The 265,242-nt window shown below is 57.6% G+C and overlaps 84 protein-coding genes and 1 pseudogene across 85 annotated transcripts; 44 read left to right on the top strand and 41 right to left on the bottom strand.

Moving 5' to 3' along the window:
* Nucleotides 1-221: 221 nt before the first annotated feature.
* Nucleotides 222-1,403, top strand: EX895_004319 (uncharacterized protein; the record flags this gene model as incomplete). The annotated part of the gene is made up of 1 exon (XM_029884914.1): nt 222-1,403. The coding sequence occupies one exon, from the start codon at nt 222-224 to the stop codon at nt 1,401-1,403; it is 1,182 nt and encodes a 393-aa protein (XP_029738664.1).
* A 2,793-nt stretch (nt 1,404-4,196) lies between these two features.
* On the top strand, nt 4,197-5,701 carry EX895_004318 (uncharacterized protein; the record flags this gene model as incomplete). The annotated part of the gene is made up of 2 exons (XM_029884913.1): nt 4,197-4,757; nt 4,868-5,701. 2 exons carry the CDS (start codon nt 4,197-4,199, stop codon nt 5,699-5,701), a joined length of 1,395 nt encoding a protein of 464 aa, XP_029738663.1.
* Nucleotides 5,702-6,441: 740 nt separating this feature from the next.
* EX895_004317 (uncharacterized protein) lies at nt 6,442-11,514 on the bottom strand (the record flags this gene model as incomplete). The annotated part of the gene is made up of 1 exon (XM_029884912.1): nt 6,442-11,514. The coding sequence occupies one exon, from the start codon at nt 11,512-11,514 to the stop codon at nt 6,442-6,444; it is 5,073 nt and encodes a 1,690-aa protein (XP_029738662.1).
* Nucleotides 11,515-13,364: 1,850 nt separating this feature from the next.
* On the bottom strand, nt 13,365-18,305 carry EX895_004316 (uncharacterized protein; the record flags this gene model as incomplete). Its single annotated transcript, XM_029884911.1, has 1 exon — nt 13,365-18,305. One exon carries the CDS (start codon nt 18,303-18,305, stop codon nt 13,365-13,367), a length of 4,941 nt encoding a protein of 1,646 aa, XP_029738661.1.
* A 1,941-nt stretch (nt 18,306-20,246) lies between these two features.
* On the bottom strand, nt 20,247-21,941 carry EX895_004315 (uncharacterized protein; the record flags this gene model as incomplete). The annotated part of the gene is made up of 3 exons (XM_029884910.1): nt 20,247-21,359; nt 21,466-21,616; nt 21,769-21,941. The coding sequence occupies 3 exons, from the start codon at nt 21,939-21,941 to the stop codon at nt 20,247-20,249; spliced, it is 1,437 nt and encodes a 478-aa protein (XP_029738660.1).
* Nucleotides 21,942-23,132: 1,191 nt separating this feature from the next.
* EX895_004314 (uncharacterized protein) lies at nt 23,133-27,422 on the bottom strand (the record flags this gene model as incomplete). The annotated part of the gene is made up of 1 exon (XM_029884909.1): nt 23,133-27,422. One exon carries the CDS (start codon nt 27,420-27,422, stop codon nt 23,133-23,135), a length of 4,290 nt encoding a protein of 1,429 aa, XP_029738659.1.
* A 2,545-nt stretch (nt 27,423-29,967) lies between these two features.
* Nucleotides 29,968-30,918, bottom strand: EX895_004313 (uncharacterized protein; the record flags this gene model as incomplete). The annotated part of the gene is made up of 1 exon (XM_029884908.1): nt 29,968-30,918. The coding sequence occupies one exon, from the start codon at nt 30,916-30,918 to the stop codon at nt 29,968-29,970; it is 951 nt and encodes a 316-aa protein (XP_029738658.1).
* A 547-nt stretch (nt 30,919-31,465) lies between these two features.
* On the bottom strand, nt 31,466-32,794 carry EX895_004312 (uncharacterized protein; the record flags this gene model as incomplete). The annotated part of the gene is made up of 1 exon (XM_029884907.1): nt 31,466-32,794. One exon carries the CDS (start codon nt 32,792-32,794, stop codon nt 31,466-31,468), a length of 1,329 nt encoding a protein of 442 aa, XP_029738657.1.
* Nucleotides 32,795-37,417: 4,623 nt separating this feature from the next.
* EX895_004311 (uncharacterized protein) lies at nt 37,418-39,457 on the top strand (the record flags this gene model as incomplete). The annotated part of the gene is made up of 1 exon (XM_029884906.1): nt 37,418-39,457. One exon carries the CDS (start codon nt 37,418-37,420, stop codon nt 39,455-39,457), a length of 2,040 nt encoding a protein of 679 aa, XP_029738656.1.
* A 735-nt stretch (nt 39,458-40,192) lies between these two features.
* EX895_004310 (uncharacterized protein) lies at nt 40,193-45,259 on the top strand (the record flags this gene model as incomplete). The annotated part of the gene is made up of 1 exon (XM_029884905.1): nt 40,193-45,259. One exon carries the CDS (start codon nt 40,193-40,195, stop codon nt 45,257-45,259), a length of 5,067 nt encoding a protein of 1,688 aa, XP_029738655.1.
* Nucleotides 45,260-45,666: 407 nt separating this feature from the next.
* Nucleotides 45,667-47,805, bottom strand: EX895_004309 (uncharacterized protein; the record flags this gene model as incomplete). The annotated part of the gene is made up of 1 exon (XM_029884904.1): nt 45,667-47,805. One exon carries the CDS (start codon nt 47,803-47,805, stop codon nt 45,667-45,669), a length of 2,139 nt encoding a protein of 712 aa, XP_029738654.1.
* An 829-nt stretch (nt 47,806-48,634) lies between these two features.
* EX895_004308 (uncharacterized protein) lies at nt 48,635-50,113 on the top strand (the record flags this gene model as incomplete). Its single annotated transcript, XM_029884903.1, has 1 exon — nt 48,635-50,113. One exon carries the CDS (start codon nt 48,635-48,637, stop codon nt 50,111-50,113), a length of 1,479 nt encoding a protein of 492 aa, XP_029738653.1.
* Nucleotides 50,114-51,034: 921 nt separating this feature from the next.
* On the top strand, nt 51,035-52,336 carry EX895_004307 (uncharacterized protein; the record flags this gene model as incomplete). The annotated part of the gene is made up of 1 exon (XM_029884902.1): nt 51,035-52,336. One exon carries the CDS (start codon nt 51,035-51,037, stop codon nt 52,334-52,336), a length of 1,302 nt encoding a protein of 433 aa, XP_029738652.1.
* Nucleotides 52,337-52,888: 552 nt separating this feature from the next.
* On the top strand, nt 52,889-55,588 carry EX895_004306 (uncharacterized protein; the record flags this gene model as incomplete). The annotated part of the gene is made up of 1 exon (XM_029884901.1): nt 52,889-55,588. One exon carries the CDS (start codon nt 52,889-52,891, stop codon nt 55,586-55,588), a length of 2,700 nt encoding a protein of 899 aa, XP_029738651.1.
* A 291-nt stretch (nt 55,589-55,879) lies between these two features.
* Nucleotides 55,880-56,652, bottom strand: EX895_004305 (uncharacterized protein; the record flags this gene model as incomplete). Its single annotated transcript, XM_029884900.1, has 2 exons — nt 55,880-56,322; nt 56,406-56,652. The coding sequence occupies 2 exons, from the start codon at nt 56,650-56,652 to the stop codon at nt 55,880-55,882; spliced, it is 690 nt and encodes a 229-aa protein (XP_029738650.1).
* A 519-nt stretch (nt 56,653-57,171) lies between these two features.
* Nucleotides 57,172-58,275, bottom strand: EX895_004304 (uncharacterized protein; the record flags this gene model as incomplete). Its single annotated transcript, XM_029884899.1, has 1 exon — nt 57,172-58,275. The coding sequence occupies one exon, from the start codon at nt 58,273-58,275 to the stop codon at nt 57,172-57,174; it is 1,104 nt and encodes a 367-aa protein (XP_029738649.1).
* Nucleotides 58,276-58,916: 641 nt separating this feature from the next.
* On the bottom strand, nt 58,917-62,312 carry EX895_004303 (uncharacterized protein; the record flags this gene model as incomplete). Its single annotated transcript, XM_029884898.1, has 1 exon — nt 58,917-62,312. One exon carries the CDS (start codon nt 62,310-62,312, stop codon nt 58,917-58,919), a length of 3,396 nt encoding a protein of 1,131 aa, XP_029738648.1.
* Nucleotides 62,313-65,208: 2,896 nt separating this feature from the next.
* EX895_004302 (uncharacterized protein) lies at nt 65,209-66,137 on the top strand (the record flags this gene model as incomplete). Its single annotated transcript, XM_029884897.1, has 4 exons — nt 65,209-65,251; nt 65,334-65,579; nt 65,664-65,785; nt 65,880-66,137. 4 exons carry the CDS (start codon nt 65,209-65,211, stop codon nt 66,135-66,137), a joined length of 669 nt encoding a protein of 222 aa, XP_029738647.1.
* A 528-nt stretch (nt 66,138-66,665) lies between these two features.
* Nucleotides 66,666-67,094, bottom strand: EX895_004301 (uncharacterized protein; the record flags this gene model as incomplete). Its single annotated transcript, XM_029884896.1, has 1 exon — nt 66,666-67,094. One exon carries the CDS (start codon nt 67,092-67,094, stop codon nt 66,666-66,668), a length of 429 nt encoding a protein of 142 aa, XP_029738646.1.
* A 1,378-nt stretch (nt 67,095-68,472) lies between these two features.
* On the top strand, nt 68,473-68,982 carry EX895_004300 (uncharacterized protein; the record flags this gene model as incomplete). Its single annotated transcript, XM_029884895.1, has 2 exons — nt 68,473-68,629; nt 68,729-68,982. The coding sequence occupies 2 exons, from the start codon at nt 68,473-68,475 to the stop codon at nt 68,980-68,982; spliced, it is 411 nt and encodes a 136-aa protein (XP_029738645.1).
* Nucleotides 68,983-69,603: 621 nt separating this feature from the next.
* EX895_004299 (uncharacterized protein) lies at nt 69,604-70,178 on the bottom strand (the record flags this gene model as incomplete). Its single annotated transcript, XM_029884894.1, has 2 exons — nt 69,604-69,646; nt 69,736-70,178. The coding sequence occupies 2 exons, from the start codon at nt 70,176-70,178 to the stop codon at nt 69,604-69,606; spliced, it is 486 nt and encodes a 161-aa protein (XP_029738644.1).
* Nucleotides 70,179-70,484: 306 nt separating this feature from the next.
* Nucleotides 70,485-73,559, top strand: EX895_004298 (uncharacterized protein; the record flags this gene model as incomplete). Its single annotated transcript, XM_029884893.1, has 1 exon — nt 70,485-73,559. One exon carries the CDS (start codon nt 70,485-70,487, stop codon nt 73,557-73,559), a length of 3,075 nt encoding a protein of 1,024 aa, XP_029738643.1.
* Nucleotides 73,560-74,915: 1,356 nt separating this feature from the next.
* On the top strand, nt 74,916-78,434 carry EX895_004297 (uncharacterized protein; the record flags this gene model as incomplete). The annotated part of the gene is made up of 1 exon (XM_029884892.1): nt 74,916-78,434. The coding sequence occupies one exon, from the start codon at nt 74,916-74,918 to the stop codon at nt 78,432-78,434; it is 3,519 nt and encodes a 1,172-aa protein (XP_029738642.1).
* Nucleotides 78,435-78,593: 159 nt separating this feature from the next.
* Nucleotides 78,594-80,432, bottom strand: EX895_004296 (uncharacterized protein; the record flags this gene model as incomplete). The annotated part of the gene is made up of 1 exon (XM_029884891.1): nt 78,594-80,432. One exon carries the CDS (start codon nt 80,430-80,432, stop codon nt 78,594-78,596), a length of 1,839 nt encoding a protein of 612 aa, XP_029738641.1.
* Nucleotides 80,433-83,166: 2,734 nt separating this feature from the next.
* EX895_004295 (uncharacterized protein) lies at nt 83,167-83,883 on the bottom strand (the record flags this gene model as incomplete). The annotated part of the gene is made up of 1 exon (XM_029884890.1): nt 83,167-83,883. The coding sequence occupies one exon, from the start codon at nt 83,881-83,883 to the stop codon at nt 83,167-83,169; it is 717 nt and encodes a 238-aa protein (XP_029738640.1).
* Nucleotides 83,884-86,424: 2,541 nt separating this feature from the next.
* EX895_004294 (uncharacterized protein) lies at nt 86,425-88,026 on the top strand (the record flags this gene model as incomplete). Its single annotated transcript, XM_029884889.1, has 1 exon — nt 86,425-88,026. One exon carries the CDS (start codon nt 86,425-86,427, stop codon nt 88,024-88,026), a length of 1,602 nt encoding a protein of 533 aa, XP_029738639.1.
* Nucleotides 88,027-88,815: 789 nt separating this feature from the next.
* On the bottom strand, nt 88,816-91,227 carry EX895_004293 (uncharacterized protein; the record flags this gene model as incomplete). The annotated part of the gene is made up of 1 exon (XM_029884888.1): nt 88,816-91,227. One exon carries the CDS (start codon nt 91,225-91,227, stop codon nt 88,816-88,818), a length of 2,412 nt encoding a protein of 803 aa, XP_029738638.1.
* A 697-nt stretch (nt 91,228-91,924) lies between these two features.
* On the top strand, nt 91,925-93,658 carry EX895_004292 (annotated as a pseudogene). The gene is made up of 4 exons: nt 91,925-92,848; nt 92,944-93,246; nt 93,415-93,516; nt 93,572-93,658. Coding segments are annotated over exons 1-4 (1,416 nt in total).
* A 4,136-nt stretch (nt 93,659-97,794) lies between these two features.
* On the top strand, nt 97,795-101,076 carry EX895_004291 (uncharacterized protein; the record flags this gene model as incomplete). The annotated part of the gene is made up of 2 exons (XM_029884887.1): nt 97,795-97,875; nt 98,092-101,076. The coding sequence occupies 2 exons, from the start codon at nt 97,795-97,797 to the stop codon at nt 101,074-101,076; spliced, it is 3,066 nt and encodes a 1,021-aa protein (XP_029738637.1).
* A 347-nt stretch (nt 101,077-101,423) lies between these two features.
* On the bottom strand, nt 101,424-102,086 carry EX895_004290 (uncharacterized protein; the record flags this gene model as incomplete). Its single annotated transcript, XM_029884886.1, has 3 exons — nt 101,424-101,485; nt 101,584-101,689; nt 101,769-102,086. 3 exons carry the CDS (start codon nt 102,084-102,086, stop codon nt 101,424-101,426), a joined length of 486 nt encoding a protein of 161 aa, XP_029738636.1.
* A 454-nt stretch (nt 102,087-102,540) lies between these two features.
* Nucleotides 102,541-105,930, top strand: EX895_004289 (uncharacterized protein; the record flags this gene model as incomplete). Its single annotated transcript, XM_029884885.1, has 1 exon — nt 102,541-105,930. One exon carries the CDS (start codon nt 102,541-102,543, stop codon nt 105,928-105,930), a length of 3,390 nt encoding a protein of 1,129 aa, XP_029738635.1.
* A 109-nt stretch (nt 105,931-106,039) lies between these two features.
* Nucleotides 106,040-109,333, bottom strand: EX895_004288 (uncharacterized protein; the record flags this gene model as incomplete). Its single annotated transcript, XM_029884884.1, has 1 exon — nt 106,040-109,333. One exon carries the CDS (start codon nt 109,331-109,333, stop codon nt 106,040-106,042), a length of 3,294 nt encoding a protein of 1,097 aa, XP_029738634.1.
* A 367-nt stretch (nt 109,334-109,700) lies between these two features.
* Nucleotides 109,701-110,613, top strand: EX895_004287 (uncharacterized protein; the record flags this gene model as incomplete). Its single annotated transcript, XM_029884883.1, has 3 exons — nt 109,701-110,030; nt 110,112-110,240; nt 110,335-110,613. 3 exons carry the CDS (start codon nt 109,701-109,703, stop codon nt 110,611-110,613), a joined length of 738 nt encoding a protein of 245 aa, XP_029738633.1.
* Nucleotides 110,614-111,024: 411 nt separating this feature from the next.
* On the top strand, nt 111,025-113,520 carry EX895_004286 (uncharacterized protein; the record flags this gene model as incomplete). The annotated part of the gene is made up of 1 exon (XM_029884882.1): nt 111,025-113,520. One exon carries the CDS (start codon nt 111,025-111,027, stop codon nt 113,518-113,520), a length of 2,496 nt encoding a protein of 831 aa, XP_029738632.1.
* Nucleotides 113,521-113,699: 179 nt separating this feature from the next.
* Nucleotides 113,700-114,205, bottom strand: EX895_004285 (uncharacterized protein; the record flags this gene model as incomplete). The annotated part of the gene is made up of 3 exons (XM_029884881.1): nt 113,700-113,749; nt 113,817-113,864; nt 113,965-114,205. 3 exons carry the CDS (start codon nt 114,203-114,205, stop codon nt 113,700-113,702), a joined length of 339 nt encoding a protein of 112 aa, XP_029738631.1.
* Nucleotides 114,206-114,577: 372 nt separating this feature from the next.
* On the top strand, nt 114,578-115,795 carry EX895_004284 (uncharacterized protein; the record flags this gene model as incomplete). Its single annotated transcript, XM_029884880.1, has 1 exon — nt 114,578-115,795. One exon carries the CDS (start codon nt 114,578-114,580, stop codon nt 115,793-115,795), a length of 1,218 nt encoding a protein of 405 aa, XP_029738630.1.
* A 103-nt stretch (nt 115,796-115,898) lies between these two features.
* EX895_004283 (uncharacterized protein) lies at nt 115,899-117,835 on the bottom strand (the record flags this gene model as incomplete). The annotated part of the gene is made up of 3 exons (XM_029884879.1): nt 115,899-116,354; nt 116,563-117,714; nt 117,800-117,835. The coding sequence occupies 3 exons, from the start codon at nt 117,833-117,835 to the stop codon at nt 115,899-115,901; spliced, it is 1,644 nt and encodes a 547-aa protein (XP_029738629.1).
* Nucleotides 117,836-118,465: 630 nt separating this feature from the next.
* On the top strand, nt 118,466-120,151 carry EX895_004282 (uncharacterized protein; the record flags this gene model as incomplete). The annotated part of the gene is made up of 1 exon (XM_029884878.1): nt 118,466-120,151. One exon carries the CDS (start codon nt 118,466-118,468, stop codon nt 120,149-120,151), a length of 1,686 nt encoding a protein of 561 aa, XP_029738628.1.
* A 231-nt stretch (nt 120,152-120,382) lies between these two features.
* Nucleotides 120,383-120,745, bottom strand: EX895_004281 (uncharacterized protein; the record flags this gene model as incomplete). Its single annotated transcript, XM_029884877.1, has 1 exon — nt 120,383-120,745. The coding sequence occupies one exon, from the start codon at nt 120,743-120,745 to the stop codon at nt 120,383-120,385; it is 363 nt and encodes a 120-aa protein (XP_029738627.1).
* A 2,285-nt stretch (nt 120,746-123,030) lies between these two features.
* On the top strand, nt 123,031-137,206 carry EX895_004280 (uncharacterized protein; the record flags this gene model as incomplete). Its single annotated transcript, XM_029884876.1, has 2 exons — nt 123,031-123,439; nt 125,046-137,206. 2 exons carry the CDS (start codon nt 123,031-123,033, stop codon nt 137,204-137,206), a joined length of 12,570 nt encoding a protein of 4,189 aa, XP_029738626.1.
* Nucleotides 137,207-139,190: 1,984 nt separating this feature from the next.
* Nucleotides 139,191-141,278, top strand: EX895_004279 (uncharacterized protein; the record flags this gene model as incomplete). Its single annotated transcript, XM_029884875.1, has 1 exon — nt 139,191-141,278. The coding sequence occupies one exon, from the start codon at nt 139,191-139,193 to the stop codon at nt 141,276-141,278; it is 2,088 nt and encodes a 695-aa protein (XP_029738625.1).
* A 462-nt stretch (nt 141,279-141,740) lies between these two features.
* Nucleotides 141,741-142,871, bottom strand: EX895_004278 (uncharacterized protein; the record flags this gene model as incomplete). Its single annotated transcript, XM_029884874.1, has 1 exon — nt 141,741-142,871. One exon carries the CDS (start codon nt 142,869-142,871, stop codon nt 141,741-141,743), a length of 1,131 nt encoding a protein of 376 aa, XP_029738624.1.
* Nucleotides 142,872-144,161: 1,290 nt separating this feature from the next.
* Nucleotides 144,162-145,934, top strand: EX895_004277 (uncharacterized protein; the record flags this gene model as incomplete). Its single annotated transcript, XM_029884873.1, has 1 exon — nt 144,162-145,934. One exon carries the CDS (start codon nt 144,162-144,164, stop codon nt 145,932-145,934), a length of 1,773 nt encoding a protein of 590 aa, XP_029738623.1.
* Nucleotides 145,935-147,373: 1,439 nt separating this feature from the next.
* EX895_004276 (uncharacterized protein) lies at nt 147,374-148,780 on the top strand (the record flags this gene model as incomplete). Its single annotated transcript, XM_029884872.1, has 1 exon — nt 147,374-148,780. One exon carries the CDS (start codon nt 147,374-147,376, stop codon nt 148,778-148,780), a length of 1,407 nt encoding a protein of 468 aa, XP_029738622.1.
* Nucleotides 148,781-149,599: 819 nt separating this feature from the next.
* On the bottom strand, nt 149,600-150,937 carry EX895_004275 (uncharacterized protein; the record flags this gene model as incomplete). Its single annotated transcript, XM_029884871.1, has 1 exon — nt 149,600-150,937. One exon carries the CDS (start codon nt 150,935-150,937, stop codon nt 149,600-149,602), a length of 1,338 nt encoding a protein of 445 aa, XP_029738621.1.
* A 1,504-nt stretch (nt 150,938-152,441) lies between these two features.
* EX895_004274 (uncharacterized protein) lies at nt 152,442-153,602 on the top strand (the record flags this gene model as incomplete). The annotated part of the gene is made up of 1 exon (XM_029884870.1): nt 152,442-153,602. The coding sequence occupies one exon, from the start codon at nt 152,442-152,444 to the stop codon at nt 153,600-153,602; it is 1,161 nt and encodes a 386-aa protein (XP_029738620.1).
* Nucleotides 153,603-154,040: 438 nt separating this feature from the next.
* Nucleotides 154,041-155,303, top strand: EX895_004273 (uncharacterized protein; the record flags this gene model as incomplete). Its single annotated transcript, XM_029884869.1, has 1 exon — nt 154,041-155,303. One exon carries the CDS (start codon nt 154,041-154,043, stop codon nt 155,301-155,303), a length of 1,263 nt encoding a protein of 420 aa, XP_029738619.1.
* Nucleotides 155,304-155,752: 449 nt separating this feature from the next.
* EX895_004272 (uncharacterized protein) lies at nt 155,753-158,089 on the top strand (the record flags this gene model as incomplete). The annotated part of the gene is made up of 1 exon (XM_029884868.1): nt 155,753-158,089. The coding sequence occupies one exon, from the start codon at nt 155,753-155,755 to the stop codon at nt 158,087-158,089; it is 2,337 nt and encodes a 778-aa protein (XP_029738618.1).
* A 2,383-nt stretch (nt 158,090-160,472) lies between these two features.
* Nucleotides 160,473-162,206, top strand: EX895_004271 (uncharacterized protein; the record flags this gene model as incomplete). The annotated part of the gene is made up of 1 exon (XM_029884867.1): nt 160,473-162,206. One exon carries the CDS (start codon nt 160,473-160,475, stop codon nt 162,204-162,206), a length of 1,734 nt encoding a protein of 577 aa, XP_029738617.1.
* A 235-nt stretch (nt 162,207-162,441) lies between these two features.
* On the bottom strand, nt 162,442-163,799 carry EX895_004270 (uncharacterized protein; the record flags this gene model as incomplete). Its single annotated transcript, XM_029884866.1, has 3 exons — nt 162,442-162,501; nt 162,612-163,638; nt 163,720-163,799. 3 exons carry the CDS (start codon nt 163,797-163,799, stop codon nt 162,442-162,444), a joined length of 1,167 nt encoding a protein of 388 aa, XP_029738616.1.
* Nucleotides 163,800-164,685: 886 nt separating this feature from the next.
* EX895_004269 (uncharacterized protein) lies at nt 164,686-167,811 on the top strand (the record flags this gene model as incomplete). Its single annotated transcript, XM_029884865.1, has 1 exon — nt 164,686-167,811. The coding sequence occupies one exon, from the start codon at nt 164,686-164,688 to the stop codon at nt 167,809-167,811; it is 3,126 nt and encodes a 1,041-aa protein (XP_029738615.1).
* Nucleotides 167,812-168,158: 347 nt separating this feature from the next.
* Nucleotides 168,159-170,009, top strand: EX895_004268 (uncharacterized protein; the record flags this gene model as incomplete). The annotated part of the gene is made up of 1 exon (XM_029884864.1): nt 168,159-170,009. The coding sequence occupies one exon, from the start codon at nt 168,159-168,161 to the stop codon at nt 170,007-170,009; it is 1,851 nt and encodes a 616-aa protein (XP_029738614.1).
* A 1,254-nt stretch (nt 170,010-171,263) lies between these two features.
* Nucleotides 171,264-172,377, top strand: EX895_004267 (uncharacterized protein; the record flags this gene model as incomplete). Its single annotated transcript, XM_029884863.1, has 2 exons — nt 171,264-171,804; nt 171,896-172,377. 2 exons carry the CDS (start codon nt 171,264-171,266, stop codon nt 172,375-172,377), a joined length of 1,023 nt encoding a protein of 340 aa, XP_029738613.1.
* Nucleotides 172,378-172,796: 419 nt separating this feature from the next.
* Nucleotides 172,797-175,748, bottom strand: EX895_004266 (uncharacterized protein; the record flags this gene model as incomplete). The annotated part of the gene is made up of 1 exon (XM_029884862.1): nt 172,797-175,748. One exon carries the CDS (start codon nt 175,746-175,748, stop codon nt 172,797-172,799), a length of 2,952 nt encoding a protein of 983 aa, XP_029738612.1.
* An 896-nt stretch (nt 175,749-176,644) lies between these two features.
* EX895_004265 (uncharacterized protein) lies at nt 176,645-178,558 on the top strand (the record flags this gene model as incomplete). The annotated part of the gene is made up of 1 exon (XM_029884861.1): nt 176,645-178,558. The coding sequence occupies one exon, from the start codon at nt 176,645-176,647 to the stop codon at nt 178,556-178,558; it is 1,914 nt and encodes a 637-aa protein (XP_029738611.1).
* A 117-nt stretch (nt 178,559-178,675) lies between these two features.
* EX895_004264 (uncharacterized protein) lies at nt 178,676-180,667 on the bottom strand (the record flags this gene model as incomplete). Its single annotated transcript, XM_029884860.1, has 1 exon — nt 178,676-180,667. The coding sequence occupies one exon, from the start codon at nt 180,665-180,667 to the stop codon at nt 178,676-178,678; it is 1,992 nt and encodes a 663-aa protein (XP_029738610.1).
* A 324-nt stretch (nt 180,668-180,991) lies between these two features.
* Nucleotides 180,992-181,381, top strand: EX895_004263 (uncharacterized protein; the record flags this gene model as incomplete). The annotated part of the gene is made up of 2 exons (XM_029884859.1): nt 180,992-181,225; nt 181,334-181,381. 2 exons carry the CDS (start codon nt 180,992-180,994, stop codon nt 181,379-181,381), a joined length of 282 nt encoding a protein of 93 aa, XP_029738609.1.
* A 230-nt stretch (nt 181,382-181,611) lies between these two features.
* EX895_004262 (uncharacterized protein) lies at nt 181,612-184,266 on the bottom strand (the record flags this gene model as incomplete). The annotated part of the gene is made up of 1 exon (XM_029884858.1): nt 181,612-184,266. The coding sequence occupies one exon, from the start codon at nt 184,264-184,266 to the stop codon at nt 181,612-181,614; it is 2,655 nt and encodes an 884-aa protein (XP_029738608.1).
* A 583-nt stretch (nt 184,267-184,849) lies between these two features.
* Nucleotides 184,850-189,322, top strand: EX895_004261 (uncharacterized protein; the record flags this gene model as incomplete). The annotated part of the gene is made up of 1 exon (XM_029884857.1): nt 184,850-189,322. The coding sequence occupies one exon, from the start codon at nt 184,850-184,852 to the stop codon at nt 189,320-189,322; it is 4,473 nt and encodes a 1,490-aa protein (XP_029738607.1).
* A 128-nt stretch (nt 189,323-189,450) lies between these two features.
* Nucleotides 189,451-190,446, bottom strand: EX895_004260 (uncharacterized protein; the record flags this gene model as incomplete). The annotated part of the gene is made up of 1 exon (XM_029884856.1): nt 189,451-190,446. The coding sequence occupies one exon, from the start codon at nt 190,444-190,446 to the stop codon at nt 189,451-189,453; it is 996 nt and encodes a 331-aa protein (XP_029738606.1).
* Nucleotides 190,447-191,239: 793 nt separating this feature from the next.
* Nucleotides 191,240-193,255, top strand: EX895_004259 (uncharacterized protein; the record flags this gene model as incomplete). The annotated part of the gene is made up of 1 exon (XM_029884855.1): nt 191,240-193,255. One exon carries the CDS (start codon nt 191,240-191,242, stop codon nt 193,253-193,255), a length of 2,016 nt encoding a protein of 671 aa, XP_029738605.1.
* Nucleotides 193,256-193,440: 185 nt separating this feature from the next.
* On the bottom strand, nt 193,441-195,021 carry EX895_004258 (uncharacterized protein; the record flags this gene model as incomplete). Its single annotated transcript, XM_029884854.1, has 1 exon — nt 193,441-195,021. One exon carries the CDS (start codon nt 195,019-195,021, stop codon nt 193,441-193,443), a length of 1,581 nt encoding a protein of 526 aa, XP_029738604.1.
* A 4,025-nt stretch (nt 195,022-199,046) lies between these two features.
* EX895_004257 (uncharacterized protein) lies at nt 199,047-201,506 on the top strand (the record flags this gene model as incomplete). The annotated part of the gene is made up of 1 exon (XM_029884853.1): nt 199,047-201,506. The coding sequence occupies one exon, from the start codon at nt 199,047-199,049 to the stop codon at nt 201,504-201,506; it is 2,460 nt and encodes an 819-aa protein (XP_029738603.1).
* A 136-nt stretch (nt 201,507-201,642) lies between these two features.
* On the bottom strand, nt 201,643-205,728 carry EX895_004256 (uncharacterized protein; the record flags this gene model as incomplete). The annotated part of the gene is made up of 1 exon (XM_029884852.1): nt 201,643-205,728. The coding sequence occupies one exon, from the start codon at nt 205,726-205,728 to the stop codon at nt 201,643-201,645; it is 4,086 nt and encodes a 1,361-aa protein (XP_029738602.1).
* Nucleotides 205,729-206,096: 368 nt separating this feature from the next.
* On the bottom strand, nt 206,097-206,993 carry EX895_004255 (uncharacterized protein; the record flags this gene model as incomplete). The annotated part of the gene is made up of 1 exon (XM_029884851.1): nt 206,097-206,993. One exon carries the CDS (start codon nt 206,991-206,993, stop codon nt 206,097-206,099), a length of 897 nt encoding a protein of 298 aa, XP_029738601.1.
* A 1,836-nt stretch (nt 206,994-208,829) lies between these two features.
* Nucleotides 208,830-210,185, bottom strand: EX895_004254 (uncharacterized protein; the record flags this gene model as incomplete). The annotated part of the gene is made up of 1 exon (XM_029884850.1): nt 208,830-210,185. One exon carries the CDS (start codon nt 210,183-210,185, stop codon nt 208,830-208,832), a length of 1,356 nt encoding a protein of 451 aa, XP_029738600.1.
* Nucleotides 210,186-210,718: 533 nt separating this feature from the next.
* EX895_004253 (uncharacterized protein) lies at nt 210,719-211,939 on the bottom strand (the record flags this gene model as incomplete). Its single annotated transcript, XM_029884849.1, has 1 exon — nt 210,719-211,939. The coding sequence occupies one exon, from the start codon at nt 211,937-211,939 to the stop codon at nt 210,719-210,721; it is 1,221 nt and encodes a 406-aa protein (XP_029738599.1).
* Nucleotides 211,940-212,132: 193 nt separating this feature from the next.
* Nucleotides 212,133-214,748, bottom strand: EX895_004252 (uncharacterized protein; the record flags this gene model as incomplete). The annotated part of the gene is made up of 1 exon (XM_029884848.1): nt 212,133-214,748. One exon carries the CDS (start codon nt 214,746-214,748, stop codon nt 212,133-212,135), a length of 2,616 nt encoding a protein of 871 aa, XP_029738598.1.
* A 2,304-nt stretch (nt 214,749-217,052) lies between these two features.
* Nucleotides 217,053-219,370, top strand: EX895_004251 (uncharacterized protein; the record flags this gene model as incomplete). Its single annotated transcript, XM_029884847.1, has 4 exons — nt 217,053-217,600; nt 217,710-217,769; nt 217,888-218,143; nt 218,219-219,370. 4 exons carry the CDS (start codon nt 217,053-217,055, stop codon nt 219,368-219,370), a joined length of 2,016 nt encoding a protein of 671 aa, XP_029738597.1.
* A 289-nt stretch (nt 219,371-219,659) lies between these two features.
* On the top strand, nt 219,660-221,234 carry EX895_004250 (uncharacterized protein; the record flags this gene model as incomplete). Its single annotated transcript, XM_029884846.1, has 1 exon — nt 219,660-221,234. The coding sequence occupies one exon, from the start codon at nt 219,660-219,662 to the stop codon at nt 221,232-221,234; it is 1,575 nt and encodes a 524-aa protein (XP_029738596.1).
* Nucleotides 221,235-221,378: 144 nt separating this feature from the next.
* EX895_004249 (uncharacterized protein) lies at nt 221,379-224,552 on the bottom strand (the record flags this gene model as incomplete). The annotated part of the gene is made up of 1 exon (XM_029884845.1): nt 221,379-224,552. One exon carries the CDS (start codon nt 224,550-224,552, stop codon nt 221,379-221,381), a length of 3,174 nt encoding a protein of 1,057 aa, XP_029738595.1.
* A 1,525-nt stretch (nt 224,553-226,077) lies between these two features.
* Nucleotides 226,078-228,391, top strand: EX895_004248 (uncharacterized protein; the record flags this gene model as incomplete). The annotated part of the gene is made up of 2 exons (XM_029884844.1): nt 226,078-228,155; nt 228,295-228,391. The coding sequence occupies 2 exons, from the start codon at nt 226,078-226,080 to the stop codon at nt 228,389-228,391; spliced, it is 2,175 nt and encodes a 724-aa protein (XP_029738594.1).
* A 430-nt stretch (nt 228,392-228,821) lies between these two features.
* On the bottom strand, nt 228,822-231,362 carry EX895_004247 (uncharacterized protein; the record flags this gene model as incomplete). The annotated part of the gene is made up of 1 exon (XM_029884843.1): nt 228,822-231,362. The coding sequence occupies one exon, from the start codon at nt 231,360-231,362 to the stop codon at nt 228,822-228,824; it is 2,541 nt and encodes an 846-aa protein (XP_029738593.1).
* Nucleotides 231,363-232,833: 1,471 nt separating this feature from the next.
* Nucleotides 232,834-234,420, bottom strand: EX895_004246 (uncharacterized protein; the record flags this gene model as incomplete). The annotated part of the gene is made up of 1 exon (XM_029884842.1): nt 232,834-234,420. One exon carries the CDS (start codon nt 234,418-234,420, stop codon nt 232,834-232,836), a length of 1,587 nt encoding a protein of 528 aa, XP_029738592.1.
* A 408-nt stretch (nt 234,421-234,828) lies between these two features.
* Nucleotides 234,829-238,689, top strand: EX895_004245 (uncharacterized protein; the record flags this gene model as incomplete). Its single annotated transcript, XM_029884841.1, has 1 exon — nt 234,829-238,689. One exon carries the CDS (start codon nt 234,829-234,831, stop codon nt 238,687-238,689), a length of 3,861 nt encoding a protein of 1,286 aa, XP_029738591.1.
* A 154-nt stretch (nt 238,690-238,843) lies between these two features.
* On the bottom strand, nt 238,844-241,171 carry EX895_004244 (uncharacterized protein; the record flags this gene model as incomplete). Its single annotated transcript, XM_029884840.1, has 1 exon — nt 238,844-241,171. The coding sequence occupies one exon, from the start codon at nt 241,169-241,171 to the stop codon at nt 238,844-238,846; it is 2,328 nt and encodes a 775-aa protein (XP_029738590.1).
* A 416-nt stretch (nt 241,172-241,587) lies between these two features.
* Nucleotides 241,588-243,026, top strand: EX895_004243 (uncharacterized protein; the record flags this gene model as incomplete). Its single annotated transcript, XM_029884839.1, has 2 exons — nt 241,588-241,648; nt 241,729-243,026. 2 exons carry the CDS (start codon nt 241,588-241,590, stop codon nt 243,024-243,026), a joined length of 1,359 nt encoding a protein of 452 aa, XP_029738589.1.
* Nucleotides 243,027-243,148: 122 nt separating this feature from the next.
* EX895_004242 (uncharacterized protein) lies at nt 243,149-243,580 on the bottom strand (the record flags this gene model as incomplete). The annotated part of the gene is made up of 3 exons (XM_029884838.1): nt 243,149-243,196; nt 243,281-243,415; nt 243,515-243,580. 3 exons carry the CDS (start codon nt 243,578-243,580, stop codon nt 243,149-243,151), a joined length of 249 nt encoding a protein of 82 aa, XP_029738588.1.
* Nucleotides 243,581-244,534: 954 nt separating this feature from the next.
* EX895_004241 (uncharacterized protein) lies at nt 244,535-247,588 on the top strand (the record flags this gene model as incomplete). The annotated part of the gene is made up of 1 exon (XM_029884837.1): nt 244,535-247,588. The coding sequence occupies one exon, from the start codon at nt 244,535-244,537 to the stop codon at nt 247,586-247,588; it is 3,054 nt and encodes a 1,017-aa protein (XP_029738587.1).
* A 213-nt stretch (nt 247,589-247,801) lies between these two features.
* On the bottom strand, nt 247,802-248,968 carry EX895_004240 (uncharacterized protein; the record flags this gene model as incomplete). Its single annotated transcript, XM_029884836.1, has 1 exon — nt 247,802-248,968. One exon carries the CDS (start codon nt 248,966-248,968, stop codon nt 247,802-247,804), a length of 1,167 nt encoding a protein of 388 aa, XP_029738586.1.
* Nucleotides 248,969-251,006: 2,038 nt separating this feature from the next.
* On the top strand, nt 251,007-255,719 carry EX895_004239 (uncharacterized protein; the record flags this gene model as incomplete). The annotated part of the gene is made up of 1 exon (XM_029884835.1): nt 251,007-255,719. One exon carries the CDS (start codon nt 251,007-251,009, stop codon nt 255,717-255,719), a length of 4,713 nt encoding a protein of 1,570 aa, XP_029738585.1.
* A 118-nt stretch (nt 255,720-255,837) lies between these two features.
* On the bottom strand, nt 255,838-256,855 carry EX895_004238 (uncharacterized protein; the record flags this gene model as incomplete). The annotated part of the gene is made up of 3 exons (XM_029884834.1): nt 255,838-256,026; nt 256,121-256,297; nt 256,430-256,855. 3 exons carry the CDS (start codon nt 256,853-256,855, stop codon nt 255,838-255,840), a joined length of 792 nt encoding a protein of 263 aa, XP_029738584.1.
* A 730-nt stretch (nt 256,856-257,585) lies between these two features.
* On the top strand, nt 257,586-260,551 carry EX895_004237 (uncharacterized protein; the record flags this gene model as incomplete). The annotated part of the gene is made up of 2 exons (XM_029884833.1): nt 257,586-257,588; nt 257,669-260,551. 2 exons carry the CDS (start codon nt 257,586-257,588, stop codon nt 260,549-260,551), a joined length of 2,886 nt encoding a protein of 961 aa, XP_029738583.1.
* A 310-nt stretch (nt 260,552-260,861) lies between these two features.
* EX895_004236 (uncharacterized protein) lies at nt 260,862-261,983 on the bottom strand (the record flags this gene model as incomplete). The annotated part of the gene is made up of 1 exon (XM_029884832.1): nt 260,862-261,983. One exon carries the CDS (start codon nt 261,981-261,983, stop codon nt 260,862-260,864), a length of 1,122 nt encoding a protein of 373 aa, XP_029738582.1.
* A 437-nt stretch (nt 261,984-262,420) lies between these two features.
* On the top strand, nt 262,421-264,835 carry EX895_004235 (uncharacterized protein; the record flags this gene model as incomplete). The annotated part of the gene is made up of 1 exon (XM_029884831.1): nt 262,421-264,835. One exon carries the CDS (start codon nt 262,421-262,423, stop codon nt 264,833-264,835), a length of 2,415 nt encoding a protein of 804 aa, XP_029738581.1.
* Between the last annotated feature and the right edge of the window lie 407 nt (nt 264,836-265,242).

The raw sequence follows: 265,242 nt of genomic DNA, 5'->3' as shown, positions 1-265,242 counted from the left end.
GACATACTGTACGGTACTGTACCTGTACAGTACTGTATATCCGCTTTGGTCATTTCTAAGGGTTGAAGTTCAAAAGCTGGAAAATGCGGCAGAAAAAAAGAAAAGAACCGAGAAAGGCCGGCGCTCCGCATTTTTCTTCTCAAAGGCCAGAGACGACATCGATCTTCCTCATCACACAGTGATATCTTGATCATCCTCATCAGCCCTGCCGATCAGCCAACATGTCGGCGCAAGAGATCACTGTTCCGGCGCCCGCCGACTTCCACGTGCACCTGCGACAGGGCAAGATGTCGGAACTCGTCACCCCGCACGTCGCGCAGGGAGGTGTCTCGCTCGCCTACGTGATGCCCAACCTCGTACCTCCCATCACGTCGGCACAGCAGGCGACCGAGTACCTCGAGTCTCTGCGAGCGCTTGCGCCTCAGACGAGGTTCGTGGGCACACTGTATCTTTCGCCCAAACTCACGCCTGCCGAGATCGCCAAGGCGGCGCAGAACGGCGTGCGAGGCGTCAAGAGCTATCCGCGCGGCGTGACCACCAACTCGGACAGCGGCATCGAGGACTACGAGACGTACTACCCGATCTTTGAGGAGATGCAGAAGCACGACATGATCCTCAACCTGCACGGCGAGGTGCCGTCGAACGCGGATGCTGGTATCTGTGTGTTGAATGCCGAGGAAAAGTTCTTGACGCACCTGTTCAAGATCCACCGCCAATTCCCCAAGCTCAAGATCGTCCTGGAGCACGCTACCACACGCAAGGCTGTAGAGGCCGTCAAGCAGTGCGGCGATACTGTGGGCTGCACCATCACACCGCATCATCTCGAGCTTATCGTGGACGACTGGGCAGGCAAGCCGCTCAACTTCTGCAAGCCCGTCGCAAAGTACCCCGATGACCGACAGGCACTGCGCGACGTTGTCCGCGAAGGCCACCCACGCTTCTTCCTCGGTTCCGACTCAGCACCGCACCCGTTGGCCAGCAAGTACCCCTCTGCCGTCACCCACGGCGCGCCGGGCACCAAGGTTTCCGCCTCGGGCGGCGACGATCTGGAGCCGACCGGTGTCGTCTCATGCGGATGCGCCGCGGGTGTCTACACGTCGTCGACCCTCGTCCCGCTGTGCGCCACGCTCCTCGAAGGGTTCGGTGCGCTCGACCAGCTGGCCAACTACGTCAGTCTCAACGGCCGCAGGTTCTACGGCTACGACAGCGAGCACGAACTCTCGCAGGGCAGCATCACGCTTCGCAGAGCGGGCAAGGCATCAGCAGCATCGGATCACGCTACGGTTCCTGCGGTATATGTGCACCCGGAGTTCGAGCAGGTGCCGGATTCGGACGGCAGCAAGGTACAGGTGGTACCCTTCTGGGCTGGTAAGCGTCTTGGGTGGGAGATTGTTCGTTCATGAGAGAGGCGAGCGGGTGAGGCGAGGTTGGGTCTTCGGTGCGGCGGAGCGCGGCCCGAGGTCGGAGATGCGGGCTCCGAGATGTGTTTCTCTCTGTACTTTACTGTGCTGTCCAGTGTCTGTATCCTTGACTGCACAAACAAGAATAGAGAGCGCAAAGCAAACCCTGCGAAACACATATGCTTCGTGCCTGCACGTTTTCGTCTTCCGCTCGGTGCGTTGTGCGTTGTGCGGTGGGCAACATTAAAGTGGGGCACCCATCAAGAATGAACTTCGGAAGTGTCAAGGCGACGGAAGGGAAACGGCGTCGAGCAAAAGAGACGGCAAAGACTGGTTCCGACGTTCGGGCGGGCTCAAGCCGAAAGGAAGTGGCAGGCTTGCGAAAACACAATTAGAGTTGCTTGATTCCGGATGCATCATCTCGGCTGGCAGTGCTCCTGGCGCTGGGTGTACTTAAGCTTGCGTTGCGTTGCGGCGTCTTGTGATGGTTGAGAAGGAGTGCACAGACTGGGCACACAGTGGGCATGCTCAGGCTTTGTCTCTCGGTCCCGTTCGGAGAACGCCAGAGGGTTGCCACGATGACGACGAGCGTGGTGGCCGCAAGCGGTGGAGAAGCCGAACGTGGCAGCAGCGAGAAGCTGCAAGGCATGGAGCGCTTCGTGTCGATCAGACCACCTCGCCGTTCCTGCGCAGCTCCAGTAGACGGAACGCTTCCGACAGAACCGCCCCAGCAAGGGCACTGGACCAGGTCTCTCTCACTCGGTGTCCTCGTTCGACCACAAACACAGAGGGCAGTGCCAAGAACTCAGAGCTTGAGTCTGTTGTATTACGAACCCACCCAAGTGCGTATTCTGCGGACTTGCGAGGCTTCCGAAAACAGCAGTTCTAACAAAGAGGTACCGCAGAAGGAGCCCGGGGATGTGTGCGTCATGTGATGCCAACCGCATGCGCTGCCCGCCTTTCGTTGACATCCGACGGAGGTCGTGCGTTGTGTTGGCGAACACGCAGGAGTGCACGTCAGAAACGTCAGAGTGGCTTGTCACTTCGTCTGTAGCGCTCGTTCTCCTCCACAGACTGTTGCGCAGGAGTGGGCGAGAATGATAAAAAGAATTGACCCGCGGGTATGGATTGATACCGTTGCACCCTGTCGACCGTGAGACCGATCCGAATCGAAATTGAACACGCTTGATGAGCAGCGTCGATCGGTGCTTGCACGGCTGCAGCACCAGGTCCAGCAGCGCGCAGTCTACCTTGGAGTCTCGCTCTTTGTCGTTCATCTTCCTAGCACAAGGGTGACCAGGATGGTATGTGGGTCATCCGACTCGAGCCTCAGTAATATGCTCGGGCTACAAAGTTCTGAGCTTGATTCTGCTTGGAGCTCAGCAAGTCGACCGGGGACGGCCAGCCAGACGAAGCTGCTCAGGATATCAAAGACACTGCCTCTGGAAGCTCGACGGTGCAACGTAATGTCACAAGCGACTGAATGAACAACTTTCTACTGAGATTGCCGTTTCTCAAAACTTCATTTGGGACGAACAGAAAAGAACCCGCCGAGAAGGAAGAGAAAGAACCCGCGCTGCAACACAGAAGGCCCCGCAAGAAGGATTGTAGAGTTTCCAACGCTTGATGGCATACAGTCGCCTTTCTCACGAGTCGAAACGACGGTCGTCGCCTTTGCGTTTGGTTGTTTTCAGGTCGTAGAGCCTGTGTTCTAATTCCGGAACGCAAGCGTGCACGCTGCTGCCCAGGCAGGCTCGGTGCCATGCGCAGAGCGAACCCTCGGTCCACAATGAAAGCACGCTAGGGAGGAAAGAGCGTGGGAACCTCTACTCGTCAAACTTAGTGTTGCAGCTGGTGATCCGTACAGAGCAAGAGTGTCAAGATTCCCGGCGGTCCCTCGGTCGAGGATCGAAGGACCTCTTTGGAGCTGCAGCAACTACCGCCACAAGCGTGCGGGTTTCTGTCAGGCACGGTTGAGTGCAGTCGAGCACACTGTCTTCGCAAGTGCATGGTGCATTAGCTGGAGACAACTGTGCTGCCGCCGCTGCACCCACAACGCAGCTTTCGCGTCCTGTCGTCATACGTCTCTTGCACGAACACTCCTCTTCCAGAGGTGTTCAGCCTTGCATCCTCTGCTTGACAATCACGATGACAATTCGGGCAGGGAGCGGGACAAACAGAAGACACACGCACTCACTAATGTCGGGTTTCTTAGTCGCTCTTGTCAAATGTCGCCAGTGCTGAGCTTGCCTAGTAACATGAAGTCGAGATTCGACTGGTTTGCTTTCTGCATTCAAATTTGCGCAGCAAGAATTCCTGCTGCTTCCGTTTATGAGACTCGAGCTGAGTCCACACTATCGAGCGTGCATGCAGGTCAGAACACAGTCCGCATACGCAGCCTTTTCCCGCGGCGTCCTTGAAGCGTAAGCGTCCCAACAGCAGGAGAGTGCGGCGTAGTCCTTGTTCACAGCGGCTGCGACGTGAGGACACAGAAAAATGCCAAGGGTTGGCGCAGTTGGCACACGGTGTTGGACGTTGGATGCTCTCTCTCACACAGACACACGTACAACATGGCCGCTTCAGCTTATAAGCGGGCTTCCCCCGTGTTGGCTGTTCTGCATCTCGATGTTGCATCGCATCGTCTCGCATCGCCACGCATCCTTCTTTACCAGGCATAGATAGACGGGAACTGTCTCAGTCAGCTCACCTACACAGGAAGGGGGTTGCTGTCGAGAACGCTTGGTCATCCTGGGCATCGTTGGGGCTCCGGACCTCCCCGACGGACCTTCTTGCAACATGTATCTGTCACAACAACGCGACTTGATCCCCTCGAGGTCAGCGGGATGTTCACGCGGTTCGGTGCTCTTGCCTCTACCAGACGCGCTTGCTTCGGCGCCATCGGATCGAGATACACCTCACACCGGGTATGCCAGCGAAGAGCTGAGCCCACTTGCTTGTCTACCTCGACATCGCGATTGTCTCGGAACGTGTGACTCGACATTGCCACAACCACTTCTGCCGTCTGAAGCTTCTCGACGTACTCACCACGCATGTGTCCCGGTATCCGTGCATACCGAGCCAGCGGATACGCACCCCGCCAGCGCTACGAGGGTGATCCACACCCCATCCGACAAATTTTGGGAGTCTCGCTCGTTTCGATCGCAACACTACGAAAGCGTGTGGGAGCAGCTCGAAGCGGGCAGTGCCGACACGCGTCCCAAACATCCCTATACGGAACTCCTCAAGCTGTGCATCCTCAAGCGTCGCGAAGGCAAGCTTACGCTTACACAACTCTATCGCGATCTCGAGCAAAAATTCCCCTACTTTGCCAATGGTCAGAACAGCAAGGGCTGGAAGGTGCGTTGCTTGCTGTGTCAGCTTTTGAACTGTGTCATTGCGTTCGAGGCGGAAGTGGCTGACCCAGATCCTTTGCTTTTGTCGCTGCACACAACCGTGGTTGCGGCTAGAATACAGTTCGGCACAACCTCTCAACGCAGCCTTACTTTATCAAACTGCACCGTGAGCATGGCCAGCCTGGCAAGGGCCATTACTGGGCCTACGATCCGAAATGCGAGAGACCGTCTTCGTTGGCACAGAGCTCGGTCGTGCAGCTGTCGTCGCTGTGGCCTTCGTCGGTCAGTGCGGCAACGGCAGCAATGGCTCTTCCGCCTCATCAAGAGCTGACGGTCGCCGCTGCTGCCGAGACCAGGAATGCCTTCGACTCGTGTGCTGCTCGTGCTACCGCTGCTACCGCTCTGCCGCGATTCGAAGACTTTGCTTGGGAAAGAGGTCTGCCAGAGCTGCCGCGGGTGCATCCCACGGCAGTGTCACGCAGTGAATCACATCCGTACATCTCGCCCATCGCCATGCTACGTCGTCGCTCGAGTCCGGCGAGACATCAGCGAGTATCGCCGAAGCACCACGACATTGATAGCCAACCGGTTGCTACGAGAAACCGATCCGCGACGATCTCGACCTTCTCGACGAGCCCGAGGCCAACTGCTACCTCTAGCTTTGGTTTGGAGCAAAGGGACAGGCGCCGGGCTGCTATCGAGCTGGCAGCGGACCTGGAGGCAGATCGTGACAGCAGCAGCAGCAGCGGCGGCGGCGGCGGCGGCGGCGGCGGCGGCGGTGGTGGTGGTGGTGGTGACGGCGGTAGGGCGGATCTCATTTCGCGCTTACCTCGGCTGCCGGATCTACCGCCTCTTGATGCTATCCATTCGTCTCTTCCTTGCACCGCTTCGTCGAAGGGCAAGAGCTTGGGAGACTGGTACTTGTCCAATCCCATCTCGAGGGGATGAATCGACGGTGCACAGGCGCAACACGCCATCGGCAACGGCGAGACTGTTCGAAGGACCTGGCATCCGCCTTATCACATGCTTCGTCGGCGTCGTCTGTGGGCACCACGAAGCATGCACGCTAGCAAGCAAGTACCCAGCCTACCCAGTCTTCTCGCAACCTAAAAGCTTCCTCACCCTCCAATCGCTGAAACATCAATCGGACACTTACTTTTCCACCTGCATCAATAGCCCGGGCCGAGTGCTAACCCCCCCCCCCCCTCCCCCCCTCCCATCTCCCTCACCCTCACCCTCACGCCCTCACCACCCCGTCTGTCAATCCTACGGTACCCTTCTCAGAAGCAGCAAAGGTTTACAACATGCATCTAATCTTGCGTCGTGCTGCCTTCAATGTCCGCACGGAGTCCTCGTGAGAACGATGCAGAAGCACGTGTGTGACGTCAAGGTAGATAGATCTGCACAGCCAAGCTGAGGGGCTCTTTGTGCGCAACGTCAGCAAGCGAACCCGCCTCCTCTTCAGCCAGCTCCACTCGCACACCCACTCACTCACTCACTCCCTGATAACTTACACAGCTACCGTCCCCCTCGCCAAACAAGAGTGCTAAAATCAAAATGCATTTGCGCAGAAACAATAACCATGAACACAAAACACAAACCAAAAAACAGAACAACCTTCACCGGAACCAACCATGAAGCGACAGAAACCCGCACCCTTCCCCCCTTCTCTTCTTCTCTGGTGCTCCTCAAAGCGAAAACACCGGGCCGACGCCTCCGACACTCCTTGAGAAATCGAGCATCCACACCGCAGTCGCCTTGGGCTGTGCTACCGCCGACTTACGCACGTACCTCCTCACCGCCTGCGCCTGCGCCGGTGCCTGCTGCTTGCTACCCATCCCGCTTTCAATGTCGAACCGCAGACTCCTCGCGTCCACCGCAGACTCCTCGTCGTCGTCATCGTCCTCCTCCTCTCTGACCCTCTGCGCATTCGCCCAGACACTCGCACTCCCACCCTCCTCCATGTCCTCGGCGGCATTGCACATCTTGGCCGCAGCGACGGCAGCCGCCGTGGCGGCCCCGCCCTGGTTGGTCAGGTAGCCACTCAGCCCGGAAAACGCGCCCGTGAGGTGCTGCAGACTCATCCTGCTGAGCGCGCGCGAGCCGATCGACGCGACCAGACTCGACGCCGACGACGCACTCGCTTCGTGGCCGTACCCCGCCGCTGCTGCTCCACCGCTGTACTGCTGCGGCTGCTGCTGAGCAAAGTGCGGCTGCGGTGAGGTCGAATCAAAGCTCTCGCGCAAATACGCCGACCTCGCCACCGGTGGTCTCCTCGCACCCCCGCCAAACACACTAGCACTGCGCATCGTCGTAGCCGCCCCACCCACCGGCTTGCCCTCTTTGTTCAGCCGTGCCGTCGGCAAGAGCGTGCCGTTGGGCTGCAGCGTGATCGGCGGCAAGTCCAGCGCCTCATCCGAGCTGCTGAGCGCGGGCAGAAGACGGTCCTCGCTGAAAATGCCGAAAAAGTCCTCGACCGTGTGTTGCTCCGGCATGCAGCCTGGCGTTTTGGCGGAGCGCGACTTCCCCCACTCGAAGCTCCACTCGCGGTGAAACTCGGGTCGTGGCGAGGGTGGGGCCATGGTCGCTGCTGTGATAGTGCCGGTAGTTTCGTCACCCAGTCGCGCTGTCGCGTGCTGGGGTGGTGTCGAGGGCGCGGCGTGGCTGTCACCGGAACTGGAGCAGCAAGAGGCGTTGGTGCTGTGTTCGCCTTCACCCGAAACGCTGCGATGGACGCCACCGAGCGCCGCCGCCGGCTGCTCCTCTGTCGAACGATAAAGGTCCGGCGTAGGCGGCGCATTCTCCGCATCCTGATACTGCGCACCAAAGCTCGCCTCGCTCTCGTCGAAGCTCGGCCGGACAACCTCAAACTCGCCCGCCTCCACGTCCACCCACGCCGGACTCGCACCCTCGGTCCCGACCGCAGCGCTCAACGTACCATGGCTGCCCTCCAGGCTCTCCGACACCTCAGACACCTCCTCGATCTCGTCTAGCGTCTGCAAACTGCCCATCCCGAGCCCGACCAGCTCGCTTTCCGAAGACGACGGCAGCTTGGTCGAGAACGAGTCCGACGCATCCGAGTCGACGTCCGTGTGCGCCGTGTCGTCGGTCATCATGGTCATGGACAGCGAGGCGCTGCTCTGCGACTGGCCGAAGCTGCCCATGCTCGAGTCGTAGGCAAACACGTGGCGTTTGTTCTTGCCGAGCATGCCGCTCGAACGGCGCACCGAGGAGCTGAAAGACTCGGAGGTCGACATGTCGCGGCTGACGTCGGGCGACGCGAAGCTCTGCTCCTCTGCAGCGGCGACATCAGTAGCAGGCGTGGCCTCCTCGTCGTTTTGCGCACCTGGCTGCGGCTGTTGCGGCTGTTGAGGCTGATCCTGCTCCTGCTGTGTAGACCCGCGCTGCAACCTCACCACTTCCTCCTTGGCCTGCAAGTGCTGCTTACGCTCATGCTCCAGACTACCGGCCAAGTTGAAGATCTGCTGTCGCATACTCGCAAGCAGCTTGGTGATCTGCGGCGGCGCCTCCTCGCTGCCAATACTCGGCGAAAGACCGGCACTCGCACCCAAACTCGGGCTGACAGCTCCCAGATTCGGGCTCTTGAGCGCAGCCGCTAGGTCCAGCTGAGGCATCTCGAGCGCAGCAAGCACACCCAGCTCGTCGGCAGGCACATCCGCTCCGCTTTGTTCCAGCGCATCCGTAAGCTGCTTCACACGCAGACGCGCGGCAGCGCGCAGCTTGCGGTTGTCGTCCGACTTGGCCTTTTCAGTGCGCAGCAGTTTCTCCAAATCTTGGCATCGCGAGCGCCAGCCCTCGATGTCGTCTTGCAGCACCTCGCGCTCAGCCTGCAGATCCTCTTCTGTCTCTTTCGCCTGTTCGAGCTCTGCGCGCATCGACACGAGTGCATCCTCGGCCTGACGCGCTGCAGTCTCCGCCCGCTGTGCCCGGTCAAAGAGATGCTCCTCCTTGTCCAAATTCCACTGCTCCAGCTCGGCTTTCTCTCTTGCACTGCGCTCGGCCTCGTTGGCCAGCTCGCGCTCGAGCATCTCGACCTGCTTCTTGGTCGACTCCAACAGCGCAGCATCAAGGTTCGCCTTGGCTTTGAGCTCGTCGTGTACGGCAAGCGGCACACCGCCGAGACTCACGATGGAATCCGACGCAGAGTGAGGTGAGGACATCTCGGGCACAGAAGCGGTAGATGGCTTGTAGATGATGGAGGATCGTCGGGCGGCTCGGCTCGAGGTGGCGGAGCTGCTGAACGGAGCGAACTCGCTGTCGCGGGACGACGAGCCGGACATGGATACTCCTGGCAGAGAACCCATGATGAGGCTGCGACGGCGCTGTGCTGGTGTCGTGGTGGTGGGGGTGGCAGTGGCAGTGGTGCCGACGGTCGCAGCTGCCGAGGTGGCCGCGTTGGAGGCGGATGCAGATTCCATGATGGAAGCGAGATTTGCTTGGCTGCCGAGGCGAAGCGTGCGCATACCTTGGCGAGACGACGATGAGGCGCTTCCCGAAGACATGGCAGTCGAGTCGGCCGTCGAAGGAGTGGCAGCAGCAGGAGGCGCAATGACCGAGTTGCGGTGAGCACGGAGGATCTGCTCCTGAAGCTCTTCGAGCTGTCGCTGTTCCTGGCTGGCCACCTCTTGAGCGGACAGATCGTGATTCACAGGGCTTGCTGCGTCCTGCGTCTCTTCAGCTTCGTTGGCATCGCTGAACGATCCGTTTTGCTCCGCCTCTTCAGACACGACGGAAAGAGAAGCCAAGTCCGGACAGGTAGTGCTGCGGCTAGGCAGGGTGCCCATCGCCTCCGACGTGTCATGCTGCTCGAGCACCTGGCTCTCGTCATCATCCGTGACTTCCGGAAGCGCAGCCATAGTCGCTCTGGGTGTGGCCTCATCCGCAATCGAGGAAGGAGCAAGCAGTGGCGAAGTGGGGAAGTTGGGCATCGACGGGCTGCTGACAAGACCGCTGCGCTGCGAAGGTGTGAGGTACAGGCTAGGCGGTCGCGACTTGAGCTTGAGCGGCTTGGGCGCCAAGCTGGCGCGTCGATTGCGTTTGACCGTCTCGTCCTCGACTTCCTTCCGCTGTTTGTGAAGCTCCTGCTCGACGCTTGTGCGGCCATCGACGGGCATGTCGAGGCTGGGACGCTCGCGGCTGGGCGAGGTGGCGTCGTCCTCCTCCTCTTCCTCCATCAAAGTGCCAAGTCCCTCGGGTTGCGGCGACTCGGGTCGTAGGACCATAGACTCTGGTCGACCCGGGCTGGAGAGGTACGCGCTGGGCAGTGCCGGAGATGCGAATCCAGCGTTCAGAAGCGAAGAAGGTGAGGGGGGCACGAGACTGCGACCCCAGCTCTCACGACGAGTCGAGGTAGACGCAGCAGGAGCCGAGGCAGGAACCGCAGCAGAGGCCATCGTGGGGCCGTCGAATGCTTGCGAGTTCCAGCTGGCTCTTCGCTCGTTGAGCTCGTTCTGATGGATTTCGTCGAGGTTGGGGATCTGAATGCTTTCGCTACGCGTGTGGCCGGAAAGACGACGAGAGGCACGCGACGCTGCGACGATAACGGAGGATGGACGATCGGACGTGCTAGCGCGTGTTGTCGACGTACGGCCTTCGAGCTTTTCGAGGGCAGTGAGACGTCCCTCGCTGCTCTCTTCGGCTTCGCTCGCAGCGTCGGCGATCGCTTTCCTCCAGTCCCACTGTTGGCCGCTTGCCCGGCTGCTGTTCCTGACATTGTTGGGGGCGCTGTTGATGTTAGTAGCAGGATCCGATGATCCAAAAAGTAGACTAGCTGACGGGAGGTTTGACATGCGCGAGCTGCGACGCTTAGACGAGCCAACAGAGTGCAACGGTGTAGACGCGCTGGCCATGTCGAGACCGAGACCGGTGCCGAGACCTCCCATGATTTCCATACTTTCGCGTTTAGTGGAGACGCTGGGAGTGCGAGCGTGTCGACTGAGACGCCTGGAATGACGCGAATTGGGAGCAGAGGGCGAGGGCGAGGCGGTGGCAGCAACGTTTTGCTGCGAGGCAGGTCGGTCGAACAGCGCCGGAGAGATAGGAGCGACGTTGCTGAAGCGCTTGGCAGAGGCGGTAGAGTCCGGTCGCAGATTCGAGCTAGAAACTGACCCGCCAAACAGGGCAGAAGAGTCGAGGAACTGCTGCGATGTGCGCTGGATGTTGTTGACAACTGGAGGGGTTTCCTGCTCGGCACGGTGCTCGATGGCGAGGACGATGGGCTCCTCCTTCTTGGCGCCGAGCATCGAGATGCTGACAGGACGCGAGTGGGAAAAGTTGCGCGAGTGAGATCGCGAGTGGGTTCGAACGTGACCAGCACTGGGAGCTACGATGGAAGCAGGGCGGCCGAGCATTGGTGCCGACGCCGGAGCGGGGCTGGAGGCGATGGCCTGTGCCTGCGACCACAAGGCATTAGGCGTAATGGAGATGGAGCCGGCACGCGAGTGACCTCGTGCATGGCCGGAACGCGATGGTGTGCGTGTGTGCGAAGCTGCTGAAGTTGCTGTGGTTGGGAAAGACGACGAGGTGGAAGCCTGCGAGACAATTTCGTTGGAGAGTGCCTCTGCAACGGCTGTTGATGAAGGCGCGTCGACAGATCGTACGCCTGAACCAGATCGCGAGTGCGACGAAGAGCTGGAAGAACGCTTTTGTGCCATGAGTGCTTGTTTTGCGCGGTAGCTCTTGAGCTTCTTCTTAGCGGAGAGTATCTGCTCTCCGCGATCGCGGGATGATTCGGAGGCCATTATAGCTGGCGGAAATGAAGATGGCGAACCGACAATAAAGTCGATGCTAGGGTTGCGAGTGCTTCGTCGTCGTGTGATCGAGTTGGGCATGGAAGAAGGGTGAAGAGAGCGACTTGGAGAGAGCAGTGAGGACGGTCTCTAGAGTCGTAAGTTGGGGAAATGGAGTGTCGAAGCTGCCAGCAGCTGAGGGAATGTAGGATTGAATGAAGGCCTCTACTTTGACCAGCAAAGAACGGAGAGGGCGAGGGAGAGGGCAAGCGCTTGAACCTCACAGAGGTGCCTGCTACGTGAATGATATGAAAGGCGGTGGGGATCTTTCGCCGGTGGATCGCCGGGGAGGAATGAAGTCCGGCGTGCGTGAATGGTTTTCGATGTTTACACTGTAGTCGAGATACGACGCAGGGTTGGTGGGTGTGCGAGGAGTGCAAAGAGAGACGTGGGAGAACTGAACCAAAACGAAAATGCAAAGAGGAGAGAGGGAAAAGAGATGCAGAACGAGGCGGGTGATGCGATGGGTTGCCGTCGTCGTCTCTATGGAGACACGTCAAAGGGGGGAAAGGAGATGGATGGAGTGGACAAAGGAAAGCGAAGCAGAACACGGCAAAAAGAAGAGTCAAAGACGATGAGGAAAAGGTGAGAGAGTCCGAGAGAAAGCGAAGGGTAGCGAGCGAGAGACTGGGATGGCGGAGAAAAGAGAGAGGAAAGCATTCCGACACGCACGCGCTCCTTCTTGACACCGTGGAACAGGCATGCAGAATTCACAATCGCAGCGCCCGCAAGCAAGCAAGCAGAAGCTGCAGCTGCAGCCGCCCTTTTGGTGTGTACCACTCACTGCCCACTTGCTCAGGCATCACATACTCAAGCCGTCCGAGCCTTCGCTCTGCAAGACATCGCCCGCTGAGAACACCTTCTTTCGTTTGAGTTCATGTGCGCTATCCGAAGCCGAAGATCGTTGCCAGAGGCGAGTAGGGGTGAGAGCAGAGCTTCAGGTGGACCAACCTAGGGTCCGGCGAGAACCAAGACCCTCCAGCGAAATTAAGCACTTTACCAGTCATGCGCACCCACACAGCTGCACCTCCAAGTCAGGTCTCCTTACTTCGAATAGAAACCAGAAATGCCAGGCAACCTCAGTACACTTCATTTTGTATTCAAGAAGTCGAAGCAATTGAAATTGCTGCGTACATTTTTACTCGAAAGTTGCCGGCGTGGGAAAAAAGGGATGGCAAAGAGGAACAGGGCGCACAGCCAGCAGAACGGGCGTCAAGATAAAGAAGCGCAGAACACTGCAACACGCGAGCCTCGATTAACGCGAGTCGCGCCCGGCACGACGAGTCGAAATTCTGAGACCAACTTCCAGGAAAGAACTCTTCTTTATTTTCTTCTCATTGATCATCATCATGCTTCGACGGATCCAAGGTTGCTCGATTCCCCTCTTGCCGCTGCGACTATTTCGGTCGGTTACGAACGCGTATCAGCTCGTGTACCTCAGGCTCTCGCCACAGTGATGCTGTGTAACAATCGAAAGAAAGCTTGGTGATATTAGTTTGGATGCAAGCGACAGGAGCAACCTACAGCCCGTTGCTGCGTGCTGCGTGCTGCCTGATGCAAGAAGCCACCGCCGCCTGCCCGCTTCGTGTCAGTTACGGCTGGCTGACTTTCAATCGGTTCCTCGCGGTACTCATTGTCGCTCTTTCCCCTCTTCTTCTTCCTGTGTACCTTGTTTGTTCCTGCTTGTTTGCTTGCTCAATTGCAATACGATCTCCTTGTCACACACAAACGGCTTCGTTGAGTATCCAGACTCATTGAAGTAATTAAATGTAAAGTACATGAAGCAAACAGCAAAGCTGAATTTAGGCAGCAATAGCGTGCCTCGCAGCAACACCAACGATCGTCGACGGCGTCGCTGAACCGCTCCCGTTCGACGACCTCCTCGCCGGGGCCTCCACCATCTCAATCCCCAACCCTCTAGCTTGACCCCCGCTGTTGAGCTCCGCCATCGGTTCGAACTCGAGCTGGACGCTCTTGGGACTCGGATGCGTGTTGGCATCGTGCATCATCTGCTCGCGCGTCAGCCTGCGCAGGTCGCGGCTGTTGTACCCGACCGACCGCGATCGCCTTAGCACTGCCCCTTGCTTGGCCGAGTCGAGCGGTGACGCCGAAGCCAGCTTCGGCATCGTCCTCGACGCAGACAGATCGGTCCCGACACCGTACTCGGCGGAGAAGAGCGAAGCGATGTGCGGGCTCGCCTTGGACGCGCTGTCGGTACGACCTCGCAGGCTCGAGTCGCGCCGAGGTGTGTCGACCCGTTGAGCATTGGCGAGTGCGAAGTGACGGCGTTCTCGCCATTGTTGGCCGCCGGGCGATTGTTGCAGACCTGCGCGGCTCAGTAGCGTGCCGTCGTCCGACAGTTGCTCCTTCATCCGCTGCGGGGGCACGGGGAATTCAAAGTCGACCGCAAGCGACGAGGCGATGCTGTACGAAGTGTCCGGTCGCACCTCGGCACTGCCCTTGGAATGGGACGATGCATCACCGGCACCTCCATCGACAGCAGCAGGCTCGTTGACGGGCGCATCTAGCGCAGTGTGAAACGACGTAGTACTGCCGGCATTCGAATCCTTGCGCATCGCATAGGCTGGCGTGACCGACAGGCGTCCGGGCGAGTGCGTTGAGGCTCGCCTCGTAGGCACAGCAGGAGCCTGCAATCCGGCACCCGTTGCGCGCTCCACTTTGACCTGGGGCATCGTTTCCCGAGCTTCCAGTCCAGCCAGGGCTAGCCTTGCCGCCAGCAGCGGATCGCTCTGCTTCTTGAGCGCATACTTTTGCTGCAGCTGCGTTTGGCGTCGCGCTTCCTTCTCTGCCAGTCGCTTCTCCCTTTCGAGCAGCTCCAGCCGTTTGGCCCGAGCCGCCTCTTCCGACGTAGCGTATGATCGCTGCTTCGAGTGCTTCTTGCTGTCACTGTCCGCGTCGGTGTCCACAGGCGCTGCTGCTGCCGGCTGCGTGGCTGTCTTGGGCGCACCGAGCACGGGAGCAGATGGTACAGCAGGCACCAGCGTCGGGTTGATATAGTCGACAGCACTCGGCTTCTTCTTGGATGAAAGCGAGACGGAGCGTCGAAGCGGACGCACTGCAGCGGGTCTGAGCGATTCTCGTTCAGTGGTTCCGACATACTCGCGCTCCACCATGACCGCTTCGCCAAAGCTGCGGGTCTCGCTCACATTGCGACGGACACGCTTCGAAGGCGCGCGACCCAGGCGGATCGCCTCTTCCGTCATCAGACGCGAAGGTGAGGCAACAGTAACAGCAGCAGCAGGGGCAACAGCAGCAGCAACATGAGTCACTCGTTGAGCACCGGCCTGCTCCAAGCCTTCAAACGCTCGACGGTCGTGGAACGCTGAGAGTCGTTGCGGCGCGGGCGGCGCCAAGACGGGTACGTCGTCACTCGCCTTCTGCGTAGCTTGCATAGCAGGAGAAAGCCCCTCGTTCACCGTGCCGATGGAAGCTGGATCTACTTGATCAGGAATGTCGCGGATCTCGACGTCAGCAGACTGACCCTGTGCTTCCGACAGCTGTTGCAGCCTACGATCAAGCTGATTGTTAAGCCTCCTTTGACGCTGTGCCTCTTGGTCCTCGCCTGCATCTGCCCCCTTCTGAGCCTTGCTGCGCAACGTGTTGCTGCGAGACAGCGTAGGCGCCTCGGCCATCGGCAGGGGTCGATCCGCACCACCGCCTCCGACCCAGTCCTTGACCCTTCCTTTGCCGAGCGCCACCACCTCGGTGCGCCTAGCTTGACCTACTTCGGCCTCGAGAGCGCTCAAAGCGTCCTCGGACAGCCGGCTCTCGCTCCAGTGGCCACTGCTTCGCGCCGTGAGACGTGAGGCGGTGCTCGATCGACGTGCCTGCTGGATTGTCGTTTGGCTGTGTACCGAGCCCACGGATCCATCACGTCGATGCTGGCGGCTTCGGAACGAGTGTTGCGACGCAGAGGGGCTCTTGGCGCGAAGCGGGCCCACGGAATCCACATTGCGGTCCGAATTTTCGACCACAGACAAGCCATAGGGGATCGGCGGGGCTGCCACATTACGAACAGCACGGACGGTGCTGGCATTCGACGACGGAATCGAGGCAATCTCGTGCTTGGTGTCCGAACGCGTGGTGGATTGCGAGCTGGATCGCTCAGCATCGCCTTGGGACGTAGCGTCTGCTTTTTCGGCATGATCTGCCATCGTCTCGGCCACATCCGCCTTGTCATCCACCACATTTGCATCCTTTGTGGCACCAGCAAGAGGGCGAAAGAAGAGATCGTTACCGTTGTGTCCGTCGCGGCTCTCATCGGAAGCTTCGGTGTCGACGACAAGCTTTCGCAGCTTGAGAAGCGGGGTATCAGCCTCGCTGGCACTGATCAGAGACCAGGGTCGGTCAAGAGACATCGACGTGTCAGTCACGCTGTGCATGCCCGAGGATAATCGCTTTGCGGCGTGTGTGGATTTGTGCTGCTGCTGAGGTGGGTGCGACGGCGTCGACACAGGCTGCTCTGTCGCAACTTGAGGCGATGCCTCGCGAGATGGTGTGCTGGGACGGATGTCGATGCTCGGGATGGACGTGTCGGCGCCTTGTGCATTGGCGTTCGAGGCGCCAGTCAGACCAAGGCTGTTGAGCTGACTTGACCCGCTGTGATCGCGCTGCATGCCAGCATCACGCGAAGCCGACGAGCTGCTACCGCGCCTTGCCCCAGCGCCCGTCAGCGTGTCGAACAGAGCCTCAGGCGAAGAGGCTGGACTGCCGCCGAGCGGTGAGCCCGTGTGGCGATCCACATCGAGTGCTCGGAATGTCCTGCCATACACGGGCGTGCTGGAGCTGCTATCGATCTCGTCCTGCTTGATCTCCGGCGGCGGCTTGCGCCTGACCATGCTCTTGGAACGGACGATCTTGACGGGCGACTCGGCGGGCTTGGGTCGGAAGGGGCTGTCGATGCTGGCTCGAGATCTCGCCCGAGTCTCGGCAGAGGCGCCATCGACGATGGGGTCCGAGATCTTTTGCTTCCAGCTCTCGATTTCAGGCGTCGTGGGGCGCTTGGACCCCTGGTCAGTGGCATTGCGTCCGATCTTGAGCCGAGCACGCAGAGACGGCTTGCGAGAATGGTTTGACGTGAGCTCTGTCTGACTTGCGCGGTTTTCGGCAGCGCCAGGGTATCGCTGAGCGAGGTCCGCAGCTGAAGACGGCAGAGGTGGTGAAGAGGCGAAGAGGTCTGTCCGAGACCCGCTGCCAAAGAAGGACCCAATCATCGAGAGGCTCTTGCTGCTCTTTCTGTGGCCCAAGGTCTGGCTAAGACTGCGACCGGGACGGCTGGGACGGCGTTGAGGTGCTGGCATAGCGGAAGTGTCAACAGATTCTTGCAAAACCGAGATGGGGATCGGGTTCGAGATGGGCAGGGAAGTCAAAGGCAGAGAGTGGCTGGTCGAGTGCTTTGTCTGCCTGGGTCGCAACGCGTTTGTTGCTGCTGACAATTGAAGAGGCGAGTCATTGGAGAGCGAAGCTCGAGCTGGGAACGTGAACGACGAAACCTTGCTGATCTCGCTGTCGACTGTGTTGGGTTGTGTTGGCGACGCCAGCTTGGTATCGGGAGCCTTTGGTGGCGAGACGGATCGAGGGGAGACCGGCCTGCTGGGACCGGAGGCGCCGCGCGAAGCCTTTGTTGCGACGGGTGGTTGTTGCCAGCCAGCAGTGATGACGGCGAGCGGGGGTGAGTCGACATTGACCGTGCGACTGGCATCTTGGAGTACAGGGACGGGATCAGCAACCAGATCTGGTTTGTTGAGAACATTGTGTGGGTTCGAGATGGACTTTCTGCGACCAAAGAAGCGAGCCAATCGGCCTGGATTGGTTGTAGAATTTGCGGCCGCAGAGGTCGAGACGCTTTCAGATCTGGAGACTGCTGCTGCGAAAGGCACTGGAGCAGGAGAGGGCTCGAGAGGTGGCGTTGGGACCGGTGCAGCCTTTTCGTTGTGTGAAGCAGACGAATTTGCCGTGCCGGTGCCACGACGCAGGCTAGATCTTCGAAAGATGGCGCTGCCCATAGTAGATCTGTCTCTAAGCGTGCTGCTTGTGCCTGTAGATGAAGCAGCAGGTGGGAAAGGAGACCTTGCCTTGATGCTACTTGTCCTGAACAGAGGCGCTTGTTCGGATGCTTTTCTCGCTGAAGCAGACCGCGAAAGCTGAGGGGCCGTTGACGTCGATGCTGGTGGCGGCGGTGGGTTGATCTGGAGTACAGAAGATGGCCTCGGCGGAACAGAAGAAGTAGGTGGTCCGAAAAGTCTATCGTATCGATTGAGTGTGGATGTGGTGGTCGAAGAAGGAGCAGCGTCCGGTGAGGACGTGGATGGCGGTATAGATGAAGGCGCAGGAGAATGAGCAGTCAGGGATGTTTTCGCTGACGACGCAGCTGCTGCCAGGTTGGGGGTATGCGTTGGTGCATGCCCGATGCTATGATCGTCTGTGGAAGAGTAGCGGGAAGTCCTGCTGCTGGTGGAGCGCGGTTGCGTGTGATGCGCGGGGTAAAGCAGATCGCCGTCTGTCTCAAGGGAAGGGCGCGATCTTGCACTGCGGCTAAACAGGGAACGTTCGCGACTTAAGCGAGATGACCGCGGCTGAGACGTCGAAGAAGGAGCGCTTGCTGCTGCTCCATGGTAAGAGGTGGAGGCAGCCGGTGATTGAGTATTGGTAGTTGTGGCGCTGGTGGCAGAAGCACCGGTAGCGTGCGGCGATGACCGCCTGAGCAGATCTGCAAAGTGCATGGTGGAGACACGGGGTAACGACGATGCGAGGTTGGGCGGACGCTTGCTGGTTTCAAGACATTGCTGGACGCCGCTGTGGCGGGGTCTGTATGTGACGCATTCGCTGCATAAATTGATCTTCGAAACAGGCGCTAATGTGCTTGGTCTGTGTGGTCAGCAGGATGACGGTCGTCGGGGTACGAATGGAAGAGAGGAAGGAGAAACGAAACGCGAGTCAAGGCTGAATGTCGGGGCTCGCTTCTTGCACGAAAATGAGTGGAAGTCGCCGGAAGAAGCTGAGCTGCTGAGGAGGAGGAGGAAGAGGCAGACGGCGGCCAGGTTCGAAAGGGAAAGAAAAAAGTATCTGTTCAAGCAGACGCCGAAAAAGGGTCCTACCAAGAAGCGCAATGGTAGAATGCAAGGTCGATGACGATCCACCGTTTCAGCCAGGACAATCCGAAAGACGAGAAAGAGAGAAAGGTAGGTCGAGAGGGTGAGACAAGCCTAGATGGCGACGAGGAGGCAGAAGTGCGGAAATAGGGCCGAAAGAGGAGAGCGCCCAGCATGCAAGCTGCTGCATGGCATGAGCCTGTCACTGCAGTCACAGCGGCGGCGAGTGTGAGAGAGCTTCTGTCTGTCTGCTTGCTGGTACACAGCGTCAATTAACGTCGCAAGGCGGAGAAGAAAGCAAAGAGAAACAAAGCAGCCCAGCTGACTCGCTTAGCAGCAGAGTACAGCGCGACCAAGCGCAATCACAGCACAGCGCAGCATCCTGAGCTCCTCGCAGCAGCACAGAAACAGATGCTGTTCCGCCGTTGTGGAACTGGCGCTTGCTGAGAGCAGCAGAGCAGCAGCGAGGAAAAAGCGAGACGAGCGAAAAGAGACGCGCTCGCTCGCTTGTTGGCGGTGCGGTGCCGTGTGCCTGAAGTGTGTAGGGAAAGAACGCCTGTGTCTCAGAGCCGCCCACGAATCTGTAAGCGGGTGAAGCAAACAAATTGTCATGCACACACACACCCACCCCTTGCCAGCGCTTCTCACCGTCTTGGTATCGGCTCCTCCTGCTTGTTCTCCTTGCCTGTCACACTCTTCCGACAGTCGGACGTCGACCCGAAAAAGTGACGACGAGCACGAACAAGGACATGCTGGTCTCAAGGACCACTCAGCTCGATCGTCGCAAGCGTATCATACGAAACGATCGTCTGAAACAGGGTTGGCCTCTTTGCTACACTCCAAATTCGAAAAAGTAAAAAGAGGGCTAAGTTATGCAAAACCACGACTCTCCCACCTGACTTCATGTTTGTGTGCTGCCTGCCAGTGTGTTTGCCAATTGCACTCCTTCTTCTGGCGCGGGGAAGCAGCGCCCTAGGCTGGGCTTGAAGTACAGTAGCAGCAGCAGGGCTGTTTCAGTCAGGAGGCGTATGATAATTTAAGCCGCATCTGTGTTCACCACCGACCAAAAAGTAAAGAAATGAGAAAAAAGCAAAGCAAAGCCAAAAAAAGAAGGGCGCCATATCGTGCTTCTCTTTCAATGAGCGGAGTGCGAAAAAGTTTCGAGGGGCTGACACCTCGACAAACAAAAGTCTCAATGCTGATTGAGCCCCGCTCATGGCTGGCTCTCCTCCTCTTTCCTCCCTCTTCGTTCCATGTGTGCAGATCATGGTCACGAGGTGAGACTCGACAAGCCGAGGCCTTTGCTCAAGAACATCCACCCGATCAGGCCAGAACATCATCGCCTCTCGTTCCCCGATCTTGTCTCGTCCAGCTGCTCGCACAGTGATCCACATAACCAAAGCGTCGCACACGAATCACAGATCTCTCTGTAAAGGCAAGCGCAAAAGAAACCTAGTATTTATATGAATCCGGACGAGGTTGCGTTACAAAGCCCCCAACAACAGGCCTGTAAGCAGCACTTCTGCCAATAGCTCCGTACAGCTGAAACCTTGCCTAGTGCAGGTTCCATCTTTAAAGAAGCATGCTGGGCATGTCCTCGATGTACTGCTTGAGCTTGACCAGGAACGTCACCGCCTCACGGCCATCCAGCAGACGGTGGTCGTACGTAAGCGCAACCACCATGATGGGGCGGATCTCGACCTTGCCGTTGACCACCCATGCCTTCTCCTTGACCGCGTGCATGCCCAGGATGGCCGAGCCGGGCAAGTTGAGGATGGGCGTGCCGAACAGCGAGCCAAAGACGCCGCCGTTGCTGATGGTGAAAGTGCCGCCGCTCATGTCCTCGAGCGTAAGCTTGTTGTCGCGCGCCTTCTTGCCCAGGTCGGCGATCGCCTGCTCAATCTCGAGCAGCGACATCGACTCGAGGTTCCTCACCACGGGCGTCACCAGTCCCTTGTCGGTCGAAACGGCCACCGAAAGGTCGACAAAGTCGCGGTAGACAATCGTGTCGCCCAGACCCGCTCCCTCGATGCTGGCGTTGGCAGCGGGCACGTCCTTGAGCGCGAGCGCCGACGCCTTGGCAAAAGCAGACATGAAGCCGAGCTTGACGCCCTTCTCCTTGAGGATGCGGTCCTTGTGTCGTGCACGGAATGCCATCAGGTTCGACATATCGATCTCGTTGAACGTGGTGAGCGAGGCCGCTGTGTTCTGCGACTGCTTCAAGCGCTCGGCGATCCTCAGACGCATGCGCGACATCTTGACGCGGTTCTCCTCTCGGCTCGCAGCACCCGATTTTGATGACGACGAAGAGGAGGAGGAGGAGGAGGAGGAGGAGGATTTGGACGAGGAATCGGAGGAAGACGAAGACGACGAGGACTTGGAAGGCGGCGGCGTCGAGCTAGCGGCTGAGGGACGCGACTGAGGGTCGGCCGAGGGCGCCGGCTTCTTGTCGTCGCTCTTCTTCTCGGGCTGCTTCTGCTCCTTGGACTCTTCCTTCTTGGGCTTGTCGTCCTCCTTCTTCTCTTCCTTGGCCTCCTCCTTCTTGTCGCCAGAGCTGGCACCGCCAGCGGGAGCCTCACCGGGTTCAAGCTTAAAGAGGTCCTTGCCGACCTCGACGGTGTCCTCCTCGTTGGCAAACACCTCAACAATGGTGCCGGATTGAGGAGCGTTGACCGAGACGTCGATCTGCACGAGAAAAGACAAGAGGGTTAGACACAATTCTGCTGCTAAACGACGCAGAACGAGAGCGCGTGCAAGGCAAGGCTCTCTCAACGCGCGACGCCAAACTCACCTTGTCGGTCTCGATGGTAGCAACCTCTTCGTCGGCCTTGACAAAGTCGCCAACCTTCTTGTTCCACTGTTTCAAAGTACCCTCGGTGATGGACTCGGCCATCTGAGGCACCTTGACGATCTCCTTGCGGCTCGGCGAGGACGAGAAGTTCCTTTACGTTGTCATCATTCAATGGACAGCAAGGTGCCAGACAGCAAGGCAATGGGAGTCAGTCTTTGTCGTTCCTGTAAACGACGCATGCAAAGCGTCTGCCAAGAAGCAGGAAGCGCATGTGCTGTTGCGATTCGTGCCCGGAGAGCTTACCTCTGAGCAGCAAAGGTGGTGTTCTGAGCACCAAGAGCAAACGTCTTCTGGGCAGCCGAGGTGAGCAGCGATCGTCGAGCAACGGCGGGTGTCACCATGCGGACCGAGCCACTTCGGAGCGCAAGGCTCCTAGCAGCACGAGCGCCAGATTGAGCAAACGAGCGGGCGAGCATTGCAGCGGAGCGCGGCCAATTTGGTCAGGGTTCGTAACGTGGGTAGAACGGGTTCCTCGGGCGTGGGCGGAGGATATCTCTGTAAAGTGATTGTTGTCGATGTCAGCTCGATGATGGTGGTGATAACGACGACAGATCAGGATGAAGAGAAGGAGGATGGAGTGGGATGGAGAGAGGGGGACGGCTTGTGGAGAGGCCAACAGCAACCAGAGCGATCAACTTCGAAGCGCTCCGCCCGCGGTGTGCGGACACGGTCCACAAATCTGCACTTCTGTCTCTGTCTCTCACTCTGGGCAAGAGGGCGAGAAGAATTCAGCCATTTTCGACGCCGAGTCCAAGTTCAAAATGACTGTTCTCATCTCACTCTTTCTCACTCTCTCTCTGTCTCGAGGACGGAATGACGACGGATCAAACCGTCCGTCCCAATTGCAATGCAATTTTCCCTATTTCCGTCTTTGCCTCTTTCTGCTGCTTCAACTGGGCGCAGCGTGACGCACAAGTGGAGATATTCGGGCTGGCACACCGAGCGCGATCGCATGCAAAATTCAAATGCGACGATTGGACACGCAGAAGGATTTCAATTCGCTCTTTCTCTCTTCCTCTCTTGACCGGGACACATTTGTATCCACGTGCTTGTGTTTTGTATTGGATAACTCTCTGTCTCTGTCTCTCCTTAAAACGGAAAATGACCGACGTCCTCTCCCTCTCTCTCTCTCGCTCTTGCCCTGGCTCTCCGCAGTAGAGCAGCAACAGGACCGGATCTTTCCGCTGTCTTTGACCGATGCTCTGTCTCTCCTTCGCCACCCAGCCAGCCACATTCATACATGGCATGGATCGACGTTCATCCTTCCCCAGCTCGAGGTCAGCCGGTCTATGTCTGCAAACCCGGCTCCACTCCTGTTCCTGATTCAGCCGAGTGTTGCAATTGACCGAGATTCTTCAGCAAAAGCCTACAGCATTAGCTCTGGCTCAACTGTTGCAACTGGTCCCCTGGACCTTGGCTTCTCGCCGCATCTCCGCCATTATGCCCCATCTTCTCCGCCGCACGTTGTGGACACTTTGACCTTTCAATCCCTGTGGCTCACACACAGGCTCAAGACCAATCATGAGAATATAAAAGAATGGCATTAGTAGAAGCGCATAAGCGTCTAAATGTTTCCGTTCCTACACAAGCTTGTGTTCGTCACCTGCTCACGCCTTGTCCGCACGCCAGTTGAAGATATCCAGACCAGCAAGCTTGCCGTTCTCGGATGGCGCCCCGTTGCTGCTCTGACGCATCGCCAGGCTTCCTGTCAGTGATGCCGTCGACGAGGAACCGGGCGCAGACGCTTTGCTGCCAGCACGCGGTTCGAGCAGCAAACTGCGTCGATACAGGTCATCGGCACCGCGACCTCCCTGCGCACCCTGCACGTCGTCAAGCGCGCTCTTGAGGAACTTCTGCATCTCGGGCACTTCCACCAGATTGTACGGCACTTGGAAGCGCTGCACCTCGCCCACGATGCGGCTGATCTTGATGTACTTGTCAAAGTTGAGTAGCTTCTTTTCCGGGTTCGACGGCGCAGGTCGCGTTGGCGCGTTGCCCTCGTGGCAGAACGTGAGATCGGTCAAGAACAGACCTAGGAAGGGAATCGCCGGCGGCGTCGTATTGCGAAGTCGCGCACGATATCCTGCATAGTTGCGCGTGTGCTCGACCGCACGCCGCTGGTGGTCCATCATGCCGCGGTACTTGGTCGACAGGCCGTCCCATGTCTTTTTCAATCGTGCGATCGTCGACGAGTTGAGCGCACATTGAATCGCCATGAGCGTGTGGAAGTTGTTGAGCTGCTCGCAACGGTCGCCCAGCTTGATGAAGAACTTGAGCAGCTGCGTGCGCTTTCTGGCATCCGCCTCGCCCAGGATGCACTCGCTGATCCAGCCCGTGATCCTCGTCGACATGGACGACATGCTCTTGACGTGCACGTCTTCAGCCACGCCCGCCGCCTTCGTCTCCTTGGTAAACTTGGATCCGAGAAGCTCCTCTGGCTGAATGGCGCAGTACAGTTTGCTGTCCAGGATGGTCAGCTGGCGCGCAAGCTCGAGCGGGTCAAAGTCCAGGATGCTGATCCTGTCAAAGTTGTCGTTTCGCAGGTTCGACAGCAGCGTCTTGGATACCACCGACGTCGGGGGCAAAGCGCCGCCTTTCGAGAAAGCCGAAGGCGCGTACATTTGCGAGGCCTCCGTCATAGCAAGGCCCAGACCACCTTTCACGCGTTCGGACGAGATAACGCGCTGCAAGCTACCCGGTCCTCTCGTGTTGCCCACCAACACGGTAGTCTTTTGCGTGGCTCCGTCCAGACGTTTGCGCGCCAGCTCGGCCAGGCGATGTGCAGGCCCCGAGATAGGGCCGGCGCCGGTCCATCGTTCGGCCAATATGATGAGCTGCTGCAAGATGACGCGATCCGTCGATGGATTCCATTGGTTCTCGAGCCAGCTTTTCAGTAGATTGAGCACGCGCAGACGCACGGGCACCAGCTTCTTGTCGTTCCAGCGCGTCATGTCCGCCTCGCTCATGGGCACGTCGGCGGGAGGTCGCATCTCGAAACGAGCGACCAACGCCTCGAGCAGCTCTTGCGGCGAGGTGAACATCCGGAAGCACAGGAAGAAGGCAGTCGAAAACGTAGCCTCGATCATGGTATCGTGCGGCGTCATCTTTTCCACGAGCGCCTTCAAGGTGGCGCCGGTGACCTGGCCTTCCGAGTTGCACACGACGTCCGAGGTCTCGTAGTCGGGAGCCATGTAGCGAGACTCGATCGAGACCGAGGGAGCCCTCTGTTCCCTGTACATCGACTGACGATCGACCACGCCCCCAGCCAATTGCTTTGCTGCCGTTTGTGCGGTGGTATGTGCGTCGGGGACGGCAGCTGCCACCTTTTGCATCTCGAGCGAAGGGCGGGCGGAGGTCTCTCCCGTGACCTCGGAACGAAGCGACTGAATCGTCGAGAGCGACGTTCTGAGCCCATCCTGCGAGAGCGCTCCGACAGACGAACCAGCACCAGAGCCGCTGCCGCTGCTGCTGATAAGCGAGGCAGCCTTTGGTTCAGGACCTCTCGCATCTATACTGCGAGACTGTGCATGCTGTGCGATGCGTTCTACAGGATCGGAACTCGACGCCTGCAGCGACGATGATCGATCCATCGCAGCATAAGGTGGGCGCGCGCCCAGCTGCGTAGATTTGGATCTGAGCTTGCTTGCTGCCAGGTCCTCTTCGCTCTGCTCGTCCTCATCGATGTCGTCAAATTCATGTTGGTGCTCATCTCGCTCGTAGTTCTGCTTAAGCAGGGACAGACTCGTCGCTTTGCGACCGAGGAATGAGAGCGTGTTCTTCCTTCGAAGGTCATTGCGGCTGCTGTCGTCGAGCGCCTGGTCCCGTTGCGGCTGGTGGTCTTGCTCGCGCACGGTCGAGGTCCGCGGATGCTCATTGGTTTGCGAATGACGAGTTCGCGAAGGTTCGGGCAAGGCAATGGTGAAGGTGGGATCGAGACGGTCGATGCAAAGTCGCACCGCTCCGACACACTCACCGCCGGTTCGCAAGACGCTCGTGGCAGCCTGGAGCAGGCGCGACTTGTCTTCGGCTTCGGCAACCGAGCCCGCCGTGATCGAGGCCGAGGGCGCCGATGTGACGACACGCGCTGCGGTGACGAGCTGCGTCGTCGCTTCGTACAGGTTCTCACGCGTCTCCCACAGGATCGACGTCTCTCGCGGGCGGATCTGCTGTAGCACGACGTTGTTGTTGACGGCTTCTACCACCAGCAAAAGATTGCGAACGCCAACCACAGCCTCGCGCGTCATGTCGATGAGGTATGCGTAGCTGGACGCATGGCTCTCGGAGGTGTGGGTGTGAACGTGGCCGATGAAAGCCGCAATGATGGACAGCAGCTGGTCGTTTGTGACGCTGAGCCGCTGCATGACCTCGTAGGCCGTGCGTTCGATGGGGCTCGGCGGCCCATCGTCGTCGCCGGCGGTAGAGCCAGTCGAGCCGTGATGTGAGCCAGTATCGTGGCCTGACGCCGATTCCGGCGAGTCGGAGCTCGAGTCGGAGCGCGAGCGGGCCATGCCGAGGTGGTGAGCGACAGCAGCAGCGACGACTTCAGCGCGGCCTCCGTCGAGCTGGCGCTGGGTCATGGAACGTGCTTGAGCAATGGCTTGGGCACCGCCATCGGAGGATCCCACGGAACCGTCCGAGGGATGACGACGCTGGGCGTAGGGGCGATGCAAGTCGGCATTGCTTTGCGCGGTATCAGGATGATCGCTATACTGCAATTGACGTGCCGAGACGTGGGAAGCGTGACTTCTGGCGCCGGAATCGCGGATCTGCGAGTACCCAGGGGTGGGCGTCTTGTCCAATTCGGGGCCACTGGCTTGCGAGGTACCGCGTTTTGCGTAGAGATCATCGTAAACCGAGGAACGACGGTCGGGGACGGGCACCCCGCATTCGAGTGCGACTTCTATAAAAGTGCGCACGTTGGCAAGAACCGTGTCTGCAAGAGCGAGCATGGCATCCATCTCATTCGGCCGTTGTGTCTCGTCGACCATAGGCGCAGAGGCTCTGCGCGCTTGTGCAACGAGCTTACTGAGCTCCGAGAGGATGGCTTTGCGCTCGCGGGCGAGGTGCGGATTTGTCTTGAGGACGGCAGATTCGCGTGTGAGGCAGTCGGTGGCGGACAAAACGGAGCGGACCGAGGAAATAACGCAGGCGGTGGACGGCTGGAAGTGGGCGACGCGGTTGGCACGAACAGCATTTCGGAGGAGCGAGATGGCGTGAAGGATGGGGTCGAGGACGCCGCCATCGCCGCGGTCTTCTGTGGGTGTGGATGAGCGCGACGAGGCGGCCGAGAAGAATCGCTCGTGTTGGAGAGCAGCTTGATCTGCGGGGCGATAGCCGGCGACACTGTCAAAGTCGGACGAGCTTTGCGAGGTGGTCGAGTTGCGAAGCTGGTGGCTATCATCGTACGAGTAGCTGTCGTTGTGACCGTCGTCCGAGACGTAGACGGCCTCCTGGTCCACGTAATTGCTGGGGAACCAGCCGCGCTGACCATCGAGTTCGCCGTCCCACCAGCCAGACGGATCACGGTTGTAGACCTTGATGACCTGACCGGCTTGGAAGGAGAGGCAGGTGGCATTGATGGAATTGAAGTCGTGCAACGCCACGACGTGTTCTTCGGCGTGAGAGTCGTACTCGTCGTCGTCGGTCCCGTCCACTTCGGAGGCCATGATGCTGGCGTCTGCATGGACGGCGGATGATGTAGAGGCCCAAGATGCCATGGCTGGTTGTTGAACCGAGGCGGCGCGTTCGAAGCGGGAAGAAAATGGAGTGTCGAGGCTGACTGCCGAGTCTGTGGATGGGAGAAAGGAATGTTGCGGCGCGTAGTGCCGGTTGGCTGATGCTCTGTCTCGAGAAGCGACGGCAGTGGGACCGGTGTAGGCCGAGGCGGATGAGGCCATGTCGATCAAGCTAGCGTGATGAGCGTGCGATTTGCACGGGCAGGGATGATCAGAGGCCGGTAGAGAGCGTAAAGGACTGCACGAATCGCATGGTACGTTGCGCAGCTGCTCGCGAGGAACGGCGTTTCGTTGAGCAGATCCGATGGAGGCGTGTGCTGCAAAAGACTGCGCCGTGATTCGGAGAGGGATGAAGCGATACGAAGCAAAAGATGGTGCGCGGGCGTGTCTGCAAGTCGAGGTCAAAAGAGGGTGTTTGGAATGGGAGCAGGCGTGCTTGCGAAGCGAGAACGACAAGCGTGCGTCGAGGCTGGAGAAAGGCGATCCGGTGTGGGAAAAGAGCGTGCAGGGCGACGTGGAATAGATGGAATCGAGATATGGTGGTGACGGCGGTCGTGGTAGTGATAGCGATGGTGATGATGGAATCAAGGAACTGGTCCCGACCGACGTGATTGTCCGAAGGAGGAATGGGCAGAGCAAGCAGCAGGAAGACCCACACGCTTCCTGCTGCTTGCTCTCACACACACAATCTCTCTCTCTTTCTTTCTTTCTTTCTTTCTTTCTTTCTTTCTTTCTTTCTTTCTTTCTCTCTCTCTCTCTGTGTCTGTTGTTCTCAAAATAAAAAATAAAAGTATCACATCAAGTGAGTTAAGGTGCGGGGGCATTTGAGAGCGTCGCGAAGGCCAATGTGACAGCGTCTCGAAGCAGCGCGAGCACAAGCACAATCCGACCCGACACACACGCACGCGAACGGCATTCTCGCTCACTCACTCGCTCGCTCGCTGTGACACAAGCGAGCTCGAGCGCCCTGTTGCCTGTCTCATTTTTTGTTTTCACTGTATTGTGTTCTTGTAATTAGTGTTATTTTTCAGGGGTGCTGCTACAGCTGTCAGAAGCCTTTTTGGTGCAAAACCCTCTTCTCTCGCATTGCAGCTAGCCGGTGCTGAGCCGTGCTGAGGCGATGCAGCACTGCACTGCACACCACCGCGAAAACCTTTCTTGTATTCCTCATCTCGTTCTAGCCAACAAAGTCCGAGCTAGAAGCGGCGACAAGATCTCTCAAATATGCCCGAGAGTGAAACGGATGCCAGGGTGCTGCTTGCAACAAGCCCCACAGCTCTCATTCGACAGTAAGGTTAATATCTAGGCTCTGCATGTGGGGGTGAATGGTCTCGAGCAGCAGCAACAGCAGGTCTGCGCTGTCCAAGCCATGGGCAGGCTAAATAGCTAGCCTGCAGAGAAAAGGTCTTCATATGAAAGAACACACACACAGCGACATCCTCGACAATGACGCCTTTTGCAAGTCGGCTCGTTTCGGCTTTCCGTTGTACGTGTACCAAGTGGTTGCGGGTCGCATGCATGCTCTCGCCGCTCGCGCGAGCCAGCAGATTGCAAGGACCTGCATGGCTCGAAATGACAAGCAAGCAAGCCTCTGGCAGCTTCTTACTGGAGCGGAGCAAGAAAGGATGCATATCGTACAAGTTGGGTTCATCCGAACCTGCATCAAGTCTGTTTAGCAGCACCTTGCAGTAACTACCGAACTACCTACCATAGGCTGGTCACGTTCCTCGATACCATCGGATGACGATGAACCGCCATCACCTTGGTCGCAGAACAACCTCTCGTAAGCAAATGCCGGCCCAGGAGCCAGGCACCTCTGCGCCACTTTATTGACAGTACAGTACAGCGAGTTGCCTCGTTTTCAGGGACACGCGCCACTCGCCTGCGGCACATGCTGGCGCCACCGTCCTTCGCTCGCTCGTAATGTACATGCGCGAGCCTCGGTCTCAGCCCGCGCTTTGTGTGCCCTTCTCCCACGGTCTTTAGCTTAGAGAGCAAAGTGACGGGATCCATTCACCGGCATGCCTGTGTGGCCCTTTTGAGGACTCTGCACCGCTTCTTCTTTCAACCAATGGCGGGAAAATGGGGGCCGCGCAGCAGCACATAAGAAGATTCAGGGTCCGTCAACAAGGTTCGCTGTCACCGTCGACTTTGCTGCGTTAATTATTGCTTTCCTGCTGTCCTGCTGTCCTGGTTGCTGTGTACTGCTGCTCCTTGCACCGTAAAGTGGGGTCAGATCGATGCAAAAGAAGGGGGGTTCCGATCTTGACTCTTTTCCTGCACCCCACAGTCAAGACCATCGCGAGGGTCAGGGTCGTGAGAACCAATCTCAGCAACAACAACGCCCCCGAACTTTTGTCGTCACCGCACGCACCCTTGCAGCAAGCAGCGCCCGCCCGAGCCAATTTCCAAGGCTCTGGGTACAGGCAGCCCGGTCCCTCCCTCTCCATTCATGCGATTTCTCGCTTCCATCACCGTTGGTTGCTCTTTCTTTCCATATTAATCCTGGCCATCTTGCCGAGCGCCACCTAGCTGTCACTTGGTAGGGATAGGTGGTGCGACATGTCGAGGACAGCACAGCAACCGCGGGGCAACCAGCGACACTGTCTCAAGTTCAACCGGTATCCGCGCGAGCACACAGACGACGATGCCATGTTTTCGCATTGTCCAACCAAACAAAGCATTCTGAGAATCATCATTCGCCACCTCAGGCATCCAGAGGAAGCATATGGGGCAGCGGACCCCTCGGCTCGAGGCCCTTGTTGGCTCCCGCACCGGCATAACCCTTCTTGATGTGGCTGAAGTTGGTGTAATCCCTAAACGCCTTTTCGTTCCAGTAGAGCCGGCGCAGGTAGCGGTGAATGTGCGGATAGTCATGGCGGATCATCTTGACGTTGCATCGGAATAGTGTGTAGTAGGCCACGTCAAATCGGGCCAGCGTCGGGTACAGACGGATGTCGGCATCGCTGAGCCCAATTTCGGGAACGAGATAGTCTCGACCGTCCGACAAGAGCTTCTCAAGACGGTCGAGCGCCGAGAAGAGGTTGTCCACCTCCTTATCGTATACGTCTTGGGTCGTAGCGAAGCCGGTCTTGTAAACACCATTGTTGATCGAGGAATAGATCCACTCGTTGAGTTCGTCGATCTTCTGGATCGCCTTGGCATTGTCGGTCGGGTAATACGTTTTGCCTTTCGCTGGGCAATTGTCGGGCAACAGGTCGTCAAAGGCCGTGTAGAGAATGCGGATGATCTCGGACGACTCGTTGTTGACAATGGTTTCCAGCTTCTTGTCCCACAGAACGGGCACCGTGTATCTTGCCGTGTAGTTGGGATCCGCCTTCAAGTAGAGCTGCTTGGTGTTCTCAAGCCCGTACAGCGGGTCGCCGGTCTCGACCTCGTCGGTCTTTTCAAATGTCCAGCCGCTCGGTGTCAGAGCATGGTGCACGATGGCCACATCGATGATATTCTCGAGCTCTTTGAGCGCGCGAGTGTGCAGCGCACGGCAAGCCCAGGGGCAGATGAGGGCGCAGTAGAGAATGTAGCGGCCCTTTTCTGGCTGGTGCGGCCCGTCCTTGGAGATGGTGTTACGGAAGGCCGACACCTGACGGCGGAAGTTACCATCTTTGTCTGCGTGAACTCTGACGCTGTGCTCGACCATGGTACTGAGGGCAGTTGACGTTGGATGAGGATCACCAAGGACGGATGAGGCCAAACAAGGCGTCTCGAATACTTAAATATGTTCAACACAGGCTCTACTGTTTCTCGTCTCAGTGTTTGGTCGGTGCGCAGAGCGGTCTTGGTGGAGGCGAGTGGTGAGATTTCTGTCGGCTGCTTAAATCCGCCCCGCGGCTGTGTCCGCGGTTGGCCATCTTGCAATCTAACGCAGCTCGTTCCGAAGCTTTGTGGCCCTGCCTTCCGTCATCGCCTTCTCTCTTTCCTGGCCACCGCTCTTGCATCTCGGAATTTACTAGACGGTCGCTTGCTGGCAAAGAGGCTTCTCACGGCAACTTTCGATCGTCGCAGCAACTGAAGGATGGTGGTCGAGCGGCTGCTGATTGTTCTCACGCCTCTTTACTCTCAACCTGTCAAGGTGGAACAGCCAATAGCCATACCACAGATCAGAACGCGATCACGAAAAGAATAACTTGCAATGACAATGCATTCGAGACCAGAAGGTGCCGGTGTGTTCTCGTTGTGGAAACCCTTTACTTCATCCCATCCGTCCATGCCTTCAAGTCGATCCTGGCCGACTCCGCCTCGATCACGTATCGATGCTTGGTCAGATCTTTGGGTGTAGGACGCTTGGCTGGATCCTTGAGCAGACATAGGTTGACAAATTCTTCCATGAGCTTGGGGAACTTGCCCTCCGGTAGCTTGGGCGGCGGCTCGTTGACAATGTGCTGCAGCAGGTCCAGGATCGACATTTGGTGGCTCGAGCCTTCCAGACTGACACCGGCCGGCTTGGATCTCCTGCGCTTCTGCTTGGCCTTGTCCTTGTTGCCGAGGGAGATTCTGGGCGCTGGTTTGGTCGGCGACAGCGTTCCTGCCAGATCTTCATTCAGGAAAGCATCGTCCACATCCGAGTCGTCATCGTCGTCATCGTCCTCACCTCCATTGTCTGCGAAAGGGAAGCGACCAAGCGCCAGCTCGATGATCGACACGCCCAAACTCCAGACATCGGACTTGACGCTGTACTGGTCGCCTTGGATACGCTCCGGTGACATGTAGGTGCTGGTGCCGACAAACGTGTCTGCGATGCTATTGATCAGCTCGCCACTCACGCCAAAGTCGCAGATCTTGATCTGGCCTGCACTGTTGACGAGGATGTTGCTCGGCTTGACGTCGCGGTGGATGATGCGGTGCACGTCGTAGAGGTAGGTGAGACCGTGTGCGACGACGACGGCAATCTTGCCGCAGATTTCGGGCGAGATGGGCCCATACTTCTTGTAGATACCGTCCAGCGAGTCCCTGTCCATGAATTCCATACACATGCAGATGTGCGGTTCGTTGAGGTAAGCGCCGTAGAACGACACAATGTACGGCGAGTTGCACTCGTGTAGGATCTGGAGCTCTCGCAGGATCTGTTTGCGCACGCTAGGCTTGGCATCAATGAAGACAACCTTTTTGGCCATGACAGTGCCGCTCTTCTCGTGCAGCACCTTGGTGACGGTGCCGCCATTGCCAGCACCGAGTTCCGAGAGCGTCTTGAGGTCCTCGTTTTTCAAGTCGAGCTTGTACTCGACGCCGAGTTCCAAGTTGGCCAGCTGCTGCGTCAACTTGTTGTGGTAGTTGGCGCCTGAGTTGGGTTCTGTATCTAGCGCATTTCTGGGTTTGAGCGAGAGCGATCCGCCAGGTGTCACGGTCGAGGACTTGCCGATCGTGGAAGCATTCGAGGCGGCCGAGCCTTCGGCTGTATCTTGTGATGGTGTTGTTGCCGATGCGTCTACAGGGCTGGCGAGGGGCGATTCGGCAAGCTGAAGCCCCTTGAAGTTCCGCTTCTTGCGTATGGACGAGCCTCCGCCGGATGACAGCATTGTGGGGCTTTTCTAGAGGGTGAGGGTTGCGCGGTCTGACAAGCCAGGGTGAATCAGGCAATAGCTGCGAGATTTCTATCTTGTATCAGGGCTCACACGCCTGGACGGATGCTCTGTCTCGACGAGTGCTTCGAGGTGGCTGGCGTGTGCTTTTGCACAAAGTCGCACGGGAAAGTTCGAAGCTTCTGTCTCGGAGTCGGCACTGTTCAGGCAAAACCGAAGGTTCTGTTTTGAAAGCGATGGTGCTCGGGGTACGTGTCGTTGTAGTGTTGAAGAGCCGAGAGATCCGGTTGACAGGGTCTATGGGATGGCTCGTAGGAGGTAGTGAAAGCCGAGGCGGGATGCTGAGTGTGGGTATGGATGGAAGTACTAGATCTACGAGACGAGGCTGGCCTGTATGCTTTCGAAATGCTGGTCGTGTGCGGATGCTGTATGGTGCAAAGGTCGCCCAGCCGATGGTGATCTGCAAGCCCAGGGTAAGCTCGCGAAAAGTAAGCAAGACAAGAGGAAGGAGGAGAGATGCGAGTCGAGTTTGAAAGGAATGGTGAGGTAGCAACGATGAGGAGTCTGGAGCGGTGTTGCAAATGACGATGGAACGAGCGAACCACGTTGGAATCCAAAGGGGCCAAAAGCAACACAAACACTCAGAGACACACGTACACCGCTGTGCGCTCACTCACTCACTCACTGAGCCAAAATCAGCAGCCAGCTGAGTTGGCCCACAAGCCCGCCGAGCTCCAAGAGGGCTTTTTCTGTGCAGTTTCGAGCGGAGCGTGCGTGCGTGTGTTATTTGGGCCCGCCACAGCCAGCCAGCCATCCAGCCGGCCTGCCAGCCACGCGCGCGGCAGGAAAATGGAGAAAATGCGTGTCTGTTTCTCTTCTGCGTCTCTCTCTCTGTCTTCCGAGCAGCGAAAAAAAAGCCGGATCGGGGGATCTTCCTCCTGCTGCTGATCTGTTCTTCAAGGGCCGTTCTTTGTCTGTCTCATCTAGTACAGTCTACTTACTGTTGGCTGTCCTCGGAAGTCGACGGTTGGAAAGGCATGTAGCATTAGCTGGAGCGTTTTGGGAGGTTGAGTAGGTAGAATGAAAACAGAAGGCCGTGTAGCATGCGTGCATCGCACTCGTGCAGAAGCAGATCTAAGCGAGGTGAGAGATGAGATGCTGGATCTCTCATCGATCTCACACCACGCCTTTTTTTTTCCTTCGCATGCATCGCACTCTACGGTCGGCGACGATCTTTTTATGGACGGCCATGTTGAGCGGTCGAGCATCGCTTTCAGACCTCGACGCAAGCATGCCTTGACCATTCAACTCACACAATGATGTCGAAATAGAGAGTAGACAGGCAGGCATCACAAACACGTTGATAGCGTGAAAATCATATCATTGCGAGAAAACACTAGATCCAAAGTCCCTTGTCCAAAACTCCAGCTGCTGTGCAAAGTGTCGACCAAATACCGAAGCTTGAAAGAAAGCGAAGGGTCTATCAGAAACGAGCGGCCAACCCTCCCTCGGAGCTCAGGAACAAGCTCCCACTAAAGGTCGCAAGCCATGTTGCTCCTCGGGCAAAGGTCCTCGGCGGGCGGCTAGAATCGTTACCCTCACAAGTGAGAGCAACGACAAGGCCCTTGATGTAGCCTCACTGTCGTAAAGGGCGGCAAACACTCGGGTTTCATCTACTAGACTGAATAAGGTGACATGCAATTGAGCATGAAGAATCGGAAATCGACTTTATTAAGTGATTCCGTAAAGCTGCGAGGGAGAGGAAGGCGAAGACGAGCGGCGCAAAAGAGTCAGTTGGACCGAACCAGGATGGACAAGGGGTGCCGACGGGCGGGAGTGAAGAGGATGAAGTTGCAGAGTGGAAGCAGTCGGAGCGGCCGTTGTAGAGCGTTGCTGAACAACGAACGAAGGCTGGAAATGGATTGGCGGATGGTTGGGGGGTGGGTGTGATACTCACTATGATCTTGGAGAGAAGACAAGAGGCATGCGCGAAAAACCCAAGGTTATATACCTTTGCGACACCCTCGCCTGTGCCGTTGAAGCTCTGCGAAGTTTTTTCGTCTCTCCAGCACTGTATCGAATTTTCAAAATTTTGCTGGAAATTTGTTGCCCACACACCGAAGCGAAGAAGAAGAAGAAAAAACTGCGGCCAGGGACTGTGACTTGAAACTTGAATCGGGTATACCTGGTTCCTAGCGACCGATTCCGATCCCGATTCAATGACGGCGTCTCGATGTTTCTGCACAGAAGGATCATGTCAACCCGGTCCGCATTTCGCAGCCACAAGCATCGGAGTCCTTGCTGCAGTAAGGTCAGCATGGCGCACCAAGCAGTGGTCACGATCGCCTCGTAGTTCAACCCTTGACAGATGAAAGGACGGTCGATCTGCTCCCCACCTCTGGAGATAAGGATAGTCAGACTAGGGATTCACGTTCATCGACACAATCGTCCTGCGAATCGGGCATCACTGTGATTCGAGATTCGAAAGACCGACCTTCGAGTTGTTTGTTTTTGCAGCCTCCCTCTGACTCTCGCAACTGTGTAAACCATCGCCGAGCCGGAAGCACAAGAACCTCTCGACATCGAGAGAAGACAGCGGCGGCAGAAGGGCGAATTGCGGTCCCTCTTTTTTTTGCGCCTCAAAAATTCACACGATTTCATGCGGACCGACCGACGTTCTTTTAGCCTTTCCGAGTCCGCTTTGCTGGCAGGCGGCTGCAGCTGCAGGCTCGAACAAGCAACAAGGTGTTGGTTTTACCACCCCTCTCTCGCTCTCGTCTCCCGACGCCAGCAGAACGGCCGTGCATCGGCGAGGCACAACCTGCATCCCTGTGTCAGTCAGTCGCTGCTCTTGGCCGTGCTGTGCCGTTGCAACCATGCACGGCCAGCACGGCGAGCATAGCGCCAGAAGGAAGGTTGGCAACCTAGTTCGGCGTTGCTGTCCCCGCTGCTGCTGCTGCTGCTCCTGCTCCTGCTCCTGCTGCTGCTCCTGCACCCCTTTTCCTTCTCCCTCTCCTTCTCCCTCTCTCTCTCGATACAATCACACTCGGCTGTGTAAGTTACAGGATGTCCCTTGCCTGGTGCCTGTCAGCTTCAGATCGGTCACTTTTTCTCATGTCCTCAAAACTTTCAGCCCCGCTTGTCATCAGCAAGCTCAGCAAACCTGCCGACCCGGGCTTGTATGCCGAGCCCTTGTCTCCCTCCTTCTCTGATGCCTCCTTGGCGTCGGTCATGTGCTCGCCGTTCGGAGATGGTTCAAGTCCTGTGTTGAACTTGCAGTATATTGCAGTCTTCATCCGTCATTATCGTGATAGGGGATTCGTCCGCCGTCGTTGCAGAAGAGCATACGGCGGTGCTCGCTGCAGTGTGTGCGCTTAGCGAGGTACAGTAAGGAGGAGCACCAACGGCGAGCTCAACTCGGCGCGAATTTTAGTGTGCAAGCGACCGGACTTCCTGCGAAGAAAAAGAGTGGTTTGAACCGCCTTCGTGTGGACTGTAGTAACCCATCGCTTCGCATCCAATTGGCCAAAGCGAAACGTTGCCGAAGACGCGCTTGCTCGCCTGTGCGCCCTGCCCTCTGCCGCCACGCTCCGTTGCCCTGCCAATTGTGCGCCGGGCTGCCTTTCTTTGCAAACGACTATTTGTCTCGGTTTCGCGCTTTTGACAGCTGGCGTTGTCTCACCTCTTCGTCGCTTGTGCTTCCGTTCTAGCTCCCTCGTTGTCCTTGGTTTGCTGCTTGGTCGACGATCGCTTTTGCACTCGTCAAGACGTGAGCTTGTGTCAGCTCATAAGCCAGTCGGGTGTCGGTCCATGTCACCGCTGCTGTCGATCCGGACGATCAAGCCCAGCATCGCACGGCAAACCAAAGAGGCGTCTAGCGGCGGCGGCGGCTGTGCCCAACGCGGTCATCCACCTCGCCTCCGCAGGCGAGGCTGTACCACACGGCATGCACGACCTTGTGCTTTCTGCAGACTCTGCCTCTCTTCTCGTCGTGATGGATGCCGATCCCCCATTTTCCGGAGGCGTCCGCTCGACATGTCACCTGTTCCTGCCCTTCCGTCCGTGGTTGCCTGGCTTTCTTCTCTTTGACCCTTCCTTTCATCCCTCCTTGCTTCCTTCGCGCATCCTCCCTTGCCTTCCTTCCTTCCTTCCTTCCTCCATCACCCTTCTGTCGAACTACTTCCCTCTCATCCATTGGTCCTCTCCATAGCACCCTCGTTGTATCAGAAGTTGCAGGTCCTCTTCCGATACTCTATCCCCCTCTCAACTCGTTCAAGACCATCTTCTGCTGTGCAGATCTCTCACCTCGCCAATACACAAAAGCAAGCTACGTCCAGTTAGCTTTGCTGCTTCCTTTCCCTTTCTACATCATCCACACTCTCCACAACTTGCCCTTCGTCCCCCTTTTCCCTCCTGGTTCGACATTCTTCATCCCACCTCCTCCCACCCATCCATCCTGTTTTGCCTGGCTCGATACTTTTGACAAGATATCGTTGTCCAGCTTGCATCTCTCATCGACCGGATCCTTTCTCCGAATAGTCTCTTGAGCATCGTCGCCATTCATTGCATCGCCTCTCTCCACCCTCAGCATCGCTTCCTGCCCATATAGCATCTCTCACCATGGCCCCCATCGCCAAGACCGTCTGTGTGGCCCTCGCGGCTATCGCCCTCGCCTCTGTCGGCGCTCAGCCCGCTGGCGCCCATCAGCTCAACTCTCGTCACGCCGCTGCTGGCAGCAACGTGTACCACAACCTCCACTCGCACTCTCGCCGTATGCAGCGCAAGGTGCGACGTGGTGACTCCTTCTCCATCTCGGGCGCCGGCAGCATCGCTGGTTCTGCTTCCACCGGAGGTGCTTCCTCGTCTGCCTCCATCAGTGGCGCCGGTTCCATCTCTGGCTCTACATCCAACGATGGCTCCAACTCGAGCTCCGAGTCTCACTCCCAGTCCAGCGCTCAGTCTAGTGCTGAGTCGAGCTCGCAGTCCAGTGCCCAGTCTAGCGCTCAGTCCAGCGCCCAGTCCAGCGCTGACTCTGGCTCGCAGTCCGACGCCGACTCGAGCTCCCACGCCAGCTCCCAGTCCAGCTCCAATGCTAGCTCTCAGTCTAGCTCCCAGGCGAGCGCCCACTCGAGTTCCAACTCTGCATCCCAGGCGAGCGCCAACGCCGGTTCCAGCTCCCAGTCGAGCGCTGACTCCAGCGCTGATTCCAGCTCTAGCGCTAACTCCAGCGCTCACTCCAGCTCGAATGCAAGCTCCCAGTCCAGCGCTGACTCCAACTCTCAGTCCAACGCTAACGCAAGCTCCGGCTCGCACAGCGACGGAAGCAACAAAGGCTCTGGCGCTGGCTCGTCGTCGTCGTCGTCGTCCAGCCCGACCTCGACTGCTTCGGGATCCTCCTCCTCGGCCGCCTCGAGCACTCCTTGCACCACCGACCACAAGACCGGTCACCCCAAGGCCACCGCAAGTGCTTCCGACTCTGGTACCCCTTCCGGAAGTGCTTCGACTGCTTCCGCTACAAGCGAAACTGCCTCCAAAGCTGCTAACACTGGATCGGCTTCGGCTACCTCGACCACATCTGGCACCAATGACCACAAAACCGGCAGCGCTACCGCCACCAGCACCAACTCGGCCGCTTCTGCCACTTCGGCTGCTTCGAGCACCGGCAGTGTAATTGGAACCTCGACTGCCTCGGCCGCTGATTCTGGCGCCAGTGCTGCCTCCGCGGCCAGCGCCGCCTCTTCCTCGGACGCGAACGGCGATGACTGTGATGGCAATGACGACAACGAGGCTTCGTCTACCGGCTCGTCGGGCTCCAACGCTAGCTCCAACTCCGGTTCGGGCTCTGGCTCCAACTCTGGCTCTAGCTCTGGTTCCAACTCTGGATCGTCGTCCGGTGCCGCTGTCTCTGGCAACAACTCTGGCAGCGCTTCTTCATCTTCTGCCAACGCTGCTTCGGCGTCCTCTGGGGGCTCGTCCAGCGGCGGCAGCGGTGGCGACGACGATGACTGCGATGACGATGAGGACGCCAACGCCAACGACGATGATGACTGCGACGACGACGACGAGGCCTCTGCTACCGATGCGGATGACGACTGTGATGAAGACGAGGGCAGCGATGCTTCCTCGACCCCTGCGTCATCGTCGGCTTCTGCCGCCCCCGCGGCTTCCACCACGAAGCAGGCCCAGCAGCAAGCTGCCTCGGTCGCATCGTCGTCGTCGGCTACTCCTTCGTCCACCCCCACGGGCAAGAAGCACGGTAAGGACAACGACTCGTCCGCTGCTTCGTCGTCTGCTTCGTCCTCCTCGTCTTCATCGTCCTCCTCCTCGTCTTCGTCCTCCTCCTCCTCGGCCAACGCCGTCACTGGCGGTTACGCGACTTACTTCTACCAAGGAGGCAACGCCGGAGCGTGCGGAAACTACAACTCGGATTCGTCCAAGGTGGTTGCGCTTCAGACGCAGACGTACGCCAACGGCGCTCACTGTGGCAAGCAGATCAAGATCTACAACGCCAACAACCCGAGCAAGAGCGTGCTGGTCACGGTGGCCGATGAGTGCCCCACGTGCGAGAACGCAGAGTCGATCGACATGTCGGTCGGCGCTTTCACTGCCATCGCCACCGAAGCTGAGGGCATGGTCCCCATCAAGTGGGAATGGGCCTAAGGTTCGCGCTTGTGCCGAGCCTCTTGAGAGTTAGCTGCTGATCACACGGACGATGATACAGGCCACCTATTTGCCATTGTGTCCGCGAGCCGGTCTCGCTAGGCCCAGTGGCACTCTTGTGACTGGCCGATCCTCGATCCCTGATGGACTGCAACTTGCCTTCTCGACCTTCCTCTTTCTGTCACCTGGGAACTCTCTTTTCTTTCTTCACGATCGCGCCGTGGTCTCTGCTGTGCGGATGACCATGACGAGACTGTCTCAGACCCACACTCTCTCCTTTCTGTCTTTTGTCGTGGAGACGGGAGCGTGGCAGGCTGTACGGTCGGATCTTCACTTCGGTAATGGAAGTCTCTCTTTACCTATCCTTTTGCTGGACTGTGATCGCGACTACTGAACTATATGTGATATCGCGCGTGTGCACCCTTTCTACACCAGGCGAGCCACATGAGACCGGAAGCCGGACTGATGAGACCAGATAAGACCAAGAAGGAGAGAGGACAGAACGAGGTCGTGCGTGTCTCATTCGGTCGTTGCTGAATTTGACGTGGAGATTTAAGCTGTTTGGCGCTTTGACCACCGAACCACGACGCCTTCCTATTTTCTTCTTGTCCGAGCACGAGAGCTTTTCTGTCTTGCCTCCATCCCACTCGCCCTTCTCGTCTCAGTGTCAAACGCAAAGACATCAAAGCATTTGCTATTGCTCCTGCACTGTGACCAGACACGACAACAGCAAGCATGCGGGCTCTGCCACTGCTCAGCGTCGGCTGGGCATGGCTCGCTCTCGCCCTCGCCCTTGCCATCCCTTCAACCACCGTCCATGCCGAATCGCCCCCCGTCAAAGTGCAATTGCGCGCTTCGTGGTCCAAAATCCGATTACCCAGCGGCGGCTCATCATTCCTGCTGGAGCTGCTCGAGGCAGCGCGATCACAACGCCCTTCTAGCTTCTTTCCGTTGCTCGAGCTGCTCACGACCAAATACACGGCTACCGAGCTGCGAGAGGCCACTGACGAATGGCTGGCCAGTACGGTGCAAGACCTGATCGAATCGCACAAGTTGTTCGGAGCATCGAGCACGATTGCAGATGAAGCGCTCGAAACATGGCATATGTCTCTGGCACTGAGCAACAGCAGTCCAAGGATTCAGGCTCTCGTCCAGCTTTACAGCACACTGCAGATGGACGAGATATGGAAGAAAGGTTCGAAAGATGAATCGTGCATCAGCTGGGTCCATTTCCAGGATCGTGTCTTGTGTTCGGGCGAGGAAGTCCGGCAGGCTACCCGAGACGCCATGCCTGCGACATTGGTACACGATCCAAGCCGGGAGGTGTCGCTCGGCCATTCTCGCAGCAGCAGCAGCAGCAGCAGCAGCAGCAGCAGCACAGATAGCAAAGCAGCCACGCAATCCTTTGTGCTGTACGCCGACCCATTCTCCGACAACTTCTATGATCTTTTCTCCGCTCTCGAAGAGCATGTCAATCAGTCAGATGCCAACTTGACTTACACCTTGCGTTGGAGGCCTTCCTTTACGAACTCCGCACCGTTGTCCGAAGTGGAACAAACCACGCTCCTTTCTGGCTACGGAGCCATCCTCGACCTCAAGAAAGTAGACTATCTCGTGATCGATGACCGGAAGCTCAAGGACGACAGCGACATCGGCGACGTCGGCATCTCGGCGAGCTCGCAGAGCGAAGACGGCGCCGCGGCAAAACAAGCCGCAGACGAGGCTCGATGGCTTCGCGACCAGATCGGTGCCGCCTCAAGCGCCGGTGGAGTCGCGCTATCGTCGCTCTCTGACGATCAGATTGCCGACCTGGGGATCAAGGCAGCGCGACTTATCATGGACTCCTCGGACCCGATGCGGGCGTTGCAAGAACTTTCGCAGAACTTTCCGCTGCACGCAGCTGGTTTGGCACAGACGACAAAGTGGGACGATGCCGACCGGTCCGCAGCATTGGTGGACGCGGTACTGAATCTGGCCAGCATGCGTATCGAGCCAGGACACTCGGATCTGTGGCTCAACGGGCAAAGTACGAGCACCCGCGATTTCATGCCGCTGACGCTGCTAGAGACGTTGCGCAAGGAACGTGGCTGGAACCACGCGCTGCAGCATCCTCTCGCGGGCGGGGGACTCAATGTGACCGAAGCGAGCGATCTCATCTCGTCCAGCTTGGTGGGTCGAGCCTTCCTCGCTCAGGCAGACACCAATGCAGCCGCAGCGATCTTTGACGCCAGCGACCGCATCGAAGTCAAGGACGCACCCGCAGGCACGCAGGCCGGCGGTGCGATCACCTGGTTGAACGATCTCGAAACGGACGCGGCGACGAGCGAATGGTCGAGCGATCTGATGGATTTGCTGCGCCCCATGTGGCCGGGCAAGTTCCCGCGCCTGTCGTTGAACCTGTTCAATGTCGTGCTCGTGCTGGATCTGAGTCAGAAGGACACCTGCCGCTTCCTGTCCGACACGGTAATCCAGAGTTTGGGCCGTGTGGGATTGCATTGGGGCCTGGTACCCGGTGGGCTGGAAGACGAGGTGGCTGGCGACTCTGTCCGTATGGCGCGGCTACTCTGGTTCTTGCTCGATCATGCGAGTGCTCAGGTCGCCTCTGATGTGCTGCGAAAGGCGGCGGCCAGCAGTGCTGGTTCTGCGGGCGCACTCGATGTCTCACTCGCTGTCAAAGAAGCCAAATTCACACTGAAGGGTATCGACGCCGACGGCTCACTCTCCTCCAAACTCGATGCGGCCCTCGCCGGCACTGACCCCACCTACACCCAGAGAGAAGCCTTGAGCAGAGCATACATCAAGCGCCTGCGCGCGACCCGAAAAGAAAGCGCGAGCGGCCATGTCTTCATCAACGGTCAGCACCAACCGTTCCACCCGCAGATCGTCCACGTCCTCCACCAGGCGATCCAGGAGCAGATCCAGGTGCTGGCGCCCCAGATCTACTACGGGCAGATCAGCAGCAGTACACCTGGGCTCGATACGTTCTTTTACGACGCGGTGGGCGCGCTGTCGTTCCGGTCGGCGCTGGTTGCCGGTGGCGGTGGTGGTGAGGATGGCGAGGGTGCGAAACATAGTGCGGTGGATCTGTTCTCGGTGTTGGTGGATGATACGGTTGAAACGGCAACGGTGGAGAAGGTGTGGAACTTTTTCTACCCTGCTGCGTCGACGGGTCTGCTCAACTCGACGGTCTGGGTCTTCGCTGACTTGGATAGTGAGGATGGGTTGGTATTGCTGAGTCGGTCTTTCGAGGCGCTCGCAAAGGAGGATGCCAGGTTCAGACTCGGGGTGTTGCACGTTCCATCGACGGGGCTAGGCGCAGACACTCGCGATAGCTCTGTATCGACGCTGCTGTACCGCCTGCTTGCCGAAGGGTATACCGAAAAGTTCTCTCCGACGGAGGTGCTGGACGTGCTCAAGAAAGCGCACGACGGTCCCCACCAGTTGGAAGGCGCATTGGGCTTGACGGCTGGTGGTGCAGATTTCACACAAAAAGCTCGTCAATTCTGGCAGAGTATCGGCTCCATCGTGGCCTCGAAACTTGACATCTCCGAAGACGGTCCAGCGATCCTGGTCGACGGCCACCTGGTTTCAAAGCTCGACGTGTTCTCCATCGAAGCTCGCGACATTACCGCGCTCGTAGAGTACGAAGCGGGTCAAAAGCTGCCGTATATCATGCAAGCGCTCGCTCTTCTTCGCTCTGACATCGACTCGATGCCCATCCACCAGCGTCAGGACCTCGTCTTTGCCGCGCTGTCCGTGATGAACGGCGTCTACGACCAAGGCGGTGCGGGTCAGGGGATGTTCACATCCAAAGCCAGCTCTCGATCCGGCCTCCCCGAGCAACTGGGCACGTCCGACCACGTGTTCGAGATCGGCGACCGCGCCACGGCCGATGTGCGCATCACGCTGCTGCTCGACCCGCTCTCCGAGGCGGCGCAGCGGTGGTCGAGTACCTTGGTGATGCTACGAGAGCTCCGGGGGGTGTATCTGCGCGTGATCCTGAACCCGCAGATCAAGCTGCGCGAGCTGCCGCTGAAACGGTTCTACCGCTTCAGTGCGCCGCATGCGCTCGCGTTCGACAGCGCAGGCAGAGCGATCGCCCCCGAGCTGCGCTTCTTCGACATGCCCGAGGACGCGGTGCTGACGCTCGGGCTGGATGCACCGGCGCCGTGGCTGACCATGCCGATGGAAGCCGTGTACGATCTGGACAACATCCGGCTGGCGGACGTGCCGTCGAGCTCGCGCGCCAAAGGCGTCAAGGCGGTCTACGAGCTCAAGCACATTCTGATCGAGGGGCATGCGAGGCAGGAGAGCCCCACCGCCTCCTCGGCAGTGACGGTCCCGCGTGGGCTGCAGCTCCTGCTGGAGACGCCCGATGGCAGCACGAAGCTGGATACGATTGTGATGGCGAATCTGGCATATTTCCAGTTCAAGGCTCAGCCGGGGCTGTGGAGGTTGAGGATCCGAGGCGGGCGCAGCGACGAGCTGTACGAGATGCAGAGTGTTGGAGGCGAGGGGTGGAACAGCCCGCCTGTGGAGGTGACGGGCGAGCATCTGGTGCTTGATACGCTGAGCGGGTTGACGCTGTATCCTCGAGTGGCGAAGCGGAGGGGGAAGGAGAGGGAGGAGTTGCTGGAGGAGCTGGATGCGCAGGGGCGACCGATCAAGAAGCAGCGGGGCAGTGCGGTGCGGGCTGAAGGGGGTCTAGCTGCCTCAGCCGGGCAGATGTTCCTATCCGCCAAAGACAAAGTTGCTTCCCTGGCGCGGTCCGTCGCGTCCGGCACGGCTTCGCCCTCCAGCGCAGCAACAACGCGTGCGCACGCAGACATCAACATCTTCACGGTCGCCAGCGGACACCTGTACGAGCGCATGACGTACATCATGATCCTGTCGGTTCTCAAACACACGACGAGCAGCGTCAAGTTTTGGTTTATCGAGAACTTCCTCTCGCCGTCATTCAAAGAGTTCATCCCGCACCTGGCGGCCGAGTACGGGTTCGAGTACGAGCTGGTCACGTATGCGTGGCCGCACTGGCTGCGCGCACAGACGGAAAAGCAGCGCACCATCTGGGGGTACAAGATTTTGTTCCTCGACACGCTGTTTCCCTTGGACCTGGGCAAAGTCATCTTTGTCGATGCGGATCAAGTTGTGCGCACGGACATGCGCGAGCTGGTGGAGCTTGATCTGCAGGGCAACGTGTACGGCTACCCACCCATGGGCGACGATAGCGAAGACATGGACGGCTTCCGCTTCTGGAAACAGGGCTACTGGAAAGACTACCTGCGCGGCCGACCGTATCACATCTCGGCGCTGTACGTCGTCGACCTGCACCGCTTCCGCCTCTTCGCCGCCGGCGACCGCCTCCGCGGCCAGTACCAGGCCCTCTCCGCAGACCCGCACAGCCTCAGCAACCTCGACCAGGACCTGCCGAACAACATGCAGGCCAGCCTGCCCATCTTCACGCTGCCCAAGGAGTGGCTCTGGTGCGAAACCTGGTGCTCCCACGCCTGGCTCCCCGACGCAAAGACCATCGACCTCTGCTCCAACCCCAAGACCAAGGAGCCCAAGCTCGACCGCGCCAAGCGCCAAATCCCCGAGTGGACCGTGTACGACCAGGAGGTCGCCAGGCTCGCCCAGCGCTTGGTCCAGGAGCAGAAGGTGGGCAAGAGCGTCGTTGCGCCCGATAGCCAGGTCGAAGCCAAAGCGGGCAGGCAGCAAGAGGAAGAGCAAGGGAAAGGCAACACTGACGCACACGCAGACACAGATACAGACACAGACGCACATGTCCACGACGAGCTCTGAGTCTGCACTTCTCTCGCAAGGACACTCTGCAATGAAAGATTCAAAGAATGGCATGCTTGAATTGCTGTGAGACTGTCGGGGTATGATGATTACGTTTGTAGCCACATGCAGGTGAGGGGTGGGGTATATCATGGTTGCGGACTGCTGTTGCAACTATCGTCAGTGATGAGAACGAGATCTGGGTCGGGATTCGACACCGAAGACTCGCGTACTGCGTGGTTGGGCGAGGCTTTTTGAGGGAGACGGGGTCGTGGGAGGCTAGAATGTGGCGCAGAATGATCGCCGTTGCGTCGACGCTCGGCAGCGTTCGATGCGCCACCGCAAGCGACGAGCCTTCTCCTGCTTCTGTAAGCACCCTCCGTTAGATCTGGCTCGTCCATATCGTCCGATAGTTGTTCAGAGAGCGTTTAAATTGGCGAGACGATAGATTCGTGCATGACGTCCAGCGGCTCCAACAGATCAAGAAACGATTGCGTATCTTCGTCATCATCTTCCGTCAGGATCTCGTCGAGGCTGTCGGCGGCGCCGACAAGTGTCATCGCATCACACTTATCGAAAACTTCGTCGTTTGAATCAGCGCTGCATTCATTCAGCGCCGTCTGTTCCAGTGGGAAAGGAGCTTGCTCTTGGTTTTCGTCAGTACCAGGCATGCCATTTGCCAACGCCAAACTTGCTTTACCGACAAGACCCTTATGAGGCTTACCCGTGCTCGTACCAGACTGAGTTGATGGCGCTCTCTGATCCACCTGGTCATCGACGTCCATGTCGTCATCGACAGAGCTGCGAGTAGCGGGTGCATGCGACTGTTCGCTTTGCACTGAGTCTAAGCCGGTCGAAAGTGGGTCGAGCTCGCCATCGTCCAACCTGACCCTTTTCGTGAGTGCAATGCTGGGAGCCAGCTCGTCGTCGTCGTCGCCGTCTGCTTTGCGCTTGGACTGGCCAGAGGCATCGCCAACATCCCCACCTTGATGGCTTCGCACGAGATCGAGCAGCGAACGTGTGGTGGTTTGAGCGCCAAATAGCCCCTCTCTAGCTTTGTCACCCGGGGTCTGGCGTCGCTGAGCCAGCTTTGAGGGCGCAAAAGGCTGCGTCTGTGGCTGGCTAGGGCTGCCAGGACTCTGCTTGGAGTTCGAAGCTTGACGCTCACGAGACTTTTGGAGGGCCTTAACAGGACTCTTGTGCGGGCTCGAGGATACCATCGAGGCAAAGACTTGCTGGGCAGAAAGAACAGGAAGATGACTTTCTTGTTCAATGATGTCGTCAGGGTCGAAAAGGTCGGTGTTGTCGGAATTGTCGACGTGCGAGAAGCGTTTTTTGCGCATCTTTTTGGGAGTGTTGGACAGCTTAGCATCTGAATGAGCGTCCGAAGACTGACCGTAGAAGTCAGCCCCGAGCGTCTCGTCAGCATCTCCGCTCTCGCTGGACTCGGCCTTGAGCGCGATGGCGCTGCCGAGCAGCTGATTGGCAATCTCGCGAGCTGCTCGCATCGCCCTACGAGCAGGTAGCAGGCGGTGGGTAGCAAAACGTGGGGCGGGACTGCCTTCGACTGAAGGTTCTTCTGCCACAAGCACCGCTGGCCTGGCCGACCGCTTAATGGCTTTTTTCAGCACGACCTTGTCCTTGCCGCGCTTCTTGGGGGAAGTCTCAATCTGGCTGGCACGGCCCTCGTGCATGAGGATGTCGGCGTCATGCATTACATCCTGTAGAACGGTGCGGTTGTCTGCCGCTTTCTTCTGGTCCTCTTCATCGCGTCGAAGGGCTCTTGATATGTCGGAAGAGATGGTGTCGACGGCGGTAACACTTTTCTCGATCCCCTGAAGTGGCGCACAAAGCGACATGTGCTGCTGCTTGACTTTGGGGGAGGTGGATTTGGCAAATAGGCCGGCGCAGAAAGAGCAGCGCAGGATGAGGCGAAAGCCGTGTGATGATACACGGTCGAGGTCAAGAGGAGCAACGCCAGCTATTTTGGCAGCCTCTAGCGTCTTCCTCAAGGGGATTGTAGCTCTCGGTATGCCCTTTGCAGCCTTCGACTTTTTAGGGGCAGGCAACGAGCTTTCGGCGGCAAGTATCAAGGCTGGTGCTGATGTATCCGTCTGCAGGGCCGACAACAGCTTGCTGGAAGATGTGGATGGTCTGAAGAGCTCTTCGGCACTGGTTTCGGGCTTGAGAGTCTGCCTCTTTGGCAGGTTCTGGGTGTCTGCCTTACGCACAGCTCGCGCCTTTGTGGGACTGCGGTAGGTGAATAGGTTGGCCAAGTTCGTTTGATGGAGAGCGGTAGACGCCTTGTCCTCGTCAACATCGTCGATCCCCTCCAACTCCAACTCCCCCTCTTCCTGTTTCTGAAGGGCCGCCCTCACAGTGAGTTTGCCATCGACGACATCGTCGCTTTGGTCGTCAGAGTCTGAGATGACGATGGGCTCGTGGGCGTTGAAGCCAGCACGGTCGGTGTCGTATTTGACGAGCTTGAAGGCGGATGGTGAGTCGGTGGCGCCAGTGCTGCTCTCGAAGGGCGCGGCAGACCCACGTCTTTTCATACCCCTGGGCATGCTTGGGTCGCTCGATTGCGACCCAGAGGCAGGCTTAGAGATAATTTTGGTAGGAGCAAGGGCGTCACTGACGAGGTTCGACGACGCAATGCCGACGCCGTTCAATTGTCGTAAAGCTGCAAAGTGATTGAGAGGACTGGCGCGGTCAGATGGATCTCGTCGTCGAGGGGACAGGCAGAGGGCGCTGGCTGCTTCAAGTATCTGCTCGTCCATGGCAGCTGCCCATAAGAGTGCTATGGCCGCGCAGCAAGCTTGTGGAAAACCATATGGAAGAGGGTTTCATGAAGGCAAAGGCGTAAGAACGAAGAATTATGGAACGGCAAAAGGGGATTGGTTCGAGAGGAGCAGAGATGGTTTCATCAGCCCCACTGAGCACGACACGGAAAGGGGAAATGAGCGAGAAGAGCGAGATCAGCGAGATGAAAGCACAAAGTGACGGCCAGAGCGCAAAACTTGAATCGTTCGAGCGGCTTGCAGCTGTCGAGCGAGACCCTGACGAAAAGCACAAAGCTTTGCGCATACAGCTAATCTTAGCAGCACTCAGAGTGACACAAGAAAGTGGCTGGACAGCGCAGAGCAGCGCAACTTGGCGCCAAAATCGAAGGTGGAAAAATGGAGGTCACGTGTGTGCTTTGCTAAATTGGTGACGCCGAAGGGTGTTGGTGTTGGTCTCGGGCGCGTCACAAAATCGCGTGTTGAATTTGCTCCTTCACTTGCTCCTTCCTCCTCGTCGTCATAAAGACTTTGACTCAAGATCGCATCCAGACCATTCACTCTGATCTCTTGGCCTTACCAACTCAAGCACACCTGGTCACACAACTTCGAAGCTATGGCAGGTCCTAGTTCAACACGAAAGTCGCGCGGCCGCAACTCTGAAGCAGCGGAAGCACCGACGCGCTCGCGCAAGGTGCAATTCGGAGGAGCCGACGAGGAAGCTGACGGCGACAAGAGCAGCATTGCCAGCACATCGATGGACCTCAACGCAGATACCATCAAGACCATGATTCATCGGAGCCGATCCATCCTAGCTGAGCTCGGTCCGCAGCTCTCGGCTCGCTCCCCGAGCAAAATGGCAACCAACGCGTTCGAGATCTCACCGGACAATCTCTCGCTGCACACACTCCGAGACCAGCTCCTCTCCAAAGCAGACCGCAGCAACCAAAGGCGGCTGTTCGGAGATAACGCATCGCCAGCAAAGCGCAGACGCAGCAGCATGTCGCAGTTCGCCGGTGAAGGCGAGCTCGATATCAACTGGACCATCTACAAGGAATGGCCCGAGGGACTCATGGAGGAGGAAAGGCTGTTGCTCGACTACTTCAAGAAGCTCAAGTTTATCTACCTCGAGCAGGAGACCAAAATGCGATTCATGGCCGACATTCAGGATGACCTCGAGTCCGGCAAGGAGGCTACCGTCTATTCGGCCGCCGAAGTAGCCGAACGCGAACGTGTCGCCAAGACGCTCAAGACGCAACTCACCGATGCCAAGGCCGAAGTGCGCGGCCTCAGGAAGGAAGTAGATGCAGCCGCCGACGAACTGTTTGAGCCTTGGCACGAGGTGGAGAGGGACAGTCGTGAGGCCGAGTTGCTCATCAAGGAGATTGGCGACATGGAGCTCGAGCTCGCCAAGATCCGCGCTCAGAGCCACGGAAAGGGAGGTAGCGTAGCTGCCATCGCAGGACGAGACGGTCCCTTGACCACCAGCGAGGCGGAAGAGTACTGCGACACCCAGGTCGAGGAGATGACGGCAGTCGAGGCCAAAACCACCAACGTCCGAAAGGCGATTGAGGCCACCAAGAAGGACATCGTCTCGTCATTGAGGGCACTCGACAGAATCAACGCAGAACGGTCGCTCGCCGAGAAGTTTGCCAACGAGGCCAAGATGGGCATGGGCGTCGACGGCGGCCGAGACCTAGAGACCGAACGGCTATGTGCCAGCCATGCAGCCACCATCAGCCTGCTGCGATCGCTTCTGGGCATCGACGAGATCGAAGCCATCTCTGCCAACGAGATCCGCATCACTTACAAGTTGCCGCTCGATTCGATTATGAACACACAGCAGCAAGCAGCAGCAGCAGCAAAAGCGTCCGGTGCACGACGAAAGCGCAAGTCGATTGCGATGCCCGACCAGTCCCTGGTGCACGTCAATCTGCGCTTCAAGGACGTCGGTGGTCGTATCGACGAAGTCACCGTCACCTCGAGCAAGGGAGACCAATACGACATGCCCGAAGCGTCCATGGCGAGGTTGCGAGCCTTGCAAAAGGCCAACGACGTGCCTTTAATTGTGCAAGAGGTGCTTGCCGCCTTCTAGACCGCAAGACAAGAGCGCTGATCCTTCACTCCTTCTTGGCTTCACAGCATTCATTTTACCTGTATCGATACCCTTCAGACGCGGCCCGCTCTCGACGTGTGACTGCAAGAAACCTCTTTTTTCTCTCTCTCTTCTGCTTTTTCTGCTTTCTGAGATCACATCTTTACATGAAAGCGTGGCTTTCATTGCCACATCCGTTAGCTTGGATTGGCTTCTGTCCAATCCAAAGCGGTCGTCGCTGGATGCCTGCGCTGCACAAAAATCCAAGCCTCGTTATCCTGGCTCTGTTCCTGTCAGACGACAGCTTTGAAACAGCCCAAATGGCCATTTTCATGCAGGGTCTTTCAGAATTCTTTTTGGCTGAGTTCTTGAGGCCCAATGCCCCACCAGACACTCGCCTCGACGCTAAACTTGCGGGTGCTTCACACATGTGTCAAAAGGCTGCTCAGCGTTGATTTCTGCAGCTCTCCCATTTGCTTCGCCACTCTTTTCCCCTCTTCCTCATCTCCCGCTATTCGTCTCTTGAATCTTTCGCTGGCCATCCGCCCTGACGACCGCTCAGCTCGAAGACTGAACAGCGCCGGCTTCAACAGACAGGCAAGAGAGCCAGAGAGTGCGTCAAAGCTAGCGAGCTGCTCTCTTCAGTTGCTGCACGGCCCTGTCTCTTACAAGATCTCTTGTTTGAAAAGCCCCCCGCACACCTCCTTCTCCTCCATCCTTCCTTCCTTTCATCCATCTCAGCAGCCAGTCTCTCTCATAACAGAGCTCACTCGATCACCACGCAAGTTGGTCAAATCGCATCCTCGCCTACACTTGCGTGGGTTGCATGAAAACATTGACTCACTTCTTGTCCTTCATCCGTGTTTCGACCAACACCACCAACCATACATTGTCTCGCTTGTCGTCGCCGAAGTCATCACAATGTCGTCACTGCGCGACGACGGCTTCGAAGTCGTCGGCGTCACCAGCTCAGGCATCCAGCGTCCCATCCGAGCCCCTCGCACACGAGCAGCAATTCGAAAATCGACGAGGACCACCAAGCTGCCCTCGATCCCCAAAGCCGACTCGCCTTCCCAGCAGCCTGAAGTCGAAGCAGTGGGTCTCAATGCTGGTCATCCAAGCAAACGCAAAGTGACCAGTTCCGCCAAGCGAAGGCGATCTATCAGTGATGCCTCCCGATCCAGTCGCGGCCGTTCTGCGTCTCACGATGAAGAACGCGACGAGCTCGAGGAAGGTCCTAGCCGAAAGTACAAGAAACCTTCTAACAAAGCCTCGAAAGCTTCACCCAGCAAGGCTCAGGACAAGAGCGACGCCAAAGCGAAAGGCAAGGGTAAGGGTGCCGACAAGGAGCCCAAGCCAAAAAAGATTACCAAGGCTGGGCTGGAGCGCGCCAAACTCGACGAGCTGCGAAGCGACGAGCACTTCGGCAAGCTCGACGACGGAATCATCAAGCGCATCGCCAAAGTGCACCTCGAGCGTATGTACCTCATCCACCGCTTCCGCAACGGCGAGCAACTGCGCGAAGAGTTTGACGTTAGTGGCTCCAAGGGCAATGTCTACAAGGTGGTCATTGATCGCAGTGTCAGCTGCAGCTGCATGGATTTCTCCCTCCGACGCCAAGTGTGCAAGCATCTTCTGTTTGTCTACATCAAGGTGCTGCGGCTTGAAGGACATCTGCCGGTCTACTCGCGCATTCGCCTTTCTGCGGACGAGGTGGACCAAGTGTTTGACGAAGCCCTCGAGAACCCTGTGGCGCAGGCGCTGGCCAAACCCGAACTTCGTAAGGCGTGGGAGACCGCAGTGGGCTACCAGTCTGAAGGCGACGACGAGGTGGCATCTGGCTCCGGCTCCGGCACCGGCTCAAACCGCGATGAAGCGCCCGCCGGTAAGCGGCTCGTCCCAGAGGAAGGCGATGTCTGCGGAGTGTGCTACGAGGATCTCGAGCCCGGCAGCATCGAGGGACTCGAGTTCTGTCTTGAATCGTGCGGACGCCCCATCCACACTGACTGCCTCGAGACGTGGTTCAACACGCGTGGCTTCAATCGTACCTGCATCTGGTGCCGAGCCATTGGTGCTGTGGTTGATGCCTCTGGCAGACAGCTCAATCTTGCTGCTGCGGCCGGCCTCAACGAGCCTGTCAACCTGGAACCTGCCGCCGAGGCTGTTGGAGGTGAAGACTATGCAGCTGGCTGGGAGGGAGTTGCCGGGGGCATCCTCGTCTAAGTAGTACAAGTCTCGAAACCAATACCCATCGTCAACAACATAATACCCCCAAGCTTTTGTAGCGCATCATCGCATCGTCGTCCCAACATTGGTCCTTCTCTTGTCTCGCACAGCAAGCAAAGCATCTTCAATTTGTTCACTCAACCATTCCCGTTGTATGCAGTGTATTCAACACCAGGAAAGCCACATCTCCATCATCAACTTGTGTTTGCCACCTTTTATACCCCTACGTCTGCTTTATTTCAGTCGACAAAGAGCGTTTGAAACGTGGGATGGGTGTGCTCGTGATGGCGACAAGGGGGTTTTGGATGGCCTCGGGGTCGGGTGGGAGCTGCAGTAAGGTGTTGAGAAATTCGGAAGTGTGCGACGCCTGCCACGCGCACAGACAGCCAAGCAACGCGAATTGCAAAGTGTTGATCTCGAATTTCGGGCGTAATTGGCTCCTCCGCACTCTTTCATCTTGATCATCATCATCCTCACCCCCCTTGTCACCAGATCTCTCTCGGCGCCAGCTTGGCCTTCGCACGCACAGGCGCGCGTTAGCCCATCACTATGGCGTCGTTCCTCAGCCAGGCTTCGTCCTACTTTGGCCGCACCAACATCGCTGTCAACTACACCATCGACGAATCGCAGTCTCCAGCACACTGCGGGCTGTGGAAGATCTACAAAGCCACACGCAATGCCTCGTCTACCTCCAACACCGCTGCATCGTCAGGGCAGTCCAGTTCGGCTTCAGCGTCCAAAAGCATCGTCTCGATATGGATGCACACCTTCTCTTCACGAGGCCAGGTCCGACAGCGTATCACCGAACAGCTGAAGAAAGAAGCTTCGTCGCTCACGCGTCTTCGCCACCCGTGCATCCTGGAAGTGGTCGAGCCGCTCGAAGAGTCACGCAACGATGTCTCGTTTGCTACCGAGCAGGTGTTTGCGAGCCTGTCGGAAGCGCTCGTATCAGATCACCGGCAAGATGTGCAGCTGGACGAAGTCGAAATCCAAAAGGGCTTGCTTCAGGTTGCGAGGGGTCTCGAGTTCTTGCATACCGCAAAGATGGTGCATCAGAACCTGTCGCCTGAATCGATATTGATCAACGCAAAGGGTGACTGGAAGCTGGCCGGCTTTTCGTTTCTCACCCCACTTGAGCTGCCCGGTGGAGGCGGCAAGACGCCATGGACGTTTCCAGACTACGACCCGAGCTTGCCACCGGCTATGAGTCGAAACTTTGACTATATGGCGCCAGAGAACGCACTCGACGAAAAGCTAGGCCCCGAAAATGACATGTACAGCTTGGGCTGTGTTGTATATGCCGTCCACAACAAGGGCAACCCTCCCTTCCGCAACCGCAACTCGCTCCCCAACCTCCGCAGCAACGTCGATCAGCTCAGCACGACGATCGGCAGTCAGAGCTGGTCACGCATGGGCAAGGATGTGCTGGATCTGCTGTCGAACCTCTTGACTCGGTATCCCGGCGCCAGGTTGTCGGCTGCGTCGTTCCAACAATCAGAATACTTCAATTCGATCCTCGTTTCGACGCTCAAGTTTATGGAGCGCGACAGCTTTGCCGGCCGCACCAAGGAGGAGAGAGTGCAGTACCTTAAAGGTCTGCTCAAGATCTTGCCGCAGTTCTCGGACCGGCTGTTGCGGCGCAAAGTGCTGCCGGCGGTGTTAGAACTGATGACGGATCGGTCGTTGTTGCCGTTCATCCTGCCGAATGTGTTTCATATCTCGAAGAACCTCTCTTCGCTCGAGTTTACCAATTCTGTGCTGCCCAAGCTCAAGCCGTTATTCTCGGTGCAAGACCCGCCGCAGAACATGCTACTGCTGCTGGATCAGATCGAACCGCTGTTTGTGCCCAAAGTGGCGCCGACGGCGTTTCGCGAGGAAGTCACGCCGCTGCTGTACGCTGCGCTCGAAGCCGAAAATGTCATGGTGCAAGAAAAGGCGTTACGCACCGTGCCGCGCTTGGCCGAGATCCTGGAATATGCACACGTCAAGGAGGTTCTCTTCCCCAAACTCGCCTCGCTCTTCGCCAAGACCAAAGTGCTGAGCGTCAAGGTCAACTGCCTCATCTGCTTCCATGCAATGGTGTTGATCCTCGACAAGCACACGATCACCGAGAAGCTCGTGCCCATCCTGGCACGCATCAAGACCAAGGAGCCGAGCGTCATGGTGGCGACGCTGGCGGTGCACGAGAGCATGGCGGCCAAGGTCGACAGGGAGACGCTGGCCACGGCGATCATCCCGCAGCTGTGGGTGATGAGCATGGGCCCGCTGCTGAATGCCGAGCAGTTTGGTAGGTTCATGAAGGCGGTCAAGGAGATGAGTGCGAGGGTGGAGAAGGAGCATACGGCGCACTTGAGGGATGTGAGGCGCATGCAGGAGCACACGGATTTGTATACTGCCGAAGGCGGTGGTGCTAGGGGTGCGGGTGGTGCGGGAGGAGGTGTGACGGGCATCGGTGCTGGCGGCGAGATTGATTTCGCGACGCTGGTGGGGCAGACCAAGACGGGGGGTGGTGGAGAAAAGAGTGTCGTCGACGATCCGTTTGGGTTGTCGGATGACTTTACCGGTTTGGGGGCCGGTGGTGCGAGTTTGGGGGTGGCGAGCGATATTTCGCCGGCAGTGTCGAATGTTCATACGCCGATTGGAGGCTTGACTCCGACGCACACCGGCAGATCATCGACACTGTCCACCTCGTCTTCAAAACCCAACGGCGCCTCATCGCGAAGCATCAGCAACTCGACACCAACCCCAACACCCAAAGCAGCACCGTCCCTCGCACCTCCGCCGTCCTTCACCCGTCCGTCACCGCTCAGCACAAGCTCGTCGAGCACCTCGATCAAGTCGGCCACAGCAGCTACACCCACCTGGTCAAGCGTACTCCAACCGTCCTCGTCTGCCTTGTCAACCCCTCCTCTCGCGCCGTCAAACAGCGCCACCCCTGCAGCAGCAGCAGCAGCAGCAACCAACACAAGCGGACCGAACTACAATATCTCCCTGCCCCCCGCTACGGGGTCCAACTGGACCACCAACACCGCGTCTACTGGCAGCAGCATTTTCGGCGCGCCTCCCGCCATCGAGCCTGCTGCTCCCACCTCGGTGATGGCGGCGGCAGTTGCGCAACCGACGGTAGCGCCAGCAGGGCCACCGGGTTGGGGCGGGAGCGTGTTGCAGCCCAACAAGTCGGCCGGGGCTGCAGCGAAGGGCAAGACGCAGAACCCGGATGCTTGGAAGGACTTCGACCCATTTGCTTGAGGGCTGCTGGTCTCAACAGACATTGCAAGCGGTCGCCACGACTCACGGGGCAGAAACATACACACACACACGAGAGAGAGAGAGAGAGAGAGAGAGAGAGAGAGAGAGAGAGAGAGAGAGAGAGAGAGAGAGAGAGAGAGAGAGAGAGAAGGAAAGAGTGGCGGAAAGAGGTTCACGCTTTCGTCATGCTGTGAAAAGGTTTGCAATGCCAAAAAAGCTGTCTTTGAAAGCGTGTCGATTGACGCCGTCTACAAGGATGTCGCAGGAGCCTGTTGAGAAACACTGAAGCATTCATCGGGTCCCCCTCTCGTACGCGTTGGGTTTGAACGCACTGCCCCTGCCATCCTCTGAATCGCTGTCCGCCTGTCCGCCTCGCGCTTCTTCTTCTTCCTCCTCCTGCTCCTCCTTGGTCGCCACCTGCGTAATGGTCTGCGTGCCACCAGAAGAGCGCGTCTTCTGCCTTGATTTGCGCTTCGACTTCCTGCCCCCGCCGCTTGTACACGAGTCATGATGCTGATGGTGCTCGTGTGCCTCGTGGTGCTCGTGATGCGCATGTTGGTGACCTCGCTGTTGCTGTTGCAGCTTGTCCTTGATGGCCTGTGAGAAGTTGGGGCCGTCCGAAGTGTCGCTGTCCGAATCCGAGTTTTGCTCGTCGGAGCTCGACTGGGCGGAGGAAGACGAGGACTCATCCGACGACTCGTCGAATGCCTTGGGCTTGTGGTAGATGCAGCAGACTAGCGTGTCAGAGAGAGAGGAAAACAGTCAGCAGACGGCCCACTTTCATCGGCGTTGATGGTGCCCGCAGGCAGTAACTTACTTTTCGACTTCTTCCTCCCCAGACCTTCGTTATCCACTGTTTCCTGCGACCACACGACTCTACGCGAGCTTCCGCTACCACTCGCAGCAGCAGCAGAGGCGCGCGAACGTGGTTCAGGTCGCAATCGTAGGATCCCCACGTCTTGTTGTTGCGGTGACGGCGAGTCGGTGTTGGTGCTGGTCAGTGTGAGCGTGCGCGAGGGACCCGCTGCCGCCGAGGTGGAGGAGGAGGAAAGACGACCGCTCATGATGGGTACAGGGGGATCTGTGGTTGGGTGGGGTCGTGGATACGGGCTGCGATGCTCCGGTCAGAGTGTGTTCGAGTTGTCAGATGGAGGCCGACACAAGCGGAGGGTGATGGTGGTGGGAGATTGAGACAAGAGGACGGAGCTATACTCATTTTTGGCGTGTGTACTGTATTGTATGTGGAGAGAGCGCGCGCCAAGACGAGAGAAATTCGGATCTCGCTTTGTCAGTTCGCAACCGCGAACCTTCTCGCTGTTCCAGAAAAGCTCGTATTACTTACACTCACACCCATCGTCATAACATCGTCACACAGCGCGCCGTGTTGAGAGTGTGCCGAAAACGTAACGTCGTCTATTTGCAAGAGGAACGAGATAGAGGTGCGAGAGAGCGAGCAAGAGAGCAAGAGAGCAAGAGAGCAAGAGAGCAAGAGAGCAATTGTATGTACGCAACGTGAAATGTTAGCCCGCCTTGTGTGAGAGAGTCTACGTCTATGCTTGTGGGTCTATGTCCTCCCTCCCCCATTAGTCTTCTTCAGCCTCGTGAGTGCCTAACAGGCCATACCCACCGCCGCTTACTGCCGCCCTCACCCGCTTGGGCCGGTTGAACGGACTGTCCCTCCCGGAATACAAGAAAGCATCGTACGTCGCCGCCCCCACCACCCCTCCCAAAATACTGCTTAGCCACGGATTCCAGAACCAATACCCGCCGTCGTGCGTCCAGACCTCGTTCCCGTAGCCGACCAGCCAGAGCGCAATTCTCGGACCCGTGTCCCTCGCGCCGTTAATCGCGTACCCCGTGTTGTAGCCCAAACTGGCGCCGATGCCAAGTAGGACGATGAACATGGCGAACGGCTGGGTGCCGTGCGGAGGTTTCAGGTTGGCCGTGTCTGCCAAGGCAAATACCACAAAGAGCAGAATGGCGGTGGCGAGGAATTCCGAGAAGAACGCAGAGGTAAAGGAGAGCTCTGGTGCGGGGAGGGTGAAGAAGAAGCCCGCTGTGCTTCCAGCTCCTTTGACTGTTCGGCTCCCCGCGATTGCACCGGCTGCGGCAGTCTGGAAGCGCTCGATGTTGGTCACGTTATTCGCATAGACCAGCAAGCTCGCCACCGCTGCACCCAGCGTTTGCGCAACCACGAACGGCACCACTTTCCTGCGCGGAAATCCTCTAAATAGCGTCAGAGCAACAGTGACGCTCGGGTTGCAGTGTCCGCCGCTCACACCTCCGCTCGCCCAGCCGGCCATCGCCACGCCCGCTGCCCATGCCAATCGCCCCTGGAAGTAGCTTCCGTACGCAGAAACGTCTCGAGTCGCGGACGAGTGGTAGTGCATATTCACCTGACACTCGACTCCCGCGCCAAAGATGAGGATCAAAAAGGTACCAAAGAACTCGGCCAGCTCTTCGCGGTACAGATAGCGCAGCTTCGCCCAGCCATTCGGTTCGAAGCCTGAAGCGTAGCCAGACGAAGCCCCTGTCCCGGATTGCGAGCTCCACCATCGCGGTGGCTTGTGCAGCGGCGTCGCTTGGTCCGGAAGCGGCGCGGACGAGGGCAGCAGGGGATCAGTGCTCGTCGGGTCCGGATGGACTTGATGCTCAGAGAGTTGGGCGCGCGAAGTCAGTCGAGACATGTCGAAAAGCCGACTTCGAAGGCTCTCCCTGCAGGAATGATTGAAGAGGGAAGGCGATGGAGACGATGATGGTGGTTAGGAAAGGGAAGGGGAAAGAGTAGGTGCTAAGATGGATTGATAAGCGCCTCGCTTGACATTCGCTGGCATACTGTATGACGCAAACGAGAGACCAACACTTTGGACCCTGACCTCTCGTCGAGCTGCCCCTGACTCGCCCAAAAAAAAATCCCACCGTTTGCCTTTCTGTATTCGCCGCTCAATCCCATGGTTGCCGACAGAACTTTCATGAAACGCTTTGCTCCTCTCCTGCGAGCCATACATCCCACTTGAGCCCGCCTTACAGGCTGCACCGAAACCTCCATGTCTACAAGAACTCATGCGAAAGCGACGCGATCGAAAGTAATCCTGCGTCCTCGTTGCATGCGAACATGCCGGCGTCTTGATGGGCTGCAGCCGACACGCGCTTTCCACCTCGTTAAAACGCCGCACTTTTGACGTTCGCAACACTTTCATCTGACGATCTCTCCCACCACAACCTTCCCATTTGCTCTTTTGCTCAACCTCGCACTCCGTGCACAGAAACAGAAAGGAGAAAGGGTAGCATTGGGTATCTAATGAGAGTACAGACGGTCTTCCCGCTATCAGCGATTGGTGTAGCCGCCAAACTTGCCCGTACTGCCCATATTCGCTGAAGGCTTGAGTGCACGTCCCCTATCCAGCACGCTGATGCCCTTGAGCACCGCCGCCTCGTTGATGCTCTGCAGCCTCCTCTGTTCAGCACACTCGCAACCGCAGGCGGGGCAATCCCCCACCGCTGCACCGTGCTCCTTGCGCCCCTCTCCATCCTCTGCTACGCTGTTCGGTCGGAAAACGGGTGCAGTGCCTTGACCGACATGCTTTACACGCAGCTCGGTGAGCTCGTTACACAGCTCCTGGATCTGCGCTTCGATCTCACGAGCGCGCTGCCGCACCTCTTCCGGGATCAGTGGGCTGGCCGGCGGCGAAAGGGCGGCCGTCTCCTCGATCAACGGCGTGGTTGCGTTGTGCGAAGACGAAGCCGGTGCATGCACAGAGTGGTGGAACGACGGCGTCAGCGGCGAGTTGGCTGGCGAGTGGAACTGCGATTGCGTATCCGACGTGCTTGCTCCCGCGTCCAGGCTAGGCATCCGACTCGCGCCACTGGCCCCGCCCATCCCGCTCCAGTTGCTTTCGGCAGAGCCGGGCACAGTGGGGCCGGGCACCGCAGCTCCATGCGGCGGAGGTCGGATCTCGGCCAGCTTGGGCTTGCTGCTGAAGCTGCTACCGGACGCAAACCGCCCAGACTCGGAAAGCACCGGCGAAGGTGTTAAAAACGACTGCCCTGCTGGGCTGTGCGGTACGAGCAGACCGGTCGAGCCCACCGAGGAGCTGCTCGACGGTTCAGGTGCGTGCCCATCTGCCAGCGCAGATGCGTCTAGGAAGTCGGCCGCGAACCCGGAAAACATGGACGACACGGGTCGAATCTGCAGCGCCGGCTTCTCTATGGGGGCTAGCGGCTTGAGCTCGTCGTTCTCCTCGTCCAAGCCCGTGACCGAGAACGATGGCATGGGCGACGCCTTGCTTGATCGCGCCAAGTCTTTGTTGCTGCCGCTCGTCGGGAAGGTCGAGACGCCGTCAAAGTCGACACTGACGCCCTTTTCCTTCTTGAGCTTGCGCAGCAGGAAGCCGCTCTTTTTATTCTTGAGCAGACGCATGCTGGACTGGCCATCGCTCGAAGCGTCACGTTGCATGCCAAGCTCATCGTAAGCGGTAGCATCGCCAGAGGTAAGGTACGGCGACGTCCTAGCTGCCCCAGTAGCACCCGAAGAAGCGAGCCACTCGGACTGCTTCTGACGTGCCTGCTCGCGTGCTTCCTCGAGTGAGATGAGCTTGTAGGGCACTCCCTCGATATTTCCGGGCAGAGGAAGGCTGCCCGACGTCTGGCTCGACGAGGCCGACACGATGCCAGCTCGATGACTCGAAGGGGAACCAGGACGAGCTCGCAAAGCGGACGACGTCTCTGCGCTCGTCTTTCCGACCGGCGTCGACTCTCCCTCGGCCGGGAACGAATCGAAGGTTCCTTCGCCCCCGACGCTGCTGTTGCGTACGGCAGTGTCTTCGGTGGAGATGGCCGAGTGTGAAGCGACGCTGACTTGGCGCATAGGCGGTGTTCGCGATCGGGCGCGTTCCATCGCGTTGAGGTTGAGCTCGCTGGCGAGGCTGGCGCTGTCCGCGGCGCTCAGTGGGTCCTTCTTGTAGGCCAGCGAACGAACACCACCGAGATGCGGTGAAGGCATCGTTGCGCCCTTGGGCGACGGAAGTGGCGGAGAACACGCCTGGTCGCGAAACTTGGTGTTGCTCGACATGATCATGTTGACCAAGTTGGCGTGACTTTTGCTTTCAGACTGCATCGTAGCGCCTGAGTTGATTTGGCGAGTCGAATGGCTGTGCGGCAAGTCGCTTCCGAAAGTCGAGGCACGAATGGGGCTCGACCCAGGTTGATTAAGTTTGGCAGATGCACTGAGCTCCGAGAGCGGAGCCGAGGTTAGTTGCCCGCCACCACCGCCACCCCCTACCAGACGCAAAGCCTTGGACAGCTTGCCTTTTTTGGATGCCGGTGCGGCTGCCCCTGCAAGACCCAGACCCTTGAGCATGCCAACGGCGGTACCTGAGACACTCTTGGAGCGGGAACGCTGGGAAACGAACAAGGACTGTATGTCGTCGTCCTTTTGGGCCTCTGATTCGAGCGATGCAGCGGCGTGCGCTAGACCCGACGGCGCATGGACGGGGTTGGGGCTCCTGGGCGCGGGTTGCGAGCCATCAACAGATGGCCTCGTCTTGAAGCGGGAGAAGGGCCTTTCGAACGTTTCCGCGCCGGGACGCAGGGTTTCACGCAGCGAAGGTCGCCCATGGGCGGTGACCGTGTCGTCACCACCCAGCTCCCAGGGAGCCGGAGCGTTCTTCTTGACCTTAGGACCGAGCGTGCTGATTCTGCGCGCATCGTCTGCGATCTTGCCTTGCAGCTCGCCCAGCAGCTTTTCCTCTTCAGCCACGCCTCCGTCGAAGGAGAGGATAGGCGATCGGTCGCGTCGAGCTTTTGGCTTGAGAGAACGGGCGATGTCAGTGCTTTGGGGCACGGGAGGCATCTTGGGGATGAGCGTGCCGTCCGGTAGTCGCTTTGGACTTGGCTTTGAGGTGGCAACGGCACGACATGGACTATCAGCGTCGGAGGAGGAGCCATCTCGACGTGGCGACTCGTTGCTGCCCCTGGAAGCGGCCTTGGCGGGAAGAGGAGGCTTGGTCTTGGACGAGTTGCGTGAAGGAACTGGCTGTGCCACCGCGTCGGCAGCTTGGTCGTAGTGTGACTGACGAGTTGATGGTTTGGACGACGAGATGTTCTGAATGTCAAAGCCATCGGCTAACTTGAAATGGTCTGCTGCGCCTGTCCTTGCATCGTAATCGCTGTACTGACTGCTGCTCTCAAAGCCATCGGCATCGCTCCATGGACTGAGCATATTCTGGGCGGACGGGCCAAGCAGTGCGGGTGCATCGCTGCCGAGCAGGTGGTGTGACGGTGGAAGCGCCGGGAGAGGCGGCGCGGCTTCCCGTCGTCTGCGCTCGGACTTGGCACCGCGGCCGGCAAAGATGGAGCTGGCGATGCTGTTGGGCCGGACATGGCCATAGACGCTGGCAGTCGCATCGAACTCGGCGCCGTTGACGGCGTGCGACGATGATGGAGCGTCGCCATCCCAGCTCTCGGCATCCGAAAACTGTTCGTCGTTTGCATCCTGGTCGTGGTCGCCATTCCAGACAACGTCGTGGTGGCTGGAACGCTGAGTCCAGGTGCTTGGCGGACGGAAGGAAGGGGCGAGATTGTCCCGTTCGCGACTGATGGCACGAACGAGACCTCGTGTCTTGTTGTTGGATTCGACGAGGTGAGCGTGCTCGGTGCTGGGACGACCGTCGGACTCGTAGAACGAGTTTGCCACCGAGAAGGGTCTGGATGCGACGGCAGACATGATGTTGTGTGGATTGATGGCAGCAACCTGGCTAGCGGAAGAGAGGCTTGATTGATTGCGCTACGGTTTGCAAAGTAGTAGTATTGTGCTCGATCTGGCGTTGTAGAGGGGATCAGAGTTCGGCCATCGTCGGTGATGGTGTCTGGACTGTGGCGATGGTGGTGGCCGTAGAGAGTCGTGAGCGCGAATGCGGCGCCTCCTAATGGTGTGGCAGCGGACAAAGACCGGTCTACGCTGCTTCGGGAATGATCGAGAGGTCGTCGGACGAAGCGCGTGTGTAATGGAGCGTGGTCTTGAATGAAGAGCGGGGGGTACGAGATAGAGTGTATGAGTCCGAGAATCGCGTGAGGAAGGTAAGCGGTGGCCAGCAGAAGCGGTGATGGAAGAGGCGAACAAGTAAGGGGGAGGAGAGAAGAGATGATGTGGAAGGTACGCTGGCGATGAGAAGGACCTCCTTGGTGCTGAGCAGCGGCGTCGGTGGAGAGGAAAGGAAAGTGTGTTGCCCGCAGGCTGAGCCCAGTCAGCGAGGTATGCGGGCGGCAGAGAGCAGTTGAAAGCGAAGAGAGAGCGAGAGCGGCATGGAGGGTCAAGTGCGGAATGCAAACAGGGAGAAAAACACACTTCGGTTTTTGGTTGGTCTCAGCTGTGTGAGCGGCAAAAAGAGTGTTGGTCTCGTCGTGCTGTGCTACTGCTGCAGGGTTCTGAGCCGTGTCAGGATGTCGCAAGCGGGCAGACACGCACGTCGGAGATGCAGCGATACACATCCAGCGCAGGCGAGAAGGAGAGCAAGCCAAGGCGGGTTTGCCGACGTTGGGAGCAGAGGCAAGGAGGCAATCTAGCATGAATCTAGACTGGCGGAGCGCAACCCAGCAGCGTGTTGCCAAACGCGAAGAGAAAAAGAAAAAGAAAAGAAAAACACTAAGGGCACGCGCTGCATCCATGCAGTGCAGGAGCAGCCAACCATCACCGACGCATCCTTTCTTCCTTCTCCTCAGCCATCTCACTGCCCCTGGAGTCGGAGCACGAGGTGCAGTGGGCGCCTTGCCTGGCCGAGCGTTAGGTGACCTGCTGTTGTAGCATTCCGCGTCGATAAATTGATCTCGGCTTCGGTCCCGCTCTATTGCAACTTTAGCATGAACAAGGAGAACCACACGCCTGTTCGCAGTCTTTTACTTCTTGACCGCCGTTCTTGTTCGGTGTTCGGAAGTCGAGAGAAAAAGTTAATCTAATTGGCGATGACGACGAGAGCTCACGTGCGTTTCCTTCCTTTCTGAGAACAAACGAGAGGCCATGGCACGCTTGTCCTTGGCCTTCTTCTAGCGTGTGGGGCGAACGGGACCTCCGTCGCCGTTCGTGCCGACGTCCTATTCGATAGATGTCCCGTGGATTTTCGTTGCGTTGCGACGCTCGCTGATGGTGATTAGAGTGCGAGGATCTCCCTCTGATCCGACCCTCGGGTCGAAGCATGCTCTCACGAAAGGGGCCAAAGGGGCTTCGCCACTGCTGCTGCATCCCGTAGCCGAAGTGCCGGTCGAGGCAGGGTCCGGCTTGCTTGCCTTGCGTGAACTTGCCTCGCCTTGCCTTGCCTTTTGGCCCCTGACAAGTCTGCTTGGCCTCCGTACTCCAACTCTCTGCAGCTTCTTCTGGCTGGCTTGACCGGAACGAAAGTCCGTCTCCATTGAAATCCCGAAGCTGAAAGGAAGGAAGAAAGAACGCATGGTGGCCCGTACCTTGCTCTTGTTCGACTCCGTTCGTCTCCTCCGCCTCGCGGATCGACGGTGCGTCTGTCTGCGTGTCTCAGGAGTTACTCGTCTGTTTTTTGGCTTTGGAGCTCTCTGCCAGTGTGTTCGCTTCGCGCGCGTGCCTAATCCTTGCATAGCAACCCGAGGCTAAGTCACTTACAGTTCTAACTTGCTTGACGCGTCGCGCCTGCTCTCCTTCCTCGTTTTTACCTTATCACCAAGCACGGCGGAAGTCAACAACGCATCGAGCGAGCCGGTATTCGGCGGGGTTCCAGTGCGAATGGCCGGGTCTGTACCAAAGCTTCGGCCATCCTTCTTGCCCACCGTCGCTGCTTGGTGGCTTTGCCGCCTCGCATTGCTCATTCTAACACGTTGACGCGTTTCTTTGGCAACCACGCCGAGCCATGGGTACAGTGGTTGACGGGTGGGTGGTGGTTGCCTTGCCGAGCTGAGAGGCTTGCGCCAACTGGGGTGTGGCTTGCAGAGTGGGCGCTTCAAGCGCCCGCTTGATCACCTTTGAACTGGCGACCGCACGACGAGGGATCTGCAGGTGCATCGGGCTCAATGGTGTCCACGTGTCACGTTGTTAGATCGGCGCTTCTGCAAGAGACTTCATAATCCCAATTTCGTGCCTCAATTTGGGCTTTCCTTTTTGGATGCGAGTAGCAACTTCAACAAAATATCCGTCATACAGCCTTGTTCTGAGAAGTGAGGGGCTCCGGTCATGAAAAGCTGCAAGCTAAGCCCGTGACGCTCAACACCACGAGCTCAGAGAGAAGCATACCAGCGCCGATGGGACAGCGCGTGGGCGAAAAAACCAGCACGAACAACGGATGGGCCCGTGGTGGTTGAAGCGCCAAAGCTATCGCCCGAAACAACGCTACGTGGGCCAGATCCGAATTCCGAATCCGGCCAACAAATCGAGTAGCCGCGCATGCACGCAATCTTACACGCTCGACCAACTCCACATGGGCACTAGCTTACCCACTCCATCCATCTCTCGAAGCCCTTCGCTAACGACCAAAGGGCCAGCATCGACACATCACTCACATATTGTCGAACATCTCTAACTCGGAAGCCCACTGGTGCGCTATCGAGCAGAACTCGCACAAACAGTCACGCACAACTCGACGTCGGCACGGGCAAGGCACACGATGCAGGCGGTGTCTAAGCTCATCTTCGGGCCGTCACAGGAAGGTAAGCACTCGCAACTACGCAGAGCGCCGAGCAGAGACACAAGCAAGGCGACTGACCCAAACCACCTCTTCTGAATCTATAGAGAGGGTAAAAAAGGTGCAGTCACAACTGCGGTCTGAGCAGCGGGCACTCGACCGCGAGATGCGCCAGATCGACCAAGGCTCCAATAAGACCAAAGCAGAGATCAAGAAGCTGGCCAAAAAGGGGGATGTCAAGAATGCAAAGATCCTCGCGAGGGAAGTCGTGCGAGCGCAAAAGCAGAAAAACCGTCTCGCAGTGTCCAAGGCGCGACTCAACAGTATACACATGCAGCTGCAGCATCAGCTAGGTAAGTTTGACCACGCAGGCGCACCGGACACCGAGAGCTGCAAAAGAAGCTGACATTATCGCCTCTGATCGGTACGGGCTGCAGCGATGTACAAAGTGACGGGGAGCATGCAGAAGTCGACTGAGATCATGAAGCTCTCGAACCAGCTCGTCAAACTACCAGAAGTGTCGGCGGTGATGCGCCAGATGAGCGCAGAGATGACAAAGGTACGTCCCCGCATTCATACCTACGCTTCGACCGCACATGTTCGCCCGGTGTACTGAACTTTATCGCTCATCCTTTCGATTCGCTACTCCCCAGGCCGGTATCATGGAAGAGATAATGGAAGACACACTAGACTCGGGCGTGCTCGGCGAGGACGAAGACGAAATGGAAGAAGAAGCGCAGGAAGAAGTTGATAAGGTCCTCTACCAGCTCACCGATGGCAAGCTCGGTCAAGCCAGCACCACCGACCACTTGCCCGACCTCGCCATCGAAGACCCAAAGCTCAACGAAGAGCAAGAGCAGCAAGACATGCAACGCATGCAGGCCGCCCTCGACGGTCTTCTCCGTGGCTGATCCACTTGACTGCGCATGGTCGAGGTGTTGTCGTGTCATCCTTCTTGTACTTGTACCCTTTTACGCAGCCTTACCAAGCAACAGCTTTAGCACTTGAAGCGAGGGGCTGCGGGGCCTGTCGATCCAACATTCCTGCGCAGGCGAATCATATCGCCAAACGCGACCTCCGTTCCCCGAGAACAAAAACAGCTCAGACACTCGACCAGACAGACAGAGTTGATATGTGCACACGCAGAAGAAAGTATGTTTGAGACCGATATGCTCAGATTGCTGCTGGATATATCTGAGGGGTAGAGATGCTAGCGCTGGCGGTAAAAGTACAGAAGAGATACAAAGCGACCAAGAAAGAAAAAAGGGGGGCCGGGAAAAAGGATTTGGGCTGAGCGGCGACTACAGAGTCACCACAAGGACACCACGACGCGCTGCACCGAACGCGTCGGGCCGAAGATGGAGGGGTGCAGAGACGGCATGCGGAAAAACGACCAACACAAGCAACGGCGAAAGCGCGAAAGAGCGTGCGCGCACCGTTTACTTGGAGGAAGAGAACTTGGTGACCGACTTGGTACCTTCGGAGATGGCGTGCTTAGAGAGCTCACCGGGAAGGATGAGGCGGACAGCGGTCTGGATCTCTCGCGACGAGATGGTCGACTTCTTGTTGTACGAAGCAAGCTTGGAGGCCTCGGTGGCGATGCGCTCGAAGATGTCCTGGACGAACGAGTTGAGGATGGCCATGGCCTTGTTCGAGATACCAGTGTCGGGGTGGACCTGCTTGAGCACACGGTAGATGTAGGTCGAGTACGTCTCCTTGCGGACCTTGGTGGCCTTCTTCTTGTCACCCGACTTGGCGGGTGCCTTGGAGGTCTTCTTGGCGGCCTCAGCGGGGGCCTTGCCAGCGGACGAGGCAGGAGCCTTGCCGGCGGTGGAGGAGGGCTTCTTCTCAGCGGGCTTGGGAGGCATGTTGAATAGAGTGAAGGGGGGTTTGGTTGATAGTAAGGGGTTTGGATAGAGTGTTGGAAGGCTTGACGGATGAGGGGAAAGAGAGAAAGAGAAGAGGGTCCAGAGTTGAGAGCGTGCTGGAAGGTGCGGGTTATAAACCAATCTCGAGGCGGAACATAGACACGGCTCGAGACACGCAAGGGCAGACGGCAGCAGCACAGCACGGCGCAGGACCTAACGAACAACGGCGCGTCGCTGAATGCGAGGCGCATCAACGCACACAAGCACACACTCGGCCACACGTCGACGCGCAGGCCTTGTCGAAAATTGCGTAGGGCGAATGGCGCAGCAGCAGCAGCAGCAGCAGCAGCGAAGCGTTGTGTGAGGGAGACGAACGCGTCTGGCTCCCTCAAGAAAATTGAGGTGCGGAATTTGTGGCCCACAAAAATCAAGGGCCCTGAGCGCACTAAAAAACAGGCAACGCCTAATTTATTCAGTTCAAGAGGCGACGAAGGCCATAAAGTTAATTTCTCGCACCTCCATTCTCGCGATACAAAAGCCCACACTGTCAATTGACCGCCGCTTCTTGAAACCAGGAAATCAAATCACGCCTTTTTTAGCTTCGTTGCCTCTAATTCTGTTTCAGTGTTTTCACTTGACTTTGGCGTGAATGTGCTCCAGTACCTCACCACCTGATGACTGCAAGCCGTATATGTGATGAAGACGACCGGCCCAGTCGGTCACTAATCCTCAGTCTGGAAAAGCGGCCTAATTGTTGCCTGTCTTGTTCTCATCCAAGAAGTCCAAGCAAGGAGAAGCGAAATGTGAGATTGTGGAAGAAGCCGGCGAACAACGTGGTAAGAACTATTGAGGCCTTCGAAGGCTCGATTAGTGAGACCGAAGATGTTCTTTGCCTCTTCGGCGGCTGTAATTTCGAAAAGTGGGCGAATGACTTGTGGTGGAGGCGATGTAGGCTCAAAAAATTCCGGTCTGTACATAGTGCGCCAGATCAACGCGCTTTTTCCTGCTGTCGGTGGACACTGCGCAGAAGCAGCAACAACAGAAGAACAGGAATTTACGAGGTAATTTCTTTGTTGCAGCGACGCCCGCATTTCCCGCACTTTCGTCACTTGCAGCAGACGAAACGCAGGAAACAAGAGTCGCGTCGCGCATGCAACACTCTGTGTGCTCGACGGCAGCGCTGAGCGGACTGCTGCTGCTCTGGCGCACGCACGCAAGCACCACCCCAAAGACGATAAAACCCTTGCTCCGAACCGGCTGCATCACCGTTGGCTTTCCCCTTTTCCTCTTTGCTTCTCTCTTCCCATCGTCTATTCGCTCTTCAAGCTCATTCCCAACCTTTTCTCAACACCCACCCCCTCAATCTATCTTAGCAACAATGTCTTCCGGTGGCAAGTCTGGTGGCAAGGCTGGTGACGCCTCTTCCAAGGCCCAGTCCCGATCGGCCAAGGCCGGTCTCCAGTTCCCCGTTGGTCGTATCCACCGTCTCTTGCGAAAGGGCAACTACGCTCAGCGTGTTGGTGCCGGTGCTCCTGGTATGTATTCCCTATTTGATTAACGCTTGCTCTGCCCTGCTCGGAACTCAGTCGACTAATACTCGCTCCGTTTCTCATTTTCGTCTTACCACCTCACAGTCTACCTCGCCGCCGTTCTCGAGTACCTGGCTGCCGAGATCCTCGAGCTTGCTGGTAACGCTGCCCGTGACAACAAGAAGTCGCGTATCATTCCCCGTCACCTCCAGCTCGCTATCCGCAACGACGAGGAACTCAACAAGCTCCTCGGCGGTGTTACCATCTCGCAGGGTGGTGTGCTCCCCTTCATCCAGTCGGAGCTCCTCCCCGCCAAGTCGGGCAAGCCCAAGAAGGCCGGTGGCTCGCAGGACATCTAAGCGTTGCGCTCTCGTTGTTCCGCATGTTCCACTGTACTACCATCTCAACTTCCCCTAGTGTTGGCTCTGGCCGGCGTCTGGGGTTGTACCGATAGACGTCGCAGCTCGTCTGCATAGCTATCTGCGCCTTCTCCCCTTCCCCACTTCCTCCGCAGTCGTGTCGCTTTTTCCGTTTTTTCTCTTCTTTGTGTTCATCCTTGTACTTCTACTACCACCATGGGCTCGGCGGTCAGAACAGGGCTCCGCCAGCTACGCAACATCAGGCATCATACCAACCTGTCTTTTCCTTGTGTGGCATTGCAATTGTGTTTGAATTCTCGGTGAGGAGCAAGCAGTGGCTTTTCCCGTAGGCAGTGAGTACTTCCTTTCGAGAGAGCGGGTTGAATCGTGCGCTGCGGTGAAACGCTGCTCCTCTCCTTTGTTTGCTCGCTGCGATGCTGGGTGCGTGGGCTGACGAAAGTAGCCGAGGCTGAGCATATAGTCAATGTGGAAGATGCTCTTCAGAAATACACAGCGAGAAATAAAGGCCGTAAAAATCAAGGCCGACTTGGAATCCCTCTTCTTTGCTCGTCGTTGGTGCACGTCGGTATCAAGTTGAGCGCATATGAGAGGTCGGTGCACTCAGACGACTGTCGCTCTTACAATCTTGATCTCTTCGCGAGGTCTGCAAGATAAGCGAGGGCGCGGAGGATGGGGCCAGTTCAGCAGTGCATTTTGGAGGGACAGCGGGCAAAGAGGGAAAGGCTTACTTACCTGTCGTCCTTGGTCTCGGCGGCTCCGATTTCGCGCACTGCCTGGATGCCATTGCTGACCCGACCAAAGATGGTGTGCTTTCCATCCAGGAACGGTGTCGGTGCTAGTGTGATGAAGAACTGGCTACGGTTCGTGTTGGGTCCAGCATTGGCCGAAGCCAGGATGCCCGCCCCGACAAAGCGGAGCTCAGGGTGCAGCTCGTCCTCGAATGTGCCACCGTAGATCGAGGTGCCGCCCGAGCCTGTACCCGTGGGATCGCCCGACTGAATCATAAAGTCGCCGATGACACGGTGAAAGATGATGCCATCGTAGAAGCCTTGCTTTGCGAGCTGGTAAAAATTGGCGCAGGTCCTCGGTGCGTGCTTCCAGTATAGCTCCAAGACGATGCGGCCCATGGAGGTATCGAGCACTACCGCACCGCTCTCCTTGCCTGGTATCGACATGGCGTCTCTGGTGACCGCTGGCCGGCACTCGGATGTTGGAGACGTGCTGGTGTGCAGAGAAGAAGGCCAGAGTGGAGGAAATGACAAGGTTCTGGCTCAAACGCGCTTCTTCCTTGAAAGGGTCCAACGAATCGGAACCGATTCCCGCACGGACGGTAAGCGTTGGCCCGATTCGAGCGGCGAAAACGGCAACACCACACTCTCCTCCTACTTGTTCTCGCCCTCCATCATTTCCATCACAGACGGCGTCACCGCGCTCGACCCCGCTCCCCTCTCTCAGCCGCATGCTGCGCTGCTGTGGACAAAATGTCAGCAACCGCAGACGCAGGCTCGACGTCCACCACACCCGCAAAACAGGGTCGCGCACGACATGCTCGAACAAATGCGTCGCTCACCTCCAGCTCGGGCAGCATCGGTGCCGACGCGCCATTCTCAGCCGCCCAACTACCGCGCAGATCGTCCGCGCCCAACGAGGCCACTCGCATCTTCCAGGCGACTGGCTTTGACCCTTTCGGCACCGAGCCTGATACTCTTTTCCGCTCACTCACCGTCAAAGAAGTCGAAGCGTATGAGCAAGCCGTCAGAAGCACCGCTTCGGGCAAGCAGGAGGAGCTGAGAAGCCTCGTCGGTCAGCGCTACGAGGATCTGCTCGGCACAGCCAACACCATCATCGACATGGCCGATAGCTCGAATCAACTCTCGAACCGACTGCACCAGCTTTCAGATGGCGTGCGTAGTGCGGCTGTCACCGACGAAAAGAGCGCTCCGTCTTCCGCTAACACCGACCGCCGCAAAAGTTATTTGCCAATGCAGAATTTGGCCCCATCGGGGGCGGAAGCCTCGTCCCTGCATCAGGAGGCCATCTATGTGCTCGGCGCCTCCCTGCGATTCATCATGGACGCACCCGAGTACGTTTGGAAGTCGATCGAAAAGGGCAAGACGCTCCAGGCTGCATGGGCCTTCATGCTGGCTCGAGCTACGTGGTGGGATCTCATCGATTCGGTCCCCTCATCCGACATTCCACCGACCCTTGCAACCGGAGGCGAACAAGGAATCAGATCCGTGCCGGAAGCCATCTCATTGCTCAAGGTCAATGTCAAGAAGGCTTTCCCCTTTATCGAAAAGCAATGGCAAACCATGCTGCCCATGCGCAAACAAATTGTCCACAGAGCCGTCTCTCTCCTTGCGGACACCGAGATTGAGTCGATGGCCGTGGTGGACCAGCTGGCCGCTCTCATGCTGCTCGACGGCACCAAGCCAGAGCAGTTAATTCACTTGTTGCTTTCGCAAAGACTTACAGCGATGCGACGCATGGTGCAACGACGACAAGCAAAGGCTGCATCCCATCAGCATCGCGCCCAACTTCGCGACACCACCACACACCGGAAGAGCGAGGCGGCTGCGCCAGACAATAACCACGCACAGGCAAGCAAGGAAGAGCGAGTAGCGCAAGCCTCTCAGACAATATCTCAGCTCGTCACTCTCTTCGCTCGAACGCTGCAACACGCCGTTCAGTTCTGCATGCTCCCCTCGAAAGACGAGGCTGGCTCTGCATCTCGACCTCTGCTGCTCGATCTGCTCAGCACCATCACGAATCCGGCCAACTTCACTTCCGCAGCCCCTGCAGCTGGGTCGCCGACGTCGGAACGCACGTTCTTACTCCCGCACCCTTCTCCCAATGGTGAGGTGCCCACCGCTAGGCAAAACGCTGCCGCTCTTCGTGCTCAGAGAAGGAGGTCAAGCTATGGCCTTCCGGGTGCCGAAGGCGAGAAGCAGGTCGAGTCGGAAGGAGCGATGCCTGATCGCACACAGACGCATCCCAGGCGACCGGCGCTGCGGGCGTCGACGCTGAGTGTGGTGGAAGCTTTGCCAAGTGGACGTATCCTTTCGCGACTGCTTCCTCCGTCATTTTGGAGCTTTGCACCTCACCTCGACTTGAACGCCAAGGAGACACCTTCACCTTCGCAAAGTTTCGCCGACTTGACTCCATGGTCGACGAAAGCACGCGAGACCATTGTTCGAGGCTCGGACAATGCGGCGGCGGTCAGCCTGCGCTCACTGCTGTCGAGGCTGTCGGACGTCAGTGACTTGGCACTTGTGCGAAGCTCGCTGCGCATCGCTTCGCATCGTGCACGCCGCATCGTCGCGCGTAAAATCGCCGGGTCGCAAACTCTCATAGACGGGCCCCGCAGAGAGGCAGTCACCATGATCCACTCTGAGCTTCAACAACTCGAGGAAGCTATCGACGCGGTGTTGCAAGAGCGCTTGCTGCATCTGTTGGAGCAGAAGCTCAGTAGTGCTGTCAAGGAACTGCTCCAAGAAACAGAGCGCATCGTGTCGTCTCTCGACAAGGGTTCTCAGTTACAGAATGATGCATCGGCCCGCGTCGATGCACCTCTCGATGCCCTTTTCCATCCCATCGACGCCGAAGCAACACAACACAGCCCGGGCGGGAACGCAAGCCCGTCGAGCTCGAGCCTCACGTTTACTGCCGCGTTACAGGACCATGTGCGCGGCCGGTCGAAGCAGGTGAATCGTCTTGCAAGCTTGTATGAAGTACCGCTGGCGACACTGTCGGAAGAGTTGCAACTGTATCAAGCCGAGTTGGAGATCGACGAAAGATTTGCCAGTGCAAGCGACTCGATCCGGTCCAAATTCGATTCGATTCTTTCTTCCTCGAAGGCAGAAGTGGAGACGGGCCTGAACGGATTGCTGGAGCAGGCGCAATCGAGCTCCAGCGTTGCGGATGATCACGCACAGGTCTCGAGATCGACGTCTCTGGTGATGCGGATCATCGCCGTGCTTGCCGGAACAACTTCTTCCGGCCATCCGATCCGTCAACCCGTCCAAGCGGCCCTGGAACGATTCTGGCGACCTCAGCTAGACCGACGTCTCTCCCACACGCTTGATGGGGGCAGCGCAATTGTACGACCTGCTTTTAACACGACTGCTGCTTCCGTGTCAGGCTCAATGCTGTGCGCCTTGGCCACGTTGTCCGAGTCGATCGTTCAGCTGGGACCTGCACTAGCCGGGCCCGAGCTCGCTGCGCAGGTGCGCAGTGTTCTGGTGGGTCTGGCCGACAGTGCTGTAACATCGGCAGGCGACTCGGAAGCGATTCGCGCGCTCTTGGCATGCGACGCAGCCAGTCTGAGCAGGCACATTACCGCGGATGTCGGCTTGCATCGCATCCGTTTGGCGCTAGCACCGCTCGTACTGGCCCTCGCCACCACGGCGTCTGGATCGCAGTCGAGCTCAGAGACTAAGAGCATAGCAAGAGTACTATCGCCGGCCGAGCCAGCATCTGCGACTGGAACGGTCAGGCCGTTCCTCACAGTGTCACGGAAGAAGGCGAATGGGTTTCCACTGCTTCCTGTGCGTTGACGGTGCGGACTCGTCTCGCAATCAGATACATCATACATGCAATCGCACGGCTTTCATCGTGACGTTGCATACTCGCCACCTGCTCATGATGCCGCATTGATGAATGAGGAGTATGCTCTGTTGCATGCGGTGGACGGACGCGCTGACTCTTTGTGTTGACGCTTGAAGACGCGTGGAACGATGCCGATGACCACCGACCTGCTGCAAGTGTACGGCAAGTGGCTGTGCTTCAAAAGTGAGAACCAGAGACAAGAACTTGCTCCCCGAATCGATTGCGAGCCATGGGAGATTCGCGTTGCATTTCCATGACCCTCTCTCGCCCTCTCTTCCCCGTGCTGACTGGATTGCAAGTGTGTCTTGTGCACTCGAAATGCAAGTCCCGCTCTCGCTCCGTCTCTCTCTATCTCGTTTTCGCGTCTCGGCACGCCTTGGAGAAATTGCGGACAGCAGCCGGAAATCGGAGTCTGCTTGTGGAAACGCGAGATAGAGGCTGAGCAGCCTGCCTTTTTCCATTTCCACGGCCAGAACGCAATTCCACGAGCTTTCTGGTCGAGCCAAGTGTGAGCGAGCGAGCAGGCTTAACTCAAACCTCCATCAACAGCTCAGAGACCGTCGTGGCTCGCGAAACCGTCTCGTCTTGTCTCGCCGTGACGTGACCTCGTCACTCTCCCCTCCGAAACGAAACAAAGGGTCGATCCTGTTCCGTACATTCGAGGTCGATCGCACCCACGCGAACGGGTTCCACAAGTCAAATCAAGCCGGAGCCGAGTCGAACCAACGAGCCGTGTCTCGAAGTCGGGACTCGCCGCGTCTCTCATCGCCGGACGAGCGGAGACGCTCACCTATCTACCACAACCTTGTCACTTTGGATTGACACGACCCTGAACATACCCGTCACTCCATCGCTTCTTACGAAGCACGGTCTCGAGACGCAGCGCGGCCGGAGGTGTCTCGACGAAGCATTGATCACAAGCACCTGCCAGACCCTGCAAAGCTACTGCTAGTGTTGTAGTATCGACAAACGTTGCGTTCTTGCTCAGCGAATCTTGCTAGCCCAAGAGCAAACAAGTTTGGCGCCGTACGACTCTTGCACCTCGGGTGATGCTTCCTCATCCGTTCGTGCCATCCCTAGACAGAGCCAATCGAGATCAAAACAGACAAATTCCTTTTGCAGCCTGTTCCGCACGCAAAAAGCTTCCGGCAAAGATCCCTACTACTTCTCCGCAAGACCGCGAAAACGAATGCCAATCGACGGATACGTCAACTTCACACGTCGTGGTTTCCTCCCACATTAAGCAGCGACAGCTACCGCCACAGCACAATCGAGACGTGCTCGTCGCGGGTAATAAGAGCCTCATGACGCCGACGAACCTCGTCTCGATGTCTGCTCCGTCGCTTCCCTCCAATTGGTACGAGCTCGCCATCAAGGCAAGGACCGCCGCTTTGCGCGAATCTCAGCAAAGGGCGTCGGCGCTCTCGTCTGCACCTTCAGAGACAGAGGCTCAAGATCCTAGAGATACGACTCCGAATCTCGAAAATGTTGCTACACATCAGAACGGTGTGATCGAGACGCCGACGGCGACAAGCCCGATTCCAGTGCCCAAAACGGAGCCAGTCGACGAATCACTAGCACGGACAGAGACCCTGTCGACCGCAACAGCGGAAGCGAGTTATCCAAGCCAATTATTAGCGGGTGGCCTCGTCGGCGTTTCCGGCACCAACGGGCACGAGGCATCAACGCACAACGCCATTACCGCGACCCCGACCACTCAGCAGCCGATCATTGCAGCCTTGGCGAGCACCGGCACAAATCGCGGTTCACCACTCGAGGGTGACGCACTGCGGACAGAAGTCATGGGTCCTCCACCATCACTGCCAGCGGACCCGGCTTATCCTCCGCTCAATCCAGTAATAGCCGACGTGCAAGCACCAGCTCCCAACACCAAACGCCGAGGAGGCTCTGCCTCTGCCATCAACGGCACCCAGCGCAAACCATCCCCACCACAAGCACCGGCCGACTTCATTCCACCCACCAATCTCAACGGCAAGATGCCCTTCGCGCTGTTCCAGACCGTCAAGAAGGACACACCCGCAGAATCGAGCAAGAGTCCTGCACCAGCCGCACCGGCCGAACAGGTCGCACAGGTCGCACAGGCGACCTCCGCTGACAGCAACGTCGTCGACCCGCTTCTTGCAGACGTTTTGACGGACGCGGACTCGGTCGCTACGGCGACAGGCACTCGCGAGACCAGCCCGGAAGCCACTCTCGCACCGGATAGCGCTGTTTCTGTCCCTGTTGCCGAAGCTGATGACACAACATCCCCGACCGTAGCTTTACGTCGCAATCCCAGCAACAGAGGCGCATCGCTGCAGGCATCGCAATCCATCACCAGTGCCTACGCCGATCCCTTGGGCTTGAAGAAGCACCGCGAATCGCTCTTGCAGGAACAGAATCGCACGCGAAGGTCTCCTTCGGCGAGCAGTACAGGTGCGGCTGCCGCCCCAACCCCCCCACCTGCTTCCGCAGGCGGCAAAAAGAGCAATGCCGCTCGCACAATCGTGCCACCTCCGCTTGTAGAGCCGCCTCCCGGTATGATGCACACGCCGGAAGGCCGACTTCGCACGATCCCAGGCATTGCAGGTGCTCTCGTTCCGCCTGGACCCAACTCGACATCGACTGACATGAATCTCACGCCGCGCCTTGAGGACAAGGGCGCCGCCAACAACGACTTTTGCGAAGCTTGTGGCGGTCATGGTCGTTTCGTCTGCTGCGACGGGTGCCCGCGCAGCTTCCATTTCCACTGTATGAGCCCACCGCTCGACATTGACGAGATGCCGCCGTCGAATGCGGTCGAGGTGTTGGGACCGGCCAAGACGAGTTCGATGCAGAAGGGCAAAGCAAAGGCGGATGCCTCAGGGCCCGAGATCAACATGGACGAGATGTGGTTCTGCAATGTTTGTGTAGCAGAACGCAAGCCCAAAGCAGCGCAAAAACCGAAAGGGCTGGGCCCGTTTGGCTACCTGCTCCCGTTGCTCTCCCAGCACAATCCCAAGAGCTTCCAGCTGCCTGCTGACGTGCGCACGTACTTCAAGGACGTGTCTACCGCTAATGATGGCGACTACATCAACGGAGGCATGGTGAGGCAGGTCAAGCCCAATCGGCACGGTCTGATCGAGACGAGAGATCCTTATCGACTCAAGGACAAGAATGGCGACGCAGTGCTCTGCTATCGCTGCGGCGGCACTGCGCTTCCAGCCGAATCTGAGAATCAGCAGCAGAGCAGCAGCACGGCAGGAGGCGCCGGCTCAAAGGTGCGGAAAGCCGGTGTCAACAAGACGCGTTCCGGTAGTGTCTATGGCGATGTAGCTCCGTCGACCCCTGCCGAACACACAGTCAGGGAAGGCACGGGCTGGCGCAAGATCGTCAGCTGCGACTTTTGCCCGCTGCATTGGCACATTGATTGCGTGGACCCACCGATGCTAGGCATGCCAAGCAATCTGCGCAAGTGGATGTGCCCGGCACACAGCGACCACGTCAATGACCGTCGCCGAATTGCGCGTGTGGGCGCCGCTGTCCCCAGAACGGTGGATCTGCCGCTGCCCTCGGCTCGCACTATCGGCCCGGGCAAGCACTTCCGAACGCGTGTGCTCAACAATGGCGACATTGACATCATTCCTGATCCGATGGAAGAGCTGATGGGTGCCAACGGCATCACGGGCAGTCTACAGAGCGGTATCAAGGAAATCCCACTCGTGCCAGGGGTGGTCGATGCGCCTGCCCTCACAGCGGAAGGATCCAAGCTGGCATCCAAGATCCGATACCGCTTTCCGGAAAAGGTGATCCGCACCGACTTTTGGACCAAGCTGCGTGCCGACGACTCGAGCAAGATTGGAGATCTGTTTTACGTTGCCGCCGAGGAGATCGCGCATCGTGCGCCGGTCAGACTGGTCGCTGCTGAGGATGGTGCCAATGCCATCGACGACGACGATTCACGGTTCAGGCCCTTTGGCAGACGCCAGAATGCGCTCAGCGGACTGGATGCACTGGCCGACATTGCTTCCTCCCGTCTGAAGGCGGATGCATTGGCTGGCGACGAAAGCGTCGCAACGAGCTTTAAGAAACCTTCGAGGACTCGACAGCTGATTGCCACTGCTCTGGGCATCGAGCTCACCAACGACGATGTGCCCGAGTCGAGCGTGCGCTCGTCCTTGGAGAATTTGTCGTCAGCCGCCAGTCCCTTGGGCGGCTCGTCGGATTCGCCGCTTTCGAGTTTGTCCGAGAGCGAGAGTGATGTGGCGCCGGTCGAGGCCAGCACGGCAGCATCGAGTGCATCTCAGCTTGCATCGGAGGCACCCAAAGCTGCTGATGCTGCACCTGTGGTCGCACTTTCGGAAGAAGAGCTCATCAAGCGCATCGCGCTGGAAGCAGCCACTGGTGTCAGTATTGGAGATCCAATCCGGTTGTCTAAACGTAAAGCTGCCGTTGCGGCCGAATCGGCTATCGCAGGCTCGCCGTCTACACCAGCCAAGAAGCTTCGATCGGATTCGCCAGCTGTGACACCTACGCCGGCTCGTTCCGCCGCCTCTGCGTCTCCAGCTGTAGCTGCATCTGCTGCCGTATCGGTGCCCGTCGAAGTGCGACCCGCTGGCACAACGTCCAAGAGGATCACGCTGAAGAGCAATGGTGCGGCGGCGAAGAACGCGTTGACAGAGAGCCAGGTGGCGTTGAGGACGGCGTATCACCTGGCAGATCAGTATGCGGACGAGAGGAAGGAGATCGAGCAGTTGCGGGCAATTCGCGAGCTGATGAAGCTCAAAGGGCCAGCGAGGATGTTGGAGTTTCTGCTATCACCGAATGAGGGCGGGGGTGCGTGACGAGCTCACTCTGCATTGACTGTTCGTCTGAAATCTCAATTGGAAGCATTTGTTGGCCACACTGGAATGAATGTCGGGGTCATGGTGCGAACGCTTCGTGATTTATTAAGACAACGTTGTGTGCTGAAGACTTGATTGACATTGCGAGCTGCATCCGCATCAGTAAGTGTGCAACAGCACCTGGGGATTGGTCTGTTCGATATGCCTCACCGCTTCGCCGAACAACCCATTCGCCCAGCCGAACCAGGGCCTGGTGAAGTCCGTGGCATTGCGCACGTTGATCGACTCGTGGATGAGGCCCGTGCCCGCCGTGGTGTTCCTCAACAAGCTCAGAGCGTCGAGCTGTTCCTGGGCGTCTGTCGAAGTGAGGATCTGCATGGTGAGGCTCATGGGCCATGCGTAGCCGGTGCCGACATGGGGGCCGCCGATGCCGCGGAACTGGGGCCCGGCGAAAGCCCACTTGTTTGTGTGCGGGGAGAGGACGAAGGCGCGCGTTCGCTGATACACTTCGTCGCTCGCATCGAGGTAACCCAAGTAAGGTAGCGAGAGGAGCGAGGGGATGTTGGCGTCGTCGGCGAAGTAGGTGGAGCCGTAGCCGTCGATTTCGTACGCGTAGATGTCTCCGCCCTGCGCGAGGTGGTTGGGGCGGATGGCGTAGGTGGCAATGGCAGTGCGGATCTCGGCGGCGAAATCGCGCGCGTTGACAGCGACGTCTTTCATCGCGTCAATGCCCTCGAGCAGCGGGGCGAGCTTTTCCAGGGCCACCGCGAGCTGCGCGTTTGCAGGGATAAGGTGTGGGAACGTCGTAGCGTCGTCTGACGGCCGGAAGCCGCTTTTTACCAACCCGTTGCGCAGTGCTGGCTCACCCCACCCCTTGTCCGCCTTCGTCTCGGTCGCCGAGCGGGCCAGCCGCTGGAACCGGTACACGCCTCCTTCGAGCTCGCCGAATCGTCGTGCCCACTCGCTATCCGCGCTCACGTTGGTCGGTAAGACAGTGGTACCGTTGGACGCATCGTATGCTGTGTGCTCCTCTCGCGAGCTGCGCTGTTGCGAGCGCAGTGCATCCAGCGCGATGCGCACGCCGCGCTGCCAGATCATGTTGCGCAGGAAATCGGTGCGGTTCGAGTACTCTGCGATGAGCGAAGGTAGACGCAAGTGTGCAGCCAGCGAGTCGACTTCCCATTTAGTTTCCCAGAGGTATGTGCCGTCTGTGCCGTTTACATTACTGTAGTTGCTCGGGGGCTGCGGCGGGTAGTGTGCCTTCTGACCGGGCACGGGAGGCTGCACCCAGTCCGCGTCCTCCCCGTCGCCCACCGCGGGATTCTTCTTGTTCGTGATCGTAGCACTCTTGGGCGGGCCGAACGAGTTGGCCAGCGGATACGTGATCACTTGCTGTGCCTGCTGGTACAGCAGCCCTAACGCGAGCCGATACAGCTTCAGCCAGTCCTCCCCTCCCACTGTATACGGCTCGGGCGGAGCCTGCAGCAGGGGCAGATACGTGAAGATCTGGTTCGACGAGTCGCGCAGCCACGCAGCGAGGATGTCGCCCGTGATAATAAACGCTCGAGGGAAGGCAGTCAAGGAGTCTGGGTTGTTGAGCTGCAGATCAGTCCATGCCACAGTCGTATCCAGACTGTTCGGATACGCGTTTGCAAAGATGCGCTTCACCGCAGGGTCGGTGATCTTAGCGCTGATGCGGCGGATCTCAGCCTCGACCAGACGGGAGCGGAACCGCCGGGACGAGACGGGTGGACGCGCATCGGGCAGCTGATCCAGAGGCAGGGCCGGGTTGGGTGCCGGGTAATCGTACGAAGGGTCGCCATAAGCGTCTTCCGTCGCTCGGCCGTCTGCGTTACGTGCCACGAAGGTGGTCGGGAGGAACGCTGCTTGCTGGTGGCTGGGGATGGATGCGGGTGAGGCAGCCACGGTGATACCGGGCGAGCTGCTTGCCAGGCCTAGGGCGAGGGCTGTGAATGGGACTAGGGTAACGAGCTTCATCTTGAAGGCGGGGTGAGAGGAGGATGAGAGAGCTGGCAATAGTGGGGGTTCATACAGAGGTATATATAAGAAACGCAGAAGTGAGTCGGACGAGGTGGCTGGTGGGAAAAGGTCGTCTGCAAGGAGAAGGGATGGGCCGAGTCGGACCGATGCTCGACCTTGACCAGGTAAAGGCAACAGCTTTGCTTGCCTGCTCCAGGGCTTTTGTGGTGGAGGAAAGGATGGTTTGAAGTAAAGCAGTGGATCCAAGGGGGTGCTATGCGTGGGGGAATGGAACAAACGTGATGGTGGTTCTAAGCGAGCGGGTTCCTCAGATGCTCTCCTCGACGCTTCAAGCCAAGTACAGACCGTCACCGTCCGTGCAGAGGGATCGCCGGCGGACCCTGGTCGGCGTACGAAAGGTGGGGGAAGATCTTCAAGAGGGGAGGGGTATGCTTGTTCTAAGAATTGCCCGAGGAATCTCGAGGACGACGTCGGTCAAGAAAGTCACCGAAGCTGCTGTTGCTCTGAGCTCTGCACCTTGTTTTCGGAGGTCGGCTAGCAGAGGGCAGTGCAGAGCAGCCCGAACAGTGGTAGCACATGTGCGCTCGCTCTGTTCAGATTCGGCCGTGCACTGTTGGTCATTTCTGAAGCTGCAATGCGGGGGATATTAGCAGAACAAGAGAGATCTGCGGTCGGTCAACTTTGCAGAAGATCTGCGTGATGATGACAGCTCCAGAATCTGACACCTTTACAAATTCCTCGAATTTAGTGATGTTTGATTCAGAACTTACAACAAAATTCCGAGTAATGCGGAACCGAAACGTGATTACAAATCATTAGGAGAGCCCAATCAACAGGTTGGAATTGCCGCAGCACCTTCGAAATCCGGACTCAGAATCGAGCGCCTGCGTCTAGCGCTGGGAACTTCCTCCCAAATCAAGGCAGCAGGCAGGCAAGTCGAGAGAGCAAATTAGGCCAACAACGAAAGCGAGAGAGCGAGAGGAGAAGCGACTTGCGCCCAAAATCAAAAGAGCAGCAGCGCGCAGAGTCAAGACTCAGTGTGTGAGCACCAGACGAAGCTGGCTGAAGAACGTCGACACGATCGCAGATCCGCCCTTCTGACCACCAAGTCTCTGTACCTCACCCACAATATAATCCGTCAAGATGTAAGTGTCGACAATAACGCCTACATTGGCCGACGACGATGTTTCACCCGCATTCGCCACGCACAAGCAGGATCCATTCATTTCACAGATGCAATGCGATCGGTTCAATATGGGAATGCAACTGGACTTGCATTTGTGGTTGGCGTATGACCTGGCATCACCACGTCGAGTCGTTATGCTAGGGCCGTCACTTGTATGAACTGCGAACAGATTGCTGACTATTGACCTCGTAACTCTTATGCTACACCTACGTGAACTCTCCACCGCATTCACATCTAAAACCCGTTATTGAATCTCGACCATTACACCACCTACCAACGCACCGATATCGCCTCGCAATTTTTCCCTCGCATCACGAACAACTCACCGACACACTCTACACCATCCGACCACATTCATAACTGTCTTTATCTCTCGCATCGCACCTCGACATTCACCACTACTACAGGGCTAAGTCAAAGAACTCTTCGCAGCACAACCAGGTGCGCAAGGCTCACCGCAACGGTATCAAGAAGCCCAAGACCAACAAGTACCCTTCGCTGCGCGGTGTGGACCCCAAGTTCGTCCGTAACCAGCGTTACGCCAAGCACGGTACCGAGAAGGCCCTCAAGGCTGCTCGTGCCGAGGCATAAATCAGCCCTCCATCATCCATGCATCTTTTCTGATGGCTGAAGCGACAGACAGCCATCTGTAACATCATCCACCGACCTACACACATATGCCTGCTGCGTTATTGCGGGGCTTTCAGCACAAAACGACTCGCTCCCACCGACGACACCGTTGCGACAATCCCAACATGATTTCGTGATTTCTCTGTGGCCCGGCAAGTCTTTCCACTACGCACCCAAAAATCCTTTCTCTTCTCAATGCATTTCATTCCGAGATCTATACAATCGACTGTCTTTGGATTGTGGGGTCGTGTTCGAACAACTGGCAACAATTATTGGTCGATTCTCGATCAAGACAAGACTGGGCTGTTTATGGAAGGCACTGGAGGAGTAGCCAGACGCTATTGCAGACAATGTGTTGGACCAGCCGGTCCTCGGGACGATGGCGCTCGCTCACTTAGGCTTCGCCAACGATGAAGCCCGACAGCCCTACATGTCTGATATTACATCTGGACGTGCAGTCGTCCTTTGGCTTAGACAGGATTCTTCAGTCGGCATGACGAGCATCTTCGATTTTGAGTTTGAGTGAGCTGCATCGGCGCCTTGTTCATCAACCCACATCCCTCGTCCCTCACCCTCATCCTTTAAAAAGCGCGTCAATGCAGACGACTTACTTTGAGTCCAAAACGAAACCAGATCCAATTGCAGAAGCGACAAACTGAACAAAGACAAAACGACAAGAAAGCGAAGAGAGGTACAAGTACAATGCGCGAGCAAAACAAAGAGCGTACTGATGTGACTATATAACGATTAGGTAAAGAGATAGAGGGAGAGAGAGAGAGAGAGAGAGGTGGTTGGCGGTGATGCGGTGCGGTGCGATGCGATGCGACGCCGTGATTTTGGAGACCATAAGGTTAAATCAGCCCTCTAAAGGGTTCCGAGAGAGGTAAGAGTTGGGGATGGAAACGAAATGGAAGGTTACGCAGGGACAGCCTGGAGACGATCGTACAGCGGGGGAGCCTCCCAAGTGGCCCTTCGCCAATCCATGCCATCGTGCTGGAAGATATCTTCGATCTCGGGCGACTCGTTGGTGCTCGGTATTGACGGCAACACGAGCGTTTGCGTACGCCTGCGAACGGTAAAAGCGCCGCTATCAAGTGCCTGGAAAGTAGACACAGCCAAGTCGCCATTTCTCGCCTCTCTCTCGGCGCGCGTCGAGCTGAGCAGCGGGGCGGAAGTGGTGCTGACCGCTCTTGGCCTGACCGGAGTCTGTGTTGATGCCGCTACGACAGCTTCAGGCGTCACCGCTGCTAGTGATGTTTGGGACACTTCGCCCACATGTCTAAACCCAGACGTCGAGCTCCTTCCTGAAGCCGGCGCGGTACTAGGCCGACGCAACGACTGGATGATGGCGTCGTTGTCCGTCTCTGCATAAGCGGGGAGACGCTCCCCCTCGGCACGCCATTCACGTTCTGCGGTGCGGATGCGTTGGATTTCCTTGTTGTGCGCCGCCAGCGCTCTAGCTTCGTTCTTGGACAGCCGTTTGCCGTCCTCGGAGATGGGTCGGCCTAACGAGTCGGTGCGCAGCGATGTGTAGCCGTGCTTTTTGGACTTGCGCTTGTAGTAGAAGCGCGACGAAGCTTTGAAGCTCTCGACCGAGAGCACGACCAACAGGCCGACGGCTGCTACGGGCATCGATGTGGCTGTGTGTGATCGAGATGCACGGTTCGAGTGCAGAAAGAGTTGGGCGGTGCTTCGAGTAGTTGCAAAGGCGTAAGCAGGGCTAGATGCTTCGTAAACTGCCGTAAGCTGATGGTGCCGGTGGAGAAGGTGCGGATGCGATGGACAATGATGGAGGATGTCTCTGCCTTATATAGGATGATCAGCTTTTGACAGCGTGCCCGTGTTCTTGTGAACAAGCCAAAAAGAGAGAGGTGGAGGCTGGAGAGCAATGGGGGTCTTGGCAACGTCGCAGTGTCCACGAGTGGTGATGAAGATGATCAGGAACGCGGGAGAGAGAGTAGAGTGCGGATGCATGCGAGTGCTGTGGTAGTGGTGGTTGTGGTGCGGAGAGCAAGTGCCTCTCTCTGTTTCCCTCTGTCCGGCGGCAGAGCCGGAAATTAACGCCAAGGCAAAGGCAAGGTGCAGGCAAGGCAAGGCCAGGGCTGACGAACGGCAAAGATCAGCAGCTAGCAGGAGCAGTCGCAGTAGGAGCAACGGCAGCAGCTGCAAGGGAGATGGTGAGAGTGGAGAGGCAGTGTAAGCCCGGCGCAGGATGAACCCTCTCGTGGCTCGTCGAACGCTGATGGGCTGCCGCTTCGTCTGTCAGCCATGATCCCGGTTGACCACACACACACACACAAACACTTTGCTGCTACCTCCCTCTTAATTCACTCGATGTTCACACAGCAAGACACAGCCTTGACCCCCAGTCACAGCCAGAGTGTGGGCTGCCGTTTGTTTCGTGGATCCACTCAATCGAAGCTTGGCTGCGATTCCAAAAGCACCAAAAAATGCGTTGCCGAGAATGCGGGCCGTCAAGGGTAACGCGGCATCGGCTCGTGGTCCGACACCATCAAAGCGCCTCGCTGCGCCTCTTTTCCCTGTGTTTTCCGTCACGGATGGTCAGCTCCGGCATGCGCGCTGGACGGACACGATGCGCAAGGCAGACGCGTGCCTGCCTGGCTTTGCTTACCCTCCAACAAGTGATTTTGTAGAGGAGGAACGAGCGACGTGATTTTCACGGCTTCCTTTCTGATCAGCAGTCAATAATTTGCTTTGCCGGACATGCCGAATACAGCAAGAAATCATTTAGCGAGCAACGAGAAGGGCTTGCCAAGAGATGGTCATGGACCTCCTGTGCTGCGAAGGATATGAGGTAGTAAGCTAAACGAGGACCTGCATTCCTGCCAAGAAGAGCTCAGGGCACACCCGCACGGCGCCAAATGCTTGGCTTCCCTTTCTCACACATGGTCGCCAGATCCTCTGGCTTTGCTGGCTTTGGAGGGCGAGGATGAGCGCTTGGTCCCACGCTAGCACCACGTTCCTGCGTCGTCGCTGCTTTTGCTGCTTCGGTGACGGGATCGCGATGATTTGTGGGCAGCCAGAATCGGATCGGCAGATCAAGGGTTTTTGCTGTTGCTTCATCTTCCCGATGGTCGACGCCCTCCGCTTTCGCACTTCATCCTTTACCCGCGAAAGTGGGCTCTTTGACGAGGCGGTGGGACAGTGCCGCAATGCAGTCTCGTCCTGGTGCCTAAGCTTTCATATGAGGTGCTGTCAGAGAGCGCAGGCTGAAAGTACAGGCACAGGCTCAGTCAGGCAGACGCTCTAGCTACAGTATTTGCGTTGTTGCGTGATGACGGGAGCAAGCATTCGTGAGCGATGCACCGACCATTCGGCTTGAGGAGAGGCGGCTTTACGTGCCATCGAACTAGCTGCCAAAGAAAGCCTGGCACACTTGGGATCGCTTCTTTGCAGAGAAAGACTACGGCAGCCTGCGTCGGATGCCATGTACCGCTCCCCTCCGCGGATCTCCCGCAGGCTAGGGCTTGCGCTCATTGTCCCACGCTCCGCGAAGCCAGCAATTCAAATCGGACGAGATCAATACGGTCTTGCAGCACAGGCAATCACACGCACGCACGCACGCACACACGCACACGCACACGCACACGCACACGCACACTCGCACCCAGCTCGGCTACCAAGGAAGGCTGTTGGACTTTTCGATTCTACCTCATGCAGTAAGATTTCTATTCATTCACATTCGCTATACTGTCAGCGAGTGAATCTGCTGTCCGTGCTCCGAAGGCCTCCGACAGCAGGTCGCGCTTTAGCTGCAGACGACGTGTGGACAAAGCTGCAGCCCTCAATACAAAGATCGACGGAGCGCCAAACGCCGCCTTTCATTTTCGGGGTTTACTTCCTCGAGACGCGGTTGCTCTGTGCGCTAAGCCAGGCTCGTGCTCCTTACTATTGAGCTGCTGGCATTGCCGCTGTTGCTGTTGCTGTTACTGTTGCTGTTGCGTTGCTGTAGTCCCTGTCTGCTTTGTTCAAGTGTCATTTTCATTTTCTTCTTGTTTTTCTTGTTTTTGCAGTCGCGTCTGAGCCAATCCAAGAATCAAGAATCGGACGATTTTGTGTCTCTCCTCGCGCCTCCTCTTCTAACCCTTCGATCCTCACCTTGCTCCCTCTGGACAACCAGCAACGACCTCGTCACCGCTGCCAACTTGCACCATGGCCGACTCAGCTGGTCTTCGCACTAGGAGCGCCGCCGCCAAGGCCTCTGCCACCCCCAACGGCAAATCCAAGGCTCCCACCGATGCTCAGAAGCGTGCTGCCGTCCAGGACGAACACGACTTTGAGGAAAGGAAAAATTACAAGCCCAAACACTCGTATCTCCATGTCGACCTCAACGATGACCAGATCATGGGAGGAGGCAAGCAACAGACCATCGTCAAGTATTCGCCCGGTATCGTCATCTCGGAACAGGGCCGCGAGACCGACAAGAAGCTCGACGAGCACTCGGATTGGGAGTTCGGCGGTCCTTGGGGTGTCACCGCCATGATGACGCTCTTCCCCGTGCTCATGTACTACCTTTGGATCTGCCTCTGGTTCTACGACGGCAAACTCGTTATCCCCAACTCGCTTGACGACGTCTGGCCTTTCCTCCAGCGAATGGGTGCCCACGTCCGCGACGACGCCTTCCCTACCAAGCGCGCCTTCGCCGGCTACGGAGGTCTCATGGTCTTCCAGTTCTTCTTGGCCGTTGTCATGCCCGGGTACTCGCAGGAAGGACTTCCCGTCCCCTCGCTCGGCTACAAGACGCTCACGTACAAGTGCAATGCGCTCTCGTCCTTCTACGCCACCCTCGTCACCTGCGCCGTCCTCCACGTCTCGGGCCTCTACCGCCTCACCACCATCATTGAGCACTTCGGCGAGTACATGACCGTTTCCATGATTGCTGGTTACGCTGTCTCCGCCGCCACCTATTTCCACGCCGTGTTCACCAACACCACCCACCGCATGTCTGGCAACTTTGCCTACGACTTTTTCATGGGTGCTGCGCTCAACCCCCGTATTGGATCGGTTGATCTCAAGATGTGGGCTGAGGTGCGCATCCCCTGGGTCCTCCTCTTCTTGATTAGCGTCAGCGGTGCCTGCAAGCAGTACGAAGTCTACGGCTACGTCACTCCCAACATGGCCTTCATGGTCCTTGCCACGGGCCTCTACATCAACGCCTGCGGTAAAGGCGAAGAGTGCATCCCGCAGACCTGGGACATGTTCCACGAAAAGTGGGGCTTCATGGTCATCTTCTGGAACTTCGCCGGTGTGCCCTTCACCTACTGCTACAGCATCGTCTACATGGCCGCCCACCCGCCTTCGTACTACAAGTTCAGCACCCCCACCTACATCTTTATGTTCTCGCTCCTCATCTTTGCCCACTACGTCTTCGACTCCTCCATGGCTCAGAAGTCGCGCTTCCGCATGCAGCTTCAGGGCACCTACAAGTACCGTTACACCTTCCCGCAGTGGCCCTGGTCGACCCTCAAGGACCCTCGCTATCTCCAGACCGAGCACGGAAACGCTCTCCTCATCGACGGCTGGTGGCAGTTCCTCCGCAAGCCCAACTACACGGCCGATTATACTCAAAGTCTGCTGTGGGCAGCGATCGGCGGCACGAAGACGTGCATCGTGTACTTTTATCCTCTCTTCTTCCTCGCCGTTCTCACTCACAGGTGTGGTAGGGACTACGAGCGCTGCAGCAGGAAGTACGGCAAGGATTGGGACACATACGTTCGAATTGTGCCCTACGCATTCATCCCCGGGCTCGTTTGATGCACATTAGACATTAAGGATGGGAGAACGAGGGGCCTTTGCCCATGGAAGAGGGGCCAGGGTCCAAGTGAATTGGGAGGAGAAGTCGGGAGATGAGGTCGATTGCGAAGAGGAGGTCGAAGGTGTAATTGTGCCCGAAATGGTATGCTGTTCCTCCTCTTCGGCCCGTGCGAACCTGTCACCGCCGAGAAGCTTAGATGCTTTTTTGACGAAATCGTCTTGAGTCTTTCTGTCGAGATGAAGCCGCCAGTGCAAGTAGCACAGACGCAGTCGCTCGACGGTGACACTATGGTCCACGCGCCGTATTTTGAGGCGCCAGAGATCCCAATGATCGACGCAGCGTACAGCGCTGCCAAGCGACACTATCCTTCCTTTCCCCGGGCCACCTCCTATTTGTTCCTTCGCTTTGTGATTCGCCCTTCTTCTCTCGGGCTTGCCGTTCACCTCGAAGTTCCAAACATAAGCGCCAACGTATTCTACAGGTCTTGGGGCCCTTCCCCGCCAAGAAGTCACTCACGAGCGTCCTTTGTTGCATCTTCGTCCAATTTGCTGAGATAGCGTGCCAGATCCTCTGGACGATTGAGTCGGCCCCCCGCTCCCGTACTTAGTGTGACGAGATTAGAAAGCTTGATCGCAACGTCCAGGCCCGGAAAAATTCGAGGGGGAGGGAAGCACCAAGCCTGAGTCTCGAGCGCAAAAATCTCTTCGAGGGTGAAGGGAAGGAGCTGTAGAGGGCCTCCTGCACTTCGCTAGCCATCAGGCCAGTTTGCAGTCATCATCCGCGATACCCTATGCACCCTTTTCGCCAAGGACAGGCCAACGCGAGCCGTGCACTCTAACCCTATGCACGCAGATGGGAGGGCTCTTGGCCCAACCGTCGACGAACTGCCACCTCACCGCATGTACGCCAAACGGATACACCTGAGCCTCCTCGGTCAAGTTGAACGTTTGCAACGTCGACCCGTTGGCTTTGAACTCGAAGTGCGCCAGGATCATGGGCGCGCTCTCCTCCGCGCGATACTCTTGAGGTACAGCATCCAACAGAGGTTGCGGGAGGATGGCACCAAGGTACTCTTGCTGCGTCTTGGCTTTGCTACGGCGGTATTGGAGATAGTATTTGCGGTCGGATTCGTCGACGTGTGCCCAAACGACGATACGTCGCGGAGCAGTGCGGGTCATTCCAGGGAGAGGATGTTCGACCACCAACTGGTCGATCACTTTAGGCTCGGCAAGTTGGACCTGTAACAGCGAGTTCCAGCCGGTCATCCAGCAATTGTCCGCACCTAAACCTGCACCGGGCGTAATGGCTTTCACCGGATCCCCAATCGGCACCTTCCTGCCCTGCGCCAGGAACTGACCGACATTCCAAACGCTGTTGAACCGAAATCCTCGATGCACCGTCCCTTCCTCCGCGACCCAAGCTCCACTCGTGACAGCAGCCCAATCCACCCTCCCCGTGCGATCACGCGAGTACTGTTCCAATTTTCCGTCGATCAGCTCGCTCAAAAACGTCCGATCAAACGCCTGGCCCAATCTCGCGTTCACTTCGTCATTGGCATACTTTGCAATGCTCGCCACTTCCTTTTCGAGCTTGTTGAAGAACTTGCCCTCGGTATCATCGGCACGCTGCTTCAGCTGCATGTTGGTCTTCTTGTCCAAATCGCGCAGCATGAGCTCGACTGAATTTGAAACCGACTCTTGAATCGATTTCAACTCGTCTTGTGCTAAGCGTGCGATGGTACGCTTGGTTGACGCGGTGATCCGATTGATCTCGGTCGATTGGCGCGATTCGGCTTCCGCCTGGATCTTGGATGCAGCCGAGGAGAGCGAGGAAGAGATCTGCGAGTCGATCGAAGCAGACAGCGAGTCGAGACGGGCGGTGAGACGATTGAGCTCGGCGCGCAGTCGCTGATTCTCTCGGTCCAGCGAGAGTGCCAACGAGTGGACATTGCTGCCGATGCCACTGTTGCTGCCGGGGACGTCATCATCGAGGAGCATAGGGAAACGATCCGAAAGGCCACCGGACCTTCCAAAGAGCTGAGAAGCTTGAAAGGCGGCCGCAGCAAAGAGGAGGCCAGCAAGAACTGCAAAAGCGCGATTTGTGGTGACATGAGGCAACTCTGATCCGATTTTGTCCCAGGCGATCTTGGGAAGCTTCAGCACCCAGGTCAAAGAGAAGACCACAAGGCGCCATAGGAAGGATCCCAATCCGCGAAGAAAACGGCCCACGCGAGTCCTTACGGGAGGCTCACGGGGCTCATCAGATTGTGCTGGCTGTCGCTGCTTATGTGGCGGAGGGGTAGGAGCAACAAAGAAGTGGTCCTGAGCAACGTCATCGTCGACGTAGAAGTGATGCTGTTCTTGCTCTTGCTCCGAATCGGCTGAGTCGGATGCATCGTCGAATCGTGTCTCTTTGCCGCTAGCCGCTCTCGCATCGTCGTCCGCATTGTTCTCCCTGCTATCGTCCTCCTCGCCATCATCGTATGAAACGCCATTGACACCCTTCTTGCGCCGACCCTTCTTCGATTTGGCGTTCATCCACCGGACATTATCGATGCGTCCCAGGTCATAAGCAGTAAGCGAGTTTGAATTCGAGTTTCTCCCTCTTCTAGCCCTTCTTGTGGGCGAGGCAACCTGATCGTCGTCATCGTCATCGTCATCGCTTTGTGGCCTGTAGGGCAAGTTGTCCTTGGACGTTCGAGCTTTGCGCTGTCCCGAGGACCGACGCGAGACGACAGCGCGAGATTCGGGTATATGCTGCTGAGCCTGCTGAGCCCGTTGGAAGTGTGCGGCTTCTTGCTCTTCCTGCTGGTAGTTATCGCTCAGATCGCCTTCGCTGGAAAAGAGCGAGAGGGAAGCGCTATGCGAATGGTTGGCATCGCGAGTGTCATTGAAGCTGCGCTGATCGCCGCGGAGAAGGGAGGGCTGGTAGGAAGGCTCGCGGACGTAGTATTTAGTGCTGGAGTCCTCCTGCTTGATGCTGATGCTGTTGCTGTTGGATCCACTTGCCGCGGCTTGAAGGTTTGAGAGAAGTTGGCGGGTGCGGAGCGAGGCAGCAGGCGGCGTCATTTGCTCGACAAGCTCAGGCGAGAGTGCTCTGCGCGAAGGAGTCGCGACGCGGAAGGCGTCGGGAGCCTCGGATCTGCCGCTGATCCTGGGAGAGCGCCTCGATGTGCCTCGTCCCACATTACGGCTTGCCATGTCGACAAAGCGACCTTGAACCAAGCCCAGTAGCAGCACCGTTCACTGCTCCAGGGAATATGTGCAACACTGAAGTTGCAAAGTGAGGATGTAAGTGCAATGAACCGTGAACCAGCCTAAAAGCGCACAACTTGCTGAAAGAGAACTTCGACCCTTCTTGGTTCGGCAGCGACGGTGATGCGGATGGAGAGCAAGTACTTACATTGTCTCAACCCTCGATGCGGAATCGCTATATTCGTAGGAGATGGACGCGATGATGTGGTAAGGAGCAGTCATACGAGTGTACGTGAGACTGCAAGAGCTGACTGTGGTGGCGGATGGGGAAGAGCGGAAGGTCGAACTGGGCTCAATCGACCGTGTGATTTCAAGAAGAGTGGACTTTTGACACATCGGGTCGTGCGTTTTGCATGCAGATGCGTGTGTCTCGGTTGCAACCTTCTTTTTTCTGGTTGTACACCTGAGCTTCGGATGAGAAGGCTCTTTCAGGGGCAAATATTATGCTAACTGTAAGAGGAGTATCGCTAACACCGCAAAAAAATTGCTCCACTCTGAAATCAATTTTTCTTCTTCCAAAAAATCAAAGCGCAGTTTTCAGATTCCGTGTTCCGTCATTTCTTCTCAGTCACAGCTCGCCTCCAGGGTCTCGCATCGCAGGGCTTTCCGCAACACCATCATCAACCACTTTCGAGACGCAAAGATGGCGTCAACATCAACATTCAAGGACGCGGCTCCTGCACCGACAAGTGCAGCCACGCACCTTGGCCTCCTTCCCGAGATTCCAAGAGCCAGCTCGATCATCGTTATTGGAATGGCCGGCTCGGGCAAGTCCACCTTCACCGCCAGCCTTCACGATCATCTCCATGAGAAGGCAAAGGAGCAACAAGACGAACAGGAACAGAAGGGAAAGCAGCAGTTAGGTACCTCCTCGAGTACGGCAGCGAGTGTTGCATCTGCCTCGTCGCAGACCACTGCCCCTTACATGGTCAATCTCGATCCCGCCGTCGGCACGCTTGGCTATGAACCCAACGTCGACATTCGAGATACGGTCGACTATGCCCGCGTCATGGAGCAGTACAATCTTGGTCCCAACGGTGGTATCTTGACTGCGTTGAATCTCTTCACCACCAAATTCGACCAGGTGCTCAACATCCTTGAGAAGCGTGCCAAGGAAGTCGACCACATCGTCTTGGACACGCCCGGTCAGATCGAGATCTTCACCTGGTCGGCCTCCGGTTCTATCGTCACGGATGCGCTAGCAAGCTCAATGCCTACCGTAGTCGCCTACATCATCGACACGCCAAGGACTACTGCGCCGGCGACATTCATGAGCAACATGCTCTACGCGTGCAGCATCCTTTACAAGACTAAGCTGCCCTTCATCCTCGTGTTCAACAAGACAGATGCACAGTCGCATCAATTCGCATTGGAGTGGATGCAAGACTTTGAAAAGTTCCAAGAGGCCTTGGCAGCGGGCAACGCCACGGATCCGTCCTCCACCGTGACCCAACACGGTCTCAACCACCGGGCGCGCGACTACGACGCCGAGGGAAGCCAGGGTTACATGAACAGTCTCATGAACAGCATGAGTCTCGTGCTCGACGAGTTCTACAAGAATCTGAGGGTGAGTTTGTCGAGCTGCATTTCAGGCCTGGATAGGGTTCAAGTGCTGACGTCGTTCTGATCTCCTCTGCCTCTATGGATGCAATTATCCGACAGGCGGTTGGCGTGTCCTCCGTCACGGGCGAAGGCATGGACGATTTCCTCGCGGCCGTCCAAGAAGCGCGGCAAGAGTATCTTGACGACTACCGCCCAGAGCTGGAGCGCCTGGCGAAAGAGCGCGATGCCAAGCGCGAGACAAGCAAGAAAGAACAGCTCGCCCGTCTCATGAAGGACATGAAAGTCGGATCCAAGAGGTCCGCGCATGACAGCAAAACGGCGAATTCAGCGTCAAGGTCCACTGAGGAACTATCTCGGCCCATCGACGAAGAATACGAAGGCGATGGACAGATCATCGAGCCTGTAAGTACCCTTGTTACTCTTTTGTATTGGCGGTGGCCGCTCGGACCCTCCAAGTGCTGCGCAGCATCAGCAGGCCATTCGTACCTGCATTCACGTATCTGCATTCATGGGGATGTCAACCTACATCAATCGTTTCCCCACTCGCGTATTGTGGCGTTCGCAACCTAGCTTGTCGCCTCTTCCCCACCTGAAGTCCTTTCATGCGCTACACATGCCGTGTTGCCCTACCGAACTGCTGGTTTTATCGAATCGCGCCTCGCTTTCCTCTGATCTCAGGACGAATACTGACCCTACGCTTCGTTTTACTGCTTTTGTTTCCGCGCAGGACTCGGACGAAGAAAAGCCTCACTACGATTACCCAGGGCCAGAGTACGACCGGGGAGATGGCACTGTGTGGCCGCGTCCAGGCTAGCTTCATCGCCACCTTGTATGATTTCGAGCTCCGCGTCGATTCTTTGTTGTCAACCTCCTTGCGGTGCTTCAATATCATAATCTACGCCTCTTGGCTCCGAGCGGAAGTCGGTGACAGCGCCTCGGTGTTTGTTGAGGCCAAGCTGTCTGAAAGCTTGACCGAAGTCGTCATGTGAAACCAAAGTCGCCGCTCCGCTGTTTGTCGGATTCGAGAAGGAGCTCTTCTGCGGTTGGTCCCCACTTATGATCTCGGTGCAATGTATCACATGCAAGGGTGACTTAATCTCGCAAGCATGTCGGGGAGATCTTGCCTGTTTCCTCTTTCTTCGCCATTTGAGACTAGGACGGTATGCGGTGTCGTGCACGACGCTCTCGGCACCGTATTGTGCTGCTGTTGCTGCTGCTGCTGCTGCCGCCGCCGCGAATCCTATCTTGTTCCGCTCCGAGCGCTCCGACTTCCAAAACGCCGTCGATACCTCATCAATTTCCAGCACTTCAGCTTGGCTCACAGAGCTTCCGTTGCCGATGACAAGCAGTTTGCTGTACATTCATCCGCGCCGAGAACTTGCTGTTGATCAAGGTGGCAGAAAGGCCTTGCCGCTGTCTCGTAAAATCGAAGTTTAGCCACGAGGCGTCCTCGCGTTCCAGCTACGAAAAAAAAAACAAATATCAAATTATGAAAAAGGTTGCGGATTGATTGATTCGCCATTCGGCGGCATGACAGGCTCGATCCAAGACGCTCAGTGCTGCAGCAGAGATCAGTATTCTCACGGCGAGCGCAGGAATAAGGTTCCAGCGAGAAGGCTACTTTGAAAGGTGGCCGACGGCGGGTGTTGGTGGACGAGACTCCGAAGGCAGAGAAGCAGAGTCAGGACGTGAACAGGCGCGATTCAGGTGCGAATTTGCCGTGCGCCTTTGATGAGGAAATGCATGAGAAACACGGGACCGCGTGTGCGACTTGTAGCGCAGCCGCGTGCATGCGCGATTCGATATGCAGGCACACCTCCCCCAAAGGCAGCGCTGTGCTTGAGTCTCGCCCTTCTCTCTGCTCTTGTCTGCGCCTCGAATCAATAGGTGACCGCCCAACACTCGTCAGCGGGCAGGGTCGTAACTTGGAATGTCGCCTTGTGTCCTGACTGCTCGGCTCCGAAGCTCCTAGTCTGATATACAGCGTCTGCGCGCGAGGTAAAGCGAACGACAAAAAGAAAGGCCTTTCGTACTTCCAAACTCAGACATGGATAACCGAGCAAAGTCGCGAGCTTCAGCCCTCTGTCCTGTGAGCATTGCAACCCATCCTTGTCGACCATGCCGTGAGACCGGGAGGAAGACGCAGCGGTGCAATGCGCCTCGAAGTCGCAGCAATGCAACGATCGGGATGGGTTGCATACAAGCGAGCTTGTTCGCACCGCAAAGTGTTCATGGTTTCGTCTGCTTCGGTAGCGAGCGAAGTTGCTGCGTTGCGGCTCAACTCGTAGCGCCACTCGACGCCTCTCAACACCATGCCGGCTTGTTCACTGGCACTCTCGACCAGGCAAGCACCTCTCAAAGTACTGTAATATGAAGGACGTAGTATGAAGGAAGTCTCATCAACACGTCGTCGCCTCATCCGTTGCCATTGCCGTTGTCCTTGCCAGAATCCTGGCCGGTCCGAACTTGCGACGTAATGACGAGATTTCCGACAAGCAGGCTGAAGTAGCAGGTAAAATCCGTCAGGCTAAGCTTTCTGCACAGTACTCGACAAGGTCGGAATCACCGCGGCAAAGCGGACTTCTTTGGCGCGACAAGCCAGAAAGCGGTGAGAATTTCAACTGGCTGCAGCCGTAGCTGAGTTTGAATCGTTTGTCATGGTGTGAGTCTGCAAGTGATATGAGTTTTTGCGAGTTGAGCGACACGAGGCTGACAGAGAACGCACAAAACGGAGGCAGCAACCGTCGTTTCTAAATAGAATTTTGAGTTTTTCTTTCTTCTCGATCCCGTCTACTGTCTTGAACGGAAGGAAGGGAACGCAAGCAAAGCGAAGTGGGGACGGACCCTGAATTCGAACCCTGCCTTCGACCCTGGGACAAAGGTCATGCAGAAGCGGCTTCTCAGGAGAGAAAATACTGCAGAAAGCTCGAGTTTACAGTAGGTATTAATAAATGAGACTGACTGCCTGCATGCACTGCATCTCCGTCTGCATGTGCTTGTTCAGTGCAGCACACGGTTCAACTCAACTCTGCGTGGTACGTGGCTCGGTTGGTTCAAAAGAATCGGAAGCTCAGCTGATGCGTGGTTCGGACTTCGCGTGCTCATGTCCGCGACGTCCATCCATATCTTGGAGATTCTTGTCCAATCCCAACCCAGAGAGCAAGCGAAGGAAAGCAAAGCAGGGCACAAACAGGGCTTTGTCCCCTGCATTGCTCTCCGGTCAATCCTCAGACGCCCACCAAATCGCTTTCCGTTGCTCTCCTTTCCTCGCTCGCTCAAATGGTTGGCCATGAGCGATTCCGAAGAGTCGGCCCATGCTCCTTTTGGCCGTCCCCCTCCGTCTACCTGTTTCGGCTTCCGATGTCGATTCGAGAACGCCAAAGCAAATCGAATCGGATCGTAATGAAAATGTCGAAGAGACTGTGATGCCCCCTCTCAACACAATGAGAAGCTTTCGGCTTCTCCATGTTTGTTCGGTCCAGGTCTGCGCTACCGCCAAGATGCTGACACGGCACTCTGCCAGCCAAGAAGAAGCGCAAAAACGTGGTGGCAGAAAACAGACCCATTTCACACTTGCGCGCTGTGCAGGTGCGTTGGTGCTTTCCCTTTCCCGCTGTGAAGGTTGAGTCAGGTGTCTTGTTTCATGCATCTAGGCGCCCCTGCGTACGTGCGTGCGTTCTTACGTGCGTTCGTGCGTGCTCGCTCGCTTGGTTGATTGCAGATGATCGTTTCACCAAAAACTTCACCTCTTGCCTCTCTCGCCTATACGCAGCAGCAGCGACAACTGAGCAGATTCAATAAAGAAAATCACGCCTCTTTGGGATGCGCCTCTGCTTCTTCTAGTTCTAGCTTTCTTTCCCGTCTCGCCTCGATCCAGCATCCCATCAGAGTTCTGGGCTCCACCGCCCCGCCACCCCGCCGCCTCCGCATGCCCATCCCAGCTTCGCGGAATTTAGCGAGCTGTCTCCGAGATCCCAAAGATCCCTTTCTTTTTCGCACGCTACTGCTGAGCCCGACTGTTCCGCACTTCGTCGTCGCGGCGCGGCCTCGCACCTTCATCCTGCAACCCTTCTCTTCATCTTCTTCCTCTGCTTTCATCCTCACCGCATTGCTTCTTGCAAAGCTGTACAGCACGGCGTTTACCGAGCCGCCGCCGTTTTTCTTTGTTCTTGTTCTTGTTCTTGTTCTTGTTCTTGTTCTTGTTCTTGTTCTTCCTCTTCCTTTTCCTTCTCATTGTTTCCTACATCAGTTGCTCCCTTCCTCAAGCTCGAAGCAGCCAGCTTCCAACTTCCCAACCACTAAGGCGTTCATCACTATCGTTCTGTCTCTCGTGCTGCTTCCCATCTGCCTACACGAGGCGAGCCGCAGTTCGACATTTATCTAGATTCTAATCGACGGCAGTCTGGTCTCCCTCGCACACGATTGTGACCAATCTGGACAGCATCGTCCGCATCTTCACATTCGTGGCCATCACCAGCTCACCAATTGCGCTCGCGTAGATCACATCGACTATCGTTCGTTCGGCCATCGTGCAACATCGCAGCCCTGTCACATTCCGATACTATCCGCATCCGCAGCACACACGAGCATCCTCATCGTGGACAAGCATTACTACCCGAGCCTACCTTGACCGCCAGCGGATTCATAGCTGGAAGCACAGCCGCCATCTCCGCTTGTCGCGTAGAGCGAGTCACTTGGGCGGACTCGCTGAACTGCACAAAGCGGTCATTGCCCTGCTATCGTCCTTTCAGCCGTTTTCGAGTACATCAAAACGGAGCACAAAACGCTCAAAACAGGCTCGCTTAACATTGGCAACGAGAACAGTTACCACGTTGACAGGTGTATCCCGACTTCGATCGGCAGCTTCAGCCACTGACAAGGTGCTGCGTCGCGAAAGGGGAGACCGCACACGAGGTATCGATGTTGCCGTGTCCAACAAATGGTCATACCATGCCAGAAGCGATGAGCAGCATCATGGAGCAAATTAGTGCCGATCCATCTTTGGATGCTTCGGGCAACAAGCGCAAGAGGGTAAGTGGTCGCCTCTTAGGTCCAAGAGCTTTTCGCTGTCCAGTCCGACTTGAAACGATCTTGCTCCGCTGGTGTCTGAATCCAACACGCTCGTCTGACACAGCGAACATTTGAGGCTTACTCGGGCGTATCGTTCGAATCGACATCACTGACATTTGTCCCTCTCCTACTATGGCTGTTCTGTCTCTCTCTATCTCTCTTTGCACCTTGCAACAGATCTGGGCTGCTTGTGAGCCTTGCCGCAAGCGCAAATCCAAATGCGATGGCCAGAACCCGTGCGGAGGATGTGTCTCCACCGTCAAAACGGCCATGCTGCCGGTCAACGCAACCACAATTCAGAACGGAACCATCGACGAGGCCCTCGTCCAAGAAAAGGCGCAGGAGCTCTGTGTCTTTGACTGGAACCGCAAGCCGCGCGGACCCAAGGGCAAGAAAGCCGCTTTCGCCGCTGCATTCGGCGTAGAGGACTCGAACAGCTTGGGCGCACCCCGCAGCCACGCTAGCGCTGGTACGGCGTACATCGAAGCGCAGAAACGCGTCCTCGACGAATCTCAGCATCACACTGGCCGTCCCATGGCCAGCGGCGACGCCGCACCCGCATACCCCCTAACGGCTCCGAATCAGCTCAGCTCGGCCTCTAGCTACAATGTCTCGCCCGCTCAAGCATCCAGCTGGCCGGATACGTCAGCAATGACGCCCTACACAAATGGATCGCCGCACTACCAGCATTACTCGGCCAGTGCTGCCCTACAGACGTCCGGTTTCGGCTCCAACACTGCTTCTTACGTGTCCTCCTCATCCAACGGCCGGCCCGAGCTTCACCACAGTGGGTCCAATCACGGCGGGTCCAGCGATAGCAGCTTCTTTTCCTCATCCGAATTCTCCTACGCCAACGGCGGACGACAGACGGAGTCCAACACCTCGATCTCGAACTTTTCGCCTCCGATCGTCTCGGGTCCTTCCTCGAGACCCATGGGCACCGACGAGCGTCCTCTGAAACGCACCGCCTACGAAGCTCGTGGCATTGAGGATCTCGCTGGCAAGGCGTCGCTCAGTGCATGGGATGCCTTGGCCGAGAGTTCAAGCCATCCGCGCTCCAACAGTGTCTCTAGCCTGCGACGCTCGCAAAACTCGGCAGGCACTTCACCGACCGAGTTCAATCGCTACGGCGCTTCGCCCGCCCAATCGCAAGGCTCTGGCGGCTTCCCGGCTGCGTCACCACAATCGGATGGCAGCGTCAATTACTTCAATGCAGCCACCAAGCTCTCGCCCATGGGCGGCGACAATGGCGACTCGCGCTATCACGACCAGTCGATGCTCATCAACCGCCTCAAGCCGTACTACTCGGAGAAAGATCGCCCCTTTGTGGCGCTGGCCATCTCCCAGTTCGAGGCGCTCGACTCTTTCGAGAAAATGATCCCTTCGCGGTACCTGTTTGGATCAGCACCCGGTGCGGGCGGGCGCGAACCACCAGCACATGTGTTGCTAGCTCTGCTCGCGTTCTTGGCACATCGCGCGTTGCTGCTGCCGGACAGCATGAACATCGAGGACCTCGATCTGCAAGCTGGCGACGTTGTGATGCGCTGCGCGAACAACTACGGCCGCCTCGAAGGCGAAGACCGCAAGCAGATGCTGTCATTCGCGCGTCGCAGTTGGTCGCTGGCTAACGACCTCATGCTCCAAAAGATTCGCAGCGGTGACGTCGATCCCAGGCTCATCATCACGGGTATGCTTCTCGAGATGGGTGCTGGCGAGGATGGTCTCAGCAGCAAAAGCCTCGTTCAGCGCAAGATGTGGCTCTTCCGCCTTGCCTACTGCTGGCGACTCCACCAACTCGACGCCAAGCCCGACTCGGAAAGCTGGACCACGCCTTGGGATGGCCCCGAGGTGCTGCAGAAGGCGCTCGACATCTCGGGCGGCTCCGCCACGGAAGATCCGCGAGCGCCGCTGCCGCGCGCCGCAGACACACGAACCATGATTAAGGATCCCATCGAGCTCGAGGCCATCCGCAGACAAGTCTCACTCATCGTCACAGCAGCATACTGGGTGCAGACGGCAGAGCTGCAGGTGCCCAAGTTCGACGTCTATACCATGGAGCTCGAACCTGCCAATGCGGACGATTACATCCACCATGGGTCCAATTGGACGCCCAAGGTGCATCCTGCTTCGAACGGATACCTTACGCAGACGCGCGACCTCATCTTCCGCACCTACGGCCGCCTCACGCGTCTGCTGCACACGCCTCTTGCCGACATTTGCACCGGCCACTCGCCAGAACCGGATCTGCAGCAGGCCATCACCGAGATGGAGACGACGCTAGACTGGCTCGTTGAGCGCATCGGCTCGGTCACCTACGACGGCCCCGAGATGCCGTTGCGTGTCGCGGCCTTCGTCCATTCGCGCATGGTGGCCCTGCTCATGTACCGCCTGTTCACCTCGATCCAGGCATTCTTCTTCCTTTTCCCCGAACGCACCACGGCCAAGACGGACAAGTCGCTTCGCATCGCATCGACGCTGATGCCTAAGAACGAGCAGCGTTCCAACTTCGAAATGATCGCCGGAGGTAGCATCGCACCCGAGTCTGAGAGCGAGGACGACGCTGCGGCTGGGCGCGACTTCCAAGGGCGAAAGCTGTTGCCGCGACCGCAATTCTCGCGACACCCGATGAAGGCGTCGATGGCGGTTCTTTGGGAAACAGGTGCGGTTGCCAAGCGCCTCTTGTCGCTACACCGAGCTCGCGACGCTGCGCTGGAGCCTATTGAGGGAGGTGATACCGAAACGTGGAAGAGCGGCGAAGGAGAAAAGACGGGCAACGAGGTCGGGAAAACTATGGATGCGTCTCTGCGTGCGGTGCGTTGGCCGCGCCACTTGCGGCTCTTTGCACAGCACGCCTACGCCATGGCCGCCGAGGCACACGTTGCAGGCGCCTCGTGGTGGGACACATACGGCGATAGCCCTGGATGGAAGAATCCAGCCTCGTTCGATCTGCTGCCCGAGTTCAGCAACGAGCACATCGAGACCGGACTGTGGGACACGGGCGACGCGTTCCTCGAGTTGCTCGAAGCCATGGCCAAGATGGGCAGCACGCATGCACGAAGCAACGAAGAATCGACGCTGCGATACCGACAAGAACGATGGAATTGGGCCAAACGATACCAGCAGCCACCGAGTGGGCTGACGAGCATGCCCAATCCAAAGTAGTTTCATGTTTTAGCTCCAAGTTATGGGAATAAAATATACCTTTTGTTGATCAATCTAGCATGTTCATGGAAAAATCCTGGCTGTGTGAGGCCAGAGCTAAAGATGGAGGGTTGTTCAAAGAACCGGTTGCAACGAGCACTACCTAATACTGACACTGCGGTTGTCATCTTATAAAAGTCGCTTCCACAGCTTTGTGCAGCTGTAAGAAGCTGCTGGCACGGTGCTCGTCCTCATAAGCAGCTCGGTAAGGGCACGTTCTCAGTAGGTCTTGAAGAGGCAGTGGATTGCACGAGGGACTAATAGTACAGGAGAAGAGACATGGCGAGAACTCTCGAAACGCACACGGCTTAGAGACCAAGACGGCGTTCCATGACGGTGTGCATGTCGGGGAGGTTTGCCGAAATCTCAGCTGCGAGGCAGGCATCGGAACCAAGATGGAAAGCAAGGAATGTCAGTAGCTGTAACGCCGAGTATACAATGCAAGCAGAGCAGATATGGAAAACTTACAAGGAAGGAAGTCTCGCGGCTCGATGCGCTCGTCGTCACCATTGAGAATGTCAAGGTGCACCTTGGAGAGTGAGTTGGAGCTTCGAGTTGGGTCGAATGCCGGGTCCTATTCGCATCAAACATGGCATTCAAGCGGTCAGTACTACTGTCTCCTCATCTTCGTCCCCGCTCGCAAACCAACTTACAAAGCTGGCGATCTTGCGCTCCATCAAAATGTGCGCTGGTGCGCCGATGCCGTGGATGTTGCGCTGCATGGTGAGCTTGAGGTTATCGCGTGTCGCCTCCCAGTTCTCGAGTCTGTTCTGGATCGGGTGATGCGAGTGCGTCGACACCTGGTGCAGCACGTTGGTGAGACCGTGACGCATGGTATCGTGGACTCCGGCATAGACGGGATGCGAAGTGGCCGAGTTCGTCGAGGTCGACGTGTGCGAAGCATAGTTAGGGGGCACGAGCGCGTAGCTCGGCTCGGCTTGACGCTGCTGCTGTGACATGGATGAGCTCATCTTGTTGTGTGATTGCTCTGAAGATGGTGTGTGAGAAGGTTAATGAGAGCGAGTCGATAAAAGTGGAGAAGAGCGGGTCCGTGTGCCGGGCTGTCGAGGTGTTGCTCAGTGTGTGAGTGCGTGGCTGCCTTGACTCGATCACGAGTTGGATTTAGGACAATGTTAGACTATGGTTCTGTTGCATCTGTCAGCATGACAAGGATGCAAAGGGTCTTGCTCTGGAGTTGTGAGCCCGTCGAAAAATTCGCGTGGGCTGCTGCACAAATTCTTGAACTTTCTCTCTACGAAAAAAGAGCCCAAGCCGGAGGGTCTCAAGACGGATCGGAAAAAAAGCATGGCAGCACACCAGTCAAAGCACGTCGTCGGATACGCTTCAACTTGGTCCTCACCATTGTCCCTTCATCCACCACTACCACCACACAGCACCTCCCCTTGACACTTGCAGGCGGTCATCATGGATCCAGACGGCCTGTTCGACTTCCTCGCTCCTGCAGAGGCTGCGCCCAGTCCAGCCACATCTTCAGGTTCTTCCCCTTCCAAGAAGCAGAAGAAACGATCCAAAGCGGCAGCTACTGCCTCTTCCTCTTCCAGCAAAGCGGCTGCCGCACCACAGACGAATGACGCTCCGAAAGCCGACTCACAAAATGGCCATGCAGCAGCACATGATATTGGGAACACTGCTTCGACCGACGAAGACGAGTCCGCACCAGGATCGTCCAAACGCCAGAAGCTCAATGCCGTCTCGGACAAGCCGGCGCCCGTGCCAACTGTGGTGACGGACGAATTCACCGATGAGGCTACGCAAGCCATCCCCGTAGACTCGGGTATTGCGCCGTCCAACTCTGCAGACGCGAACGAAGCTGCTGATGGCGACGCTGCTGCGGTGTCGAACGCAGACGGTGCTTCTGCCGCTGATGCTAAAAAGATGCACGTAACCCATTCCGTACGCCATCAAGTCGCACTTCCTCCCGACTATCCGTACGTGCCTCTTTCTCAGCATGTACCCAACAACCCACCGGCCAAAGAATACAAGTTCACCCTCGACCCATTCCAGCGCAACTCGGTCTCGTGCATCGAGCGCAACGAATCGGTCCTCGTCTCCGCCCACACCTCGGCAGGTAAAACCGTCGTCGCCGAGTACGCCATTGCTCAATGCCTCAAGAATGGCCAACGTGTCGTCTACACCTCCCCTATCAAGGCGCTCTCCAACCAGAAGTTCCGCGAGCTCACCGCCGAGTTTGGCGACGTCGGCCTCATGACCGGCGACGTCACCATCAACCCTTCGGCGTCGTGCCTCGTCATGACCACCGAGATTCTGCGTTCCATGCTCTACCGTGGCTCCGAAATCATGCGCGAAGTGGCGTGGGTCGTTTTCGATGAAATTCACTACATGCGCGACAAGGAGCGTGGTGTCGTTTGGGAGGAGACCATCATCCTCCTGCCGCGCAAGGTCCGCTACGTCTTCCTCTCGGCCACCATCCCCAACGCCATGCAATTCGCCGAGTGGATTGCTCATACCCATGCCCAGCCTTGTCACGTCGTCTACACCGATTTTCGTCCCACACCTCTCCAGCATTACCTCTTCCCGCAAGGCGGTGAGGGTATTCACCTTGTCGTTGACGAGCGCGGCACCTTCCGGGAGGACAACTTTCAAAAGGCTATGGGTGCGCTTGCCGACTCCAAAGGCGAGGATGTCGCTGACCCCAACGCTGGAGGCGGCAAGCGTCGCGGCCAGGTCAAGAAGGGCGGCAATGGAGGCAAGAAGGGCCCCTCGGATATCTACAAGATCGTCAAGATGATCATGGTCAAAAATTACAACCCTGTCATTGTGTTCGCCTTCTCCAAGCGCGAATGCGAGGCGCTTGCACTCCAGATGAGCAAGCTCGAGTTCAACACGGATGACGAAAAGGAGATGGTCTCCACCGTTTTCACCAACGCCATCAACGCGCTGTCGGAAGAAGATCGCAGTCTACCACAGATCGAGCACATTCTACCCCTCCTTCGTCGCGGCATCGGTATCCACCACGGAGGTCTCTTACCCATCCTCAAGGAGGTCATCGAGATCCTGTTTCAGGAAGGTCTCATTAAGGTACTCTTCGCCACTGAAACCTTTTCAATCGGTCTCAACATGCCTGCCAAGACCGTCGTATTCACTGCAGTCAACAAGTGGGACGGCAAGGAGTTCCGCAACCTCACCTCGGGCGAGTTCATCCAGATGTCCGGTCGAGCCGGTCGACGTGGTCTCGACGACCGAGGCATCGTCATCATGATGTTCGACGAAAAGCTCGAACCCAGTGCCGCCAAGACCATGGCCAAGGGAGAAGCCGACCGTCTCAACTCGGCGTTTCATCTGGGATACAACATGATTCTCAATCTGATGCGTGTTGAAGGTATTTCGCCAGAGTACATGCTGGAGCGTTGTTTCTTCCAATTCCAGAACGCCGCTTCGGTGCCTGCGCTCGAGGCCGAGCAGAAGGCGGCGGAACAGCAGCGCGATCTGATCAAGGTCGAGCGAGAAGAAGAGGTCGCCGAATACTACGATGTCAAGCACCAGCTTGAGACGCTCCGCAAGGATGTGCAGACCGTCATCACGCATCCGTCGTACGTCCTGCCCTTCCTGCAGCCGGGACGACTAGTGAGAGTGTGCCACGATGATCTCGACTTCGGCTGGGGTGCGGTGGTGTCGTATGAAAAGCGTCTGCCCAACACGCCAGGCAAGCGCGGACCCGCCATCGACCCCAATGCGCCGCCTCAGAACCACTATGTTGTCGACGTGCTTTTGCACTGCGCATCGGGTGCGAGCTCCATCTCGTCAGACAAGAAGTCGTCCAAGAACGACAACGCCACTCACCTACTTCCCTGTCCTGAGGGTAAAAAGGGCGAGATGGTCGTGGTGCCCGTGTTGCTCTCTACGATCCAGTCGTTGTCTGGGATTCGTATCTTCCTCGCCAAGGATCTGCGTCCCACCGAGCCGCGAGAGACGGTGCGCAAGAACCTCGTCGAAGTGCAACGCCGTTTCCCCAATGGCGTCCCCCTCCTCGACCCCATCAAGGATATGAAGATCAAGGACGAGTCTTTTGCGCACCTGGTCGAGAAGATCAAGATCCTCGACGACAAGCTCTCGTCCTCGGCCATTCGCAAGGACAAAGACCTGCCTCGCCTTTACGCTGCCTACGCCAAGAAACAGGAGGCACAAGAAGTGGTGTCGGGCATCGCGAAAAAGATCGCAGCGGCTCACTCAGTACTGCAGCTGGACGAGCTCAAGTGCCGCAAGCGTGTGCTCCGTCGACTTGGGTTCACGACTTCGGACGACGTGGTGGAGAAAAAGGGCCGTGTCGCTTGCGAAATCTCGACGGGCGACGAACTGCTGCTGACCGAGATGATCTTCAACGGCGTGTTCAACGACCTCACTCCGCCACAGTGTGCCGCGCTCCTCTCGTGTTTCGTCTTTGGCGAAAAGTCGACCACGCAAACCCGGCTGAACGAGACGCTCGCTGCACCACTGCGCATCATGCAAGAGACCGCGCGTCGCATCGCCAAAGTTTCGATCGAATCGAAATTGCCGTTGGTCGAGGAGGAGTACGTGTCGAGCTTCAAGGTGGAGCTCATGGACCTGGTCATGCACTGGTGCAACGGCGCCAAGTTTGCCGAGATCTGCAAGATGACCGATGTCTTCGAGGGAAGTATCATCAGGTGTTTCAGGAGGTTGCAGGAGCTGATCAGGCAGCTGGTGCAAGCGGCGAAAGCGATTGGCAATGAGGGATTGGCTGAGAAGTTTGAGAAGACGCTGGCCATGCTGGAGAGGGAGGGCAGCATCATTTTCTCGCCCTCGCTCTATTTGTAGGAGGCTCGAAAGGGGTGAATGCCAGAACATTGAAATGGATCACCGTGCCGGTGTGTGCGGTTGCATGAGGTCTATCAAGATTATTGTTTAATGTACAACAGAGTGAGAGCTATTGACGTGCGATGTCCACCAATCGGCCGTCAACAAGAGGTGAAACGAAGGCTAGGTTGGACGTGTCATCACCGTCCTCCGCCTTCCTCGCCTGGTTGTCGCTGCTAGCCCCATTCATACTGCGAGCATTTGTACTCTCGCCGTTTCCGAGCACTTTCGCATTGGGATTGGACCCAGCTGAAGCCCTGATATCCTGTTGGAGTTGATCCATCTGCTCCTGGTCCAGATGGAAACTGGTCGACGCAACCGCGCCATGCTTAAAGTTGTTCGAAACGAGTTTCCCCTCTGCTCCAAAGGCTCCGCCATCCTCCTTGCCTTGCTCCTCTTTCTCGGGCTGGTCCTGCAACTGAGCCAATGCGTCGTCATGTCGAGCAATGAATTCCTCCAATACGGCCAACAATCTCTGCTGCTCCTGCAACCCCATGTCCATCCCACCGGGCAAAGTCTTTGCGGCCTGTTCGAGCGCGCTGAACGTCGCCCGGAGCTGTGTGGCCCGCTGGACGATGTCACGGCTCAACTGCGTAGGCGTGCCTTTGCCCGCAGTGCTCTTGTTCGCCGCATTGCCAGCGGTGAGGAAGGCTAGTGTGGCGTCGTCATCCCCCTCGTCGACCGCCATACTCCCGAGCGCAATATTGGCTCCTCCACCGCCAATGTCTTCGTCCACCTCCTCCTGGTGCGATCCTTCGACATTGGCAATGGACGACGACGACGGGATGTACAGCTGGCCCTCGGCCTGCGCAGCCTGCACGACGAGCTTCAGCAGCGCCTTGATCTGATCCAGCAAACTCGAGGCCAACGACGGGTCGAACAGCGCACTGTCGATCTTGGCTTCGGCGGGCGGAGACGAGGTTCGGATCCGCTTGGCCGCAGGCAGACACGTCTCGGTTGAATCATCGTCAATCGCCCCCGTGGCGGCGTGCGAAGATGTATCCGCAATCGACCGCGACCCGGAACCGGACCCGGACTTCAGCGGCTCATTGAATCGCTTCGAGACAGAGTCGAATTTGGAGTGGTGTTCCGAGCCTCCCACGTGCAATGCATCCCGGAATCCGCCAGGCGATTGATCGACGACCATGCGCCACAGATCGTTGTCGCCCGAGCCTTGCGATCCTGCGGAGCTGGATTGATTGCGCGGCTGTTTGACAGGGGTGGACGGCGCATCTGCAGAGGATGCGTTGTGCTTCATAGCGTGCTTGAGCAAGTTGAGCGATCGCGCGCGTGTGATAGCGATGCGTGTGCGCTCACTCAATGTGTCCTCGTGCTCGTGCTCTTGAACTCCGCCGGACTCGCTCTTAAGCGCAGCGGATGCATCGTTTGATCCTGCAGAGGATGAGGAAGACACTTGCTCGGCCTGCAAACGTCGCATCTGCTTCATGCGCCAGAGATAGCTGGCACCGAGCAAAAACTTGCGCACGATCGCCGACATGAGCTGTCCATTTTCGTGATCGACGACAAATTCGCCTCGTTTGAGTGCTTCGAAGCCGTCGTACCCTTCGGCCAAGTATTCTCGCGTGACGACGCGGTAGGTCTTGTCCATCTCGAGCGGGCCCCTGCTGACGAGGGCGGGTCGGTGCACTTCGACATCGTACCCGCCTTGGGGCAATTTTGTGACTGAGAAACGTCGGAGCTTGCCTACGTCTGCGTCTGCTGCGTCGTCGTCATGCTTGTCCACATCCATCGCATCGTCCTCCCCTTGCGCCGCCGGAGTGTCGAGCGGATTGTCAAGCAGCTCGACGCTCACCAGCCGTTTGCCGGGAGGCTTGGTCGAATCCCACTTGACCATCATCCCCGCAACCTGCGGAAACCTCCCCTCTTGCTTCGGATACATCGACAACCCATTCTCCAGCGCATCCCAAATGTCTTGCCCCTTCAACTCCTTGCACACCACCGCATCTTCAAACGGCATGATCTCCAACACGTCCGACAGCAAGATCTTGCCCGGGCCGTATATCTGGTCACCGCGCAGACTTCCACCGCAGATGATGCAGCAGTCGACTTCGCGCACGTGCGGCGGACGTTGCTCGCTCAGCTCGCCGCGATTATCGCGTTCGCGCAGCACCTCTTCGTACGAGTTCATGAGGACGTCAGCGACAAAGTTGCCAAACGCAGACTCGTCGGTTCGCACCTTCTCGGAGCGCACATCCCACGGAGTCAGCGTGTACGCGACGCTCTGGGAAGTGGATTTTGAGATCTTTGCCAGCAGATCATCGAGCATTGATTTGAGTTGTGGAGAGGTGGGATCGTCGACGGAGGCACGGTAGCGTTTGACGCTGAGCGACTTGATAGTTCGTTTGCGCACGGCCGAGTCGTCTTTGTCGGTGAGTTCGAGTTGGAGTTCGGAGAGGTCGCGGAAATCGGTGCCTGATTTCACAACCATGGCCGCCTCGTCCTTTTCTGTGCCTGGTTCGCCGCGGGGGAAGTCTTCTCCAGAGAAACTCGAGGCGCCATTGCCGACGTAGTAGATGTGATCGTGTCCACCGAGAACTAGGTCGACGCCATGAGAGGCTGGGTCTGGGTTGGATACTGCTCCGACTGCGTTGGCGAAGTCAATATCGTTGGGTAAGCGGCTGTGTGTGATGGCGATGACGAGCTCGCATGCCTCACCCGCTGGATCGCGCAGTGTACGGCTGAGTCTGTTTGCCGTTTTGACCATGTTTCTGTAAACAAACCCTTCCGGGAAACTGGGAACGGTTGCGATCCATTCCTTTTCGACGATACCGATGCATCCTACCTTGACACCCTGCACTGTAGTCGTCCAGTATCGTAGTGTTCCAGCCACCTGCGCATCGTCATCTTGAAAGTCCTCGTCCCAGTTGCTGCAGTCCTTATTCTCCTCGGCCGTCTTCCCAGATCGATCGACGACATTCGAGAAAAGCCAGGGGAAATTGTTCTGTGCCATTAATGTCTGCAGATGTGGATAGCCGAAGTCCCAGTCGTGGTTACCTAGACAGGCACAGTCGAGATTCATAGCATTGATGACGGGGACCAAGTGGGTTCCCCTGGTTACGCTGCTCTCGACGGAAGGCGAGTACAGGTCACCGCTGAATAGAACCAGCCCTTTTCGTTCCCGCGATGTCGAATGCTGCGACCAGTCTCTCGACCCCGAGGCTGATGGTGACTGTGGGGGTGGAGCGAGGTTGGCAAGATCGGATGGTTCGCCCCAGGATTCGCGAATGGCTTGGATCTTGGCTGCGAATTGATCTGCGCCGATGGTCCCGCCCAACTTCTTATCCTTTTGACGAACGCGGTAGACATCGTTGAAATGTATGATCGGGAGGGTGATCGGCGGCATGGCTGCAGAGGGCAGAATATGGATGGTGAAGAGGAGAGAAGCAAGAGGAGCAAGAGGAGCAAGAGGCGGAAGAAGCATCGGAGAATGTCGTCAAATCGCGGTAATCGGAAATCTTCCGATTGTGATTGGGGAAAAGGGTCCGTGCTTTCCTGTGCTGTTCAACGGCAACCCCGATTCACGCGCCATTGCGCAGCAAACAAGCATCGGGACTGCTTCCGTCTGGCTCAACTACCATCTCAACATACTCACACCCGTCTCGACCTTCATACGTACAGTCACAGTAATAGCAGCAGCAGTGACAGCATTCATTGCTTTGCCATCGAGGTGCTGCATCGTTATCCTCTCCGAGCGACGATTGCCATAAACAATGTCGCGAGATCCGTACCACGACTTCGCCTCGGACCTCAAATCGTCACTCTCGTCAGCACGCTCCCTCTCGCAATCCTATCGTCAACTCGTCGCACGTTCCAATCCTCAGTCGCAAGCATCATCGTCTTCATCAACGCACAATTCGGGAGAGATCGAATCGGCGTACGACCGCCTATCCGATGCAATCGAGGGGTTAAGGCAGGATGTCGAGGACGTGAAACAGAGCGTGCTCGTTGTGGAGCGCAGCGGGCCAGAACGATTCGGTGTTACACCACAAGAGCTCAAGAACAGAAAGGCATTTGTTGCTGAATGCGAGGCGGAGGTGAAGGTAGGTTTGCGTTAAAGCATTACGGCTGGGATAGTAAGATCATGCTGACGATTCATTGCACTTCCATCTCTCGGGGGACAGGCATTGTCGAAGGTGGTCCAAGAGTCATCACCTGGTGGCAGAGACGGCGCAAGATTCGATTCGGTCAAGATCGACCTGGACGACCAAGACGAAGATGCTACGGAGGCGTTTGAGCGCGAGCAACAGCAGGTGAGCTTCGCATGACCTGCCCCTAGATACACGCGATCGCACCAGATGAATTTCTTGACTCACACTTGCTTACTCTCCTCCCTCATGGGCGCAGATCCTCATGTCGCGCCAAGATTTCACCCTGGACAAGATCGGAACCACCCTCAACTCACTCCGCAACCAAGCAGGCATGATGGGACAGGAGATCGGCGAGCAGATCGAGATCATCGACGCCTTCGACACCGAAGTGGACCAAAGCCAAGGCAGACTCGGCATAGCCATGAGGAAGATGGACGAAGTAGTGCGCATCAGTGACGAAAGGCTTGGCGGGTGGTGTGTGTGGATCTTGATCGTCATTCTGTTCTTGCTGCTTCTGGTGGTCTTTTTGATATGATGCCGCTGCTGCTGCCGTCACTTTGTATTCGGTCAATATACCCGCTCTACTTTATGATCATTGACATAGTTTGAGACGGCTGTCGATTGGCTCATCCTTGTTGAATGAAGCACGATGATCAACAAGGCAGGTTGCTGTAGTGAGAAGATGTTGGTGCGAAAATTGGACTTTCGGCCTCCACACGGCAGCAAAGGCGCGAGAGCAGTCACAGAGTATTAAGCCTCGACTCACACGACGGATGTCCAACTCGATGCCACCTCTAGCACGTACACCATCATCCACAACATCTCAACCTAGCTCATTACGACTCGGATCTACCACCTAGAAGGGTGCTATACACGATGATCCGCCACAATTGGTGATACGGGCTGCTTTTCAGATCAAGCTGCTGCAGCACGCTGTCTCGTCACCATGGCAGCGTCCAACAACACCCATGGCGAGGGCTCCGAGGCCATAAACTTTCGTGCCGCTCTCGCCGCTTTCGAGCAGAATGCCACTGCTACAACAGCCAGCTTCCACTCGCCCAAGACGCGCCCCTCTCAGCCAGCTGTCACCAGACCACCACCTCAAACTCCGGCACGGCCATCCTCCGGCCTCGAGCCTATCCCTCGCTCGGCTTCCACTCCACGCATCCGCAACAACTCGGAAAGTCTCATGCCACCATCTAGCAACAATCCCTTTGCTGCATCCGGCTCACCCACTCCTGCTGCTTCGTCTGCCCTACCAACGACCTCGGCATCCGGAATGCTCAGTGCGCCTCCGCCGGCATTCTCTACATCTGCTTCGCCCACCTATCCGCAGTCGATTTCGTTGCGGAAATCTGGCAGCGGTGTAAGCCTGAACGAGCTCATGAAACAGAGTTCGCCTCGCAACAGCACCAACAGCCGCACAGCCAGTCCTCTTCTTCGCTCCAGAAGCAGATCTGTAGTCGAAAATGATGCAGCACAGATGAGTGGCAATGCTAGCTCGGCGCCTGCCTCGGGTCGATCCAGTCCATTGCCACCACCTCGGTCTGTTAATGCCTTGTTTACCCCAGACGATCGCAGTGCTGGGACTGGAGCACGGCGTACCGAAAGTCCGGCATCTTGGTCTACAGCACAGCACATGCTCGATACAAGCGCCGACGATGACATGTTTGCACACGCCGTTATGGAGCGTTCCAGCACGCCTGCCTCTCCCAGTCGCAGAGCAGCAACAACAGCCGCGCAAGATGCTTCGCTCTTGCCTCTCCCTCCGCAGGTGCCATCGCGAAAGGGCAGCGCATCCTCGACCAATTCTGCGTCGACATCCGCCTCGACCCCCAGACTTCCGCCACGGCCAGGAGGGGCAGCAACGCCGAACTTGGCACCCAGCCCTACGATCTCCGAGTTTGGGCAATTTCCGTCCACCGCATCAACGGCTTCAACAACACCGAGAGCAAAGACAGGTCTGGGGTACGCGACATATACGCCTGGAGCCAGGCGCGGAGCACGTGAGGGTGGTGGTGGCAGGGCAGATGGAAGCATGACGCCTCCTGCTCTCCCGCCTCGTAGCGCTACGTTGGGGCAAGCGGATCGAGGACGAGTGGGGGATGCGCCGTACAGGGCGAGGCAGAACAGCCCGATGAAGCGTGCACCCGTTATTCCCAAGAAGCCAGCGACCTCTGCTGCTGCTTCTGTCAGTGTCAACAGCAAACCGCCACCGCCTCCGCGCCCGGCAAAGGCGTTCGACGGAGCAGCTGGGGGTTTCCGTTTCGGCACAGCAAGTGAAGAGCCTCAATCTCAACCCGCGCCTCGACCTCGTCAGCGCACCATGGCGGCACAGCAGCACCAGCGGAGTCTCACAGGTAGTAGCAGCAGCTTCACCACCACGAGTCTCGCAGGCAACACGACGCACAGGAAGAGCGGCAGTAACGTTTTCACCAGCATCAGTCTCTCCGATGACGCGAGTGGCGAGCTCAAGCGCAGTCTCGAGTCGGACATTCACGCGGATCATCAGCACCAGTTGCCGCCGCCGTCGAGGGGTCGCTCCGCTGCTAATGCTGCTGCCGGTTGGCAGAGTCCAGCGTCGTCGGTGGCGAGGCCGGCCTCGACTAGCGGTGGTGCGACAACAGGTGGATCGTCGGCGGCAGGTGGGGTGGTGAGCTCGCTGATCGGGACGGCTGCCTCGGCGCTTCCGCTTTTCAAATCTGGTGGTGCGAGCGGAGCGGGATCGAGGTCGTTGGCGGATGGAGCGCCATCGAAGCAACCGTACTATTCAGGCGGTGCGACGGTGAGTCGGAGCACTAGTGCGCATTCGGATGTAAAGAGTGAGGGGGAAGAGACGCTGTGGGGAGGCGGCAGGGCGGTACAGCTTGCAGACGATGCGAGTGTTTTGAGGGGCAGCAGTCGGGTCAAAGGTGGAGGAGGGTTGCTCAAGGAGCCCAAGGACGCGTCTGCGCAAGAGAGATATGAAACACTGTACGACAAGTTGCTCTCCCAACAGCACGAACGGAAAGCCAACCGAACCGCGCCCAACTCGAACGCCTCGACGATCAGAGAGGCCAACACGGACCGCAAAGCAAGCGGTGGCGTACAGGCGCTGAAGGGGTGGTTCGAATCGGATCCTGCTTCGTCCTCCTCTGCCACTGCCGTAACGACGCCGTTGAAGCGCGAAGACTTGGACGAAGCATTGTCCCCCAAAATGGTACGGAAGGTGTGGACGCGGTCCCGCCTTCCAACGGCGTTCTTGGCACAGGTTTGGGACCAAGCGGTGTCGCAAACTGGTACTGAGGGCCTGACGAGGGACATCTTTGTCCGGGCAATGGCGGGAATCGATGCGGAGCTAGAGCGCAAGAAGCAGCGTAGAGATACTAGACGCCAACGACGCTCCGCCTACGATAGCAGGACGACGGGTGCCAGGAGGGTTCCACCACCTCCCCCATCGTAGTCCCTTTCCAGTAGCGAATGACTTGGTATGGTTGTATCTCAGCTTTTCATCCAGTCCCAGATCATTCGAATGATACGTGCGCGTTTTGTGTGCGTGTATGTGTGTGTTGAGAGGCTGGCGATTGCAAGAATGGTGATACAGAGTTTTGAGACAGTGGTATATTGGGGTGCAGGCGGGGATTAAGCATCGGCAGAGCTGCCTACAGGAGCGAGTGTGCCATGGATCAGGTCTGTAGACGAAAATGCAATGTTAGCATTGCGTTCCCCTTCCTTCCTCGAGCCGTGAGGTGGACTTACCCTGTATTGAGCTCTCGAGTGCATCGATGCGGTTGCTCATCTCGTTCACTGTTCATTTCCCGCGAGTGGGACTCAATTCTTGTCAGCGTCATACTCCTCCCTCCGACTCGGTTCTCGCTTGCTTGCTGTCGGGGGAGATTCGACTCACTTCTGGCGGTGACTTGGCCATTCATATCGTCAAACCTTGTCTCGAGCTGTCCGAACACCGTGTCGACCCAGTCGATCAACTGGTGTGGTGACGAGATGTCCGGTGGCTGCTGCAGACCATCTTTCGAGGCTGGGGCTGGGTTGTCGGCGTGTGACGATGCGCTAGCAGCACTTGAGGAAGACGTGGCTGGTGGAGCTGCGAGTGCTGCGGAGTGTGCTGGTGCTGGTGCTGCTGTCGACATGGCGAAGGTGATTGTGGGTATTTATGGTCTTGGTGGTTTGTTCGACAGGTGTTGATCTCGATCCAACCGCGAACTCAACGCGAATTGATTTATAAAAAAACACAATACTACTTAATAGAATAAAGAAGCGCTGTGCGCTTTGGCTGTCGAAAGTCGTGCGAGCTTTCCCTTTGTGCAACACCATCTTCCCTTTTTGTGCTTTGACCGACGTTGTCGCCCGTTGGTCGCATTCGTTTGCTTTCCCACGGTCGAACAAAGGGAGCGCTGGGCTCCAAAAGTGTCTATAAACTCTGCCCTCGACCCGCTTTGCCGTCCTTGTCTTGCGACCACCATCCACTCAACACAAAGCAAACCACAGATTCGCCATTCAAGATGACAGCCGCAACATCATCAACCTCCTCTGCATCCATCCTGGACGACCTCTGCGCACCCTTCCTCCCCTTCAACGCCTCCTCTTCTGCATGGTCCGATCTAACCCCCACTCCGCAACTGGAGTCCTCTTCACCCATGTGCCCTATCCTCTACAACGCAGACTATTCCTCCGCCATGGACCTCTACCGCACACTCACGTCCTCCAACACATCCACGCTCGCCCAACCTCTCTCCCAACTCGAACTGAGCCCTAGAGCGCTCGCACTGACCGCGCACCTGATCAAGCTCAACCCGTCGCATTTCAGCGTTTGGCAGTACCGCGCCAACATCCTTCTGCACTGCCCCGCGCTCGAGGGCAACAGGGACGAAGTGCTCAGAGCCGAGTTGGCGTGGCTGGACGAGCTGGCGCATCGCAATATGAAGAGCTACCAGGTGTGGCAGCACCGCCGCCTGGTGGTGAGCGCGCTGGGGGAGCCGGGGCGCGAACTCGAGTTTGTTCGCGAGAACCTGGATCGCGATGCGAAGAACTATCACACCTGGGGATACCGGCAGTGGGTTCTCGCGCACTTTGGAGGCCTCGCCTTCCCTTCTTCCACCGTTGACAACGAGAGCGGCAGTAGGGGAGCATCTCAGTACCCTTCGCTCTGGGACGGCGAACTCGCATACATCGATCAGCTACTCCATCAAGACGTCCGCAACAACTCGGCGTGGAACCACCGCTGGTTCACCCTCTTCGCACGCTACGGTCTCACCGGCTCCACCGCCAGCACAGCCACCGCACACCTCGATCTGCCGGCCTTGCAAAAGCAAATCAAGTTCGAAAAAGCATACACCAAAGCCTCGTTGGCAAACGTCCCCAACAACGCTTCCGCGTGGACCTACCTGCGTGCACTGCACCTCTCGCTGCCCGCTGAATTGCAGTCCCCGCTCAGCGAGCAGCTAGGGTGGGCCAAGACGATGGTCTCGAGCAACGAGGAGGCGAAGCGCGATGCGAGCGTGGATACCGCGGGAAAGGCGGCCGTGGGCGCGTTGGAGTGGTGGTTCGACTGTGTTGCTGAGCGAGTTGGCGGAGAGGGAGCGGGTGAGCGCGAGGAGGGATTGAAGGAGGCCGAGGTGTTGGTGGGAAGGTTGAGCGTGGCCGACCCTGTCAGGAGGAGGTTCTACGCGTATCGGTTAAAGAGTCTTCGACGGACCTTGCAGTCGACATCACAGACGTGAACACTCGCTGTCAGCCTCTTCTAGAGCTCACGCTTCGTCACAAACCCCTTGCAACCATCATACTCTCATTGCAAATCTCTTTCATTTCGCGCGCGCATGACGTCTAGAACAGCTTGGGCGGGCCCTCTTTGCCCCAGACCACCTCCCTTACGCCCGTGAAACAGTTCTCGGTGCCCTGCGGTTGCCCGAAATCCGCAAAGAGCACCATGTACGTCGCGCAGACACTCGCCAGCACGCCGCCCAGCACATTGAGCAGATTCTGCCTGGGCGAAGGCTCGACCGCCTCTTCCTTGGTTACGCGTCGGAAGAACTTCTCGCGCTGATCGGGCGTCACTCTGCGCGCAGCCGCCGCGGACGGGACGTTCGGGGTGGTAGGGGGCCGCGTGTAGAACGCGGCCAGGATGTCGTCAGTCGAAGAAGTGGTGTTGGTGGTACTGGTCGAGGCGGGTGGGGTGGCGAGGGGCGACGTTGGGTAGAGGTGCGATTGAGGCGCTTGCCAGAGCGAGCCTTCTTGTTGAGCGGTGGGAGCGTCTTGAGGACAGGTCGTCGGATCATCAACCTGAAGGAAAGGAAAGGGAAGGGTTAGAAAGTTGAACGCAATGCCTCACCCGCGACCCTGACCATGCGCACGACACAAGCTTCTACCTCCATCGTTAGCGTTTGCGTCGTGACGAGCTCCGAACTAGAATTCTGAGTTGAACGTAAAGTGGGGTAGAATACATGTAGCTCGAGTCGCATGCGCATGGTCGATATCATCAGATGCTCACAGTACTATCTTGCTGTGCCTGCTGATCGGCCGCCGCGGGCTTGGCCCTGTTCTCTTCGGCCCACGTCTTGGTCCTCAAGCTGAGCGCGTGCAGGCCCCTCTCGAACTCGGCGTTCAGCAGCGCATTGACTGCACGGTGACGCTTGATCTGCGTCAGGCCGGTAAACTTGTCCGAGATGACGTGTACGTAGAAGTGCGTCTCGCCGTTTCCACCGCCCTGCGCGGCCATGGCAGCGTGGTGCGCGTGCTTGCTGGAATCGTTGCGGATGTTGATCTCGACCTCGGGGCCAAATTCGGCTTCGAGCTTGGTGCGCATCGAAGACTCCATACTGGTGGCAGGTTTTGCGGCTGCCGCAGACGTGGCGTAGCCGCGAGTTTGACCCGACATGCTCAACGACGACGGTGATGCGGCAGAAGCGGCGGGGGTGGAAGTGAAAGCTTGCGTGGAAGCGGCGCTGGGTCGAACGATGACGGGAATACGAGCGCGGATGTTGGACGGCAAGATGTGCACAACGAGCGTGTATTGACCAGTCTTCTTGATGCGTCCGAGCTTGTCGATAGCGTCACTGCTGTCTTGCTTCTCGGCAGAGGTGAGCGTAAACTCGCACGCCGTGTTAATCTGAGCCAGAGTAAGCCTGTTGAGCTGCACGGGTTTGCCGTCGTCGCTGTAATCCGTCTCGAGATCAAAGGCTCCGTTCTCCCTCAAGAAGCTGACAACGTCGGTGGTGGTGATGCTTCCCTGAATACCAAGCGCCGGCTTGGGCAGTTCTTGTTCTGCGCCTGCTGAAGTGGTCGGCTTGGACTTGATCGTGGTCTGTCGCGAAAACACAACAGGGGGAGCGACTTCGAGCTTCCTTCGCAGACTCAACAGCTGAACTGGGCCCAGTTCTTTGGAGAGAGCGTCTCTTGCTTGCTGAAGCTCGAGAGCGGCCTGTGCGGATTCTAGTTGCGATTCGACGAGCGAAGCGTTGAGTTTTTCGTTTGAGAGCTGGAAGGGGGTAGGCAACGGTTGGTAGACTGCTTTGTTCTTAGGGAGCAGCTCGTTGCGCATGCGCCCTGGTTGGACGAGAACGATGCTTCCTGCACTACCGAGACCGGGGACTTGTTCTTTGAGCTGGACACGTACGAGCCTCCTTTGCGAGAGTGTGCGGGCCTGTTTTGGCGAAGGGTAGAAAATGGAATACGCATCAGTAAGGACGGTGGCAGTTTGACGTATCGCAGCCGAGCTGGGATCTTACAGTGTGTGCAAAGTTGGAGATGGCGGTTGATCTCATCTCGTTGTTGAAGAGAGCTGTTGCCGCGCGATGTCCGCTCCTGCGCCGAGAGATAATAAGATACAGGGATGATGGTGATGGTGAGCGGGCAAAGCTTGAGAGAAAGACGTTTCTTCTATGCTTCGTCCCTATCTTTTTTTCTGTCCGCTCAATGCCATTTTCGCCCGAGAAGGGGGTTCGAGAGAAAAACCCTGGTTGTTACGCCTTTCTCCTCGACACCTTTTCGCAGAAATGTGTCGCTGACTAAAGTCGGAAAATAATCCGAATCGGTAGCCGCACCGTTCGTGCCCGAACCGAAAAAAAGGACTGCGGAATGGAGAAAAACAGGGCAGCAGACGGCGATCTTCTGAGAGAGGACGAAGCGGTTTCTTCTTAGCTGTTGTTCCTGTCGATCTCCACATCTGCACTGTGATCCTATCTCGTTGTCGATCTCGACACCATCACCACTTTCTTCCACAACCACATCTTCGACTCCCGCGCGATAGGCTCCTTTTGTCGCGACCTTTCTCGACTCTCAGTCTGCCGATCTCGCTTTCGGGCCTTCCGAAAAGACGTCGCTTGAACCATTACGGACGCGCGGACATCTTCCGACCAGCTCACGTGGTGAAATCGCTTATTGCAATCACCGCCATGCCTCCGAGACTCCCTAGGCCTGCGCTCTCGTCTGCGAGTAGAGGGTTGTCTCGCTCTCTGGCCGCTCGAGCGCTCGCTGCAACTCCAGTCACTCGTGCCCAATCTAGCTGGGCATCGGCGATAGACGAGGCAAAGAGTCTGGTGCAGGACCAACTGGCCCAGTTTCCGCCGTCATCGTCATCATCGAGCTCTGCATCATCGTCCGCAGCTGCATTCTTTGGCGCCCCCGATGCTGCCTCTTCTCCATCAGCATCCTCCTCCAACAGCGCCGCACCGACCGCTTCCATCATCCAAGACCCGCTCTCGCTCGTCTCGTCAGAACTATCATCGCTCCGTTCCAACGTCTCCTCCTTGCTCGGCTCCGGTCACCCGAGCTTGGACACAATAGCAAAGTACTACTTCCAGGCAGAAGGCAAGCATGTGCGCCCGCTCATCGTCCTGCTCATGAGCAAGGCTGTGAACGGTCTCTCGCCTCTGTACCCGGAACTACTGACCCAGGCGCAGAATTCGACGCAACGCAGCGATACGGGCAAGTCCATCGAACGCGACATGGGTATCAACGAGCCTCTTTCCCCCGGCAGCGTGCTCAACGACTTTAATCCACACATGGAGAGCATCGAAGGATCACTTTCTAGCGGAGCAATCAAGCAAGATACAAGTGCAGCGGCAGCGCTCGCCTCTGCTTCGGGTGCCATCCTGCCCACGCAGCGCCGACTCGCAGAGATCACCGAGATGATCCACGTCGCCTCGCTGCTTCACGACGACGTCATCGATGCATCACCACTGCGTCGTGGTGCTCCTTCGGCCCCTTCTGCCTTTGGCAACAAGCTGAGCATCCTCGGTGGCGATTTCTTGCTCGGTCGCGCGTCCGTCGCGCTCGCCCGTTTGCGCGATGCCGAGGTCGTCGAACTGCTTGCTACTGTCATCGCCAATCTAGTCGAGGGCGAAGTGATGCAACTCAAGTCGCAGGCTGCTACTTTGCAGGCCGGGGACGCCTCCACCACAGCCTCCCTCCCCACCCATGCCAACATCTGGGAGTCGGAGGGCCTCCTGGCGCACACGATGGGGTTGTCCGATTCCGAAGCCAAGCAAGCAGTTGATCATGCTACGTCGACAGCGAACCAGCCTACACCCGCCCATTTTTCGCTCTACCTGCAGAAGACGTATCTCAAGACAGCTGCGCTGATCGCCAAGTCCACGCGTGCTTCCGTCATCCTCGCCGGGTGTGGAGCCGACGCTGTCACGAAAGCTAAGGTGGCTCCGTCGGTCGGCGAAGAGATGCGTCGCATCCGAGACGCAGCCTATGGATACGGTCGAAACCTCGGAATTGCTTTCCAGCTCGTCGACGACCTGCTCGATTTCCAATCCACCTCGGCCGCTTTCGGCAAACCATCCGGCGGCGCGGATCTCCGTCTCGGTCTGGCTACAGCCCCCGTTCTGTACGCGTGGCAGGAGTTGCCGGGGGAGCGCATCCACGAGTTGGTCAGCAGGAGATTCGAGGGTGAAGGCGACGTAGAAAAGATGTTGAGGTTGGTCGATCGAAGTCAAGGGTTGAAGAGGACTGCTGAGCTGGCCAAGGAGCATGCTAGAAGGGCGACCGAGCACTTGGATGTGCTGCCGGACTCGGAGGCAAAACAGGCGCTTGTCAGGTTGAACGAACAGGTGATCAAGCGCGTCAAGTAGAAAGATGTGTGGGGCGGAGAAGATGATGCAGAGGTTGTGTGGCTTTGTCTCTCCCTTTGCCTGTAATAGATGCTTCGCATGTCCTTTCATGCCATAATACAATGTCATCCCATCACAACTCGGGCTTCCTCACGCTCCGCCGTGAGCTCTGTCCGTTCAACTTGCTTGCTCCCCTCCTCCGTGGATGAACACCCTTGACCGCCTCGTCCTCCACCATGCCTCGGTCTTAGCCTAAAAGTGGTCGTTGAGATCAAAACACATTTTCGCCCTCTTCCACTTGCCCGTCTGTACACCGCTCGGATCCTTCACCTCTCGCTGAAACTTGGCCATCAACGTCTCCCACTTGTCCACCTCGGCGTTGCCCGCATCGCTAGCCGCCTTCTTTTCGAATGAAAACCCGTCCTCAACGTCCATGATCATGACCAGACGGTCTGCAAAGTGGAAGATGCGCATATTCAGCACCCCTGAGCCGGGGTATCGGATTGAATCGAGGATGGCGCGGGGGACGTTGCCTGGTGCATGGTAGTCGATATACTGTTGAATGAGGGACGGGTCCGCGGCGATGTCGAGCAACAGCACTTCTTGACGAACCATGGTGATGGATCGAAGGACAGAGTGGGTAGCTGGGGTTGCTCTCTTCAGCAGCCCGGGTGCACGCAAGAGGACGGGGGAGATCGAGAGCGATGAATGTCCTGGGCTGCTGGTTGTTGTGAGAGTGGACAGGTGGTGATGCGAGCCCTTCTTGAACGTGGGGTACTTGGTGGTCGGTGCGGCCCACTTTGATGCGCATCGACCGGATTTTGTTCGTTGTTAGATTTAGTTTATGCTTGCTCCCGCGTTTCCTGCTTCGTTCAGCATGGCCTCGACGAGATGCCAGCTGCAGGGAGCACGGCGACAGCATATTCTCACCTTGTGTGTCTCGGCACCAGAGAGTCGTCTCTGCCAGCTGGCGAGCATGGCTTGTTCCTTCATCCAAGTACAAGAAACCTTAAAACCTTGTGTCCTCTGTACAGCCACGCTTTTGCGCCACGGACTGCAGTTGAGGCGAACGTGAGAAAGGGAGCGCAAGGCCATGCGATTGTGGCTTTTCATGCCAAGATGCAAGGTTGACCGGACACAGGAGATCGCGTGGCGAGGCGCTCCCTCCCTATGGTCACAATTTGATACTTGACTCTGGGTTGTCGAGTCGCTGTGCTTGCGGTGCGGCTCTGCATAGGCTAAAGCTCCTTCTTCCAAGAACAGTAGCCTCACCCTCGCCGTTCGCTTGCACCAAGACGCGAGGTATCCGCCGGCGACCAGGATCATGCTGGTGCTAGGTCAGGGGAAATGCTAGCTCGGCTCGTTACCCCGCATCGCTGAGGAGAAACAAGATCGACCTTGACCCTGACGGACGCGTATCGGTTCTGAAAGAACTTTGGGGAGCGAGCGGGAGCCGCCTGTATAATAATTCATGGTATTATAAAGTTGCAGACGAAATTTTCGGGCCTCTCGCTTAGGCCTCTCACTGTTCTCGAGCACCAATGCTGTCCAAGCCTTCGTATCGTCAGCAGCAAAGGTGGTCGAAAGCGAGGCGGACCGCAGAAGCGAGGGGTACCATCAGCAGCCGAAGAGAAAGCAATAGGCGGAAGACGAAAACGCGAAGGAGAAGGAGAAGCCTTGCATGGCCCAGTAAGCCCGAATAGATTCCGTAAGGAGCGGAGGTGAGCGCAAGAGCTTTCTTTCCCAATCTCCTTTGTGGTCCTTCCTCAGGGTCCGCCTCGCTGGGTTTGAAAAATCGGTGACATCCTCTAGTCTATCTCATGCACACGCAATTCAAAAAGGCCAAGAGCCGACCCTGCTGCATGTTCGCCGACGACCTTGAGCACAGACATCAGCGTGCTGATCATGGTCGCTGCAGGACCGTGGCGACACACAGTAGATCTCGACGTTCGAGCGTGTGTCTGGGACCAAGGACGATGATGCTTTCCCGCATAGATGGATGGTGAAAGGTGAGTGTCGGTCGGATGATGCTACAGCAAAAGCAGCACGCTAAAAAGGCAGCTTTTCTCGGCTGCGTGAGGATGAGGAACAGCAGAAGCATTTTCGAAATTTTGGAACCCATCGCGAGCGGCTACTTTGACCGCACTCGCTTGCAAAGCCAAAAAGCAAAATAACAATGTAGGCAGCAGACGCACGCCTCAATGCAATCCTGTGCGAACGAAAGGACGCATGCAAGCCGTGATTGACGACTGGCTTCTGAATGAGTGAGAGCGCGCCTTTTGGACCGGCTGAGTCCTTCTCGAAACAAAGCCTAAAAATTCAAGCCCGACCGACCTTCAATGCCCGGCAGCACGAAAGCACAAGCAGAACAGAAGCCGGCTTTCCATCCACGGTACAGGGCAGGCGACAAGATCGCCCTGACTGCAGTTCCGGCTGTTTTCCCCCTTCCAGCCTGGTCGAGGTCATCGTCGTCGCCGTTGTCACTCGTATCGTCGCATCGTCGCTGTCGCTCTCTCCACCAAGTCTTCGCCCTCACCTACATTCTCCTTCCTCACAATCGATTCTCTTTCTACTTGCTTAACCTCAACACTCCATCATTATAGCACGGGAACATATTCGTCATCTATCGCCTCGACCGAGCTTAGCTTTCGTCACTGCCCCAATACGAACGACACCACGCACCGACCGACCTTCCCGCTTCTCTGCCGGCAACAGATATCGTGCAACCACCACAGCTCGTGCCCACCTCGCTCAAAGTTCTTACGCGCTTTCCTGTGAATGCTGAAGCTATAGACCAAGCTTCGGGCGAGCTGCACGGCTCCGCAGTCTACGCCAAGAGCTCTCTCTAGCTCCTCGAGCAGAAGCAGCCGCGCTGAACATACCGCCAGTATCCGACCACCATGTCTTCGTTCAGCTCTGCACCAGGTGACAGCGCTGAAGGCCAAGACAGTCGCAATGCCTCGCTCTCGGCAAGCTCGCAGGCGTCTTCATCGGACGTTCGCAGAACTTCGCGTCTCTCGAGTACCGCCGGTATCTTTGACCTTGATGACGATGTCAGCATCGATGGAGGCTCATTCAGCAGCGGCAGCGGTGGTGGTGGTGGTGGGCGTAGAGCTAGCAACACGCGCGTCTCGTCCCTTGGCAGCGGCTCGCATCGTGAATCTTTGGGCGAACGTGGCAGTCGCAACCTGTTTGACGTGGAAGAGGAGGATGCCAACCCGACTGCTGTGTCTTCACCGTTACCGACATCCAACTCGAGCTCCTCCAGCAAGGCGGCTGCTCGAAGCCAGATCAGCGTAGATACCTTTGGTAAGTGGAGCACACCTTGGCCAGCGTCGTTGGATGCCAGAATCGTCGGACAGGACCGTATCGCTGCTGTCGAAAGCAATACGCGACCAGGAAGGAGATGGTGAAAGAGAACAGGAAGCGAGGAGGACGAAGGTTGCCGAAAGATCAAGACCCAATCAGCATGTTCAGCACATTCAGGCTTGCACTTGTGGCCCTATGGGCAGTTGCAGGACGGCCCGAAGCTCACGCTCCGTAGTCACAGTTCACTGACCCAGCTTCAACCATCTCTCCTTTATTACACTCTCACGTCGCTCTTCTTCCCGCAACCCTGCAATAACGCTCCTCCTGCCAACCTCTTGCGATTGACTCTACCTTTGCTTCGGATCTGCACCCGACGTTTCTCCATACCTTACCTTCCGATGCTATTCGACTCTCCATCGCGTTCTCCTGCATTGCATCGCCCTGCTTCGACCTGCTCGGGTTCGCGTCACATCGCCGGCTGCTCCGAACCTCGTCCGTCGATTTGGGAATGCCTGCTCTTGTCAACGATTTGTTGTTTGTCGCTTTTGCTTTCGACCTCCGACGATTCTCACGTGGCTTTGCACCCCGAACCGCAACCGCTCTTGCTGCTGAACGATGGCTATTGCTGCTCCTGCTCCTCCATTTTTCTGTCACCATTGGCTGAATGGGCTGCGCTCTCGACCTCCCTGGTTCACGACAACAATGTTACCTGGCGCTTTCCATTGCCGCTTGGTTCATGCGTTGCTCTGTCTCTGTCCATTTGGACCCTGGCAACCAATTTGCGATTCATGATTGCTTGGCTTGCTGCGACATATCCGATCTCCGCCTTCTCCAACTCTCATACCCGGTCGCCAACATCATTGACATGCAAACGCTGTTTGTTGTCCACTTTGCTTGCCTCGTGCCATTCTGGTGATGCGCCGTTGCGGCCGGCCCATCTTCCGACCTTGGATTGCAACTCCGCAAACCATTTTGGCTGGCGTCCCGCGCGATTTTTCATCGGACCTGCTGCCGACTTTGTCTTCGTTTGCGCCACTGAACCGGTCCATCTTGACGCACACGGCCCTGGCTCTGCTCGACTTTGGCTTTGTGTTTCACTTTCGGCTACTTCCGACCCTGTTGACTGTCGACGACACAATGCTTGGGCGTTCCTCTCCTGTTGCTTTGCTGACGTCGCCCTTTGCGACCCTTGGTGTTGTTGCATTGACTTCAACTCCGACTCCCCCTCGCCCGCGTTTCCCGACACCAAAATTCTCTCACAACCACGCGCCTTCCCTGGTGTTTGCTGCTGCTTCTTCACCTTCACCCTCGCTAAAAATAATCCAACGCCTCGCTGCACGACCTGTCTTCCACACGACCCTTGACTACGCTTTTTCCTCGCTCGCTTTTTGATGTTCTCGACCCAACCTCGCTTCGTCAAACGCTCCGACCTGTTTTCCCCTTCACTCATTGCCGACTCGCGCACTCTCCCCCTCTTGACGCACACCTACGCAACATTCTGACGCTCGACCGACGATCACACTACACCTTTCCACCCGTCGGCACACTGCGATCGCACGTCTCTCTGCTCACCCTACTTTGCTTTGTTGCTCATCACACGCGACAGTCTCAGCGACGCAGTTCACAGATCCCTTCAGCCCAGCAGCTCGCACCAAAACCAGCCCGAGCAACGACGACAGGTCACGAAAGAGCGGCCCCCCCTCCTCTTTTCTCGGCGACGACGACGCTTACGATCCTAAGTCTTCGCCTTCTCCTTCCAACCTCAGCCCTTCCGCTTCGTCTCCGCTCAGCACCGCAGCCAGATCCACCTCGGACAGAAGCAACAGCTTGCACAGCATCGTCGAGCTGGGTGGCCCTTCTTCGCTCTCCTCCTCCTCGGGCTCAGCTGCAGGCAAACACAGCCGCTCGGATCAATCTCCCTCTCCAACACGCACTTTCAAGCATTCGCGCGTCACATCTAGCGAACCCTATACATCAACTGCGGCAGCGCCTCATACATCCTCATCATCGCCCTCGTCATCCGCTGAGGGCTTCTCTGCTGCAGCTGGCAAGAGCTCATCTCCCACGCATCCAACCCACGACGTCTCGCAGCCTCCCATCTCTACCACTGGCAACACTACCTCCGCTCATGCAAGCACATCGCCTCCGCCAGCTGCCCCTTCGTTGAGCAGCCCTCCACCGCTCGGCTTCTCCCTCAGTCCACCTTCAGCCGCTCTCAAGGCGCTGACTCGCAGCTCTTCCAAGAGAATGTCGTTCGACACGGCGCCGTCCTTTTCGAGTCCGCTCGCCTTTGCATCCATTCTGCCCAATGACGACGATATTAACGATGACGACATGCTCAACGACAATGGCGGTCGCACTCCCTCGTCATCCAACAACGCGCCAAAGGGCAGCGACACGAATCGTTCCAATTCGGAACCAGCAGTATCACCACCAACATCAGCCACGGCAATTCGACGCACGTACGGCTCGGCGTCCTCTTCTCAGGGGAGCCATACCCAATCTCTCTCGCCCACCTCGCCTTCCTCCGTCTCATCCACTTCTTCCCAGCCTGGCCGTCGAGAGCTCAGGCAAGCAACATCCGATTCGGCTGCACCCGACACGGTAGACGAACCTATGCACCGTATGAGCCTTGAGCAGCAATCAGCTGTACGCAAAGACACCGCCAGTACAACAGGATCGGCAGCCGACCTCGCTGGTACATCGCCTCTCGCCAAAACGTCGCTACGACTAGATCGCGATCGATCTGCTTCCAACCCACTCCACAGAGCCGTCACTGGAGCATCCAAGCTGAAACGAACACCTTCGCGTCACTCGCCCTTCCAAAGCATCAATGCGGCGGCAGCAGCAGCAGCAACAGCAGATGACGACGTATCCTCAGTAGCTTCGGATGATTTCGCGACCACTGGCTCCAACTTGACGCGCAAGTCGTCCGTCTCGAGCTCGAGCGGGTCCATGGGACCTCCCCCTCTTCCACGCCGCGTTGGAGGAGGCGCCGTTGGCTCGCCTGTCCTCGAGCCTGTCGATCGTCCAGCGATGGGCAAGCGCAAGGACGACTCGTCCCTAGGACTCGGCATCCCTTCCAACCCTTCTCCACTTTCGTTTGGCGCATCATCGTCGTTCTCATCGACGACGTCCGGTCTGCCAGCCTCGAGCTCGTTCCACTCCGGCTCGCCTACGATCGGCTGGGAAACACGTGGTAGTCGAACCGGTTCAGGCGCCTTTGCACCATCCAGCTTTAGCGGATCTGCCAACAATACACCTTCCACCGTCACAGGCGGAGGCAGCGCCATCATGCATTCGGCGCGTCGCAGGCGCATGACCTCGTCGTCGCTCAACTCGAGCATGCATCGACGCGCCCGCTCCCTCGGTGGGGTCTTGCTAGGTGAAGGCGCCATCTCGCCCGTGGGAGGTCCCGATGGTGTGGATCCTAACCTGGTCGCCGCCATCGAATCAGGCAGCCCCAGCATCCCACTTCCCGTCCCCATTCCTGCCACGTCCGCTTCTCACCGTTCCAGCAGCGTCAGCTCATCGGGCACGCAAGGCGGTGCTGCCTCCTCGTTGTCGAGCTCTGGAGTTGGCCCTTCGTCGGTTCCCTACAGCTCATCCCTTGCTGCTAGAGCGTCTCAGCATCGCAGGCGAGACTCTCAGGTCATTGAAGATGAAGACAGCCTAAGGTTCGAGCCAGTCGGTGCAGCTTCACCTAGTCAGACAAGATCGCGAGTTCGCAGCCAGACGCTGGGATTACCTTCTTCTTCCGGTGCGCCTGCATCCGCGCAGACGGCAGCGCTCGACGCACATTCGAGTTCACCAGGACCGAGCCCATCGGGTAAGAATGCTGGGTCCATCGGTCTTGCCGACGCCATCCGCTTGCAACGTGTGCCGACAGCTGTGCGCTTGGCGGGAGACCTCTTTGTACCGCCGTCGCCGTCGCCACGCACCATGCCCAAGAGCGCGTCCACCTTGTCCATCGAGTCGCCTTTGAGCAAGTGGACGGCGGCATCGAGCTCAAACACTCAGCAGCCGAGCCCATTGACCATGGGCGGCCCTAACCAAGGCCATGGTCTCGGCCTTGGACTCACCTCAGACGCTGCTCCACCATCCACTCCCAGTACTCGCCTCAACGTGCCACAGACACCCAATGCCACGCGCAGCAACTCGCCCTTGGCGTATGAATACTCGTCCGGCGCGGAAGACTCTGATGCTTCGGGACACGCCTCGCCCGCCATGGAGCACCTCAGAACGGATGAGATCGCCATGCCCGGCCATGACAGCCGCGGCCAGCCTCTATCGGTCTCGATCCCCGTCAGCCGCAACTATGGACCACCTGCGAGTCTGCCAGGCTCTGCTATTTTAGGATCTAGGTCTCCCACCGTCGTACCACCCTCATCTGATCTTCTTGATGTTCCCAGCAGCGCCTCGCGGCGTGCCGGACTGCCAGCCAGTACGAGCGCCTATTCGCCTCTGCTTTCTCTAAGCACGTCGTCCGCTCGAACGAGTCCGACCGCCGAACGACGTCCGATCCTTTCACCCAGTCGATCAGCTACACAGCACATGTCGTGGGGAGCCCAAGAGCTGTTTGACAGTTTGCAAGAAGCTCCAGGTGGTGGCGATGGAGGCGATGGTGATGACAAGCATCCAGGCGAGGACAAGCCAGCACCTTGGATCGCCTCCACGCAGGATACACACGGGAAGGCGTCTCTCGCATCCGATGCTGCGCCGTCGAGTCGAAGAAGGCTGACGCAGGGCAATCTATCCACCTCGGTGGGCTCGAACGCCTTGCTCGCCGTCCCTGGACCCTCTCGACGCTTGCATCGACCAAGCGATGCGGCGCTCTTGGCTCCTGGCGCCATCTCGCCTGCAGCTGCCTACCCGTCGATGTCTGGCACCGACGAGTACGCTCGCATCATCGTCCAAAGTCGCAATGCCAAGATGCAAAAGTGGCGAGCGCAGAATCTTTCGCGCCTCGGCCCACAGCAATCGGGGTATCGCAAGGACTCGGCAGGTGTGGAGACGGCATGGCCATCGCAGAATCGATTCGAACAAAAACAGGCCGACGTTCCCCTGTCGTCAGGACAGACGAGTCTGGCTCGCAGAGGCACGACTATTGGCCTGCAGAGGGATTCAGGCATCCCTGGAGCTCCCTTGCCGACGCGTCGCGGTTCAACAGCCGACTCCAACGACAGCATCGAATCGCAACTGGACGAGGAGGAGGATAGCTCGCGAGGACTCGAGTCTTCCGCATTTGCCGAGTTCGAATGGGTCGATTGGCTCGACGAGTATCGCAAAATGAAGGAAGCCAAGCTGCGGTCCGAGCGCGAGGAGGCTGAGGCGCAGGCAGCCGGCAAGACAGGGGCAGAAACCGATGCGGCCGCTACTTCTGATACCAAACGCTCTGCATCTACGAAGGAAGCAGCAGATACGCCCATGTCCTCTCCTCCACGCAGATCTGGCAGCGAGGCGGCCGACAACGGACGTGTCTCTGCTCTGCAAAAGCAGCCAGCCGATGGACAGCGCTCCGTGTCGGATCCTCTCAGCCGGCAAAGGCTGCAGACCGCCGAACCTGCTGACACGGAGCAAGATGCCATTGATGCAGAAGAAGTGGAAGCGTCTCTTGCCGCGCTGAGTCTCAACAACGACGCCAATCATGCTCCGTCTAGCGCGCTTCGTGCATCCAAGTCGGCGCACCTGGGTCCCGCTCGCAGACCGGAAGCATTTTCGCGGCAGTCGACTCGACAAGGCTTGAGCCAGCAGCGCAGCTTTTCGCTCGCCAGTGCCGAACTGTCCCAGCGTCAAGCCGGTCAAGGCGCGCTCTCCTCCCCTTCTGGTCCTCCTAAACCCCACTACTCACCTGTCAAGCGGTTGGGCACGGACAAAACCAAGAACCTCTCGCTCTCGCCCATCACGAGCCGGGTCACGCCGTCCGCATCATACAGCAGTGCAGTTGGATCTGACTCAGCGCAGGTGCACGCACACGCTGCTGGGCGCGGGCGCCGCAAGCATCTCGGTGGCAAGATCGAGGCGTGGTGGAGCGCCGTCAAGTCGGGCTTCACCGTTCCAGCGGGTGAGGGTTGGTCCAAACCCATGACCACCGCTTCTCCGCGCGCCAACGATTCTGCTTCCCGCACCGGCTCGGTAGCTGCCCTCTCCCAGTCTCTGTATCAGAGTCCTTCGGCTGCATCCGCCCGTCAGCCTGGCTTCAACCACACTCGCCGCGATGGTCCGCGTGCGGCACCATTGTCTTCGTCGTCGATGACGAATCCCGCCATTGCGATGCCATCACCCACGCTGGTCACACAGGTGCAGAGCGGTTTTGGCCGTCATGTGCGCTCGCAGACAGCCAACACCGCGATGAGTGGGTCTGACTCGGTCCGAACGCTGCGCCCGAGCACATCGGCGCAGAATCTGGGCAAGGACAAGGAAGCTGGCAGGCGAGAGCAGCAGGACGAGATGGAAGGCTCCGGCGACCACAGCGACCGTAGATCCGTCTCACCGGGTGCCGACGCCAGCTTTGTGACGGTGCAAGAGGAACCCTCAGGCTTGGAGCAGCCCAAGTCTGCCTCCTCTCAACTGAGCCAAGAGACGCATCTGACTGCCAGCAGTGGCAGCAAAGACGGCGGCCGACGACGTCACCAGCCCAAGCTATCGCTCCAGCTCGAGAAGGGTCTCTCTACCTTTGATGCCGAGGAGTTTGACAAGATTGGCAAAGGCAAGTCACCCTCGAATTCGTCCAAGCTGAGCAGCCCAACCAAGCCGCCCGTCTCTGCACGATCTCAGGACAGCACCGGCAGCGCAAAGGAAGTCAGCAGGTCGCTCGAAGCCCAACCTGCACCGCAGCACGCCGTCACGCCACGCACATCGTCGTTGCAGCTGTCGAAAGCGTGGGATCCAAGTCCGAGTGTTTCGCACAAGCTTTCGCAGGACGAGGTAGGGGATCGCGACGCCAACCTCGGATCGGACAACGAGGGCCGTGCTGCCGCTAGAGCCCGAGCTGCATCCAAAGCTATAACCATCAACTCGATTCGTCAACACATTCGCCATCGCCTTCTCGCTTCCAAGGAGAGCTGTGATCGAGAGCTGCGTCGCATCGTGGGTGCCATCAACAATTACGTCGAGCTCGAGCTCGAGCGACAGGAAGATGAAGGCCGACACAGCGTCATGGATGACGATCGCGATGTAGAAGATCTGGAAGAAGTCTTCGTCAATGATGCAGATGATGCTGAAGCCGGCGTGTCGGCTTCGTTGGGAGTCGAGGAGGGTGAAGAGGCGGCAAGGACGACAGCGTCGGTGTCAAGATCTGTCTCCATGTCACGTGGTACGAGCGACTCCTCGTCGTTCTCTGCGGGTGCTGCTGCTGCCGCTGCTGCCATCACTGGCACTGCAGCCAGCGCCACGCATCACAAAGAAGTCGACGGCAACGCCATCGCAGTCGATCCGGACACTGAGTCGCACTCGCGCTCTCCGTCAGGCTCGCTTTTCACCTCACCGACCCTCGGTGGACTGCGAGAAGCAGCAGCAGTGCGGTCTGCGCGCGAATACAAGCTGCCCGCTCCGCCGCCCGTCAACCTTGCAGCTGCCACGGCAACCTCCCCGCGCACTGTCAGCACCGCTTCGGCGAATCCAGCCAAGCCGTCCAACCTCAATCCGCTCAGCCGCGCTCAATCGATCAGCCGCTCGGCAGGTCGTTCGTTGTCCAACTCGCGTTCCACCTCGCGCGCGCACTCGCCCATGCCCAGTGCGATGTTGGCCTCGGCCGTCTCAGCTTCGTCTGGATCGCCCCGCCTGTCTCCCTCGCGCAGAACACGTGCGCTGCCAAACGAGGAGCCCGGTCCTCAGCCGTGGGTGCAGCCGTTAGAAGAGCTGGTGGCTGTGGCGATGGAGGTGCTCGATGTCTCCATCAACTCGCTCATCGCACGCCCTGGTTCGTGCTCTCAGCTCATCGCTCGCGTCCAGAGCATCGGTCGCTTCTGGGACGAGCACCCAGAGTGGGCAGGCCGTGGCTGGTTCATTCAGATTCTGCTTGCTGTAGCTGGGCTTAGCCGTGTCGTCGAATGGTGGGAGGCTGAGAAAGGCTTCTGGAACTTCAACGACGATGACGAGCAGGATGCTGAGCCGATCCGCTTCATTCTCGGCGGCCACGGTGGCGGCGACGTGTCAGCTGAGACGGCCGAACAAGATCCTGGTAAGTCACCAGCCTTCTGGCTGCCTTCGACGGCGAGCAGTCCCACTCGAGCTCGTGCCTTCTCTGTGGCACCCATCGACGTCACGACCATCACTCGCGGCTCGACCAGCGGCACCAACTCGCCTGCTTCCGGTCTGATGAGGCGAGATATGGAACCAGCTCAAGACGTCGTGCAAAGAAGCTCTTCGCCTACCAAGGACGCTACTGGGTCCGCCCCTCCCACCGACGCAGACTTCGAAGATGCGGATGCGGACGGCGACATGACCATTGTCGATCGCGCTGGTCAGATTCCGCATCGCCAGTCTAGCACAGAGCGCGACAGGAGATCGGACACAGTCGCCGTTTCGGAGGAGCAGATGGAGGAGCAAGATCAGGACTTGGCCGACCAGTTCGATGCAGCATCTGAAAGCATCAAGCCAGCATCGCAGCAAGTCTCGCAGAACTTCCGATCAGCCGGCATCAACGTGCTCATGGAATTGAGCATGGATGACCAGCGCCTTCTCTACCTGAGTCCTGCATGGAAGACGGTGCTCGGCTCGGATCCTGCCGAGCTGTACGACACCCCGATCGAGGACTTGCTGGCCCCTGGCGACGGTGACGTGTTTGCTGAAGCCTCTCGGCAGCTTGCCGCCAACCAGTCGCATACGGTGGAAGCCGTCTTCCGTCTTCGAGTGGAAAAGTCGCTCGCCAGCTCGTCTTCCTCCTCGGCCTCGTCATCCGACAGCAGCGATGCGGTTTACTTTCAAGAAATGGAAGGCAAAGGCATGCTCATGATCGACCGACAGACCGGGAACTCGTCGCACTCGATGTGGGTCTTCAAAGCCACCGGACCGCCTGAACGCGAAGACCAGCTGCCTGACGTCGGTGTCGCCAAAGGCGCACGTGCAATCGGAGCCGTGCTGGACGAGCCCACTGCTGCGTTGGCCCAGGTCGCTTCCATCTCGGTCGAGCCAGTGCTTTGCCGCATCTGCGAGCGAGACATTCCCGCCTGGTTTTTCGAGAAGCACAGCGAGATCTGCAACGAGACGCACCGACTCGATATGGAGATCGGCGAATGCAACGAGGGTCTCCGCGAGCTGCGTAGGGCCATCCAGGATTTGCACAACCGTCTCGAGAGCTTCACGGGTAACAACGCTGAGCAGCCGTTGGAGTACCGCGGTGTGGCGATCACTACGCCTCCTGCATCGAACCAGCCACCCTCAGCGCTCGAGGGCCTCAACCGCTCCATCTCGCAGCGCCAACCCGCTCCCGCCTTCGTGCGCAAGCAGCACCTGCGCGCTCTCGATGCAGCCGTCGAGGTGCTGCAGACGGCTTGTGACATCTCGACACCGGCGATCAAGGACGAGTTTGCCAATGAGCCCATCGAGAAGCAACGCCTCCTCTCTCCCACCTCGGAGAACAAGGTGGTCACCGTCCAGCAGTGGCGACGCCCGGCACTCGAAGACACGGCCTTGGATCTGCTGATGGTGGATGTCGAAACCGCTATGCGAAGCAAGCTCAGCGCCGTCAACCGCATGCTCAACACCATCGTCTACGTCGAGACGGTGCGACAAGAATGGGAGGAGCGAGTTGAGGCTGCGCTCGCAGCACTGTCGGAAGCGGACGAAGGTTCTGGCAGCTCGCGTGGATCGTCGGCGTCGGCCTCTGATTCTGGTTCTGACGACCGTGTAGACGAGGCCGGCGACACGGGCACGGGACTAGGTCTCGAAGTTCCGCAGGCGCAGCTAGGTGCTACGGACCAAGGCGACTCGCAATTAGCAAGTATCGGGCCGTCGATGGCCACCGCCGTTGCGATGCAGCGAAGTTCCAGCTCCTCAAGAGGCTTATCTGCGGAAGGATTCGGCGCGTCTTCCTCTCTGGGTCTGTCGTCGCATCTCGCTCCTCACACGCCAGACTCGCTCGTTCGGGAAAAAAGCTCACACAGCCGCCTGGCTTCCCTTGCCGACAACGAGGCCGAGGCAGAGGAGGAAGACGACGATGACGACGTCGAGGACGGGTTGCTCTCGGGATCGATGCTCATGGAACAAGATGACCGAGACCTGCCAGCTCCTCCTTCTGCCCCCTTCTCGGCGGCAGGCGGCGCAACACCAGATGAGGACGACATTCCAGCAGTCGACGACAAGATGGGAGGCTCGTCGCATCTCGCACCCATCCCGATTCCTCGTGGCGCCGCAAGCCTGGCACCGCCTCCGTCGAGCGACTTGCTCGCGCCGCGATCTGTAAGCGGCGCGAATGCGACAGCGCTCTCGGTGCCGGCTGCTGGACCACCGCAGCGTCGTTCATCCAGCCGTCCTCGGCGATCCTCTCACCTGCCTCTCATCTCGGACGGTCTATCAGGCACACCGCCGCTCTCACCTCACCTCTACGGGGAATCGCTGGGTGTGTCGCATCGACACAATCGCAAATTCAGCGTCTCGCACAAGAGCCCGATGGCCGGCTCGATGCCACTCTCTCCAAGAATCCCTCCTGCAGCTCCTTCGTCCCGGCCGACGGCATCGTCGATCAAGGACTTTGACATTCTCAAGCCGATCAGCAAAGGTGCGTTCGGCAGCGTCTTCCTCGCCAAGAAGCGCACGACCGGCGACTACTACGCGATCAAGGTGCTCAAAAAGTCAGACATGATCGCCAAGAATCAGATCACCAACGTCAAGGCCGAACGCATGATTCTCATGACGCAGAACCAGTCTCCGTTTGTGGTCAAGCTCTTCTTTACGTTCCAGAGCGCAGAGTTCTTGTACCTGGTCATGGAGTATCTGCCTGGCGGGGATTGCGCGTCGCTCTGCAAGGTGCTGGGAGGGTTGTCGGAGGAGTGGGCGCGGCAGTACATTGCCGAAGTGGTGATCGGACTGCAGCACTTGCACTCGAAAGGTGTGGTGCATCGAGATCTCAAGCCGGACAATCTGCTTATCGATCAGAAGGGCCACCTCAAGCTCACCGACTTTGGTCTCTCCAAGATTGGTCTCCTCGGACGTCAGACGCGTCAAGTCGCGACTTCTTCCTCAACCGCCGGTGCCTTCGCTGCCCAAGCTTCTAGGCTGGACTCCAACAGCGGATCTTTGCCGAGCTCGGCCGCCTCGTTTGCATCGGAAGCGCGCCACCAGACTGTCTCGACACCTGCGGGCACCACCGCCGGCGACACGGCCGCCTCCTTTTCGCCGAGGACGCCCGGTCTGGGCGGCATGATGCGCAACCAGTCGTTCTTTGCAGGTCCACAGCGAGGCCGCATCGTCAGCTCCTCCACCGATGCGAGCGACTCGGGTGAGTCTGACACTCATCGCAGCGTTCCCAAGCCTCTGCCTTCTGCACGCATCGATAGCCCGGGCAACCTCTTTGGTCCTCAGTCTCTTCTCAGTGACAGCCTGGGTCCTTCCTCGGGCGAGGGAGCCTCGAGCATCCCCAAGCGGTTGGTCGGCACACCAGACTATCTGGCGCCAGAGAGCATTCTCGGTATCGGTATGGACGACTTTGCCGTCGATTGGTGGGCGCTCGGTGTAATCCTCTACGAGTTTCTGTACGGCGTACCGCCTTTCCACGCCGAGACGCCAGAAAAGGTGTTTGACAACATCCTGTCGCGCCGCATCGATTGGGAAGAGGACTCGGTCGAGGTAACGCCGGAGGCGCGCGATCTGATGGAGTCGCTCATGTGCACGGATCCCAAGCAGCGCCTCGGCTCGGGCGGACCGGAAGAGATCAAGAGCCATCCCTTCTTCAAAGGCGTAGACTGGGACAATGTCACAGCCGAGCCTGGTCCGTTTGTGCCGCAGGTAACGGATCCCGAGTCGACCGACTACTTCGACCTGCGCGGAGCCAGTCACCAGGACTTTGACGACGAGCCTGTTCATAGCACGAGTGAGTTCGCTCGCGCCATCGAGGGCAACAAATTTGTGCAGACGGGTCTGCCACCTTCGAGGATGCGTTCGCGTCTGGAAAGGGCGTTGGCGTCGCAGAGCTTGACGCAGAACGAGGACTTTGGCAATTTCAGCTACAAGAACTTGCCCGTTCTCAAACAGGCTAATGACGAGGTGATCCGCAAGATGAGGGAGGAGCAGATGCCAGCGTTGGCCAAGGCGCTGGAGCAGTCGGCCATCCACGCGCGTCATCGCAGCTTCTCGGCAAAAGGTAGACCGGCACAGCGTGTTCACTCGCAGACGCTGGCTGGACCACCTTCGCCCGCTCAGAGTGCATCGTCGCACGGATCGACGCCGTCGCGGTCACCCGCGCCCACGTCGCCAGCAGCGCAGGCCATCACCTCGGCACATCGTCGACGCACGTCGGAAGCGCCAGCGTCGTTGGCAGGAGCAATCTCTGCAACGACACCGGATGGTAGTGTGGCTGGTGGCAACGCCGGTCGATCGTTCCCTTCGCCTTCGGCTGCGATGCCCATTGGGATCGTCGACCGACGCCGACAGCAGCTGGTGGAGGCTTCGAGTGGAGGGGAACGACGCAATTCGATGCCGTCACGGCTGCGCACCAAGTCTGCGAGCCTTCTTGATCGCCCCGCACTTCCGTCTCATTGGCAGCAGCAGTCGCCAGTACAGGCGCAGACGCAGGTGCAGCAACAGCAGGATAGCTCCAGAAAGCCGTCTCGCTCGACGGCGAATGCTGCTACTGGCGGTACAGCGAGCGCATCGGCTACCGCCTCGTCGTCGCCAACCAACGCATTTGCGCCTCTAGCTCCTGTCTCGGCCGGAGGCACCAGCAGTTCAGACGAGATTGCCTGTCTGATCGCCGAGGACAATCCGATCGCACTGCGAATGCTCGAGACGATGCTGGTCAAGCTCGGATGTCGATGCACGGTGGTGCGCGACGGTGCTGAGGCAGTGCGACTTGCGATGGGCGATCACAAGTTTGCGGTCATGTTCATCGACGTGACGTTGCCGATCGTAGGAGGACAGGATGTGACACGGATGGTCAAGTCGACGCGAAACGTCAATTCCTCGACACCGATCGTTGCCCTGGCTTCGTTTGACCGTGGCGAACCGATCGATGCTGCTGGCTCGCTGTTTGATGCGGTCTTGGCCAAGCCGCTGGAGAAGATGGACGTGTGCGCGACGCTGTCGCAGCTGGGGTTCACACCGACACAGGTGAGCAGCGCCAACGCAGAGTCATCTGCGGCCAACGCCACACAGCAACAGCAGCCGATGATGGAAGGCACAGCCTTGTCCTTGTCGTCGGGGTCAGCGTCTGGGACGACGAGTGTGCTGCCCGAGTCGCGTCCGCTGTCGAGAAAGTCGACGTCGGCACGCAAGACACCGTCGCAGCAGCCGATGGGAGGTGCGGGGGGCAGCATTGCTCGAGCCAGCACTCCGCCGCTGGTTAGCACGGGCTCGCCTCACCACACGCCATACTCGTCTTCGCCGTTGGGCAGTTCGGTGCTCACGTCACGTCACTTTGAAGCGCCTCAGCAGCAGCAGCAGCAGCAGCAGCAGTCCAAGACTATGATGGCGCATTTGACAGGAGCGCATCCACTCACGCATTCACAGCAGATGGGGATGGATCAAGAGGAGGATCGTGATCGCAAGCAGAGGGATCAGGAGACGGCAGAGACGCTGAGCAAGGTTGCTGAGAGGCTGTCGCTGTCGTAGCTGTCTCTCACTCACTCATTCACACACTTACTTACTACATAACTCAGGACATCGAGCTAGCAAGCGCTCCCTCGGTGTTCATTGATCATTAATTCTCGTGGTTTTGTTTCTATCGTTGTTTCGCATATTGCAATGTTCGCATATCGGTTTCGTATTCATGCCTTTGTCGGAGCTGGGCTGTGTCTTGTTCCCGACGGAATTGCGACGTAGGGTTGGATTTGAGGCTAAGGATATTCCTGACCGCGTGGTTTGTGAGCGGGCTTGGACCATGTGACGAGTGACGAGCGACGAGCACACTTGCGAGGGCGAGGGGGAGAGGGCGCGGAGAATGAAAACGTGGTGCGTGACAACATGACGTCGTGCGGATGTTGTGTGTGTATGGGGGTCAGATATAAACATTTGTCGGAGCGAGGGGGCTCGGTGCGCAGGGAGAGAAGACGGCTGCTCTCGATACTGTAGGAGTAGGAGCTGGACACGGAGCCGAAGCGGTATGACGAGCGAGGATGGACTGCGTCCATGCGGGGAATGAATTTGATTTTCATGGATAGTTATCGTCGGTTTGCATGCTCATCATCGGATCTCGACACACCCCTTTGTTGCCAAAAGGGAGTATCTATCAAGCGTCGCGAGGCGCCGGGAACGACATTGCTCCGGAATCTCGAGCATGTGCAAACAACAGGACCCTGGCGAGGGCTAGATTCATTCGAAAGTGCGCAGCAAGGTTCGACGTTGATTGGGGGAGGCGGACAGCGTAGTTCAGGAGCGACATCGGATGGCAGCTTCCGACCCAGCTGGAATGGCCCCGCGGAACTCAGATTTGCGATCATGGACGGTCCGGCAGCGTCTATCTTTGCTTCATTTATGGCGCGCCCCTGCCACGCCACCGCTGTTTCTATAATTGACTTTGACAGGCCGGCAAGATCTTGTGCCAAGTCCTTGTAGCCTCGAAGCTCGAGCCGCGATCAACAGTAGACGCACGAATGAAGCTCCATCTCTCCAAGTATAGTGTTGCAATCGACTCGCACTCCGCGTTTACGATGATGGGCTGGCTGGCTGACGGGCTTAGGAGGCGCTGCGCCAAGCGACAACATCCATAATCAGAAACTTGGCAGCAGCGAGGGAAATAGGAAAAAGGAAATAGGAAACAAGAGGCAAGCGCGGCTGACCATATGGGGGACAACACCTGTCTGTCTCAGTTTGATAGACGCAAAGTTGGGTTTCTCAGTTACAAATCTCGGCCCTCGCTTAGGCTTGAAGAGAGAGCGTGCCTGAGCACCAGAGAGAGGAAAGAAAACGTTGGGCAAGTGCAGGAGGACCCAACTCAAAATTCCGCTGGCAGGCAGGCTAGAGAGAGCTCGGAGGCTGTGTGGCTGGGCTTCGGTTCTTTTTTCTCGGAATTTGTCTGCTTTTGCTGCAGTTGTGGCACGCCTGATTCTAGCAGGGCTGAATCGAGAAGGCGTGTGTGTGTGTATTCAGAGGAATGGACCTCGTGGGCCTCATGGATTGCATGTTGCGTATCTGGTCCGGTCAACCAGCTGGGACACTGCTTCTCGTTCTCATCGTCCCCTCACCACCAACTCCTCAACCAAGAACAAGCTTCTTGACAGGTGCAACTTCGTTTCGGTCCCTCATTTCATCGCATCCTTCCCACCTTGGCATTCCTCAGTTACCGCACTCGTTCATCTCAATTCGATCGATCAGTCGACTCGAATCGTCAAAAGCGCGCGCGCGCTTTTCCATCGCATCTGTTGCATACAAGGACAAGCTTGCATCTGCCATTACGACCGCCGCCGACCCGCCCTTCATAACATGTCGCTCGGCTTCTGATCGCATCGACACTTGTTCACCTATCCAGCTCAGCATCGTCTGGTCGAGAGCATCCTTGATCCTTCCTTCTCGACCACGCGCGCGCTTTCTTTTTTTCCTCGTCTTCCTCCTTGTCTCTCTCGTGTAGGCCCTGGAGGCCGCATTTACCCTCTCCACAATGGCGTCTTTACTATCCAGGCGCGCCTCGCACATCCTCCTCGTCCTGCTCGGTCTCTTCCTTGCGGGTACCATTGTCGTCCTCACCACCGCCAATGCCTACTTTTCCATCGACACCTCCGCCTACATCCTACCAGAAGAGCTCGGCACCTGGGAGCAGATCCAGTCTGGTGCTTCTCCAGATGGCCCTGATGGCTGGGCTGCGCGCATTCCTTGGCTCAATAAGCTCACCTCCCACTCGCCCTCGTCGACTGCCAATGCCAATGCCAATTCCAATGCCACCGCAACCCTACATCCCGCTTCCGTCGTCGACCCGAACAACGTGGTCGCACGGCCTCAGCCTTGGCGCGACAACACGCCCAAAGAGTGGGACCCCGCCAATCCCAACGAAAAGATTCCACGCATCATCCACCAGACCTGGAAGGACAAGAATCTGCCCCCCAGGTGGCAAGCCATTCGCGACGAGTGTGCTGCCATGCACCCGGACTACAAATACATGCTTTGGACCGACGCAGATTCACGCAAATTCATCGAACAGCGCTACAATTGGTTCCTGCCCGTCTTTGACGCCTATCCGTACCCCATTCAGCGCGCAGACGCCATCCGCTACTTTGTCCTCCATCACTATGGCGGTATCTACATGGACCTCGACATTGGCTGTCTCCGTCGCTTCGACCCACTCTTGCGCTTCGAGGTCATCTTGCCCAAGACCATCCCCGTCGGTGTTTCCAACGACGTCATCCTCTCGGCCAAAGCGCATCCATTCATGGACCAGCTCATCCACAACCTCGTCACCTTCAACCACCAGTACTTGACCAACTACCCTACCGTCATGTTTTCCACCGGGCCCATGTTTGTTTCCGCATCCTATGGCCTCTATGTCGACGTACACGGCCCGGCGTACCCGAGCACGCCCAAGCAGCCCGACGCTGGCTTCAAAGGCATCCGTGTGCTGCCTAAGAGTCTCTACGGCAAGAACGTCAAGCCCGTCGATGCGCCCGATGCGTTTTTCTCGCATTTCTACGGATCCAGCTGGCATGCCAACGATGCCGGTTTCCTCATCTTTTTGCGCAAGTACGGAAGGTTCTTGATCTTTGTGGGCGTGTGTGTCGTCCTCTATGGGATGTTCAGGACGTTACTGCCCAGCTTTTTGTTCAGGTTGACCGGGTACAGGGGTGGCTTTGGACGCGCGGCGAGGCGGTCGCGCCGCGAACCAGGTTGGATCAGTTTGCCCATTGGCTCCAGTTCTAGCCGTTCGCTCTCAAGGCGTCGATCCAAACGCCGCTCTACCGCCGACGAGGACCAGAGTGTGCCGCTCCACGATGTCGGACGACAGCACGACACGGTCGCAGCCACGTCGGCGGCCAACCCGAGCAGGCTCTCGATGCCTGCGCCGCGACCAACACGGCTGAGCCTGCCGCTGTTCCAGCTGCAAGACCCGGAGCCGATGCACAGCGATCCTGCGCCGCAGTCGGTGTTGGCGTGGATGGGGCAAACGCTCTCGCGCCCTTCCTCGCGCAGCGATGCGATCAGCGAGATGGAGGCCAATGGCAGGGTGGATAGCCCGAGCAAGAAGAAGGGTATTCTGTATCTTCCGGCGTACTTTGTTCGCGGAGACGACGGGAGTAGTGCCTCATCGCAGCAGCTGAGTCCGAGTAGCAGTTCCTCGTCGCAGCAGCTGCAAGCAAGTGGGTTGTCGCCGCTGTCGCATGCTTCGTTTGGCGCAGGGTCCGGGTCGGGGCAGCAGCACAGTCTGGGTCAGTGGGCGTCATCGTTGCTCCCTGCCAACTGGAGGGGCCCTAGCCCGGCGCCGAGTCACGGGTCGCGGAGGTCGCGATTGAGCCAGGATGTCGACTTGGAGAGTTTGGGCTCGCAGGGCGAGGACGAGAGGGAGGAGGATGGCGACGAGGCGAACTGGAACAGGAGGGAGGGCGAGGAGCGCCCGTTGATCCACGAGGTTCGGTCCAAGTCGAGGTTGAGACAGGCGCTCGAGGATGCGAGGAGAGAGCATGCTCAGCAGCATCAGCAGGCGCCGCCACCCTACGATGATGCAGCGAGGGACGAGGTGGTTGACAAGCAGCATGTTTAGAGTGTAGGTTGTGCGGGGACGGTGAGCTGTGTAATAGAACAGGACTTTATCTGATCCACTTGATCAATGGGGGTATGTGTGTGTGGGGGGGGGGGGGGGGTGTTGTGGGCGGCGTGTGGTTGATGCTGTGGAAGCCGACTCTTTCAAGGCGGAACAAGTCGATCACACGGGTGCAGAAGTTGGAGCACGACGAGGCTTCGGCCTGGGATGCTCTCATGAGATGCTACGAGAGGGTTTCAGGGCGGGAGCACACATCGCTCTGGCACACGGCTCCGCGACTCGCACGCACAACGCACAGCTTGGACATGCACGCAAACACGCCTTGCAAGAATGCCGCCATTGTGTCGTACAAATATCAACGAAAACACGGATTCTAAGTTCGATCTATCGCTGCGCGTCGTTCTCCGTGTTTGTCTCCGCTCTCCCTTTCCGCGTTTCCGCCTGGGGCCACAGAGGGACTACCTACGCGTCATCACCCGCCTCCTGCTGCTGCTGCTGCTGCTGCTGCTGCTGCTGCTGTTGCGTCAGATGCTGCATGATCAGCTCGTACGTCAGGATGGTCAGCGCCGAGCTAGGCACGGTGCGGACCAGGTTGACCGTCATCCCCTTGTAGAAGCCGCGGAGGCCTTCTTCCCGCGCAATCGTTTGGCACGCCTGGATCACTCCGGTGTACCGTCCGCCTGGTCCCGCACTCGGAGCTGCTGGCGCCCGTTCGTGGCTGGCTCTTACTGGTGCTGGTGCTGGTGCTGAAGGGATGGTACCGTGTGGTGGTGATGCGGTGGGGGCTGTAGGCGGTGCTGCTGATAGTGGGGGTGCTGAGGCTGCTATTGACTTGTTGCGCGGCTGCATCTGCAAGCGTGTCCGCAACACTTCGTGCGGATAGGTCGTGACGCTGGCGATCATCTTTGCCGTGCTGCTGCAGAGCAGGATGGTGCTCGCTTCCAACTCTGCATCCTCGCCCTGTGTGCGTCTGGCCAACGATTTAAAACTCTCGTACAGAGGAAACTGCACCGCCACGTGACTAACGCCAAACAGACTCGGGAGCAGCCCTTTGTAGAATCCGCGCAGCCCTTCGCTTTTGTAGATCTGAATAAACGCATCGCCCGTGTGGCGGTACGGCTTGACGCTTGTGTCTTTGACCGACTGCAGCATGAAGCGCGTTTTGACTACCCACAGCGGCGACGTGCACACGGTGGAGGCGGCCCCCGCCGTCATGGCCGACACGATGTGGTTGAGGAAGTCCTCGGATGCGGTGAGGTTGTGGTTGGCGAGCGTGGACTTGCAGCTGTCGTATACGGTGAAGTAGATAGCCCACGTGGGCAGGTAGCCGAAGATGGTGGGACCAAGGCCACGGTAGAAGCCTTTGAAACCGTCGTCATGCCAAATTTTGCGGAGCGTCGCTGTGAGTCCGAGGTAGCCTGGTGGCTCGACGGCGGTGGGTATTGATGCGACTGCAGCAGGTGCACCTGTTGCAATGGGCCGCCGACGTCCTTCTTGCGCTTGCAAGCGCGTTTTGACGACGTCGAGGGGGCATGTGACGACGGACGAGACGAGTCCCGCACAGGCGCCTGCTATCGCTGATGAGTGCAGCATTGTGCAAGTTGCTGGCTGGGCGAGAGAACACACGTTTCTCCGTCTCTCACTGCCAAGACGAAGTGTGTGTGTCGGGCTGGTCGTCGCACCAGTGAGTCGGATCCAAGCGTGTGATTACGACGTCATGAGTCTGTATTGTGTTCTGAAGAGAGACTGCCTCTTTCTTTGCCGCATACGGTAGCGCTTCTCCTGCTTCTTTTGTTTCTCCTCTGCAGCCTTTCTGGCAACGTCGCGCGGTCCACGCCGGAGCGTCAGGGTCTGGCTGAAATGATATCGTGAGAGTCTGCGTTGCCGTAGAGAGCCCGCGTGTCTCGACTGCAGAAGAATCCGGTGCGTAGATACAGCTGGGCTGTTCCGACGGTGGCGCTGAGTCGTGATCAAACCCCAACTTTCGCAGAGATAGTCGTAAGCCTGCGGGAACGCTGTGGTGCAAGTTCGAGGTGGTATGATGGAGCAGGAGGAGAAAGCGCAAGCTAGAAGCGATAAGTGCCGGTGGAGGTGACACTCTCACACGCTCACGAGCTCAATCTCGGCCTCGACCTCAGCCGCATCATTACGCGCGAATCAAAGCACGGACGTCTATCACACATGCAGTTTTTAGTCTTGCTACATTTGTTTGATCGTGGGCTTGCGAACATAGAATTTTTCGATATGTCCAATAGCTGAAGTGTTAGACCGTCACATTCGCTTCCCTTGGCTTAAATGACCGAGTCCACCTCGCTGGGAAGCGCTGATAAACAAGATATGCGGAGTTTAGGCGGCATATACTGTAGTACAGCCGTCGAGATACGCACGGCCCTCTCGGCACAGCGCGGTACGTAAGAGCCCGTGCCGGTGCGTGCCTTCGCCCAGAGGGTCGAGTTTCTTGTTGTCAACGCTCGACGAACGGGGAAAAGCGGACTTGCACAGCTGTGTGTCCATGTTGTGACTGGTCAACAGAGGCGAGGCGGACGAGTTGTCTAGCGAGAGCGGCCGAGTCACTCTCTAAGAGAGAGAGAGAGAGTGGAATCACTTGGACACAACAACGGTATTGTGGCTTGGCGATGAGAACAAGCTTTCCCCGCATGACAGAGTGTGCTTGTGAAGAGAGAGACAGCGGCGTCTCAGATAACGACAAGTTTGATAGCCGCGCTCCGTCAGGGCCTCTAGTTTCGATATATATAGCCGTATCCTTCCACTCCTGATAACATTGTCTGTTTTGTACTCGTCGTCCTCTTCTCCTCCTTCCATCTTGAAAAGCTGCCATCTTTTACATCCACGCCACAACCTTGACCTACGCATCTGAGCATCATGACAGACTACATCGCCAAGGCGCAAGCTCACCGTGCTAAACGGGATGCTGCCATCCCTGCCGAGTATCTTGTCGACCTCTCGGCTGCCGGCGTACCAGCACTTCCGGAAGAATCTCTACCTCTACCCTACTCCAAGGCGCAACCTCACCATCCGGAGCCCACGACGATCTACCCGCGTGACAATGTCCTGTCGGTGCCCTCCAAGCTCCTCTCGATGGAAGACGTAGCGATCACCGAGACGCCGATCGACAAGCTGCTCTCCCTCCTCGCCACGGGCAAGCTAACCTCAGTGCGATGCACCGAAGCCTTCCTGCGTCGTGCAGTTCTCGCGCATCAACTTACCAACTGCGCCACTGACTTCTTTCCCGACCTAGCCCTGGCTAGAGCCAAAGAGTGCGACGAGTATCTCGCCAAGCACGGCAAGCCCATTGGCCTGCTACATGGACTGCCCGTGTCCCTCAAAGACCAGTTCCACATTAAAGGCACAAACGCTACCATGGGCTACATCGCGGCCATCGGCGACATCGCCAGCCAGAACAGCGTCATCACGGACGTCATCCTCAGCGCAGGAGGTGTCATCTACGTGCGTACATCGATTCCTCAAAGCTTGATGCGCTGCGAAACGCATAACCACATCTACGGGCGTACGGTGAGCCCCTTCAACCGAAGTTTTACCTCCGGTGGCAGCTCGGGCGGGGAGGGTGCGCTTGTAGGCATGCATGGTAGTCCCCTCGGTCTGGGTACCGATATCGGTGGGTCTGTGCGTGTACCCTCTGCGTTCAACGGGCTTTGGGGGATGCGACCATCGATGTATAGGGTGCCGTATGAGGGGGCAGCGAACTCGTTCTTGGGACAAGAAAGTGTGTCATCGGTCATCGGGCCTCTGACGCACTCGCTGGAAGGTGTGGTCACTTTCATGCGAGCCGTGCTCGCAGCTCGGCCATGGGAGCTCGATCCGATCCTGGTGAGCATGCCGTTCAACGAGGAGGCGTATGCACTCAAGAACCTGCAGCTCAAAGCGGGCAGTGCCGAGCCTGCTGAGGCTTTCGATGCCAGCAAGACGCAGCTCTGCTTTGCCATCGAGTGGGATGACGGCATCATCCACCCTCATCCGCCCATCACGCGTGCGCTGCGTGAGGTCAAGGAGAAACTCGTCGCTGCTGGACACAAGGTCATCGATTGGGTCCCCTATGACCACCTGCGTTGCTACGACATCATCGGGCGTATTTACAGCGCGGATGGTGGCGAAGACATCAAGCGGAGCTGCGAGGCCGGCGGTGAACCGGTCATGTACAACCTCATGGCGGATGGCAAGGAGCCCAAGCACCTCTCGACATACGAATCCTGGCAGGTCAACAGAGAGAAGAGTCAGTATAGGAAGGAATACCTAGACTACTGGCAAGCGACAAAGGACAAGACGGGCACAGGTCGACCGGTGGATGGCATCATCGCACCAGTCAGCAACTGGGCGAGCTGCAAGCACGACTTGAACGATCATGTCAGCTACACGACTCAGTGGAACTTGCTCGATCGACCGTGTGTCGTCTTTCCGGTGGGATTTGTCGATCCGCACAAGGATGCAAAGGTGCCGCTCGAGAAACCGTACACGGCTCTGCCAGACAATGTGGACCAGGTGTACTGGGATAGGTACGACCCGGAAGAATGGGCGGGACAACCGATCAATCTTCAGGTGGTAGGCAAACGTCTGCAGGACGAGGAACTGCTCGGTCTGGCCAAGGTGATTCGCGATGCTGGCGCTACCCTCAACTGAAGTGGGAGCAAGTATTGTGCGCCGATTGTTGGTGGATAGCGAGACACCTACGTCGTTGTCGCTATCCCATCGTGGCATTCATTGACTCTGAGTACTTTCGAGAACCAAAACCAACATGCAACACTCGCCCGTTCAGTCATACGGTATGTTTTTTAGATCCCCCATGTGAGAGCGGAGATCGATGCACGTGTCTTGGGTGACCAAGTGTGACTTGTTGTCTGAAATCAGCTTGGGACCATCTCCTCGTTGCAATGGAACGCTCTGTGACTGTCGTCAAATTGAACACACAAGCAGATCGAGGCCATACCGCGCTCGTCGCATTTGCCGTACGGCATCTGGCGGTCGCATTTGTGCTTGCGTCTATGACACTCGGGCACCCTTCTGGTTGGGCTGATCGGTCTGATCGTTGGGTGGGAGCCACTTGGACTCCCGATAATGAAGTGCTCCTCGAGCTTACCCCACACTCATACTTGCCCCAGACCACTTCCGAGCGAGGCGAGAACTTGGCCGCCGTCCATTCTTGAAGCACCCTCTCGGGGAACGGCCAGTAACAGATTTCCGAATACAGTAAGATTCCCGTAAGAAAGGCGCTAAATTGGACAGCCCGCCTTTCTGCCCGGCCTGGCGTCATTTTCTGCGGGCAATTCTCGCTAGACCCCAGCTTGGACGTTGTTCTAGACGATGATGACGGGTTTGGTCGGACCTCGCATCGACTTCCCCCGCTCCAGGAGTGCGGCTGTCCGGGATGTAAAGCCTATGGCCCTCCTCCGCCCGCCACAAAGCGGAGTGCTTCGTTTCGGCCCGACGTACGTCGTGGACGGCAGACCACCACCGTCGAGTGGGTCAAGCGTCGCTCGAAGCAGCTCTCGACCCGCTCCTACCGACCTAGCATCGGGAGCCTGCCCGTGTCCTACTGAAGCGCAGCAAGTCGTGTAGGGAGAAGGGAAACGGCGATCTTGATCGAGCACCAGAGTTAGCCGTTCGGCTAAGAGTTCTCCGCACGGTCGCGGCTAAGCGAGTTTATGGAAGGACAGGTCGGGGTACATGCGAATGCCGACCAACTTGCATTGATCCCCTTTCGGTTCGGCCAAAGATGCTTCATTATGGTCACGTTGCCTTTTCATGGTGAGGACCATGTTGGATCTCTTGCCAGAGGTGCGATGCAGGTAAGGAAGTACTTGGTGCGGTGTGCATTCAGGAGTGAGTTTACGGGCTACGGTGCTGCTGCACTTAGCGCCCTGAGCTAGAACACCTGACCGCTATGCTGCGAAGAAGAGCAGAAGAGATGCTCCTCGAGCGAGAGCCCTTCGAAGGGATCAGCTTGCATGGTGTCTATTGCCCTATATAGAACCCTCCTGGCGCCAACGGTGCTTTCACATCCGTACGAGCCTACCCAAGCCCCACAGCTCCTCCTCCTCCAACTCCTCCTCTTTCTCGATATGGTCTCTGGACGTAGCCTCTTCAGCGCCCTCTTGGGACTCGCGCTCACCTTCACCTCGACGCTCGCCGCCGAGAACTACATCGTCTCGGGCGATCGATGGCGCGACACCTCGGGTGCCTATATCAACGCCCACGGCGCTGGACTCATCCACGACTCTGCCGACAACCTCTGGTACTGGGTCGGCGAATACAAGAACTCGGGCAACGGCTTCCAAGGGTTCGCGCTCTACTCTTCCTCGGATCTCATCAACTGGGATTCCCACGGGCTCATTGTTCCGCCTTCTTCGTCGCTGCCGTTCCAGGTGGGTGAGCGACCGAAGCTGATCAAGAACCCGTCTACTGGCGAGTATGTGCTGTGGTTCCACGCCGACTCGTCCAACTACTCGCTCGCCAAGGTGGGCGTCTGCTACGCCAACAGCGTCACGGGTCCTTATACATGTCCTGAGAACGGCGTCTTCTCACCGCTTGGCATGGAGTCGAGGGACATGAACGTCTACGTCGACACGTACAACAACAACGCGGGTTATTTGCTGTTTGCGACCAACGGCAACGCCGACACTGCCATCGCACGCATGACGTCGGACTACAAGAACGTCACCACGCTCATCTCGACCATCAACTCGCGGCTGGAAGGCTTCGGTGTGTTCCGCGACGATGCCGGTCTGTACAACATGGTCGTCTCCTACCAGAGCGGTTGGCAGCCCAATGCCAACACGCTCTACACCACCCCGGACCTCGGCTCGCAAACACCGCAGTTTTCCAACTACATCGCCCCCGAAGCGTACAACACGTACAACAGCCAGAACACGTTTGAGATCAGTCCGAACGACAAGCTCGAGGTGTACCTAGGCGATCGGTGGTGGGTGACCGATCTCGAGTCGAGCAGCTACGTGTGGTACCCGATCGTCTCACGCAATCTCGTGCATCTGCCGCTATGGAAGCCTGACGCCTCCTCGGCGAGCGGGTACGCCGTTCCAGCCAACACGACCTTCCCGCTCTCCTCGTCCACCACCACCATCGGCGGCAACAACCCACAGGCCAAATTCGGCAGCTGCTCGGCCTGCCCCTCGGGACAGATCGCGACGTATGTCGGCGACGGCGCTACCTTCACGCTCGACGTCTCGTCCCCCAACGGCCAGGGCGGAGACGTGTGGATCAGCATCTACTACTCCAACCAGGACGGTTACCCCAATTGGCGCTTCGGCAGTGTCAGCATCAACGGAGGCGCTAGTCAGAGTGTGACGTTCCCCACCGGCGGCAGTCCCAACGGCGTGCTCCAGGACACCCCCGTCAAGGTGTTCCTCCAGCCCGGTCAGAACTCGTTGACCTTCTCGGCTGATGCCAATAACCCGCAGAGCTATGCGGCCGATATCAGCCATGTGATTGTCTGGCAGTCGGACCAGTAGTCGATTCAGTAGTCGAACCATCATGATTTTCTTCCTCTCGAGACCAAAGTGTGAGCAGTAGGAGTGAAATGAAGCATGAGGGAATGTGCAATTACGAACAGGACGATGCGAGGTGAGATTCCTTGCTGGTGAAGGGTGCTGCGTTACAGGGTGGGCACGATCCAGATGCCAGGCTTGGCCACCACAATCGTGATCAACCAAAAGGTCAACCTGACAATGGCCATGCGTAAGAATAAGCTGAACGGCCAGTCCCCGCTCCCGTTCCTGCCGTCTACCTCTTCAATTCAGTCTTGATGACGTGATCGCCACTGTGCGACTCATCGCGGGGCGTCACGAGCGGAGCCCAAGCACCCCGGGGCATGCAGGCTCGACAAACGCGTTTGGACGCTGCCAGCTGGACGACTGCGAAAAAGCCGAGCAAGCTGAAAGCCCTGTTTGGCTCCCAGCAGAGCAGTGTTGGGCCGTGAGACCTGCTCTTGTTGAGACTCCCGTTAATGCGACGCCTGCGACGGCGGCCACGGCTGCTGCTGCTGCTGCTGCTGCTGCTGCTGCCATCTAGCACTGCGTCGATCGAGAGGAACGGTCGATTGCAAAACAAAGGGTTGGGCGGGTTCCAACCAAAGTCCAAAGCCAGTTTACAGCTTTCAAGCACACACACCATCGCAGTCGACACACGGTTGTCATGGTGCAAACTCCTGTGCAAATCAACGAGAAAACGAACACGCTATATTGCGATCTGAAAACGTCAAGAGTGACAATCGAAAGTGTATCTGTGAGAGATTCAGAGGGAAGATTTCCTTTTGACAGCGAGGAACACACTTAAAGAACCTCGTCGGCGTAAGGAAGCTGGTGAACGTCACCGACGGCAACAGTGGTTGGCTTGCTCTTGAGCAGCTTCTCGGCAGCGCTCGAAAGCGACGATGCCTTGACACCCTCCAGCGCCGAGAAGGTCTCCTCCAAAGTGGCGACGTTACCCACTTCGAGCAGCTGGGCGCTGACAAGCTCGTGCGAGGCGGTGCGGTTCTCTAGCACGGATGCGCGCTCGAACTTGGCCTTGGCGATGGCGGCCTTGATGGTCTCCTCCTTGAGACCGCCAGCGACGTTCTTGAGTGCCTGGGCGACCTGGCTAGCAGCCTGCTGGACGGACGCGGTTGGTGCCGAGATGTGGGCACCGAAGACGCCCGAGTCGGAGAAGGTGAGGTTGAACGCGTTGGCCTGGGCGCCCTGGACCTTGTCGGCGACCTGGGAGAGGGGCGAGACACCGTTGCTCCACTTGACCGACGACTCGCCGCCGAGGAGCGAGCGGAGCACGGCCAAGTTGGCGGCAGCGGCAGCGTCCTTGTGACCAGCACCCTCGAAAGCGATAAAGAAGTGACCGTGAGCAGCACGCGTGTTCTCGGCACCGTGCGGGGCAGCGAAAGCAATGCGCTGCTCGCCACCAAAGTACTTGGCAGCGGTGCTCGAGACGGAAGCGTTGGCGGCAAGGTCGCCAAAGTGGGCCGAGACGAGCTGCGAAAGCTTGCCGCTCTCGATACCGGAACCAAGGACGGCGATGTTGTTCTTGGCAAAAGCGGCGTGGGCAAAGTCGACGGTCTGGCGGTGGGAGACGGGCGAGGCGGGCGAGGCGAAGAGCGAGTGTCCGAGGCTGCGTTGACGGTAGGCGGTCTGGAGCAACGAGTCGTAACCGAGCACGGCGGGGTTGGATTGCGCCTGGGCGTGTTCGGCCTGAACCTGGGGGAGCACCTCCTCGTTGAACTCGTGGGCGGCGAACTTGGACTTGGTCAGGACGTCGCCGAGCACCTCGACGAAGAAGTCCTCGTCACCACGCAGGAAATCGGCGGTGAGAAGCAGGTGCTCCTTGGTGAGCGCGGTGGAGAGAACACCACCGTAGAACTCGGCCTCGCGGACGAGATGCAGAGCAGAACGCTTCTGGTTCGACTTGAAGAGGTAGTTCTTGAGCACGTGGGCGACACCGGGAGCAGTCTCGTAGCGGGAACCGGCCTTGACGGCGACGGTGACGGAGGAGGTCAATGCCCCATCGTCAGCGGCAGCGGTGGAGATGCCGGAAGCTTTGGCGGTGGTAAAGGAGCGCTGCTGCTGGTTGGCAGCGGTGCGAAGGGCGCTTCGAACGGGCGCGGCGGAACGGGCGAGCGACATGTCGAGTGTGACGAAAGAGGTAGCACGACGACGAGGTGGAGAGGAGGATAGGTGAAGAAGAGGAGAGGAGAGGAGAGAGAAAGTGAGAAGGTGGAAGATCGCGACGACGAAAGAGCTTTCCAAGCTATCGTCCGTCTGTCCGCAAGTTGAGACCTGGAAGATTATTACTAACTCACTCACTGAACTGACTGACTGAAGTGCGACTGTCAAGCCAACACACACGCTTCGACATTTAGCGTTTTCTCACATCTCGACCGATAGTTACAGGCTGGACAAGTATTCCAACGGCTCTCTCTCTCTCTCTCTCTCTCTCTCTTTCTCTCTGTGCGTCCTCAGAGCGACTCCGGATTGACTGAGAGAGAGAGAGAGAGCGAGAGAGAGAGAGAGAAAGAGCAAGCAATAAGCAAGAAGGACCTCTCGCCAGAGGAGGATGCGTGATTTCAAATCAGTCCCAAGAGAATCAAATCAATTCAGAAGCTCGAGATGGTTGTATTTCCGTGGAGCAAGCTGCAGCAATTTGTATTTCTAGCTCCCATTCAACGGAGCAAAAATCCAAGCTTCAAAATGCAAATAGGTCAGAGAGCGCTCTGCTGCCGTCCCGATCACAACCGTTTCAGCCCGAACGTAGAATTATCGTAGATCAGCGCGGCTCGCCCCGTACGAGAATGCTGTACCCTGAAGATGTATACAATTATAGTCTAACATATGCAGCAACATTTTGTCCAGAGCTTGGCGGTGCGCTGCTGGCCGCCACCAGATCTGAACCCCGTCAGTCTGGCTTTGCTCTGCCACAGACTGAGACGGAGATGCTATTGTTTTGGACTACCGATCTGACCATGGGAATGGTTGTGCATAAGTGAGCTCTCCGTTGTTCCAGGCGCGACCGAGAAAGAATGCTTGATGGGCAGCGACGGCCAGATCGATTGGCCACCAACGGCCCTTTGAGAACTGCACGAATCGACGAGCGGCATACGACGTGCATGGCGTGGTTTGCATCGGTTCTCGCCAGCCGACAACAAGCAGAGAAAAACCCAAATTTCCGTGTCAGCTTGTCCGTGTCAGGCTGCTCTTAGGTTACAGTATGACCGCATCGCAGCGCTTTTGTGTTGCCTTTTGTGTGTTGTCGGGTGACAATTGAACCCTTCCGAGATCTCGCCTAAGCCAAAAAAGGCACACTTTACACACGCGCTTGCTTCGCATCTTTACATGAAGCTCTGTCAACCTTCTCTGCCATCATCACCGCCAGTCCAGCAACCACTCACCGACGGCAGCTTGCAATTCTCACTTACAGCGTTCTCAATCACGCCGCGAGCTCACTAGCTGGACCTCTGCTCGTTGTCTCACCTAACCACCTTGATTGGAGCGAAAACGTTGGCCGCCACCGCCACCATCTTGTTTCTGAACAGCAAGTCCGCGCTCATTTCCTTCCGGCACCACCAACACACCATCTTAGCGGCAGATCCTCCTTTCATCGCACCACGCACCACGCATCATCATCATCATCATGGCTTCGTTCGCCAACGCCACAGCAGCCTCAACAGGGCTCGCCAAGCTCAACCAAACTCCCTTCTATTTTCAAGCACAACCCGCCGTCATCCCCGGCCTCTCGGACAAGTACCTTTCGCTAGCACTCCCCATTGTCATCTACTGGGTCGTCTCACTCTTCTATCATGCCCTCGACACACTACAACTTCCCTTCACCGAACAATACCGCCTGCATGAACCCGAAGAAGTGACCAAGCGTAACCGCGTCAGCGTGTCCCGTGTCGTTGTCATGGTCATGGTTCAGCAGGCCATTCAGACCATGTTGGGGCTCTTGCTACTCGACGATGATGCCGTTGGGTTCCAACAGACATTTGCAGACCACCCTGCCAGGATCCTCAGCATTGCCGCTTCCCTCCGTTCCAGCACCGCCAAGCTGTTCGGCCCCTCGTTGCAGCCCACGGCGACCAAGCTGCTCTTCGGTGGGCAGGATGCGCTGTCGGCGGCTTGGTGGCTCTACTGGTGGGGCATCCCCACCGCGCAGTTCTGGTTTGCCTTCTTTGTCATGGACGCGTGGCAGTACACGTTGCATCGCCTTTTCCACGAGAGCCGCTTCCTCTACCGCCATTTTCACTCGCATCACCACCGTCTCTATGTGCCGTACGCCTTTGGCGCGCTCTACAACCACCCTGTCGAAGGGCTTTTGCTCGATTCAGCCGGAGCAGCCATCTCGCATGCAGCTGCGCTCATGACCGTGCGTCAGAGCATTCTGCTTTTCACCTTTTCCACCGTCAAGACCGTCGCCGACCATGGTGGGTATGCCTTCCCGTGGTATCTCGACCCTCTGCATCTCGTGTTCCCCAACTGTGCCGAGTATCACGACGTGCACCACCAGATGACCGGGCTGCGGTACAACTACTCTCAGCCGTTCTTTGTGCATTTTGATGTGCTCTTCGGTACACGCATCTCGACGGAAAAGTTCCAAAAGATGAAGAAGCTCGCCGAGCAGAAGAGGGCGGCAAGCAAGCCCAGCAAAGTCAACGGCGCGTCGGCACCAGCATCGACACCTCTCGACGGCCAGGACGCGACGCCAGCAGAGATTGTCGGCAAGAGCAGCGATCCGTTTGTTACGACGAGCAAGCGCTCCTATGCTGCAAAGGCTGGCAGCTCGACTACTGAATAGATGAGCAGCCTCATCGACACGGAACCTTCTTGCTCACTCCCTCACCTCTCCCTAGGCCCTCTCTTGGTCTGATGCATCATTCTCCTGTCGTTTCCAACCTGTCCATTTGTACTGTATACCCCGAGAGAGCTTGGGATCCAGCAAGACCTCTTTGTAATTTTCATTCTGGAGCATGCATCTTGTCATCTGAAGATTGAGCTTTCGAAGATTTCTGGCCGAGAAGAGGCGCGCGGTATTCATTCTGAAACTGAGCCATTTCGAAACACGCCACCCTTCTGCTCCGCGGGTAAGAGTAAGTCTGAATATTCACTCCACTGCATTTTGGACTCGATCTTTTTCGAGAAGCAGAGGTGCAATCGATTCAAACTTGAGCTTGGACCACTTCTGCTTCTGTTCATCCACCAGCTTTGCGCATCTGTTCGAGACTGCTTTGTAGTCATGACAGACCCCAGCACCTCGAAACCGACAGCGTCAGCTGCGGGTACACAGCCGAAAGTGCAGATCGTCGGTGATCTCCCGCCTGCACCTACACTCGCAGCCAACGGCATCTCTGCCGACCAAAACGATTCGGATTCGGACGACGATCGCGCGGCTGACGAGGCAGAGGAGGACGACCCGCAAACCGAAGATGAGGCGGGTCCATCAACTGCGGCTGGCGAGCCAGAGCCTGCGAACAACGGCATCACGCGAGGCGTCGTGCAGTATGGATCGGTGCGCGTCGATCACTCCACTGCACCTCCCAACGCAGCCGAACCACCAACAGAAGAGATTCCGGACGACTCGGAGCTGCTCCTCCACTATCCTGACACCGAACAAGTGATCGATTTGGGACATCTGCGTCTCACCACCACCAAGCGACTCGGTCTACAGCGGTTTGCGGGCTCGCTCAAGCGCTTGTGTCTGCGTCAAAACCTGCTCACAAAGATCCGGGCCAAAGACATTGGCAGCCTGACGCAGCTCGAAGACCTCGATCTGTACGACAACAGCATCGAGAAGATAACCGGGCTGGACGAGCTGACGAAGCTCGAATCACTCGATCTCTCGTTCAACAACATCCACCACATTTCGGGCGTTTCGCACCTGGGGCGGTGCAAGACCATCTACTTTGTCCAGAACAAGATCTCTCGCGTTCGCGCCGACGATCTACAGGGACCTATTGCGGGATCGCTCGAGAGTCTGGAGCTCGGCGGGAACAGGCTGCGCTCGATCGAGAATATTGGGCATCTGACCAACCTCACCCAGCTCTGGCTCGGCAAGAACAAGATCACCTCGCTCGACGGCATTTCGTCGCTCACCAATCTCAAAGTGCTCTCGATCCAGTCGAACCGCATCACGAAGCTACAAGGCCTGGAAGAGCTGGTCAATCTGGAGGAGCTCTACATCTCGCATAACGGTCTCACAAAACTCGAGGGGCTGGAGAAGAACGTCAAGCTGACAACGCTCGACGTGGGCGCGAACATGATCGAAGCGGTGGAGAACGTGGGGCATCTGAGCAAGTTGGAAGAGTTCTGGGCGAACGATAACCGCATCAGCGACCTGAACGGGCTGGACCGAGAGCTGGGCGTGAGCCGGTGTCCGGCGTTGGAGACGGTGTATCTGGAGGGCAACCCGGCGCAGAAGAAGGAAGGTCCCGCGTATAGGAGGAAGGTCAAGCTGCTGCTGCCGCAGTTGAAGCAGATCGATGCTACTTTTGTCAGGTAGCTCGGCCCAACGCAGGTCTGATCTGACTTCGTTCGCAGCTGTACATTCTTGCAGCTTTATTCATCGGGTAACACTGCGGTGTTTGTGACGAGCGTATCCGGCGAAAGAATGATCAAGTGAATGGATGATTCGTATGAGCAAGCTGAGGGTGATGGTCCGTGTCGATGAAGCCTCCACTTTTCTGTAGCCGCGGAGGCGGGCTTTTTTTATGCGTTCTTGCGCGCAACCGTCTGTGCAGCTGCAACAGTTTGGTAAGACCCTGAATGGCCTCGCCACCACCAACTTATCTCCTTCACCTCTTCTCCAACTCTTCTCCTCCATGCCATCTGCTTCTGCCTCCGATTGTAGACGTTGAACTACCCCATATATCGAGCATCACCTTCAAGCCGCTTACTTTGACATCAATCAAGCGCACAGTGCACAGTGCAAGGACACATAGACACACACAAATGCAGACTCAGCAACAACAACTTTGTCTAGCCTGCTCGTCAACCATCCCGGCCAACGCCAAGCCTGCTTCGGTGTATAAGCACGGTTGCTGTTCGAGGCTCGTCTGTGGCAACTGCTTGACGCAGACTCCAAGACTAACGACATTCTGCCCGCACTGCGAAGATGCACACGCCGCGTTCAAGAAGGGTCCTAGAGGGGATGTGACGCGCGTGGGGCAGGTGGTGTTTGATGCCGAGTCCGCGCTCGGTGAGCCGCCGCAGGAGAACGAGGAAGCGGGAAGTGCACCACCTCCGTACAGTGAAGTGAATGGGTCGTCGACATTTGTTGTCGATGATCAGGACGAGGAGGAGGAGGAGCAAGGAAGGGCGGAGACGCCTAAGATTGGAAAGGCACCATCATTGCTGCTTCGACAAGCGTCAAAGAGTTCTGCGGGGGCAGAGGTCGATGTTGCACCTCAGACCGCAGATACCAGCAACACCAGCAGCAATACCGAACAAGCTTCCTCCGGACTTACCTCTTTCAGGCGCAAAGTCGACCCGCACACCACCCCCACCTCGTCTTCCTCCTCCCGCACCGCCTCACCTTCGCACAATGACGCCTCCACGCGCCAATACTGGCTTCGCAAGACTGACACACTCCAATCCATAGCGATCCGCTTCTCGGTCTCGACCAACGAGTTGTGTCTGCTCAACTCTCTCCCGCGTGCTGTGCTCTCCACTTCCCCGCACCTGCTGCACACGCGCCCATTCATCCTCCTCCCCGCATACGCTGTGGAGAAGCAGCTCGCGACCAACCCAGGTCTGTTGAAATCGCTCGAGGGCCCACCGCGCAAGTCGGCGCAAGAAAAGTCGAGTGCGGCGCGCAGATCGGCCGAGGCGCGGTTCAGGGCGACTTTGGCCAGAGGTGGAGGCGGGGGAGGGGAGACACCAGCGGACGAGAAGGCGGCCCGTGCGTACGTCGGGCTGGCCGAGGACGAGATGCGCATGGTCGACTTTGGCGAGGGCTTGGACGAGGCGGGGCTGCCGAGGGGTTATGAGAGTGATGCGTTCGCCGTGGGGGGTGCCAATGGCCAGGACGTGGAGATGCAAGAAGCGCAGTTGGATACAGCGAGGAGGTTGAGGTTCGACGCAGTGCTGAGGCACGCTCTGGCCAAGTGGGAGATGGACAGTGATTGGGAGCGAATGCAGCGCGCGAATGGGATGGATCCTTCGAGCGTTTCCAGACCTTTTGTCGCCTCAACGTCTGTATCGGCAACAGCGTCGTCGTCGAGCACGGTGCAAGAGTCCAAGGCGAGCGGATCGATGAGCCACTGGTTTACACGAGCACTCCATGGAACCCCTCAGCGAGGTGAGCCGACTTTTACCAGAACCAAACCGCGCCACGTCGTATCCCTCTCAAGCCCAGTGAAGTTGCCCACTCTGCTCAAACAGACGTTCACCACCGCACACAAAGGCCCCGTCAACGTGGTGCGGTATAACACTACGGGGCGGTACCTGCTCACGGGCTCATCCGACCGCACCATCAAGCTGTGGAATGCCGCCTCATCCGAAGAGCAACAAGCGATCAAAGTGTACACGGAGCACACGCATGAGGTGCTGGCCCTGGATGTGTCGCGGGATAACTCGCGGTTCGTGTCGGGCGGGGCGGACAAGTCGGTGTACGTGTGGGACGTGGCGACGGGCAGCGTGGTGCGGCGGTTCAACGGGCATATAGGTAAAGTGAACGATGTGCGCTTTGGCGGCAAGGACGAGCACGGGAGTGTGGTGGTCGTGGGTGGGGTGGATGGGGTGGTGCGCATGTACGACTTGCGTGCGCAGGGCGCGTGGCGGCCGATCATGGAGCTCAAGGATGCCTCGGATGGGGTTACTTCGCTCAGCGTTCAGCAGGACAGGGTGTACTCAGGCAGTGTGGATGGCAAGCTTCGATGCTACGACCTGCGTGCGGGTCAGCTACGAACCGACACATTTGCTGCACCCATTACCAGCATCTATCCTTCGTGCCTGGGCACGTCGACACTCGTCGCCACGCTCGACTCGACGCTGCGGCTGCTCGACAGTCGAGACGGCACCCTGCTCCAAAGTTACCGGGGACATCAGCACCAGCAGTACAGATGCAGGGCCGTGCTGACCAACGAAGAGGATGCAGTGATTGCGGGCGACGAAGCGGGCGACTTGGTCGGATGGGATGTTGTCTCTTCAGAGCGGGTCAGCGTGGGGAGTAAGGAGAGGGCGCACGGGAAGGCGGTGTTGTGGGTGGAGTGCAATCCTCAAGATGCGCGCGAGATGGTCAGTGCCGGTGCGGATGGAGTTGTCAAGGTGTGGTCTACCTCGATATAGGTCTAGATGCCTCTGTCGCGAATACAGTCTTTGCGTTAGCTGCGCAGTGCAAGCAGAACTCAGGGTTGCTCGAGTTGACCCGGGCACAGATCGACTTTTCTGAAGGCGGGGCTCCTCTTTATTACCTTGAGAGTGGTAAGGCTGAGCCTCTCGAGTCCCCACACTGTTGCACCGGAACGCGATTCCGCAGTTCCAGGCGAAGCGTGGGGGGGCTCAGCCACCTCTGAGAGTCGGAACGATATGAATTTCTAGCGTCCAGGGCCGTATGTGTGGTATGGAGCAACCACCTTTTGCCGAGCTAGCGGTTTCTCCGACTTTGTCCCGCCGCTCTCAGCGACGGCACAGCGACCACGCTGTCCCACGGGCATCCGCATGAACGCGCGCGCTGGTGTTTCTGGGAAGCAGCATCCCGGGCGAGCGGACTATCATCCCACTACTAGCAGCCAGGCCACCTTCAATGCTCGTCTCGAGCGTTGAAGAGCGTGGTCACTTCGCTAACCGCTCGAAGCCCGATCCACGATCGACTCGCAGCAAAGCTGGGCGCAGGCATGTTCTTGATCGAGCATCGAAATTCAGCCAAAGAGGGCAGCGCATCTGTTGTAACAACGAGCACCGTCCCCAGAGAGTGAATTCGGCGCTTCCGATTAAGCGAAGGTGGAATTTCGGAGCAATTATTCCTGCTTGAGCATGTCACACACTGCCGCTGGCCTCCCGCAGGCTTGAATTCTCCGCGACGGTACATTTTTTCACCTCCGCCTGACGTGCAGGGGTTTCAGCTTTGTTTGGCGGCATGTTGACGTCGCTCTTGCAGCAGTTCTGTGGATCTGATGGCAGGCCATGGTCAGACTTCTCTTCAACGATACCGACCAAAGCTGAAGGCGTCTTCTTGTGTCGATGCTCGGATACGAGTATGATAGATAGTGACATAATCTCGGGCAGGCTGCAAAAGATCAGGGTCTGAGGCAAAGAGGGGCGGCTTGTTGTGTTCTACCAGAAGCGAGAAGCGAGTTGCTGCGTGGGCGAGGGCAGCTCGGGCGATTTTCGGAGAGATTGTTCGGACTCGCTTTTGACGAGGAGCACATGCCGAAGTTTCGCATTCCCTCCTCTCACCGCTCAACTCGGCTCCTGACTCGTGTGGCTCACCATTCTGGAAAGTTTTATTAAGACGACGCTCGAGCAACGTCTCGAACTTTTCTCCTCGCACCTTCCACAGCAATTTCATTTGGCACGCGCCCTGAATTGCGGGGGGGAAAGTTGTGGATCGGTGGGTAGAATGCCGTCATCTTGCGACTCGAGTTCGTCGACGCCCCCGCTGATTGGCCGTAGGTATGCACCGTTGACATGGAGTGAGGACGGTTCGTTCGTCGTGCTTGGCGCCCATGGAGGAGCAAGGTTGGGTTTGCATATCATTTTGGCTTGGACTCTGTGACCTTGAACGCGACTCGCCGGTCAAGGCACCAGCCCAAGCATCTATGCCTTGTCTGCTTCGTGCAAAGTCAATGCCAAAGAGGCTTTGGTGTCGAAGGTCAATGGAAGGATCCGACTCGACTCTGCGAGAATTTTAGGAGAAGAGAACCAACCATTTGTTTTACCGATACTCGATTTTGTAACGAGAGACTTGGCTGCTGTTACTCTGTGGCTAGCTCTCCACCGAATTTGCTCCAGAGCGTCACCCCTTTTGGGAGGCAAGACCGGCGTATCGAGAGTGTACCGCGACTGCCATGCAAACCTCTAGCTTCGACCGAAAGTCCGCCTGTCCATTACAGCGTTTATTGTCGTTTGCAACGTTCGATCGTGCAATGCACCGCGTGACTCTCGATGGGCCGTCGATCCACTGAACACCCCCACGCTGCTCATGCTCGCTTGTCGCCGTTGCTTGCATGGCGCCCCGACATGGGAGCGGCGACCGAAACTTGTTGCTGAAGCAGCACATACCCACTTGTCGGAAGGAGAGGTGCTGCATAGCATCATAGAACCGGCCACTCGCTCCATACGCAGTCCGAGTGCGGAGCTGCACTGCATAGTCACTTCACACCACCTTTAGCCAACAAGGCGGCGCTCGAATCGAATTGACCGGTCCATCGCACACCCTCACACGCCTCCTCCATCGGATTTCCCGAACCGGCCCTTCGTGCTCTTGTCCCTGCCTAGCCAGCACGGTAGAGTAGAGTATAAGTACTCAAACCACGAATCCACTTGTGCTCCGCACTTTCTTCCCATCTCACCCTCTTTTGCTCTCCATCCGGTTCCGTTAGCGCATCCGCCCTCAAGACATCCCGCGCGGTCACCTAACTTCTTCGCGCTCTACTCCTGGTCGTCTTCCTCTGCCATCGTCTCCGCTTCGAGAACACGCCGCGCTAAGCTGCATTAATAGCATTCAGTCATGGTTACCGCCGTACCAGCAGCCCCGCCCTATAGCGTGCCCGTCGGCGAGACCAAGCTCTTGTCCAAAGCCAACGTCCGTCCTATCTTGTTCTGCTCCCTCGCCGTCATCGGTGCCATCCTGTACGGTTACGATGGTACCTACTTCACCGGTATCCTCGAGATGGACCGCTTCAAGCGCGATTTCGGTGTCATCAATCAAGATGGCGAGTATTACATTCCGTCCACCGACCAGTCGCTCTACGCTTCCATCGTTCAGGCAGGTGAAGTCGTTGGTTCGCTCCTTGCTGCGCCTCTCGGTGATTACGTCGGTCGAAGAGGTGGATTCTTTGGCGCATGCACCCTTGTCACCATCGGTGTTATTCTTCAGCTCGTCACCATCGGATCGAAAGCGCTGCTCACGCTCGGTCGAGGTGTGCTCGGAGCCGGTGTTGGTGTCATTTCCAACTGCACGCCCCTGTACCTCTCTGAAATCGCCCCTACCGCCATCCGTGGAGCCATCGTTTCGTCATGGCAGCTCATGCTCGCCATCGGTCAGGTCATTGGTGCTTGCATCGCCCAAGGAACCAAGGATATCGACTCGACCTGGTCGTACCGCATCCCTATCATCTTTAACCTCTTCTTTGTTGCCATCCTCGTCACTGCCCAGTTCATCATCCCCGAATCGCCACGTTGGCTCATCCAAAAGAACCGCGATGAGAAGGCCCTCGCTGCTCTCAAGCGTGTCAACAAGGGCCAGCGCGACGAAGTGCGCGACAAGGTCATCTCTCTCGAGTACAACGCATTCCGCCAAGCGCGCCAGGACGAACTCGAGCTCTCGGGCGAAGGAGGTTGGAAGTCGCTCATGCAGGGCGTTGAGCTGCGCAAGTTCGCTTGCGTTCTCGGAATCTTGATCGGCCAGCAGATTGGAGGTGTCCAATTCATCTTCTCGTACACTGTCACTTTTATGACTGCCGTCGGCCTCAAGGACGCATTTATCATCACCATCATCGTCGATGTCATCGAGGTCGTGGGCGTCCTCTGCTCCTTCCTCCTCGTCAACCGCTTCGGTCGTCGTCCTTTGATCCTCTGGACCTCGATTCCCATGTTTATCGCGCTTTTCGTCGTCGCCGGTATCGGCACCAAGGGCCTTCCTCCTCGCGGCGAGTCCCTCCCTTATCCTGGTGTCATCAGCGTCACCGAAGGTCGCACCATCGCCGCAATGATCTGCATCTACGTCTTCTTTTTTAACCTTGCTTGGGGACCTCTGGCTTGGGTAGTAGCAAGCGAACTGGCTGTAGGCAAGAACCGCAGCAAAATCATGTCGGTTGGTACTGCTTGCTTCTGGATCGTCGCGTGGGCCGTTACTTTCACCCTGCCTTACTTGTTCTACAACGCCGGTCTCGGTGCACAAATAGGATGGATCTACGGTGTCGGCACCCTCATCGCTATGACGTTCGTCTACTTTTATATTCCGGAGACCTTCGGCCGCTCGCTGGAGGAGATCAACGAGATGCTCGAGGCACGCGTTCCTACGCGCAAGTGGACCACCTACATGACGCAACAGGAGCGTCAGCTCGTCGACCAGAGTCGTCACATGGACGACGAGTCTACGTCAGCTACCAACCCTACCGACCTCTCGCCCACTGCATCCAAGGGTGACGACAAGAAGCTCGATGCCAAGACTGGGTCTGCCATTGACTCGCAAGACCGCAACCCAACGCGTCTTGGCACCAGCGATGTGGAAAGCGCATAGCGGCGGTGCTGGACAGTTGTCGTTCAGTTTCAGATTTTTATCAAATGTATTACTTAGCATGCTTTATCGTTCAGTCTCGTTCAGTCTCGTTCAGGCAGAGGTTTGTGTGGAAAGGGTTTGTGCGAACACAGTAACGGGTGCAATTGTGTGCTTGCAACTGATAGGGATAAGATTGGGATCGGCTTCGTTGATTGGGGTGATGATAAACAAGTGCAGTACAAGACTGAGGAGGAACCTAGTCCGAATCAGAGTTGAGGCCAGCGGCAAAGCTTGCTAGCGAGGATTTGAAGCTTTTCTGCAGAGGTACCGAGCGCACAAAGGAGAAGAAGAAAGGATATCCGTGAGTGATGTGAGAAGGTTAAGTTTTGGAGCGAGGCATGGCATGGCATGGCATGGCAAACTTACTCGACGTGTAGGGCCGTCGTCTTGGCTCTCGGCGTCCGAATCGCTGACCCTCGACCGAGACCTCTTCGAAGGCCCTCCCTCAAAGTCGCTCTCGTCATCGTCTTCGTCGTCATCATCATCATCATCGCTCAGGGCGATCACCTTCCTGGACACCTTCTCGCTCTTTCCCGTCGCCGAACCTCTGGTCTTCCTAGTTCTGTTCCCACTGTCCAGCACCGTGTTCTCATGTAGCGCCGCCAGTTCATCGGCGAATTCGCGCTCCTCCCGGATCTTTCGAGCTTGTTCGATCGACCCTTTGCCCGTCATACCCAGGTCCTTGAGCACGCCTTGCACGACGGTGCACTGTCCGCCGAAATCGGTTTCTGAGACACCGGCGGCTTCGTAGAGCTTTTTCCACTGCTTGCGAACTCCACATTCGCTGACTAGCTTTTTGAGCCGCGTCAGGCGCTGTTCTGCTTCGCTGCCACCGGCAGTGGTTGAAGTGCTCTTGCGGCGGCTGCCGGAAGAGGAGGAGGAGGGAGCGGACTTTTTGGTTGCGGCGGCTTTGGTGGCTTTCTTTTGGTGAACACGCGAGGTGGACAGGTCTTCTTCGAGTTCGCTGAATTGGTCCGATGGTTGCTCTGCGTCGCCGAGGTCGGAGCTGATGGTGGTCGAAAATGTAGCAGCTCCGGATGCGGCTGCCTCTTTGTAATCGTCCTCGCCAGTGCCGTCATCGTCGTCGACGACTACAACGTCGTCTTCAGAGTCGAGCTGCTTGCGTTTGGATCCGGAGCCGGAAGTCTTTTTGGTCGTCTTCTTTGCCGGTTGGTCCTTGGCAGGCGACTTTGCTAGGCTAGCCTTGGTAGCTTTGGTCGGCTTTGCAGCCTTGACCGGCGATGCAGAGCGAGAGGTCGATGCCTGTGCACGAACATCTTGCTCCTCCTCGTTCTGTTCTTGCGTCATCTTGTTAATCTCCTTCTTGATCGGTTCGAGATCGACGCCAAAGTGCTCGGTAAGCATCTCGCGGATTCGGCGCTTGGAGTGTTCTCTGCAGAGAAGACGGGGAAAGGCATGAGTACTGTATGAGACTAGGTGGGAAGGGATCACGAAGGACGGGGAGGTGACTCACGCAACGGTGCCATCGTCGTAGGCTTTGACGAGGATGGAGCGGATCTGCTTGACCAGCTCCTGGTTGCTTGGCAGCGACATGGTTGGCAAGAGCAGCTCCAGGCGAGGAGGCGGGTCAGTCGGCGAGAGCCCGAAGCTTGTTCGAGGAAGTGACAGAAGAAGGAAGATCCATAGATGAGAAGAGTGGCATACAGTCAAGCGAATCGAAGCGATCACGGAATTGCCGAAGCAGGGTCCAGAGGAAGACCAGAGTGAGCCACAGACCAACACGAGGCACACACACCACACTCAGCACGAAACTCCCATGCTCTCCGGATCGCGCGAATCGGGGACGCCGAAGTCGACGGCTCGTTGACTTTCGAAAGATCCGCTCGCTTTGCTCCTCTTCATTTCGGTTGCTCCGAAGATGATCGGATCTCTCACCGACCACTTCGAATGCCGTGATCCAAGGCAGGTCTGACTTTGTTCTCGTCAGAGTCGAGTGTGGGCGAACTTTGTGGCCGTTGAAGGTCGGAAGAGCCGAGTCGCGAACGCAGTGTCCCCGTATGCCCGATGCATTATTGCAGAATGGCAACCAATTTTGGCTGTCGCACACAGCAAGGCCGAGAAGCCACCAAAAGTCTAAAAAGTCGCGTCGCGCTCCGCTCGAGGCTCGGTGTCAACTCTAACATCGACAGGTTTTCCGCCTGCTTGTGGGCCGCGAGAGAGACCAACACTTTTGCGGTCACACCGTCTCGCGCATCGCAACAGGCTTGATCGTCATCACCTCCATCTCCGCCGATCTGTACCCTTCCGCCTTCCATCATCACAGATCACGGTCCTTTTGCTTCCTTTCCGAAATATTCCCCTTGACAACCTTGGCAGCCCCTCCTCTGGCCCCTCGGTACACCCTTTGCGCTCGAAAGAAGCGGACGGGCCTACGTCCAACAACAACCAGCCTTAGATACCCTCGGAACCTGATCAGAACATGTCAGGGGCGCGCACATCCAGCGGCTCGAGGCCGCCCGTCGTCCCAGCCACTCCAGTCGGTCGGTCGAATCGCAGAAGAAATCACCTCAACCTTAGTGCAAGGGCTTTCGACAAAATGTCCAAACGCCTGCTGTCGGTTGAAAAGTCAGCCATGGCATCGTGGGGCGCCTCGGATCCCAACGAGCCATTGGCAGCTGCATCGCATCGCATCGACGGTATCGCCGAGCTAGGAGAAGGGGGACACCGGACTACTGCTTCCTACGTCATCGCCGAAGCAGACGACAACATTGCCAGCGGACCTGAGGTCAAAACAAGCACAGAATATCACCTTCGTCGCTTTGGCAAAGCACCCGTCTCCAGAGGTCTCACCCAAGGAGCAGGCAAAGGCCCCGATGGCGCTGCTCTCGCTGCCGCTGCCGCCAAATCCCTGAAAGGTAAGGGCGTAGCGCCCGTCGATTCATTCCTCAACGAAGGTAGCTTTGTCTTCAACCCGCTCAACCGAAGAGTACCGCAACAGACGCCGCGCAAGGCAAAGACACGCACCGTCTCGTCCGCCAACAATGCTGCATCGTCCCGTACCACATCAGGACCAACGTTCCCTACAGCGACCTCGGCTGCGCCGGGAGGTGGGCGGCTGCCCTCGCAACGACACCAGCCTCAGAAGGAACAGCCTGGATCGTCTGATCGGCCACCTGTACCGCCCCCGGGTCGCCCTGAACCGGAACAGCCTGGATCGTCTGATCAGCCACCTGTACCGCCCCCGGGTCGCCCTGAACCGGAACCATCGCCAGACAATGACGACCAAGCTTTCGTCCCGCTCACCCTGGTCGACCGAGATTTGCAAGAGGCGCTCCTCCTCGAAGATCTGCTCTACGTGCTCCTTGGCATCGAAGGCCAGTACATCACCTACGCGCCGACATACGATCCGGAAGATGTGGCACATCGTCTGCGTGGAGCTCACTTTACCATCGACCCTGCCCTCGATGCACCTTTGCGCGACCTCGTCGACCGCATCCTCCCGCTCGCCACCGACTACACGGCCATCTACGCGTTCATCGAGACCGATTCTGGCCTCGAATATGGCACCGTCAACCACGCGCTCTGCGCCGCCATTCGCGACCTACTTCATGACTATGAGCTGCTCGTTGTGCAGCTCGAGCACCAGATGGCTTCGTCGACCTCGTTCAGCCTGCAGAAGCTCTTTGTATGGATCCAAGAGACGGCGCGAACGCTTGCCATGGTCCGTGCCCTTACCGACGAGATTGTCGGCATCACGCACGCGGATCTCTTCGATGACGAAGACGACGATGACTCGTCGGATGGTGATGGCGGATCCGACTTCAGCGGCACGTCGGCTTTGGAGCGAGAACGTCGCGCACTACTTGGTCTCGATGACCCAGACGATGAGGGCGTTGAGGGCGGGATCGCCAAAGGCGGTGAGGTGCTTTCGATGCTCTGGGACCGCATCACACGCATGAGCGGCGACCCAAAGGCACGAACCTTGTTCACCACTCTCTTCCAGCGCGCTTCGCAGCCCTACGCGCAGACACTCGTCAAGTGGATCACCACCGGCGACCTTTCCGACACGTACGAAGAGTTTATGGTTATGGAGGATGCCAAAGTCACCCGTGCTGCTCTCGAGTCGGATCCCACCGACGAATACTGGGAGACGCGCTACACGTTGCGCGACGAGACCACCATCGCCAAGCGTGAACGCCAACGTCAGCTAGGACTGGATCTGGATGCCGAGTTGGAAGACGAGGAGGAGAATCCAAGAGGTATTCTCACGGGCGGTGCTAAGATCCCTTCATTCCTCGAGCCGTGGAAGCACAAGATCCTGTTGGCGGGCAAGTATCTCAATGTCATTCGCGAGTGCGGGCTCGAAGTGCCCTCGGATCCCGACGAGGCGGCTGAAGGTGCCAACGGCGCCAACCACAAGGCAGGCAAAGCAGCGGTGGCGTCTGTGGTGGTGATGAACGACGAATCCTTCTTCCGTCGCATCGAGGGAGCCTATCAGCGCGCCAACTCGGCGCTGCTCAAGCTCCTGCTCGGCGATCAGCACATTCTCGAGCGTCTACGATCGCTCAGGCATTTTTTCTTCTTCTCCGAGTCGGATTTCCTCTCGTCGTTCCTCGAGCAGTCGGGACACGAGTTGATCAAGAAGGTCTCGCCGACCAAGACGAGGGAGACGGTGCAGCAGCGCTTGCAAACGCATCTTGGCGCCGTGCTGGGATCGAGCAGCACCGTTGGTTTCGAAGATCCGTATCGCGAGGATGTGCGCATCGTGCTCGCGTCCGAAGGTGCCTATGATCAGCTCAAACGTATCGCTGAGACCAAGGGCGGCATCGAGGCGACCAGGCTTGCACAGGCCAATGCAGCGGCTGCGGCGGCAGCTGGAACTTCGAGCAAGGATTTCGTGCCGGCGGTCACGTTGCTTCAGTTTGATGTGGCGGTCAAGTTCCCCGTATCGCTGGTGATCAGCCGCAAAAACATTTTGCGGTACCAGTTTGTCAGCCGAGGGCTGTTCCATCTCAAGACGCTCGAACGTTCGCTCTCGGAGCTGTGGCTGGATCATTCTTCAAACGCGCTGTGGAAGCAACGCACACATCCAGCGCTCGAAAAGTGGAAGCAGAAGCTGTTCATGCTGCGTTCGCGCATGACGTTTTTCGTACAGCAGTTGCTAGCGTTCCAGATGATGGAAGTGGTGGAGCCCAACTACCTCGACCTCGAACGCAAGCTGCGCAACGTTAAGACGGTCGATCAGCTGATGAAAGACCACTTCGCTTTCCTCAACACAACGAGGAAGGAGCTCATGTTTACGGATCTGCGCTACCTGGAGTTACACTCGCAGCTGACGATGGTGATCACCGTGTTTGTGGAGAACAGGACACGGTTCCAGGATCAGGTGCTACTCGAGACCGAGAGGTGGAAGCAGGCGGGGGGCAAGAAGAGCCTGGCTCCTGAGCCAGCGTTGCAGGAGTCAACGAACGAGTTCTTGGGCAAGGTGCAGAGACATTGGGAGAAGCATGCAAAGACGTACAAGGATGTGGTGAATTTGTTGAGCACGACAGATAATCCCGCTGCTCTGCCGTTGGCGTACCGTATCCACAGCTCCAATCTGTAAGCACCATGGAAACAATGAAGAGAGAAAAGGTGCGATTTCTTCGACCGAGTGGGATCGTATGTGGCCTGACACGTAAAACGAGACTGTGAAGTCGGCCGTGTCAGGTGACCGGTCGAGTTTTTGATCAGATAATGCACGGCGCGGTCTTACGTGCAGCGATAAAGCGAGACAGCGAGAAGTGGCGTCTTCTTTTTCCCCACGCTGAGCTGAGGCGCACGTCCCTTGGCTCACGGGTCTTGACCTTCACACCACCCGGCAATCATCTTCGTCCTCTGGATACAGTTCTTACCGCCAACGCTCCAAGTTACAGGCTCTGTCTATCGTTGTCGATTTGGGGATGAGGTGTCATGACCGAGCTGCCGCCGCCACCGTCGATGCCACGGCTACCTGCCGAGATTGTGGCCTACATCATCGAGCTGGCCATCCTCACGTGTTCGCCCTGCCCGCGAACTGCCGTCCTTCCCGCATGCTCGTCTGAAGCAGCCAAAAAGAGCGTATCGCCGTTGTTGCCCTCGCCGTTCAACACACCTCTGCGCTCGTCCTACACGTCGGCGTGGAGCTGGACGGGCGAGCTGCTGTACGTGTCGAGATTCGTCCACTCGATCGCGCGGCCCCTCCTCCTGCGCACGCTGACGCTCGACACGGAACGCGCTGTTCGGTCGTTCTTTCACTCGGTAGACGAACGAGACGCGACGTGGGGGGAGAAGGCGAAGCGGGCGTGGTTTGGCAACGTCTCGGTCCTGGCACGGGACGGAGTGCTGTTCGATCCACTCGCGTTGCGGCTGGACGAGGCTGCGTGGTACGAAGAGTGTTCGGGCGGGTTCGTTGTAGGTCATGCGTATGCATCCCGGGAGAAGGAAAAAGGGAGGGAGAGGAGAGGCAAGGAACGGCCGAGGCAGTATCGGAGTGTCAGTGTGTATTGGGCGGAAGAGGAGTTGGTGGAGGAGGTGAGTGATCCGGACCGATCCAGCGGGTCTAGTGAAGAAGAGAGCGATGGCACGGACAGCGAGGGTCAGACACAAGAGACAAACGGATATGCACAATCTTTACCGCTATCCTCGACATATTTTGGCCAGCAGCAGCATCAGGAGCATCAGGACATAGGAGAAGGAGTATCACAAAGACGCTCGTCTCATCAAGAAGGCAGTCCTGCAAGAAGCTCGAGGAGGGATGCAAGGATGGACAAACTGTACGAACCGACTTGGCAGGCGATCTACTCTCGTCGACGCAGACCGTCTCCGTTGAGAAGGGCTCAGGAAGCTGCGTCGTCGTCTGGCGGGGCGAGCAGTCCCATCGGACCTTCAGAGGGGGATCTCGATCCGTGGGATATGCAGGATGCTCAAGAACGGCTAACAGCTCTTGCCAACGCCATTGAATCCAGCACAGACACCCATGAAGCCGATCACGACACGGCCGAATCCAACGCAGCCTCTCCTGTGGAAACAGCAAGTACACCACCGATCGCCGAACCCCTCGACCCTTTCACTGCCCCAGCTCGCGCCCCCCTCCATCGCAACCGCGAAATATACGCGTACCATCTGTGCACAGCAACGCTCGAAGCGTGGATCAACCCGCACCTCGCCTCGATCCGCACGCTGCGCCTCATCACGCTCACGTTCTACCCGGGCCACCTGCTGGACGACGACAAGCTGGAACACATGCTGCGGCGCATCCTGTCGCCCTCCGAGTGTCCGCGGCTGCAGACGCTGCTGATCCGGATCGTGTTTGATGCGGCGAGTGCGGGCAGCAGGATGCGACGGTTCGAGCGGACAAAGACGATAGCAGGTGCGGCGGATCGTATCGGCGACGAGCGGGTGCGTGTGATGCTGGTGCACAACCGTGCGGGCGAGGGCGAGCTGGTGGTTTCGGGAAACGGGGACGAGGGGGCTTGGAGCGCGGGCAGCCGCAAAGCGATCGGACTGACAAAGGAAGGGTGGTGGTCGAGGGTGCTGCAGCGAAACCACCACCAGGCCCTGGGGGAGGACGGGGGGAGAGAGGCGCAAGAGCGACGGGATGCTGTGAGTGGTGATGCGAGCAAGCAAGAGGTGCAAGCGATCGATGAGAGGCAAGAGCAGGAGAGGAGGCTGTCAGACTGGAGCATGTTCTTCCCGCCCAGCCAGCATGCGAATCCGACGCAACTCGTTAATCTGCTGCACCATTGCGATCCGTGGCCCGATTGTCCCAATCCTGTAACTTAGAGTTTTCGTGGCCGTTCACGCGGCAAACACCATCATCGCTCCACACAAGCGGCTTGGGCTGAGATCGAACTTAACTTGGAGCGTGCTTCAAAGCCGACGAAAGGATTTGCGTGTGCAACGAGCACGGATAGATTGCCGCGAGGAGCACGTTGACGTCTTTGTGCGCGCGGCAGAACAAGACGTGAGTTGTCCGATGCACAAGACCTCATGACCACCACCTCCTTTCTGTACTTTTTCCATTCGGATGTGCGGGCTCGGTGATCCCTCGCCCTCGCACGGAGAAGGGCTTGATCGCTGCATGACAGGCGAGCGTCGTCTGAGGCGAGACAAGAGATTTCCGGCTGGGCGCGCCCAAGCGCGCGGCATTGTCTTGGTTGGGACCCCACACTTGGCGATGGGCGTTGTGGCAGGTTAACCGAACAGAAGCACTTCGACCCGCACACTCACGCCGGCACACACAAGGCTCCGGCGGGGAGGCGAAGGCGGCGGCGCCGTCATGCAATAGTCACCGTGCATTTATGCCGAGTCCACCGCCGACTTGTCCAAGGGTCCACCAATTGCGGGGAAAGAAAAGATTTCCGGCGCTAAAAAAGCCCCGGCTGTTGGGGGGACCTTGCATGTTGTTTCGGATTTCGCTGTCTCTGTGTGACGATCAAGTCGTTGTCCTTCGATCAGTGGGGTGGGGGCCTGCCTGACAGACGCTGTGTTCGCAGATTGGGAGACGAAGCGGGGGTGGGAGGGGCGTGTTTTTTCGTGTTCCTGTTTCCCGAGAACGTGGATAGTTCGTTGTTCCTGTTTGGTGGGGACAGTGAAGAGGGCCACTGCCGGTACTGCCGCTGATGGCCATGTCCGTGATCGCTTCCGCCAGCCGAAACGAACAGCCGACACGGGCATCTCCTGATCGGAGATCTATAGACCGCAAATCAAGGTCTTGCACTCTCAAAGCTTCCTGTGCGGATCCTTGGGCTGGCTGCAAGAAGGTTCTCCCCTTTGGTCAGTTGAAGAGGTGTGTCTCGTAGCTGGACCATGTCGATTGGTTTTGGAAGAGGATGCGAGCACCTTCCTGATCAAGCCAGTAGGCCCTTCTCGAAATGCATAAAAAGCAGCTCCTATCGTCCAGGAACCATGACGGTCAGACCGCATCTTCCCAAGCTCAGAGCCCGCCCCTCTCCCCTCCCTTCTCTGCTTGACGCTACCTAGCCTCAACCTTTTACCCCTCCTCCTTGCACCCAGTACCGCTTGTTCGAGCCCGCCATGACTTTCAACAAAGCTGCACTTCTCGCGGCCGTTACGCTTGCCAGCGGCGTCTACGCCATCCCAACCGTGAGCTTGAGCGGTGGCGCACCCTGCGACATCTACGCCTCGGGCGGCACGCCGTGCGTTGCCGCACACAGCACTACGCGTGCGCTCTACTCGGCCTACACCGGCCCGCTGTACTCGGTCATCCGTGCCTCGGACAACTCGGTGCGCGACATCACCCCGCTCTTCGCTGGCGGTGTTGCCGACGCTGCCTCGCAAGACAACTTCTGCGGCGACACCACCTGCCACATCCAGGAGATCTTCGACCAGTCCGGACGCGGCAACCACCTGACGCTCGCTCCCGACGGCGGTGCGGCCGGCGGCGACTACCTGGCGACGGCCACTGCGGCTCCGATCACCCTCAACGGCCAAAAGGCGTACGGTGTCTTCGTCTCACCCGGTGTCGGCTACCGCAACGACAACACCAATGGCATCGCTACGGGCAACGACGCTGAAGGTATCTACGCAGTCTTCGACGGCACACACTACAACTCGGGTGAGTATCTCAACTTGGCACAGTTCTCTGCGAAATGGCGCCTGATTATTGAATACTTTCTAAACTCTTTTTTGTTTTCTGTTTTGGACAGGCTGCTGCTTCGACTACGGCAACGCTGAAACCAACAACCTCGACACGGGAGCAGGCAAAATGGAAGCCATCTACTTTGGCGATAGCACCTACTGGGGCTCTGGTGCAGGAAACGGGCCGTGGGTGATGGCAGATATGGAAGACGGCCTTTTCTCCGGTTACGACCCTAAGCAGAACACCAACGATCCCAGTGTTACCTCTCGTTTCCTTACCGCCGTGGTCAAGGGAGACTCGAGCAACCTCTGGGCGATCAGGGCCGGAGATTCGCAGTCCGGTGGGTTGACCACCCACTACAGTGGGCAGAGACCGAACGGGTACTACCCCATGAAGAAGGAGGGTGCTATTATCCTGGGCATTGGCGGAGACAACTCCAACTTCGGACAGGGAACGTTCTACGAGGGAGTCCTTACCTCTGGCTATCCCGCCGACGAAACCGAGGATGCTGTTCAGGCAAACATCGTGGCTGCTGGGTACAGCGCTTGATCCTCGAACCACATCACAGCTTTCTTTATTTTACTCTTTGCTCAACTATCTACCGAAATGGACAACCTGCTTGCCTGTTTGTCGATCTCGCCTTGTTTGACGTTGTCCAAGCGTGAACCTTTGTGAATAACAGGCGTGGAATTGAGCTCGCCACGATCCCACTCTTGATTTCATTGCTCCTGCTCCACTCTGCCACTTGCATGGCGTGGCAACAAAGATTGCTGCTACGCATAGCTACACGCAAAGGTGCGCGCCAAGCGCTATCTTCGAATAAAACCCCTCCCGAGCACACTCCAAACACTCACGATCTCGTCTACGTCACATGCTCACAGAGTGTCACCGCTGCAATCAATCGAAAAAGCTAGCACCATCCATTTCCGATTCAGCGTTACTTGAACTCCAGAACCAGGTTCGCATGCTCACGCAAAAGGGTTCCTTCCGGGCAGACCGAACCCAGCCAAAAACGCCGCGCCTCCCGCAGCAGCCTTCCCGGCGCCCGCGGTCCCACCCTTGATCGGACTCAGCTCCAGCGGGATATCAAAGTTGGGCGCCAACCCGGCCGCGTCCCCCCATTGCATGGCCCCTGCGCCTCCTCCTCCGCCCAACAGCTTGCGCTTCTTCTTCTTGCCCGCCTCTGCTGCGCCGCCGACCTTGCTCGCAGCAGCGGGTTTTAGGCTGGGCTTGGTGGACAGGGCGAGGTTGGTGCGGTCGCGCCCAAACTTGGCTCCCAGCACGCTGGAGTCTGCGGGGCCGGCGTGCTCGTCCTCGCTATCCGCGGCGGCGGCAGCAGCGGTGCGTTTCGTGCGGATGATAGGCGTAGCGGACGGATCGGCCGTCTGGTCGTCGTACTCGATCGGCATGGAGGAGGGTTTCGTCTTGCGCGTTGCTGCGGTGGATTTGGCACTGCCTCGCTTAACGGCGCCGTTGCTCTTGGACTTGGTCTTGCGCTTGCCACCGTCGTCCGAATCGTCTTCCTCCGACGAATCGGTGATGGCGACCTCGTCGCGCCAATTCTTCGACTTGGTCTTGGCAGCAGCAGCAGCAGGTGCCGCCACAGCCGCCCTGGGGATTGCCTTGACCGTCTTCTTGCCATGGCCAGCAGCAGTCTGCGCAAACGGAACGAGCGGCAACATGGTCTTGGCCGCCGCAGCGCCTTTGCTGCGTGCCAGTGCAGTGGTAGCGGCCACCGCACGTCGGTCGGCTTCGTCGTCTTCGGAGGGAGGTTCGAGTTCCGAGGCGCCCTGCATGGGTCTCTTTTTCTTTGCGTATACGGGCGACGACGGGGGCAGCATCTGTGGGGCAACGAGCGATCTGGCCGCCGTTTTGAGCGCTCGGGGTGCTTCTGCTGGCCGAGCGACATGGACAGGAGCCGATGCTGCCGAGGAAAGCTCCTCAACTTGCGCCAACAGCTGCTTGCGCTCGGCCTTCCACGTCTTGCGCGTCTCGGCCATCATGGCATCGCGTTCGTTCAAAGCCTCGATTTCAGCCTGTGCCTCTTCGAGCTGCTGCCTGAGTGTCGCCTCGTCCTCTCCGGTTCGGCCGGCTGAGCGTCCAGACCGACGCGTCTCCTCCAACTGTTCCGCCAGCCTCTCGTTCTCGGTCTGCAGTTCGAGCAGCGCCGCCGACTTGATACCTAGCCTCTTCTTCAACCGCGCACTGTCGCGGATCGCCACCTTGACATGCATAGCGAGCAAATCGGCACGCTTCTTCTCCAACATCAGCCGGATGCGCAACTCGTCCTTCTGCGCCTCAAGCTCCGACTCGGTGGCATGATACCTGCCCTCGTGAAACGTAGCTTCGTTCTTGGCGTGCTGGAGCGCAACGTCAATGACACACGCCTGCCTCTTCTGCGCGAGCAACCTCCAGGCACGATCGTCCGCTTCGATCTTGTACTGGTGGAGACGCACCTGCAGCTCGGCGCGCGCACGGGATTCGCGTGCAATGGCATTGGTGTGCGTCGCTTTCAACGCGGCGAGCTGCTCTTGCAGGCCAGTGCACTCGGACGCCCAGCCTTCGGACTCTTCCTTTGCCGAAGCAAGCGCGTCGTGAGCTGCCGCGAGCTGGCGCGAGAGGGTGGTGGCCTTCTTGCGCAGTTCGCCAAGCTCCATGGTCTGGATACGGTCGGTGCGCGCAGAATAGTCGAAGCGTTGGTGAGAGAGGGAGGCGGTAGAGGCGTCAACGGTGATAGCAGCGGCCGCAGACTGGGCACCATTTCCAGCAGTTGGTGTATTGTGGCCATTGGCGAGCGAAGAGAGGTGGGCAAGTTTGCGGCTCGAGACGCTGGGGCTGGCATGCGGACTCATGCGTGGTGTGGTGGTAGCAGCTGCTGCTTTGACACGACTCAACAGCGGGGTGGATTCGATGGGCGCCGCGGCCGTGACAGCTTTGGTGGGAGGAGCAGCGAGGGCTCCACGCGCGGTGGTATCTCCCGAAGTGTCGGCAGCATCGTCGTCTTGTTCCTGGGGCGGCTGAGCTGACAAGGGACGCGACTCGCGACGTGGGTTGGCACGCGAGGCACGGTTGAAAGGATCAAGCTCTCCGTCGAGGTATTTGCTGAAATCGTAGGCGGTGCCTGCGCTGGCTGCTGCGCCAACGGGCTGGTCGCGTCCATTACGGCGATTGGCTGTGCCAAAGATGGAAGCCTGGGACGCGGACGAGGTGTCTGCAGCCGCCGCATCAGCAGGATCGTTGTGGGCGGAAGGCTGTGGAGGCGGTGCTGAGGACAGGCGGGGCATCTGCGGATTCTCGACATCGATAATGGCGAGGAGTGGATCGAGTGCAGCCTCACGACGACCCGGAATAAGCTGAGCAGTGCTGTCGCCGCTGTCATCGGCAAGCAGAGACGTGTTTGCTTTCGAGGTGGAGCCAGAAGCAGCGAGTGCCTGGCGAGCAGCCCTTGCCTGAGAAACACCGAGTGGAGTCTCATCGCCTGCCTGTTGACGGACGCGTTGGATAGCGCCATTGGTGAGCGAGCTGCGTGCTACGCGAGAACGCTGATGGTCGTCATGCTGGTTGTCTGATTGGATGCTGCGCACCTGAGCTGCAGGCCGGGGAAGGGAGCTGGGTACAAGATTGGAGCTTGTGGCAGCGGGGAAGGAGGCGGCAAACGCGGCGCGGTTGGCAGTGGGACGAGATGCCGAGCGCTGCTCCTTGGACACGGCGGCCATCTGGTCGAGGCTGGGAAAGTCGGAGGCGGCGGGATGTGCGACTGGAGTGGATGGCTCGGCTCGCGATGCAGTTGAAGGTGTTGAGGAGACGACCTTGGCCCCATGTTGCGAGCGTGCTGTTTGAGAGAGCGGGGTGTCGGAAGGCGGCGCGCTTCCCTTTCGTGGAGATCTTCGCACCGGTGGTGGCGTTCGTTGGACGACCATTGTTCAGGTATATGTGTGCGAGCAGATCCGTTTGATTGCGTACGAAGCGAAGCGGTAGTGGTGGTGAGAAAACTTCCACACGACAAAGAGAGAAGAGAGAAGAGAGTGGGTATGATCCAGGGGTATCAAGAGGGTGGATAGACGATGGCTTAGACTCGGTGACGGATGGTGGTGGTGGTGGTGGCTGAAACGCACGATGAGATGGTCCCACAGTCGAGCAAACAACTCGAATCGCGGCTGGAATTGGCTCTGTTGTTCGCGTTTCGAAATCCAAGATTGCTTCTTTTCGTGACATCTTTTCTTGCGAATAATTCTCGCTTTTATGAAATTTAATCCATTTTGGAGGGAGTCTGTTGTGTTGAACGAGCCTGTGACGCGTGCGGCAGGAGTCATGATCACGTGAGAAACACTGGCTGAAATCGGGTTGAGTCGAGTCAGAAATCGGCGGTGACGCTGTTGAGAATGCACTGTCTGACTCCCACAAAATTCAGCTTTTTGGATTTCAATCATGTGAGAAGAAAAAAGATTTGGAGATTGCCTCCTCCTCGTCCTGTCCTATCGTGCTCGACCATCATCGTCACCATCATCATCGTCATCAACGATACGCCATCGTCTGACTCGTCTCGACGCGTTTCAAATTCAAACAAGGACGCCCTTGCGCAACATAAAAGACTCCATCCTCAACTCAACCGCATCACAGACGCCCGCTGCCATTCTTGGGGCGTTTTGGACTCTCGTACACCATTTCCGCATTCACCGTTCGACGTCTGGCTTCCACCTTCCGCCTCCGCTCACCTCATTCCACCTCCACCTTCCTTGCTTCATCCTCCTTTTTTGGATCGCGAGCTGCTTTTGATATCAAACCGCCAGCGCATCTGCATTTCTCTACCTCCACTATGGCTTCTGCAAACATCGCCCTCGTGCCCTCCCCGGCCTCGTTCAACGGTGCTCCTTTCCTCTCGGAGCTGCCCCAGCTACCCATCCTCGCCGGCACAGATACCAAGCGTGCTCCTCTCGACAGCTTCCGAATCGCCATTGCCCAGCATGTCTCTTCGTCGCTCGACGTGGACATCAACGCTGCGCACGCTGCTGTCGGTACGGGCAAAGTAGGCGACTACACGGTTGCTGTGCCTCGATTCAAGCTGCCGGGCAAGCCCAACGAGATCTCGGAGAAGGCGGCTGCAGCTTTTAAGCCCAACGAGTTCCTGTCCAAAGTCGAGGCAAAGGGTCCCTTCTTGCACTACTTTTTGAACGACAAGACGCTCATCAAGCTCACGCTGCAAACCGTCCACGTCATGACCCACGGCTACGGCGCTCCCCGTGACGAGCACGGTAACACCCAGCCAAGCTATGGCACCAACCGCGACGGCGAGGGCAAGAACATCATCGTCGAGTTTTCCTCGCCCAACATCGCCAAGCCCTTCCATGCCGGCCACCTGCGTTCCACCATCATCGGCGCCTTCCTCGCCAACCTGTACAAGGCCAACGCCTGGAACGTACAGAAGTACAACTACCTCGGCGACTGGGGTAAGCAGTTTGGTCTGCTTGCCGTGGGTTGGAAGCTGTTTGGCGATGAGCAGCGGTTGCAGGACGACGCTGTCAACACCTTGTTCGACGTGTATGTCAAGGTCAACCAGCTCGCCAGCGTGGAGGAGGACGGCCAGGGTGAGAAGATCCACGAAGAGGCCCGTCGATACTTTAAGGGCATGGAGGACGGCGACGAGGAGTGCCTGGCTCTGTGGCAGAAATTCCGCGACCTTTCCATCAAGAAGTACATCGAGGTCTACGAGCGACTCAACATCACATTCGACGTCTACTCGGGCGAGTCGCAGGTCAAGAAGGAGAACCTCGCAAAGTCGCTCGAACAGCTGAAAAAGCTGCCCTTTGTCACACGCGAAGAGAACGGCGCCCTCTTGGCCGACATGACCGCTTACAAACTCGAGAAGGCCGTCATCGAGCGCAAGGACGGCACGCCGCTCTACATCACCCGAGACATTGCCGAGGCGGCTCAGCGATTCGACAAGAGCTTCGGCGGGAAAGGGTTTGACAAGATGATCTACGTCGTCGCTTCGCAGCAGGACTTGCATCTTGCGCAGTTCTTCAAAGTGCTCGAGATGATGGGCTACCCGTGGGCGCAGAAAGAGGCCTCGCGTCTGCTGCACATCAACTTTGGTATGATCCTGGGCATGTCGACGCGAAAGGGAACCGTGGTGTTCCTGGACAACATCCTCGACGAGACGCGCGACAAGATGCACGAGGTCATGAAGGCCAACGAGGCCAAGTACGCGCAGATCGCGGACCCGGAGCGAACCGCCGACATTGTGGGCATGACCGCGGTCAAGATCCAGGACATGGCGTCGAAGCGCATCAACAACTACAACTTTGACTGGTCCCGAATGCTCTCGTTCGAGGGCGACACGGGGCCGTACCTGCAGTACAACCACGTGCGCCTCTGCTCGGTGGAGCGCAAGGCCAAAGACTCGGACGGCCTCGAACTCCCCGCCGAGGATCTCGACCTGTCGAGCATCAACCTCGACCTCATCAGCGAGCCCAAGGCGCGCGACCTGATCCTACTCATTGCCCAGTGGCCCGACACGGTCAAGGCGGCCATGAAGGACCACCAGCCCTCGACAATCGTGACGTACGCATTCCGATTGACGCACCTTATCTCGAGCTGTTGGGAGTTCTTGTTGGTCAAAGGGCAGGAGAAGGAGCTGGCGCTCGCGCGTCTGTTTGTCTTCCGCTGCTGCAAGGACGTGCTGGGTTCCGCGCTGCGTTTGCTGACGATCACTCCGCTGGAGCGTATGTAAGCGCGGTCGGCGTGCGGGGTATTAGTTATGAATTTCAGTTGTTGCAAAACGATAAACAGCGACGAGAGAGAGTGTGGTTGAGCCTGTAAGTTTGTGGATATGAATGTGTGAATGCGGTCACGCTGGCGGCAGGAGCCCTTCGAGTCGCTGGTCCAACCTGACCAATTCTGACCAGCGCGATTCAACCGATGCATCCATTTGCGACAGCCTGCGCAACAGTGTAGACAGACCGTGCTCGAGCTCGTCCCACCCAAGCGCTGCCTGCGTGCTACCGCGAAGGTGCGATTCCAGAGCGCTTATCCAGCACTTGGCGACCGAACTCAAGATGAGACTGGTGAACCGACGGGGACCCCACGGTTCGTTGTCCGGTCGAACGTCAGAGTCTCTGCTACCAAAGAGCAAGCGGTTAGCGAGGCTGAGTACGACGATGCTGGAGGCGATCTGATCCGTGTGATCAAAAGCGACGGTGGACAGCCAGCTGCGGAAGATCCAGTCGAGCGATACGTCGAGAAATCTGGCTACTCCGCCTAGGATCGTTACACGTGTGTGTGGTGTTTGCGGTGGTGGCGCCAAGTCGTCCGCCAGAATCAGATACGCCGAACAGGTGACGTTGACCAGCTCGCGACCCAGCCGTGTCCCGTGAGGCGGGAGCGGCAAGTAGGACCACGTCGAGAGAATGGCTTCCGAGACCAGCCGGAACAGCGCATCCATCCTGCGCTTGCCGCAGTCGTCTTCCGAGTCGTCGAGCGATGACCAAGCCGCATCCGGCGGCGGCGTCTGCCCAACCACACGATAGCTGATCGGATGGGTAGTGAGCAGGACGAGCTGTCTCAGCGCACCGATCGACTGTTCGAGCAAGCCGGGCGCATACTGTTCGTCGTGGATATACGTCAGGTTGACGTGCAATGCGCGTTCGAGCAGGCTCCCGATTCCTGTGCGCACGAGCATGTTCCCGAGCACCTCGTGTCTTCTCCCCTCCGTTGCGTTTGCATCTTCTGCTTTTACTGGCCGACTGGGCTTGAGAAGCAGACGATGCGCAATCACACTGCCCCTCAACCTCCACCGAGGCTGCGGATGCTCCAGCAGTGTCAACAACGGAGGCACCACCAGCGGCCACACCTCGCTCCAGTCCGCTTCGCCCTCCAGTCGCAAAGCATCCACGCACCACGACAACACGTTCACGCAGCCCAGCGCTTCGTTCCTCTCCCCCACACTCTGCACCCCTGCCTCCTCAACCCCTTGCGTTGCACTCGTGCGCAGTGTCTCGGGTGACACTAGGAGCGCAAACCGCTGCGGGGCGAGATTGGAAGCATCGCTGTCTTCGCCTGCACTGCTGAAACGGTGCTGGCCGAGATTGGCGTCCAGGTGCGAGATGAAGAGGCTTCCGGACGCAGGGGGTTTCAGGCGTCCCGTGGTGGGGTCGACGGAGCTTGTGGAGGCAGAGGAGGAGGCGGCGGTTTCGCGGAAGATGGGCTTGATGTAGTCTGTGAGTAGTGCTTTAGCGATCGTCGAGGACGCGGGGAGGTGGGTGGAAGTGGACCCGGAACGCAAAGCAGCGAGAGCATTTCTGGCTTTGGTGTCGCATACACTGCTTGTCCAACCGTCTTCTAGCGTTACTTTGTGGGAACTGCTCGACTCGGAATCGACACCGACGCTGCCTGGTGAAATGTACCGCGCAACGGCACAAACTACGTGGCCGAGTACGAGTTCGACAATCTGAGAGCCTGGCTGTGGGAGACCCGAAGTGCTGCTTTCAGATAATTTGCCCAACAGCTGTTCCACGTGCGCGAGTAGAGCAGGCACTTGCTGCTCTTTCCACTGCAGCAATGCAGGGTAGTGCTGCTCCGAATGCGTCCATGCTTGTCCGTCACCTCTTCCGAACAGGGTTGGGATCGCAAGTAGCTGCGAGAGGGTGAGGAGTCGGCTCAGAATTGAGGCAACATCTGTGTCAAGGCTGGCGTCTGCTTCTTGAGGGAGCGTTGTGAGGCCGAACTGGTAGCAACATGATGGAGTGGAGAAAGGCGGTAGCGGTGAAGGTAGATGGGCGCGGGGCAGGATGTCGATGCTAGCGGAGCTGGTCAGAGCGGATGGCTTGGGGAGGCTCACCATCGCATCGTGTTCTCGCCCCTGGCACGGTAGGAGGGATGGAAGTCCAATAGATTCTTGACCGAGAATGGATCGTGAAGAAGGACCTCGTTGGAACATCCCAATGTTCTCAAAACGTTGCTTCGTTACTATTTAGTTACAGATCAATTCCCGATTTCCGAAACCCAATTTGAGCTTTTTCTTTCTTCTCAATCGTCATCCCTCTTCCTCCTCCTCCTCCTTCCCAGACGCCTCCTAACCCACACACCCTTTCCCCTCTGATCATCCCGCCCGCAAAGCCAGCCCAACATGTCGATAGCAGCTGCCTCGCTCAAACACATCACAGCAATGTCGTTTGAATTCGCACCGCTCAGCGCCTCGCAAGCCTCGCGCTCCATGCGCCTGCTCCTCGCGCGCATGCCTACCAAACCCCCCATGCCCGGAATGGATCTGCCGGACATCAAGACCAAGACGGTCCTCACAGACGCACAGCAGAAGATCGAAGTGACGTACAAGAACAAGCAGACGCTCGTGCTCGACCATATGGCTTCCGAGGCGAAGCTGTCGGATTTGGTAAAAAAGGTACGTTTGCCGTGATGGTCGTCTTGACTGGACACCGAGATGGCGATGTGTACTGACTGTGTTGGTCGTTGTATTTTGCTGCTGCGCTGCTTTGCGTGTGACGAACAGATCGAGGAGCCAGCACGAGCTCTCCGACTCAAGGAGGAGGGTCTTTGAGCGCCTCTCGCCCCCGCTTTTTTTAGCTCACACCTCGTCCGATCTGCACGCCTGCTCGATCGCACTTGTACTTGTACCTTACAGCCTCACATCGAAACCACACGCCCACTTCCTCTCGCCTGCGACGATCGTTCGCTTTGAATCCTCCGTTCAAAGAACACCCAACTTGCAACCAATGAGATTGACAAAACCAAAGTACGATACAAATACAAATTCTCGGCCAACCTCTCTCACATACGGACCATCTTTGCCGGCCTCTCGTCGCCAAACTCTGGAATGCTCGCCAGCTGGCTATGCTTGCCCTGGAACAGCGACGTTCCGATCTGCTGCGGAAGGTGGAACGCATCGGAGAGCGAGGTGAAGGAACGCAGCGCGAGCGTGCACAGATGCTGAACGCGCTTGCGGAACGATTCGGACGAGGCCAGGATGACGAGGTTCTCGACGTCGATCACCGCCTCTGCTTCGTCGAGGAACACCTGCAGTGCGGGGCGCGGAGCGCCGTCGAACAGCGAGGCGATGGAGACGGGCGGTGAGGCAACCGTAGGTTCTGCTGCCGTCGAGCCGGCAGGGACATCGTCAACGGCCTCTTTTGCTTCTGCGTCCGATATGATGGCTTCCATGTCTGTGTCTGCTTCGGTGTCCGTTGGCTGTGCATTATCCGCCTCCTCATCAACCCGAGTAGAGTTTACGTCTTTGGCTTCTGATTCAGCCTCGGCCTCCTCTGCAATCTCCTCGGTGCTAGGTGCTGCTTCGGGAATGACGAGCTCTTCCACCTGCCCAAAATGCGCTTCCAAGAACGCAGCCATGTGCTCCATCTTTGCCAGCTGATACGCATCGCGGCGCACAACCTCTTCCGTTTCCGTCGGAGCATTGGCTTTGGCTTCACTGCCAGCCAGCAACGCCGCTTCCGAAAACGGATGAGCCGGCCAACTCTCTGCAGTCTCGGCCGGTGTCAGCGCCTCTTCCTCCACATCTTCGTCTGACGAGCCTTCCGCTTTGGCGTCGTGATCGTGATGGTGATGTTTGTGACTGTGCATGGTCATCTTGACGCTCGAAGGCGCGCTGTCGATACCCAGCAAGAGCGCGACGATGCTATCCGCCACCATATCGTTGGCAATGCTGCTGACCCATTCGACGAGCAACTCGTGGCGCGCGCTCTGTCGCACATCCACCGCGCCCATGATGCGCAGCGTTCGCAACCCCTCTTCTGCATCCACACCCTCTTGAAGCCGACCGTACATGCCCTGCAGGTGCCAGCGTACCATCTCCCAGCTGACCGCGAGCGCGACACGCTGACGCTGGATGATGGTGCTGGTAGTGAGGCCGGTGAAATCCGTCAGATCTTTTGGGTCGAGAATCGTGTAGGCAAAGTCCTTGCTGATGAGCAGACCGTCGACCACATCGCCCTGCGCCGGCGGCTTGGCAGCAATGGTGCCGATCGCCTTGGCAGTGCGTTGCGCGCGGAACTGGAGCACGAGCGGCTCACAGTTGCGCGGCGTGTGAATCTTGACATCCGAACCGCGTGCGTTGAAGCGCGCTTGCAGCGCAGCTCGCAGCTTGGACATGTTGTTTTGCTCTCCATGCACAAGCACGATATGCTGCGCCTTGATCTCATCGATGAAGCGCGAGTTTTGCGCAAAGTCGACGTGCGCCGAAAAGGAAATGTAGTTGACCGACATGCGGCGTGGGATCTTTTGACCGTTCATGCCGATGATCTCGTCGGGCTCGTTGAGAATATTGCGCGCCATGGTCCCCTCGACCGAGTAACCTGAGACGATCAGGCCGTTGCGCTTGTCGGGAGCCCATCGCTCGAGCAGCTCGCGCGATACACCGGACTGCATGAAGCCGGGCGAGGCCATCATGACGCAAGGCCCACGGTCCTCGAACTTTTCGAGCGAGCGCAAGTTGGAGATGTGCTTGAAGACAAAGGGATTGTCTCGGCGGTTGAAGCGCGTGCGAATGTGGTCGTTCATGGTGTGAATATAAGTCTGGTAGACAGAGATACACTTTTTGGCGAGCGCCGAAGCATAGTAGATGGGCACGCTGTGGAGTTCCGGGTGAGCCGCCCAGTACTCGTCCAGTAACAGCAGCAATTCTTGGGCTCTGCCTAGCACAAAGACGGGTAAGAGGACTCGGCCGCCTCGTTTGATGATGTGGTGGATCTGGGAAGTGAAGCGATGCTCCTTGTCGAGACGAGGCTCGTGGGTCTGTGTGCCGTAGGTGGATTCGCAGATGAGTACGTCGGGCTTGACAGGTGGGATCTCGGCTTGCACTAGATGTCGGTCCTCTTCGCGACTGAAGTCTCCCGTGTAGAGGATGCGCAAGCCAGCGATCTCGATGAGAAACATGCATGCACCCAGCACGTGGCCGGCGTGGTAGGAAGTGAAGCGCAGACCGCCTGCGATGGACACATCCTGGTGGAAATCGACGGCTTCGATCTGGCGCCACGAGGCGAGCATTTCGTTTTCGTCGAACAAGTTGTCGTCGTTGCCGGCGTTGCTGATGCGAACAAAGTCAGACATGAGAAAGCGGTAGACGGCTTTTGTTGGGTGGGTCATGTACACTTTGCCGTGACCATCGCGGAAGTTAGTCTTTTCCATGATGTAGGTAAGCGCAGCGGCGTGGTCGAGGTGGAAGTGGGTGATGAGGATGGCATCGACGGTGGACCAATCAAGCTCGTCGATGAAGGGCAGCGCGGCGATACCGGTGAATGCAGGGTGCACACCTGTGTCGCATACGATGGTTTTGCCCTTGTATTTGAGGACGCAGCAGGAGCGACCTACCTCTTGACCAGCGCCAAGCATCTCGATGGTAAGCTGGTCATCGGCGGAAGCCTGCAGAGCGGCACCGCCCGCCGGCGATTGCGGAACGACCGAAGGCGCCATAGCGAGCGCGAGAAGGTAGAGAGGGAAGGGAGGGTGCACGGCAAAGGAAGAGGAGGAGGAGGAAAAGTCGAAGGATCCGATACTCGTCGGAGAAGAAAGTCTCTCTCAAGAGGGTCCAAATCGCAACGCTTGGCTTGGGCGAGAAAGGCTGAGCTGCAAGGAAATCGGGGTAAGAAATTCTCAGTCAGCCCCGATTGCCAACCAAAGCGACAGCTCCACATTTGGTTCGAGGAAAATCCGACCGCCGACGCGCATTGATGAAACACTGAATTCAGACCAACACTCACCCAAATTCACTCTGCCTTTCCTTACTGCCTCACGACACACACGCTCTCGCATTGCAGCTCTCCTTCACCAACGACAGAGACGGACAACCACGATTGCTGCTGCTCGGCCCTTCCGATCTCATCTCAACCGCTTTTCACTTACAGTCAACACACGTTCACATCACAGCAAAGCACCTCCATCGCACCAATGTCGACCATTCTCTTTGTTCTGCTCATCTAGTCTCAAAAGCGCAAACTAGTGGTCGATCCATCGGCCGCCCCGACCATCTGTCTCGTCAGCATCCACGGGCTGAAAGATGACCTCGCCAGCTCGAGCACCCAGCGTCGCTCAGGCGCATCCGCTGTTTGCCGGAGAGTCGCCGACAAAGTCACCTGGACCATCTTCGCTGGTGAATCGTCCGATTTGGGGTCAACGCAAAGCAGCAAAAGTCGACTACAGCGTCGAGTCGCAGAAGACTCTCCAGAGACGATCAGTCAGCCGCACTTCCTCCTACCATCACGACGGCGCTTCCTCGTCTTCCTCCTCCTCGACAACAACAGGAGGTGGCAGTCTTCGTCCCGCTACCATCGAAGACGACGTCTTTTACTCGCGTACTGCAAACGCAGCATCGTCAAACGGAGCCGATGCTATCGATGCCAAACAGTCGACGTCGTACATTCCACGCACAAGTCGCGTCAGCAGCTACGATCTTCAATTTGACGATGCCGACGAGCCTTCTCTACCCGACGATTCGCTCTTTGGCGGGCCTACACCCTCTTCGCCCCGCATCTTTGACCGAGACTATCCCGCGCCAAAGCCCATCAGATCCTCGCAGCTTCGTGCATCCACCGCCACTGAAACGGCAGCATCGGCTGCTTCTCCAGATCAAACACCCATGCCCAAACACCATCTAGATCGACCCAGCTCGCGCGCCAGTCGCAGAGACGGTACCGCTTCACCCTCAGAAGGGCGCAGACCACGCAGCTCTACCCCGAACGGCTCGCGCTCTGCCACCAGTGCCAATCATCAAAGCCATCGAGTCCATGATATGGCACGAGAGGTCGAATTCCCCCTCGACTGGCTTCAGCAGCTCCATCGCCTAGGAGATGGCGATCTTGAGTCGGCACTCTCGGGACCCCTTTCGCATCGTCCCGTCGCTGCACAGCAGCCACGCGAATCGACGCCTGTCAAGACGTCCAAGTCCTCTGCCCGCAGAGACACCAAGCAAGCGCCGTCGTATGCCCTTCAGCTCACAAAGGCGCTCTCACGAGCACTGGCAGAAGCGCACGCCGAGCTCGACAAGCTCCGCTCCGCCGCTGAACAGGAACGAGCACAGCATGCAGAGACAATGGAGCATGTGCAGCAGCGCAACGAATCGCGAGAGGCTGCCTTCACCGAGCTCTGCCTTGAGAATGGCATCAAGCAAGGCCAGATCAACCGTAGCCTCCTCCGAGCGCCTGTGCTGGATGCCGAGGTGCTCAAGCGCAAACGCATCGCCAAACAACAGCAAAGCATGGCCCAGGAGATGGCCGGCATCGAGCCTCCCCCCGATCGCACAGAGCGTGCTCTCCCTGACTCGCTGCAAGAGGCCATGCTCGACGACCTCGAAGGCGTCGCTAACACTTCGATCGTCGCCCGCTCGCCCTCATTGAAGCCTTCGAGTGTATACAGTGCCGCAGAGGCTTCCTCTCCTGGTCGCAGCCCCTCAGTTCGATCGCACAAGACCACGGCGTCCGTCGACGCAACTCGCTCCTCTCGCCAACGCGGCAAGTCACTGTCCATCTCGATTGCATCCACCAACGACAAGGAGGCAGAATCACGCAGCCTCAAGTCGTCCTCGGCTTCGGTTGCTGACAGCATCAGCACCAGTCCTTCGTCTCTTCACCGAGCCGCGGTAAAATCGTCTCCGCAGCCTCCTGCTTCTCCTAAGTTGCTCCACACGTCCAAGTCGCCAAGTGTTGCATCGCCCCGCGCCAGGTCCACTTCTTCCAGCACATCTACAGGTGGTGGACTCGGCGATTGGGCCAGCGGCTTGCTGCCATGGTCCGGAGGCGGTGCATCACGCAAAGGTGCGCCAAGCACTGCCCAAAGCATGGTCAAAGTCACCAGCCCCGGTCGACGCGAGATGGCCGCGTCAGCGGGCACTGCTGCAGGAGGCGCCGATGCAGCTGGAAAGCGCTCGGTGAGTGCATCCAAGACGTCAAAAGTGGCCTCAGCATCGACCTTCGCGAGAGCCTTTGGACGCTACACACGCTCGTCACCGGCGCCCGAGACCCCACCTCCTGCTGGGCCACAGCCGAATGTCACACGTCTGCCCGACACGTATCAATTTGATCGTCGCAGCGCGGATCCGGCCCTGTCACTCTCAGCGGGCGAGGGCATTGCCATCCTCGGTGCTCCCTCGCCACGCCCTCCAAGCGCTGCCGTCGAGTTGGAGCCGATCTTGCCCAACGAGGCAGCACCTCCTACGCTGGTACGACGCAAGAAGAAGGGGCGCAAGAGTGGGATGGGAGCCGTCGCTGGTCTCGGCATTGCCTCTAGCAGCAGTAAGGAGCTCGAAGATCAAGCCAAAAGAAATGACACTATCGCGAGCAGTAAGGAAAGCGGCGGCGGCGGCGGCAGCAGCAGCAGCAGCAACAGCAACAACAGTATCACCGCCACGCTGACAGCCAACGACACGCCCTTGTCGTCCAAACAGAAACATGCCGCACGACTCAGCACGCTCGACGAGGAAGAGAGCTCGGGCGACGAGTTTGAGGTGTATGGAGGCAAGGCGCCCGTCCCTGGCTTTACCAACATGACCGAGCACGCCTCGTCCAACACGGCAGCACCCACTACAGGTGCAACACAAGCAGCATCGATCATAGCAGATTCGTCCATCGTCGTTCGTGCCGCCGACGACTCGGACACGGATAGCGAGAGCGAAGAAGACATTCAGGTACTCACCGACCGCTACGGATTCATCTACAATCCGACCGACGCCGACATCCGGCTGCTCCGGCAGGCGAGGAAAGCGTCAGCTCCAGCACCGGCTACTCTGACAGGCATCAAGGTGGGCATCCGTGCCCGCGGTGGTTCGGACAGCGCGAGCGAAGACGATAAGAACGATCCGGATCTCGACACCGCTGATTCGTCCGAAGACGAGTTGGATCTGTCGCGGGCGGTCAAGAAGCCGAACAGCTCTTTGATCGCTCCGCAGGTGGACCACAACGATGTGCAGCTGGTGTCCGCCTCTCGCTCTGCCTCGCCTGCTCCGTCGACGGAAGCGGCTTCCGCTGCTGAAGGGGCCATCTCTGACGATGGTGCGGCAACGGCGGACAGTGCCAGCACGAATGCCAAGCGCGCTAAGCGTCGCAGCAAGCTATTGACGGTGCCAGACAGCAAGCCAGTGCAAGCCGAAGTGCTGCCCGTCAGTGCCGTTTCCAAACCGTCGCCTTCGCCCTCGCGCAGCAGTCCGTCCAAAAATCGACGTGGCACGCAGTCGAATGCATCTTCAAGGTCGAGCAGCCCGGTCAAAGCAGGTGGGACAGTGCACGTGGAGCTGCCGTCCATCTCGAACACGGTGCGTCGATTGCTGACGCAGTTGAAAGACATGCACGATTCGCAGCAGATCGAGCAGAAGCAGCGATGGGATGCGTTCCTCGAGCACCGGCGTGCGCGTCTACAGGCAGCTTCTGATGCGACTGGTGTCGCTAGCGCTGGCACCGGTAATCATGGCGTCAGCAGCACCAATGGTACCTCTGCTTCGATGACGAGCTCGACATCCAAGACCAAGGCGCTTCTGGCTGGGGCGCTGTTTGGCGGCGGCGCGCCTGCTGCCGACGGAGCCAAGGCGCTTGGGTCAGCGGAAAAGGCGCCCGAAGAAGACTGGTCGTCCGGCATGGTGGGTGTCAACCGCATGGGCGACTCCAAGAGTGGCAAGGAGGACTGGCGCGAATTTTTGACCTTGTGCCAGACGGGGATTCCGCTGTGCTACCGCGCACGCATCTGGGCCGAGTGTAGCGGGGCCAACGACATTGCCGAGCCGGGACGCTACCAGGAGCTATTGTCCGACCATCAGGGGGAGACCAACGAGTGCCTGACGCAGATCGATTTGGATGTGCATCGCACGATGCCGACCAACGTGTACTTTGGTGGCGATGGGCAGGGTGTGCCTAAACTGCGGCGGTTGCTGGTGGCGTTTAGCTGGTACAATCCGGACACAGGCTACTGTCAGGGGATGAACAATCTGGCCGCGACCTTGCTGCTGACGCATGCGACCGAGGAGGAGGCGTTTTGGGTGCTCGTGTGCCTGATCGAAAAGATCCTGCCCAGCGAATACTATACCTCACACTTGCTCGTGTCGCAGGCGGATCAGCGCGTGCTCATCGAGCTCGTGGCGGAACATATGCCACGTCTGCACGCTCACATTCTGGACCTCGGTGTTGATCTGCCGGCCATCACGTTTGCCTGGTTCCTGTCGCTGTACACCGACTGCCTACCCGTCGAGACGCTGTTCCGCGTGTGGGACGTTATGTTTGTCGAAGGCATGGTCATCCTCTTCCGCGTCGCCATGGCGATCCTCAAGCTATACGAGAAGGAGCTGCTGGCGACCGGCTCGGCATCCGCTTTCTACGGGCTGGCGCACTCATTGACGTCGCGCCTGTTTAGCGTCGACAAGCTGATCCACTTGGCGTGCAACGAGCTGAAGGCGAGCATAAGGTACGCCAGCATACTCGAGAAGAGGGAGAGGCACGTCGCGGATCTCACGGCCGAGCTAGGGCTTGGCTTGGATGTCACACAGACGTAGACACAGTCACAGACACAAGACACACAGACACAGACAGCGGAACGAAGGTCATTTTCGAGGATTGCTTCCCATTCCAACACGAAACAGAGCACGACTAAGAACTACAAATCGAACGGCGCAACCTATTTTCACTTGTCCAGAGGGAGAATGTGCGGCACAGGACCTTCAGGCACGATGCGGTGCGGGTTGATGTTGGTATGGCTCTGGAAGTAGTGAGCCTTGATGCTGTCAAAGTCGGTCGTGTCCTTGAAAGCCGGGTTGTTCCAGTAGAGGTTTTGCATCCACTTGTTGATCAGCGGGTAGCCATCACGGATGGTTCGGTAGTTGCACTTGAAGTGAGTAAAGTAGACCGGGTCGAAGCGGACAATGGTGGTATACAGGCGAATGTCGGCCTCCGTCAGCGCGTTGGCGTACAGATACGTCCTGCCGTCGGAAAGCATCTTCTCGACGCGGTCGAGGCTGTCGAACAGCGGGCCGACGTTGGACTCGTACGCCTCCTGCGAAGTAGCGAAGCCGCACTTGTACACGCCGTTGTTGATGGTCGGGTACACCCATTCATGGAAAGCGTCAATCTCCTTTGCGTGCGCTTTGGGGTAGAAGGTGAGACCGCGGAACTCTTCGGGGACGAATTCATCAAAGGCGTAGTTGAGGTTGCGAATGACTTCGCTCGATTCGTTGTTCACGATGGTCTGCAGCTTGTTATCCCAGATGATGGGGACGGTGCAACGTTGCGAGTAGTTGGGGTCCGCGGCGAGGTAGAGTTCGCGGATGCGTTTCTTATTCTCGTGGCCAGGGATGTGGATGCCCGTACCGGGAACGCCGTAGCCCTTAGGCTCCTCGTAGGGGACGAAGCTCCAGCCCTCGGAACCAAGGAGCGAGTCTACGACGTGCACAGGGAGCAGGTCGGGCACACGGTCGATGCCCTTGAGCTTGCGGACGATGAGCGCACGGTGTGCCCAGGGACAGGCGAGGGCGACAACGAGATGGTATCGACCGATCTCAGGTTGGTGCTTGCCGCCCTTTTCGATGGTGGTGCGGAAGCTCGATTCCTGACGACGGAAGTGGCCGTCCTTGTTGGACCAGTCAGCCGAGCCGTCCTTCTTGGAGCTGTCTTGCGCCGACATGTTAGAGCGGGAAAAAGTGAGGGTGGTGCCGGTTGTGAAGGTGCGACGTGCAAGAGGTGGAGATGCGGCGGGCAAACGAGGTGCTGCAGCAGAGAGAGAGGCAAATGTGCGGAGAGCAAAAGTAGCGGCCTGGTTGGGTCGAGCGGCCGTGCGGAGAAGCGAAGGAGCTAGAATGTTGGATGTGTGTTCCGGTTGCCGTGAGCTATGATGGGCTGACGGTCGAGATTAATATGGTTGATGCTGATCGCTCGAATGGACAGATAAAGGTTGAGGTTATATACGCTTCGAGTCTTCGTCAAGAAACACATCCTCAAGTGGAGTTGACTCGAGCCAAGCCAAAACCAAAACCAAGGTCCGTGCTTCGCAAACTGGACGTGGTATGACCGAACACCGGAATTTGCATCTCTGCGTAGACGCTTGTTTCCGTCGACTGTCAGCCAAAGCCAAAGGCTTGGATCCGGATCGGAGTCGATTCTGCTCACTAAAATCCGAATCCGAGTCGAAAAGCCATCGAATGCCCCGATGGGGAGAAGATCGGTTCGAACCACCAGTGAGTGTTAGGCCTACACTGTCTGCCTGTCCCACTTTTTTTTTCTTCTTCTCCAAAAATTTTGCGAAATCGGATGCAGGAAAGAAGTCCAAATTTTTCCTTTGCTTGCAGCTGAGCAGAGACCCTCTTCTTCTCAATTTCTGTTTCGTGTCGAGAAGGCAAAAAAAGTCTTCTTTGTTGCGAACTTTGCTTGCTGCTCACCATCTCCTCCACCGACATTGCTGCCGCAGGACATACCAGACAATGGGTCGCAGAGCAAAGAACAAGCAGGCACCGCCTCAACCTCTGCGCGAGGATCGCACGCCTTCCTCCGCCGCCAACAAGGGCAAGCGCAAGGCTCAAGAGTCGAGCGTCCCTGCTAAGAAGCAGAAGGTCGCATCAAGAGAAGCGCTTGGCTCAAGCCGTCCATCATCATCTTCTTCAGCAGCAGCAGCAGGATCAAGGACAGCAAAGGGCTCGGGCTCGAAGGCGAGCGTCAACGGCAAGGCCAAGGCTTCTGCTGTTCCTGTTGAAGAGGATGAGGAGGAGGAGCTGGAGGGCGATGATGACGAAGATGACGACGAGGACGGCGATGAAGAGGCAGGCGAAGAGGAGGACCCATTCGAGGCCCTCGGCCTGCCGAAGAACGGCAAGCTCACAGAGAGGCAGCGCAAGAAGGCGCTCGCAGAAGCTGAACGTCTCGAAGAGCTCCTCAAGAGTCAAGGTCTCTCGCTCGACTCTGATGACGAGCAAGACGAGGACGACGACGAGGATGCCGAGGATTTGGACGATGAAGAGGATGGCTCTGAGCAAGAGCTTGGTGACGAATTCGATCTCGGCGAGGACGACGACCTCGAAGGTGAGGAGGGCGGCGAGGTTGAGCTCGATGACGAGGACCTCGAAGCTGCTGAAGAAGACGACGAGGATGAAGACGAGGACGAGGAAGAAGGTGAAGGCGCCGAGTTCATGCTTCCTACCTTGGAAGAGCGTGAAGCCGAAAAGTCACGCGGCGCCGACTTGCAGCTTGTGCACATGCGTATTCAGGAAATCGTCACCGTCTTGTCGAACTTTAAGAAACTCGCCGTCGACGGACGTTCTCGCTCCGAATACGTCGAGCAGCTCCTTGCCGACATTTGCACCTACTACGGTTACAACGCCTTCCTCGCCGAGAAGCTCTTCGAGCTCTTTACTCCCGCCGAAGCCATCGAATTTTTCGAGGCCAACGAAACCCCGCGCCCCGTCACTATCCGAGCCAACACGCTGCGCACGCGTCGCCGAGACCTTGCACAGGCGCTCATCAACCGCGGTGTTAACTTGGAGCCCATCGGTGCCTGGAGCAAAGTCGGACTGCAGGTATTCGAGTCGAGCGTGCCCATCGGTGCTACGCCCGAATACCTCGCGGGCCACTACATGCTGCAAGCCGCCTCGAGTTTCTTGCCGTGCATCGCGTTGGCACCGCAACCCAACGAGCGCGTGCTTGACATGGCCTCGGCTCCCGGTGGCAAGTCGACTTACTTGTCCGCACTCATGCAGAACACGGGCACCGTCTTTGCCAACGACTCGAACAAGAACCGCATCAAGTCGCTCGTCGCCAACATCCACCGTCTCGGCTGCAAGAACGTCGTCGTGTGCAACTACGACGGGCGTCAGTTCCCCAAAGTCATCGGCGGATTTGATAGGGTGTTGCTCGACTCGCCCTGTTCGGGCACGGGGGTGATCCACAAGGACCAATCGGTCAAAGTCAACAAGTCGGAGCGTGATTTCGCGCTGTTGACGCATTTGCAGAAGCAGCTGCTGCTGTGCGCCATCGACTCGGTCAACCCGCGCTCGAGCACGGGTGGCTATGTCGTCTACTCGACGTGCTCTGTCATGGTCGAGGAGAACGAAGAGGTGGTCCAGTACGCGCTGCGCAAGAGGAGCAACGTCAAGATCGTCGACACGGGCATCCAGTTCGGCCGCGACGGATTCAAGTCGTTCGGGCGTGCCAAGTTCGACGAGCGCATGGTGTACGCCCGACGCATCTTCCCGCACGTGCACAACTTGGACGGCTTCTTCGTGTGCAAGCTCAAGGTCAACCCGCCCTCGAACAATGCGCACAGCAAGAACGAGGCCACCAACAAGACCTCTGCCGCTGCCGCTAGGGTCAATGACCAAGATGACGACGACAGCGAGGAGCGCGAGCCTGCTCAAGGCGCAGACGACGGCCTGGTGTCGCTCGACAATCCGGAAGACCAGAAACTCATGCAGAAGAGCCTCAAAAAGGCAAAGTCTCGTCGCTGATCTGCTCTCGACCTACCCACACTGTTCCCACTCACTCACTCGGTATAATCCCATGTCTCACTGTTTGCACATCCTACACAACTTACACACACACACACACACACACACACGATCGTCCTTCCTCTGTTTTGAGTATCTGAGCACATTACGAGACCTAAAAAACACGCTATCCAGCGCCTCGTTTCTCAAAGACGTGCGTTCTCAGGCATCATCCTGAGCGCCTGTCGGATACCCAAATCCGCCAGCACCTCCTCAGACCCACCGAGAACGGCGTCGAACTTGTAGGTGCGGTGGAACATCTCGGTAAACTTGCCCATGCCGGTCTTGGTCAAGCCACGGCCGCCAAAGATCTGGACGGAGCCGTCGGCGACCTCGTGCGAGACACGCGTGCTCCACGACTTGAGCAGGCCGACCTGTCCGGCGAGGAACTTGGACTGCTGGGCGTACGACATCTTGCACATCTGGAAGGTGATGTTTTCGAGCCAGTTCTGCGCGGCCTCGACGAGCGAGATCATCTGCGCCATCTTCTGGCGGATGACGGGCTGGCTGGTGAGCGGCTTGCCAAACACTTTGCGCTGGTGGATCCAGAGCATGCACTCCTCGCACACGGCGCGCGCCGCGCGGATCGTCGAGCAGCACATGACCCATCGCTCGTGGTTGAAGTTCGAGAGGATATAGTAGATGCCCATGCCGTCCTCGCCAATGAGGTACTTCTTGGGCACCTTGACATTGTCGAATGTGATGTAAGCGGTACCGGCGGTGGTCGAGTAGCTCGTCTTGATCTGCTTGGTCTCGATGTTGCCACACGAGCGCGGGATGCAAATCATGGCAAAGCCCTGGTCCGTCTTGACCGCGGTGGAAAAGTAGTCGGCGAACGTGCCGTTGGTGATCCACTTTTTGGTGCCGTTGACAATGTAGTGCTCGCCGTCCTCGGTGAGCGTGGCCGTGGTGCGCAGGCCCATGACGTCCGAGCCGGCGAAGGCCTCCGAGATGGCGAGGCAGATGTACTTGTCACCAGCCAGGACCGGCTCGACGACCTCCTTTTTCAGCTCGTCCGAGCCAAAGTTCATCACGGGCGGCAAGCCAATGACCATGCCTCCGTTGAGTGCGTCACCGAAGCCACGGGCACCGCATCGGACGAGCTCTTGAGTCAAGATGAGCTCGTGGAAGTAGTCAAACTCCTCGCCCTTGATGTCGGCAAAGAGCTTGCGGCCGTGGAGGTGCTTGCCCGGGCCCATGCGCATGGCGTTGATGCCATTGGCACCGAGCTTCTTGACCAGCTCAACGTCGGGACGCTTGCCGTTGTCCTCGCATCGCTGCGCCACCTCGACAATCTCCTCATCGACAAACTTGCGCCACTCGCGCTGAAGGCGGCGGTGCGAGTCGTTGAAGTAAGGCGAGTGGTAGGCAGCGGTGAGCCAGGTAGGCTCGCCGTACGGGACGCGCGAAGGGCTTCCGACGGGGTCGGGCTTGAGTTTGGACTGTTCGCCCTTGATGGTACCAATGATGAGACGCTGGTACTGGGGCTTGGCGAGCACCTCGCGGCGGTGCAGACCGAAGAAGGTCTCGGTGGCGTCCTGACCGGCCACCTCTTCGTCGTGGAAGACGTTTTCACCACCGGGGTGGAGCTCGGAGAACTTGGAGACGTTGTAGACCTCGGCGTCGATGACGATCCACAGGTCGCCTTGCTTGTTGTGCTTGGCGACCTCTTCACGCGAGTACTCCTTGCGCTGCGGGGCAGACGAGCCCTGCTTCTGTGCGGACATTGTGAGTGGTAGCGGCTGTATGCGGTTAGAAACGGCGGAGGAGGATGTGTAGAGAGAGGGCTCCCGGTAGGATGAGGAGCAGAGAAGGGTTGGTGCGATGGATGTGGTGAGAAGAAAGGAAGGGCGAAGAGGGTAAGTGAGGGGGCGGAGGATGGACGACAATCGCCGCTGTTCTGATTGGGCGGTCGAGGGGCGGAGGGGGAGATAGCGAAAGGCTTGCTCTGTGTCTCTGGAGGTTGAAAACGGGCAAAGCAACGCCAAGCAGCAGCCGAGCTCCGAACAAGCCGACTGCGGGGTAAGCTTGCATACATGCCTCTTCGCCATTCTCTTTTTTCAGCCAGCACACACACACACGCCCTCTCACTCAGCCACAAACGTGCATTCGACCGTTTCATCTTGTTGCAGTACAACTGGCACGCGAACCTTGTCCGCAGTTCGAGTATACGAGGGTGTCTACACCTTCAGACGCTCCTTGACTCGCTGGTGTTCTTAAAGATACGGTTAGCCTAGCGCCGTGGTAGGGCAGCGTCTAGTCTTTAGACTGCAGCCAGAGCATGGAAGCGATGTGAACCGGAAGCGTTTCGCTTGAGGTGAGAAAACAAAAAAGGGATTTTCAAGGGTCGCTCGACAGTCGCGCGCCGAATGATGTTCGGTCCAATTTGTAATCCGACTTTCACACGCTCGCTGAGCCTTTTTGTCTTTCGCATTCGATCTGCACCGTCAAGGGTTCCATGTGTCTATCCTTCCTTCACAGTGACCATTCTCTCGTCTCGTCGTCCATTCTTATGCCTGCCTCTGACTTGGTCTAGTCATCGATGTCAAACTGCCTTTGGCGACGTATATCTGTTCTCTTCCCACCGTAATGGAGAAGGCTAGGGATGAATCGGCGTTGGATGCGTGCGCGCAGAAATGCAAATGGCTTTGCGCGTGAAAAGCAAGGCTGGTCTAAGCGACTCGAGCTCCGCATCACAACCAGCCCCCTCTACTCGTCCGAGTGACTATTTATTCGCTTCTCCGCCGCCCCAGGCTTGCAAACATTATGATCACCACCACCATGGTGAAGGCTACTCCTTGTCTACCGTTCTTTGTCGACGCAACGGCTCTGGCTGTAAGACCCATAGGGAAAGGCAGCAGGGTAATGCCTTACAGACAGCTTTCTTCAACGTCAGGACTGGCGCCAAAGCCTCGTGTGCCGCACAGTATTCTTGCGCGTTTTGACAGCGAGGCCCTCTCCAGCGGAGTTGATACGAACCACTCGGGCAGCAACAACATCAACAACAATAACGACCATTATTGAGCACAGAAGCGAGATCCCTGTGCCGCGCTGACATTTGCGCTTGCCCCACGCCCTGAACCCTGTGCGGGGTAAAAGGTGCCAGCGTGCTTGTGCACATCATGCTGTTTCAACAGACACCCCAAGCGCGCTGCAGCCGAGGTGTGCCGCCCCTATTCCAGCACGCGTTGTGGCCATGGCAGCGGAGCTCTGTGCTGGGCCATCCCTTTACCCCGCATCCCTTGTTAACACACGGGCCGCCCACAGGCACGGGAAGCGCACCAGCAGAGCAACGATAGATCCCATCCCATCGGGTTCTGAGGACAGATCATGTCGCCGATGTGCATGTCTCGTTGATCCCGCTTCTTTTCAAAGTTTGGTCGGTTCTAACGACGGTCTAACACGCTAGAAAATCCGTGACGGTCTCTTCAGTCCTGTGCAGCAACCTGTTTCAGCTGGCAACAAAGCGAGGTGCAGACTAGTGCAAACCTAGACTGCGACGACGAGCCCATCACGTTACAGTACTGTAGCCGCAAGCGCAGACCAAGCGGCCACTTGAACGAGAACCGGGACACCACTTCCGATCCATCCGGAATGACGGCGTTCAAGCTGAGCGATTTCCGCACCAACGCGGATCCGCGGAGTTTGGTCGTGCAGCACATGCAGCGCCTCAAGTGAGCGAGCGAGCGCCTTGCTGCCAAGAGCCAGGCGGGCGTCCCGGAGAGTGACAGCGCGCGTGTGCCTGCCAAGAGAAGCAGCTGTAGTGCTGCAATTGATAAAGGGAAGGGGGAAAAAACTCAAAATTCCGAAGCGACCACGCGGTCAGCAAGCGCATGAGTGGTGGTGAATGGTTGCCAAGTGTCTCAGTACAGTATGGCCCTCTGCCTGCGCCCCATCGACCCTGCAACCGCGCGATGCACAGCGCAATGCACCGTGTGCTCATCGTCCCAAGGGAAAGATCTGCCGGGATGCAAGCCGAATCGCACGCATGCTTTTGCTCGCTTGCTTCCGTGCTGACACACAGCCTGGCGCATGCTCTAGGTCGGTTTGCCGATAAACACACGCTGCTTGCACGCATAACTTCACAGCAACCTCGTGGTCCTCGTGGTCCTCGTGGTCAGTAGCCACAACTGACGGCGGTTGTGGTCATGACACGAATCGGATTCGGATACAAGGATCAGGCGCGAACTTGAAAAGAGCGGGGAGTGAGTAATTGTGGACTGGAAAAATTGACCGGGATCGGTGTTGTTGCGGAGCGGAGCCAAGCTCGCATTTTTTCCTGCCTGGGTGACGGGATGCATGACACCAGTCACACGACCGCTGTAGGTACAGCAAACGCGCGCGCTTGCCTTCTCTGACGTGCCAAGCTTTTTTTCTTAATCGCTTCGGAAATTTTTCTCTCGGTGTGTAAACAGCATCGGAGACGCCGACCACGTCATTCGGTCCGGTCTCCACACCTCTCCCTACAGTCACTATCGTCATTCGCCATTATCCTTCCTGTGACTGCGAATTGAGGAGATGGGGAGTGAGAGTGAGAGCGAGAAGGGAAAAGGAAATGAAGCTGCTTCGAGACAATCTTCATCATCATCATGGAGCCAAAAGCTTCGTGGGGGGGGGGGGGGGTTACCAGCGTGGCTTTTTTGTTGTGCTGCAACTCCTCATGAAACCACGCGGATTTATCTCTCGGCAGTCGGTGCCAGGAGTTTCTCTCGCCTCGCCTAGTCAGTAGAGTACCTTACTGGGCCTGGTGGGAGCGCTGAAAGACCGGGCACTTCGGGAAATCGCACCTCAACTGAGAGCATTCCGGTCGATCCCAGCGGTGCGTGTCTCCTATCGCTTGTCACTCGCAACACACATGACACGCGCTTCGCCGTTAAAACTTTCTCTATCTTGCTGCCTCTGGTGCTGCAAGTTGCTGCTGCAGACGGTGGTCGGAACACGCATTCCCAGCCCGGACTCGGTTGCAGAACTAGTCCAGTCTGCTCGAAACGGTGTTCTTGGCTTTTGCCCCCGCTCACACGATCTTGTCACCGCGCCCCACCCTTCGCTCTCGCTCTCGCTTACAGTTCTGCTCATGATCCACATGTCACAGGGTTCGGTTCACTTGGCTTGGCTCGTTTGCTCTCGTCACCCTCTTGACTTCCGAAATTCCGTACGGTCAGCGACACCGCGTTCCGAGTCAGCAAACTTCACGCCAAAAGAAACTTGCAATACCATGCGGGCAGTGCACTTCGATGGCCCCTCCCTTCTCTGCGTGCGGACTGGCTTTCGCGTTTGACAGCTAGCTAGGCTGCCGGTCTTGAGGGGTTTCAGCCATGGGTTTGGTTTTGCCGTTCTGCGTGTTGGCGCGGGGGAGTGAGGACAGGCGTTATGCCTGGCGATTCGATTCCTTGGCGCCCTTCCCTGTGGTGATGACTGGCCTTGTGTTAGCTTGGCATTACCCCTTGTGAGCCTGGATCCAGCCTGTATGTGTCTCTTGTGTCAAGGGGTGCCTCGCTCAACATCGTACAACCATCCGCATCTAATCTACGACGACGCACGGCGACGACAATAACAACAACGACGACGACGGTGAGGACGACGACGACACAGAAGCCGCGACACCACCGACTTTGTAGATGTGCGGCTGTATAGAGCTCTCTCTCTCCCTTTCTCCATTATCAGCTCGAGTCTAGCGACTACGGCTGCTTCCTATCCCACGTCGTTGCTCTACATCATTCTCTCGCTTTCGCGCCCTTTCCACTTCTACATCATGCTGAGATACCTGCGCCCGCTGACCGAACCCTTCTCGAATCGCTACCGGCAATACCTCCCACTCGCCACCAGTACTCCTCGTGGCAGCGTCAGTGCCCAAGGCGGCGCCACCGGCCCATCAGCATCCAACGAAACCTCTTCGCCATCGTCACCTATCTCGTCGGCACCATTTCGGGGCTTGAGCAAGAAAGCGGTGTTTCGTCGACGGAACCTCGCTTGGCATCTCCGATGGCTCGCTGTGCTCCTGGTCCTGGCGTACACGGTCCATGCTGCCGTGCTGCCGTTCTTCTTCCCACGCTCCGCAGCGTCAGAAGCAGAAGCAAGGAGTCAGGCACTCGACCTTCTCCACCAGCAGCTCGCCACGGCATCCTACCCACAAGCGCCTTTTTCCAGCAGCGCAGATGAACCCGCACCGGCCAGTGCAGCACAGTCGGTGCATCGGCTGTTCCGCGACGTATCGCCCGGAGTCGCTTCGCGAGACGTGCTCCCCATCCGCGCCTACGATGCCCTCAGCGATGCGTGTGTCGAAGAGTGGGTGGCGCACCATCGCTGGGGTGACGCGTGTCGAGACACGGATCTGAGTGCAGGGCTCCAGATCGACGCCGTGTGGGCGTGGGTCAACGGCAGCGACCCAGCCCAGGTGCTGGCGCGCAACGCCTACCGCCCATCGTCTCGCATCAACGTGGATGCACAGCATCGGTACGCGGATCACAACGAGCTGTTGTATTCGATGCGCTCGGCGTACCAGTCTTTCGGAGGCAGCAAGGGGATCGGCAAGATGCATATTATGGCCTCGGCGTATCCATTACCAGAGAGCGCGGCCGAGGGCGTAGCGATACCCCCGGGAAAGGGCGGGAAAGTGATGGTGGGGCAGGTGCCGTACTGGCTCAATGTATCGGCTGGTGGTGCAGAGGTAGGAGTTGAGCTGCACCATGACGCCGAGTACTTTCGACCCATGCAGCGGTCCGGAGAGCAGCACCTGCTGACGAGCGACGATGTCGACACATGGCGCGCGCAGACCCTGCCCAGCTTCAACAGCCTCGCGGTCGAGTCGCAGCTCTTCAACCTGCCCAACGCTTCCTCGGACCAGCTGGTCTACCTCAACGACGACTTTTTCACCATGGTGCCCAACGCCGTCGCGGACCTCACGTCCCCGCTCTTCGGCACGGTGATCAAGAGCGACACGCGCCTGTTTTCGTTCTACCGCCCGAGCGAGCATCCGTTCCAGCGACTGTGGAACCCGGCAGGGGAAGAGGTGGGGATCAAGCGTGCTGCATGGATTCTGGGGCAGCGCTTCCCCATGCGGACGCTGCCGTACATTACACACCACCCGCGCAGCCTGTCGTTGCCTTTGCTCAAGGAGGCGGCACAGACGTTTCCGGATGCATTTGCGAACACGACCCTGGCGCGGTTCCGGGCGCAGGAGGAGGTACCTGATTCGATCCAGGCGTTCTTTTTGGCGAGCTGGTACATTGTGGAGCGACATCGAGAGGCGTTGTTGTGGACGTGGGCAGTGGCAAAGTGGGGCGGTGAGGCAGGGTGGATTTCGAGTGAGGTAAGCAGGGCTATGTGGGAAGAGCTGGCCCAGGCGAACGGTGCTGCTGATGGTGCGAACAAGATCGATGTTCGACGACCGGTGCGCAGGTCCAGAGACGCAGATGCGGACGCGTTCGAAAAGGCCGGTGTGCCAGCACCGAAGAACACGCAATACTCGTTCTCGTCGCACGACGGCCATGCACTATCGTATCTCGATTGGAGCTGGCCGTGGGAGCGAAGTCGCAACGGCTATCCTGATCTGAGTGGCGAAACCCCGGGAGAAAGACGAAGACACGCACGCTCCTGGCTGCCGTCGGACAGGTCGGAAACGCGCCACGTCTGCCAGATTTCCCTTTCGAAGTGCTTTGCCCCGCAGGCGTCAGCGGGCGAAAGCGCAGACTCGCTGTTCAGACGCATCGCCTTCGCGCAGGCGTCGTGTGGCGACTGCATCCTCGCCGCGCTCCTGCACGCATCCGGTGCGTCGGGCATCTCGGCCTTCCTCCCGCCTCCCTCTGCCACTCTTCACGTCGCCCCCTCCTTCATCGACCTCGGCTCCAGAGCACACCTCCCGCTCACCCCTGACTGGCGCACATCCAACTTCTCCCTCGCTTCCATCCTCCCTCCCCATCCGCAGGGAAAGCAGATCTCGCTCCGAACGTGGTGCACCCGCCTCATCCAGCGGTACCAGTACGTGTTGGGCTCGACACCCTCGACGTTCTACAAGGTCGAGTACGCCTCGCGCCTGCCGGGGCAGCTCAAGGCCGTCGACGATACGCTCGCGACAGCTGAGCCGACGACCTACGTCTGTCTGAATGACGACATTAAAGAAGGGGCCGAGGGGACGCGCAAGCTGAACGGCATCATGCACGAGTGGTTTGCCAGTCACTGGTCGGCTCGAATCCCCGGTGAGATTTCGCTCTGAGATCAAACGACAGCTTGGACACTTGGGCATTGAGCAGGCACGCATTGTATTTGCATAGCATCACATCACATCATCTTTCTACGTTTCTACGGTTCTATACCTCATGTGTTTGCTCTTGTGAAAAGCGGCCGAGCCTTCATCGACTCGCCATGTCCAGCGCCTTGAGCACGACCGTTAGCCCCAAATCACACGCCGTGATCGGATCCATCAACGTCGCATGCACCTCGGCCAGCGCCTTGACACACGCGACCTTGCCTCCAGGCCCTAACAAATACCCAGCCTGGGCAGGCGCGTACGAGACGACAATCTCGCGGGCCCTCTCCGCGGTGCGCTGCATCTCGTCGCGCGTCCTAGGCTTCTTTTCGTCCGGTGTTCCAATCTCGGACCCCCATCGACGTCCGCCCGGCCACATGGTGTTGGTCAGGTCCGCAATCCACTTGGCAAAGTTGTCCACGTTGAGCGAGGCCGCAGAATTGTTGAACCCGGCGATGATCGAGCTGGCGTACGTCGTGCGGACCACCTGCTCGAGCACGCGCAGCATGCCCCGACGCAGCGTCCACCCGCCTTGCAGGTTGAACGCCTCGTCGGCAACGGCAAAGATCGACGAGAGCAGCATGTCCAGGTGACGTGCACTCAGCTCGGACGCAGCTCGGCTCGCGGCAGCGGCGGCGTTGTTCGTGCCGAGCTGTGTGGGTGCACCGCCCGGTCGACGCGAGGGCGAGGGGGCCGGTGAGTTTGTGCGTGACACAAAGGCCGATGTGGTGCTGGACGCAGAATCGACCACGGGCGAAGAGGTGCGCACCAAGCGCGTGGCTGCACTGTCTGGCGACGGGCCAGCGCGCAGCGTCGAAGCATCCCCTACAGAACCCGATCGGAGCGGAGACATCGTTTCATCCGGTGCGACATCCGCACCGCTGCGCACCCCCGTCGCCGTCGACAGCGCCTGCTTACCCACCATCCCCACACCACTCACAATTCCCTTCCCAATGCCACCCAAAATCGCCCCCGCCCCGCCCTTGCGCCTCAGATCCTCCGCCGAAGCCCCCGCCCTTGTCCGATCAAAAAACCTCCTCGCCCCACCCACCCCCGCTAACTGCACACGGTTCGCCGGCACCAGCAGCTCCGCCAGATACACCTCTAGGGACCGACACACCTCAGCGCTCCTCCTCCCCTTCACCATCGGAAGACGCGGCAGCCGACTACCCGAGCGCGGCTGCCGCTGGATCTCGGCGTCCATCTGCTCAAACTCGTGCCAGCGGCGAACGAGCACGAATCCATCCGGGCTGGTGACCGACGCGGCCTCGGCTGGTTCGGCGGCGCCCTCGACGGAGATCATCACCTCCAGCGTGCGCACATCGACCGGTTTGGAGCTCTCGGCGTTGGCGCTGATGTCGGTGATGCTGATGGTGCTGCTGCCGGCGGGAGGCTGCGAGCTGTCGATGCTCGAGCGCGTAGGCTGGACTGGCTGTGCGGGAGACAAAGCAACGCCTTGTTGGCTGGATACAGGGGATCGAGGTGCGGGTGGAGTTGTAGCGGGCACTACCATCTGCTGTGGCCTCGGCGGCACAGACGGCGCTCGCGGCGGCACGGACATGGGTCTCGACGGACCTGAAGGTGGTCCCATCACGCGTGCCCCTGCTTGTCCCGGCGGGACAGACGGTGCACGGGGCGGCGTCTGCATACCAGGCTGCACTGAAGTGACGCTCGCAACAGGCGCCGTCGTCTTTCGGCGTGTCTCGTACCGGATGGCAGGCCGCTCCGAGTCCATGCTCGAGAAGCTGGGCCTATCTTCGCGGTCAAGAAAAGCTCGAAGCTGGTTGGGCTCCGGCGACTCGGTCCGTGGCAACGTCGCCGAGAACCTCGATCTGCTCGGACTCGACTGTGTGCTCTCTGGCTGCAGCTGCGGCTGCGGCTGCGTCCGTTGCCCGCTGCTGACCAAGTACGCACTGTACAGCTGCACCAGCCTGGCAATAATGTTTTCCCTCAACGGCTCGACCACGTCCATGTTCGCGCACCACTCCAGGTTGGTCAACACTTGCTGCGCGCTCCTACGCACTAGCACGGGACGCTGGCCGTCATGCGTCGCAGGTAAGGTGCTCGGCAACTGCTCGAGCGCCTTGCTGAGGATCGTGCTCGCGTCGGCACGGAACGTCTGTTCGTCGAGCGTGGCAAATTCCATAATGCTCGCTAGCGTGTTGAGCTGTGTGTGCAGACGGAGCAGCGACTCGCCCTCGTTTTGCGCGCAGAAACGGTTGTCGGGGTGTTCGAGAAAGTTTTCAAATGCCTCGTACGCAGGGGAGGTGCGATCGGACAGCAGGTCGTGCATGGCACTCAACGAGGCTTGTTCGTCTTCTTCGAGCTCGTCGATGGAGAAGCTGTCGCGCGACGAGAGGTTGAGGGCTGCGGCCACAGGAGCGGGTGCTACGATCGAGTGGTGAGCATCCATCGAGCTCCGTTCAGGTGTATCAGGAATGCTGAACGCGGGTGCATTGGCATCGCCGGCTGAGGTTGCGCTTGCGCTGGCAGACAGTGACGGGTGTGGTGGCTGCTGGTTGCTGGTCCGAACACTCTGTCGAAGCGATTCTGGCAGTGGCGGCTCGTCGACGCCAGAAGGTACATCGAGGTGATACGCAGGCGCTGCACTGTCTGCAAAATGGCCTTGGCCTCCGTCGCGACTGGAACTGCCTCGAATCGGACTCGGCTCGTTCTCATTCCTCTCGGCCAGAAGCGCATATCGGCGACGAGGAGACGCATCGGTGCTGTTGCTCTGGCTGCTGCTGGGCCGAGTGCGCATCGACGACTCAGCGGGAACCATGAGCAAGTTTCCGAACTCGTCGACGGTGCCGCCAACTACATCTACCGCACGCTCTGCTGCATCCGCCAAGGCCCCGAGCGCACCCGTAGCGAATCCGCCAAGCGCTGAGAGCGGACCCGTGCTGTTCGCTTTCCTTGGCGGTGTGATTCGCGGGCGAGGCGGTAGTGACGGGCCAGCGGAGCGGGGAGCCTGGTCGTATGCGATGCGAGGATCGACGCTGGAAGTTTGCATGGTCTGCCCGGCGCCAATTTCACCGGATGCTTGGGGAGCCTGTGCACGAGACGCTGTCGGAGATGAGCTTTGAGTCGAACGGGGCGGCAGTTGTGGAGCAGTTGCTTTTGATACGGGCCTGTCGCTGCGATCGGCCGCAGTCATTGAAACATTCCCAGCCATGCGAGGTTGCAGCACTTCTGCCGCTTGTGGGTGGAGAGCGGCAGTATCGAGGCTCTTGAGACGCTCGAGCTCTTCGAGCGAGATGGCCTGGCCTTCAAGGATGGTCTCTGAAGCGGGCTCAGCCCAATCGACAATCTTTTGGTTGATAAAGTCCGGGTCGCCGATGGTTTGAACCACTTGCCAGGCCTGCTTGGCGAGGATCTCCGTAAGAAGAAGCATGAGCACGGGACTCGAACGCTCTGCATGGGCGAGGTTGCGCGACAGAAGCTTTCGAACCGCCTTGCGTAGGGCGTCGACGCGAGCAGTGGTGCTGGGCCAGGTGGAGCGCGCAGAAGAGGCAGCACCGGCAGCATTCTGCGTGGAAGCGCGTCGACGGCGCAACGAGGAAAGCAAGACGCTCTGCACGGTGAGCAAGAGTTCGGCGGCGGTGTTGGTGCTTTTGAGCTGACGCGAGCGCAGGTAGATGCTGGCAGCGGAGTGGGAAATGTTGGCCTCGGCAGAGATGGGGAAGTTGGGATGGGCAAAGGTAAGGTTGTCGTACCAGCCCTGAACAAAGTCGCGGACGACGAAACGGATCATAGTCTGGCTGCTGTCTCGAAGCGCGTCTGGCATGACGGTGAGCGTGTAGAGTTGGTCAGTCTGCATGATGGGGTCCTTGTCCGGGTCCTTGGTGGAAAGCTCGTCATCGTTACCGCTGTGTTCTGCAGACGGGCCGGTGTAGGAAAGGAGGTAACGGGCGGGATCAAAGGTGCTGAGGCCGCGTTTGCCGTCGGTGCTGGGCAGCTCGAGCAAGGTGCGCACCCACGGGTTGCAGACCAAGAGGATGGAGACGGCCACGACGAGAAGCGCGTTCCATAGACCGACGGTGAGAAAGGTGAGACCCAAGCCGGCAGTGAGCGCGATGAGGATGAGGTTGGCGTGGTTGACCTCGTCCTGCGATGCCGGCACTGCAGGAGCGGCGGCACTGGCAGCGGCAGCAGGGCCTGGCTGCTCCGCCTGAGTTGATTCACTCATCAGACTCGCGGAAGAGAAGAGAATGAGGAAGAGATGCTGGAGGTGAGAGGGCAGATCGGTAGAGCTGCAGCCTCGAAAGCAACACTTGCGGATTTTGGCTTGAAAAGGGTTCAATTGGCTGACGCTTACTCACCATTTCACCGTCACCGAGCGCTTCTTCTCGCGTTACCAGCAACAACTCTGCTTGAAATTGCAGCCGAGCGCGGTGCCTTTCACGAACGAGGCCATCCGTTAACATCCCTCCCTCAATCGCACACCAAGACAACAACGAACGAGTCAACAGAATGAGGGTGATCATGTCGTGATGCGATGGAATACTGATACAAACAAAATGCCATGTAGAGACCAGCCAGTCACACGGTGAGCGCTTACTCGTCGCCTTCCGAGTCCTCGTCTCCCTCGACCTCGGCGTTCTCCTTTTCGACACGGGCCATGAGCTGCTCCAACTCCTGGTCTTCCACCTCGCTCACTGTCTTGGGCTTCATCTTGATGTTGACATCACCGCCGTTGGCGCGGATGCTTTCGGTGATTTTCTCAAGTGCCTGCTCCATCAACGCAATACCGCCCACCTTGTCCGTCGAGTTTGCGAGAAGCACGTAGAGCGGTGGTGCGACGAGCTTGATCTTGATGGGGATCTGCTCGGTCGAGACGGCCTCGCCCGCTCGGAGCGCCTTCTTGACCGCGTCGATGCCCTCGTAGCCGAAGCAGGTGACCTCGACGTCGGCACGGATCTTGACGGGCTGCGGTGTCATTCTGCGCGCAATGTTGGCTTGCAGCTCCTTGCGCACCTCGTCGTCCATCTGGATGCCTTCGAAGGTCTTGTCCATGTCGAGGATGGCCAGCTTGAATGCGTCGAATGCGTGGCCATACTTGGTGTGCAGCGGAAAGACGATCGACTCGTACAACTCCTCCACCTCGCGTCCCAGCTTGCCGGCGACATGCGCCATGATGCTGTGCACCGCCTTGGACTTGGTGAATTGGTCCTCGCACTTGACCACATCCTCGGGCGAGACACGACGCTTGGACAAGTCGATGTATCCCTTTTCCTTGTCGACACGCAGGACAACCACCACCTCGTTCCTGCCGACGCGGATGAGTTTCTGGATGGAGCGGATACGACGTCTGGAGAGTTCCGAGAGCAAGATCATTCCCTCGGCACCGTCGTATTCAAGCAGCTTGACGTAGGCACCCATCTCAGCGATCTGCTGCACTTGGCACATGACCACCTCGTCGACGTCTGGCAGTTCCTTTTGGTAGAAACGCATGTTGGCTTTCGTTCTTGGTGTGGCGGATACTTTGTGTGAAAGTCTGCAAAGAATCGGTTTCGTGTGCGAATGTGCGTGCAGTGGAGTGGTTCGGTGTCTGCTACAGGTGACAGAACGGCGACGGCTAGTGCTGAAAGGTCGAATCGAATCGAGTCGTAAGGTGGTGAGTGATGATTGATAGCCAGCAACAAGTCTCTGGTTTTTTGCGCACTTTGCAAGCTTCTCAGCCATCTGTGACTTGGACTCAGCTTCACGTGATGGTTGCCCAAGCCGCAAATTTTCTTCCTATCGGCCGTCAAATTTTGCGTTGCTTTAGCAATGTTAGGCCTTGCACGATGTGTGGAGGTAGATGACCGGCCAAAAAAATTGATGCACGAGACCCTGGCGAAAGTTTGTTCTTGAACAAGACCAACACCATTCCAGAACTTCGCGGCCCTTTCCGATGACCTGGATCGTATTGACTCGGTCTGCCCGCATCGTTTCGGCATGAGCGCAGACCGGGACAGCCGAAGAGACATCGGCTCCGTCGGAATCCAGCATCTGCCTGTCGAAGTCCTGCACAACATCTTGGTCTTGTCCAGCTCCTCATCCTTTCCCTTTGTCTGTCGGCACTTCCGTCAAGCCTGCGGGAATGCGAGCAGTGCAGTGAAGGCGAAGTACATCTTTGCAAGATGGCTCGAACATGTCACCAGTCTCATCAAGCAGCATCCGTGTCGACGCCATAAAGCTTGCAAGAATCTCGTAACTCGTCACTCCGTACGCTTTCAAATCACAGACTGCACCGTCGCATTGATCCGCACCAACCATCTCGACATAGTCACTTTTGCAGCAGAGCTGGCAATCTGCACCGTCAAGATCTTGGAACGCGTCGTCCATTTGGCGAATGCGTCTCTTCCACAGTGTCTGTTCCCGACTTTCCCAATGACACATCAGTTGCCAAAGAGGCTCTTTCGGCGCATCAGTCCGGCGGACGGTTCGGCATCGCCACAGTCGTCCGCAGCGGCGGAAGCATCAGAACAGTCTCGCCCCAGAAAGAGACGCAGACGTCGCAACGATGCCGTCGGCGACGAGGCTCCCCCTCCCGCCGTCAAGCAAGAGCAAGAGCAAGAGCGACCTCTTCGCAGGTCCACCAGCAGTCTGGCTCAGCTCAAGGAGCTTGTGTGGAGCGCAGCAAAAGCGCCTCCATGCACCAAAATCGCCTCGGACCCCGCCTCCATCCCGAGTGGCCCGATACCGGGCCCAGAAGACCACGATCTGATCCTCACTCTGTTGCTTTGTTACAGAGCAGATGCCTCGTCTCATCAAGGCTATCCTCTCGCAATGGCAGTGCATCACCGCGCCTATGCTCTCGCCCACCTTCTACTCCTCTTCGGCGCAGATCCCAGTTGCAAAGAGGGCTTGGCCGCGCAGATCGCAATTCGCAACGGATCCCTCGCCATTTTGCATCTTCTTGTCACCGGTCCTAGTCTGGATGTCGACGCTGTGCGGTCTCTCTCTATTTCTGCGGCCGTGCCAGCATGGTCGGACGCCAACAATGCAAAGTCATTGCCAAAGCACAGACCTTTCACTCTTGATCAAACCCACTTGCGACTCGCAATCCAGTGTCGGCAATGGGAACTGGTCGATTACATCTGGCACGAGCAGCAGGTCTCTCCCGACATTGCATGTCTGCGCCTCATTGATAAGCTTCGGCAGTGACAATGTCCAATCAAAATCATTACTTCTTTCTCCAGATCAGTCTTTGTTTCTGCCACACGAGTGTCGACCTGTGCTGTGAACACGGTTCCATTTCCAGGTAACTTTACTACAATTTGCGGAAGTCAAGCTGAACCAGCATCAGATCTTGGAAGCTCTCGCCTCTTGATCTCTGACCTCGTCCCACAGTCCACCTGCGATCTGGGGCGCAATGATCCCTTCGTCGGCACCGTTCCAGGAGCCCTGGCCACCTTTGGCGAACGCGTTGCGCAGATGGCTGACAAAGATGCTCGGTTCCTCGTGTGCGGCAAAGTGGCCTCCGACGGGTGCCTTTGCGATCCACCTCGTCTTTCCCGTGGTGGTGGTGGCGTCGACGACAAATTTGGGCGTGTTGACCAGCTCGTCTGGGAAGTCTGAGTATCCGAGCGGTACTGGGAGCTTGAAATCGTGGGCACCGTGGAGCTCTGGAAGGTAGGCGTTGACGGTGTAAGGAATGAACGAAGTGCCGATCGATCGTGTAAACCAGAACAGCGTGGCGATCTCGAGGCAGGTGTCCAGGTTGAGTCGTGGGTGGTCGGGACGACGTTCGCAGAGGGAGTCGTAGATATTTCCCAGCCAGCCGAGGATTCCCACGGGCGAATCAACAAGTCCATAAAGCAGCTGAACGGGGCGCGTACGCTGTACATCGTAGTAGGCGCGGTTCTGTTCAAAGTACATGCCTTTGGCCGCCATCATCAGGTACTCCTGACCGTAGACAAGCTTGGCCACTCCGAGCGTCACTTTGACGGGAAGCGTGGTGAGCATGAACTTGCTTAGTCCTTTGGCGGCAACGGGGCAAAAGTTGAGGTGCACCGCACGACATCCCGTACCATCCTTGTGCGAGTGGAAGGCTCCGAGAGCGCGGGCATGCGGGCTACCCCAATCTCCACCCTGTGCTGCATACTTGTCGTAGCCGAGACCACGCATGAGAGCGTCCAGGATGCGCGCGTATCCTCGCACATCGCCGACACCAGGTTGCTTGCTAGGCGGCGGCGTCGAGTCCATAAATCCGGGCAAGGAGGGCACGACCACGTGGAAGGCAGGAGCATCTTCATTGGTAGGGTTGGCCAGATCGTCAATGATATGTGCGAACTCGAACCAGCTTCCAGGCCATCCGTGGATGAGCATAAGAGGGATGGCATCGGCTCGTTGCGAGCGCTTGTGCACAAAGTGTAGCTGCGTGCACCAGTCGACCGAAGTAGTAAAGTGCGGGAAATGGTTTAGGCGCTCTTGGAAGGCGCTGAAGTCGGTGTTGGCCCACTTGTCGATGAGTTCTTTGACGAGAGGAAGGTCGGGCTTGTAGACCAGCTTCATGGGTTTGCGTGCATCTTCGGGTAGATAGGGTGCAGCAGGCAAGCGTGCGTTGCGCAGTCGGTTGCGAAGATCTTGCACCTCATCGTCGCTGTAGACAATCTTGAATGGCTTGGGCGCAGTGATAGGAAGGATTTCGGAAGACATCTTGTTCGAGGGCAGGTGCAAGCCGATTCTGGAGATGGTGGCAGTGAGGAGTAAAGCGGGCCCGAGCGCTGTTCGGAAGGAGGTATCACATGCTCGCGGCTCAAACAAGGCCCCGCTCAAAACCGGCCCGGTCCTGACAGAGCCGAGTCAGGGTCTGTTTCCTTTTAAAATATTCCTTTTTGCGCAAGCCAACATCAGATCTGCATTGCAACATACAGTAATTCCAGTATAGCGTTACTTGCGCTGTGTTCGTTACGTTTGCCAACAACGTCGCTTCTCCAATGTAACGGTGCTCGCGATTGGATCATAATGTCAATTTTGTAATAGACAACAAGTGACATTGAGCGAAGCTGACGTTGCAATTCTCAAAATCACGTTAGCAGTTCTTTCAATTTCATCGTGATGCTCGTATCGCCCCAACAGCAAGCATGCTTCCGACTCATTGGTAAGCTCAGGCAGTGATCTCACTTAATGCACGCGACTCGGAATGCCAGTGCTTGCTCTGTGTGTGTGTGTGTGTGCTTGTGCGCAACCTAAGCGTACACACTGTCTTCGTCATCATCAAACATAGGCGCACTCGGCTCTGGCGTTTCCTCCTCTTTGAGCCCGTAACCAAGCAGCAGTGGTCCCACGTCGTCGTCTCGACCAGCTTGCAGCGCGTCGTGTAGGCTCTTCAAGAGATTGAGGTCATCAACCTGCCGGTCAATAAAATCTTTCACCTCAGCCCTGGAGACTGTGTCGGCCGTCCTCTGTTGCGGGAGTCCGCCAAGAACTCTCTTCCACAGATTGTGCTCGATCTGCAATCGCTCGACTGCAGCAGCAAGGTGCCCGAGACTCTCGCCGGGAAAGCGGTTGATGACGGCATCAAAGGTGGACTTGTAAGCGCGGAGGTTGCTGTCCCACTCCGCGATGGCTGGGTTTGCCACCTTGATTCGATAGACCCCGACCGTAAAGCGCGAGAGAGTCATCCAGATGTAGCCTGCGCCGAGGTAGATCGTGCCGCCGTCGCGCAAATAGTTGAACGAGGGTTGCTCGAGCTGGCGCGCCAATTCCAGAGCTTCATCCCAGCTGCCCAACGACTTCAGGTGCCAGCGCTCCATGAGCCTCAGGTTGTTTGGGGTGGGGGGCCAGGCGACGAAGGGCTGCTCGAATTCCACCAGTGTATGCAGCGTGCCGATGCTGCTGTGCGGCATATGCGGGGGCAGGAAAACCCCCTCGCTGCACATCGACACCTCCTGCTTCTGAAAAACAGCGGCGGACGAGAGGGTGAATGCAGGAAACAGACTTGTCGAAGGCTCGACAGGTCCGCACTCGACGAGACCCTTTGCATGCTGAAACAGACGAGTCTGGCTGGCCATGAGAGGCTTGTATCGCTGGTCAAAGCGGCAGGAAAACGACTGCCAGAACGAAGAAAGATCCAGGCGTTTGTCCCGTTTAAGGCTGTTCGAATCGAAAAAGACGACGCTGTCCGGGTTGCCCAAGAGCTTGGCAAAGATGTGCCCGGGCATAGGAGGAACCGAGAACAGCGTGCGCAGCGTATCTTGCTCGTATGGCAAGCGCAGGTTGTGCCCGCCAGCCTCAATTGCTTCCTCGATAAAGTCGAGGACCTTGTGGCCGAACGGATACAGTGCTTCGAGGCAGTACATCTCTTCCCAGACCTGACGGAGATCAACGAGTTCTCTCTTGCATTCGAGAAGGTCGCGATTGGGCACAGCGCTGCGTCTGCTGCGGCGCGCGGGAGGTCGGGGCGGCATCTTGGTCGAGGACGATGTCGGAGAGAATGAGGGTGAATGTGGGTGAATGCAAGCGCGAGGGCGGGTGCAAGATCGAAGGAATGGAAGCGCAGTAAACCCGAGATCAAGTTCAGACACAGTCAAGTTGGCTGAAGAAGCCAAAATTATTCATTAGGATGCGCAGCGACGCGACAGCTAAATACAGGAATTGCAGCTAATGACGACGAACATTGAAAAACTCATCCGGATGCTGCAGCGCTGCGACGGCACGACGCTGATGAGTGGTGAGGAAAGTGAGACCAACTTGGAAACTTGAGTTCATCCAACCGAAACCCTCGCGCGGCACACATTTGAAATCGATCCCCTGGTTGCCGTACTCGGCATCGACCATGTGCGACAGGTTGACGGCATCAAACTTCTCCGGGACCGTCCCATTAAAGTCGACAAAGGCAAGCGTCATCATGTAGAGCCATCGGTACGCAAGGCGACGCGCTTCTTCCAGGTAGCCGTAGCGTTCGAGACCGACCCAGGCGAGTACGTTGTGGGGTGGCCAGGCGTAAGGGTAGTCCCACTGTCGGTTGGGACGGTCGATTGAGATCTTGCCGCGCGAATCTTCGGTACCGGACACGAGACCACCTTGCTCCTCGAAGCGCTTGAGCGACTTGTGCACGAGCTTGGCTGCCTGGTCTTCGCTCGCCATACCTGCCCACATGGCCCAGAAGGAGGTGACGCTCTCGTACACGATCGGCTCCTCGAGTCGCGTGTCGTAGTCAAAGTAGAGACCCATGCCGTCGTTCCAGAGGTACTTGTCCACCTGCGCCTTGCGGTGTGCGGCACGAGCAAACCACTCGGCACTCGTCTGTGGCGTCTCGATGGAGCGTGAGGGCTGCGCAGGGCCTTTGCCGTCTTTGAGCAGCGAAGGAGGTAGTGGTCCGTGCAAGAGAAAATCGTCTTCGAGCTCGAGACGATCGTCAAAGACCTCCCGGATGGCGGTGGCAATGTCGATCTCGTACTTGTACAGAAGAGCGTTGAGGTCGATGGTGGCGAGGTCGGCGCACTTGCGCTCGAAGCGGTACGTCGTGTCGTGACCGGACTCGCGGACGGCGCGATCGTGCATAAAGTAGGTGTCGAGCTCGGGCTCCTTGATCTCGCCGTAGTTGTACTTGCGCGTGAACTCGTTGACACTGACTCCGTGCTTCTCGGCATAGGGTCGAAGGATGTGGGTGAAGTGCGAAGCCTCAGTCTCGGGTGGCACACCCAGACCCTCGGGACGGTAGCGGCTGAGCCAGGTCTTTTCATCAAAGCGCGGCTTGCTCATCCACACGGTGTGGTACTCCTTGATAGCAGCTTGGATGGCCTTGCGCAGCCACTCCTTGTTGTCAGCCTCATGGGCGGGGTCGAGTCTCGAGTAGACCTGCAGAGCCATGTCGGTGAGGAAGGGAGGCTGGGCTCTCATGAGGTAGTAAGTGCGGTTACCGTTGAGGATCTTGCCGTAGTGCTTGATCTCAAAAATAAAGTGGTCGACGGTGCCCTTGGCGAGATCGATCAAGTTGTCCACAACGAGACCGAGCGAGATAAAGTAGCTGTCCCAATTATAGAGCTCGTTGAAGCGCGCGCCCGGCACGACGAAGGGAATACCCTTGAGGCCCTTCTTCTCGCCGGTGGTGGGATCAATGTCGTCGCGCATGGCAAGCGCGAGCAGACCAGGCTTGTCGTTGAGGTCGCGCGTGTATTCTGCAGTGATGTTTGCCGGAAGCGACTCTACGGTAAGGTTGAGTGACGGACGCTCCTGAGCCACCTTTTGATAGTAGTGAAGCATCTCGGTCTCGGAAGCGGGAACGTAGATGCGAGGGTTCTGCGACTTGCTGCGATTCTTGGGATCCGAGAGGATCGCGTCGAGGCCATCACCATCGATGCGGCGCGTGAGGTTGTGCCAGAAGGTCTGATTGATCATGCGCGAGAGACGATCCACCGGGTTCTCGGTGAGGCGCGACTCGTCGAGCACGATACGCTTGCGGCCATGCTCGCGGGCAAGGGCGAGCTCCTGGAGAAGGTTGGAGAGCATGTAGGTGCCGCGAATGTCGAAGCCCTTGTAGCCGTTGCTGGTGGCGGTGCCGAGGGACAGTACCTTGGGACCGCTGTCGGTGATGCAGATCTGGAAATTGCCGTCGGTGTCTTCTTGCTCGAGCACGAGACGCATGGTCTCTTCGACATCGACGATGAAGCGGCGCGGTGCATGCTGGACCGCGTCGTGGCTCATGCGTCTCGAGAGGATGACGGGATCGTCATTCATCCTTTGAGGGCGACGCTTCTGCTGACCCATGCTGTAGGTGCGGACAATTCCTCTGGCACGCTGCATGACGCGCTGCTTGTCGTCACCAGTACCGTCGCCGTCGCCAAGGCTGTGTCCATGGCCGTTGTTGAATGCGGAAGAGCTCTTGCCGAGGCTGCTCGACAGGAGGGTGGCTTTGTCTTGGTCCTCGCCGTAAGCTTGATCAGGGTCGGGGAGATCGCCGCGGTGGGGAGTGTACTTGGCGCCTCCGATAGGTTGAAGAGCGCCAGGGACGGTGGCGGCAGAGGCTGGGCCAGCTTCGGCTCGTGGAGTAGCCGCGCCGTTGCTGCCGCTACCAGAAGGGGTCGCGTTGGAGTTGTAGGAAGCAGGGTGGTCGGTGCTGTCGTCTGATATGGCACTGTTGCTCATGCTGAGCTTGCGCATGTGCTGAGCGAGCGAGCGCAGCTGAGTACGCTCGTCGGATGAGGCGTGATCGTCGTAGTAACCAGGCGCATCCTGGTTCTTGGTGAAAGGGTTGGAAGCGCGACGAGCCGACATCTTGCAGGTGATGATGGGTGGACGAAGAGAACGATGAGATGCGCCACAGCGGCGGATCAGACGAGTCAACCAAGCAAGCAAGCACCAAGCAGATGCGGAAATCGGGATGTGGGATGGCTGATAAGAATTTTTCGGCCGTGCGCAGCGGGAAAACGACGTGCAACTTCGTGGCGCAGCAGCAGCAGCATTGCGTCAAAAAACAGCAATCACACATCTCGAGTTAGTCACCGTACAGCAGAACTGCTGCGAACGTCAGAGCCTTGTTCCTTTTGCTCCTTCCAGGTTGTTCGATGGACCACCACCTTTTCAGCCCAACCTTCCATTACAAACGTGGCCTACCTTGGCCTACCTATTTGTGCCCCTGTCTAGCTGTTGCTCGTGGTGTGTTACACACAGTCCAGATCGACCGAACCTTCGCCGACACCGACTGACTCCGCAAAAAGAGCTCAGCTTGATGCACCACCCCGCATTTCGGCACACGCTCCGTATTGCAAGAAAGGATGATTTGCGCGAATGCTCTCATGAGGACGACCACCTTTCAAGGCAATCCTTGAACCACTCTGATACAGCTTCTCAAGCTAAAGACCGTCCCGATGCTCTGGCTACGGTTTTGACTCCCATGAAGATGGGAGAAAGGGGAAAGAGTTGTGAATCGAATTATGCCGAATGTTACATCTTGGTTACGGCGCTCAAATTAATTTGAAAAAACAATGCGCCAACAAAAAAAGAGACGCGTCGCCAGCCGCCACATACTAATTTATTTAATGCTTCGACACCATCAGGTAATTTTGTACAACATCATCTGGAACATCTCAAGGCTTCCACATCTGATGCTCCCAAAAAGTTGCAAAAACATAGTTGTTCTCCGGAGAGAACGTCTCTTCTGATCAAGTAGGGTCATCCATCTGCTGGGACACTGCTAATCTTCTCTGTATCGTTTATTTGTTAGATCATATGTCGAGCCCCTCTCGGGGCCGACGTTTGATGATGTCGATTATATGAGTGAATATATGCTTTCAAAGGCTTGTACGACTTTGAAGGGTGGTAGGCGAAAATGTCTTGGATTCTCCGACTCGCTGTCTGATTCGCGTCTCTGATTCGTTGATGGTGGTAGCACAAGATTGCTGGTCGTGAGTAAAATCCGCGCCTCTGCAGAGCTCCTTTTGTTTCTTTTCCAAGATGTTTCCAAGATGTCTTCTTGGAAAAAGATGTGAGGACCTAACAAAGCGTTTGAAAAAAGGTGCTAGTGCTGTCACGGTTGCTGGCATGGCTGTCTGCCTGGGCGCCACCACGGCACAAAGACGAGCATCACTGAAACGTGCAGCAGGACGTTCGAGAGACATCACCACAGCGAAGCATAGCCGGTTAGGGTTGGTGAGGTTACTGGCAGCATGTATGCGCAGACGTGTGAGCATGCCTCAATGGGTGCGAGTTCAAAAGCATCCGTAGACCTGCTTTGACGGCCTCCGGCATCAACGAGGCCGGATGACTACACAGAGAAACACGGGCCTCGAAGCGGTTGAGCCGTTTTCACGTTCAGCTGTACTCGCGCTGTTCCTATTTTCTCTCTCTCGCTCGCTCGCTCTCGCTCAAAGACCAACACGCGGCACGGCTGATCCGATTCCCACAGTAGAGAACCGCGCAGCTCGGTCGACCCCGCCTTTTTCACGACGACAACGCTCTGCTCATCTCTCGACACGGCATAGCCGACCGCCCTGAACTACTCACACACTAAGAAAGATCGGCTCTCCGCATTCTCCGCACTCGTGCCAACTCATCGCCACTTCACTCTCGAACCGCTCCGCACAGCACCCGACCAGATCACGCGCCTCGGCAACCTGGAATCCAGAAAGCATCTCAAGCGTCGCTCCTCAACCGGTACAGTGCCCTTTTCCGTTCCTTCCCCCCCTCCCGTTCCGTTCTTCTCCTCTCGCAGGTCCATCCCCGTCAAGCACTTTCAGGTCGTAGAGGTAGCTCTTTCCCTCCGCTCCACACGCATCATCCACCACTTTCGACCAATACCTTCCCGCCCTCCCGCGCCCGGTCTCGAGCATCGTCGAGACGACCGTATTGATGTTGCTGAGCAGACAACGAAAGGGTTTCGAGGTAAGTCTTTGTTCCGCATCAACGTTGGGCGAGGAGCGCTCACCATCATCTTAGCTGACACCCTTCTTCTACGCGCGGCTTTACCGTCGCAAATCCTTCATCCAGCTTCTTTCAACTGGCCGCCTCTCATCGTCACGATCACTGCTGGAGCGCGCTACCGTTGCAGCTCCGCGAACCTTGCACACATCCTCACCAGCCATGTTCGCTCTCACACCCTGGCGCGGTACGCCAGGCACCCAGCCAAAGACCTTCAGCCAGCAGAAGAACCTGCCGCGTCTGCCCGTGCCCACGCTCGAGCAGACGTTCGACAAGTACCTCAAGTCGCTTTCGCCCTTCCTGCGTCAGCTCGAAGAACAGGGCAAGCTCGAGGGCAGCACTGCAGAAAAGGAGCTCGCCAAGCGTTCCCAATGGGTGCAAGAATTTCTCGCAAATGGCGGTCTTGGTGCCAAGCTTCAGCAGAGGCTCATCGACGTTGACCGCACCACCGACAACAACTGGCTCGATGACCGATGGTGGCTTCAAAAGGCATACCACGAGTGGCGCGTGCCGCTTCTCATCAACAGCAACTGGTGGCTCATGTTCACCCACGACCAAAATATGCCCAGCGATCTGGCAGAGCACCGCGGTCACGACGTCTACCCCATTACCGGTCTCGGTACGCAGGCTTGGGACGATGCTGCGTGGGGTGTCCGTCGTGCCGCTTGGCTCGCTTCGCGCTTCTTGCAGTTCAAGAAGCGCCTCGATGAGTAGGTCCCTTCATTCAAAGCACGATTGCATCTCACCTATCTGCGCAGAACACGACACTGATCCCTCTCTCTTTTCTGCATCTCTCTCGCCGTCTGCTTACCGGCGTAGCGAGGATATCATGCCTGACTCTTCTCGTGCCGGTCCGTTTTGCATGCACCAGTATACGCGGTGAGTGACCGAGCAGACTGCTGACTCCGCGCCCCTTTCCCCTTGCCTCTCTCTGCTTGCTTCACCCGAACACGTTGGACTGACCATTAGGCCGCTGGTTCAATCGTCCGGCTCGCAGTCTCTACGGAATCACACGCATTCCAGCTATTCCTCACGACTGGAACACCGCAACTCCACACCCTTCCCCAGCACGACACATCACAGTCATTGCTCGCGATAACTACTACGAGCTCGAAGTGATGCGCAAGGACGGCACCCTATTGGGCGTTGACACGATCGAAAAGGCGCTCTGGGACATTATCGCCGATGCGCAAAGAGGCGACGGTGCTGGTGTCGGTGTATTGAGCTCCGACAATCGCGACACTTGGACAAAGGTAAGAGTGCGCCCAACAGGCTGTTCATATCTCAATGCGAGAGCCGTGCTGACCCGATTTCTTGCTTTTGAACAGACCCGCGAGCACTTGCTGAGCGTATCGCCTACAAACCGCAAGAGTATCAACTCGATTGAAGACAGCATTTTCTGTCTCTCGCTCGATTCGAGCGTACTTGCTCTTTCTTCCGATCACCCGGCGCCGGCGCACGAGGCCACACCATTTTGGGTGGACGCACTCGCACGCAACACCAGCGGTGCTGCACGAGGCGGACACAACCGCTGGTTCGACAAGGCGCTCACCATCGTCGTCGAGCCCAACGGACGTGCCGGCATCATGGGCGAGCACTCGCCGTGCGATGCGCTCATTCCCAGTATCCTCTGCGACTTTGCCGCTGCCGAGCCATGCCCTCCTCCAGGATCCGGACTTCCCGCCGAGTTGAGCTCGCCCAACGAGTCGGCCGGCTGGCGCAAGCTCGAATGGGCGATCGACGACTCGACCAAGCAGTCGATTGCGCAGTCGGAACAGGCCGCTCTGCAGGCTGCCACGGAGTCGGACATCCGTGTACTCTGGTACGACGAGTACGGAGCCGACTGGATCAAGAAGGTGGGCAAGCATAGTCCCGATGCCTATCTGCAAATGGCGCTCCAGCTGGCGTATGCAAAGGCGCACGGACAGCAGGTGTCGACCTACGAGACGGCGTCCACGAGGCTCTTCAAGCACGGCCGCACCGACGTCATCCGATCGTTCAGCGACGAGGCGTACGAGTTTGTGCGCGGCGTGCGCGAGGGCAAGGATGCCAAGACGCTGTACGCGCTGCTGACCGCTGCCACCAAGTCGCACAACACGCAGACGCGCGAGAGCTCGACAGGCAAAGGTATCGACCGACACATGACCGGATTGCGGCTGCTTCTGCGTGCCGAGGACGGCGAGACTCCCGCCGTGTTCTCCGACCCGCTGTTTGGCGAGTCGCAGTCATGGCGCTTGAGCACGAGTGGGTTGAGTGCCGGTGATCGATTTGCTGGCACTGGCTTCGGTACAGGCTACCCGACCGAATCGTACGGCATCAACTACCTCGCTGGTGCGCAGCTGCTCAAGTTTGGCGTTGAGTCCAAGAACAAAGCGACGACCCATTTCACAAAGTGCCTGGTGGAGGCGCTCCGCGACATGCGACGCATCTGTGAAGAGGGGGGTCCTCCCCCGCAAGCCACCGAGGCTCACAAGTTGTAAACATAGTTAGGAGATAATATTGCCTTTCAAGGTGAACATTTGGGATGACGTAGAGATGGAGCGGACAGATAAGACCATGGGGGAATTTTGAAGCGAGATTGTGAGATTGTGTTACATAGCCGACGAATGCCGTTCCAGTTCCAAAGCGGCGAATGAGGTGACTAAGATCGCATTTCCGTTCCCCGCACGCCGCATGGGGGCTTCTGATCGCTCCACCATCGCATCACTTCGCCTTCGATTCCTTCCCGCCGTCTACCTCCTCCCCAACACCCCATCTCTATCCGTCATCATGGCCAATCTCATGTCTGTCTTCGCCCCGCGCGAGGGTCTCGAGGCGACGACCACCGCCATTATCCTTCCGCCCTCATCGCCGACGCCCTTCACCTTCACCTACGCACGACTGCATGAGCTGGTGCTCGATCTGCAATCGCAGCTGGCCTCGTTCGACCTGGCTCCCGAAACGGCAGTCAGCTCTTCGCTCGTCAACGGCATTGAGTTTACGCTTGCGTTTTTGGCGACGGGTGCCGAGAGGTTGGTGGCTGCGCCGTTGAACCCCAACTACTCGCAGGGCGAAGTCGAGTTCTACCTGCAAGACACCAAGTCTAAGCTGCTCCTCTTGCCCAGGGGTGCTCTCAAAGCTGGTCATCCTGCCATCGAGGCGGCCAAGAAGGTGGGTGGTGTCGAGGTGGTTGAGATCGTCTTCGATCCTAGCGGTGTTGGAAGCATTTCGCTGCTGCGCGGTGATGGCCGAAAGGTAGACAGAAAGGGGCAGATCCGCAAGCCGCAGGATGATGACGTTGCGCTGGTGCTGCACACGAGTGGTACCACGGGCAGACCCAAGGGTGTGCCGCTCACTCATCGCAACCTCTACACGACCATGGGCAACATCATCGCCACGTACAGCCTCACTCCTGTCGACCGCACTTACCTCGTGATGCCTCTCTTCCACGTGCACGGTTTGTTGTGCGGTTTGCTGGCGACGCTCCTATCCGGTGGCAGTGCCGTCATCCCACCTAAATTCTCGGCAAGCGTGTTCTGGAACGAACTTGCAACGAACAACTGCAACTGGTACACGGCGGTGCCGACGATCCACCAGATGCTGCTCAACTCTCCGCTTCCGCAGCCCGTTCCGCAGCTGCGCTTCATCCGATCGTGCTCATCGGCGCTGTCGCCCTCGACATTCCATGAGATCGAAAAGACGTTCAAGGCGCCCGTGCTCGAGGCGTACGCCATGACTGAAGCTGCGCACCAGATGACATCGAACCCGCTGCCCCCCGCTAAGCGCAAGCCTGGAACCGTGGGCATCGGCCACGGCGTTGAAATCCGTATTCTGGACGAACAGGGACGCGAAGTGCCCCAAGGCACGATCGGCGAGGTCTGCGTGCGTGGAGCCAACGTGACCAAAGGCTACCTCAACAATCCAAAAGCCAACGCCGAGTCGTTTGTCACGCTCCCCGAAACCAAGGGCTTCTTCCGAACTGGCGACCAGGGCCGCAAAGATTCCGACGGCTACATCCAGCTCGTCGGCCGCATCAAGGAACTCATCAACCGCTCCGGCGAGAAAATCTCCCCGCTCGAAGTCGACGCCGCCCTCCTCGCCGTCCAAGGCGTCAAGGAAGCCGTCTCGTTCGCCATGCCCGATAAGCTCTACGGCGAAAAAGTCGGCGCCGTCGTCATCCTCCATAAAGACAACCAGAGCCTCACCGAAAAGGACATCCAGGCTGCCATGCAAGGCAAGCTCACCAAGTTCAAAATCCCAGAGCGCATCTGGATCACGGATGCTATCCCCAAGACGGCCACGGGCAAGATCCAGAGGAAAAACGTCGCGGCTACGTTCCTCAGGAAGGATGGCGCCAAGCTGTAAGAGACACTGTCACAAAGGGGGTTTTTTGGTGTGGTTCTGCGGAATGCAAAAGGTACGAATGCGATTGCTTGTGTGCAAGTGTATTAAGTTAATGAAGTGTGAATGATTTGACTGAAAAGACAAAGTCCCGCGGTGGCTGCTCGGTCACCAGGCCGTATCGAATCGCTGCACGACATGCACCGCATCCTCGACATCCTTCTGCGCCCTCTTGCGCTTGAAGAAGATGGGACAGTCCTTGTTCGTACACAGCACATCCTGCGCCAAACTGCCTTGACATCGCTGGCAGCACGTCCAGAGCCGCGCGAATTCGACCTCGAGCGCCGAAGCGCGTGCCAGCTTCTCGTGGTACAGCTGGGCAACCCTGGGCCGGCAGTTTTTGCACACGGGCGCATTCTGGTCCTTCAACGGCGTGCGGCAGCCGAGACACTGCACCGTCTTGACGGCAAACTTCATGAGCGCGCCAACGTTCGAGGTGGCCACCTGAACAACACGCGTGTGCTCGCCGTTGAGCATGGTGTTGGCCTTGGGGCCCATGATGGGCTCAAAGATGCGCAGGAGCGGTTTGGCCAACTGGTTCTCGAGGTAGTAGCGCGTGTCGATGGGGATGTTGTGGTCGAGCACATAGATGGGGTCTTCGGATCGCTCGTAGGCTGCAGCGCCCTTGGCGGCTTTGACGATAACGTAGGCGACACGGTCTCCGAGCGCGGGTGCGGAACCGGCATCGCGCTTGCGCATGCGCTCGGCGAGCTCGACGTGCGCCTGCTTGGCCGCATAGTCCGATTTAGCCAACGCTTTGGTGATGACGAGCTGCGACATGTCGACCTTGTTCTGCAGCAAGTCGGAAATAATGTTCTTGGCATATTCTTCGGCTCCCTTGACGTCACGGTCGATCAGCATCTTTCGCAGACACGTGTCGATGACGGTCTGCACCAATCGACAGTTGTCACGTCGCACCGTCTCGATACCCTTGGTGTCCATCTTGTCGTACTTTTCCGGGCGCGTCCAATAGAGACCGGCGTATCGCTTCTTGCTGATGAGGAGGTAGGGGAAGTAGACCTTTTCGAATTCGAGCTTGATCGGATCGACGAAAGTTTTCGAGACCAGGCCTGCGGCTTCGGCGCCAAGCTCCATGGCTTTGGCCAAGTCCGGCACGCCAAACTTGATCATGACGGAATCGGTGTCACCGTAGACGACCTCGGCGTCGTGCTCGTAGCCGTTGGCAATCGTGTAGTGCTTCTCCACGTATGCCTTGGTCTGGTCGATCATCTGTCGTCCGTAAGCAGTGGTACTCATCGAGATTTCCAGACAGGGCAGCTTGCCGACGGTGGCACCGGTGAAACCGTAGACCGAATTGGCACTGATCTTGAGGGCCAGCTGACGACCGTCGAGCACGGCACGCTTGAAAGGGTCCGTCTCCTTTTTAAGGTCAGCTTTAGCGCGCTTTCGTGCTGCTAGCAGGTTTTCGAGTACAGTGGGCAAGAGACCCTTGCGCACCTTTTTGGTGGCAAAGTAGTTGTTGTTGGGGGTGATCACGTAGTCCTCGTCCTGTTTGAGCTCGAGTCGGTCGATGGTCTTCTTGTCGAGCAGCGTCGTGTAGCAGAGGTTGTGCGCCATCATGACCGAGGGATACAGCGAGGCGAAATCGAGCGTTGCGATGGGGCGGTCGTAGTAGCCGGCCTTGGGCTCGAGCACGGTGGCGCCTTCGTACTGGTCTTCGGTGCCTTCGCCTTTGTAAGCGGGGACGAGGTAGTTGTCCTCGTTGGCCTTGCGGAAGAGTTGCGAGACGACCTTGATCTGCTGACCTCGAGATAGCAAGTAGTTGAAGGGAACACCAGTGACTCTGGCCATCTCAATGTAGTTGATAAAACACATGAGCTTGTCCATGAGTCGCTGCGGCAGGTAGGCGTCCTTGAGACAGTAGACGGCGAGACGACGACGCGACTCGGGACCGGCGTTCTGGAGCTCGGTGATGAGCGAGTGGTGCACATCCTCCTTCTGCTCGCCGAGGAATTCGAATGAGACCGAGTTGAGCGAGTAGGATCGGAGCTTGTAGTCGCGCTGCATGACTTGGAGCATGTCGAGCTGAAGACGCCCTTGCAACTCGGTGTTTTTGGAGTCGCGCGTACCGTAGGCTTTGGACGAGAAGTGGGTATCTTTAGCTTCAGTACGAACGCCGCGCTCTCGACCGAGGTAGGCAAATTTGGTCGACTTGAGTGCCTTGGCTCGATCGAGGAGGTAGGGGAAATCGAAATTGGCAATGTTGTAGCCGATGACGACGTCTGGGTCGACTTCTTGGACAAACTTGGTCCAGGCCTCAAGCATGTCGATCTCCTTGTTGAACGAGAGGACCTGACTGCCGACAATGTGCGAGCATGTGTTGAGCGTGAAGACGTTCTTGACAAAGGGTGTGGATTCGCCCTGCCGTGTGACCATGTTGGCAATCTGGATGACGGGATCGACGGATGGCTCTGGAAAGACACCTTTGCGGCCAGCACACTCGATATCGAAGCTGAGGATGCGAAGCGGTGCGACCTTGGACCACTCTTCGTCGGGGGCGTGCGAGAGGATGGCGTCGCAGCTGCAGTCCAGCTCAATCTGGCAAAGCGAGACCTTTTGGCTTTCGGGGCGCAGCTTGTAGTTGGCGGCCTGGACGCGGATCCAGTTCATTCCGACGATCTTGAGATCGATCATGAAGCGGAGCGTGTAGGCGATGTTCTCGTAAGTGAGGCAGGCATCGCCCGGGGTGAAGAGGTCACGGAAGCCGATCTCGCCGCGTTCAAAAGAGCCACGGATCCTGGGAACGCTTCGCAGGTCCGAGATGGTGAGTTTGACAAAGGCGACATTCTCGTTACCAGCGTAGCCCATGAGACTCTTCTTGCTGACGATCTCAGACTTGTGGACGGTGCGGCCGCCAAAGAGGACATTGAGATGGTTGGTAAAGTCGTTGCAGGTGTTGGCGGTGAAGCCGCGTGGTGCGTGGATGTAAAAGTAGGGGAGAAAGCCATGGATGTGGGCGCATACCGAGTGACCTTCGATGGTGACGCCGTACATGCGAATGGCGGGAGGCTGGCCGATGGCTTGGTGCTCCTCGATGTCGATCTGCTGGAAGGTGACGGCATCGTGGTCGACGTCGAGGGGTCCGAGGTGGGGACGCGGCCAGAGAGCCTGATCGTCGACCTCTTGATTCGAGTCGGCTTCCTCCTTGAGCTTTTTGAGCGTATCGGTGAAGGCCGAGGTGTGATGCTCGTCGATCTTGCGTTTGTTGGAGGACGGCCCTGCCGATGGCCGTGTCAGCGTTGCTGTGGATACGGGAGCCATTGTGAAGAGACGAGTCGGCCAGATGCCGATAACGAGGCGATGCGGTGGATGCTGCTCGTGTGTCGTGATGGTTGCATCTTGAGTTGCAGTTGCAGCTGGAGCAGACTCTGTCCTTCTGAGCTTCTCTCGTCAGGGTCCTCCTCGGTCTTGACGTCTAGAGGGTGGAGTTATGGCCTGTTGCTCAGTTGAAATGCTGAGCCTTGAAATTTCACTATGCGCGACGCGTGCAAAGAGCCAGAGCTCTCCCACCTTTTCGCGCGAGGGAGACCAACACCTGCTTAAAAATCGAAACAAATGTGAGATCGTGCATGCAAGACAATCGACAGCTTTTTTTGCCTTCGAAACTCGGCCTTGCCGAAGCGGCTTTGACGTCCGTTTGACACTTCCGCTTTGCTGTAGAGAACATGTCGACATGGCGATCATTCGCAGCGCATGCAATGAACACCGGACTGGCAAGCCATAAAAGGATTGCTGTTCTGTTCAGACAACGACATGCGATCTCTCCCGGCTTTTGGCCAACAAGACTTTACCGTAGAAAGGTCGTCAGTGGCAAATTGACTTTCTTCCCTTTGTTTTGTCTGCGCCAGGACGCGAGACCGGTGTCTTCGAACGTCCGTCCCGCACGCTTTGCATTACAATTGCGGCCCATGCATGAGCTGGGGCCCACCTATTGAGCTTGGGCCCTTCTTCCTTTGTTCGTCACACTTTCCACTTGTCATTCCACGTTCAATCTTCTGCTACACTCGCTGTTCTTCATCCAAGAGGATGGGGAGGGGGAGGGGGAGGGGGAGGGGGGTTCAAGATGCGTATCTTCCGCCTTTTCTCTTCCCCCTTGATCTCCTTTGCGGGGAGACCGTTGGCAGCCACCTTCGCAGGAGTAATTCGACCAAGAAGACGAGCCGTAGCAGCAACGGACCTTCCATCGCTCCTTCCGAGTGTCGACCGAACCCTGGACAGTCACAACCCTCTTTTGCTTTCGTCACAACCAACGGTGGGGTCAGTCTAGATCTGCATATGGCCGCCGCTTCATCTGTCAGTCACTCGATCGGCTGGAATAAGCTCGGCGCGCTTGCAGCTCAGGATTGATCATCACCCCATCCCGTCTCCTTCAGCGCCTTATCTGCACTTGGCTTCCGCACAACCTCATTTATAGGGAAATCGCTCTCGTCGAGCCGCAGCACGCTTTCCTCGATTCGGTCAAACAGGTGCGCTACGATGCAGCCAAGGTGACAGACGGCGCAAAACTGTGTGCGGTGCAGCAGTTGCTTCTCTTGCTCGATCCAACTTCGCCCTTAAGAGGCTGACTTGCTTTCGCGGCAAAAACAACAGCCCGTAGTTTACCGTCTCTTCATTCCTTCCCTTTCCCTGGTGTGTGGGTCACACACGGGCTGCGACACTAGAAATCACTCTTTCTTTCAATCACTCGCTTTTCTCATCCGTCATATCTGGGACTTTCGATCACATCGCACACGACTGTACTCGTAACATCAAAGACACCATTCCTGCGATACTATTCACTCTCAACATGGATTCGGCCATATCACAACATGTCGGTAAGAAGGGTGCAGGCCCTCTTACGTCGATCCGCCTTTCCTCGACAGAATCCCGTTCGCATATATCTACAGTTACTCCAACTGTACTGCGCAAGATACCACGTCCGCCCAACGCCTTCATTCTCTATCGCTCTAACAAGATGCGCGAACTCAAGAACCAGAAGAATCCTCAGGGTTTGTCAGATACTGGTCTTGATAAGCTTGACTACCAGCGTCAACTGAGCAAAGTCATTGGTCAACTCTGGCGCGACGAGACCGCAGAAGTCAAGGCTGCCTTCTACGAAAAGGCACAGCAAGCTGCTCTGGAGCATAGACAAAGATACCCGGAATACCGTTACCAGCCTTCCGTCAAGAAAGCCGCCTCTCGAGAACACGAGACACATGCCATTACAGCTTCATCCGCTGCAAGCGGTGCCCCTGAAAGGCTGGACGACACTGACGTTTCTCCAGGCGATCTCAGTGGTCCCTTGTCCGGCTCTGGCTCTGGTAGCGGCCGCAAGAGGGCTTCCCTCGAAGGCGCCAGGTCCAAGGGCTCTCCCTATTCCACCAGTCGGCATCGCCGCACCTCATCTGCCGGTACTTCCTCCCCGACTGCCCAACAGACGAGCTCTAACTTGAGCCGGCAGCGTGCACATGTCTTGCTGCATGCAGCCGGTGCTACTGCTGGGCAATCTAGCGCCAGCGTGCCGCTTACTCGTTCGAAGTCGTTCGGGGCTTCAAGCCAGAGATCCAATCAGAGACGCTCCGCTAAGCCCTCTACCAGGAGATCTTTGGACGGCCGGGTTTCACAGATTGCTACAACGAGCACATCCTTCGACACGCTGGTTCCTCAGCGTCTCCGCGATACCCGCGTATTTCTCGCTCCTCACACACCTCCGGCCCTTCCCATCGGTCAGGCGATCACCACGAACGAGTCTGGCACAGGCCACGAGGATCAGGGGCATCAGGAACACCTGCACAAGCCAAAGAGCACTCTCTTTGACGCTGTCAGGAGTGCGCTGCCACCTGAGCGGCGTGCTTTCCTCCAAGAAGCGCTCGCCATGAAGGGCTACGCTCGAGCACTCCCCAATCCAATTACGAACCGTTCCGTCGCAACAAACCCACAAAGCGACCGTTGGACCTCCGCGAACAGCACCTTTCCTTCGCATACCTGGCAAAGTCAAGGAATGGCAAGCAATCCCCCGAGTCAGAGCTCGTACTCGACAGCTCAGCACGAGCTTTCCTCCAACTTAGATCCTGCCAATCAGGCTCCCCTTGGACCGAACTTGAATCTCCTCATTCGTGCCTCTAGTGGTGCAAACTATGCTGATCTCGCCGATTGGAGCCAACCAGACCCCTGCTGGCTGAGCAACTCTCAAACCCAGACACCATCCTCTGGCGACGCTGCGCCTCTGAAAACCATCGTTCACGAGGCCTATACTGGTCAAACCGGTGGTGAACGGCTGTCACCGCAATGGACAAGTGTCTATGTCGGTCCGCAGCTCCATTGCGCCCAGCCGTTGGCTTCATTTGAGCCCATTGATATTTCGCAATGCGTGCCAGCAGACTACGAGATCAATCACTCGAATTCTGCCTTCGTGGAGCTGTCAGAGCCCGACAGCTCAGGACAGGTACAAGGCCATTTCTATGGTCTCAATGGCCAGCTAGTCGGTCAAGGAAGGGTAGACGGGACGGAGCTCGGCTCCAATGTTGTCCAGGAGTACCTTGACGAGGAAGCACGTCAGAGAAGAGTAGTGGATCAGCTTTTAATGCAGATGATGACGTCCGGTACCTCCTCGAACTCCTTATTGGGCTGCACCTTGCATCCTTACCTGGTTGACGAGGGAGCAACGCACTTGCAAGGTGGAAGTCAAGATCCGGCATCCTCAACCTACGGCCGAGCGCAGTGGCAGAGCTGGTCTCAAGATGCCGCCGTGGAGCCGGAGGGCATGGTGGACCAGAGCGGCAGCCAGTCATCCATGGTCGCTACGGGCTCGCATGTGGTGGACGCCCACGTGTTTCATGACGGCTTCCAACCAGCTGCTTTCGAACCACAGGTGCCTTCAATGATGTGCGTCCCCGAGAGTCAAGGGTTGACGGAGACATCAACACAAAATGAAGAACAGATGCACTTTACTTCTCCGAGGACAAGCCGAAACCTCAGCCGACCAATGACTTACGAAACGCCCCGTCACGGAACTCGCAAACAGGCCACATCGGGAAGCACGTCGGCGCCTGCTCCTACGAACAAGACTGTGCAAAAACAACATCAAGCAGATCCAGCAACCATTAATCCACTTCAGCTGACGCGAAGACCGGTACAAGACCAAGGCCAACCAAGCTGTTCGCCGCCGCAGCAGCAAGACAAAGAAGATCATTCACAAAGCGTGCAGCAGTCACTTCGAAACTGGAAGGCCAATCATCTCAATCTGATGAAGCAAAAGCTCGCTCGTGTCAGGCACAAGACGACTCCATCTTCACCTTCCCTTTCCGTAGATCAAGTCAATGATAGCGCTTGAACCATAATCTCGAAATGCTATACTGTCATTTGCCTTGAACAACATCTCACTCCAGTCTCCGGTCAACAAGCTATAATGAAGTCGCCAATCTAGCTCGCAGTCTCTTCTGCTTTGCTCCGAACTAATCTCAACGCCGTGTTCTTCCAAGCTGATTGACAAGGTTGCATCGAATCTAGTTCGTGTGAAGTTAGAACAAATCAAATTTTGGGAGAAGATGGTCAACCAGCTTGTCGTCCAGGGTGCTGATCTTGAAGCATGTAGTCACCCATCAGGCCTGCCATGAGCTGCTGTTGCTGTTGAAGATCGAACGGCAGTACCTGGGATTGTGACGGGATCACTGGGCTGTGATGCCGCTGTTGGTGTTGCTGCTGCTGATGTTGTGAGGATGCAAAGCCAACGTTGGACGAGGGAGAGTTCCAGAAGGCGTTGAAGGTTCCTATCTCGGTCGCACTGGCTTGTCTGTCGTCGTGTGAGGTCCACGGCACCGAGGACGAGCCAGCAGGTGCAGGAGCAGGCGGGTAGAACATCGACATGGCTGTGGACGAAGCTTGATCGGAGGATGCAGAAAGCGAAGTTGCAGCTGGCGGCTGTTCGAGAGGCACGGGAGGTGCGGTTTCGGCGCGAGGAATAGGAGAAACAGCGAGCTGCGAGCCGACCTGCGGCAACGTAGCTGCTCGGATCCTCTTGTCGACCACATCCGAGCTGCGCACGCTGGCGCCTTCGCCGACACCACCATCTGCCGCTTCTCTCTTCTTGCTCGCCCTCGAGTCGAGTGAATCCTCGCTTTGCGCCTTGATCGTGCTGATGAGCCGGGCGAGCTTGGTGCGAACATCCGCAACCCCTTGCACGCCGTATTCAAGCTGCTCCAACCCAGCCATTGCCACCTCGACATCCATCAGCAGCCCGCGCACATTGCAATGGGGCTCTCGGACAGCAGTCAGCGCCAGAAACGCAGCCGAGGCACCCAGACACTGCGCATACAGCACAAGCCACGGATTCGGCTGCAAGCACTTGGCGATAATCGGAAACTTTCGAATCGTCTCACCGGAAAGATGCAGGCAGCGCGCCAGATCGCAGCGATCTACATCGTCTGCTGCCCTGCTGACCCCACCAGTCGCGCGCCGCGCGAAGTGCTGCAGCGCCAGATGCAAGCGCACCCGCTCGTATTGCAGAGAGACAAACGCGATGCACGCTGCGCTCGACGATGTAGGGTCGGAAGTGTGGGACGGCATAGAACGGTAGGGGTGAGGTAAAGCACTGTACCAGTCAAGAAGGAGGCAGTCACGGTCTCGCACAACAGTCTTGAGGTCTTCTGCAGGGCTGTCGGGGGATCCGGGCTCTAGCAGGTCGCAAATCGTGCGTCCGACCGAGCCGCTCTCGCTGCACAGAGTGGAGAGGACGTGCAGTGCCGAGACCATGCCCGGGCAGTTCTCCGAGATGGGTGCCCAGGTCTGGAGTTGCACAAAGCTTTGCTGCTGAGTTGCCATCCTGCCCAAGGAGGACCTGATGATGCGATCGAGAAGCTGGATCGAAGCCATAATCCGTTCATCGCCGGTGTGACGATCGCTTGGCGATGATGCAGAGAGGGCTGGTACGCTTCGAGCCTTGATGATATAGTCGAAGGCCAGCATGGAATCGCCTCGACCAGCAGCATGAAACGACAAGAGAGCGTGGACTTGAGCGTGTCTCGATCCTTCTGAGGGATGTCGCGGACCGATCTCGTTCATGCTGTTCGACCAGGCTTGAGCGTGTGCGTCGAGATCGTTCGACGAATAGCGTGACAGAGGCGCTGTTGAGCTGTTGAGGTGCCCCGAGGGTGTGGACATGTGGCTAATGGGGAGTGCCTGCGCGCCACAAGCCAAGACAGCGAAGACCAGCGCAAGCTCGGACGCGGAGTGAACGTGGAGCGAGTGATCGGCCGACGAGATCCTGATCCAGGCTGAGTGCACCTCGGAGGGCACAGCGATGGAGAAGAAAGGGTAGATGCGTTGAGAGTAAGACTCAAGGAGAGCGAGAAAGTCGGCTTCCATGGGGAGCGTGGTGGGCATCGGTCCAGCACCAACTTCATGCGAGAGTTCGGTATCTTTCTGAAAGGCTTGAGCCTGCTGTGACGCTTGCATGCGGATCGGGCCAGAGCTCGTAGTAAAGGGAGTATATTGACAGTCTTGATGTTGTAATGTAGCACTTGCTTGTTCGATCAGATACGTTGCTGAGAGAGAAGTGAGGTCGCTAGAGTGTTCAAGGCCAAGATTCGCTTCCGGCCTGCAGACCGAGGTAATGTCTCGAGGTACGGCTGCTTGATCCACCTGCTCGACCTGTCGTTGCCATTCGAGCAATGTCCTTGCTCCTGTTTCGCCTTGTCCTGTCATTGTCTGAGTAAGCTGCAAGTTCTGGCGCGTCCTCTCGTGTACCTGTCGTTGCAAGAGGGTGGCAACGCTATTCTCGACGCACGCCAGCCTGGCCTCGAGCGATTCGACATATCTCCTGCTGTAGGCCGAGCGATCCTTGACTTCGACGTAGTCGCACTCTTCTGCGAAAGCAATGCACTGGCTGCACGGTTTCTGGCCGTTGCATTTGACCTTCTTGCGACGACAAACCTCGCAGGCCCGACCGACACGCTTGCGGGTGGATCCTTCGGAAGTGATCGCTTCAGGAACCGAAGCAAAAAGCTGTGATGACAAAACTGCGAGCGGTTGTGCGGGAGAGTTGGATTCACTCTCGGTAAATGGTGTGTGAAGTGCGAGTGTGCTGAAACACATGGTGGCGAGGATGTGATCAGCGAAGACGGAAGGGGAATGCAGCTGTCGAGTTGAGGAGTTTGAAGAGCATCTTGAACGTGTCTACCAAGTCCTTTTATGGACAAGAGATTCAGCGACTGCCAAATGCTGGCCATGCAAAGGGAAGCAAGAATTGCTGAACAGCGAAGCCAAACTCGTGCGGTCGTCACATCAGCAGCTGGAGCATGTGCCGCAACAGCCCCCCGAGAATGCATGCAGATCTTCCTGAGTGGTTGGCTGGCGACACGGTGGCTGAGCTGACGGTGTGGCTGAGTTGTGCTCTTGAGTTGACCGACCGTGAGCCTAATTGATCTACGTAGTAGCATGAATGACAACAGCCTGAGGGGAAGTGTCCGCAATGTTCCTCTGCCCTGGAACCTCTTGCTTCATTTTACGACGAAGCAGAATGCGGTGAGGACGACGAGGTTGATGCAGTCGGGCAAGAAAAGGTTTGGCGGTCTTAAAGATTGTGATATCACAGTCTCCGCCCGAGCAACTGGAGATAGGGCGGTGGGAACATTCCCATGCTTTTGCCGTGCTTTCTTCGCTTTGCGCTTGGATGAAAAGAGATGAAAGAGGTTCAGCGTCTGGACGGGTGTCGTCGATGAGAAAAAGGTTCACATACAGACCGAGACGAGACCGAAGACGCCCTGTCACCATTCCGCAGTGTGCAAGAGAGAGATGGAGAAGACGCTTTCAACCTCTGTCCCCACTCGGGTGAATTTGAAGCGCTCGTGGCTTCCGTCGGCTTGTGCACCCTGACTGGCGGAAGAGTTGTCGTATGAAGGTGCAGCAAGCAGCAGAAGACACAATAGGCCCGAGATGCCGAAACAGAGGTGGGTGATGCTGAGCTCTGACAGGAGGCTGGCGTCGAGAACGAGTGTCGTTTGCGGCCATCTCCGCAAACGAGACTGTGGCGGCGCGTGATAATATCGTTTGAAGCATGCGTGACGATTTGCGGGCAATAAGTGTAACTCTGGCGAGGTTGTGACAACCCACTGCTCACTTTATCCTGCCCGCCGACTGCGCTTCGTAACTGGGAGAGATGCTGGAAGTTTTTCCGGGCTGAAACAAGTGCTCGCCCCGACGGAGCCCACAGTGATCGACGTGTCTGACTCACTCGTGGAGCAGCGCAGACCGTCTCATGGGCGGTGCTGTTGATGTGGACATATGAAGTGGAGCATACTTGACTTTGAGCTTCAGTGGTCTCGACTGGTTCATTTGACGTCAGACGCGGGCTTGCGGTCCGTTGCCCGACGTCGAGTAACTGCAAACTGATTGGTGATCTGTGACGGACCGTGATATAGATGCTAGTGGTTGTGCGAATGATTCGAAGAATAAAAGTACAGAATGCATGCTGACGGTCGGCAAGACCATGTTGGAAATCGCGAACAATATTGAAGCGAGCGAAAAGAAAGGATTACAGCGAGTCTAAGTGATCAAAGCACTCGAATCAGAGCTCTTCGATCTGCAAGTCTTCATCATCGCTGTCGTCGTCCTGCTGTACCTCGGCTCCGATGTCCTCTTCATTGGCCTCGGCGTCATCTTCGAGGTCCTTGGCCGTTGAAGCGGACTCGTCCCTCTTGAGAATGTTGACGAGCCTGAGCACGGCCTCTGCGATCTTTTCATCTGCTTCGACCAGATGCGCTGACCTGACCACGACGTAGGCGCCACGTGCGCGCAGACACTGGCGGCCGTAAAGGTTGGTGCAAAGGAGAAGCAGGCTCTCGACGAGCATGAGACGGAGTGCTGGATCTCTTTCGCGTTTCTTGTCTTCCGGAAGCATCTGGCATTCTTCGGGCAGTTCCTCTTGGTCTTCGAGGTCGACTTCAGCGAGCTCCTTACCATCGCAGAGCGGGAGCAAGAGGTAAGGTAGGATATCGACGGAAGAAGGAGGCCGTGTGGTAGCACGAAGCGCACCAGCGAGCATCTCGTCTTCGCCGTCGCGAACGGGTGGTGGCGCGACGAGCAGCTTGTGTGCCGATTTGACAAACAAGACGTTCTTGAGTGTGCTGATAACGCCCCCTCGACGGATGAGGTTGGGATGTTCGGTGAAGGCCATGATGCGAGCAACGGGGTATTCTGTGGCTGCAGGCACCGCGCCCTGCTCGTCGACGCCTCGAGCGAGAGCTGCCTGCGCTGTAGCCGAAGCTGCTGCGGAAGAGGCGGACAATGGGCTCACAAACCAATCTCTTCCCCTTGGCAGCACCGTGACGTTGGCAAAGACGCTCGCGAGGAAGTTGCAGTTGGTTTTGCGCTTGATACGCGGACGGCCATCAGGTCCCCGTTCCACTTTTTCTGGCTCATGGTCGGTCTGGGCCTTGGTGGCAGCCTCCTTTGCGCGCTGCTTCATGACCTCGAGATCGCTGCCCTGGGAAGCGACGGTAGCACCTTCCTCGAAAGCGTCGAGCAGCCTGGCCATGGCAGGCACCTTTTCGTCCATCTTTTGGGCCTGATCAGCTACCTTTTTGGCATACTCCTCCGCTTTTGCCTTTTTGGCTGCATACTCTGGATCGTTTGGCTCGACGTCCATGCCGTTGAGCGCACCCTCCATCTCTTCGGATGCCATGAAGCTATAGAAGGGGCGGGCCTGCACTTGAAGGTCAAGCAAGATGGCGCAGATGGACTCGAGCTTGGTGAGGTTGGAGAGGAGCATGCATGCGAGGTCGGCAAGCAAAGAGACGGGGTCGGCGATGTACCGCACCAGGAACTCGAGGAAGGCCTTGTCGCCAATCTTGCGTGCCAGCACCAAGCTATCCGAGATGTTGATCAATGCGCTGAAAGCATCGTGGGCGGTGATAGGCTGGTCTTGACAGAGCCGCTTGAGATCTTCGACCGTGTCCACTTCATTGCCGTCGCGGCCGAGCAAAGGAGAACCATCTCTGTTCTTGTGCTTCGAGATGAGCAACGACCGTTGCGGGCTGCCTTTTGCACTGAAGCCAACGATATTGCTGAGGGCGACCTGTCGGACCTGTGCGTTGGGATCCGAGAGAAAGGTAAGCACCTCGAGCTCTGGTGGTGGTGTTGTACTTGATGGCATATCGAATAGGTAGCCTTGGACGTAATGATGATGGAGCGAATCAAAGCTTCCACTCGCCCCCAAAAGCTTCTGAATCCGCGAAAAATTTCAGCATTTCCACTGCGAACATTGCCGGCGGCGGCTGTGCAGCAGCGTAGGCCAAGTTCCTCAGGTTTCCATAAAATGCCTCGAAAAAGAGATAAAAAAAAGGAACAAAACTGAGCCATTAAATTTCGATGAAAAATCGTGGAAATCGGGGGACATCGGGCGAGTGTGTCGGTCAGCGAGCTCCAACGAAACACGCTTGGACCACAGAGCATCTCGAGCCGCCCTCATCATCTCCATATCAGCCTTTACTCACTACAAGCCAGCCTTGAAAGGGCTCTCCGTCCTCGCACCCATCTTCTGGTGCGGAGATCAGCAGCGGCAATGTTTTCCAACCTCATCAACAGCCGCAAAGGCTCGGGCGGCGATCGAAGCAATCACAGACTCTCTGGTTCCAGCCAGCAGCCCGTCACTGCAGACCGCATCCGTCATCCTCAGCATGTATACGCACAACAAGAAGGCCCTGCATCTCCATCGTACGAGTCTAGCCGTGATGGCTCGGCGTCGTTCATGTCACGCAAGGACAGTGCAGGATCCACCTCAGCTGCTCCGGCGTGGAACAGTCCAGGTGCGTCGAGCCAATACTCGCGCTCGCCTGCCCAGCTTCCCGAAGAGATGCGTGCACGAGAAAAGCAGAGACAGGCCGAGCGCGATCGAGAGCGACGCCAACGCCAGTCGAGCCAGTCTTCGGTGCAAGCAGCAGCAGCAGCTCCCAGCCCAGCACCTGCCATTCCATCCAGCATCGCCGCCGCTGCCACAGCTGCTGCCGAGGACTCTCCTGCCAAGTACTCTTCCAACCACATGGAGTCATCAGTGACGCGTCTGCTTGTGGCCACAAAGATGCTGCTGGAAGCCCTCACCAAATGGTCAGTCAGTCAACGCAGCGAGGAAGACGTATCCGACATCTATGTGCGTCTCGGCAACGATTTCAACTCGGCCAAGCTCGCTTTCGGCTCGTATGGCATCGACATGAGCGATCTCAGCTCGGTACCCGATGACCTTCGCGACTGCCTCGAACGCTGTCTCTCCGAAGAGGCCTCTCCTTCGGTCCTTGAAGTTCACCTGCCTCGTATCCGAGAGATCATCATCAGCCTTCTGCAAGGCCTCAAGATGAAGCAGGCCGAATACAAGCAGTTTCTCGTTCAGCAACGTGCAGCAAAGGAAGCAAAAAGGTCGAGCATTTTGCCAGAAGCTGTCTATGCATCTAGTTCACCGCAGCCGCAGCAACAACAGCAGGCAAAAGCAACGTCAAATCGAGTCCATGGTCCCCGCGCTTCTCGGCAAGGTTTCAGCGAAGGTGCAGCACACCCGCATACCGAAGAACAGTCTGCAGCTGCATCATCCACTGCAACAGCTTCCGACTCTCTGCAGCGTGCTAGCTCGGCCGGCGCAGCGCTGCAGTCGGATCGCGCAGCTGTTGATGCTGATCCTTCAACTATGCCTGCAGCTGGTGCACCCGCGAGTCGTGGCAGCATCATCCGACCGCCCAGCCGTGTCTCACGCACGGCAAGTGATCGATCGACAAGCAGACGAGCCAGCGAGTTGCCGTCACCCGCCTTGCCTTCGAACGCCTTTTCCTCTGCCGATGCGTCCGAAACCGAGTCTGGCCAGGCGACGCCGCGCATGCAGAGCCTCGAACGCCACACGCTCGTCGATGACGGTGCTGCCGCCTCGAGTGAAGAGGAACGCTCTGCAGATCAGCCTGGTCCGCTCACCAGCCTGACTCCGCAGCGTCTGAGCACACGCTCGGCTCGCCATACGCCCAAGTCTTCCATCGACACGAATGCTGACTTTCCCGAACACGATCCCAGCTTGAAGGCGCTCAAGAACCGAGATGCGCTCGAACGTCGAGCCAGTAAGCGTTTCAGCGCCTATACATTCAATAAAATGGGCGTTGGCCAGAGCTATACCCAAGGCATGGGCATCAGCATGTTCCCCTCGAGCAGCAGTGCCGCCGGCAGTCCACTTGCTGAGCGCAAACCGACCGAACGACGAGGGAGTGGAGCTCGTCGAGTCGTCCGTCCTCCGCTTCCCGAGGCGAGCCCAGCGCTGGAGGGTGCTACCAGCCCCTCGACATTCACACGCACTGCCGACTACTTTGGTTCTTCCAACAGCAACAACAGTATCAGTGCCATTGCACGTCCAATGCCTCGCTCCAGAAGTACTGCTACTGTCGACAGCAAGTTCGAATCCATCGAGGAAGTCAAGACGCCCACTTCGTCCAATTTTGCTGGCGATGGCCGCGCGCCTTCGCCTGAGCCTAGCACCTTGGTTCCGGAAGAGCCTTCGTCGTCGTCGTCTGCTGCAGCGGCAAGTGCCCCGCAAAAGCAGTCGAGAGATCTGCTGGCGCCTGTGGCACCCGGCCAGCGAGTTACTTCGCAAGCTGCCAGCTCTACAGAGTCGCTGCCGTTCGTCGATGCGCAAGCTGCTCCTCCCCCTGACCAAAGCGATGCAGCTGAGACGCAGATGGAACATTCTCACACGGGTGCTGGTTCTGCGATCGACACTGTAGTGCCCGCAACTCCGCGGGTGCGTTCCAGCACTTCGACTGCATCATCCATCAACATCTTCCTCCAATTAGGCCGTCAGACTCGAAAAGCGGCCATCGAGCTGGACACTTCCAACCCACTCAGCCGCGGCATCAGCGTGGCAAGGCTGCGCATGCTGTTCATCGATCGTTTCGCGTACTCCCCTGGCATGGACGATTTCCCTACCATCTACGTAAAAGATCCCGCCAGCGGCGTCACGTACGAGCTCGAAGATTTGAACGACGTTCAGGAAGGCAGCTTGCTGACGCTTAACATTGAGCCACTCGATCAGGTCAAGCAGCATCTCGATCTGTCTCTGGGGACCATCTCGCGCGAGATCCGCGAGCTCAAAGCGGCTCTGGCTGAGCGCGATCGCGATGTACGTCGCATGTCGCTCGTCAACAACGACAATTTTTTGACGACCCATGCAACTCCCACCAAAATCAGCGACTCGCAGTTCCAAGCTGCCGGTCAGCGGGTTGCACAGCTCAAACGCGCCAACTCGCGTGCGGCAGGAGCCGACAATGACGCTGCGTCATCAGCTTCTCCGGCACACGATCCGGGCTCAAGTGGCCCTGCAGCCGCTCCGTCAGCAGTGGCGGGCTCTCGCATCGCACATGAGCTGAAGGTGCAATTCGATGAACTGCAAAACCTTCGACGCGAATTTGCCGTCACGCGTCAACTGCAAACCGACTTCGAAGGCGATGTCAAGTCGATCCTCGCCACTGTGCGCGAGCAGTCGGGTGCTGTGCGTGCCATCGCCTCGACCAAAGTAGCTGCTGAGCGCAACTTTATTGTGGCCGGCAAAGCACGCCTGGACAACCAATCGCAGGACCTCCTTACGCTCATCGAGGATCTGCAGGACACTGTCGACGACCTGCGTGTCGATGTGATCCAGCGTGGTGTCAAGCCGCGTCCCGTCTTGGTCAAACAGATTATCGACGACGTCGATCGTGCCACCAACGGTTTGCTCGACCTCGAAGGGTATGTGCAGACGGTCAAGCCGAGCTGGAAGAAGACGTGGGAGTCCGAGCTGCAGAACATCGTCGACGAGCAGGAGTTCCTGAATCACGAGGAGGGGCTCTTGTCCGATCTGCGCGACGATCTGGGTGCGCTCAAGGAGGTCTTCAGCAACATTCAGCAGGTGGTCAAACTGCGTGGTGGATCAGGCAAAGGTGGCAAATACATTCCACCGCTACCGGAGGAGGGGCACGAGGGTCTATCGACCGTGATGATGGAGGTCAAGTCGCAAGCCGTCAACCACGAGAAGCGTCTGCGTGCACTGCAGGCCGTAGAGCGCCAGCGGCAGAAAGACATGTTGGCGTCCAAGACGAACGACGAGTTCAGCGAAGAGCTGGCTGGGTTCGTCGACAAGAAGGTGCTCCGCAAGACGGGGGGTATTTTGGAGGCCGAGAGAATTCGGCAGAAGAGAGACCATGCAACGTGGAAGGCCATGTTTGGCGGAGGCGGGCCGGGCGGGATTCCAATGACGTCGAGCGGAAGCGGAGGAGTCGAGGTCAAGCCGAAAAAGTTAATCTTGGGCGGCAAGAAGGCCAAGGACGCAGCAGCAGCTGCGGGAGGTAACACATCATTTACCGCTCCCAACACAAGCACGAGCACGAGCACGAGCACAACGGACGATGACAATACGCTCTAAGATGGGGCTCGATTGATTGAACGTTGTTTCATTCGTGACAATGTAGCATCGTCTCACCAATGTCGATATTCATTGAAAGAGTTTGATCGAGTGACAATTCGCGGCGGAACGACGACAAAGGAGGCATGTGGAAGAAGTGCGGGGATGGTGTTAATCAGTAGCCTTCGAGATCCAGCGCTTCCAGTGCAAGATCGTCTTCGTCTTCGTCCTCGTCTTCTTCCTCGTCTTCGTCCTCGTCTTCTTCCTCGTCTTCGTCCTCGTCTTCCTCCTCATCTTCGTCTTCGTCCTCGTCTTCCTCTTCCTCTTCCCCTTCTTCATCTTCATCGCTCTCTATGTCTGATTGATCTACCTCAGCTTGATCCCTGTCGCTTGCTTCGTTGTTATCTTCATCTTGATACTCGTCAGATTTTTTGCCGGAATCGGAGACGCGGTCCTCGTCGTCGGGCTCGTAAGTTGATGGCGACTGCACAATATCTTCCGCCTTGTCGTCAACCGCGTGCTGGTCGAACGAACTGCGGGAGCTCGAAGTGACATCTCGTGACGGCTCGTTCGCGCGCTTCGAAGGATGCATTTGGGCAAGAGCAGTTGCCCGTTCCAGCGAGGATACGCCTACGGTAAATTGACCGCTCGAGTGCAATGACTGCCTCTGCGCTAACGCATTTGCCTTGGTAGGAGTCTGCTCTCCCTCAGCTTCGTCCAGCACGGTCCGTCTGCGTCGCTGCTCCAAAGGTATTACCACCCTTGCGTTGTTCATTAGGCGAGCTGCTCGATCTGACAGTGCAGTCTCGCCCTCGTTGTCAGTGATGTCATCGTCGTGATGGAAGATGGTACCGGCGATGCCAATGTTGAAGTTGCTCGAGGTAGTGGGCCTGGCTCGAGGCGTGCTGACGTCGATCTCGTCCGTGTCTGCGTCGACGGGTGAGGTAATGCTCGTAGAGGCGGGTTGGGCAGAGACAGAAGTTTGGACTGGGTTTGAAAGCGAATTGTTCGTGTAAGGCAGGTCCAGGCTGACCTCTGGGCTAGGCTCGGAGCGCGATCGCCTGGTCGGCGATTGATTATCTTGATGAAGTGCAGATTCTACATCCAAGATGTTGTCCCGATCATGCACTTGATCTTCAAGAAAGGCTGCGACAGAGGGGATGGCACTGGCCGGCAGTTGTTGAATCGGTGATGCGGGTCTAGGTGTGATCAGTGATGAAACAGAATTTCGCGGAGTGCTTGCGGAGGAGCGCGCCGAGGCCTCGTCCGGCGCTAAGGACAAGGATCTACTCGCGGTGTGATGCGAGCTGCTTGTAGAGGCTCGCCCAGCGCGACTTGCAGGTCGCGAGTGAGGCGGCGTGCGCAAGCTGCCATTGGCTTGGAAGGATGCGGCGAGCAAAGAATGATGCGGCAGGCGTGAAGGTGTCGCGGGTCGTTGTGCCGACGATATCGAGGCCAACGCCGCAGAAGTGGATAACGGCGAAGCGACAGGCTCTGGGGGCAGGTCCGGGTCGTTCTCAAAGTGGAGCTTGAGCGTGGGATGGTGAATTGGAAGATGTCGATCGCGACGCAACTGCGAATGCATTGATGAATGTGCCGACGTTGTCGCCATTGCAGCGCTGCTGTGACTTTCGGATGAGCCGTTGTTGTTCGCGTGGGAAGCGGTTCGAGACATGGACGCATCGTTCGAAGATGTACTGGACGAGCTTGTGCCATTCTGACCGTGACCATGATTGTGACTCGGAACCAAGTGAGAAGACGGATGGGCCGAGCCTGCCCATGCGTACGGATCCGCTAGCATCGACAGCGGATTGGGCGCAGGCCACAGCCAAGACGGAATGTGATTGCGTGGCGGCAATCGGATGCCGTCGGGCTGACCAAACTTGGCGAGAAAGGAGGACAGGTGAGACGGAACTTCCGTCCACTCGGAAGAGTTCGAGTCGCGCAGAGCTCGTCCTAGCTCGGCGAGGATGGCGGGGTTGGACCATGCTTGCACCTTGCGCATACATGCGACAAGCGTGCTGGTTACTTCGACGCCGTCCAAGCAATGGATATAAATGGGATGGTTGCGTCGATCTAGCAATATAGAAAGCGCTCTCGCAGCGCCTTCACGAGTCAAACCCCCGCTTTCATCCTTGGGCTTCTCGCAGCGAACGTGGAGCAGCTGGATGTCGAGCTTTGCCGCCTTTTCCGCCACGGTTGGCGACCCTGAGGACGAGGATGGGTCTGCAGCAGATGAAGACCATGTCGATAGAATGGCATCGTTGTCGAGCGGTCTGGGGGTGAGGCTGAGGACGGTTCGCAGGTGTAATCTTGAGAGAAAGGAGAGATTCCTCGCCTTCGGATAGGCTCCTCGGTAGACCGATTCACGATGGTGCGGATGCGAGCGTAAATTGGCACCATCTTCAGCCACGCTAGGCTGCCAACACGGTTGTGGCTGATCGGTAATCGCAAAGGCGACCGTAGAGAAGCGCAGCGGTGGTGTGAGCGGCTTGAGCGACATGTTGGCAGCGGGATCGTATCTGCCTCGTTTAGTGCGTGCTCGACATGGTCGCAAGCGATCCTTGCTGAATATTCTGAGCCGATGCAGACTCAAATCGTCGGACGTGCTGACTGACGGCGGTGGTGGCTGGAATGGTAAGATTGAGCTGCTGCTCATCCGAGATCTCTGCGAGAAGGCAAGCTGGATCCAGGGTCCAACTCTTGCTGCCTATGATGAGCGGGTGGAGATTTTCCTGTGGTTTGACCTTGTTAGGTCCGCTAACGAGACCAACACTCAACCCCGGGACTTTTTCGACAAAGCACAGACAAAAAAGTTGCGTTGGTTCTCTGAATGCTTCATCTTGCTCTCGATCCACCAACATCGTCGAACCTGCTCATCGATCGTAGCAGCGCTGTCGGCTTGTTGTGTCAACCCAAATGCTTTGGCAGCGCGGTTCAGAAGCTCCCATGGACACATCGCCCGCTGGACCTCCTCCACGTAAGTTGCTAGTGCTACTCGATCGAGAGGACTGCAAGGGCGAGCACATTGCTGACAATTGTTCTTTTTCGCGTACTCAGCCAGCATATTCGATAGCGACGGCTCGCAAAGATGGTCAGCTCAGCCTTCTACTTCTCAAATTCCACAGGACACCGACATGACCGACGTGGAAATGTCGAGCCTGACACCACCCTCGCGCAGGGTGGCCCGTCTCCCCTCTCACGTCACTGATCCCAACGAGGAGCTAGCGGATGACTCGATGAGCAACGCCGACGGTCTCGCCCACAACAGCTCGTCGTCACGGCAAGGTCGGACTGAGGTAACTGCGGCAGCGCCATCCCAGCATGCCCGACGTAAACGCAGCGTGCTCAGCAGGAAAGGAAAGCGTTTGGCTCATTTACAAAGCCGCGACCTAGTCCCCGCTTCCAAGAGCTTGTGCTCAACCTACGGCGACAACGATCGCGACGACGGCCTCGAAAACGAAGAGGAGGAGGATGGAACCAGCTTTGATGCCGATGAGGACAACGACGATGGTGAAGAAGAGGAGGACAGCGTTGCAAATCGTCGCAAGGGAACGCCCAGTCGCATTCGATCCATCACCAAATACGCCGTCAACTACATTCTCCCAAATGCAGTGTCTCCGCTACCTCATCAGCCCATGGCCTCTGCCGCAACGGCAGTGCACCACATGGATAAGCCTGAGCTCTTGCTCGGCTACGCACAGCTCATCTTCAACGCCAGCATCCTCTCGACATTCCTCTATCTCCTCTACCACGTGGTTCGCACGGTGCAAAGGGATGTTGCAGAGAAAGTGCGGGCTTACGAGATGGACACCCTGTCCGAGATCACGGCGTGTGCTTCTGCCTACACCGCGAATCGCTGCGGCACTGACCTGCAGGCGCCCGCGTTGGCAAGCGCATGCAAGAACTGGGAGCGATGTTCGGCTCGAGATCCAGCCGTGGTTGGCACAGCTCGCGTCACCGCCGAGACCTTCGCCGAGATCCTTAACGGTTTTGTCGATTCGGTCAGCTGGAAAACCATGTTGTTCACACTTATTTGCTTTTCCATTGTGGTTGGGGCTACCAACTCGTTCTTGTCTTTCTTTCGTATCAAGTCACGATCGCGTCGTCAAGATTCGGATCGCAGCTCGCATCAGCCCCAACACGTATCTGGAGGCCACATTGCCGCTAATTCGGCTACACATGCGATCGCTGGAGGTCCATCGCAAGAGGGCACACACGCCAGCGGCATCGCGGCTTACTACCATCCTCATCAGCATCATTTAGACTATGCGCCAGCTCCCCATTACGCTTATCCAGCATGGCAACAGCTTCCACCTTCGACCCCGTCGCGTAAGAGAAATCGTCAACCTGTATAATGCACCAGCAAAACCAGCAAATCACAGGCGAAACGGAAAAGTATCGTTTCATTGAAGCAATTGCGAATCGCTGCTACGTCTTAGGTACAATGCTTCGGTATCCGGCGACAAGATGAAGCGCTTTACTTGCCAGGCTGGTGTTGAGAAGCGTGCTTTGCATTGCTGACAGCCTGTGACGAAGAAAAAGGTCAAGGACAAGGGGTCAGCCGAGAAAGCACCACAGTGAATGAGCGGAAAAGGAGAAAGCAACATACCTCGCCAAGGTCGCCCGCGCCGCTGTTGGAGTCGCCGGCCTCACCACTCTCGGCACCCTTGTTCTCGCCATTGCCAAACACGCCCCCGCGCTGCTGCTCGTCGGGGATAGCCTTCGACGACTTGCCGGGAGCCGACTGTCAAAGTTGCAGATAGAGTGGGAAAAAAGGACAGTCAGTCGTTTTGCGTGCTGCGCGACGTTCGCAGGTCAAAGACTCGAGGAGTGGACTACTCACCTGACCCATAGGATCGTTCTCACGGCCCTGAAGAGGAGGAGATTGCGTACCGCCTTGGCCTGACATGGTCGGCTATGTGTTGTGTGGTGTGATGTGAGTTAGAAGGTGTTGGTGATTGCGACGAAGAGTGGTTGTGGAATGGATCAGAGCTCAAAGAGAAGTGGTATCTTTGAATTCGTGGTGGCAAGAAGGCCACTCTCTCTCTATATATACCACACAGATTCACACGGGTACAGCCACCATGCACAGACTCGGCCAGATCTTCACATGACGAGGATCTTCTGAGTGATGTTGGAATGACGAGGCGCTCGATGCTCGATGATCGTGTTCGTGCTGCTGCTGCTGCATTTTCTTTGCAGCGTGAGGCAGAGCCAGCGGGGACAAGATTGCACGGGCCCGCCGCTACTGTCACAGCAGTCGAAGCTGTCTCAACGCATCCAGGACTGTATTGCAAGGATCAAAGGGAGATGAATCAGCTACAGCCTCGATGTTCAGACGCAAAGACAGCTTGACTGCCGGGCGCGTGGGAAGGCGTGGGAAGAGGGCGGACGGAAGAAGCATGGGCAACGGATGAATCAGCCTTGCGCAAACGTCCATAATTCTGGACCCTGCGTTCACTGAACGCGCATCATACGAGGATTTGCCGAACTTGTAAGGTCCAATACCTCACACTTGTTAGACCTTTGGTGTTTCACAGTCACATTCAAAAAGCGTCACAAAATCGTTGTCGGTTAACGAAGAATGCGATTTTGGTGTTGCTGTATTTTGATGCAGAGTGATGACAGCCGAGAGTCATGCTCTTGTGAGCACGAACCATTTTTAGACTGAACGCTGCCGCCTCCTCCATTCCGCGATCGATGACCACCTCTTTGATCAGCCTGATATTGCTCGTTGCTTTCACGTCCACGATGTCGCCGATCATTGGCCCTATCTGAAGGACACTCAGGCACCCACTACCTCAAGGATCGTTCGGCTCGGACCGCTGAAACGCATCCAGCCACCCAAACAACGTCGGAAGCCATGCCGATCCTGTCCAAGGTGGCGCTTCGGCCGCTCCGGGAAGGATGGAGCACGTTCACCCATCGCACCCCGTGCTGCGTCGGTGCAGCAGGAGCAGTTTCAAGTACCTCGAGGCAGCCTTTGTCTCCTTCAACTCCTCCATGGTTCAGCCTTGCCGTTCGAACGGCTTGGGTACCCGCAACGTTGCGAGGCTATGCTACCACCCCATCTGGAGTCAAGACGACCTATCCAAGCACGGCGCCACCAGCAAGCGAAAACAGTCAACACCACAGCAATGCCAGGCTGGGAAAGGAGCGAGACCAGGGCTACCTCGCATTCACAAAGTCGAGCCTCTTCAAGCTCACGCTTCCGCTGCAACCGCCTAGCGCAGACCCGCGATCACCGTCATCCAAACACTCTTCGGCATCAGCTAGAGCAGAGCGGAGCGAAGACCCAGAACGATCCGAGGTGGAGAAACACGAGCGAAAGAGCGTCTCGGATACGTCGTGGGAGCAAGCCGCAGAGACACCCGGCCCCCCCGTCTCGCAAGTCAACCATCGATCGCATTCCCACCTCCACGGACCCGAAAATGGCGAACCCTCTGACATCGAGGCTGACGAGTACGATGCCGATGCTCCGGCACACAGCGTCGTCTTTCTTCTGCACAGTGCTCAGCCGCTGAGCTACATTGCCAACCTCATCCGTGCAGAAGGCCCAAGTCCGGAACCGAGCCAGCACCAGATCGAGCAACAGACACAGCCACAATCGCAGCCCCAGAAGTCTTCAGATCAAGACAACGATGACAACAGCAAGGACGAGTCCAGCGTGCCCGTCGGTCCGCGTTCTTCTCCCGAGCGCAAGGACAAGCGCGTTCATCTTTCCAAGGAGCAACTCGAGATGCGCGAAATGCTACTCCGTCAAGGTTTTCTCGATCCGCTCGGAGACCCACCCATCTCGTTCCATACGCGTGCAGCCGACGGCAAAAGATGGTCGCCAGCGACGGGCATTGGTGACTTCCTGCGAGACGCCGCACGCATAGGCTCGTTCGTCATTCGCATTGGGGAGCGCAATGTCTACGTCTCGGTACCCTCTTTCGAAGATCGTACGCGCTTCCTCCGCGCCACTCTCTATGCCAAGACCGAGCAGATCGAAAGGCTCGTCCACCTCAAGGCCGAGTGCGATCGCATCGCTCATTCAGGCACCAAACGTCTCTCTTTTGCAGGTGTCGCCATTCTGAGCGCCTGGTGGGGCTCGGTCGCTTTCTTAACCTTTGGCACCGAGCTCGGCTGGGACGTTATGGAGCCCGTCACCTATCTCACCGGTCTCGGCACCATCTTGGGCGGCTACATCTGGTTCCTCATTCACAACCGCGAGGTTTCGTACCGTGCGGTGCTCAACGAGACCACCTCGAGGCGGCAGCAAAGGCTGTACATTGAGAAGGGCTTCAACATCGAGCGATACCAGGAGCTCATCGAAGAAGTCAAGGACCTGCGCAAGGCCATCAAAAAGGTCGCCGAAGACTACGATCTTGAGTGGGACCAGGGAGAGACAAAGGCAGGAAAGCAGAACAAAAAGGCGTTGAAGATCATCCGCAAGCAGGAAGAGGCCAGCTACCGCTCCAAGAGGGACGATGTCCGCGAAGACGAAGAAGGCGAGGCAGGCGATAAGGATGATAAAGGTGCTGTGAGTGTCTCGCAAGAGGCCGAGGACAAGGATGGTGACGGTCAGCCAGACAACGTGCAAGCCGACAACTCGAAGCTCAAGGTCCGAAAGAAGAAGGCGAATGGAAGTGAGGCTCGTCGCCACTTTTCTACTTCCTCTCGAAGCAGCGCGATTCGACCAAGCCCATCATCGATTCGTGGCCTTAGACACTGTAGCAGCAGCAGCAGCGGCCACCACACGAAACAGCTTGCAACAGACCTTGCCGCATCCACGAACAAGCCCTTGCAGATGTCGGCCAGCGGGATGGCTTCGCTCGGCAGTGCACCTTCCGCTACCGCCGTTAAGAAGCCCTACAGCATACAACCCTATCTCGCTCTCAGCCGAATCGACAAACCCATCGGGACCTGGCTCCTGTACTGGCCTTGTGCGTGGTCCATTGTCTTGGCGTCGCACACGCTCGGTCTGTCCTACACCACCCCACTTTTCTACTCGATGCTGTTTGGTGTGGGTGCCATCATCATGCGCGGCGCCGGATGCACGATCAACGACATGTGGGACGTCAAGATGGACCGCATGGTCGAGCGAACCAAGACACGCCCTCTAGCCGCCGGCGATATTACGCAATTTCAAGCCCTGTCCTTCCTTGGCGTTCAGCTCAGTGCTGGGCTCGCGGTGCTGGTCAACTTGAACCTGTACAGCATCATGCTGGGTGCTGCATCGCTCGGTGTCGTGGTGCTGTATCCGCTGATGAAGCGTATCACCTACTGGCCGCAGTTGGTGCTTGGGTTTGCTTTCAATTGGGGCGCCATGCTCGGATGGTCTGCCGTGGCTGGTGCCGTGGATTGGGCGGTGGTGCTACCGCTGTACGCGGGGTCTATTTTTTGGACGCTGGTGTACGACACGATCTACGCACACCAGGACAAGACCGACGATGTGCATGCGGGAGTCAAGTCGACTGCCCTGTTGTTTGGCGACAAGACCAAGCCGATATTGTCGGCATTTTCGGCAAGCACGGTCGGGCTATTTGCCTACAGCGCATCTCGAGCAGTTCCACCTGCGATCGGCGCTGCGCCCACGGCAGTGGAGGCCCTGCAACCTGCACAGAGCTCCAGCGTTGGCGACCTCGTGCTTTCGGCTTCGTCCCTGGACACGCTCGCAGCAGCCTCGCCGATGCTCGACACGTTGTCCCATCACCACCCCTTCTTCTGTATGGCTCTCGCCGGTGCCGCGAGCCACATGGCATGGCAGATCCGAACGGTCAAGCTCGACGATCGTCCGGATTGCTGGCGCAAATTTTGCTCCAACACCACCTTCGGCTGGATTGTAGTCTCAGGTTTGGTCGCCGACTATTCGGCATGGCTCTACCTCGACAGTAGGAACGGAGACAAGGCTCTGAGGGAGAACGAGGAGTAAGTTAATGCTTTCCCGAGACGTCGTCAATTACAAGAGCGAGTAATTGTACATGGAATTAGAACCACTTGCAGTTCATTGAGCTTGTTGAATGAGCCGTGAAAAGGAGGTTCTTTGTCGTGAGGGCGTTACGGAACATGAACATACAAGATAGAACGAGCTGGCAACAAGGCATAGATCATGTGCAGATACGGCCCGTACGAGTGGACCACAGGCCTAAGCAGAAGACGTCGTTGCGGCCGGTTTCGGTTGGTTCTCGGCAGCGAAAGCAGTAAAGAAGCCCTGACCCTGCATCCACTCCTGGAACCCTTTCTGCAGCCTAACACTCAAACTCTCTATCGAGTCCAGGGCGGGTCTCACATCGAGCACAAATTCCGGTTCGTCCTTGTCCGGGTCGTCGGGCACGCTGTAGTAGTCGATGACGTACCTCACCTCCTTTCCTTGCTGGTCGGGTCTCCTGACGATCCAGTCGTGGCGGTCGAAGGGGGGTTCGTTATTGAATGTGTTGGGCATGATCTGACCCAGCCAACCGAACAGACGTGCCTTGGGCGTAAGCGTGCCCGGCTTGCCCTGGAAGCGTGCGAGTTCGGCGCGCGTCGAGTCGGCACCAGCGAGCTTCTCCCACTCGAGCACTTCGAGCCAGGCCTGTTCGTTGAGAAAGTTGTGCACAAGCACCATGGTCTCGACGTGCTCTTCCGGCGTCTCCCAGCCTTTGCGGACGAGAGCGTTGTAGAACTGCTGCGGTGACGGATATTCCCACTTTTCGGATTGTTCTTCGGAAGGCTGGCTGCTGTCGTGCTTGACGGGGCACGCGGAGGGAGCATCGTAGGGAGATGCACCGGGGGCAGCAGAAGAGCGCGAACGTGGAATGGAAGAGACGACTCGCTCGGTAGAAAGCTCGGCCTTTTGCTCTGGTGTCTGACTCTGACCGAGGTTGGGCATCATATTGAGCGGGTTGAGTGTCGCGGACCAAGGCGTGGATGAGGAGGATGCAGACGATGAGTTCGCCATCGAGCCAGCGCCGGATGATGAGGAAGGCTGTGCTGATTTGGAGGCGAGATACTTGTCGCGGTCCTCATGAGGGATGGGACATTGTCCTCCGGATGATGCCACCATCTTAGGCGGCGGTGAAGGCTTAGGTGGCGCTGATGATGCGCTACTGCCACTAACATGCATTGGGCAGGCTGGAGGCGGCGTAGAGGAGGGAGAAGCAGCAACCGCAGCGGAGGATGGTCCGGCGCTCACAGAACGGAGAATCTCATCGCGATGTTGCGAGAGCTTGTAGGCCATGAGCGCAGCCACCGCCTGCTGATTGTCGGCATAAGGCTTATTTTCCGAGGCAGCCTGAGCGCGGATAGCACGAACAAGCTCGGCGGGATTCATTGTCGCGGGCGGCTTGTAGTGATGAGTCGTGGAGTTGCGTAGTTCTGATGGGCGTGACGGGTGATGAGTGGACAGAGAGATGGCGTCGGATCCTCTGTATGTTGCTCTCTCTCTCTCTCTCTCTCTCTCTCTCTCTCTCTCTCTCTCTCTGTTGGGCCGACAGCTACCATCCGTGATCTTACGGGGTGGAGGAGCGAGAGAGATTCGAAATTCGCTCTTCCAAAAAAGTACAACAGGCCAGCCACTCTCTCCAACGAAAATTTAACGCCCGAAGCCCCGACTTCCGAGTTGAATTGCTCATTCTGACAAATCAAGCTTTCGTCGGTGGCTCTCTCTCGTCTTGAGGTGGTCGGCGAATTCCGCCGTGTCGGGTGCTTTGCAAATTAGCAGAGTCTCCTGTGGTCTGCAGGATCATGAGATGGAGAGCATTCCGACGAGACTCGTGTGTTTTGATCTTCGAGGCTGATGGTGGAAACTTAGAGTTGGGCAAAGCTTCTGATGTGAAAAGAAAAGCACTCCAGCAGTTTTAGAACGCTCCGACAGGAAAAAAGAGCAGGGAAGCTGACAGAAAAATCGGGATCGTAGTCCTGCTGAAGAGGATCGGGGAAAAGTGGTTCGCTGGTGCGAAGCTGCTCGCCGGAATCATGGAGTTTGTCAGACGTAACTCTGCAACGACTATGGTTCCGGCGTACGAAACAGTCGGGCGAAGCTGGAGCAGATGCTGCATAACTAGATCGAAGACCAGCTCCGAGCTGCTTACGAGGGTGCGTATGCGAGGCTGTGGATATAATTTTTCGGTCATTCTGATGTTGCGGATTTTCGGTACAGCCGAGCGAAGGAGTTGCAGCCGATGCCACCAAAAAGGTATAGTCTCGCTCTGCGATGTCCAACTTCGAAATTCTCGAATACAACGACGAGCATGGATCTGCGGAGGAGAGTCCGATGACGGCAAAACACGGAACTACAGTACCTGAGGCTGTGCTTGTCGCTCGGCGTTACCTTTCACCTTTGAAGAAGCGCTTGTCGCCTTGTTGAGCTTGAGGCAGATAGCAGGAGCGAGGGTTCTAGCTTTAGTTGAGCTCTACTTGCTTTGTACTTCCTGCGTGTGTGTGGTGGGCGGGCGCGATTGAGACTGAGCCTGAGTCGCAGGTGAAAGAGTTGAAATTGCGCGCTCAGCGCGTCAAAAGCGTCACAGTGTCACAGTGCAGCAGGACCCGAATCAGGGCAATCTTGACCATGCTCGGCCTCGCCTGCAACTACTCGACTGTGGCTTGCAGAAGGGAAGCGAAGCCGTTCAGTCAGTCATTTCAGCGAGTCAGTGCGTCCTCTTCGTCCTGGGTTGTGGAAGCCAAGAAGCAAGAAATCAATGCAGCTGGCCCGCTTCCGAAAGCCACAGCTCTCTTTTTCCCTAACCCCTCATTCGACTACAGTATTGCGACGCTGCTGCAGCTGCACCCTGACACATGTTTGGCAGTCGATATTTCGCTTGCCCTTGCTAGCTGAACCACTCGATCGGCTCTTCCAGCTTCACCTCACTTCACTTTTGCATCACTTTGTCCACACGACTGCACCGCACCGCACTGCACGGCAGACATACTTCGCTCTGCTCGTCACCGTCACCGTCACCGTCACCATCACTGTCACCACCATCAGCAACGCGTTCTGATCGCCCAACGAGACTTAGCAAGCCATCGCAAACTCCATCACCCGCTCGCTCTCTCGAGCATACACACTCTCTCGACGCTTCTGGGACCATCTTCGTCTCCACCCTTAGACTTAATTCGACCCAAAACTTGAACTTGGGCCAGCCCCAGCCCTGACGTCTTCATCGCTCCCTCACGGCTTGGCTTCAATCTGTCTTCGATCCTGTTCCCACCCGTCTGCCATCGACAGGTAGCAGCATTCGGATCGATCGCGCGCTGTTTGATGCCGACGATGGAGTTCTCACCTTGATTCCTCTACGACTTCGCCGACCTCGGCGCCGCAGCTCCCACAGTCGACACGGCTCGCATTGTACACAGTCATGACTTCACAAAGCATGCAGGACCCGTCGACGGCCGCTCAGGTAGTGGAGTCTTCTTCTTCATCGATCGATACACCCACTGCTATGGACGCGCCGACCCAGACGCAACCGCAACCCGTTTCTGCAGCTTCTCCGCGAGGAGCGGCTATGGACGGTGCGGCAAGCGATAGCAGCTCACCTGCCGCAAGCCCTGCATACGCTAGTCTCAGCCTTGCCATGGCCGGGCACGTCTTGGGCGCTGTTGGATCTTCCTCTACCGCCACCAACGCCGCTCCTTCCATCGATACCAGTGGCATAGCATCTCCTGTCCACCTGTACAGCTCTCCCGCACTGCCATCCGACTCCAAAGAGCTCGCTCATCCCGTCCTAATCTCGCCCGGTCACGATGCAAACATCCACAAAGCTGCAGCCAGCGACACATCGCCCGCCCATCTCAGCGTGGTGGATCCTTCAAGCCACTCTGCCTCCGTCTCTCCTTCCGCCATCTCGGGTTCCTCCACACCCGCGCGTTCCGCCGTTAACGAACTTCATCTCTACGCCCAACAAATCCAGCAGCAGCTTCTGCATCAGCACATGCATCAGCAGCTAGCAGCTGGCGCAGCCAATTCATCCTCTGGACTGCCATCTTCCCATCCGCCACCACATAGCCAGGTCACTTCCGCCAATGCCAGCACCTTCAACTCGCCGCCGGACTCGGGTCGCACTTCGCCCAATCCCTACGGCTCGGTCCGCTCTCAGCGTACACCCCATGTGCTCGAGACGCACCGTCTCGATATCCAGACACACACCAGCGGTCGCCGTATGGTCAATCAGTACCTCATCGAGGGCGAACTGGGTCGCGGTGTGCACGGGAAAGTTCGCCTCGCTCGAGATCTCGAGACGGGCGAGCGCGTCGCTGTCAAGATTGTTGAGCGAGAGGCTCGCAAGCGTCTCGGTGCCGGGCTGGGCTTGCTCAATCGCAACAATCGCGCCAAGGATCCGTTCCGTCTATCTGAAGCGCAACTCGGCCCATTGCCATCGTCCAGCAATGCGCTCGCTACAGAGCCCATAGAAGCAAAAGCGTCGGGACCGATACGACGCGGCTCGGACTCACCGCAAGACGATGCTAGCGGCTCCGCCTCCACCACCGTCAAAGGCGTCCCGATCACAGCTTCGACGCAGTTCGCGCCCTTACCCACCGTTCCGCGCTCGCCTTCTGCCTCTGCTCTCAGCCTCGCACGCTGGGGTCCGTCCGAAAAGGACGCCGAGCGTCGCCGCGAAAAGGACCGCGAGAAAGCCCGAAAGGCGCTCCTCTGGACGACAGATCAAAAGGTTCGCCGTGAGATCGCCATTATGAAAAAGTGCAGTCACGATAACGTTGTACAGCTGAAAGAGGTCATCGACGACCCGCAGAGCAAAAAGATCTTCATGGTGTTGGAACATATGGAGGGCGGCGAAGTCGTCTGGAAGGACGACCTAGGGCAGCCGACCCTCACCGTAGACGAGGCGCGCAGCGTGCTTCGCGACGTCGTCTGTGGTCTTGAGTATCTCCATTACCAGGGCATTATCCATCGCGACATCAAGCCAGCCAACCTGTTGTGGGACGAGCATCACCGCGTCAAGATCTCGGACTTTGGCGTCTCTCATTTCAGCTATGCCATGATGATTGCCAACGACCACGCCGCTGCCGCCGCCCCTGGCTCAACATCCTCATCACCGGGTAGGGTTGGCGCTCAGGCGGAATCCACAAACGATTCGAGCCTCGCTGACGACCGCGAGCTAGCCAAGACTGCCGGCAGCCCCGCCTTCTTCGCCCCCGAGCTTTGCATGTCTTCCTTTCCCTCAGCTTCTCCCTCTATCAACCCAGACAAGAGCTCCCATGCAGCTTCGCTTGCCGACTTTGCCAACGGAAAGGTTTCTACCCCACGTGCACGACCCAAAGTGACAAAGGCTATCGATGTCTGGGCTCTCGGTGTCACGCTCTACTGCCTCCTATTCGGTACGACGCCCTTCACAGCAGAGTCAGAATATGCTTTGTTCGCCGTGATCCCTAGCACCGACTATTCCATCCCCAAGTTCATGGGGGCAGACCGCGTCCGCGTTGGGCCGAGGAAGCCCAGATGGCAGTCACGATCGCAATGGATCGACGAGGAGGCGGACGCCCAGCCAGCCACCCCTTCCGAGCTTTGTCCTGACGCCGATCTGGCAAGTCTCAGCGAGGATGCTCAGCAGTTGCGCGATCTGTTGGATCGCTTGCTCGAGAAGGATCCAGCCAAGCGCATCACGCTGGAAGACGTCAAGAAGCACCCATGGGTCACACGTGGTCTGCAAGATGCACCGGCTTGGCTATCGGAGACCGATCCTCAACACATGCCCTTTGTCGAGATCTCACACGCCGATGTGGAAGATGCCTTGACCGGCTTCTCCAAACTCAAGCAGCGTGTTAAAAGGTGGCAGTCCAAGCTGCTCGATTCGTTCGGCGGCGGTCGAAGACGCAGCAAATCCGTCAACCATTCGTCTGCAGCTTCTTCCTACCATGGCGATGCGCAGACCGACTCGGGCACCAGTTCACCCCGACCAAATCGCCTTGGCGCAGTAGAGAACGCTGCTTCCATGCCGGTTACGCCTTTCGACTCGTCCAGTCCGTCGGATCCGTCCACCTCTTCAATTCGGACACCGCGCACCCCTCTCAAAGCTCCCATGTTCTTTTCGCGGCAAAAGGGTGTCTCGTCCGTAGGTCGGCGCGAGGGCACTGCCGCAGTGCGTGGCCTCGCCGCAGCCAATCGCATCGACGAGTCAGACACGGTATCCTCTCAACGGCCTAACGCAATGCAAGCGCTCTCTCCACTCCAAACCTCTCCTCTCGGCTTTCAAGAGAGTAAGGCGGAGGTGCAAAACTCAGCCGCCAAGCTGTCGCCCATGTTGCCACCTCCTGTGATTGTCGATGATGCGGTTGACGGCACCATGAAACCGCCAGAGCTGGTATCACTCCGTAGGGCTTCGGCTCATTCTACAAGCAGTGCTGCCGGACTTAGGCCCGGAGCAGGTCCCGAAATCCCGCAGCGCACGTCGTCCGACACACACGGTGCAGCACGTCGCGAGGTTGGGACGGCGTCACCTTCGCTCAACAACTCGTCGCCACAGATGCCTCAGATGCACCGTATGACGAGCCGTCAAGGCTCAAGCACCCACGATTCACATCCCCAATGTGCCGCTTCACCAAGAAGATCGGTGGACTCAGAAGGCAGGTCTTCAACATTGAGCATCTCGCAAGCCTCGCGCGTCTCTGGTCGCCACCGTCTCGGCGACTTTCTCCGTGGCAGTTGGCTCATGACTGGAGGCGATGAACACAATCGCAGTTTATCCAGGCCAAGCACGCGAGGTTCCAGGGATGCGCCGCCATTCTCTTCAAGCTTTCAGAATGCAAGCATGTCCAAACGAAGCATCAGCAGTGGTAGTACCAGGAGCAGCGTCAGAGCAGCAGCAGAAGGTGGAGGCCCACTCTCTGTCGACACTCGAAGTGCGATCGAGCAGACAGGCGCTCGAGCCGAATTCGGTACACCAACGAGTGCGCCTGTCCTCGGCAGCAACAGCAGCGGCGGCCGCAACGATGCTCCAAGTCTGTCCACAGAGCTACTCGCCGAGCCAGTGGAAAGCGACAGCATTGCTCGGACTGCATTCGGCGCTCTCAGTCAGCCCTCTTCGCCTGTGGCGCCGTCGATGGCCGGCCAGCCATTTGCTTTCGATCGACTCGGCCGTCGTCGTCATTTCGAAGCGCCACTTGAGGATCTGGAATCCGAGCACGATGATGTCGATCTCGAGCTCGAGCTGTCGGATGACGATCTTTCTGACGACCTCCATATCGATGGCGGCAACGTTCGCGGCCCGATGCTCGTCAATTCTGGTCACGGCTGGATGGTGCGCGATGGTGCAAGCGATGACGGTGACGTAGAAGGCGCATCTTTCCTCCCGGAGGCCTATGTCCGCAAAGGGTCGAGCGGGAGCAACAATTCCAACGACATTCTCACGCCGTCTGTAGAAGGCGGCTACAATGTCTTCAAGCCGCCCTACCAGCACATATTGTCGCCGTCCGAGTCCTTGTCGGATCGCCGTTTCGCAGGGCTAGAGGCTCAAGGCGACCACTCGTCACCCAGGGTGCGGGGCAACTTGGGCGGTTCCGCCAATGCTGGCGTCGCTAGCGGCTGCCAGACGTTTTCGATGGATGCCACGCTCTCCACCGAAGCCGATGCGCTGCGAAAGGCCGAACTCCCCGAGCTGAACACGGACAACCTTGTGGTCACGAGCGCTGTGGCTGAGGAAGCGTCGGGGAACGAAGCAACGCCAATCAGCTCAGGCAACGTATCGCGTTCCGATTTGGATCGGCAGCGTGGCACGGACGAGTCGTCACGAGCTCCATCAGGTGCACGTACACAGGAGACACATTCGGATGTCGAGGCTGCGCATCTGGAAGAGAATGGATACAGCGCGACAGGAAAGCCGATCGGGAGTGCTATGCCGCCCGCACTTCCCGCGACGGAAGAGTCGCAATTTGCGGACGCCGAAGAAGACTCGGCTCCGCGCGAAGGAGCTGATGCGATTACTGCTAAGCAAAGCAACGCAAGCCTCGCGCCGGCTTCAGCCGCCTTGGCCGAAGACGATGACGATGACAGCGACGACCAGTGCGTTAGTTTTCAAGCTCGACGCAAGCGTTCAACGCGCTTCCGTACCACACCAGCCTCAGCTGCTTGAAGACTCCGATACACACGCAATCTTTCCACTCGCACCTGTGGTTTCCCTTATGCACCTCCATGTAACTGTATGTATTGACACGACTCTTGCAAATACCTCTATACAGGGATCCTTCGATTCACTTTTTCGACATGCTCAGATTGGAGGCGAGCGTGATTTCGTCGAGTGTTGTTCGCGAGCTTGCAACTGTCTGCGAGGCTCCGCGCTGTTCGGACGAGGTTGAAGTAAAGAGCTCGGAGCCGGCTGCAAGGGCATCGATGAAGAGTGGTAGCCTTGTGCCGCCATCTGCTCCAAGAGTGGGTTCGCGCTGTTGCACATGGCAAAGAAAGCAAAGACAAAGAGAGGACGAGTTAGTGTATCTGAACAGGGCCAAGAGACTACTGTGTTGGTTGAACACTCACCGTTCGAATAGCATCGAGTTCATCGCCAAACTCGTCTGCGACAGCCTTGAGCCAAAGCGAACGGAAAGCTTGCTGTCGCCTTTGCTTTTGCGCTTGTGTCTGCTGTGATGCCGAGTCTTTTTCGAGACTGGACGGCTTCCGAGATGAAAGGGAGGATGTCTTCACATCGACAATGCGCTGTAGATGCGGGGGAAGACGCGGAGATGCCGGCTCCAGCGATTCAAGTGTATGGGTGTGAGTGACAAGTTGCTTCTTGCAGGGACGCCTGTCGAACGTGGATGCATCAGGTTCGGGAGTTAGACGAAATACGTGTCTTTTGTTGCTTCCCGAAGAGGTCGCGATGTCTTGGCTGTCGGCAATCGAGGCTGTGCGGCCTTTTGTGCTTCGTCGGCGCTGATAAGATAGGTCTGCATCAGAGACGGAGGAAGACGAGTTGCCACTTATCGATGACCTGTCTTCCGACGAAGATGCTGACGACGAGGAAGACGAGCCGGATGAGGATGAAGACGAGGATGAAGAAGACGAAGAAGCAGACCTGGTCCTTACAGCCACAGTCTTGGCAGGCAGTGTCTGTGAGTTTTCTACAACTGACTCGTCGCTGCTGGAGTCTGAAGAGGAATCCGAAGAAGAGGAAGAGTCGTCATCGGACGAGACGGCAAGTGTCCTGGTCTTCCTCGTGCGTCGTCGGCGTGGGTTTGCAGACGCATTGCCGGCATTTCTCTTTGTTGTGACCATCTTCTAGCGTCTCTCTCGACAAGATTGTGACTCTGTGGTGGATATGTATGAGGTCAGGAAAGCGCTTGGGTAGCTGTTCAGCACGGAATGGTATACGAGATGAGGATGAAGCTCAAAGTGGAGCGTACAACTTTTTTTTATTATGAAATGTCACAGGGTCCAGCACGACCGATTTCCGAATTGTCATCCTTTCGTGCGAATGCTGTTGACGCGTTCCGACCCTGGCGCGTCTCGAAGTATGCCATTTACGCGTTGAACATGCAACCGACGTGTAAATGAGGTTCGCGTCAACTCGAGGAATGAGAGTGTGATTGTTGGCAGCGCGCGCACCCGCTCAGTGAGAATGCCCTGTGGACAAAAAAGCTTTCTGCGCACTCACCAACTGCTTGACTTGCACGCGCAAGGAGAAGATCAACGTCGACGAAGGCAATCAAACAGTCGTGAAGCCGTCGAGAATAATCCAGAGAGCAACACAACATTTCGCTCGTCCTCGCAAGCTCTCCAGGCTCAGCGACGAGAAAGGGCTCCGACCAGTTGCTGTTCAGCCTCTACCATTCTCATCTCGTCATCACCATCACCATCACCATCATCATCATCCTTCTCTTCTTGATTTCTTCCCTGACATTCTTCGATTTTTTCCCTCACAAGGTACTACATCTGCAAGGCATTCTCGCCACAATACCTTTCGATAAGACCTCTCCCTTGCGGCAACCATCTACCGTAGCCCATCATGGTAAGCAACTTTTCACTGATTTCTACCTGAGACGGACCCCCGAAATTGACCCTTGATTTCTTTGTTCTCGCTGCCAACAGGCCGACTCTCAGAACAACGCAAATCGCAAGCGTCGTCGCTCGCAGCAGCTGCAGCAGCGAGACGATCCATTCGACGCCTCCTCCCCTCTGCCGGGACCATCCACTGCGAATACACCTGCCGGCCGATCTTCACCACCGCCTTCCTCCTTGCCTCCTTCGAGTCCTCCCGCCGCGTTCTCCGATTTCACGGATGGTGAACTTGAGGATGCCGATGTCGTTGACGAGGAGCACGAGGCACGCCGACTCGGCGACGACTTCCAAGCCAACGCTGACTCCGACGACGAGGGTGAAGATCTTTTTGGCGAAAACATGGACAACGATTACACCGAAAATGCAGCACTTGACCGATACGACACCGCGCTTGACATCGACGACGAGAACCAGTATGACCAGATGGACGCCAACGCACGTCGTCTTGCCGAACTTCGCATGGGCCGCCGTGACCGCACAGAAGCTGCCAACCGTGGCAGTCGATCCCGCGCTCCCGAGTTCCTTCATAGCGACGATGGCGCCAGCGATGCCGACGACGGCGTCGCCATCCTGAACCGTCGCAGACGCCGACACTACGACGAGGCTGCCGCTGGTGCGGATGCCGCCGCTTTTGCAGATGACCTGCCGCTCGAGCAACTCGGCGATGTCAAGACCGACAGCATCGCCAGCTGGGTTGCCACCGAAAATGTTCGCCGCGCCATTGTGCGCGAATTCCGCAACTTCCTCGTTACCTACGTCGACGAAAATGGTGTCAGTGTTTATGGTCAGCGCATCAAGACGCTCGGTGAAACCAACGCAGAGTCGCTTGAGGTGTCTTTCCTGCATCTCGTCGACTCGAAGGCCATCCTTGCGTACTTTCTGGCTAACTCGCCTGCCAGCATGCTTCCGATCTTTGACGAGGTCGCCTTTGATGTCATCATGCTCTACTATCCCTCGTACGATCGCATCCATTCCGAGGTGCACGTTCGTATCGCAGATTTGCCCACTTCGTCTACCTTGCGCGATCTCCGCCAAGGCCATCTCAACTCGCTTGTTCGCGTCAGCGGTGTCGTGACGCGCCGCAGTGGTGTCTTCCCACAGCTCAAGTACGTCAAGTTCGACTGCTTGCGTTGCGGTGCTGTTCTGGGTCCCTTCTGGCAAGATGCCAATCAAGAGATCAAACTCAGTTACTGCTCCAACTGCGAGCAGCGTGGTCCTTTCCGCATCAACTCAGAGCAGACCGTCTACCGCAACTACCAGAAAATGACACTGCAAGAGTCGCCCGGAAGCGTGCCGCCTGGTCGTCTGCCGCGTCACCGAGAGGTCGTCCTGCTCTGGGACCTTATCGACTCGGCCAAGCCGGGCGAGGAGGTTGAGATCACCGGCGTATACCGCAATAACTTTGACGCTTCGCTCAACACCAAGAACGGCTTTCCCGTCTTTGCCACCGTGCTTGAGGCAAATCACGTTGCTAAGCGCGACGATGCCTACTCAGCGTTCCGCCTCACTGAGGAAGACGAGCGTCAGATCAAGACCCTAGCCAAGGACGAGCGCATCGGCAAGCGTATTATCAAGAGTATCGCTCCGTCCATCTATGGCCACGAAGACATCAAGACCGCCATCGCGCTCAGTCTGTTTGGTGGCGTGCCCAAAGACATTGGTGGTAAACACCGCATTCGTGGCGACATTAATGTCCTGTTACTTGGTGACCCTGGTACCGCCAAGTCGCAGTTCCTCAAGTACGTTGAAAAGACGGCGTCGCGAGCTGTCTTTACTACGGGCCAAGGTGCTTCCGCTGTCGGTCTCACGGCATCAGTGCGAAAAGATCCCGTGACCCGCGAGTGGACACTCGAAGGAGGGGCTCTCGTGCTCGCCGACAAGGGCGTATGCCTGATCGATGAGTTTGACAAGATGAACGACGCCGATCGAACGTCGATCCACGAAGCCATGGAGCAGCAGCAGATCAGTATCTCCAAGGCCGGTATTGTCACTACGTTGCAAGCTCGCTGTGCCATTGTGGCAGCAGCCAACCCGATCCGCGGTCGCTACAACCCCACGATCCCGTTCAACCAGAACGTTGAGCTCACCGAGCCCATTCTGTCGCGTTTCGATGCCTTGTGCGTAGTCAAAGACACGGTTGACCCTGTCAAGGACGATATGCTGGCGCGCTTTGTGGTTGGCTCGCATCTACGATCACACCCCAAGTTCGACGACGAGGCCGACGAGCAGCTCGTGGCCACCTCGCTCGACGCCGACATCTTGCCTCAGGATCTTCTGAAAAAGTACATCATGTACGCGCGTGACCATGTGCGTCCGTCGCTCAACGCGCTTGACCAGGACCGCATCTCTCGTCTGTATGCTGACTTGCGTCGCGAGTCGATCTCGACGGGCAGTTTCCCCATCACGGTGCGTCACTTGGAAAGCATGATCCGCATGGCTGAAGCATCTGCCAAGATGCACCTGCGCGACTATGTGCGCACCGACGACATTGACGTTGCGATTCGTGCCACGGTCGAGTCGTTTGTCTCTGCGCAAAAGATGAGCGTCAAGAAGACGCTCGAGAGGGGCTTCCGCAAGTACTTGCACCAGAGTCGCGACCACGACGAGCTTCTCTCATTTATCCTCGGCTCGATCGTCAAGGACCGTATGCGGTTCGTGCAGCTCTCCAATGGCGGTCGTCGCGGTGGTGCAGCTCAGTCGGGCACCGTGGTGACTGTGCCCGTATCGGAGCTCGAGACGCGTGCCAAGGAGGTGGACGTGTTTGACATCCGACCTTACCTCGCGTCCAAGCTGTTCCACGCCAACGGCTACTCTTTCAACCCTGCGGACCGCTCCATCACCAAGACGTTCGGCGGTGGTCGAGCGGGTGTCACAGGCGGCGCTGCTACGGCTGCTGCGGCGATGGCAGCTTGAGTAGGTGTACTCCCCGGCCGACTCTTTTCGGGCTCTGATTCAAATGATACCTTTGCAGTGCTAGCTCCTTTCTCTGTTTTGTTTCCCTTTTTTGCTTCTGTTTCCCCTATTTTGTATCTTTCTACTCTTCGATGGGCCCAAGTCACATATACGATCACAGTCAACTCACAATGTTCGAAAGCTGTGGCCTGAACCTGACCTTTCTCGATCGGTTGAGCAAAGGTCGCGAGTGGTATTTCTGTGTTAGTGTTTCTATTCCTTTACACGGAAGGACATCACATAGGTGCAACACTACAGCCTATAGGACGTTTTACTTGGATCGCTTGTAAACCTTGTCGAGGAAAGAACGGAAGACTTCACGACGAAGGCCTTGCGACTCGGGGAGGTTGTTGATGAGCGTGTTGATCTGTTCGTACGACTCGGCCTCGTACTTCTGGAAGCGGCTGCGGAGGTCAATGTTGGACTGGTTGAACACATCCTTGACGCGCTTCTCGCATTCTGCGTCCTTCTTGCCATAGTTGGCGTCGAGGACCTGACGCTGCTCAGGGGTAGCATGCTGGAGGGCGACGTTGATGTTCCAGGAGCACTTGTTGTCGAAAATGTCGGTGCCGATCTTGCCGATCTGTTCCGGGGTACCGTAGCAGTCAAGGAAGTCGTCCTGGACCTGGAAGTACTCGCCCATGGGGAGGAGGATATTGAGAGCCTGCTTGTAGAGAGACTCGTCGGTGACACCGGCCATGCGCATGGCGAGGGCGACGGGGAGGTAGAACGAGTAGAAGGCGGTCTTGTACACGACGATGAGGTGGTGCTTTTGCAGCGAGAATTTGGACAGGTCGACCGAGTCTTCTGGGGCGGTGATAAGGTCAATGAGCTGGCCGAGCTCAGTCTGGAAGGTGACGTCGTGGAAGAGTTCGAGGAGCATGCCGTAGTACGGCTCAGAGCGGAAGTGCTTTTTGAGCAAAAAGTAGATGGCAGCTTCCAGCATGAAGGCGTCGTTGATGGCAATGTTGCCGACGCCCTCGACGCGGTACCAGCAGGGCTGACCTCTGCGCGTGACGCTTGCATCCATCATGTCATCAGCAACGAGGAAGTAGGCCTGGAGAAGCTCGATGCACCAGCCGAGGATGGCAGCCTTGAGGTACTCGGGCTCGGTGAGCTGACGCGAGAGCTTACCGGTAGCAGCGTCGGTACAAAGGAGGATCTCGACCGTGTCGACGACCGAGAGACCACGGTTGAGTTTACCGCCCGGTGTGTTGTAGTCGAGGTTGCGACGGAACCAGTCGATGGCTTCAGCAGGCATGTTTTCCGAGGCAAGGTAAGAGGTGAGCTCCTCGACCAAAAGCGGGAAGACGGCCTCGAAGCGTTTGCGCTTCTGGATCTTGAGCTGGGCCTTGTCGGCCAGAGCTTGGGCATCGACGTTGGAAGCGGACATGTTGGTACAAATTCCGTATGACAGGGTGTGGAAGGACGAGATGGTGACAACGCGAAAGAAAGAAGAACCCAAAGAGCGAGCGTCTTCGTTGGTCTCCGTGTTGGACTCGCTCTCTGCCTCGAGGCGTGCAGTTCCAGTCGTGCAACAGCTTCGGCCGCGTGCGTGTTGTTGAGCTTCTTCGCATTCGCAGAAAGTGGTCTGATCTCTGAAGAAGAGATCCTCCTGTCCGAACGCGCAAAACAATTAATGTTACGTCGCGCTCTGCTGCTCCACGCTTGTACGTTTTATACTAAGTTTTTCTGCCCCCGATACGAGCTAAGCGCGAGATCAACACTCTGCCACGCTCACACCAACACCAACACCTTCTGATCCAGCTGCATCGGTTATCGTCGCCATCAGCTTGCAGAGCAAGCAGCGAATTGCTTCCACGGCGGATCATGGCAGCTCCGCACGCGCTCTACTATTGCCCGTGCAACCAAATTCACGCTAACACTGCGGCCTCGACCTCTACCCCCCGCTCCGCTTCGTCGCTCGCCTCCCCACCGCCAGGCTTGCCTGCTTATTCTCCCGCTTCACGTTATGCCTTCCATCCCCTCGATGCCCTCTACTTTTGCGACGAGTGCGACCAGATCCGATGCAACCGATGCGTCACCGTCGACATAGCAAGCTACTACTGTCCCAATTGCCTCTTCGAGGTGCCAGGTGCCAGTGTCAAGGGCGAAAAGAACCGATGCGCCAGGAACTGCTTTGAATGTCCGTGCTGCCAGCATACCCTCTCAGTCGTAGCGAGCGATCTCAACTCACAAGCCGCCCCCGGCCTCGACCCTACTGATCCCGCCGCGAGCCAGGGCGAACCTCCTTACTACCTCGCATGCTCGTTTTGCCGCTGGGATTCCAAATCCATCGGCCTCGTCTTTGAAAAACCAACCGGACTCAGCTTGCAGCTTCAGCGCTCAGAAGATGGCGCGCCAGATATGCACGAGTTCGAACGCCTCAAAGATCACTTCGACCCTTACCTCAAGGCGCAGACCCAAGCAGCCATCACCTCGGCTGCCGTCGGATCAGGCAGTTCTTCTCGCTCCCGCTCGCTGCCTGCTTCGACAGCCTCGGTAGCGTTAGCTTCGTCTTCCACTGCCTCCTCTTCTGGACGTAGCGCAAGGGCCACAGCTGCGCGTAATGCTGCTACTGCTGCTTTGCAGTCATCCAGACTCGTCCGCGACCTACCGCATCTAGGGCACTCCAAACATCTCGTGCACAGCGGTCTTGGGAACTCTGTTCGCTCGGGACCTATCGAGGCTGATGAGCTCAAAACATACCGCGCCCTCAACCCATGGCAGCCTGCAACAGACGGCCGCAGCAGTTCAGCCGGGCAAGCATCCTCAGCCATGGGTGTCATGGCCAAGCGCGAGAGACATCGAAGAGACTACATTTCCCGCTTGCAATCCGCTCCGAGCCAGCCATTCGCGTCTTTGGATGACAAGATCGCTTCACTCGAACAACGATGGTCCTCGGTCTCGGTAGCAGATCAACCGGTGCGCGCTGCCGAGCTGCGTCCAACCCGAGTAGCGCTCAAATCGAAGCTTTCCAAGCGGTGTCCCGCCTGTCGACACATCGTGATCAAACCAGACATCAAGGCCGCTTCGAATCGGTTCAAGATCAAGCTCGTCGCAACCAACTTTCTGCCCGACATCCAGATCCGTCTCGCCGACCAACAGCCATATCTTGACCCGCTCCGTTTCCGCCCCGGTGGCTTGCCAGGCTCGCATCTGTTGGGCACAGGCCCCGGCTCAGCAGCCAGCACTTTGAGGAGGAGGCCACAATCCGTGCGGGTTTCGGCAACAGACTTGGGCAATGTAGTCTCGTCCCAGGACGTCGATGTCAACAGCCTTGTTGGCGGTCAAACCTATAGCTTCGAAATGGCCCTAGCCAATCCTTTGGACGATCCAGTACATGTCGAGTTGAGCTTCGTGCGTTTCGCCGATCCTTCCGCTTCTCGCACTACCACTAGAACAGCCTCGCTTGGCGGGCTCCCTGCAGGCGTGCAACCGTTCCCAGAACCAAAGCACATTTTCTCCTCGAAGACGACTTCCGACTCCTCGCCACCACCTTCAGATCAGTTCCGCACCGGCGTACAAGTACCTTCGACAACAAAAAGGCCGCGCCTAGGATGGCAAATATACCCTTCGGCCACGAGCATTCCTTTGAATGCCTTCAACGAAGTCTGGGAGCTCGAAGACGCCGAAGACCTCTACGGTTCTAAAACAGAAACTGATGTGCAGCCCCAAACCCCTTCAGATCTTGGGCGACGTCGTCATGCTGTCAAGACCGCAGTTGTCAGCAGCACCGACAGAGCTGGAGGCACAAACGGGTCGACGTGGGTGATCCAGGAGCAGGACGACGAAGCGGATGACGACGAGGCTTTTGATGAGACGGAAGATGCAGATGTAGTAGAAGTGGGGGGTCAGGACGAACAAGGTGGAGAGATCGGAGCCGACGATAACGAGCGCAGCGGGTCATGTGTCGAGCGCAACAGCACATCTCAGCGATCTAGGCCGAGAGCGCTTGCTCAAGGGCGCCGATTGGATTACCGCTCCAAGCTCTCATCCAGCAACACCGTACAGCGCAAGCCATTTGTTCAGAAAGGCCACACCACAACATTCTACCTCGACCTCGCCGTTTCTGCAAAGGATCCGCCAAAGCCAGGTCCACTCGAGTTGGCTATGCACGTCACTTATCGCTACACAGGCACAACAGCGCAGTCAGGCGACCAGAGTTCAGGTGCATCGGCAAGAGACTTTTCCTTCTGGACTTCGGTTCGGCTCGGTACTGTTGTAGATACCGATGGTCAATAGCAGACCGACAGTGTCTATCCGTCATCAACAGAAGAAAGGCTACGACAGAACTCGTGCCACGCTGTGTGTCTCTATACCGAGACCACCGTTTCGTGTTCAACACAACGTACAGTACCGGTTCATAAAGATTGCACCGTTTTCAGATTTTCGCCGACACCATCAATCTTCGCAATTTTAGCATCATCTTTGACACCATATATCTTTGTGAGGGCACAATGGTTTGGCCATCAGCATACATAGACAGGAAGGTGAGAAACACAGGTACACGTTTGGGTTAGGGGTAGGGTTAGGGTTAGGGTTAGGGTTAGGGTTAGGGTTAGGGTTAGGGTTAGGGTTAGGGTTAGGGTTAGGGTTAGGGTTAGGGTTAGGGTTAGGGTTAGGGTTAGGGTTAGGGTTAGGGTTAGGGT

This window comes from Sporisorium graminicola, chromosome SGRAM_3 (assembly GCF_005498985.1).
Source record: "Sporisorium graminicola strain CBS 10092 chromosome SGRAM_3, whole genome shotgun sequence".
NCBI lineage: Eukaryota > Fungi > Basidiomycota > Ustilaginomycetes > Ustilaginales > Ustilaginaceae > Sporisorium > Sporisorium graminicola.
This window is presented reverse-complemented; position numbering and strand designations above follow the sequence as displayed.